At 45.4% G+C, this 261,180-nt stretch overlaps 2 protein-coding genes across 6 annotated transcripts; one reads left to right on the top strand and one right to left on the bottom strand.

Annotated features, from left to right (window-relative positions):
• Positions 1-50,281: 50,281 nt before the first annotated feature.
• On the bottom strand, positions 50,282-95,757 carry KDM1B (lysine demethylase 1B). 2 transcript variants are annotated; one of them, XM_073678830.1, is made up of 20 exons: positions 95,363-95,757; positions 95,144-95,268; positions 90,098-90,187; positions 89,906-90,017; positions 83,325-83,435; positions 78,978-79,016; positions 76,882-77,077; positions 76,611-76,789; positions 70,652-70,828; positions 70,494-70,568; positions 64,052-64,189; positions 62,206-62,377; positions 60,889-61,016; positions 60,399-60,530; positions 58,820-58,894; positions 56,519-56,635; positions 55,762-55,887; positions 54,664-54,786; positions 52,867-53,019; positions 50,282-51,160 (listed from the first exon to the last, which is right to left on the bottom strand). In XM_073678830.1, exons 1-20 carry the CDS (start codon positions 95,486-95,488, stop codon positions 51,077-51,079), a joined length of 2,478 nt encoding a protein of 825 aa, XP_073534931.1. In that variant the 5' UTR covers positions 95,489-95,757; the 3' UTR covers positions 50,282-51,076. The 2 variants fall into 2 exon arrangements, with proteins under 2 accessions (XP_073534931.1, XP_073534930.1); XM_073678829.1 differs by having other exon boundaries at positions 83,325-83,441; positions 95,363-95,756.
• Positions 95,480-210,165, top strand: LOC141265584 (thiopurine S-methyltransferase-like). Of its 4 annotated transcripts, none has more exons than XM_073678836.1 (9): positions 95,480-95,808; positions 143,346-143,470; positions 143,649-143,741; positions 143,818-143,950; positions 147,772-147,824; positions 148,393-148,467; positions 152,224-152,309; positions 165,162-165,206; positions 209,867-210,165. In XM_073678836.1, the coding sequence occupies exons 2-9, from the start codon at positions 143,355-143,357 to the stop codon at positions 209,986-209,988; spliced, it is 723 nt and encodes a 240-aa protein (XP_073534937.1). In that variant the 5' UTR covers positions 95,480-95,808; positions 143,346-143,354; the 3' UTR covers positions 209,989-210,165. The 4 variants fall into 4 exon arrangements, with proteins under 4 accessions (XP_073534937.1, XP_073534934.1, XP_073534938.1 ...); XM_073678833.1 differs by having other exon boundaries at positions 95,480-95,843; XM_073678837.1 differs by lacking the exon at positions 95,480-95,808 and adding an exon at positions 133,603-133,724.
• The last annotated feature ends 51,015 nt before the right edge of the window (positions 210,166-261,180 follow it).

Below are 261,180 nucleotides of genomic sequence, written 5' to 3'. Positions count from 1 at the left end.
TACAGAAAGCCGTCCCAATGACCTTGTTTCCCAGATGGGGGAAAAGCTCTCTCTTCCTTCTAGCATCAGGATCCTCAGTATAATAAGATCAGGCTTGAGACTGGAGTTTCAGACGCATCCACCAGAGATATTTACCATAACATCTCCACGGACATCTCTTCTGGAACAACTAGCGTTAGAAACAGAAGTCCTAAACCTAATAAAGAATGTCTTACAAGAAGTCCCTCCAGAGGAAAGGAATTCTACTCCCCTCTTTCTCATTAAAAAACCGAATGGTACTTACAGAATATTCAATCTAAAACAAACTTAAACAAGTTCCTGAAAATTCCCACATTCAAAAATGGATTCAATAAAATCGGGAGTAAAACTGCTCTTTCCTGCATGTTATAGGGCAGTACTAGAACTAAAGGACGCCTTTACCATGTACCAATACATGTGGAATTTCAAAAGTTCCTAAGGGTGGCAGTGAAAATAAGGGGAGTCGGGAGACCATTTTAATAAAAAGCTCTACCATTTGGTCTAGCAGTAGGACCTCGGGTGTTTACGAAGCCAATATCGGAAGTTACAGCCCACCTTCGAGAGAGACAAATAGGGTATTGTCAATCTGGACGATTTCTTCATAGTAGAACAAGTTTCCTATCACTGTCAGACAAGTAAAAGAAGTATGCAATGGCCTAATAGGCTTAGGTTGGTGTTTAAATCTAGAAACATTTCTCTAGGTCTTTTGTTGGACTCTGATCTTCAGGAGTGTCGTCTCCCAAAAGAAAAAGAGGAAAAAATAATCAGTCTGATCTCTATAGTAATAGAAAACTCCATAATGAACCTCAGGAAAGCAATGTCCCTGCTAGGTTCCCTCACCTCTTGTATCACAGCCGTGAGATGAGCCCACTCACACAGGGGAATTACAGTGGAACTTGCTAAATATTGAGGTACCCTTGCAAGGACATCTGGAAGGCAGTCTAACACTCTCCAAGGGGTAGCCCACTCTTCTTTGGTGGTTAAGAAAAGGGTCTTTTTTTAGGGGGAGTGCCTTGGGTATGCAACATCACCAGAGTGGTCACCAAAGATGCCAGTCCCAGAGGGTGGGGGTGCTCATATGGACAACTATCTAATCAAAAGGGACATCGTTAGAGAAAGAAGAAAGGCTCCTCATTAGTGATGAGCGAGTATGTTTTGTTAACCCTTTCGCTGAGTATGCTCGGGCTGAGCACAGAGTAGTTACATCTGCTGGTATTATGTTTGGATCACTCCCATGTGCATGATTTGCGATTGTTAGATATTCCTCACATGTAATAAAGCTGTCAATTTCTTACACATTCCTCACATGTATTAAAGTTGTCAAACAGTCACAAATCATGCACACGGGAGTGATTCAAACATATCACCGAGCAGCTGTAACTACTCGGTGCTCGGCTGAGCATACTCAGCGAAAGCGTTAACAAAACATACTTGCTCATCACTACTCCTCAAATATGTGGGAGCTTCTAGCAGTAGAATACGCACTAAGCAGATTACTGACCCTCCCTCCTGCAGGGCCACCATGTGAAAGTGCTCTCGGACAACCAGGTCACTTTCATATATAAACTACCAGGGAGGTACTCGCTCCAGAGTCTTGATGTCAATCACAAGGAGAATATTTACAAGCAAACTTCCTGTCTTTGTCCGCCCTACATATCAGGGAAAAAGAGCATGTCAAAACGGATTTCCTAAGCTGCAAAACAATTGCGACAAGTGGAGTGGTCTCAAAAAAAATAAATAAAAAAATAAAATATATATATATATATAATTTTATTTTTTTAATACACTGCTCAAAAAAATAAAGGGAACACTTAAACAACAGAATATAACTCCAAATGAATCAAACTTCTGTGAAATCAAACTGCCCACTTAGGAACTAACACTGTGACAATTTAACATGCTGTTGTGCAAATGGAATAGACAATAGATGGAAATTATTGGCAATTATCAAGACGCCCTCAATAAAGGAGTGGTTCTGCAGGTGGGGGCCACAGACCACATCTCAGTACCATTGCTTTCTGGCTGATGATTTGGACAATTTTGAATGTTGGTTGTGCTTTCACACTCGTGGTAGCATGAGACGGACTCTACAACCCACAGAAGTTGCTCAGGTAGTGCAGCTCATCCAGGATGGCACATCAATGCGAGCTGTGACAAGGTTTGCTGTGTCTTTCAGCGTAGAGGCTGGAGGCGCTATCAGGAGACGTGGGGGGGGGGCGTAGGAGGGCAACAACCCAGCAGCAGGACTGCTACCTCTGCCTTTGTGCAAGGAGGAGCACTACCAGAGCCATGCAAAATGACCTTCAGCGAGCCATAAATGTGCATGTGTCTGCACAAACGGTTAGAAACCGACTCTATGAGTACCCAACGTCCACAGATGGGGGTTGTGCCCACAGACCAACACCGTGCAGGACGCTTGGCATTTGCCATAGAACACCAGGATTGGAAAAGTTGCCACTGGCGCCCTGTGCTCTTCGCAGATGAGAGCAGGTTCAAACTGAGCACATGTGACAGACGTGACAGAGTCTGGAGACGCCGTCGAGAGTGATCTGCCTGCAACATCCTTCACCATGACCGATTTGGCAGTGGGTCAGTAATGGTGTGGGTTGGCATTTCTTTTGAGGGCCGCACAGCCCTCCTTGTGCTCGCCAGAGGTAGCCTGACTGCCATTAGGTACCTAGATGAGATCCTCAGACCCCTTGTGAGACCATATGCTGGTGCGGTTGGCCCTGGGTTCCTCCTAATGCAGGACAATGCCAGACCTTGTGGCTGGAGTGTGTCAGCAGTTCCTGCAAGATGAAGGCATTGAAGCTATGGCCTGGCCCGCCCGTTCCCCAGACCTGAATCCGATTGAGCACATCTGGGACATCATGTCTTGTTCCATCCACCAATGTCACGTTGCACCACAGACTGTCCAGGAGTTGGCGGATGCTTTAGTCCAGGTCTGGGAGGAGATCCCACAGGAGACCATCCACAACCTCATCAGGAGCATGCCCAGGTGTTGTAGGGAGGTCATACAGGCATTTTGACTTGTTTTAAGCACATTACATCAAAGTTGGATCAGCCTGTAGTGTGTTTTTCTACTTTAATTTTGGGGGTGACTCCAAATCCAGGCCTCCATTGGTTAATAAATTTGATTTCCATTGATGATTTTTGCGTGATTTTGTTGTCAGCACATTCAACTTTGTACAGAACAAAGTATTCAATGAGAATATTTCATTCATTCAGATCTAGGATGTGTTATTTGAGTGTTCCCTTTATTTTCTTGAGCAGTGTATATACATATATAATATATATATATATATATATATATATATACAGTACAGACCAAAAGTTTGGACACACCTCATTTAAAGATTTTTCTGTATTTTCATGACTATGAAAATTGTACATTCACACTGAAGGCATCAAAACTACGAATTAACACATGTGGAATTATATACTTAACAAAAAAGTGTGAAACAACTGAAAATATGTCTTATATTCCAGGTTCTTCAAAGTAGCCACCTTTTGCTTTGATGACTGCTTTGCAGACTCTTGGCATTCTCTTGATGAGCTTCAAGAGGTAGTCACCGGAAATGGTTTTCACTTCACAGGTGTGCCCTGTCAGGTTTAATAAGTGGGATTTCTTGCCTTATAAATGGGGTTGAGACCATCAGTTGTGTTGTGCAGAAGTCAGGTGGATACACAGCTGATAGTCCTACTGAATAGACTGTTAGCTGCTTTTTTCTTGGCATAATACAAATTCTAAGTAAAGAAAAACGAGTGGCCATGATTACTTTAAGAAATGAAGGTCAATCAGCCCGAAAAATTGGGCAAACTTTGAAAGTGTCCCCAAGTGCAGTTGCAAAAAACATCAAGCGCTACAAAGAAACTGGCTCACATGAGGACTGCCCCAGGAAAGGAAGACCAATAGTCACCTCTGCTTCTGAGGATAAGTTTATCCGAGTCACCAGCCTCAGAAATCGCAGGTTAACAGCAGCTCAGATTAGAGACCAGGTCAATGCCACACAGAGTTCTAGCAGCAGACACATCTCTACAACAACTGTTAAGAGGAGACTTTGTGCAGCAGGCCTTCATGATAAAATAGCTGCTAGGAAACCACTGCTAAGGACAGGCAACAAGCATAAGAGACTTATTTGTGTTAAAGAAGACAAGGAATGGACATTAGACCAGTGGAAATCTGTGCTTTGGTCTGATTAGTCCAAATTTGAGATCTTTAGTTCCAACCACCGTGTCTTTGTGCAACACAGAAAAGGTGAACGGATGGACTCCACATGCCTGGTTCCCACCGTGAAGCATGGAGGAGGAGGTGTGATGATGTGGGGGTGCTTTGCTGGTGACACTGTTGGGGATTTATTCAAAATTGAAGGCATACTGAACCAGCATGGCTACCACAGCATCTTGCAGCGGCATGCTATTCCATCCGGTTTGCGTATAGTTGGACCATCATTTATTTTTCAACAGGACAATGACCCCAAACACACCTCCAGGCTGTGTAAGGGCTATTTGACCAAGAAGGAGAGTGATAGGATGCTACGTCAGATCACCTGGCCTCCACAGTCACCAGACCTGAACTCAATCGAGATGGTTTGGGGTGAGCGAGACCGCAGAGTGAAGGCGAATGGGCCAACAAGTGCTAAGCATCTCTGGGAACCCCTTCAAGATTGTTGGAAGATCATTTCCGGTGACTACCTCTTGAAGCTCATGAAGAGAATGCCAAGAGTGTGCAAAGCAGTTATCAAAGCGAAAGGTGGCTACTTTGAAGAACCTAGGATATAAGACATATTTTCAGTTGTTTCACACTTTTTTGTTAAGTATATAATTCCACATGTGTTAATTCATAGTTTTGATGCCTTCAGTGTGAATGTACAATTTTCATAGTCATGAAAATACAGAAAAATCTTTAAATGAGAAGGTGTGTCAAAACTTTTGGTCTGTACTGTATATATTAGACATATAGATATAGCAGGCTGGACACATGGGGGCTAGGATGGATATATGGGAGGGAGGCTGGACACATGGGCGGCAGGATTGATATATTGGGGGGGGCAGGATGGATATATGGGGCAGACAGCCTGGACACATGGGGGGCAGGATGGATATATTGGGGGGGGGGGGGTTGGACACATGGGGTGCAGGATGGATATTTGGGTGGGGGAGCAGGCTGGACACATGAGGGCCAGGATGGATATATGGGTGGGGAAGCAGGCTGGACAAATAGGGAGGGACACACACACGTGCATCTCACTAAATTAGAATATCATCAAAAAGTTAATTTATTTCAGTTCTTCAATACAAAAAGTGAAACTAATATAGAGTTATTACAAACAGAGTGATCTATTTTAAGTGTTTATTTCTGTTAATGTTGATGATTATGGCTTACAGCCAATGAAAACACAAAAGTCATTATCTCAGTAAATTAGAATACTTTATAACAACAGCTTGAAAAATGTTTTTAAAATCCGAAATGTTGGCCTACTGAAATGTATGTTCAGTAAATACACTCAATACTTGGTCGGGGCTCCTTTTGCATCAATTACTGCATCAATGCGGCGTGGCATGGAGGCGATCAGCCTGTGGCACTGCTGAGGTGTTATGGAAGCCCAGGTTGCTTTGATAGCAGCCTTCAGCTTGTCTGCATTCTTGGGTCTGGTGTCTCATCTTACTCTTGACAATACCCCATAGATTCTCTATGGGGTTAGGGTCAGGCGAGTTTGCTGCCCAATCAAGCACACTGATACTGTTGTTTTTAAACCAGGTACTGGTACTTTTGGCAGTGTGGACAAGTGCCAAGTCCTGCTGGAGAATGAAATTTCCATCTCCAAAGAGCTTGTCGGCAGAGGGAAGCATGAAGTGCTCTAAAATTTCCTGGTAGATGGCTGCACTGACTTTGGTCTTGATAAAACACAGTGGACCTACACCAGCAGATGACATGGCTCCCCAAACCATCACGGATTGTGGAAACTTCACACTAGACCTCAAGCAGCTTGGATTATGTGCCTCTCCACTCTTCCTCCAGACTCTGGTACCTTGATTTACAAATGAAAATTGGAACTCTGGGACCTTGTGGAGTGTGTCAATGACTGCCTTCTGGATATCTGTCAAGTCAGAAGGCTTCCCCCATGATTGTGGAGCCTACTGAAACAGACTAAGGGACCTTTTTAAACGCTTAGGAAACCTTTGCAGGTGTTTTTTGAGATAATGACTTTTGTGTTTTCATTGGCTGTAAGTCATAATCATCAACATTAACAGAAATAAACACTTGATATAGATCACTTTGTTTGTAATGACTCTATATAATTAGTTTCACTTTTTGAATTGAAGAACTGAAAAAAATTAACATTTTGATGATATTCTAATTTAGTGAGATGCACGTGTGTGTGTGTGTGTGTGTGTGTGTGTGTGTGTATATATATATATATATATATATGTGTGTATTTGTGCACATGACATACAGTGGGTGGCTGCTCTACACTCAGGGAGTTGACATGTTCCTGCTGGATCCGGAGTTAGGCTAAGTGCCTACGATGCAGAAATGCTGCATATTTTTTCTCCTCTCCCTGGCAGGAAAAACGATTGCGGATTTTACATGCGTTTTTCCTGCCAGGTAGAAGCATTTGTCAAGCATTTTTGCATGCATTTCTGCATGCGGGTTATCAAGCGCTTTTCCAAGCGATTTTAGCATCACTTGGAAAAGTGCTTGACAACTTGGTCACACTATATAAATCCATGCAACCAGCATGGATTTATATAGTGTGACCAAGTTAATAGTTGAAAAAAAGAATAAAAATGGTAAAAAATAAAAAAAAAAACATTATGCTTACCTTCCGATGGCCCCCGGTCTTTTCTCCACTGCGTCCGGTCTCTTGTACGGCTTGCGGTAGTGTGAAAGGACCTTTCATGACATTTAGTCATGTGACAGGTCATGCGACCGCCGACGTCAGCGATGTTGTGACCTGTCACATGACTAAATGACATCATGGAAGGTCCTTTCACACCACCGCGAGACGTACAAGAGACCGGACGCAGCAGAGTAAAGATCGGGAGACATCGGAAGGTGAGTATATGTTTATTTTAAATTCTTTTTTTAACAGGTACCATGGTACCCGGGTCTGGAGGAGTGTCTCGTCTTCTCCAGACCCAGGTACCATCCGCACATTGAATCGCTTAATATCCGCATGTGCACATGTAGTGATGCGGATATTAAGCGATTCAAGGCAAGTCAATGGGGGCAATTATTCTGCGTGTCCGCAAAATTAATGGACATGCTGCGTATTTTTTCCGCAATGAAAATCCGCAGCGGAAATTTCCGCAGCATGTGCACGGCACATGCGGATGGATTATCATTGGGGACCATGGGGCACGTGTTACCAAGCATTTTTTAAGTGTTTTCGCTGCGGAAATTCTGCAGCAAAATCGCTTGAAAAATGCATAGTGGGCACGCAGCCTTAGGAATCTTGTCTTTGTAAACCACAATATTTTCTTTTATAAGAATTTTCTTTGGCGTATCGCATCAGGTAAGAAGTCCTGAATGAATACAGTCATGGCCAAAAGTGTTCCAGAAAATTAAATATTTCTCCCAGAAAATTATTGCAATTACACATTTTGTTATACACGTTTATTTCCTTTCTTTCTTTGTGTGTATTGGAGCAACACAAAAAAAATAATGAAAAAAAGGCAAATTGGACATAATTTCACACAAAATGCCCCCACTGTCCACATGTTGGTCAGACGTATGGGCCGTTGTAGCATTCTAAATCATATATATATATTATCCTCCATCCTGGTATAGATTTTTTTTCCAGCCTTAAGATGGTCTGTTTCTCTTCCATTGAGAGCTCCTTTGACCACATGCTGTGGGTTCACAGCAACATGAAAATGCCACACCTGAAATCAGAGCCAGACCTTTTACCTGTTTAACTGATGATGGATTAACGAGGGAATAGAGGATGCAGCCCATTGAAGAGCTTTTGAGATACTTGTTCAATTAGTTTTGGTCCCTTTAAAAAGAGGAAGCTACATAATAAAGAGCTAGAATTCCTAAACCATTACTCCAATTAGGATGTGAATACCCTCAAATTAAAGCTGAGGTCCATATTCATTACCAAAACACATTCAAGATACAGTTATATAAACAGCTAAAATGCAAAAAACTTGTCACTGTCCTAATATTTTTGGAACTAACTGCATAGAGTGCCTTGAAAAAGTATTAATACCACAGATTTTCACTTCACACTCACAAATGAATGATTTTTATTGGGATTTTATGCTATATACAAACACAAAGTAGTATTTGTGCAGTGTAAACGAAATGATACAAGGTTTTCGAAATATTTTTAGAAATCTAATATAAATCTGAAAATTGTGACGTGCATTTGTATTCAGCCTCCCGAGTCAATACTGTGTAGAACCACCTTTCGCTGCAATTATTGCTGCACGTCTTTTGTGATGTTTCTACCAGCTTTGCACATCTAGAGGCTGAATTTTTTGCCTATTCTTTGCAATCTAGCTGTAGCTCCGTGAGATTGGATGGAGAGCGTCTGTGAACAGCAATTGTCAAGTCTTGCCACAGATTCTCAATGAGATGTAGGTCTAGATTTTGACTTGGCCAATCAAATATATAAATAAGCTTTGATCTAAATCATTTCATTGTAAACCATTGTAGCTCTGGCAGTATATCTAGGGTCTTTGCACTGCTGGAAAGTGAACCTATGCCCCATTCTCAAGTCTTTTGAAGCCTCTAACAGGTTTTCCTCCAAGATTGCACTGTATTTAGCACCATCCATCTTCTCATCAGTTCCCTGGTCCTGCTGAAGAAAGGAATCCCCACAACATGATGCTGCCACCAAGTTTGATGGTGGGGATGGTGTTTTAAGGGTGATGTGCAGTGTTAGTTTTTTGCCATACACAGGAAAAAAAGTCCTACTTTGGTCTCATCTGACCAGAGCACGTTACAATTTTCATATTTATATTTTTAAAATAATTAGAAAGCCATGTATTATTTCCATAAAATCCCAATAAAATACATTTCAAGGGGTTGTCCCATGAACAAAGTTAATTTTAATCTATAGATTTTCAAATAATAATTATTTCCACATTTGTATGTGTTTAACCCCTTAACAACCCAAGGTGGTTTGCACATTAATGATCAGGCCAATTTTTACAATTCTGCCCACTGTCACTTTATGAGGTAATTACTCTGGAACGCTTCGAAAGATCCCCCTGATTCTGAGATTGTTTTTTCGTGACATATTGTACTTCATGATTGTGATAAAATTTCTTCGATATGACTTGCGTTCATTTGTGAAAAAAAACGGAAATTTGGTGAAAATTTAGCAATTTTCAAAATTTGAATTTTTGTGCCCTTAAATCAGAGAGATATGTCACACAAAATAGTTAATAAAAAAACATTTCCCACATGTTTACATCAGCACAATTTTGTAACCAACATTTTTTTTAAATTAGGGAGCTATAAGGGTTAAAAGTTGACCACGATTATTCATTTTTCCAACAAAATTTACAAAACCATGTTTTTTAGGGACCACATCACTTTGAGTGGTCTTTACAACAGAAAATACCCAAAAGTGACACCATTCTAAAAACTGCACCCCTCAAGGGGCTCAAAACCACATTCAAGAACTTTATGAACCCTTCAGGTGCTTCACAAGAATTTTTGGAATGTGGAAAAAAAAATTAGCATGTAACTTTTTTCACAAAAATGTTACTTTAGGCCCAATTTTTTTTTATTTTCGCAGGGGTAACAGGAAAAAATGGACCCCAAAATTTGTTGTGCAATTTCCCCTGGGCACACAGATATCCCATATGTGGGGAAGAAACACTGTTTGGGCGCACGGCAGGGTTCGGAAGGGAAGGAGCGCCATTTGACTATTTGAATGTAAAATTTGCTTGAATAATTAGCGGACGCCATGTTTCATTTGGGGAGCCCCTGATGTGCCTAAACAGTGGAAACCTCCCACAAGTGACACCATTTTGGAAACTAGACCCCTCAGGGAACTTATCTAGATGTGTGGTGAGCACCTTGAACCCCCAGGTGTTTCACAGAAGATTATAACATTGAGCCGTAAAAATAAAATTTTAACATTTTTCCCACAAAAATGTTTTTCAGCCCCCAATTTTGCATTTTCATAAGGATAACGGGAGAAATTGCACCAAGCAATTTGTTGTGCAATTTCTCCTGAGTAAGCAGATCCCCATATGTGGGGGAAAACCACTGCTTGGGCGCACGGCAGGGTTCAGAAGGGAAGGAGCACCATTTGACTTTTTGAATGTAAAATTTGCTTGAATAATTAGCAGATGTGCCCCTGATGTGCCTAAACAGTGGAAACCCCCCACAAAGTGACACCATTTTGGAAACTAGACCCCTCAGGGAACTTATCTAGATGTGTGGTGAGCACCCTGAACCCCCAAGTCCTTTACAGAAGTTTATAACATGGAGCTGTGAAAATAAAAAAAATCAAACTTTTTCCACAAAAATGATGTTTTAGCCCCAATTTTTTTATTTTCACAAGGGTAACAGGAGAAAATGGACCCCAAAAACTTTTGTGCAATTGCTCCTGAGTATGCCAATACCCCATATGTGGGGAAAATACAGTGTTTGGGCGCACAGCAGAGTTCAGAAGGGAAGGAGCACTGTGTGACTTTTTGAACGCAAAATTGTCTGGAATCAAGAGCGGACGCCATGTCGCGTTTGGAGAGCCCCTGATGTGCCTAAATAGTGGAAACCACCCACAAGTGACCTCATTTTGGAAACTACACCCCTCAAGGATTTTATCAAGGGGTATAGTGAATTTGATAACATTAGGTCATCATATTGAATAAGTTGTCATTAGTCTTGAGCGCAAGTGCTCGCTTCTTGAGTTTGCGTCGTGTACTCAGGTATTCACCATGTATTACGGGTGCTCGAGTGATATGCTTGAGTCCCCGCCCACATGTTTCACGGTTATTAGACACCCCAGAAAAACATGCGGGGATCGGTCGTGCATGGCAGGCGATCCCCGCAATGTTTTTTTGGCAGCGAAGCATATGGGGCGGAGATTCGAGCAATACTCAATGCACACCCGAGAACCCGATGCAAACTCAAGTAGCGAGCACTTGCGCTCAACACTAGTTGCCATATCGTCATCTTTTTTTTTTTACTTTTGAAAAAAATCCCAACCCTAACCCTAGCCCAACCCCAACCATAACCCTAGCCCAGCCCTAACCCTTGCCCATCCCTAACCCTAGCACAACCCTAACCCGAGAGTTTATTTTTTACGCTGTTCCTCGTGCGGTATAAGTGATTAGACGACTTTATTCTTCCGGTCGGTGCAACTACAGAGATACTAGAATCAGATCGGGTGTTTATGACTGACAGCTGTCACACACTAAAAGACGCATTTTTTTGTAAAATCTAGTTTTTACATCGCCATATTTTGAATGCGATCATTTTTCCAGATTTTGGCCGACAGAGTCATGTGATGGCTTTTTTTTTGCGGCATGAGTTGACGTTTTTTATTGGTGCCATTTTCAGGCACGTGACATTTTTTGATCGCTTTCTATTCCGATTTTTGGGAGGCAGAATAAACAAAAACCAACAATTCAGGAATTGTTTTTTTTTTTATTTTTTATTCTTTTCCGCGTGTGGTAAAATTGATAAGGTAGCTTTATTCTTCGGGTCAGTACGTTTACAGCGGTACCACATTTATATTGTTTTTCTATGTTTTGGCGCTTTTACATAATAAAAGCAATTTTATAGAAAAAAATATTTTTTTGTATCGCTTTATTCTGCTTATTCTGCTTTTTATTTTTCGGCTGATGGAGCTGTATGGCGGCTTGTTTTTTGCGGGACGAGATGACGTTTTCAGCGGTACCATTTTTATTTATATTCGTCTTTTTATTCGTGTTATTCCATTTTTTGTTTGGCGGTATGATGATAAAGCATTGCTTTTTGCTTCGTTTTTTTTTTTACCGTATTCACTGAAGGGGTTAACTAGTGGGACAGTTTTATAGGTCAGGTCGTTCCGGACGCGGCAATACCAAATATGTGTACTTTTATTGTTTTTTTTTCATAATAATATTTATTGATGGCTACATTATATTTTTATTTTTGGTGGATTTTTTTTATATACACTGCGCATGACCAAAATACCTTCCTGCTGTCTGGTGACCCGGATGTTGTCATGACGACATCGGGTCGTCATGTCAACATCCGGGAAGCCGCGGCAGACAGCGCTGGAGGCCGGAAGAGGAGGTGAGTATTGCGATCACCTCCCCTTGCCACCGCAATGCTACTATCGACTTCGATCGCAGCATTTCGGGGGTTAATGTGCCAGGAGTGGTGCGGGACCGCTCCCTGCACATAGCACCGGGTGTCAGCTGACTCCCAGCGGCGATCGCGCCCGCACAGCCTGTGTGCGGGTGCGATCGCAATGACGTATTAATACGTATCAGGCTCTTAAAGCCCAGGGCGCAGATATGTATTTATACGTCTTGGGCTTTAAAGGGGTTAAAATAAATATTCCTGTGCTAAGATAATCTTATAAATGTGCCCCTGCTGTGTACTTGGTAATGGCCATGTTTGACCCTGCTGGAACATGGTCTGATCATACCACAGCTCCTGGGCTGGGGAGGAAGCAAAAAAGTATACAGACATCACAACCCGGAATTGCAAATAATTCTTTCTTTGAGGTAAAACATTTTTAAAAACATGCAGGGAAATGCTTTATCTCACAAAAGTGATCCCATGCTGTGCTATCTATATACTCTCTTTTGCTCCCCCCCCCCCCCCTGCCCAGGAGATGTGGTACGATCAGACCATGTTCCTGTACGGTGAGACACAGCCATTACACAGTACACAGCAGAGTCACATTTATAAGATTATCTCAGCACAGGAACATTTTTTTAAACATCCAAGTGTGGAAATTATTATTCCCTGTCTCTGCTTCTGCACACACATGGTATGTCACTCAACTTTCCCATCCTAATTTCCATCCTGATTTTTCTGTATCTCTGCTCCTGCACACACATGGTATGTGTTTCATCTAACCCCTGCTCTACCCCCTCTTTTATTTACGATCTCCTTGTTTATTCTGCCCTTGAATATTCTTCATCTGGCTCAGCCTAAGGCTGTGTGCCCACTATGCGTTTTTTAAGCGTTTCCGCAGCGGCAATTCCGCTGCAGAAACGCATAAAAAACGCTTGGTAGAAGGCCTGCCATGTTCCACAATGATAATCCGCATGTACTGTGCACATGCTGCGGAAATTTCCGCTGCGGATTATCATTGTGGAAAAATACGCAGCACTACCAATTATTTTGCGGAAGCGCTGCGTTTTCGCCGCCATTGACTTGCATTGGAACGCATGGAATCCGCATCACTGCATCTGTACATGCGGAATCCATGCGTTTCAATGTGCGGATGGTACCCGGGTTTGAAGAAGAGGAGACTCTCCTCCAGACCCTGGTACCATAGAACCTGTAAAAAAAATAATAAAATAAAAAATAAATATTATACTTACCTTCTGATGGCCCCCGGTGTGCTTGTCTCTGCTTGCCGGCAGCTCGCGGTAGACTAAAGGACCTGTGCTGACGTCATTTACTCATGTGACGGGTCACGCGACCGCTGACGTCGGCAGGTCCTTAAATCTATCGCGAGCTGCCGGCAAGCAGAGACGAGCACACCGGGGGCCATCAGAAGGTAAGTATATAATTATTTTTTACTTTTTATCATTCTTTTGGTCACACTATATAAATCCATGCCGGTTGCATGGATTTATATAGTGTGACCAAGTTGTCAAGCACTTTCCAAGTGATGCTAAAATTGCTTGGAAAGCGCTTGTCAACCCACATGCGGAAATGCATGTGAAGAACGCTTCACATCCGCATGTCCCTGGCAGGAAAAACGCATGTACAATCCGCATGCGTTTTATCTGCCAGGGAGATGCAGAAACGCTCAGGAAAAAATCCGGAGCATTTCTGCACCGTGGGCACATAGCCTTAATCAGTTGATCTAGATGAGCACAGGCCACTCCTTTCTGCTTCACACCTGAATGCATTCTGTAGCAAATATATTGTGAGTTACTTGTCTGCATAGACTTTAATCTGCATCCATTGCCTTAAGTATTTCATCGTTTAAGTGTAGAAATATGAACAACAAGGGAACTGAAGGTAACTGGATACTTGGACACTGTAAAATATGTTTGTGTTTGGTTTCACTCTCACCCCCATAATCCTTCACTTTTTACAACCACCCCTAATCCCTACACCTAGTAGGGAACTGGTCATCTCTCCCTCCATCTTCCCCATCCATCTTACCTGCTCCTCAGGATTATTCCTTAGCATTCAATCCTGTGTCTCCAAACACAGACTGCCACCTCATGCTCTCTCCTGCTCCCACCTGCTAACACTTTCTCTGCTCCTCTTCACTGCTGGCGATATCTCCCCAAATCCTGGTCCTCCTCACCACATCCCCACAGTCAGTTCTACCTCTCATCCATGATCTACCACAACTTTACGCAACCTCTCTAACCTTATACCCATCCACCAGCCCCCGCTTCTCCAGTACCAATAACATGAACTCTATGGAACGCTTACTCTGTCTGCAACAAACTTTCCTACATCCATGATGTTTTCATTACTAACAAACTTTCCTTCCTAGGCATCACCGAAACCTGGCTCACCCCCTCTGACACAGCCTCTCCAGCTGCACTTTCGTACAGTGGATTCCACTTTTCTCACACACCCAGCCCCACTGGCAAGCATGGCAGAGGAGTTGGTTTTCTCCTGTCAGCTGCTCCTTCTACCCAATTCCACTGCCACCTGTTACCCTGCCTTCTTTTGAGGTGCACTGTGTGTGCATCTACTCCCCCTCCAACTCGCCAACATTTACCACCCCCCTGGGCCAGCCACCACCTTCAACCACTTCACCACCTGGCTGTTTCATTTCCTTTCCACTGATATCCCCACTATCATTATGAGCGACTTCAACATCCCCATCAAAACTTCCCTCTCAGCTGTCTCTAATCTTCTATCTCTCACTTCCTCTTTCGGCCTTGCTCAATGGTCTTCCGCAGCCACTCACAAAGATGGCCATACTCTGGATCTCACCTTTACCCGCCTTTGTTCCATATCTAAGGTCTCTAACTCACATCTCCCTCTTTCTGACCACAACCTACCTAAGTAGTTTCCTCTCCTCCCCAGGTCCACAGCCCCCACACACTCACAGAAATCTTAAACACCTTGATCTACACCCACTTTCTGAATCCCTTCTCCCTCTTGCAAACATAAGTTCCTTAAACAATGCAGATGCTGCTGCCGCTTTATATAACACCACAATATCTGCAGCTCTCGAGTCGGCCACCCCTCTTACATATTCCAAAGCTCGCAAAATCAACAGGCAACCCTGGCACACAAGCCTGACCAAAGAACTGAGCTGGGCTTCCAGAGTTACTGAGTGGAGATGGAAAAGATCCCACTCCAAAGAGCACTTCATCGCATTTAAAAAGTCCCTGTCTCCCAACCCTAAACAGCTATTCAACACCTTCAATTCTCACTTCCGTCCCCCAGCACCTTCTCTCTCTCAGCTGAAGACTTTGCCTCATTCTTCAAGCAAAAGATTGACAGCATCAAAGAAAGCTTTGGCCTACAGTCCCCACAGCCCCTCCTCATATCTACTCAGCCCTCCTCCAAAACCAGCTTCTCAGCCATTACGGAGGATCAACTTTCCACTCTACTCTCAAGATCACATCTCACCACCTGTGCACTGGACCCGATCCCGTCCCACCTCATCCCAAACCTCACCACAGTCTTTACCCCAACCCTAACCCATGTCTTCAACCTATCACTACCAACTGGTGTCTTCCCCTCATGCTTTAAATATGCCTCAATCATACCCATCCTCAAAAAGCCCTCCCTTGACCCAGCCGCTTTTTCTCGCTATCGCCCCATATCACTTCTCCCCTATGCCTCAAAACCACTGGAACAAAAAGTCCATCTTGAACTGTCCTCCCACCTCTCCTCCTGCTCCCTCTTTGCCAACTTACAATCTGGCTTCCAACTGCACCATACCACTGAAACTGCCCTGACTAAAGTCACCAGTGACACTATTTTGTCCTCCTCCTCTTTGACCTGTCCTCTGTTTTTGACACAGTGCAGCACTCTCTATTACTACAAACTCTATCATCTCTTGGCATCACAGACCTGGCCCTATCTTGGATCTCCTCATACCTAACAGACCGGACATTTAGCGTCTCCCATTCACACGCCACCTCCTCATCTTGCCCCCTATCTGTCGGTGTCCCCCAAAGTTCAGTTCTAGGGCCCCTGCTATTCTCCATTTACACCTTCGGCATGGGAAAGCTCCCACAGCATTCAGTATCACCTCTATGATGATGACACACAGAGCTACCTCCCTGGATCCGATATCACCTCCCTACTAACCAGAATCCCACAATGTCTGACCACTATTTCATCTTTCCTCTGTGATAGATTTCTAAAACTTAACATGGACAAAACAGAATTCATCATCTTTCCACCGTCTCATTCAACGCCCCCAACAAACCTATCAATTAAAGTAAACGGCTGCTCACTCTCCCCAGTCCTGCAAGCTCGCTGCCTCGGGGTAACCCTGGACTCTGATCTCTCCTTCAAACCACATATCCAAACCCTTTCCACTTCCTGCCTACTCCAACTCTGTATGCACATTCCTTACTCAAGAATCTGAAAAAACACTAGTGCATGCCCTCATCATCTTCTGCCTCGACTACTGCAACCTCCTGCTCTGCGGCCTTCCTTCTAACATTTGCACCCCTCCAATCTATCCTAAACTTTGCTGCCCAAGTAATCCACCTGTCCCCCCACTATTCCCTGGCTCCCCATTACCCAGAGACTCAAGTTCAAAACTCTAACCATGGCATACAAAGCCATCCACAATCTGTCACAATATATCTGTGACCTTGTCTCCCGGTACTTACCTACACGCAACCGCCGACCCTCACAAGATCTCCTTCTCTACTCCCCCCTTAGCTCCTCTTCCCATAATCGCATACAAGATTTCTCCTGTATATCCCTCCTACTCTGGAATTCTCTACCCCAACATATCAGACTCTCGTCTACCTTGGAAACTTCAAAGGGAATCTGAAGACCTACCTCTTCCAAGAAGCCTACAACCTTCAGTAACAACCACTCCACCAAACCGCTGCACAACCAGCTCTACCTTCACCTACTGTATCCTCACTAGTGATGAGCGAGCACTAAAATGCTCAGGTACTCGTTGCTCGGGTGAAGCAAATTGGAATGCTCAAGTGCTCAGTCCTAGTAAATAGTCCAATGTAAGTCTATGGGAAACTAGAGCATTTTTCCGGCGGCCCCCCCCCCCGGCTGTCTACAGAGGGCCTAAAAATTGCCCAAATAGATGGGAACAGTGCTCAAATGACATGGGAACAGCATGGGGAAGACCCCTGGAAGCATCTCTGACTCCCAGGTCACTGCTGTCAACAACATTGTCAGAAGTATTACGCCACTTTTACGGACGCACAATAAAACATACAAAAACTAAACCAAAATGGATTTTCCTGGGAAAAATGTTAAGGAACATTCTTTCCAGGGTAATGACTTGTATATAAGGCAAAATAAATAAACAAAAATGCTCCTCCACACCTTGGGCTATGTTCACATGTAGCATTTTTGATGCGTTTTTGCACTTTTGCATTGCTTTCAACGGTGAAAAATGCATCCACCAGGAAATGTCATTTTAACATTTTACTACCTTATCTGGCCATGTGGTGTGTGAGACATCATCAGACACATCCTGTTTCATTTATGGAGGGGCTCTAAAAGTCACTAACACTATTTTAATAGAGCCATCAGGCTGCCCCTACTATTCTTAAAGGGCCAGCAGTCAGCTATGCTTTGTTCCCATTATTAAAGAGTGTGTCTCCTATACTGGTATTGCATATGCAGTTACTTCAAGGGCTGCCAAAAATTTGGACACACCCAATACCCTTTTGAAGAGACATAGAGGATGGTCTCAGTAAAAAAAATGTTCCCATTATAAAGGAGTGGGTCTCCTATAGTGGTAATGCCCATGCTGTGACTGCAAGGGCTGCCAAAATTTGGGAAAAACCCCAATACCAATTTAAAGACACATAGAGCCGGGCCACAGTAACAACATGTTCCCATTAGAAAGGAGTGGGTCTCCCATACTGTTTGCCTATGCAGTGAATGCAACAGCTGCCAAAAATTTGGATGAACTCCAATGTCCCTTGCAAGAGATGTAGACGTCAGAGGGCCTCCTGAAAATAATGTTCCCATTTTTAGAAAGTGGATCTCCCATACTGTTTGCCTATGCAGTGAATGCAACGTCTGCCAAAAATTTGGAGGAACTCCAATGTCCCTTGGAAGAGGCGTAGAGGTCGGAGGGCCTCCTGAAACCAATGTTCCCATTTTTAGGAAGTGGGTCTTCCATACTGTTTGCCTATGCAGTGAATGCAACGGCTGCCAAAAATTTGGAGGAACTCCAATGTCTCTTGCAAGAGACATAGATATGGTGATATGGTAGATATTGTGGTGATATGGTGGTGGAGGATGAGGAGAAGGTGGAGGACAAGAGCAAATAGACAAAATCAGGAAGCTTATACCCATGTCTGGGTGTGAAGGCAGAGGTGCATGCGAATAGTTAGACCTCCCAAAAAAAAGACACTGTATTTGAGTTTATGCTACGCATCTATCATCCGGTGGTGTTGAGAAGTCTGGTCCAATCCAGCCCTTGTTCATTTTTATAAGAGTCAGCCTGTCAGCATTTTCAGTTGACAGGCGGATGCGCTTATCAGTTATAATTCCACCAGCAGCACTAAAAATCTGCACTGATAAAACACTAGCGGCAGGGCAGGCCAGGACTTCTAAGGCATAGAGAGCCAGTTCATGCCACATGTCCAGCTTGGATACCCAATAATTATAAGGCACAGAGGAATCACGGAGGACGTTGGTACGGTCGGCAAGGTACTCCCTTAGCATTTTCCGAAACTTTTCCCTCCTTGGGAGAGTGCCCCGCGCCTCAGGGTCTGTGCGATGGGAGGGTCTGAGAAAACTGTCTCAGAACTTTAACAGTGTTCCCCTGCCTCTGCTGGATTGCATTTGTGTCTCTCTCACCTTGTACTCCTTGGTTGTCCAACGAACTGTGACCTCTGCTGCCAGCGTTTTCAGATGGGAATTTTTTTAATAATTCTGCAACAAGGGCATTCTGGTACTGCCCCATTTTATTAGGCAAGGGAATAAAAGACAGAAAGTTCTCCTTGTAGTGTGGGTCTAGAAGTGTCACCAACCAGTAATGATTGTCATCCAAAATTTGGACAACGCGAGGGTCATGGGAAAAGCAGTGTAACATAAACTCAGGCATGTGTGCCAGACTGCAAAGAGGTTAGACTTCCGTGTCCTCACCAAGAGGACGACTGACCATGCTCTCCTCCTCATCCGCCTTCTCTTCCTCCTCCTCCGTCCTCAGGCCATCCACGCTGAACAGACGGTATGACAGTTGTGCAGATAGTACCGTCTATAGTGCAGGAAACTAGCTCCTATTCTTCCTCCTCCTCTTCCTCATTGTCACCCAATCCACGTTGGGATGAGATGAGGCTGGGCTGTGTGGAATCACCCTGTATGGTTCCTTGCTCCATCTCATCGTACTCCGCCTGCAGTGCATCCTCTTCAATTGTGAGCGGAGAGTGTTTCAGAAGACAGAGAAGCGGGATGGTGATGCTAATTATGGCGTCATCGCCTCTCACCATCTTGGTGGAGTCCTCAAAGTTTTGGAGTATGGTACAGATGTCTGACATCCATGTCCACTCCTGAGGTCTTATGTGTGGAGTCTGACCTGAATACCGACGGCTGTGTTGATGCTGGTAGTCAACAACTGCCCTCTTCTGCTCACAAATCCTTCCCAACATCTGCAGTGTAGAGTTCCAATGCGTGGGGACATAGCACACCAGTCGTGGAGCTGGAAGCTACAAACTCTGCTGAAGCATGGCAAGGGCAGCGGAATCTGTAGCTGACTTTCTAAAATGAGCACATACGTGGCGTACTTTGACAAGCAGATGCGACAGATCTGGGTAGGTTTTGAGAAACCGCTGAACCACGATGTTAAGCACATGTGCCAGGCATGGTACATGTGTGAGCTCGCTTCGCTTCAGAGCATCCACCAGGTTCCGGCCATTGTCACACCCGACCATACCTGGCTGTAGGTTCAGCGGTGTCAGCCACAGATCTGCCTGCTCTTTCAGAGCTGTCCACAACTCGTCAGCGGTGTGCGGTTTGTCACCTAAGCATATTAGCTTCAGCACAGCCTGTTGCCGCTTGGCTAAGGCAGTGCTGCAGTGCTTCCAGCTTCTGACTGATGAGGTCATTTCGGATATGGATGCTGAAGAGGAGGAAGTGCAGGAGCTGTAGAATGTGGGGGCAACCCTGATTGACCCAGGGCCTGCAATTCTCGGTGTTGAGAGGACGTGTTCCGTCCCAAGGTCCGACTGGGTCCCGGCTTCCGCTATATTAACACACTGTGCCATCAGCGAGATGTACCATCCCTGCCCACAAGCACTTGTCCACGTGTCTGGTTAGGTGGACTTTCCCAGTAACTGCGTATTTGAGGGCACGGCTAATGTTGTGGGACTCATGCTCATGTAATGCGGGGGCGGCACACCAGGAGAAATAGTGGCGGCTGGGGACCGAGTACAGAGGAACGGCTGCCGCCATCAGGTTACGGAAAGCTTCCATCTCCACGACCCTAAAGGCAACATTTCAAGCGCAAGCAGTCGTGAAATGTGTGAATTTAGTAGTGTGGCCTGTGGGGCATTGGCTGCGTATTTGCGCTTACTTTCCAAGGACTGGGGTAAGGACATCTGAACGCTGCGCTGGGACAAATCAGTGGATGTGCTTGCTGATGGTGTTGGTTGAGAGTGTGCACTGACACGTGCAGGGCAGGAGGCATCTTCGCATGCGCCATGGACAGGGGATTGGCGTGCACGCACAACAGCGGGAGAAGCAGTGGTGTCACCCACAGACACTGTTTCTGGACCGTAGAAAGAAAATGGAAAGTCCAGCAACCGCAAAAATCATAAAAACATCACATTTATTAGTAGATTAAAACATGAAAAAGGAAAATTTTAAAACCATCATAGTGCAACGGTTGATGCATTTCGAGCTACACTAGCTCTTAATCATGGTCGAAACGTTCAATTGCTCAGGAAACCAGCCTGAAAGTCTCCGTGCACCGCACCCTTATTCCTGGAATTTCTCAACCCGGTGAGCTGATGTTTGCTTCATTGTGTTTTTCTAACTGTTTCTGGACCCTGGGGTTTGGCCCACTTAGTAGGGTGCTTTGCTGCCATGTGCCTGATCATGCTGGTGGTGGTCAGGCTGCTAGTTTTGCTTCCCCTGCTGATGCTGGCCTAGCAAGTGGTACAAATGGCCTTTTTGGGGTTATCTGCAGAGTCTTTAAAAACAACCAGACTCGGTGTGTTGGTTTTACGGGGAACACTTTCCCGCCTTGTGTCTGCGGCCACCACACTGCTTCTTCCTGCCTGTTGTGGTACTACGCATCCCTCCGTGTGCTGCTGTCCTCGCTCTGCATGTCCCCCTGCCAGGTTGGGTCAGTTACTATATCATCCACCACCTCGTCTTCCACTTCCGCACCCTGGTCCTCCTCCTGACTTTCTGGCAATTGTGTCACATCATCATCCACCTCTTGCGACAGTAATTGCACTTTCCCACCGTTGCCTTTGTGTGACCGTGGCTGCTCAAATATTTGGGCATCGCTACACGCGTTCTCGTCTTGACTCACTTGAAGCTGGCCGGGCGAGAGGCCCGAATCTACAAATGGAAAAGTAAACAGCTCTTCTGAGTGTCCAAGTGTGGAATCAGTTGTCTCCGGGCACTCGGCATGGTGGGAGGAAGGAGATCAGGGTGAGGAATGTGCGGTCCAGACTCATGGCTACTGAGACTTAACCGTGTGGAAGCATTATCTGCTATCCAACCAACAATCTTTTGACATTGCTCTGGATTCAATAGTGGTGTGCTGCAGTCCCCTAGCAGGAAGGTCGGGCGACAAGATGTGGGTGTTTGTTGTTGCACAATTTCAGCTTGCCCACGGCCTCGTCGTGCACCATCACCATCACATCCACTTCCGCGTCCCTTGCTATGCACCTTTCCCATTTTAAATGGAGGACAATATTTTCCACGTTCACTAGAAATGGCTGATTTTGGAACGCAGTTATATGCGATACGTCTGACAGAGAACCACAGTGTTAAATAGTAGGCCTGTAAATTACTAATATTATTCTTCACAGAGACCTACACTGTGTGCAGAATTATTAGGCAAGTTGTATTTTAGAGGATTATTTTTATTATTGATCAACAACTATGCTCTCAATCAACCCAAAAGACTCATAAATATCCAAGCTTAATATTTTTGGAAGTTGGAGTGTTTTTTTTTTAGATTTGGCTATCTTAGGAGGATATCTGTTTGTGCAGGTAACTATTACTGTACAGAATTATTAGGTAACTTAAGAAAAAACCAAATATAATCCCATCTCACTTGTTTATTTTCACCAGGTAAACCAATATCAGTGCACAAAATTTAGAAATAAACATTTCTGACATGCAAAAACAAAAACCCCAAAAATTTGTTATGAATATAGCCACCTTTCTTTATGATGACACTCAACAGCCTTCCATCCATAGATTCTGTCAGTTGCTTGATCTGTTTTCGATCAACATTGCGTGCAGCAGCCACCACAGCCTCCCAGACACTGTTCCGAGAGGTGTACTGTTTTCCCTCCCTGTAGATCTCACATTTTATGATGGACCACAGGTTCTCTATGGGGTTCAGATCAGGTGAACAAGGGGGCCATGTCATTATTTTTTCTTCTTTTAGACCTTTACTAGCCAGCCACGCTGTGGAATAGTTGGGATGCATGTGATGGAGCATTGTCCTGCATGAAAACCATGATTTTCTTGAACGTTACCGACTTCTTCCTGTACCACTGCTTGAAGAAGTTGTTTTCCAGAAACTGGCAGTAGGTCTGGGAGTTGAGCTTCACTCCATCCTCAACCTGAAAAGGTCCCACAAGTTCATCTTTGATGATACCAGCCCATACCAGTACCCCACCTCCACCTTGCTGGCGTCTGAGTCAGAGTGGAGCTCTCTGCCATTTACTGATCCAGCCTCTGGCCCATCCATCTGGCCCATCAAGAGTCACTCTCATTTCATCAGTCCATAAAACCTTTGAAAAATTAGTCTTAAGATATTTCTTGGCCCATTCTTGACATTTTATCTTATGTTTCTTGTTCAAAGGTGGTTGTTTTTCAGCCTTCCTTACCTTGGCCATGTCCCTGAGTATCGCACACCTTGTGCTTTTTGATACTCCAGTAACGTTGCAGCTCTGAAATATGGCAAAACTGGTGGCGAATGGCAACTTGGCAGCTTCACGCTTGATTTTCCTCAATTCATGGGCAGTTATTTTGCGCCTTTTTTGGCCAACACGCTTCTTGCGACCTTGTTGGCTATTTGCCATGAAACGCTTGATTGTTCGATGATCACACTTCAAAAGTTTGGAAATTTCAAGACTGCTGCATCCCTCTGCAAGACATCTCACAATTTTGGACTTTTCAGAGCCTGTCAAATCTCTCTTCTTACCCATTTTGCCAAAGGAAAGGAAGTTGCCTAATAATTAAGCACACCTTATATAGGGTATTGATGTCATTAGTCAACACCCCTCCTCATTACAGAGATGCACATCACCAGATTTACTTAATTGGTAGTTGGCTCTCAAGCCTATGCAGCTTGGAGTAGGACAACATGTATAAAAAGTATCATGTGATCAAAATACTCATTTGCCTAATAATTCTGCACACAGTGTAGTGTGAATAACTTGATCGACACACTGCAACGAAATGGAAGGTAGAAATGGCTGATTTTGGAACACATATTTGATATGTCTGACAAAGAACCACGGTTTTAAATAGCAGGCCTGTAATTTACTAATATTATTCTACACAGAAACCAGTAACCCCCAGAAGAAGGCACAGCGCCGAAACACGCGTAGGGTTGCGGATGCCCGTGCTGACATAACACTACAATAAGTAAGTAATGCTCTATCCCCACTTGGCTATTATGTAGGACCTTATGTGTCTATCTGACCTGACCTCTGTGAGCGGTTTTCATGTTTTCTAGGGCTCAGTTTAAAGCCTTGTGTTTTTCTATTGGTAGTTGGATATTTTGATGCCTTGATATATATGCTTATAGTTGGGATGGGGACATGTGAGTTATATACCTATACCTACCTCTATTATATTCATTGTTTGGATATGCACTGTGCACTTTTACATTTATAGCTCTAGCTTTGTGATTATACTGTATGGGTGGGTTGGGGCTTGTTACCCATGTGTATATATATATATGTATGTGTATATTTATGCATGTATGTATATGTGTATATATGTGTGCATATTGTCTCTATCTGCTTTATATATTTATATATCTATTTGTTGTGTGTCAATGCTGGCATCCTTGTTTTTGCTCATTATTCATGTATTTGTGCTACTTTTCTAATGAATATCTTGTCTTTTTTTTACTAATATGTACTAATAAATTTAACAGCTTTTTGAACAGAATATGTTCGTTTACGTCATTTTTGTCTATATGAACTGTTGCTTGAGACGTTGAACAGAGCTCATGGTCGTAAGTTTGATTACTTATTAGCATGTGACCTCAAAGGTCAATTAATCTGTTTTACAGAAACCAAGTGTGAATAGCTTGACTGACACACTGCAACAGAATGGAAAAGGAGGCCAATATTTTCCAGGTTCAGTTCAAATTTCTGGATTTTTATCGCTGAAATATGGAACAGATCTGGCTGTATTCTGCAGTGCTAACAAGCAAATGGAGCATAAAAATGGTGTACTCTTGATTGCTTTTTAAGCAAACAACCAGGATTAAGATAAAAAATAAAAATAAATTGCCCTGGCCCCTGATACCTGGGGCTATGTCTACAAATATCTGTAAGAATAGCAGCAGCAGCAGCAGGAACATGCTATGGACCCTCTTGCACTATATGCACTGCAGTCTGCCACATACACTGCCTGCCTGCCTCCTGCTATCACCTTCACCACTGAAAATATGCACCTGGATTAGTCCTCAGAAGGACTGTTAGTTCAGATGGATATATGGTATGTTGTGGAATACCTATACTAACTCTAAACAAGTAAATCTCTCACTGACACAGCAGCAGCTCTCCCTAATTTGCCTGATTCCGGGGTAGATTGTAACGAGCATAGCGGCGCCAGGTCTCATATAGACCTGATGACGCTGTGCGAGCAGCCAATCACTGTAATGCCCACAACAAATATGGCATTACAGTGCGTGACAAACAATCCCTGCATGTTCATTGGCTCTCTAAAGAGCGCCAAACATGCAGGGCGAGGACCCGAGTTCCCACCTGAGCAACCCGGAAATACTCCCCGAGCTTGTCGTGCACCGTGATGCTCGGGCAAGTACCGAGCAGTGGCAAGCACGTTCGCTTATCACGAATCCTCACCCATCCCTTGTAGATTGTGAGCCCTTGCGGGCAGGGTCCTCTCTCCTCCTGTACCAGTCAGTGACTTCTATTGTCTAAGATTAATGTACTTGTTTTTATTATATATACCCCCTTTCGCATGTAAAGCGCCATGTAATAAATGGCGCTTTAATAATAAATAATAATTCCAAGATCTATTGATTAAAATCAACTTTAAAATTACCTTTGTTCGTGGGAAAAACCCCTTTAAGTTTGGGGGTGTATAGTGAAAAAAATATGGAAAAGTTAATGGGATATGACAATTTTTACAAGGCACTCTACATACACACTATATATTACATACATGTATACTCACACACACAGTATAATCACAAAAGTGAGCACACCCCTCATGTTTTTGTAAATATATTTTTCATGGGACAACACTGAAGATATGACACTTTGATACAATGTACAGTAGTCAGTGTACAGCTTGTATAAGTGTAAACTTAGTGTGCCCACTAAATAACTCAACTCACAGGCATTAACCCCTTCACCCCGAAGCCTGTTTTCACTTTCCTGACCAGACCATTTTTATCAATTCTGACCACTGTTAGGTAATAATTCTGGAATGCTTCCTAGTGATTCTGAGACTGTTTTCTTGTGACATATTGTACTTCATGATAGTGGTAAAATTTCTTTTGATATGACTTGCGTTTATTTGTAAAAAAAAAACTGGAAATTTGGCAAAAATTTTGTAATTTTCAAACTTTGAATTTTTATGCCCTCAAATCAGAGTTATGTCACACAAAACAGTTAATAAATAATATTTACCACATGTCTACTTTACATCAGCACAATTTTGGACATTTTTTTTTGTTAGGAGGTTAGAAGGGTTAAAAGTTGACCAGCGATTTCTCATTTTTACAACAAAATTTACAAAACCTTTTTTTTTTTTTTTTTTTTTAGGGTCCACATCATATTTGAAGTGACTTTGAGGGGTCTATATGAAAAACCCAAAAGTGACACCATTCAAAAAACGGCACACCTCATTCAAGAAGTTTATTAACCCTTCAGGTTAATTCACAAGAATTAATGGAATGTGGAAGGAAAAAGTGAGCATTTTACTTTTTAGTCACAAAAATGATCTTTTAGCCCCAAATTTTTTTATTTTCACAAGGGTAACAGGAGAAAATGGACCCCAAAAGTTGTTGTGCAATTTCTACAGAGTACGCTGATACCCCATATGGAGAGGAAAACTACTGTTTGGGTGCACGGCAGGGCTCGGAAGGGAAGGAGTGCAGACTTTGATGGAATGGTCTGCAGGCATCATGTCGCGTTTGGAGAGCGCTTGATGTGCCTAAACAGTGGAAATTCCCCACACCCTATTTTCGAAACTACACCCCTCAAGGAATTTATCTAGAGGCATAGTCTTATAGTAATGATTATAATGCTTTTGGTTTTACTGGTGTATGAATTTATAATGTGGTGGTATGTGTAAATTGCGCAGAGTACATCAGATTATAAAAATGTGTTGTGTCAACAGGGTAAAAACAAATTTTATGAATTTGTGCACGTGTGGTGTGCTTTGAAGCAATTCTTAATGCAAAGGCCAGGTTTCTCAGGGCAGGTTTCACAATGGTAAATTGAGTATTTTCGGATTTCCCTCTTGGAGCATTCTCTGCACCGTTTTTATGATCTTCCCTTCCTCGCAGTTTGGGGAACCTCTCCTGGAAAATTTTGAATTGGGACAATACAGGCATTATCAGTTTCAGAAGTACTGGGACCCTCATCTTCCTGAGTGCCAAACATTAGGGCCTTGATGACTACCTCCTAAAACTGAAGGAAGGTCCCCGTATTACCTGCAGATTGAAACAGCACATAAACATTGTACATTGCCATTTGTACAAATGTGCACGGCCAATTTTTTGTACCATACTTTAGCTTTTCGCATGGCACTATATGGTTTGATGACCTGATCTGAGAGATCTACACCCAGGGGTGGATTAAGAGTAGCAAGGGCCCCGGGCAGTTTAGAAGGCACGGGCCCCCCACCCCACACACACAAACACCTGATGTATCACGTGACATGTCACATGATCCCCTGTGATAGATCACGTGATAGTTCACGTGAAATTAATTTGGCACAATATGAATTATAATAATTTTTTTTAAGCAATTCCGCTGCAGAAATGCTTAAAAAACGCTTGGTAGAAGGTCTGCCATGTTCCCCAATGATAATCCGCATGTGCTGTGCACATGCTGCGTAAATTTCCGTTGCGGATTATCATTGCGGAAAAATCCGCAGCACTAACAATTATTTTGTGGAAGCGCTGCGTTTTCGCCGCCATTGACTTGCATTGGAACGCATGTAATCCGCATCACTGCATCTGTACATGCAGAATCCATGCGTTCCAATGTGCGGATGGTACCCGGGTTTGGAGAAGAGGAGACTCTCCTCCGGACCCGGGTACCATAGAACCTGTAAAAAAAGGAATTAAATAAATATTATACTTACCTTCTGATGGCCCCCGGTGTCTTTATCCGATGCGTCCTGGCTTGCAGGCAGCTCGCGATGGTCTAAAAAGGACCTGCCATGACGTCATGACGTCATTTATGTGACGGGTCACGCGACCGCTGACGTCGGCAGGCCATCAGAAGGTGGTTGCATGGATTTATATAGTGTGACTAAGTTGTCAAGCACTTTCCAAGTGATGCTAAAATCGCTTGGAAAGCGCTTGTCAACCCGCATGCGGAAATGCATGTGAAGAACGCTTCACATCTGCATGTCCCTGGCAGGAAAAACGCATGTACAATCCGCATGTACAATCCGCATGCGTTTTTTCTGCCAGGGAGATGCAGAAACTCTCAAAAAAAATCCGGAGCATTTCAGCATCGTGGGCACATAGCCTTACATTAATTGTATGACTCAATATTGAGCACACGTAGCCAGCTAGACACAGCGGGAGGCCGCATGGAGCCAGCTAGACACAGCGGGAGGCCGCACGGAGCCAGCTAGACACAGCGGGAGGCCGCACGGAGCCAGCTAGACACAGCGGGAGGCCGCACGGAGCCAGCTAGACACAGCGGGAGGCCGCACGGAGCCAGCTAGACACAGCAGGGAGCCGCACGGAGCCAGCTAGACACAGCAGGGAGCCGCACGGAGCCATCTAGACACAGCAGGGAGCCGCACGGAGCCATCTAGACACAGCAGGGAGCCGCACGGAGCCATCTAGACACAGCAGGGAGCCGCACGGAGCCATCTAGACACAGCAGGGAGCCGCACGGAGCCATCTAGACACAGCAGGGAGCCGCACGGAGCCATCTAGACACAGCAGGGAGCCGCACGGAGCCATCTAGACACAGCAGGGAGCCGCACGGAGCCATCTAGACACAGCAGGGAGCCGCACGGAGCCATCTATACACAGCAGGGAGCCGCACGGAGCCATCTAGACACAGCAGGGAGCCGCACGGAGCCATCTAGACACAGCAGGGAGGCAGCACGGAGCCATCTAGACACAGCAGGGAGGCAGCACGGAGCCATCTAGACACAGCAGGGAGGCAGCACGGAGCCATCTAGACACAGCGGGAGGCCGCACGGAGCCATCTAGACACAGCGGGAGGCCGCACGGAGCCATCTAGACACAGCGTGAGGCCGCACGGAGCCATCTAGACACAGCGGGAGGCCGCACGGAGCCATCTAGACACAGCGGGAGGCCGCACGGAGCCATCTAGACACAGCGGGAGGCCGCACGGAGCCATCTAGACACAGCGGGAGGCCGCACGGAGCCATCTAGACACAGCGGGAGGCCGCACGGAGCCATCTAGAAACAGCGGGAGGAAGCACGGAGCCATCTAGACACAGCGGGAAGCCGCGCGGAGCCATCTAGACACAGCGGGAGGCCGCGCGGAGCCATCTAGACACAGCGGGAGGCCGCGCGGAGCCATCTAGACACAGCGGGAGGCCGCGCGGAGCCATCTAGACACAGCGGGAGGCCGCACGGAGCCATCTAGACACAGCGGGAGGCCGCACGGAGCCATCTAGACACAACGGGAGGCCGCACGGAGCCATCTAGACACAGCGGGAGGCCGCACAGAGCCATCTAGACACAGCGGGAGGCCGCACGGAGCCATCTAGACACAGCGGGAGGCCGCACGGAGCCATCTAGACACAGCGGGAGGCCGCACGGAGCCATCTAGACACAGCGGGAGGCCGCACGGAGCCATCTAGACACAGCGGGAGGCCGCACGGAGCCATCTAGACACAGCGGGAGGCCGCGCGGAGCCATCTAGACACAGCGGGAGGCCGCACGGCCCCCCTCCAGAGACAGCGGGAGGTCGCACGGCGCCATCTATACTCAGCAGGAGGCCACACGCAGTCAGGCACACAAACATATACATACACGCATAAACACATTTGAAACACAAAAATACATATAAACAGACATCACACAATGATATCTGCCTATACATACACACACTCTCTCACACACACACACACACACACTCACCATCTCCCGGCTCGGCTCCAGTCCTCCTGGCTCCTGCTTCTCTCCGGTGGTAAGTAGCAGTGCAGGCCGGGAGCGCACAGCGTGACGTCACAGCCGCGCACAGGGCCGTGTCTCCTAGCAGTGACGCGGCCGGGCCAGCACACAAGGAAGTTAACTGCTGCAGTGCTGGCCCGGCCGAAGAAGAAGTAGCGGCCGTGCACCGCTGCTGGGGGAGTGGTCCGGGGCCCCCCCTCCCGCCACTGTCTGCCGGTATGTGCCGCGCGGCCACACATATAATGAGGGCAATCCGGCCATAGCCCCCCCGGAGGCCCGGGCCCCCTGGAGACCCGAGGCTCCGGGCGGTAGCCCGGATTGCCCTCATTATAATCCGCCTATGTCTACACCCCTCCATGTACTTATTATAATCCAAGATACAATCTGGTTTTGGGACTTGTGTTGTGGTACCTCGGACAGAGACAAGGGAGCTATTATCACGGTGTATAGTGGTCAAGATAAGGAAATCCCTCTTGTCCTCATACTTGACCACCAGCATGTTGTTGCTGCATTGGGCTCTGCTTTCGCCCTTTCTCAGCAGTTGCCCAATGAGCGGCTTAGGGAGATCTTTCTGATTTTTTTGCACGGTGCCGCATGCAACTGTGCTTCTGACAGAGAGGGTCTTGAAGAGCAGGATGCTGGTGTAAAAGCTATCAATGTAAAGGTGATAACCCTTATCCAGCAGTGGGTGCAGCAATTCCGAACACAATTTTTCCACTCACCCCCAGGATAGGGGGGGGCAATCTGGATGTCCTTCTCTTCGTAGTTCCCTTCGTAGACCCTAAATCTGTGGGTGTACCCTGAGGTACTCTGACACAACTTGTAGTTTAATTCCGTACCTTGCCCTTTTACTAGGCAGGTATTGTCGGAATTATAGCCTTGCTTTGAAATGAACCAGAAGTTAATCTATAGCGATGTTCCTTTTAGGGGTTGTATGCCTCAGCAAATTTTCTGCTTAAGTGGTCAACTACTGGCCAAATTTTATATAGACAATCAAAGTTAGGATCATCTCGGGGAGGACACTGCACATTATCACTATAATGCAAAATTTTTTGGATCGCTTCAAATTGTTACCTTGTCGTGGCCATATGGAATACCGGTGTGCTGTAGAGCAGGGTTCCCCAACTCCAGTCCTCAAGGCCCACCAACAGGTCATGTTTTCAGGATTTCCTTAGTATTACACAGGTGATAATTGCATCACCTGCACAGGCAATAATTCCATCACCTGTGCAATACTAAGGAAATCCTGAAAACATGACCTGTTGGTGGGCCTTGAGGACTGGAGTTGGGGAACCCTGCTGTAGAGAATATCAGTACTCCAGTATTGCAGAAGCTCTGTTTTTTTTTATTATGCCCATATGTAGGACAGTGCCCCAAAATGTCATAATAGCTGCATTTACAGGTGTCCATCTGGCGTAAGATGACGTTGGATTTTGGCTGAAAAATTGATGGAGATACAAGTCGGTCTGAGCCACAATAACATTTATTATTTCCTTGCTGAAAAAGAATTTGAAGAAGTAAAGTTCAGTGAGGCCTGTAACATCAAATTGGATTCCTGAGTTGCCGATAAAATACGGAATTACAGGCTGATAATTTTCGGGGGCTGCAGTCCATATGGGATTGATTGCTGTAGGGGTTGCCTGGGGATGTGTGTGTAAGTGGTGCTTTTACACGTGTATTGTGTGGGACTTGTGTAAGGGGTACTATTTATTATAAAAAGTAGAGCAAAAAAAAAAGTAAAAAGAAGAAATACATAGAAAAAAAATAAAAGAAAAAATAGACGTAAAAAAAAGTTACAGTGACATTCACTACACTAATGCCCTACCTATAAATTTACCCGGCGCTAACTATTCTTTTTTTTTGCAAAAGTAAAACAAACGTCACCAACATTGCAACGTACGCTCCTCTAATGCACTCGCTAAAAATTTACACAACGTAATTATTTTTTTCAAAAGAAAAACTGACATCACTAACACTGCAACGTACGCTCCCCTAATGCACTAGTTAAGAAATTACTAAAAAAAAAATGTTATGCAAAAGAAAGACGCTACCGCCCTACGTATAAAACTACTCTGATTATTTTTCTCTAAAACAAAATCGGACATCACAATACACTGTGACATCCACTACTCTAATACGCTACCTATGAAACTACACTATACTAATTCCTATTATTTTTTTTTTCTTAAAAAAAAAAAAATTTAAAAAAAATCGGACGTCACTTACACTGCGATATCTGCTACTCTAACTAAAAAAAGAAAAAGTCCCTTGACGCAGACTCTGATCAGCGCGCTGTGGCCACTGGAAGAGCACGAATGCTCAACGCAGGTTGCCACGCACGCACAAAAAAGTGCGCAAAAAATTAAATTGGGAGTGGGGGGAGGACTGGAACAGGGATTGAGGAACTGCTGCTGCGATCACAGATGAGTCACACGGCAGCCAGCAGCACAGCAGGCATGAGCACAGATCTCATCACAGGAGATCAGAGACTGGAGGCACAGACTGCACTGGATCGCAGGGGGAAATAGCACTGGCCACCAATGATTCTCTCTCTCAGACTAACACAGGGGGGTCTCAAAACCGTTCTGCATGCCAAATCTGTGGTAAAGGTGGCGTGCAGAGAGTGAACACTATTTTAGATTAACCCCTTTGGCACTGATTGGCTGAACAATAATTTCTGACCAATCAGTGCCAAAGAGGTTAATCAGGTGAGGTGACGTTGCGATCACCCCACCCATTGTGAAGGCTGTGATTGGTGCTGTGTCAGACAGCACTGATCACACCAGGTCACATGTTTTTTTTTTAAACTTTATTGACACATTGGCTGGTCAGAATTGAAATCGTGGCTCTTTGTGGGAATGCGGCTCCCGCAGAGCAGTATATGTAGAACGCATGTCGGGAAGGAGTTAATGTCTAAACCGCTGGCAACAAAAGTGAGTACACCCCTAAGTGAAAATGGCCAAATTGTGCCCAATTTGCCATTTTCCTTTCCTGGTGTCATGTAACTCATTAGTGTTACAAGGTCTTAGGTGTGAATGGGGAGCAGTGTTAAAATTGGCGTTATCGCTCTCTCACTCTCTCATACTGGAAGCTCAACATGGCACCTCATGGCAAAGAACTCTGAGGATCTGAAAAAAAAGAATTGTTGCTCTACATAAAGATGGCCTAGGCTATAAGATTTCCAACACTTTGACACTGAGCTGCAGTACGGTGGTCAAGACCATTCAGCGGTGTAGCAAGACAGGTTCCACTCAGAGCTGGCCTCGCCATGGTCAACCAAAGAAGTTGAGTGGACGTGCTCAGCTTCATATCCAGAGGGTGTCTTTTCAAATTAGATGTATGAGTGCTGCCAGCATTACTGCAGTGGTTAATGGGGGAGGGGGCTCTGTCAGTGCTCAACCATATGCCTCACACTGCATCAAATTGGTCTGCATGGTTGTTGTCCCAGAAGGAAGCTTCTTATAAAGGTAATGCACAAGAAAGCCGCAGTTTGCTGAAGACAAGCAGACCAAGGACATGGATTATTGGAACTATGTCCTGGAGCCTGATGAGACCAAGATAAACTTACTTGGTTCAGATGGTGTCAAGCATGTGTGACGGCAACCAGGTGATCCCCTCTCTTTGGAAACTGGGCCGCAGGGCAGTATTCCAACATGATAATGACCCAAACACACCTCCAAGACGATCACTTGCATGCCTCCAGACCTAAACACTATTGAGCATCTGTGGGGCATCCTCAAACAGAAGATAAAGGAGCGAAAGGTCTCTAAGATCCACCAGCTCTGTTATGTTGCCATGGAGGAGTGGAAGATGATTCCAGTGGCAACCTGTGAAGCTCTAGTGAACTTCATGCCCAAGAGAGTTAAAGGGAATGCGTCACCCCCCTGGGCGATATCAGACCTCTACTATGGGCATACAGGTGATAGAAAAGTAAATCTATACTTACCTGTATGGCCCAAAGCTGAGGTCTAATTGCAGAGAAATCTGGTTTTATAAAGTCTGTTTTCCAGAGGCTTGGCGTCCGGGGGACGGGAAGCAAACCCTTCCTATCTGCTTATTATTCCCCTAAATTGCCACCTTTATGCTAAATTATCATATTCCCCCCCTCCCCTGCACGTCACAGGGCCCTGCTCTGCCTCCCCTCCCATGAATGCGCAAAGCGCCGCTCCCATGGAGCGCACTTTGTTTCCCTCCGGCGCTTTGCGCATGCGCGGGAGGGAAGGCAGAGCAGGGCATGTCACAGGGCCCTGTGACGTGCAGGGGAGGGGGGAAATATGATAATTTAGCACTGAGGCAGAGATTTAGGGGAATAGTAAGCAGATAGGAGGGGTTTGCTTGGCGTCTCCCGGACGCCAAGCCTCTGGAAAACAGACTTTATAAAACCAGATTCCTCTGCTATAGGCCATACAGGTAAGTATAGATTTACTTTTCTATCACCTATATGCCCAGGGCCGGCGTCAGCACCCGGGCAAATGCCGGGGCCCTGAGCAGGCAGAGGGGCCCACTGGCGGTCGCGCACCCCGCTGGGCTATGGGCGGAGGAGAGCGGTGTCAGCGCCCGCCCTTCTCTGCCACTTGCTCAGGGCCCCGGCAGCTGGATACTTACCTCTCCTCGTGCCTCCGCAGATCAGCTGTCTTCCTGCTCTGCGCTCCCTGTGACGTCTCAGGTCAGAGGGCGCGGTGACGTCTTTACACCGCGCCCTCCCCTGAGCCGTCACAGGGAGCGCTGAGCGGGAAGACGCCGACAACGCTAGAGTTCGGACCCGAGCAGCGGGCAGCAGGTGAGGAGAAGGGAGGTGAGTATTTGATTTTTTTTTTTTAATGTATGGAGGCATTGGGCAGTATAAAGAGAAGGGGGGGGGGGGGGGGTGGCATCCTCCATGGAGCATTATAAAGAGAGGGGGGGGGCATCCTGCATGGGGCATTATAAGGTGGGGAACAGCCTGCATGGAGCATTATAAGGGGGGGGGCAGCCTGTATGGGGCATTATGTGGGGGGTAACAGCCTGCATGCAGCATTATATGGGGGCCAGTATCCTGTATGGAGCGTTATAAGGGAACCGGTATCCTGTATGGAGCGTTATAAGGGGACCGGTATCCTGTATGGAGCGTTATATGGGGGCCGGTATCCTGTATGGAGTTTTATAAGGGGACCGGTATCCTGTATGGAGCGTTATATGGGGACCGGTATCCTGTATGGAGCGTTATATGGGGGCCGGTATCCTGTATGGAGTTTTATAAGGGGACCGGTATCCTGTATGGAGCGTTATATGGGGGCCAGTATCCTGTATGGAGCGTTATATGGGGGCCGGTATCCTGTATGGAGTTTTATAAGGGGACCGGTATCCTGTATGGAGCGTTATAAGGGGACCGGTATCCTGTATGGAGCGTTATATGGGGGCCGGTATCCTGTATGGAGTTTTATAAGGGGACCGGTATCCTGTATGGAGCGTTATAAGGGGACCGGTATCCTGTATGGAGCGTTATATGGGGGCCGGTATCCTGTATGGAGTTTTATAAGGGGACCGGTATCCTGTATGGAGCGTTATATGGGGGCCAGTATCCTGTATGGAGCGTTATATGGGGACCAGTATTCCGTATGGAGCGTTATATGGGGGCCAGTATTCCGTATGGGGCCTTATATGGGGGCCAGTATTCCGTATGGAGCCTTATATGGGGGCCAGTATTCCGTATGGGGCCTTATATGGGGGCCAGTATTCCGTATGGAGCCTTATATGGGGGCCAGTATTCCGTATGGGGCCTTATATGGGGGCCAGTATTCCGTATGGAGCCTTATATGGGGGCCAGTATTCCGTATGGAGCCTTAAATGGGGGCCAGTATTCCTTATGGGGCCTTATATGGGGGCCAGTATTCCGTATGGGGCCTTATATGGGGGCCAGTATTCCGTATGGAGCCTTAAATGGGGGCCAGTATTCCTTATGGGGCCTTATATGGGGGCCAGTATTCCGTATGGGGCCTTATATGGGGGCCAGTATTCCGTATGGAGCCTTATATGGGGGCCAGTATTCCGTATGGAGCCTTAAATGGGGGCCAGTATTCCTTATGGGGCCTTATATGGGGGCCAGTATTCCGTATGGGGCCTTATATGTGGGCCAGTATTCCGTATGGAGCCTTATATGGGGGCCAGTATTCTATGTGGAGCGATTCACCGGTTTCTGAGCTATTGTGGAATTTACAATAGATATCACTCATGTAACGTAAGAAGTGAAATCTTTGCATTGTACTAATTATATATATATATATATATATATATATATATATATATATATATATATATATATATATATATATATATATATATATATATATATATATATTTCTCTGCGGTATCTCTGCATCATGAATCGTGGTATGTGTTAAAGGGGCCCACTGAGACTCTTTCGCCCGGGGCCAAGAAAAACCTGGAGCCGGCCCTGTATATGCCCATAGTAGAGGTCTGATATCGCCCAGGGGGGTGACACATTCCCTTTAAGGCAATGCTTGAAAATAATGGTGGCTACACAAAATATTGACACTTTGGGCACAATTTGGCCATTTTCAATTAGGGGTGTACTCACTTTTGTGGCCAGCGATTTAGACATTGAGTTATTTAGACGGCACACTGAATTTACGCTGTTATACAAGCTGTGCACTGACGGCTTTACATTGTATCAAAGTGAGATATCTTCACTGTTGTCCTATGAAAAGATAATGAAATATTTACCAAAATGTGAGGCGTGTACTCACTTTTGTGATATGCTGTATATCCACTACTGGTAAATGCAATGGTTTGTATGAAATGTATTTTACAAGGGAAATATTAGGTTGCTTTCATGAGTTCAAGTAAAACACTTACCAGTAAAAATGTTTTTTAATTTCCACACCTATGACAGTGAGGCAACAGAAGTTTACATTGGGTGAAAAAAACTTTCTTACCAAAAGCCAGATCTAAATTGGAATGAAGCTCAGATTATAAGAACACCTCAGCACAACCAGGAATATTGTACTAAAGTTTCTAACAGATTATGCGCTATTGACATATGAGCAGCGCATATCTTGCATATGAAGGAGGGGCGAGATTTTTTTTAATCTTCTAAGAGAAATTTTAGCATCAGCCTGCATCTCTAGTCATTTCTAATACGCTGAAAAACCAATTCCCACCAGATCTCTGAGAACCTTCTAGACTCAAAAGTTTTTGCCCTGCCCATACACACACAAACACACTGCTCAAAAAAATAAAGGGAACTACACAATGTAACTCCAAGTCAATCACACTTCTGTGAAATCTACCTGTCCAGTTATGAAGCCACACTGATTGTTCCATTTGCACAACAGCAGGAGAAATTGATTCACAGACAACTGGTAGAAATGATAGGCAATTAGCAAGATACCCCCTATAAAGGAGTGGTTCTGCAGGTGGTGACCACAGACCATTTCTCTGTTCTCATCCTTTTTGGCTGTTGTTTTGGTCACTTTTTCATTTTGCCATTGCTCTCACCCCTAGAGATACAGTAGCATGAGGCGGTGTCTACAGTACAACCCACAGAAGTTGCTCAGGTAGTGCAGTTCATCCAGGATGGCACATCAGTGCAAGCTGTGGCAAGAAGAGCAGCTGTGTCTGTCAGCACAGTATCCAGAGCATGGAGCAGATACCAGGAGATGTGGAAGGAGCCATAGGAGGGCAACGACCCAGCAGCAGGACCGTTACCTCCTCCTTTGTGCAAGGAGGAACAGGAAGAGCACTGCCAGAGACCTGCAAAATGACCTCCAGCAGGCCACAAATGTGCATGTCTCTGCACAAACGGTTAGAAACTGACTTAATAAGGGTGATATGAGGGCCCCATGTCCACAGATGGGGGTTGTGCTCACAGCCCAACACCGTGCAGGACGCTTGGCATTTGCCACAGAACACCAGGATTGGCAAAGTCGCCATTGGCGCCCTGCGCTTTTCACAGATGAAAGCAGGTTCACACTGAGCACATGTGACAGACGCGACAGAATCTGGAGACGCCGTGGAGAGCGATGTGCTGCCTGCAACATCCTTCGACATGACCGGTTTGGCAGTGGGTCAGTAATGGTGTGCGGTGGCATTTCTTTGGAGGGCCGCACAGCCCTCCATGTGCTCGCCAGAGGTAGCCTGACTGCCATTAGGTACAGAGATGAGATCCTCAGACCCCTTGTGAGACCATATGCTGGTGCGGTTGGCCCTGGGTTCTTCCTAATGCAGGACAATGCCAGACCTCATGTGGCTGGAGTGTGTCAGCAGTTCCTGCTAGATGAAGGCATTGAAGCTATGGACTGGCCCGCTCGTTCCCCAGACCTGAATCCAATTGAGCACATCTGGGACATCATGTCTCGCTTCATCCACCAACGTCGCGTTGCACCACAGACTATCCAGGAGTTGGCGGATGCTTTAATCAAGGTCTGGGAGGAGATCCCACAGGAGACCATCCGCAACCTCATCAGGAGCATGCCCAGGCGTTGTAGGGAGGACATACAGGCACGTGGAGGCCACACACAATACTGAGCCTCATTTTGACTTGTTTTAAGGACATTACATCAAAGTTGGATCAGCCTGTAGTGTGTTTTTCCACTTTAATTTTGGGGGTGACTCCAAATCCAGGCTCCATTGGTTAATAAATTTGATTTCCATTGATGATTTTTGTGTGATTTTGTTGTCAGCACATTCAACTTTGTACAGAACAAAGTATTCAATGAGAATATTTCATTCATTCAGATCTAGGATGTGTGTTTTGACTGACCATGTACCTCCCCTTCAGCTGACTGGTCACATGACTGTGACATAGCACAGGTCCTGCACACACAGAATGTCTGTCTGATCACATGACTGACATCAGCAAGGGTGTGTGTGTGTGTGTGTGTGTGTGTGTGTGTGTGTGTGTGTGTGTGTGTGTGTGTGTGTGTGTGTGTGTGTGTGTGTGTGTGTGTGTGTGTGTGTGTGTGTGTGTGTGTGTGTGTGTGTGTGTGCGCACGGGATGGATATATAAACCCTGCTTGATGGGAGACAGGGGTGTTGGGTGTGATAGGCGTGAGGTCTGTTTCCCTTGTGTGGGACACCACCGTGTGAGGCCGAGTGAAGCCTGGCAGCCTGAAAGGTCGAGACTGGATTCTGTGAGTGGATGCTAGTGGCCTTGGAAGGCAGCGGCTTGTTGAAGAGTCCTGAATGGCGCAGGCTGGATGTTGACGGTGTAAGACATACCAGTAGCCTCAGACGGGACGACGGCTAGAGACCCCCATCTGGGAAGCCGCAAAGCCACAGTGGTGGCAAATCAAATGGACTGCAGCAACTAAACCTGGCAAAGGTAATATGGACACTTGTATGGACATTGCTAAAGTATTACCTTGCTGAAGGCTGTAACCTGGGCCAAGTGGGCCTGTATGCCACTTGGGCTCGTGGACATTATATGTGTGAACTGTGGTTTAAGAAGTGCAATAAACTGCAGCATTGTGATATACCGGAAAGACATTGCTGGTGTGCATTAATTGACCCGGTGCAGTGAGTATCCCCCATTATGATGACTAGTGCTGCCTTACATGTGGGTTCGAGAATGCGGGCAACTGCAGTCCGGTTGCTAGGGGCAACGGCACAGGTCGACGAGTGTGGTAAAGCATCTGGCTGCAACTCGGCGGGGTTGCGAAGGTTATCATCGCACTCAAACCTGGTTTGCTGTGGCTCGGTGGGGCCACGAAAATTTTTCCGGGGAGAGCGGTGTGTGAATACTGTGTACCATGATGGCCATGAATGGTGCAGTATCTCCCAACGGAATGGAGAAGGAGTTAGATGACCGTGTACAATCGCTCTTCGGCATAATGGAGTGTCCTGAAGAAATGCAGGAGCAGATAATGATGGCTGTGAAGGGAGCAGCAGATGAGTCTGAAGCTGTTGAGCGATTGAAATGCCTGTTGGAGTCGCAGCAGCAGGCATTTGAGAAACAACAGCAGGTATGGGAGAAACGACAAGAGGTCGTGGTGCAAGAAGGGCAGGAGCTGTTGGCCCGTTTTCAGAGAGGCGGCAGCGGACCATTCCTTGAACTCTACGGGGGCGCCCTTGTTTTCCCAGAGTGCCCGGGGGGAGGTGGTAAGAGCTGTTATGAACTGAGTCCTAAGACTATGGTTGATTTTTCTTGTAAAAATTCCCCTGCCGCTGTGGTTGTTAAAAAGGGGGCGGAGTCTTAAAAAGGGGCGAATTTTCAAAAGAGTGTAGAAAATCAAAAAAAATTTACTGGTGGTGGGTTGGTACCTCCTAAAAATGACAATGTGACCGTTGATAACGGGGTAGCTCCAGTAGAAGGGGGTGACGTCAAAGTGGGAGGTGACCTGTTGTAGCGTCGGCGTCCCTGCCTCCTGCTAGGCAGGGACGCTGTTCCCCTCACCTCTCCGCTCCGAGCCCGGCGCCCTCCTCCCGCTCTGCTGGCAGCGCGCGCTCCTTCCCGGCCACGGTGCTTAGGGCGCGCGCGCGCTCCCCCCCTCTTAAAGGGGCCGCGCGCGCCGTCCTAAGGAGTCCCCGGCCAATGGCCGGAGGACTTCACCATATATAAGGCACCTCCTCCAAAATGGAGGTGCCCGAGCAATGTTGTTGCACTGTTCACTACTCTGCTTCAGCCCTCAGGTCCCGTTTCCAGTTACCTGCCAGTTTCCTGCCAGTTTGCTGTCTGATTCCTGCCTGTTATCCGCTTACCTGCTTGCTAGCCTGAGGTCCGACGGTCTGCCTTCCGACACCTGTCAGTCTGTCTATGGACCAGCTTGCCCGCTCACCTGGGAGCGCTCACCTGCTACCTGTCTGCTAGCCTACCTGGAGGCTCCGCCGTCACGTGCTGTGACCACCTGCCAGTCCAGAGACTCTTGCCCGCTCACCTGCTACCTGCCTGTTAGCCTACCTGGAGGCTTGGCCATCACGTGCTGTGACCACCTGCCAGTCCAGAGACACTTGCCCGCTCACCTGGGAGCGCTCACCTGCTACCTGCCTGTTAGCCTACCTGGAGGCTCCGCCGTCACATGCTGTGACCACCTGCTTATCCAGAGACTCTCGCCTGCTCACCTGGGAGCACACATCTGCCTGCTAGCCTACCTGGAGGCTCAGCCGTCACAGGTCGTACCTACCCTTTACCCAGAGACTGTCCCGGTCACTTGCCGTGACCTCCCGCCCGTTTACACAGAGACTGTCCCGGTCACTTGCCGTGACCTCCTGCCCGTTCACCCAGAGACTGCCCCGGTCACTTGTTGTGACCTCCTGCCCGTTTACCCTGAGACTGTCCCGGTCACTTGCCGTGACCTCCTGCCCATTTACCCAGAGACTGTCCCGGTCACCTGCTGTGACTACCTGCCTGTCTTCCCTGGTCGCCACCCGCTTCCTTACAAGGACCGCCCCCTTGTATAAGTTGCTCAGAGGTTCCGCCTCCCAGACCCGTTACAGTTTGCTCGGGCCATGGAACCCGGTGGCACCCAAGCTCCCTCGCTCTTGGACCTTTGTCATGAACTGTCCCGTCAGAGGTCCCAACAGGAGTCCATCCTGAGTCACCTGCGGAATGTCAATTCTCGCCTGGACACTCTGACTGCTCCACCAGCAACCACCGCTAGTGTCATGACTCGCAACCCGGCAGCTCCACTGCCCACCAATACCATGGTATCCTGCTCCGGACCCCGGCTTTCTGCACCTCCTCGCTTCGGAGGCGACTCCGCTCAGGCTCGGGGCTTCATAAACCAGTGCACCCTGCACTTTGAACTCCTGTCCCACCAGTTTAACTCCGACCGGGCCAAAGTAGCCTTCATCATGTCCCATCTCACGGGGGAGGCACTGGCTTGACTAAATCCTCTATGGGAGAGAGGAGACCCCCTGGTGTCCGACTTGCCTGCCTTTCTCACGGCTTTCCGGAAAGTCTTCGACGAACCCGGACGGAAGACCTCTTCCGCATCGTCTCTGCTACGCCTCCGTCAGGGAAGTCTCACCGTGGGCCAATATGCCATACGGTTCCGTACCCTTGCCTCGGAGCTGGCCTGGGATAACGACGCTCTGGTATCTGTCTTCTGGGAGGGTCTGTCCGGCCGTATTAAAGATGAACTAGCCGGTCGGGACATTCCTACCACTCTCGATGACTTAATAACTCTTGCCACCCGGATTGACCTACGGTTCCAGGAGCGTGCCAAAGAGGTCACCCGTGAGAGGAGGTTTCCACGTCTAGCTCCTACCTTCCAGAAACCCGTCACTCCCTCCGTTTCTCCCCAGGTACACTCTCCTGAGCCTATGCAGGTCGACCAGACCAAGATGGTCAAAACCCGTCAGGACTTACGCCGTGCCGAGGGGAGCTGCTTCTACTGTGGCAGCAAGGAGCACCGGATCCGTACTTGCCCGGAGAGGTCGGGAAACGCCTGTGTCTAGGTTCGCTCAGAGGTCGACCTAGACCAGAATAAATCCTCTCCATCTCTGCTGCTGTCAGTCTCAATTATCTGCGGGGAGAACCGTTATTTCGAACTAGCCCAACTTGACTCTGGAGCAGCCGGGAATCTTATTTCACAGTCCCTGGTAGAAAAACACCGCATTCCCACCAAACCTCTGGCTGTACCCTTATCTGTCGCTGCCGTGGATGGGGGCCTCTTACCACGTCCCATCCAACTCATCACCGAATCCATTACTCTGCAGGTGGGAATGCTGCATTCTGAGAGCATCTCTTTTCATGTTCTGCCTGGACTCTCTCACGCCCTCTTATTAGGCCTACCTTGGCTCCGGAAACATGCACCCGTGCTTGACTGGAAGACCGGAGAAGTCCTTCGCTGGGGACAGGACTGCCATAAGACTTGTTTGGTTCCCGTTCATCCCGTCCGTCCTTCTCCTACCCCAACTAATCTACCTGGACTTCCGATTCCTTATTGGTCATTTGCTGATGTCTTTAATAAAAAGGAGGCAGAGACATTACCCCCTCATAGACCATACGACTGTCCTATCGACCTGCTACCCGGTACTACGCCTCCCCGTGGGCGTATTTACCCATTGTCCGCTGCTGAGACCCGGTCGATGTCCGAATATATTGAGGAGAATCTGGCCCGGGGATTCATCCGGAAATCTACCTCCCCGGCGGGAGCAGGCTTCTTTTTCGTTAAAAAGAAGGACGGCTCTCTCTGTCCCTGTATAGACTATAGAGGCCTTAACCAGATCACGGTGAAGAATAAGTACCCCCTTCCGCTCATTCCGGAATTATTTGATCGTCTGAGGGGGGGCTAGAATCTTCACCAAACTGGACCTCCGTGGGGCGTACAACCTGGTCCGTATCCGTCAGGGGGATGAATGGAAGACTGCATTCAACACCCGGGACGGCCACTATGAATATCTGGTAATGCCCTTTGGTCTCTGTAACGCTCCTGCAGTCTTTCAAGAGTTGGTCAATGACATCTTCCGGGACCTTCTCTACTCCTGCGTAGTGGTGTACCTGGACGACATCTTGGTCTTCTCTCCGGATCTCCAGACTCACCGGAGGGATGTTCGTCAGGTCCTGCTCAGGCTCAGGCAGAATCACCTCTTCGCTAAATATGAGAAGTGCCTCTTTGAGCAGACCTCGCTTCCGTTTTTGGGCTACATTATTTCTCAGACCGGCCTCCGAATGGATCCAGAGAAACTGTCTGCCATCGAGAAATGGCCTCGACCGGAGGGGTTGAAGGCTATTCAGCGGTTCCTGGGCTTCGCCAACTACTACCGCCTCTTCATACCGCACTTCTCTTCCCGGACTGCCCCAATTTTCGCGCTCACCCGTAAGGGCACTAATCCCAGAGAGTGGCCGCCCGAAGCAGAGGAGGCCTTTCTTTCTTTAAAACAGGCCTTCTCTTCCGCCCCGGTGCTGCATCGCCCGGACGGCAACAAGCAGTTCTTCCTGGAAGTTGACGCCTCCTCCTCTGGAGCCGGTGCGGTACTTACCCAAAAATCGTCTTCCGGGAGAATGGTAACTTGTGGCTTCTTCTCCAAACTCTTCTCCTCTTCTGAGCGCAACTATTCCATAGGAGACCGAGAGTTATTGGCCATCAAGCTGGCATTGGAGGAGTGGCGTTACCTACTCGAGGGGGCTCTTCACCCGGTAATAATTTACACTGACCACAAGAACTTGGCTTACCTCCAGCATGCCCAGAGACTTAACCCGCGCCAAGCCCGGTGGTCCTTGTTTTTTGCTCGCTTTGATTTTGTTCTTCATTTTCGTCCGGCTGACAAAAACATCAAAGCGGACGCCTTGTCCCGATCCTTTCTGGTGTCTGACCTCGAGGAAGAACCTAAACATATCATCGATTCCGCCAGAGTAATGCAGGTGGCTCCCATGAGTCTAAATCGTCTCCCTCCCGGTAAGACGTTCGTATCGGTACCTGATCGGGAGAAGATCCTACACTGGGGTCATTTTTCTAAACTAGCTGGCCACGCCGCTCAGAAAAAGACCCTCCAGCTTATTACCGGCACTACTGGTGGCTTACCCTGCACAAGGACGTAATAGACTTTGTTTCTGCCTGTGTCCTGCGCCCGCAACAAAGTTCCGAGACACCTGCCAGCCGGTCGCCTCCTTCCGCTTCCTGCACCTGCTGCCCCCTGGCAGCATATAGCTATGGATTTCATAACTGATCTCCCCGTCTCTGCCGGTTGTACGGTCATTTGGGTGGTCGCTGACCGCTTTTCCAAGATGGCTCACTTTATTCCCCTGCCAGGCCTCCCGTCTGCACCCGAGCTGGCTAAAGACTTTATCCGCCACATCTTCTGTCTTCATGGCCTGCCCCTCCACATCGTGTCGGATCGTGGGGTACAGTTCACCTCACGTTTCTGGAGAGCCACTTGTAAATTGCTAGACGTCACCCTGGACTTCTCCTCCGCTTACCATCCACAGTCTAATGGTCAAGTGGAGCGGATCAATCAGATCCTGACCAGTTACCTCCGGCACTTCGTTAATGCCCACCATTCCGACTGGGTGGATCTCCTGCCATGGGCCGAATTCTCTTACAACAATCACGAGAGCGAATCTTCCTCCAAATCCCCGTTTTTTGTAGTCTTCGGTCAGCATCCTCGGATCCCATTTCCCGTCTCCACCTCGGTGGATAATCCGGCTGCGGAATCTCTTGTTAACAAATTTTCCTCCATGTTGGAGAGTACCCGGTCCGCACTCCTTCAGTCGTCCGAGCGTATGAAAAGACATGCTGACAAAAAACGTCTGGATCCTCCTCAATTCCGTCCTGGGGATAAGGTCTGGCTCTCGTCCAAGTATGTCCGGCTCAAGATTCCTTCCTATAAGTTAGGGCCTCGGTTCATCGGTCCTCTGGAGATCATCAGTCAGATCAACCCGGTGGCCTATAAATTGAAACTCCCGGCCAACTTGCGGATCCCTAACTCCTTCCATGTATCTCTCCTCAAACCCGTGGTACTTAACTCTTTTTCCAAGTCTACAGGTACGCCTCCTGCTCCGGTTTCCGCTGAAAACGAGTTTGAGGTAGAGAACATTCTGGCCACAAAAAGGGTAAGAGGAAAGACCTTTTTTCTAGTAGATTGGAAGGGGTTTGGTCCTGAGGAGAGAACGTGGGAGCCCCGGGAGAACATCCATGCCCCTCTCATCCTTGCTAAATTTCTGTCTGGCCTAAAAAAGGGGGGCCTAAAGGGGGGGTACTGTAGCGTCGGCGTCCCTGCCTCCTGCTAGGCAGGGACGCTGTTCCCCTCACCTCTCCGCTCCAAGCCCGGCGCCCTCCTCCCGCTCTGCTGGCAGCGCGCGCTCCTTCCCGGCCACGGTGCTTAGGGCGTGCGCGCGCTCCCCCCTCTTAAAGGGGCCGCGCGCGCCGTCCTAAGGAGTCCCCGGCCAATGGCCGGAGGACTTCACCATATATAAGGCACCTCCTCCAAAATGGAGGTGCCCGAGCAATGTTGCACTGTTCACTACTCTGCTTCAGCCCTCAGGTCCCGTTTCCAGTTACCTGCCAGTTTCCTGCCAGTTTGCTGTCTGATTCCTGCCTGTTATCCGCTTACCTGCTTGCTAGCCTGAGGTCCGACGGTCTGCCTTCCGACACCTGTCAGTCTGTCTATGGACCAGCTTGCCCGCTCACCTGGGAGCGCTCACCTGCTACCTGTCTGCTAGCCTACCTGGAGGCTCCGCCGTCACGTGCTGTGACCACCTGCCAGTCCAGAGACTCTTGCCCGCTCACCTGGGAGCGCTCATCTGCTACCTGCCTGTTAGCCTACCTGGAGGCTCCGCCGTCACATGCTGTGACCACCTGCTTATCCAGAGACTCTCGCCTGCTCACCTGGGAGCACACATCTGCCATCTGCCTGCTAGCCTACCTGGAGGCTCAGCCGTCACAGGTCGTACCTACCCTTTACCCAGAGACTGTCCCGGTCACTTGCCGTGACCTCCCGCCCGTTTACCCAGAGACTGTCCCGGTCACTTGCCGTGACCTCTTGCCCGTTCACCCAGAGACTGCCCCGGTCACTTGCTGTGACCTCCTGCCCGTTTACCCTGAGACTGTCCCGGTCACTTGCCGTGACCTCCTGCCCGTTTACCCAGAGACTGTCCCGGTCACCTGCTGTGACTACCTGCCTGTCTTCCCTGGTCGCCACCCGCTTCCTTACAAGGACCGCCCCCTTGTATAAGTTGCTCAGAGGTTCCACCTCCCAGACCCGTTACACCTGTTAGTCCACAACACCATGGGGAGTGACACAGACCCCGTAGCTGACGGTGACACTACGAAAGTAGAAGGAGAGGTCAGTCAGGAGGGGCTAGACGAGGTGAGAAAGTCCCCATCTCGTAGACGGCGCAAGGGCCACAAAAAGGTTGCTCCTGTAGTCTTCGCTGAAAGAGAAAATAAACAAAATGTAATGCTGTGTACGGTTGTTTCAAGGGTGGATCCTCCTTCCGAGGCAGAAGAGGAGGTGACGTTGCCAGTAGCAACCTCCGATACAGTACCGAGTCAGAAGGATCGGACAGCCCTGGAAGAGGAGGCAGCCAGTCGTGACCAAGAGCTGGAGCCTATCAGGCAGCAGTGTCAGAGTGACGTGCAGCAATTCCAGGACCAAGTAAAGCCTCTAATGCAGGAGAAGGAGCGGCTGGAGGACTCTCTGTACCAGCGAGACCGGGAACTATCCACTCTGAAAGAGGCAATAAAAGTTGAAGTGTCTGGTCACGACCGTGAGACAGAAAAGAGGCATGAAAAGTTCAGTGAGGAACTGCAACAGATTGAGAGATTATGAGGATCTCCTCAAGGTTAAAGAAAAACTAGAGGAGGATAAGGCGGATGCAGAGCAAGTGCGCCAAGTGGTTGAGACCACTCTGCAAGACACCCGTGATGAAAATGGTGATCTCCGCAGAAAGACCTTAGGTCTGGAAGCTCAGGTGAAGGAGCTGCAGACGTTCTGTGATAATCTCCAGAGGGCAGAGACGTGCCTTAAGGAAAGGCTCAGCATGATGGAAGCTGAGCGGAAAAAGATGGAGGAGTCCATCGGAGAAGCCACAGAACAGGGCCAGGAGTTGGTCACTGGAGATGGGAGGTGTGAAGCAGATACTTCCTCGAGTGATGTGAGCTCGGATGATTCGGTGGATGTAGGAGCCGAGATCAAGGATTTGCTACAAGCCCAGTGGACGCAAGAGAAGCTTGAGAGACTGGCTGTTGAGAGCCGAGTGGGCGCATTGGAGACAGAGGGGTCTGAGAGAACTCTACTGTTAAAGGAACAGTTGAAGCAGGAAGAGCTTCAGAGACGGGCCGCTGAGAGGCGAGTGGCGGAGCTAGAGGAAGAAGTTTCCGGACTCAAAAGTTGCCTGACTAAGTATCACTCAGGGAACGAGGCCTCCTTGGAGAAGGAAAAGGGCAAACACGTTACACTCACTCCCTTATACCATGAGAAGGTGGACCTGAGGAGAGCTAAGAGAGTGTTAACAGATGATAAATATGAAATGGAAGTGGTCAAGACGAAAATTCTTGAAGTTATAGCTGTGAGTCAGCTCAGGGGAAGCATACAGGGTGAAGAAGCTGAAAGTCAGGTGTCCCTGAAACCTGAGCTGGTTGATCGCCTGGAAACCACTGGTGAGACAGAAACGTCTCGTTACAAATGCCTCGTAGATGTACCCGAGGATTTGAGGGAAGAATGCACCAGTGAGTCCGTGCATGAAGAGTTTAGGAAGGCCGTGGGAGCATGTAGGCTGTACTCGACCTCAGAAGCTAAACAGCTGGTGGTCCTGTCCAGGACTGAAGTCACAGTAAAGAGGGTGGCTATCCTAAGTGACATGCACTGGCGATGTATTCGCACGAAGCGGTTTCTCCGGTTGAAGACGGAACAAGCCGTTAGACGACTGGAGCTTATGAGAAAAGCTCACAGTCTGCGGGAAGAGGTCATCCGGGTGCCTCATGTTTTGGTGAGAAAGCTCGTTGGGAGAAAGGGTCGAGCCATGCAGATGATGGTCAAGAAGTCTGGTGTGGTGAAAGTAAGCAGTCCACGTGATCGTCAGGACTGGATACCAGATGAAGACGGCATGGTGTCATTCTCCGCTGTAGGAACGGAAGAAAGCCTGGCATATATACGCATGCTGATCGAGTACAGAGTGACCTACCTGCAAGAGGTAGAACAGTTGAATCTCGCCAGACTACAAATGGAAAGGCAACATCGCCTGAGCGGCAGAAGGTGGCAGCCATCTAGAAATAGTGAGACCCGACAGAGAAAGGGCCCCCTAAATAACAGAACAGCTATAGCTGGAGTTAGGGACCTTTCAAGATGTCCTGAGAGTAGTGGGCGTGGGTTTAGAGGTAGTGAGACCTCCAGTAACTCAGATTTGAGAGGCCCATACAAACGACTCAATAGTGTACAGGACAGTACAGAGTCTAACCGGACCTTAGATACCAGGGCATATGAGTCACACTGCTGTATGACTGACCGTTGGGAGCGGGGGAGACCTGACAAGGTTACAACTGACCGCTGGGAGCGGGGGAGCTCTGACAAGGTTACGACCCGGAAAGGTGACCTGACGAAGTCAGTGACATTGACAGATGGTAGGTCCCTAAGGAATGGGCTAATGTCATTGACTAATATTCCAGGGGCTGAACAGCGCAATTAACAAGTACATGGTCTCTGTATGAACTGTGGGATATGAGGTGATTGTGTATATTATGTGTTCAACCCCACAAGTTTGAACTGAGGGGGGGGATATGTAATGCAGCGGGAGCTTGGCATTACTGTAATGATCCAGTGTGTGTGTTTTGACTGACCATGTACCTCCCCCTCAGCTGATGGGTCACATGACTGTGACATAGCACAGGTCCTGCGCGCACAGAATGTCTGTGACATCAGCAAGGTCGTGTGTGTGTGTGTGTGTGTGTGTGTGTGTGTGTGTGCGCACGGGATGGATATATAAACCCTGCTTGATGGGAGACAGGGGTGTTGGGTGTGATAGGCGTGAGGCCTGTTTCCCTTGTGTGGGACACCACCGTGTGAGGCCGAGTGAAGCCTGGCAGCCTGAAAGGTCGAGACTGGATCCTCTGAGTGGATGCTAGTGGCCTTGGAAGGCAGCGGCTTGTTGAAGAGTCCTGAAAGGCGCAGGCTGGATGTTGACGGTGTAAGACATACCCGTAGCCTCAGACGGGACGACGGCTAGAGACCCCCATCTGGGAAGCCGCAAAGCCACAGTGGTGGCAAATCAAATGGACTGCAGCAACTAAACCTGGCAAAAGTAATACACTTTGTTATATGGACACTTGTATGGACATTGCTAAAGTATTACCTTGCTCAAGGCTGTAACCTGGGCCAAGTGGGCCTGTATGCCACTTGGGCTCGTGGACATTATATGTGTGAACTGTGGTTTATGAAGTGCAATAAACTGCAGCATTGTGAAATACCGGAAAGACATTGCTGGTGTGCATTAATTGACCCGATGCAGCGAGTATCCCCCATTATGATGACTAGTGCTGCCTTTATATATATTATATATATATATATATATATATATATATATATATATAATATATATATATATATACACACACACACACATGTATATTTTTTTTACGCGTTATATGGTTAGGAATATATATATATATATATTTCGCAACACAAATGTATAAGGGACTTCCATTATAAAAGGTTATGGATAAGTTAATTCATGATGACTTTTAATAAATAGACTAACTTGGTAACAAGTTGTTGCTTTTATTTTGCATAACATCTACAGAAATGTGAATTTAGGATCCACAAACTGTTTTTATAACATTAATACAAAAAAAAAGTATGAATGTAAAAAAAAATTAAAAAACTTGTATTTACAAAATATACATTTCTGTTACCCAAAAACATAAGTTACACTTATGAAATCTGTTAACTTAAATTTTATGGATACTACAGATTAAATTACAAGACATTAAAAGGGTACGCAACATCTGGCAGCTTGGATTTATAAGTCCAACGTTTGATAATTTGGCCTTCCTAGGATATGTTCATTACTTGCTTAGGGATGTATAAAGACAGAGAAGTTTTTTTCTTCCAAGCTATATTCTCTTATGCAGACTACCTTCGTACCTAAAAGGCCAGTTAAATCTTTCAGCTAGATGATGATGTGGAAGATGTGCTATCCCTTAAACTTACAACCACAAAAAAAAAACAACAACTTAGGAGTAACCTTCGAGTTTTTGCTTAAGTGCGTCACTAACAGAAGTCTTAGAACAGTTATTCAAAAGATTTAACATACAATCTGAAATGTCCAATATAAAGCCAAGATAGGATTAGGGTTGTGTTCGCATTGCACTTGGTCTAGTGTGATCATAGTTCTTCTAACCAGAGGTACAGAAAAAGTGTCCCCTTTTGGAAGAAGCTTGACCGGTATATATTTCTATATCTTCACCTGTACTGAAAATGTAGTGTTATCAAAGAGCCTTACAGCCATGTATGATACAATTGCTCTGAAATACAAATAGATCAAACATTTGTTTCCCTGAAAGCCATATAAAAATGGATAAAGAAAAAAGTGGTTTGCTTTAAAAAGCTGCAATTTTGCTTGCTTCTCGCACCCCACTTAAATAGGCTCCTGTGACAGTCTGTGGAAAATGTCGATTTGTGGCCTGTAAAAAAAGACAAAAAACACCAGATGTTTGAGGATATGGAAAAAAAAAAAAATCAAAATATATATTTTTCAGTTTTTTTTTTTTTTTTTTTTTTTTACACTATTTCCTTGTTGCCTTAAATAACTTTTGTTTTAAATGGTATTCCCAGGAAGATCATCCCTTTTTGAGCCAGCCTCAATAATCCTTGGAAATCAGATGGTATTGCAGGGTATAAGGCAATTTCTTGACACATACAAAGTATTTCATGGAAACAATTTAAAGAGCGCGTCTTTCAGTTCGGGCTCCCAGAAGAGAGCCTAAAGGCCCCGTCACACTTAGCGACGCTGCAAAGATCCCGACAACGATATGACCTGTCAGGGATCGTTGCTGCGTCGCTATGTGGTCGCTGGTGAGCTGTCAAACAGGCAGGCTCACCAGCGATCAGGGGAGCAGCGACATTGTGGAAAGAATCTTTCCACGATGTACTGCTCCTGGTTACCAGCCTGCTGCAGAAGCAGGAGCAGGCTGGTAACCATGGTAAACATCGGGTTACTAGGGGCACACGCGCTCCTAGTAACCCGTTGTTTATCATGGTTACCACTCACTTTAGCAGGCTAGTAACCATGATAAACAACGGGTTACTAGGTGCGTGTGTGCCCCTAGTAACCCGATGTTTATCATGGTTACCAGCCGGATCGCTGCTCCCGCTGGTCACACACAGCGATGTGTGCTGACCAGCGGGAGGGCAACGACCAAAAAATGGTCCAGGACACTTTGCAGCGATCAGCGACCTCACAGCAGGGGCCTGATCGATGCAAAATGTCACACATAGCGACATCGCTGCTGAGGTCGCTGTTGCGTCACCAAAACCGTGACACAGCAGCGATCTCGCTATGTGAGACGGGGGCTTTAAGCTATGAGGGTCCCTCAAATAACCCCCAATAGGACAACCTTAGTTATTTTGACAAGTTTGCCTTAACAGGCACCATTTTAGCATGGCCGTGTAGGGTTTTTGAGCCCATAGTTATCACTTTAAATCTGTCAGCCTCAACTATTAAATCTGTTAACCCCAACTATTATATTTGCCAACCCCAACTATTGCAGTGCCAAGGATGACAATGGGATCAGAAAGTCTAAAGCCACTGGAAGATGCGGTCACATGAAGTCAACATACTACAGGAAAAAGCTGAAAGATTTCCAAATGGAATTCACATACACTTTTCCTCGTTTTGGACATTTGTATACAGTATTAACAATTGCTGCTTCATGTGAACAGGCTTCAAGCAACAGTTGTCAAAAACATACCACTCTTTTTTGCCATCAGTCAGTGTTTTGCAACTATTGTCTGAAGCTGCAAACATCTCAAATACAGGCGCTAAAAGAAGCTTGCACCTGCCGAGACTCGGGAAAGCTCAACGTTCATATAGCCGCGTTTACATTAGCTTCAGAGCTGCACAGCACTGACTGAAGAGCGGTATAGTTTAGACACCCACTGGTGTATACCCGTAAGCATGGAAGTTTATAAAAACTTACATTTTCTCAAAGACTAAAATTTTAACTGGTTATTTGTTGTTGCAAAAGCTTAAAACCATTCATAGTGGCTTTATGTGAACTGGTCTTGCCAGGTCAGAAGTTATTTATTTGATTGAAATATCTAGTCTTTCAAAGTTTCTGTCTAAGAATAATCAAAAGCGATCATTTTTAATATTCGTTTGGTTTCTTACCTCGCCTGCAAAAAATATTTTTCCTTGAATATCTTCAGCTAGTATGTCATAGGCTTCACCACTGCCACCAGTCTTCACATAACTGTACGCCATCTGTGCCCAAGGGTCTTTATACCACCGAGTTACAAAGTATTTCACTGGGGATGGTACATCCTGCATCAGTAAAGAGGTTTGTAACATTAATTTTCCAATTTGAATAAAATCTCTATTCATGAAAGTCTAGCAAACCACAAAGTGCTCTGATGCGCAGGCTATTCTCCCATCTTACACGGTTTATATTTAGGGCTTTATCTTCTCGGATATACCACAATGTTGGGAACCAACAGCCATAAATATGTAAATGTATTTACATATGTAATAGTTGGTGGTAATTAGAGTTGGTGCAAATTTATTCGCACGTCCCATATCACAGGCCACAATAGTGGTCTCTGGCTGCTCTTACCCGGCGGCGTCCATGACTCTTCTTTTGATTACCCAGCCTGGTGTGATGTTACATGTGCGTCATGCCGTAACGATGACATTGTGCCAGGGAGACTAATCAAAAGTGGTATCACGGATGCCGCCAGGTAAGAGGAGATACTCCCTCTCCCGTCCAGCAGCCATCGTCCATTGTCACGTCTGATGGAATGGGATATTGGAATGGATTCTCACCAACTCTATGACAATGGTTAAAAAAGATAAAACTCAGTGCCAAGTTCCGTTTAACTTTTTTAGTCAAACTGCACATCAATGAGCCTTGTCCCGCCATAACCCTGTTGCTAGTAGATCTGTTGTCCTTCTTTTACCACTCTTGGTAGGTTATAACCATTGAATCCTGGGAACCATCCACAAGACCAGCCATTTTGGATATCCTCTGAGTAAAAACACGGACATGTTTATAGCAGCATAGGTTATAATGGGTAGGTTTAGCATCCGTTAAAAAAAAAACAGACCCCACATGTACAGCAAACATTGACATGGGAAGTTGGCTTAAGAGGAAGTAGGGGACAGAGCAGAGGGTTTGGGCAGGTTAAATTACAACACCTGATCCTTTTGTTCCTATCTGAGATAAGCTGTTACCAGAGATTTCGGCCAGCAGTTTCCTCCTTATTCAGGACACAAGTATGTTTGACTGAGTGTGCAAGTTAGGATAGATAACCTTGGCAAAATGAGGGTTAGGCTGACCCATACCTAAGGCTATGTTCACATGTTGTGCTTCTGCAGCATTTTTTTTATGCAAATTAAAAGCTGCTCTTTAAGCTACCAGCAAAAGCTATGAGATGTTAAAAATTTCATGCACACGATTGTTTTTTTTCCCTGACTGAATTGGAAAACTGTTGTTTTTTAAAATCTGCAGCATGTCAATTCTTTCAGAGTTTTGGCAACTTTTTTCACTCATAGAAAGCAATGAGAAAGTGAAAAAAATGCTGCAAAAAACACAAAAGCGTTTTTGCAAGCGATTTGGTGAATAAAACCAACTTTAGCATACATGTCCTGTAGACAAAGCTCACATGTAATCTGCAGCAAAAATTGTGGAAAAATGTGGAAAAAAAACAGGATTTTAAACACATTGTTTTTACTGCCAATAACGCAGATTTTGGCTGCAGAAAAAAAAACTCCGCTGGGAATAAGCATAGCCTTAGGGACTGATCCAATAACATTAAGAATCTTCCTTTATTAAAATTGCACTGTGATAATTTATATGAGCATTGTTCATACATTCCAGTAAAGTTGATGTTATTCACAGGCTTTGTGTCATGTCCATGTAAGCGACATTTCAATCTACAAGTGTACACTTTCAATCAGTATTATGCTCACCTGTTCTTTAAACAGCTCCTTGAGAACCACCATACATTGCTTCACCACTTGCTTGTCATCCATGCCTTTAATCAAGTTCACAGCATCTCCCGTAATGACAGACATCAGGACCGCATGTTTACCCTACAGAATGAAATCAAGTGAGAATACAATTCGGAAAAATACAAAAAACACAATTTTTTTTTTAAGTTTCACCATTACAATACTCCATTCAATAATCTGAGTATTTATATATGGATGTCATATCTTCTGCTGCAGGTCTAGAAAGCAGGAAATTGCATTCAAACTATTCCCCTATATACTGCTATTAAGCCAACCATTTCTTTTTTTCAAGTGGGGCGTCATCTAAATAATAGAGAAGAGCATTCACAGTAAAGGTATTTTCAGATTGTGACATTGGGTGAAGTTAGGGCACTAAACACACCTAAAAAAAGTTATAGGGGTTTTTTGTTTTTTAGAAAAATCCCTGTCCCTAGGCACCATTTGTTTTAAATGAAGAATTGCCCTTTACGCCCCCTTATGGGGTTCAGCACCAAGTCTCTACCGCTGCACCAGATGTGTTATTGTATACTGTGCTGACATGGCGTCGTCAGCACTCCAGTGGCTCTGTCGGAGTAACCGGACACAAATGCTCAGAGCTGCGCACAGGGATATCAGCGCTGCACGGAATAAACACAGACAGGGCTAGCAGAGTAAAGCAGTTTGTTTTTAAAAACAATGGGATTCTGAAAATGAAAAAACTAGGGATGAGCGGATTGCTTGGCGCAACCTAGGTCCATGGTCCAAGTCAGTGTTATCTGGCAGTGATCAACAGCAGCACGAATTTCATGAGCTCCCGGTTTCTCCGGCGCGACCTATGATTCGCCGGTGACGTCATCTGTGCGGTGCACAGGTAACGAACGACGCACCAGCATGGCAAATCATAAACCGAGCCTGCTCTACTGAAAGGTAAGGAAATTCGCACGGCCAGAGAACACTCGGCTTTACCATAAACTGGGGTAGTGCAAAGTGATCTGTTCATTTCTAAGGAAAACCTGTTTAGTGCAAATGGCTGGATTTACAAATGATGTAGATTCACGTAACAAAGAATACAGATACCTGTGGATCCATGTCGTAAAACACGCCAAACAAACCACGTTTAGTAGAGTCTGGAGGGATGTGACCAAAGAAATCGGCTTCATGAATCTTGCTATCCCAAAACCTATGAGGAAATTGCAAGCCGATCTAAAAATAAAACAACAAAAAATCTGATTTTACAGACAGGCTTGGACCTTTCACATTTGCATTTAGTATGCAATAAAATATCAGATTTATTTATTCCAATGAATACAACAGATATAGAAAACAGCAATCAATAGCAAGCCATCCATTTAGAAACACATAGCATCTTATGGGTTTCTTGTGACCACAGTGAAGACCATTTTGCTTTTTCTGACCCCCCCTAATGAAATCTATGGAGAGGGACAGGGTATGCTTGTCTCGTTTTCCAGGTGAAAGCCAAAACTAAAAAGCACTTTGATCACAGGGAGATGCCAGAAGCCCCACATATCCTACTTTTAAAACTTATCTGGTGGATGTTATGCAAGTACCAAAGTTGTTGTCATGGGACTATCCAAGTGGTATTTCCCCTTTTCTGTATTTTTTCCCCAAATCCCATTAAATAATTAAAAATCAAACCAGGTTCTATCCCCCATAAAGCATGCTCGGTGCTCAAGCGCAAAGAAACTAACGTAGGCCAGGCAAATATAAACAGACGAGACCAATGCAGCAGCACCACTGCGGTGCTCGTAAACTATGGAAGCCATGATTCTACATACCAAGCGTCTTCTCTCTACTTTAATAACAGCCAACCTACCTTCTCAATAATTCCAGCTCCGAGGCAATTTATGGCTTTAACCTTTTTTTCTGGTAGAGGAGGATTAAAGTGAATAACATTTTTCTGAAGTAGTGCAAGGGGAGCTGTAACCAGAACCTGCAGAAACGTGTCATTTGGAAAAAATAAAATGTTCATTTTAAAATTATTCAGATGCACTTTTGGCTAAAAGTGAGACCAACAACTATCATTGTAAAAAGAAAACAAAAAAAAAAAAAAAACTAAAAATGTGTTCTGTTTTAACCATTTGAAGACACCTTTCTTTTGGACCTTGAGACCATATATTTATTTTCCAAGTCCTGAGAAATTTTTCCATCTATATGGTCTTAACAGGGGTTGTGAGGGACTAATGGCATATTTAATACATTGTTGATATTCATAATGGCATTATTTTAGGGTACACATGATGCACTGAAAAACATACTGACAAGTAATTATTTTTGAGTAAAGGTAAAAAAGGAAAAAACAAAAAAGCAATCCTGAAACAGTTTTTGGGAATTTTGTTTGTATAGGGTTTGTGCTCTACAAATGGCATGGTAACTGTATTCTGCTGGTCAAAATGGTAACATCAATGCCAAATTCATATATTTTATTCTTTTGGCACAATAAGGACACTTTTATGCCGCATATATCCAACACCCATAGAATTTTTTATATTGTCATTGCCAGAGCCGCTTTACTGAGTGACATGTAGTTTTGTCTGATTGGTCTATGCATCATTTTGGAGTTTATGACTTTTGACCATTTTTTATTCCATGTTTAAGATGCCGGTTGAGTAAAAAGACCTCTCTGGGATGGTTTTTAGTCTTTTTATTCACTGTTTGTTCACCACATAGGATTAATAATGTATTAGTTTTATAGTACATGTCATTATGACGCAGTAATACAAAGTGTGTTTTGTTCACATTTTTTTAGTCCTATGACTAGAGATCTTGACCATACGATCACTTGATTGTCAAAATCTGCTGCATGCAATACTTTCTTGTATATAAAAGATGAGACTCACCCATTCAAGTATATGGGTGCGTAAAAAAAAAAAAATGGATCCCACACAGAACATCCGTGTTGCATCCGATCCAATTTTTATAGACACATTTCTATTATTAACATAGGAAACTGTATTCGATAATTTTTTTTATGTAGATGTATGAAAACGGATCACACACGGATATCACTTTGACGTAAAAAACGGACACTCAGATGGCACACGGATGAAATGTAGATGAAAATCGTCCAAATTTCATTCAGGAAACTTGGACAATTTTGCATAAGTCCTGCATAAGCAACACCCCAATTTGGTAAAATTACAGTGCTCTCAGCTAACTGTATAGCTTCCATAAATATATGGCAGATGTTGCAATGGGGTTAATAATAAGGGGGAACATAACCATAACATCTCTAAATGACATGCCCCCATCATCAGTTTTCCTGCGACAATGGGTTGTATTCTATGGAATGGAATAGGAGGAATTGATGTCCCAGTGTTCATATTGATATAAGCTCTCTGCTTTTTTCCTAAATAAAGGCTGCTGTAAATGACAGGGCTGTGGAGTCAGAGATCATTAAATGGACCAACTCCGACTCCTAAAATATATAATAAATTGGGTACAGTAATTCAATGCAGTTTGTAGGGAATATTTTTTCATAAGAATTTGGGAAAGTTATGAAATGTCCTATAAATGTCTGTCCTATTCCTGATCTAAGGGTCTAGACTTTTAGCTGAGATGAATCTGTGCTACAGTAAATTTATCACTTAAACATGAGCCATGTATGTGGGAGTCGGAGTCGTGGAGTCGGAGTCATGGAAATTGAGGAGTCGGAGGTTTGGCTTACCGACTCCACAGCCCTGGTAAATGGTTGCCACTTTCTATTGATACTATATACTATCTGAAGAGAAGTGGTAGTGGATCTGATTGTACTGGTAAAGGAAGCAATTTCAATTCCATGGAAATATTAAGTCAATGCTAAGACAATATAGCGAGTTAAGCGGTTCAAAAAAAAGAAAACACCTATCCGTAGGGATGAGTGGACCCGTGGAAGGATCTCTCTCTCTCTCAATGCAAAATAAGGTGCTACAAATTCTTGCACTGGCAGCACTGATTTAACAATGTAAGGACACACTCCAACCAGCAACACCCAGCTGTCAATTTATTAATACATTTCTAGAAGGAATAAGTGCATTAGAGAACAACACATTGTTCCATGAAAAGATGTCCCCGAACTGTAATTATATAGGGATCTTCTTTAGACCACCAATTAGAAATGCTTGGAAGCCAAATATACCTTTTGTGCACTGTATAATTTTCCATCTGCTGTTGTTAAAGAGATGTCGTGTCCTCTGTAATTGATGCTTTTCACCTGTGTCAGAGAAAGCATAACCATGATATGCAGCGGATTATCAACAAGAACATGTGCAAATGTATGGGTAATGCTCAAGAGGATTCATCAGCTCTCAGACTAATATTTATTTTGTTTTACTTAATCGACAAATTTATCACTGGCGCTGCCACTTTGAATATATCAACACTGGATTCTTTGTAGAAGCAACACTTGACCTTCCTAGCTTTTACCCTAGTGCACAAAAAGGAGATATTCACAAGGAGTTTTTTAAGTGGATTTTATTGGACACTTTATAAGGACTTGTTCAGGACTATATAGTGTTGAGAAAAAAATATTCTAGCTGCTCTGGTCCAGCATTCAGTCTGGTCCTCTGTGGCAAACGGACCAGAGCAATCTTTACTTCTGCACCAGGCATCATGGAACCTCTTGCACTTACTAGACTCTCTAAGGTCATGACCTTGCGGTGCAATGCACACATCATTATTCCGCGTGAGGCCTAGTGGCTTTTACATTTTTTTTATCCAAATTATGTTAACTAAAGAACCCTATATTATGTTCCTGCACTATTTCTGTTTATTTACTGCAAGATCTTTGCATATTATGTTTCTATCTTGGGTTTTGTCTGTTTAGTGGCCAGTGTAAACATGCACTTACACAATGCATGCACACCAACTTATATTCCAGTTCATTTCTTTATTTTTTTTTCAGTTTGTTTGCATATAAAGGTGTGGCCTGGCGTTTCTTTGAGCTGGACATCACATTCATGTAGTTCCACATAGCTGCACGTCTACTAGCTGAGTTCAGTCCTTCTCAGCCCTTATCCACATGCATATCACTTGACAAACTGTAAGGTTTTAATATTAGAGGTTAGGACTGTCCCAGTTAGGGTCACCGTGACGTGGTGGGATAGCTTTTGCATTTTTTGATCAAAATTATGTTAACTAAGTACCCTAGATTATTTTCATGCACTATTGCTGTTTATTTACGTACTCCAGTTTATTTGCTCATTATGTTTCTATCTTGGGTTTTGTCTGTTTAGTGACCAGTGTGAACATGCACACCAACTTATATCCCAGTTCATTAGTTTTTTTTTTTTTTTTTTGGCCTAGTGACTTGGCCTCACATGAGGTCACAACATTGCGGGTCTTAGTAAATGCCGGCCCTGGATTGGGCTGCCATGGAGGAAAGGAATGGCTGCAGGACCAGAGTAGACCGAATATTTTTTGCTCAACTTTAGGACTAAACAAAATTGATGACCTATTCATAAGTTGGGTCATCAATACAAGACCGGTGGGGGTTGCACACACAGCACCCTCACCATCAGGGGATATCTGCTCAGGCAAAGGCCATGTGTAAGCAATGTATAGAGCAAAACAAAGCAGTCTTGTGCATGGGTTATTGTTAATGTTGGGTACTAAAACCTACAGTATCTCCTATTCACTCATTCTTTTCAGTGGTCAACCATGGACAAGCAACAAAACCACAAACAGTTTTGAAGCAAGAATCGTAACTTCACACTTACAGGTGACTTGAAGTGAATATTTAGTCCTTCTGCCATTTTGTCAGTGATTGTTGAATAACCGGAAGTCAACATTGTGTGATCTCCAGCAAACTGAGCAAAGAATTCGTTGTGATCCCAAGAACGAGCAGATACCTATTGACAATAAACAAAATCAGAAAGCCATGAGCAGATGTGAATAGAGCCTTATTCCTCTCACCCAACATGTTTATACTAAGGACAAATATCTGTACACCAAATAAAAACCACACATGTATGGCCAGCCGACCATGTATTCCTAGCGTTAGACCTCGTACTGAGCAGGGGACAATTGCATTAGCCACAATGCATAACTGAACTCCAGTAAAATGTAAAATGATAAGGCATTATTACAAACATTACACTATGTAAGACAAGCAGAAATTTCTGCCATAATTACACTGAAAGATATGGCATTTGGGCTAAACACCCTTTTTATGAAACCCCATATTTATGTCCCCTTGAGGATACTTGCATTGTGTAGGTTAGTTCCACAGGCATATTCTAGGTTGCTGAGGTGAAACTGTAAAACTTTTTCCTCCAATTCTTTAAACTGGATTCCAGAGTCCTGAAGAAAAGTCTTGTAGATCTCCTGTATCTTATCTGTAAAACATAAATACAGCTATTACAAGACTAATACAAGACTAATATCACAAGCCGTGATGATGGTGTAAGCAGAGCCTTACTGATGTATGCTATTAATTCTCCAAGAGAAGTATATAAACAGCAAGGATAGCAAGAAAATCTAGATGCAGCCAATTAAAGGTGAAAAGAAGAAGTGCATGCGGCCATAAGTTTGGAATAACAAATATCAACAGATTCCATAAGTTCACAGTATCGGGATTATACATGCAGATACCACCCAAAGACTCACTCAGAGCTCATAGTGCCCCCTCATTGGTATTCTTAGATCCCAGGGCCCTGAAGGGCTGATCTCTGTTCTCCATACACCTCTTGTGTTGGTTCTTATGCCAGTGGATGAGAGATGGAGAGACCTAATCCCCTCATTGTCGACAGAGGACTATCTGACTCCTGTTTGTCTACACAAGATGGGCAGGACTACTTCTGCAGAGCCATTGTTGCCATTCTCTGAATGCCAACTTTTGACATATGATATGGTCTTGTACACCAATGTGCTCTTTTTGGATTCATGATTTTAGGTAGCTGTCCTCTCTATCGTGTAAACCTAATCTGACGTTATTGGTTAGATGAAGAAAAGTGACAGTATCACACTTGAATCTTTCTCAGGGAAACCTTCTTCCTGGCTAGGAAAATAACTGCTCTCCACTGGATGGCTGACAAACCCCCCAGAATTGGCAGATGGAAGACGGTGATTAACACCACTATTTCATATGAGAAAATTATCTTTCAGAATAGGGGATGCCAAGCTAAATTTCAAAAGGTCTGGGGTCTTTAGGTGGATATAGTCTTCTATCCCTCCTATCCCTTGACCCTCAAGTATCGCAATAGTTAAATTTTGTTCTTGATATGCTCCTTTTCTGTTTTACGTGTTCTGTTTTTTTCCCTTTCCTCATCTCAGGCTGAAGCATTGAGAACCTGGAACCAGCACTCCTCTGGCGTTTTGCTTAAGGCTCGGGTCTCTGATCTGTCCTGATGGTTTATCGATCAGGAGAGTCTTTTATATTTTTTTGCTCTATGTGTTAGGTGCTTCTAGGCTGTAATAATATGACATCTGTTTTGAATATGTAACCACTTAATTGATTGTGTTTTTTGTTTTGTAACATGTTAAATAGAACAAAAAACATGCTCCAAGAATGTATGTGTGGGATACCTCCAAGTGGGACATCTTGATGCTGACTTTTATCTTTCCTCCATTCTGAAACAACATCCAGGATGGCATTAAAATGAAAATCCATGCGTTTGTCTATAGCTGAATCAGTTAACCTTCCTCCTTCCTGAATCAAATCACACTTTTCTCGAAGTTTCCACATTTTAATCCCAGTCTGTTATTATACAAATGTAAAAAGTGAACGGGATGAGAAAAAGAACCAACAGCAAACATATCATACAGGTAATGGTTAAATCAACACCATATTTGTCTATAATGCTTTGTTAATGAATAAAAAGCAACAAATTCTGAAGCAGTTAAAAGAAGCTGAAATACATTGAGACTATGCACAGCAAGTCATTTTGATATTACAGTGTGTATGTTCATTCTTTTTACCATATCTAAACACTTTTAAGACAGGTTTTGGAGCAGTACCATCTGAAAAAGACGGTGTGTGCACATAATTCTTGTTCCCACGCGCAGTTTCTTTTAAAAGAAACTAGTTGTTTTTTACTCAGGATCCCCTGGTCCAGTGCTGAGTCTCCGTCACTGCTTCTGGTGTCTGTTACTATTTGCAGGTCTGATCTCATGTTAACAGTGCTGCAGTCAATCAGGCAGCTTAGTGGCTCTGAGCGTCCTATGCTGTCTACTCTGGAGTCGAGCTGCTGGGCTCCCCAATTCGCGGCAGCGCTGTTGACTTGACGTCAGTGCTGCAGACAATAACAGACACACCAGGAGCAGCAGTGGAAGCTCAGGGCTGGACTCGGTAAGTATGAGTAAAACACAAGGGTTTGGGGGTTTTTTTTTTTAAGCAAACTACAAGTAGTGATGGTTTTTCAGAAACTGGAAAAGCCCTTTAAAAAGGAAATAGCAGAACGTTGACATGTCAAGTTTTTGGCTTGGGCACCTATGGCCCCATCACTGAGCAGGTTGGCAGGTGTGTCAGAGGTCAGACACACAATCATCAAAACCTACTTGCCCACGAATGGCCACTACACAGTAAATAAAGAGGAGTTCTGGCTCTATACACTGTGTATATATGGCCGTAGCAAGACAGCAAATCAGTTGAGTTTCTAGATGTCGGACCTAAAGGAAAGGCTATCAATATAAAAGTCCTGGACAGTTTCTTTGATGTCCTTGCTAACTAAAAGGAAAGCAATATTTTACGGTCGATGGGAACATAAAATTAGAAATATCTCGCAATGCTTACCAATAAACATTTCAAAATAATTTCCATTTTAGGTGTGGTTTTACATAAGCCTGGTATAACTGCAAGGGTTGCTTGTACTAGGGCATACAAATCAAACTCCGGACCGTGGGTCAAATCTGGCCCACAGGGTGGTTTTATTTGGCCTGCAACACCAGAACCACCACCTCTATGTGGGGCCATTATTCTGTATGAAGGACAGTGTAAGGTCCATTATTCAGTATACTAATTGGCCCGCGACTTTGTCTAAGTTTTTCATTTTGGCCCTGTGTGTGTTTGAGTTTGACATCCCTGTACTAGGGGAACATGGCGTAATTCAGTTAGTAACTCTTTAGCTAGGTAGAAATTAGGTTATGAAACCACCTTATTAAACTTGGTTAACCACCTCTGGGACAAGGTCAACGTGTTCATCTCAATGTAATTCTACTCACTCGATATTCCAGCTCTTTTTTTGTTTTTTTTACCTAAACCTGTGCCGGTTACGTAGAATAAATTATGTGGAGTCTGTTTCATTCTCTAAAACACTACACTTTTTATTAGTTTATTGTATTCTCTTTTTCATTTTTTGCTTACAAATTTTTATTTCTTTCTTTCCTTCATGCTAGCAATTAAGTATCAAAGACATTCACCACAGAAACCCACTTGCTCACACATTATTGCAATGGGATTGTTGATGCAACCATTCACAATCTGGGCTCCTTTTCCAACGGTAATGCCCTTAAATGATTTGTCATCCCAAACTCTACCACCAATTCGGTCTCTTGCTTCAAGTATCATCACCTAAAATATAAAGTAGAAAAATAGGATTATTCCAAAACTGGAAGACAATTAATTAAACAGCTTAAAACAACTTATACTTCCCTGATAAATCCATTCTGATGAACTCCGCAATCCATTCACTTGCATCAGCAGTCTCAGGCTGTACACTGCTGAAGCCAGTGATTGTCAGCAGAAGTCACATGGGAATATGGGCATGTAATCATTACAGCAAGGTAAACAAAGATGGCTGTTAAACGCCGCTGTCAAACTCCAACAGTGGCATTTAACATGGCCGCAATGGAAGCACGTCACTATCTCCGCCCATCGGCGCCCCTGTCACATGATCGCGGGATGCCAATGGGTTGGCATGACAACCACAGGGGTCTCCTCAGACACCGGGTTGTCATTGCTGAACTGCTATGGGCGCCGCCCTGTGACTGGCGATCATAGCAGATGAGTATCTTTGCTACACATAACAGGGCTTCCTGCTATGTGTAGCACAAGCGATCAGATGATCGCAGCTTCAAGTCTCCTAAAAAGACTATTGAAGTATGTAAAAAGTAAAAAAAAAAAAAAAAAGAAAAAAAATTAGAAGAAGATATATAAAAAGTTCAAATCGCCCCCCCCCTTTGCCCCATTCAAAATAAAACAACAACAAAAAAAAAATCAGACATACACATATTTGGTAATGCAGAGTTCAGAAACGCCCGATCAAAATCTAAAATAATTAATCCAAATCGGTAAACAGCGCAATGAGAAAAGATCGAAACGCCAAAATTACGGTTTTTTTTGGGTCGCCAATCAAAACATCGTATCTAGCCCAAAATGGTAGCAATAAAAAAAGGCAGCTCAGCACGCAAAAAATAAGCTTTCACTCGGTCCCAGACGGAGACGCTACAGGTCTCGGAAAATGGAGTCTTTTTTTTTTTTTTTTTTTTTCAAACTCTGGATTTTTTTTCACCATTTAAATAAAAAAGAACCTATACATGTTTGGTATCTACAAACTTGTAATGACCCGGAGAATCATGACAGGTCTTGGAATTTTTTTCCTGTTTTCCAGTGCACGATATGGTAAAATCAATGGTGTCGATCAAAAGTACAACTCGTCCTGCAAAAAACAAGCCCTCACACAGCCATAACAACGGGAAAAAAAGAAAAAAAAAAAGTTATGGCTCTGGGAAGAAGGGAAGCAAAAAACGAAAACGAACTCCACAGTGGTAAACTGGTTAAATCAGATATCACACAAAAAATAGTTAATAAATAACATTTACCATATGTCTACTTTATATCAGTATAATTTTTTAAACATAAACTTTTAACCATTCTAACTTCCTAACAAAAAATTAGCAATTTCTCATTTTTCCAGCAAAATTTACAAAACCTTTTTTTTTTGACCACATCACGTTTGCAGAGACATTGAGGAGCCTTTATGGCAGAAAATACCCAAAAGGGACACCATTTTAAAAACTGCACCCCTCAAAGTGCTCAAAACCACATTCAAGAAGTTTATTAACCCCTTAGATGCTTCACAGGAATTAAAGCACTGTGGTAGGGCAAAATAATGAAAATTGTAATTTTTTCCCCACAAAATTGTTGCTTTAGTCCCAAATTTTTCATTTTCACAAGGGTAACAGGAGAAAATGTTACGTATAATTTGTTGTGCAATTTCTCCTGAGTACAAAGACACCCCATATGAGATGGAAAACTAGTGTTTGGGCGCACAGCAGGGCTCAGAAGGGAAGGAGCCCCATTTAACTTTGGAGAGCAAAATTGGCTGGAATAGATGTCACGTTTTGCGGAAATTCCGCAGCAAAAACGCTTGAAAAACGCATAGTGGGCACGCAGCCTTAATGTTTTTTTTGTTATTTTTTTTCATGCCATTCACCATGTGGTAAAAGTGATCAGGCAACTTTATTCTTAGGGACATTACGATCTCAGTGATAAAAGATTTACATAGGTTTTGCTACTTTTGCACACTAAAATAATTTTTTTTATACAAACAATTTGTTTTTCCATCGCCATACTCTGATAGCTGTAATTTTTTTATTTTTTTTGTAGACGGAGCTATATAAGGGCTTGTTTTTCTGTGGGACAAGATGACTTTTCATTTATACCATTTTTTTTTTGTATGTGATTTTATCACTTTTGATTCTATGCTTTGTTTGTCAGTATGACGAAAAAGCTATATTTTTGTAGTGTTTTTTATTTTTTTCCTACGATGTTCATCAAACGGGTTAAATAATGATTTTTTTTTGTGAAAAACTGCGTTTTCATTTGCAAAACATTTTTTTCATTTTTTTTTCCTACTTTCACTTTTATTTTTTTCCACATTTTTCCAAACTTTCACTTTTTTTTAAAAAAATATATATATATTTTTTTACATTGTCCCAAGGATGGGACATCACCTTTCTCTGGTCTTATTGTAGATCTAAGGGCATTAGAGCTGTCAATCAAACACAGGCAGGAGGCATGTCAGGTCTTGCTAAAGGCAGGACCTTACAGGCCACTGTATCTGCATACCTGCATACCATCCTTCGGCCTGGGGTCACCATGGAGACCATCGGCACAATGCGATGGCAATCGCATTGTACCGATCGGAACAGAGAGAGTCCCCTCCCTCTACTAAGCGGATCAATGCCACTGTAGCTATTGACAGCGGTATCAGAAAGGTTAAATGCCCATGATCGGCGCTAGCACCGATCGAGGGCATTACTACAGAGAGGCATTCATGATGCGGAGCGGACACCCACTGCTGATATCGCTGGCTCTGCTAGTGAGCCGGTATGATTATCGTGCCGTACTCATATGGTGGTTTGCACTTCCCGCAGCGCCCCACATGTACAGCGCATGTTGTGAAGGGGTTGAGACTGACGTATAAAAGGCTATAAATTCATATATGTAAGGCTAGGGTCACACAAGCTAATTTTCACTCCTCCAAGAAAATTGGTCTGATTCAATCACACTCTGATTAGAATCTAATCACAGTTTGATCAGAGTGTGATCCGATTTTCTTAAATTAAAAATATTGTATGTAATTCAAAAGGCAGAAGAGAGAACAAGAGGATCTGCAATCTTGGACCTAATTCTTACAACAGGGAGGAAATGGTTGAGGAAATAAAGGTGGCTGGGAATTTAGGAGGCAGTGATCATGCTATCCTCGAATTTTGGATTACAAGAGGAGGAAGACCAGCGAGGACTCAGACAGGCAGATTTGAATGAACTCAGAAAAAGAATAGGAAAGGTCCAAAGGCTGGATGTTGTAAAGGACAAAAATGTCCAAGAAGGATGGGAGATTTTGCTAAATTAAATTCTCACTGCACAATCCATAACAATCCCAAAAAGAAGGAAGAATTGAAAGCATTAAAAGAGACCAGGATGGATGATCGCAGAACTTAAACACTTGCTAAAAAGGAAAAAAGAAATGTATATCAAATAAAAAGAGCGGGGCATATCTAAAGAAGAATATAATGCTGTCTGCAGGGAATGCAGGTAAGTGTTTTGAAGAGCTAAAGCCAGTAATGAAGTGAGGCTTTCAAAAGAGACCAAAAGCAATAAGAAAGGATTTTGGGGGTATGTCAAAAGCAAAAGAAAAGTCAAAGATATTATAGGATTTTTACTGGATGAAAGGGGTGAAGTGGTCAAAAATTATGTTGAGAAGGCCGAACGTTTAAATTCCTATTTTGCGTCAGTATTCTCTAAGAAAGCAAATGTAACATCAACTGATTTTCACGGTGCTATCGAAGGAATAAAAGAATCCACACTATCTATAAAAAGAGAGATGGTGAGGGAACAATTAGATAATTTAAATGAATTTAAATCTCCTGGTCCATATGAATTACATCCTAGGGTACTGAGAGAGATAGAGGAAATTGCAGAACCACTAGCCAGAATCTGTGATAAATCCTGGAGAACAGGAGAAGTTCCAGAAGATTGGAGAAGGGCAAATGTTGTCCCTATCTTTAAAAAAGGAAAGAAGTTGGGAGTCAGGAAATTACAGGTCAGTAAGCCCTTCTTCTACACCAGGAAAGATCTTTGAACAAATTATTAAACAGCATATATGTAAATACTTGGATAATAATACAGTAATGAGCCTGAGCCAGCATGGGTTTGTAGCAAACAAGTCATGCCAAACTAATCTAGTTTCATTCTATGATGGAAGCAATGACTGAGTGGATCAGGGAAATGCGGTAGATATAGTATATCTTGACATTTGATAAAGTATCTCATACTATCCTTATTGAAAAAAATGACCAAGTATGGGATTGCCAAGGCTACGGTTATGTGGATTCATAACTGGCTCAGCGATCGTACTCAAAGAGTGGTAATAAATGGATGCACATATAACTGGAAGAGTGTTTCAAGTGGGGTGCCACAAGGCTCTGTCCTGGCCCCAGTGTTGTTCAACATTTTTATAAATGATCTAGATAAGGGAACTGAAGGTAAACTAATCAAATTTGAAGACGATGCAAAGCTAAGAGGGATAGCTAACACAAGAGAAGACAGAGAAAAGATTCAGAAGGATCTAGATAAGCTTGAACAATGGGCAGCGATTAATAAAATGGTATTTAACAGGGAGAAATGCAAGATTCAACATTAAGGCAAGAAAAATGAAAATTACATCTACAGAATGGGAGGAATAGAGCTAAGCAACAGATGTGTAAAAAGACTTATCACGTGAAGTAATTATCCTCCTCTACGTCTCCTTGGTCAGACCTCATCTGGAATACTGTGTCCAGTTCTGGGCACCACATTTTAAAAACTGGAGCCAGTTCAGAGAGTAGCTACCAGGATGGTGAGCAGACTGCAAACTATGCCCTACGAGGAACAGTTAAAGGAGCTGAGAATGTTAAGCTTGCAAAATAGACACCAAGAGGAGACTTACTAGCTGTCTACAAATATCTGAAGTAATGTCACACTCTACAGGGATCATTATTATTCTCATTTGCACATGGAAACACAAGAAGTAATGGAATGAAACTGAAAAGGAGAAGATACAGATTAGATATTAAAATAAAAGCTTTTTGACAATGAGGGTGATCAATGAGTGGAATAGGCTGCCACGAGAGGTGGTGAGTTCTCCTTCAATGGAAGTCTTTAAACAGAGACAGACAGACATCTGTCAGATGATTTAGTGGAATCCTGCACTGAGCAGGGGGGTTGGACACGATGACCCTGGAGGTCCTGTCCAACTCTAACATTCTATGATTCTATGAATCATTCACATCAACTAGACTAGACTAGAGTGGACCGACCACAGTGTTCATCTTCTCTACATTTTGTCTACTTGCATGGACTCTAAAAGGGACTGTCAGCACAGAACGATTGTTCAAACCCAGTACAGGAGCTCGGTCCTCCACGGCGGGCCAATTATTTAAATACACCTTCAGAGTTGGCATAAGAAAAAAAATTATTATATATAAATAACTGCACGGCGCACACCCATACAAGTCTATGGGTGCATGCAATACTTCGGACTCACACAATGGAGAAGATGGAGTAATTAAGTTCTCCACCTTGTCCGCACCGGTGATCCGATTCTCTCATGCAAGAGAGAGTTGAAGCTTTTATTGGGCACATTTTACATAATATTTTGGATCACGTTTATCCGGCGCTCTGCGCTGAGCACTTACATCAGGGTTTCAATCTAAATCTCAGAATGACGTGACTCAGATGAAACCCCTGAAGGATCCATTTACAATAATGAGGCAGCAGTTACTCTGGACTCTGTCTGGCCTCTGTTCAGCGTTGTCCTTTTCAAAAGTGCACAAAACTGTGGCCGACCATGTTTTTATGCAGGCCTAAATGACGGACATGGCCAGATCATAGGCCAGACAATGTGCAATGCTCAACCATGATTTCCTTGTATTTGCACAGTTAGTTGGACCGGAAGCGTGCAATTTGCATACTTGCGCTCACATGCCAACTAAATTCTCATCCACTTCTCTTAACATACCAGAAATTTGTCTACAGACTGGAAAACCTCTTTAGCCCAATTATTAGCTCTCCATACAGCATCTTAGAGAGCAGTTTATTGACCCCTGATGAAACCTACACCTGAGCTTATTTACACCATCAGAGAAGATTTAATTAGTAGGAAATATATTTTTCCTATTGTTTAAGGTCTAAAACTGGGATGAATTTTATAGTCTGAATAATAAAGTAATCTGTGCATTTATTATATTTAGTACCATTTTACCATTAATAAAACGTGGAATGCCTCTTTAACTCAACTAAATTTTTTTCACAACTAAACAAACCTTGATTTCCAAAGCAAAAAAAAAAAAAAATTAAATTAAATACAATGTTAGCGGAATAAGCCCCTTACCTGAAGGCCGAAGTTGTGCAGCTGTCGCGCGGCAGCTAATCCTGCCGGTCCTGCTCCAACAATAATCACAGATTTCTATCATTGGAATAAAGAGTACAGGAGTCACAATTGTGTGTAGCACAGGAACACAAAGCCAAAAATCAAAATACTTAACTTACACTGTGATATTCCTTTGGAAGGAGATATTCACCAGGTGAAACAGACAGAACTCCAGTATTAACAAGTCCTTTCCTCGTTATAAAATAGAGAATCCTTTCCATCTCCTGTACACAGCGAATGCGAACTAATCCCCTCACCATTATATGATGAGCACAAGTCTTGAGTGTCAGCACCTCCTAGGAATCCACATCAAGGACACAAAGAGACAATTATGGATATTTTACTATTAATTACAGTAAACCAAGATTGTGGCAAATGCAATGCTTTGAAATATCAATGCTACTATCGAAATTACAAACACATTTTTCCCCTATTTACTTTTACATATAAATATACAGTGGGTACGGAAAGTATTCAGACCCCTTTAAATGTTTCACTCTTTGTTTCATTGCAGCTATTTGGTAAATTCTAAAAAGTTCATTTTTTTCTCATTAAAGTACACTTTGCACCCCATCTTGACTGAAAAAAACAGGAATACAGAAATTTTTGCACATTTATCAAAAGAGAAAAACTGAAATATCACTTGGTCATAAGTATTCAGACCCGTTGCTCATACATTCATATTTAAGTCACATGCTGTCCATTTCCTTGTGATCATCCTTGAGATGGTTCTACTCCTTCATTGGAGCCAGCTGTGTTTAATTAACCCCTTTACAACCCAAGGTGGTTTGCACGTTAATGACAAGGCCAATTTTTACAATTCTGACCACTGTCACTTTATGAGGTAATTACTCTGGAACACTTCAACGGATCCCCCTGATTCTGAGAATGTTTTTTCGTGACATATTGTACTTCATGATTGTGGTAAAATTTCTTCGATATCACTTGCGTTTATTGGTGAAAAAAACGGAAATTTGGCAAATTTTTATGCCCTTAAATCAGAGAGATATATCACACAAAATAGTTAATAAATAACATTTCCCACATGTCTACTTTACATCAGCACAATTTTGGAACAAACATTTTTTTTTATTAGGGAGCTATAAGGGTTAAAAGTTGACCAGCGATATCTAATTTTTCCAACAAAATTTACAAAACCATTTTTTTTAGGGACCGCATCACATTTGAAGTCACTTTGAGGGGTCTTTATGACAGAAAATACTCAACAGTGACAACATTCAAAAACTGCACCCCTCAAGGTGCTCAAAACCACATTCAAGAACTTTATTAACCCCTCAGTTGCTTCACAGGAATTTTTGGAATGTGGAAGAAAAAAATGAACATTTAACGTTTTCACAAAAATGTTACTTTAGACCCAATTTTTTTTATTTTCGCAGGGGTAACAGGAAAAAATGGATCCCAAAGTTTGTTGTGCAATTTCCCCTGGGCACGCAGCTACCCCATATGTGGGGAAAAAACACTGTTTGGGCGCATGGCAGGGTTCGGAAGGGAAGGAGCGCCATTTGACTTTTTGAATGTAAAATTTGCATGAATAATTAGCGGACACCATGTTGCGTTTGGGGAGCCCCTGATGTGCCTAAACAGTGGAAACCGCCCACAAGTGACACCATTTTGGAAACTAGACCCCTCAGGGAACTTATCTAGATGTATGGTGAGCACCCTGAACCCCCAAGTCCTTTACAGAAGTTTATAACATGGAGCAGTGAAAATAAAAAAAAAAAATCAAACTTTTTCCACAAAAATGTTTTAGCCCCATTTTTTTATTTTCACAAGGGTAAGAGGAAAAAATGGACCCCAAAAACTTTTGTGCAATTTCTCCTGAGTACGCCAATACCCCATATGTGGGGGAAAATACAGTGTTTGGGCGCACGGCAGAGTTCAGAAGGGAAGGAGCACTGTGACTTTTTCAAAGCAAAATTGTCTGGAATCGAGAGCGGACGCCATGTCACGTTTGGAGAGCCCCTGAAACCCCCCACAAGTGACTTCATTTTGGAAACTACACCCCTCTAGGATTTTATCAAGGGGTATAGCGAACATTTTGAACCCAGAAGTACGACACAGAATTTGATAACATTAGGTCATCATATTGAATAAGTTGTCATTAGTCTTGAGCGCAAGTGCTCGCTACTTGAGTTTGAATCGGGTACTCAGGTATGCACCATGTATTACGGGTGCTCGAGTGACATTCTCGAGTCCCCGCCCACATGTTTCACGGTTATTAGACACCCACAAAAAAACATGCGGGGATCGCTCGTGCATGGCAGGCAATCCCCGCAAGGTTTTTTTGGCCCTGAAGCATATAGGGCGGAGACTCGAGCACCCGATGCAAATATGCAAAGTCAAGTAGCGAGCACTTGCGCTCAACACGAATTGCCATATCGTCATCTTTTTTTTTACTTTTGAAAAAAATCCCAACCCCAACCCCAACCCCAACCCCAACCCCCTGGCCTAACCCTAACCCTAGCACAACCCTAACCTCAACCCCAACCCCCTGGCCCAACCCTAACCCTAGCCCAACCCCAACCCTAACCCGAGAGTTTATTTTTTATGCCGTTCCTTGTGCAGTATAAGTTATTAGACAACTTTATTCTTCGGGTCGGTGCAACTACAGAGATACCAGAATCATATCGGGTTTTTATGATTGACAGCTGTCACACACTAAAAGACGCATTTTTTTGTAAAATCTAGTTTTTGCATCGCCATATTTTGAGAGCTATAATTTTTCCATATTTTGGCCGACAGAGTCATGTGACGGCTTGTTTTTTGCGGGATGAGTTGACGTTTTTATTGGTGCCATTTTCAGGCACGTGACATTTTTTGATCGCTTTCTATTCTGATTTTTGGGAGGCAGAATAAACAAAAACCAACAATTCAGGAATTGTTTTTTTTTTAATTTTTTAATTCTGTTCCACGTGTGGTAAAATTGATAAGGTCGCTTTATTCTTTGGGTCAGTACGTTTATAGCGGTACCACATTTATATCATTTTTCTATGTTTTGGCGCTTTTACACAAAAGCAATTTTATAAAAAAAAATATTTTTTTGCATCGCTTTATTCTGAGAGCTATAACTATTTTATTTTTCGGCTGATGGAGCTGTATGGCGGCTTGGTTTTTGTGGGACAACATGACGTTTTCAGCGGTACCATTTTTATTTATATTTGTCTTTTTGATCGCGTGTTATTCCATTTTTGCTTGGCGGTATGATGATAAAGCATTGTTTTTTGCTTCGTTTTTTATTTATTTATTTTTTACCATGTTAACTGAAGGGGTTAACTAGTGGAACAATTTTATAGGTCCGGTCATTCCGGACGCGGCAATACCAAATATGTGTACTTTTATTATTTGTTTGTTTTTTTCATAATAATATTTATTGATGGGTATATTATATTTTTATTTTTGGTGGCATCCCTGTGCTATATAGGCTGTCAGAACTGCAGATGCAGAAGATACTTTGGTTATGCACTGTGCATGACCAAAATGTCTTCCTGCTGTCTGGTGACCCGGATGTTGTCATGACGACATCGGGTCGTCATGGCAACATCCGGAAAGCCGCGGCAGACAGCGCTGGAGGCTGGAAGAGGAGGTGAGTATTGCGATTACCTCCCCTTGCCACCGCAATGCTGCGATCGACTTAGTTCGCAGCATTGCGGGGGTTAATGTGCCGGGAGCGGTGCAGGACCGCTCCCTGCACATAGCACCGGGTGTCAGCTGTGACAATCACAGCCTGTGTGCGTAATGACGTATTAATACGTATCAGGCTCTTAAAGCCCAGGGCACTGGACTTTAAAGGGGTTAAACTGATAGGACTTGATTTGGAAAGGCACACACCTGTCTATATAAGACCTCACAGTGCATGTCAGACCAAATGAAAATCATGAGCTAAAAATGAACTGCCCGAGGAGCTCAGACAGAATTGTGGCAAGGCACAGATCTGGCCAAGGTTACAAAAGAATTTCTGCATTACTGAAGGTACCTAAGAGCACAGTGACCTCCATAATCCTTAAATGGAAGAAGTTTGGGACCACCAGAAGTCTTCCTAGATCTGGCCATCCAGCCAAACTGAGCAATCGTGAGAGAAGAGCCTTGGTGAGACATGTAAAGAACCACCCCAAGATCACTGTGGCTGAGCTCCAGAGTTGCAGTAGGGAGATGGGAGAAAGTTCCACAAAGTCAACTATCACTGCAGCTCTCCACCATTCGGGCCTTTATGGCAGAATGGCCCGACGGAAGCCTTCCCTTAGTGCAAGACATATGAAAGCCCACATTGAGTTTGCTCAAAAACACATGAAGGATTCCCAGACTATGAGAAATAAGATTCTCTGGTCTGATGAGACCAAGATAGAACTTTTTGGTGATAATTCTAAGTGGTATGTGTGGAGAAAACCCAGAACTGCTCATCACCTGCCCAATACAATCCCAACAGTGAAACATGGTGGTGGCAGCGTCATGCTATGGGGGTGTTTTTCAGCTGCAGGGACAGGACGACTGGTTGCAATTGAAGGAAACATGAATGCGGTCAAGTACAGAGATATCCTGGATGAAAACCTCTTCCAGAGTGCTATGGACCTCAGACTTGGCTGAAGGTTCACCTTCCAACAAGATAATGACCCTAAGCACACAGCTAAAATAACAAAGGAGTGGCTTCAGAACAACTCTGTGACCATTCTTGACTGGCCCAGCCAGAGCACTGACCTAAACCCAATTGAGCATCTCTGGAGAGACCTGAAAATGGCTGTCCACCAACGTTCACCATCCAACCTGACGGAACTGGAGAGGATCTGCAAGGAAGAATGGCAGAGGATCCCCAAATCCAGGTGTGAAAAACTTGTTACATCATTCCCAAGAAGACTCATGGCTGTACTAGCTCAAAAGGGTGCTTCTACTCAATACTGAGCAAAGGGTCTGAATACTTATGACCATGTGATATTTCAGTTTTTCTTTTTTAATAAATATGCAAAAATTTCTACATTTCTGTTTTTTTCAGTCAAGATGAGGTGCAGAGTGTACATTAATGAGAAAAACAATGAACTTTTTAGAATTTACCAGATGGCTGCAATGAAACAAAGAGTGAAAATTGAAAGGGGTCTGAATACTTTCCGTACCCACTGTACAGATTAGTCTTCTGTTGTCTTAGCCCTTCAAATACAAAGTAGCATCCAGAAAGATCTTCTAGTTCAACTGTGGCATATATCTGCTTAATACAATACACAGTGAAACATTACTGTTCATATACTTGTAAAATATGTTTTACTCACTGTATTGTATTCATGCAGATCTATACCACAGCTTGAAATAATGTCTGTTACGCCCTCACATGTGATTGGTCTAGCTTGGTTTTATATACTCTCCCATGATTCCTGGATTTAGGCTGTAAGTAAGGTCGTTATTGTTAACCCGGAAACAGTCAGTCTTTCATGGCGATCATGTGAACATTTTGCATTGCAAAGGGGTTTTTTTATCCATTTTTGTAATGCAATAAAGAAGATTCCTTTATTATATTCCCTGGATGTGCCGCTCTTTTTCTCTATATTTACTGCATAATGATCAATGTAAAAACAATCCACCCTATCCCATCCCATGTTAGAAAAAAAAAGTTTTGAAATTAAGTTTCCCCCTCCCCCACCATTTCACATCACTTGAAATTTTTTCTTCCAGTTTTTCAGTATATTTACATTACAATGATAAAACTACAACTTGTCCTGCACAGAATAACATGGCCTTTTACGGCTGTGTTGATAGAAAAAAAAACAAAAAAAAAAAACAACTTATGGCTTTTGGAAGAAGGGGGGCAAAAAAAAAAGCAAAAAACAAAAGTGCAAACAGGAAAAAGTGAACCACCCTTAAGGGGCTAAGCATCATTTTCTTGCAAAAAAAAAGTGCATCTAAGGCTATATTATTTATCTGAATTCGACTTGCAGAAAACAAACACAGAACGGATTTTTCAATTTCAGAAATTTCTGCAACAAATCTGCCCAATGAAAATGTACTATAGGAGTTCAAACAACATGGCTGCTTCCACTTAGATGCAATCCAAAGGATATTTTACTATAAACCTACCTTACAATTTATGTGCCACAAGCCCAAAATAAGATTTCTCATAGCCAAATACATTGTGGGGTCTCTAGAGAACTCAGGAAACTCATAGAGCTCATCGAGTTCCATTACATCTGGTCTGACGCACAGAGCTTTGCCACATTCATTGGGTTGGTAGAATGGCTGAAAGTATGGATTGATCCCTAAAGCAAAGAAAAACAAAATGAACACATTTTACAAGATCTACTTCTACCAAGATGTATAGGAAGCAAGTACAGCGAGTATAGACGCTTACCAGTATTAGAAGGGGCTCCTTTGCTTGGCTCTAGTTTGGTGTCTCCATGAAGACGGTTGGTCCTGGTACATGATGGGCTCATGCCGACACAGTCTGGGTAATAAGCAGCCAGCAATGGAGCAGAAGGACTGTCCTTCAGGAGCGGAGGCAGAATAAGCATTGCGTACCATGGCTGAGTCGATACCTCAGAAACCCTCTGACAATGAGCAGAAAGACAATAAGACCATGTGCACACGTTCAGAATTTGCAGCAGACGCTGAAAGAATTGACAAAAAGCAGATTGGAAGCTGCTTCAAATCTGCCAGGAAAAAATAAGCAGCATGTGCATGAGATTTCAGAAATCTCATTCACTTTACCGGTACTGTAAAACACTGCATTTCTTTATTTTAGGCAAAAAAAAGATGCAACGTGTGAACAAGCTAAAAATTATATGTACTCACAGTAGAAGTGAAATTTTATTTGCACCCTGGCATCAGGCTATTAGCAATAATAAGAAAATATCTCTGATCTCGGTTCATTCAGACAAAATGGAATAGAAAAATGAAAGATGTTAACAAATCTCATCCATACACTGCCAAAAAAAAAAAAAAATCTGCACTCGCCCATCCAAGAAAAATGGAAAAGCTACAGGATTTCTGGGAGTACACAATACATGAAGTCTTCCAGCACTTTATGTGCTTGTACTTCCTTAGCCTTGCTTACAGTACAATCAGATTCCTGTACTGAACTGAAAGCCCGTCTCTGGCTGTGTGCCCACGATGTGTTTTTTAAGCGTTTCCGCAGCGGCAAAAACGCTGCAGAAACGCTTAAAAAACGCATGGTAGAAGGCCTGCCATGTTCCCCAATGATAATCCGCATGTGCTGTGCACATGCTGCGGAAATTTCCGCTGAGGATTATCATTGCGGAAAAAAACGCAGCACTACCAATTATTTTGCGGAAGTGCTGCATTTTCGCCGCCATTGACTTGCATTAGAACGCATGGATTACGCATCACTGCATCTGTAGATGCGGAATCCATGCGTTCTAATGTGCGGATGATACCCGGGTCTAGAGAAGAGGAGACTCTCCTCCGGACCTGGGTACCATTGAAAACTGTAAAAAAAAATAAAATAAAAAAAATATTATACTTACCTTCTGGCGGCCCCCGCTGCGCTCCTCCTTGCTTGGCAGCAGTTCGCGATGGAATGAAGGACCTGCGCTGACATCAGAGTCATGTGATGGGTCATGCGACGCTGACGTCAGCAGGTCCTTCAGTGTACCGCTGCCGGCAGCCGGGTAAGTATATATTTATTTTTTTACATTCTCTAGGGTCACAGTATATAAATCCATGCCGTTTGCATGGATTTATATAGTGTGACCAAGTTGACAAGCACTTTCCAAGTGATGCTAAAATCGCTTGGAAAGCGCTTGACAACCCGCATGCGGAAATGCAAGTGAAGAACGCTTCACATCCGCATGTCCCTGGCAGGAAAAACGCATGTACAATCCGCATGTACAATCCGCATGTACAATCCGCATGTACAATCCGCATGTGTTTTTTTCTGCCTGGGAGATGCAGAAACGCTCAGGAAAAAATCCGGAGCATTTCTGCATCGTGGGCACATAGCCTCTATGTTATTCTTGTGAGCAGTTTGTCAGAAAGGAGAAAAGAAACCAACCCCAGCTCAGGTTAACTGTCTTACTATTTCTGCAGCTTGAGAAGGATTTCACTTCTGTATTTCAAGTTTTTAGAACCTTTGGGCCACACATTCAGTATTTGGTCAGTATTTTACCTCAGTATTTGTAAACCAAAATCAGGAGTGGAACAATCAGAGGAAAAGTATAATAAATACAGAAGTGGTGACGTGTTTCTAACACCCACTCCTGGTTTTGGCTTACAAATACTGATGTGAAATACTGATCAAATACTGACCGTGTGAACATGGCCTTAGAAAGATTTACACACATGTATGTAAATGACTTTAGCAAATGTTTTAGCTGTCATGCCATACTCTTTTGCTAATGTGGTAGAATATTAAAAACAGTCTCCCAGTTTTGTCACATGTAATATCCCAAATTACAGCTTATTAATCTCATTTCCATATATCACACTTACCAGGTCTTCTGGCATAGAACAATGATCTGAACCTTCAGCCTAAACAAGAAAGAAAAAATTAACAGCTAGAGGCATTCATTTCTTAGTAATAAAACATTAACAAGCAACAGAAATGGTCCTATATACATTTGTCAGTACATTAAAAAAAAAAAAAAAAAAAAAACCACACTTCATAGAAAACTTGAGCCAAAAAATGTGGCTATATGGCCCCACGCCCAATACATTTGGCTGCATGGCCCCACGCCCAATACATTTGGCTGCATGGCCCCACGCCCAATACTTTTGGCTGCATGGCCCCACGCCCAATACTTTTGGCTGCATGGCCCCACGCCCAATACTTTTGGCTGCATGGCCCCACGCCCAATACTTTTGGCTGCATGGCCTCACGCCCAATACTTTTGGCTGCATGGCCCCACGCCCAATACTTTTGGCTGCATGGCCCCACGCCCAATACTTTTGGCTGCATGGCCCCACGCCCAATACTTTTGGCTGCATGGCCCCACGCCCAATACATTTGGCTGCATGGCCCCACGCCCAATACATTTGGCTGCATGGCCCCACGCCCAATACTTTTGGCTGCATGGCCCCACGCCCAATACATTTGGCTGCATGGCCCCACGCCCAATACATTTGGCTGCATGGCCCCACGCACAATACACCTGGCAAAGATATAGGTTGCAAATCTATGTCAGTAACTGGTCTTTAACCCCTTTACTGACATAAGCACTAAATGTACAGCAAATGTGAGATGTGCATGTATGGAGCAGAATCAACGAGCTGAGCTAACCCCATAAATGGTGGATGCAGACTGAGTTATACTGAGGACACCTGTAACTGCCATGATTGGAGCTAGCTCTGATCATGGTACTTTAAGCCCTTAGTTGCCATGGTCAATACTGACCTCGATATCCCCAGAAGGAGCTGTGGGATGGATCAAAGGACAATACATTGTAATAATGACGTACTGCAGTGTATTGTACCAACAATCAAGTAATCAGGATCATGTTTTACAAAAAAAAAAAAAATATTGTAGAAAAATATAGTTTAACCAGTTGAGGACTGGGACAGTTTTCCCTTCCTAATCAGACATATTTTCGGGTTTTATCGTACATGCGCTTTTCACAGCCATCAAAATATTTTATGCATCTTTTTTCGCGGTACCTGGGGCATATTTTTATATTCTTCTTTTTTTCTCTTTATTTTTCACTTTTTTTTAATGACCTGAACAGACTGCTAAAACATTTAAACTGTGTTCTACTTTCTGTACAAATATTTTATTTATTAGTTATACTTTTTTCTGTAGGGAGGGGGGCTGTAAACACCAAATCAGACTGGCAGGTTTTTTTTTTTTTTCAAGTTTTGTTAATATTTATTTAACTTTTTTCAATACTTTTTCATTTATTTTGCACACTGTGCCCCCATAAGGTGTTAAAACCTTATGGGGGTATTTGAACCTGTTAATGCATGTGTTTTATTGATGATATCCCCTGTAACTGGAGCTGGTATATTAGCCACAGTTATAGGGGAAAAATTAGTCTCTTCTCTGCACAGTAGACCTGACTAACCCTCCTGTGACCCAGCATAGAGTCAACGTGTGGTTGACAGCCAGCTCCACCCCCAGCTGCACAATGTTGTTCAACTGAGAAGCTTTACAATCCAGTGAAGTTTTGGAACGTGACTGCAAAGTAGAATGGGGAAAGTCCAGACATTTATTGTCTATGGGTGCTCCTGAAGCAGCTAGGGAATTTTTTTTTTAGAATATCACACATATACATATATTGATCTATTTCAAGTGTTTATGTCTGTTGATGATTATGGCTTACAGACAATGAAAACACAAAAGTCATTATCTCAGTAAATTAGAATAATTAACAAAAAACACCTGCAAATGCTTCCTAAGCATTTAAAAAGGTCCCTTAGTCTGTTTCAGTAGGCTCCACAATCATGGGGAAGACTGCGGACTTCACAGATGTCCAGGAGGCAGTTATTGACACACTCCACAACGAGAGTAAGCCATAAAAGGTCATTGCTAAAGAAGCCGGCTGTTCAGAGTGCAGTATACAAGCATATTAATGAAAAGTTGAGTGGAATGAAAAAGTGTGGTAGAAAAAGGTGCACAAGCAACTGGGATAACCGCAGCCTTGAAAGGAATGTTAAGGAAAGGCCATTCAAAAATTTGGGGGAGATTCACAAGGAGTGGACTGCTGCTGGAGTCATTATTTCAAGAGCCATCACACACAGACGTATCCAGGACATGGGCTACAAGTGTCGCATTCCTTGTGTCAAGCCACTCATGACCAATAGACAACGCCAGAAGCGTCTTACCTGGGCCAAGGAGAAAAAGACCTGGACTGTTGCTCAGTGTCTAAGGTGTTGTTTTCAGATGAAAGTAAATTTTGCATTTCATTTGGAAATCAAGGTCCCAGAGTCTGGAGGAAGAGTGAAGAGGCCACAATCCAAGCTGCTGGAGGTCTAGTGTGAAGCTTCCACAATCCGTGATGGTTTGGGGAGCCATGTGATCTGCTGGTGTAGGTCCACTGTGTTTTATCAAGACCAAAGTCAGCGCAGCTGTCTACCAGGAAATTTTAGAGCACTTCATGCTTCCCTCTGCCGACAAGCTTTTTGGAGATGGAAATTTCATTCTCCAGCAGGACTTGGCACCTGTCCACACTAAACAAAAAAAGCATAGCTTTTTGTGTTTAGCATAGGGACTCGTAAGCATGAGGACCCTTGATGTGGGTTACAAGCTTGCGTATTTTGGCCAAAATATCGACCAATACCTCATAAATTATATATGCATTTTTGTTTTTTTTATTCCAGGGTGCAGCCAAGCTCATCAATGCTGGCATTGTAAACCAGGGTGTTTGTTCTCATGGGGTGCACTTAGATAGTACTGGATGGCCCGCCTAATCTAATAGTAGGGGCGTAACTAATAGGCTGTAAGCCGGATACTGTGCACTACCCAGGTGTGAACAGCGCCCTATACAAGCCACTTTGTATGTAATTCTAATACTAAGCAATCACCCCCTCCATAAAATGGTAGGTTGTGAGTGATTGTCTCATCAGTATTTTGCACCTGTATAGCAGCCATCTTTGTTAAATGGGTTTGCTGCATCCTGGTAGTGCATTAGGTCTGAAGAACTACTACTGCTTTTTTTGCTGTGTTTACCTGTCCACACTGCCAAAAGTGCCAATACCTGGTTTAAAAACAACAGTATCACTGTGCTTGATTGACCAGCAAACTCGCCTGACCCTAACCCCATAAAGAATCTGTGGGGTATTGTCAAGAGGAAGATGAGAGACACCAGACCCAACAATGCAGATGAGCTGAAGGCTGCTATCAAAGCAACCTGGGCTTCCATAGCACCTCAGCAGTGCCACAGGCTGATCGCCTCCATGCCACGCCGCATTGATGCAGTAATTGATGCAAAAGGAGCCCCGGCCAAGTATTGAGGGAATTTACTGAATATACATTTCAGTAGGCCAACATTTCAGATTTTAAAAACATTTTTTCAAGCTGTTATAAAGTATTTTAATTTACTGAGATAATGACTTTTGTGTTTTCATTGGCTGTAAGCCATAATCAACAGAAATAAACACTTGAAATAGATCACTTTGCTTGTAATGACTCCATATAATAATAGCAATCAACTCGATATAATAATACAATCTATCTATATAAAATTGTATTGATAATTCTTTTGCTTTCCCCATGACTCACAATCCAGAAACGTCAGTGAGAGTCAGTCAGTTGCAAGAGTCTGTCTGGATCCCAGAAACTCACTCAGCTTTTATGCACACTCACTGATTACAAGCAAACAAGTCACAGGTGAGGATGTTACCTTTAGTAGCCACTCAAACCCATTTGTGTCAAATTCTGTGCATGTAATCAGGCCAAAATCACCAGGGTATGTGAACTTTTGATCAGGGTCATTTGGATGTTTTTGGTTGTCATTAAGATTTAAAAAGAGAAAAAACAGTAGCTTGACAATAAATGGCTTCACCCAACCAATAACCATGAGTGGAGAAAAAGTTTTTTTGTTATTATTCATATTCTCTGAAACAAGGCCAAGAAAGCAAAAATTTTTACTTTTGAGCACAACTGTATGTATATATAATTACGCATGACAATAAAGAAAAATGAAGCAGCACAAGCAAAAATGCAGGTAACATAAGCAACATTTCAAAAGTATAGAAAGTAATGTAGCAAATGGCAACACAAATCCCCATAACAACAAGTAAGATGCCAGTTTCTCAAAACTGCACATATAGCTGTGGACATTTGGCTGTTATGAGCAATTCCTCTACTAATTTTCATAAATTAAGTCCAATATCATCACACGTTACCTTGAGAACGTTATTCAGCTTCATACCACATCTGTACGTCTTTGCCATTTGCAGAGTTAATTGTATCTCCTTTGTTAACTGACGCCACTTTCCACATTCAGGTTTTGTGCACTGTACCTAAAAATTAAAAGCTAAATGTATTTCTGGCAAATTTCACAAGTCAAACAATATCCAGCACTCACCAATCTGGAAGTGTAACTGTCAAAATATATACAGCAAAAGCTTTAGGCAGGTGGATTAATATGCTAGAAAGAATTTAAAAAAAAACCAAAAACCTAGTGTTAATAGTTTATTTTATCAATTAAATACAAATAGAATGAACAAAACAAAACACTGCAAATAGCTGCTGATCGCTGGTGGGCAGCAAAACACTATTCTAAACTGCGCTCTCATAAGTGGCAGGAGCCTTGTACATACTCACGGACTTACAATGGAGCCAGTATACTAAAATGCAAGTACTGCTTACAAGCATGGCTGTGGAGTCAGAGTCGGTATAAATTGGACCAACTTCTAAAATATATAATAAATTTGTACAGTAGTACAATGCAGGATGTGCTGTAAATGTTTCCATATGAATTTGGGAAAGTTATTAAATGTCCTATAAAGGTCTGTCCTGTTCCCGATCTAAGGATCTCTGCTTTTAGTTGAGATGAATCTGTGCTGCACTTTATGTACATGCTCAGTAGTGAGGCAGTGAGATGAATCTGTGCTGCACTTTATGTACATGCTGAGTAGTGAGGCAGTGAGATGAATCTGTGCTGCACTTTATGTACATGCACAGTAGTGAGGCAGTGAGATGAAACTGTGCTGCACTTTATGTACATACTCAGTAGTGAGACAGTGAGATGAATCTGTGCTGCACTTTATGTACACGCTCAGTAGTGAGATGAATCTGTTCTGCACTTTATGTACATGCTCAGTAGTAAGGCAGTGAGATGAATCTGTGCTGCACTTTATGTACACGCTCAGTAGTGAGGCAGTGAGATGAATCTGTGCTGCACTTTATGTACATGCTCAGTAGTGAGGCAGTGAGATGAATCTGTGCTCCACTTTATGTACATGCTCAGTAGTGAGGCAGTGAGATGAATCTGTGCTGCACTTTATGTACATGCTCAGTAATGAGGCAGTGAGATGAATCTGTGCTGCACTTTATGTACATGCTCAGTAGTGAGGCAGTGAGATGAATCTGTGCTGCACTTTATGTACATGCTCAGTAGTGAAGCAGTGCTGTGGAGTCAGAGTCGGGGAGCTGCAGTCGCGAGTCAGGGAAATTGAGGAGTCGGAGGTTTGGCTTACCGACTCCACAGCCCTGCTTGCAAGAGCAGTAAACTTATGAGCGGTGTTTTGAGTGATAATCTCAGGACACAAACCCCTATCAATCAGCAGCTATTTGCAATGGCTACTATCTATGTCAAATAACACTTTAAATGGCATCTAACATACAACTAATACAAGAAGTTTGTTAAGAGCTGTTAGTAACAGGGTTGTGAAGTTGGTAAGCCAAACCTCCAACTCCTCAATTTCCCTGACCCCGACTCTACAGCACTGTCTCACTACTGAGCATGTTCATAAAGTGCCGCACAGATACATCTCACCTAAAAGCCTAGATCCTTAGATCAGGAATAGAACATTTATATGACATTTCATAACTTTCCCAAATTCTTATGAAAACATTTACTGCACATCCTGCATTGAACTACAGAACCCAATTTATTATATATTTTAGGAGTCGGAGTCGGTCCATTTCATACCGACTCCACCAAAATGGACACAGACTCCATGACTCCGACTCCACAGCCCTGGTTAGCAATTCAAAGACACATTCTGGAGCCAAAATGTTGATGACAGGTTTCCAGCATTAAAACTTCTAGCTTACAATTATAATCAACCTAATGTCACACAAGGTGTAGGAAAGACTAAGTGCAACACAAAGGAAAGGGAGAAAGGGGGTAGTGGAGACCTTCTAGGTTTACCTTATATCACCCTGTCTCCCCTAACGTTCCTATACTGGTTTTGAACCAATCGCCGCACAAGAACCTTGCCCTGTCTTTCCCTGGCGTTTGGCCCTGGCTAGGAAGGCAGGGGATGAGTGGTAGTCGATCCCCACTGACAACTAAAGACAACAACGGGGGACAAACAAGGGAAGATAGCTTAGCTTTAGTCGACTTCAGAGAGATGAACACACATCCTCTTAGCTCCAGAGAGGAAAAAGTACTGCTCTTGCTCAAGCCTTCACAAGGGGTCATGTGAATATCACCTGCATCTCCCTCTAGCAAACAGCAGGACAGCTTCTAAGAAGGTGTCTGTAATGCCAAACAAAGAGATCTCCTGCAACCAACTGCAGGGAGACTGTCTGTCACTTCTGACACACCCGTGACACCTAGACTCAAGGATCAATGGAGGACTGTTCATAAGTGGAGGAGGTGGGGTCCTTTTACTCAAACGACTGCCGATCAGTAAATATTCGTCTGTTTACACAGGTGTGTACTAAATGATCTGTAACAGATCGTTCAGAGCACATAGGCTGCCATTGTTCTCTGCAGCACAAATTGTGAATACGCAGAATGAAGTGGTGCCGAGAATAATGATCTTTATGCAGGAATAAAGATAATTTCAACCAACAAGATTTTTTTCTTGCTTTAAATTGGGTTGGTGCAGGGAGGGCTACAGTCACAGCTCACTACACAATGAGCGAGGCTGTGATCACTCCTCGGCACATTGATTGACAACCTGCTCTGTACACACACTGAAGAGCAGGCTGGCAGTAGTGACCGGTCCCATTTATACTCTTCACTAATCTAGGACAATAAGAATTGGTTCCTTCTCACCAGCATTGGGCACATTATATGAACAAACATTCTGGCAGGGGGGAGCCCTAACACATAAGTAGCCTAGATGTAGACACAGAAGCATTTTATTAAAATTATTCCAACTGGAAACATATGTCCCACCTCATCAAACAGAAAACACGTATATTACTTACCGGTAATGTGTTTTTTCGGAACCCATGACGACACAACGAGAGAGGGGATCCGCCCTTCAAGGACAGGAAACCTTCAAGATAAAAAGGGCGGCGCCTCTCTCCGCCTCAGTGGATTACAGAGCATGAGAGGACTCTCCGGTTAGAGCACATCATTTTATTAACCATAAACGAATTTCACCCATGTGAATACTCAACACCCACCAACTGGAAGGTGAACACCATAGTGATAGGGAGGGAATGTAAAGGTGCCGTCATGGGTTCCGAAAAAACACATTACCGGTAAGTAGTATACGTGTTTTTCTGTCACCCTTGACGGCACAGCGAGAGAATTACACAGAACTAGGTATGTAAGGGAGGGACCACAGCCTGCAGAACCCTTCTCCCAAATGTGAGATCAGTAAACTTATGAGCGGTGTTTTGAGTCATGATCTCAGGACACAAACCCCTATCAATCAGCAGCTATTTGCAATGGCTACTATCTATGTAAAATAACTCTTTAAATGGCATCTAACATACAACTAATACAAGTAGTTTGTTAAGAGCTGTTAGTAACAGGGTTGTGAAGTTGGTAAGCCAAACCTCCAACTCCTCAATTTCCCTGACCCCGACTCTACAGCACTGTCTCACTACTGAGCATGTTCATAAAGTGCAGCACAGATACATCTCACCTAAAAGCCTAGACCCTTAGATCAGGAATAGAACAGACATTTATATGACATTTCAAAACTTTCCCAAATTCTTATGAAAACATTTACTGCATATCCTGCATTGAACTACAGAACCCAATTTATTATATATTTATATTCCTACACCTAATGTCACACAAGGTGTAGGAAAGACTAAGTGCAACACGAAGGAAAGGGGGAATAGGGGACTGATAGTGCCTGACGACTCCCTGTACAGTTACGACTACTCTGAGGTATTTTTGAAAGTCGTGATGTATTGGCCCATGGTAGTACGCATCCTTTAGGTCCAACACTGCCATGTAGCAGCTGGGAAATAGAAGGCTTATCGTTGATTTTATGGTTTCCATCTTGAATGATGGAATGTTCAGGAATTTGTTTAGGCCTTTCAAGTTGAGGATGACTCTGTATGAATTGTCCGGCTTCTTTATAAGGAACAAGGGGGAATAGAACCCTCTTCTTTCTTCTTGTTGTGATACCTCCAGCAAGACGTTCTTTTGCAGGAGACCTGAAATCTCTTCCTCCAGTGCCCGCTGTTCTGGTAGAGAGGATCTTAAGGCAGTTGGAATAAATTTCTCTGGTGGGTTCCTCAGAAATTCCAGTTTTAAACCTGATTTTACTAAATTGAGGATCCACTTGCTGGAAGAGATCTTTCCCAGGCTGGAAGGAAGAGAGAGAGAGCCTCCCTCCCACCTGGGATAGAATGTAATTTTGGCGGTTTGCGACTATCCTGGGAGGGCCCGCCGAACAAAAACCCTTTCCTGAAACGATCCTCCCATCTAGATTGTTCTGTGGACATCCTTGTGCGGCCAAATTTCTTCCTCCGAAAGGACTGCTTAAAAGTTGAGAAGGAAGATTTAGGAAATCCTTTTTTTGCTGTCACCTGCTTTCTCCAGAATCGTGTCAAGAGAGGCACCGAAAAGAAAATCTCCTTCACACAGAAGAGAACATAGCTTTCCTTTCGTTTGTATATCCCCCGGGCAACATTTCAGCCAGACTGCTCTACGGCCGGCATTAGACAGGGCCCCAGATCTTGCTGCTAATCTGGCGGAATCCGCAGAGGTGTCCGATAAGAAGGCCACCGCTCCTTCCAATACTGGTAGAGAGGCCAGAATGGAGTCCTGTGACTCGTTATTCTTAACCTGGTCCTCTAACCTGTCTAACCAAACCATAAGGGATCTTGCGGTACAGGTTGCTGCTATTGCTGGTTTCAATGCCCCTGCTGATGACTCCCAAGTACCCTTAAGGAAGGTATCTACCTTCCGGTCCAGTGGGTCCTTCAGCATCCCTGTGTCTTCAAAAGGAAGAGAAGATCTTCTAGAAGCTTTGGATACCGCAACATCCAGCTTCGGGGCTTTATTCCAGGAAGCGGTATCTTCCTCACTAAAGGGATATTTCCTTTTGAAGGAAGATGGAAGGGGACCCTTTTTCTCCAGCCTATCCCACTCCTTCCTGATAAGTCCCTGCACCTTATCATTAATCGGGAAAACTATGTTTTTTCCGATCCAAGGTGCCGAACATAATATCCTGTACCGATTTTTTTGCCTTCTGGTCAACTAACCCCATTGGGGACCTGACGGCTTTTACTAAGCTATCCACACTTTCCAGGGGAAAACAATGACCTGTTGCTGACTCGCTAGCCGAAGAGGAAGAGTCAGTGGAGTCATCCAGCATTCCCTTATCGGATTCAGATTCTGAAAGGGTGGGTGGGGTTTTTGCTCTATGGGCCTGGGATGCTTGGGAAAACGATTTAAACGATTTTTCTACCTCAGACCTAACGAGGGTTTTTAGATTTGAAGAAAAATCCGGGGTTCCCTCCGAAATTGTCTCCTTAATACATGGCTGGCATAATCTTTTGGGCCAGTCTTTAGTCAGACCTCGTTCACACAGGGCACATACTCTGTACTTGGATTTCTCTGTACATTTTTTAGGGACATCCTGACCATATAAAGGAGGAAGGAAAGGGAGAGAGAGAGAAAACAGAAAAAAGTCTACATTAATACGTCGACTTTCACGTAGCTCACTCACCACCCAGTAGATAAAGACAGGGTACCGGAACGGGATGCAGGACGGTATCCGATACTTCTCCTCGGGAGACCGCGGAATCATCGATCCTGCAGGAGCTATGCTGGCTGGATCTTGAATCCTTGGTGCTGCGAGTTCCAGAACGCCCACTGCTCTTGCTCTGCGGTGGACGCTGCTCGTGGGTGCACTTCTGGCGCCGAGGCTGCTGCGGCTGCTCCATCTCCTCGGGCTGCTGCAGCTGCAGCATGGACCGCTGCTCTTGCTGATGAAGCGGTGGGGAGGGCTGCTGTGAGGCCATTACGTTCACTGCGCCCTTGCCTGGCCAGTGATCTACCCTTAAGTATCCTCATTGTGGCAGGGAGATCACCGGCTGGCATCCCCGCAGCTTCCGGTACCTCCCCCAAAAATTACATCCGGGGATCAGAGGTCCCGGCGCGCGTCATCGGGGCAACTTCCAGTTTCATCACTTCCGGCCGCGCCCCGTGACGTCACATCCGGGACGTGGGGTTTGCCGGCTACCATGCTCTGTAGGTGCCGCAAACCCCCGCCCGCGGGGAGACCACATGTTGGCGCCCCCCCGCGGCGCTTCCGGGAACCACGGGACCAGCCGCAGCAGAGACTGTGCCCGGCCACAACCGACCGGCCCCGACCCAGATAAGCTGAACTTGCTGCTGTCGCCGCCGACGAGAAGGAAGGTCCCCCATCAAGGATAGGAAACTCCTGAGGCAGAGAGAGGCGCCGCCCTTTTTATCTTGAAGGTTTCCGGTCCTTGAAGGGAGGATCCCCTCTCTCGTTGTGCCATCATGGGTGACAGAAAAATGGTTAATTGTGGAACAACCCCTTTAAAAACATCCACATTTTAGCTTCACAAGTTAAATCAAATATCTCACCCAGTATGGAAGCTGCTGGTCAGCCATGAATGCCTTAGGGCTTGGTTCACTTTTTCCATTACTTGTCCATGTCCGTTTCCAAGTAGAATATTTGTCATAACCATCTTTGTGACTTTAAAAAAAAGAAATAAAACATTAAAAATTTTAGCAAAATGACAGTGGCGTAATATTATTATTATTATTACTACCTACCTTCTATAGTAGTGATCAAAGCACTCATTGCAGAAATGTTCCCCACAAGAAAGATGATACCATCTGGATGTGTAACCATTTTTTGCACATCTGAAAATGAATAAAAGTCACATGTTCATCTCTGATTAAACCACTAATATATGGATCGATCATTATACAGTATAACAATCAAGTAAATAAATTTCTAACTCAAAATCTTTCTTGTAGCCCATCACTTGAGCACCTGACACCTTATAACAAACAATTGTGTCTTTAAAGATTAGCTCTTAAATGGGTTCTCCAGGAAAATAAAAGAAGCAAAAAAGAATTATAAATAAAATCCAAAATACTTTTAATTAGCAAGTCAAAATCATTTTGTCTAGGGAGGTAATCGTTACAGAATCAAAATGGCTGCTGCCTTCTGACACCAACTGAAAACGATCCTGGAATGATAATATGACCCGTGAAGAAGAGCATGTGCAATAGGGTGTTCCACTGTCATAACCTGGAAATGTGTTTATCATGTATTGTCATTAAGAAAGAAAGGGTGGACAGCAGTGTGAGCAGCCTATTCTTACATCAGCACCCTGGTATTTCCAATATTAGATCAGATACACAGGGTGGACAGCAGAATGAGCAGCCTCTTCTTACATCAGCACCCTGGTATTTCAAATATTAGATCAGATACACAGGGTGGACAGCAGTGAGAGCAGCCTCTTCTTACATTAGCACCCTGGTATTTCAAATATTAGATCAGATACACAGGGTGGACAGCAGTGAGAGCAGCCTCTTCTTACATTAGCACCCTGGTATTTCAAATATTAGATCAGATACACAGGGTGGACAGCAGTGAGAGCAGCCTCTTCTTACATCAGCACCCTGGTATTTCAAATATTAGATCAGATACACAGGGTGGACAGCAGAATGAGCAGCCTCTTCTTACATCAGCACCCTGGTATTTCAAATATTAGATCAGATACACAGGGTGGACAGCAGTGAGAGCAGCCTCTTCTTACATCAGCACCCTGGTATTTCAAATATTAGATCAGATACACAGGGTGGACAGCAGTGTGAGCAGCTTCATCTTACATCAGCACCCTGGTATTTCCAGTATTAGATCAGAAACATAAATCTCCACATCCACTCATTGCTCATTTAGAGGGAATCCCAGTCTCACATTGGGAAGATAGTAAAGAGAACAGATAAGTAGATACAATCAGCACACACTGCAATGGGCATACAAGTTTTTTGTTCGTACAGAGGTTTAAAACCACCACGAGCAATGTGTTATAAAGAACGTGATGCTTTATTGGGATTAAACTGCAAGGCATTTTGGTTCCAAACTCAGCAATCTTCCTTAGGCATAAAAATACATCCATTCAATTTTAAATATAAACCAACTAATCTCAGACACGTGTTTTGTGGTATTTGCCCCTCTTCAGTGCAGAACAAGAGATTTTAAAGAGAACCTGTCAGCAGGATTTAGCCCTAAAAACTAAAGGCAATGCCATAATGGAGCCTTGATGCTGATTAATCTGATACCTGATGTGAAGGGATCCGATCAGTGGCTTATGAATACTCACCTTACGAAATATTCATAAAATGACATATTCTGTTCTTCAGCCTCCTCTGCTTCTTGTACAGGTCACTGATAATTCAGTGACCTGCCTCTTTTTTTTAAAACTCTGCACCGCCATCATTGTGTGGGCGGCGTGTGCGCAGTGTGAGTCTGCGTCCTGTGTGCAGGACTTCAGTAAAATGACGCTGGAGGCGGCACATGCGCAGATCGAGATTTCAGCTGGGTGAAAAATTCAACAAAGCCAAAATCTCGATCTGCGCATGAGCTACCATTTTACTGAAGTCCTGCACACAAGTGAGTATAACTGTGTTTTTTTATTTTTATTTCAATAAAGGTATCAGTGTCATTATTTCAAATAAAGCACTTTATTCTGGGTGTTTTTTATTTACAATTTGATTCTGGGGTTAGTAATGGGGGAGTCCATTACTAGCCCCTGGGCTTGATGTCAGCTGCCAATACAAAGCCTGACATCAACCCTAACCCTATTACTCCACTTGCCACCACCACAGAGCAATGGGCAGAGTGGAGACTAAGCACCAGAATTGGCTCATCTTATGGATGCGTCTTTTCTGGGTGGCTGAGAGCTGATGTTTTTAGTCTGGGAGGGGGCCAACATCCATGGCCCCTTTCTAGCCTATTAATATCAGCACGCAGCTGTCTGCCTAGCCTTTGCTGGTTATTAATTATAGGGAGGGACCCCATGCCATTTTTTTTTTTTTTGGGGGGGGGGGGGGGCTCCACTATTGTTATAACCAGTAAAGGCTAAGTATACAGCTGTGAGCTGACATTAGTAGCCTGGGAAACTCCATGGGTATTACCTCCTTCCCAGGCTATAAACATCTGCCCCCAGCTGTCCACTTTCCCTCTGTTGGTTAATAAAATTTCAGGGGATCCCATGCCATTTTTTTCAGAATTGTATTACTAAAATACATGTACAGTAAGCTACACACGCCAAGCACTGATGATATATCTCACTCACATATTTCTATCTATATATGTATTGAAGAATATTTCCTATGAACACTGTCTTTAAATGACAGAGAATTCCTCTATGTAAAAGCTTATGTTAAAGTCGCATTGCATATGGATTGCATTCGCATGTCATTAGGATGCTAGATGGTAAAAATAGCATTGTAATCGCATGAAAATAGCATGCCACTTGTCTGACTTTTCAGGAATAACATTGGACCAATGTTTTTTGATGATGAGACCTGAGTAGTCCGGAAAGCTGCTATTTGTTACCATCTTTTCAGTTAGTCATTAAAAAGGTATCAACCACTAAGGACTCTCAAATTGTAACATTTTCCCCAATAATCAAGACTTCTCTGACTTCACTGCTCAATGCTGTCTCCGGTAAAGACAAATAAGTATTTAGTTTACATAGGACTCAGAATATAGCTTCTTCGTGTAGACATCTATGCAGAGAGGGCTAGAGACACACAGAAAAACGGCTTAAAACACACACAAGACAGCCAATCCCAGACAGCCATCTGAAATAACAGGTACTGCTTTAGGCTTCGTTCCTGAGCTTTTGATGTTGCAGATTTTCTGCACCTATTAAGTTACTTGCCTTTTTTACATGTGTTTTTATGGCGTTTTTAACGCTGCTGTTTTTGTCTCTTGTTGGTGTGTCATGTTTTAAACCAAGCGGTTTAATTTTTGATATTTCCTGGTATTTGGCCCTGACAAGTTTATTAATACAGTCATATGCAGACTCCATGCGGTTCTGATGCATTTTTTCTGCAGAAATACACTACGGCTGTGTGCCCACGATGCATTTTTTAAGCGTTTCTGCAGCGGCAAAAACGCTGCAGAAAAGCTTAAAAAACGCATGGTAGAAGGCCTGCCATGTTCCCCAATGATAATCCGCATGTGCTGTGCACATGCTGCGGAAATTTCCGCTGAGGATTATCATTGCGGAAAAAAACGCAGCACTACCAATTATTTTGCGGAAGTGCTGCGTTTTTGCCGCCATTTACTTGCAGTGGAACGCATGGATTACGCATCACTGCATCTGTAGATGCGCATTCCATGCGTTCCAATGTGCAGATGGTACCGGGTGTGGAGGACAGGAGACTCTCCTCCGGAACCGGGTACCATAGAAACTGTGAAAAAAAGAATAAAATAAAAAATAAATATTATATTTACCTTCTGATGGCCACTCACGATGGACTGAAAGACTGCGCTGACGTCATTATCATGTGACGGCAGGTCCTTCCGTGTAGTGTACCGCGATCTGCTGGCAGCCAGGACGGAGCGAAGCAAGACTCTGGGGGCCATCGGAAGGTAAGTATAGATTTATTTTTTTACTTTTAACCATTCTTTGGGGTCACACTATATAAATCCATGCCGGTTGCATGGATTTATATAGTGTGACCAAGTTGTCAAGCACTTTCCAAGTGATGCTAAAATCGCTTGGAAAGCACTTGTAAACCCGCATGCGGAAATGCATGTGAAGAACGCTTCACATCCGCATGTCCCTGGCAGGAAAAACGCATGTACAATCCGCATGTACAATCCGCATGCGTTTTTTTCTGCCAGGGAGATGCAGAAACGCTCAGGAAAAATCCGAAGCATTTCTGCATCGTGGGCACATAGGTAAAAAACGCACATGCCTTTTTTAGGCTATGGAAAATGCAAATCTATGGGGGAAAATAAAATCTGCACATAAAACTCAGTATGTCTGCAAGAGAAATTGACATGCTGCGGATTTGAAACACGCACCGCGGGTCAGATTACGCTGAGTAAAAAAAAAAAGCACAGTGGGCAGGAGATTTCTATAAATCCCATCCACCTTAATGGAACCGTAAAACGCTGTGTTTTTTCACGCAGAAAAAATGTGCAGCATCAAAAACTGATCATGGGCGCACAGCCTGAAGGGGTTCTCAAGGAATAAAAATAGAGAAAATGTCATTATGAGTAAATTCCTATATAACATTAATTGGATATAACACTCATTTTGCCTAGGGTGGTAATCAGTGTAGTACATCATACATCTTGTTACTCTGAAGCCTGTGCTAGAACGGTGTCAGTGTGTGCAGCAGGAAGCTCCGCTGCTGTGATCAGATCCCTATACCGGCGCTTATCTCGGGGTCACAGCAGCGGACCCCCTGCTGCACATGCTCATAAGACAGCATTCTGTCAATGTGACAAGCAGTGACGGCAGCTGCTACCTGTCCGCTGCACTGGCCCCACTGGTGTATGTGATGTAGAATGCTTGTAGATTTTATGCAGGTTTCATTGAGAAATCAGAGTAAAATCCTGAAGGTCTGAATCCGGCCCCAGAGTGAGCCCGCTTGTGTTGGACGGTTCCAGGCGGATTCTGATAGCGCTCAGGCTGCAATTCACACTGTGCAATATCTGGATGACATCTGCAGCATTAATGACTTAACACTAGACATCCATCCTGGATTTTCCACCCAGTTCTGCATGGGATCTCCTGTAATGGCAGGTTACAACAGCTGGCGACCTATAGGAGTAATGCCCACCTCTCAGCAGCACTGGCGAAGCAGACTGGACAGGTAGCCGTACACCCGGCCTTCTCACATTTCCTGTACTTCTTCTCCAAGTAATCCTCCTCATCGTCTATGGCTTCGCTCGCCTTTCTCCTCGCCTGATGCAACCAGAAAGGAAAAACAGCTCAGAACAAGAACAAAGACGCAAGCGGCTTCATCATGCAGACACCACAAGGAGCGCAGAGCAGTCACCTGCCGCCCTGAGGATCGCAGAGGGAGGCTGTCAGGTGAGGGCTCAGACTGGCCACCGCCGCCGCAGCTGCTGCCGCTCTTCTTCTTTCCTCTGCCCTTAGCACAAGACATGGCTGGGGAACACATAGACACCGCCGGTCACGTGAGTACAGGGCAGGCAGCGGCCCACACGTCGGGACTTCCGCTCAGCACTGTGATTGGCTAGATGACTGTCACTGCTGCACACGTGACACAACACTAATGACAGGGGGTCACTTAACCCTTTCAGCACCCCACTACCATGCTTCAGGAACACGCTATAGAAGCTACGAGCCGCAACCTCCCAGTCCTCCGCTGCCAATTCCTGCCTGGTCGTTTCATGTATGACGTCATGACGTGGCACATTTCGACAGACGCACAGCGGACTGAGTGGTGCGTGGACGGAGGCTGCCGCGCTGTACTGAGCGGTGCGTGGACGGAGGCGATAGCTGGGGACCATGGAGTAGGGACTGTTGTCTTACTTCGTTACATGGCGCAACCATATACTACAGACATCATTAGTTGCCCCATAGAAAACTGATAGTGTGAGCTCCAATTAGTATTTGAACCTGTGATCTCAATGCTGAAACGTTACTGTGCTGCCCAGAAATAATAGCACCTATTATAATACAAAGTATGGAATGGCACTAAAAGTGAACATACACATTAGATAGTAGTTAAATAATCGTGGAATATATATATATATATATATATAGTGGTCCAAAAGTAGGTGGACAGAAAGTGTAATAAGGTTATGAAGGGGGAGATTTATCAAACAAAATCCAGTAATTTTAGATATGTATTAACAGACATAATTGTATTTACTGGTATAATGAGAACATGCATTTAACATTAGAGCAACAACTAAATGAGCCTGGTGTCAATGTTTGGGGTGCTATTTTAAGTTTTGGTGTTTTAGGACCAATATTTTTTGATGGTACAGTCACAGGAGATAAGTATCTCGAAATTCTAATGAATCAAGTTGTTCCCCAGTTACAGCAACAGCCTAATTCAAATGACCTTTATTTCCAACAAGATGGGGCCCCTCCACATTATTCAAGAGTAGTCCGCGAGTATCTTGATGAAACATTTCCTAATAAATGGATTGGCCGAAGAGGCCCACTTGATTGGCCGACACGTTCACCAGACTTGACCCCAATGGATTTTTTCTTTTGGGGAGTACTCAAGGACAAATCAAAAAGTGTCAGTGATTTGAAAAACTACATAAGAGATGCATTTCAAGACCTTAATACCCAAAGAGACTTGTGCAAAAAAGTTTGTCGAAGCGTAAGAGGCGACTTCAAAGCTGTGCAAATTGTAATGGAAAACAGTTTGAGCACCTGCGTTGATAAAATTTAAGGGCCTTTGTATTATTGTTCAGAATAAAATGTAATTGTCAATGTTATGCTTGTGTTAGTAAATATAATTTTATATATAAATCAAACTAAATGTTATTATTTTCTGTCCACCTATTTTTGGACCACCCTGTGTATGTATGTATATATATATATATATATATATATATATATATATACACATATAACATACACATATAATATATATATATTATAATTTTATTTTTTTTACTAAAAGCTAACAGGCAGGTAGTTGCTAACCTGCCTGTTCTATCCATCGCTGTCTCAGAGCAGTCATTGACCGCTCCTCCTGGCAATTCAGCTGCTCTACATCAAAAGAGCAGCTCGTCCTTTTCGGGGCTGCTTTGTAGACGGGGCAGGACTGCTGACGTCATGCTGATTGACAGTGGGCTTCCCGCTGTTAGGCAATGGGGAGCCAGTTGTTAATCACCATGACATTGACAGATCACGCCTTGTTAAAGGAGCAGAGCGGAAAAGAAGCTGCTGCTCTGTCGAATGGATGTCGGCGGAAGCTGCAGAATCGCCGGTATGAACGGTGCCTGTTAGTTCTTAGGCCCATAGTAAAATAAAAATGATATAGTCCTGGATAACTCCTTTAACCCCTTAAGGTCCGAGCCACTTTGTAGGTTAACCCCTTTACAGCCTGGGACGTATTAGTATGCACCAGGCTGCAACCCACGGTTCAGTGAGGGCTTCGGCGCTGAGCCCGCACTGAACTGAGCACATGTCAGCTGATTCTTACCGCTGACATGTGCCCGCAACAGCAGCAGGTGGAATCACTATCCACCCACTGCTGTTAACATGTTAAATGCCGCTGTCAATCTCTGACAGCGGCATTTAACATCACCGCGCCAGAAGTGCGGCCTTAGCCCCGCCCATCGGTGACCCCGTCACGTGATCGCGGGTCACCGATGCGTGGGCATGACAACCCTGGGTCTGCAGCAGACTCCAGTGGTTGTCATGAGCTGATCGTTATGAGTGCCACCTAGTGGTCGGCGCTCATAGCACAGGAGCATTTATTCGTACTCCCATGACAGCACCACGAGAGAGAGGATCCACCCATCATGGACAGGAAACCTACAGGTTAAAAAGGGCGGCACCTCTCTCCCGCCTCAGTTTAGGTTTCCTGTCCATGATGGGAGACCTATCAGGTACCTGCAGGATGAATATTGGAAGCGGTCTCTTGCCCAGAGGGATAGGCAGGGTACCTGGAGTGGTGAAGTTACTCCCCTGGTCGGTCCTCTTCTTCCTGGAGACGCCACGGCAGGGCTCATTGGGGCACCTCCGTGTGCGTTGCGGTCAGCGTGACATCCCCTCTATGGAGCCGGATGGTCCGCTGTGTGTGTGGAACCGCATGCGGGTAAGCCTCCCCCCCCCCCCCCTACACTACAAGAGATCGGTCCAGTGACGTATTTCCGGTGCGCCGGCCTCCACCGGAAGTGGGCGCAGTTCGTGCGCGGCCAGGAAGTACGGGCCGCATTCGAGCAGTGGGGACGCCGGAGCCCGGAACAGTATGGGCGTTCCGCAAGTACGTGCAGTGTTCTGCCCACCCCGGGGAGGGGGAAAAGGAAGCCCCCCCGCCGTTCCACACAGGTACCTGCATGGCCAGTATAAAATAGGCCTGGTTACATGCAGAGGTGCTTCCCAGCCCTTTGTTTTTTCATAATAATGGGAGATACACAGGAGCTTTCACCTCTGCAAGAACAACTGCTGCAGGAGCAGCCCTCTGGGGAGCCCTCACAACAGGCGGTGCAACGTCATTCCCGGACTGGGTCCAGCCGTTCAACTAAGATGTTCACCGCTAAGAGCAGGAAGAAAGGTCCTGTCGTTCGGCGTGATCCTCCGCCGGTTAAGAAGGATTCCTCTGCTTCTACGGTACCGCATATGCCAGGGGGTAAGTGGAATCTTCGTGAAAGTTCTACTAATTGCTTCCCTTTTTCTTCTGTCTATGAAATATTTTCAGAGCAAGAAATGTTCGTTTAAATCAAAGCATAAAGAATATGCCCTATGCAGCAGCCCGCTCCCTGATGCATATATAAAAAGTTGTGCCAGCCTTGTATTGACAAGGTGATGGTGGAAGAAACCCCAGGGTTTTCTTTGGGCCTAAAAACTCTAATTAAAGAAGAAGTAGGCAAGGCTTTGCGAGGGAATTCTGAGGTCAGGCATTCCCCTCAGGACCCTCGACCAGGCACAGATTCCGACACCTCAGACATTTCTTCCTCCTCTGATAGCGAATCTGAGAGACAATGTTTTCCTTTAAATGAGGTAGATGCCTTGGTGAAAGCTGTCCGTTCTACTATGGGCATTGTGGACACTAGACCAGAGAAGTCCCTGGAGGATGTTATGTTTGGAGGTTTAGGTTAAAAAAAAAGAAAAGATCCTTTCCCATGAATACAAAGATTAAGGATCTCATTAAAAGAGAGTGGCAAAAGCCGGACAGAAAGGGCAGCATCCTTCCCTCTTTCAAAAGGAGGTATCCGTTTGATGATACCGCATGCTCCTCCTGGTCAAAGGCACCAAGGCTTGATGTGGCCATTGCTAAAGCATCAAAAAAGACTTCCTTCCCCTTCGACGACATGGGAGCTTTAAGAGACCCCCTGGACAGACGAGCAGATACCTTTTAAAAAGGTACTTGGGAGACCACTACAGGAGCCCTGAAACCAGCAGTGGCTGCCACCTGCACATCCAGAGCCCTGATGGTCTGGCTGGAACAGCTGGACAACCAATTGAAAGAGGGTGTCTCCAGGAAGGAGATTATTTCTTCTCTCCCCCTAGTCCAGGGTGCAGCGGCCTTTCTTGCTGACGCATCTGCGGACTCAGTTAGACTAGCAGCGAAATCGTCAGCTCTTTCAAATGCTGCTCGGCGAGCCCTTTGGCTAAAATGCTGGACTGGAGATGTACAAACAAAATCTAGACTATTCCTTGTGAGGGTGAATATCTTTTTGGCTAAACCATGGATGATCTGTTGGAAAAAGCAGGAGATCCTAAGAAGGGCTTTCCGTCTGTACCTCTACCCTCTTTTAAAAAATCCTTTCGGAAAAAGAAGTTTGTCAGTAGACGATTCTTTAGAGAACAGGAGAAAGTCGAGGAAAGAGGTCGCAAAGGTAGAGGCTTACTCTTTGGTTCTTCTTCCAGAGATGAGCGGAAGCCAGGGGAATCACAATCCACCCAGGTGGGAGGGAGATTGTCATTGTTTTTTCCGGCTTGGGAACGTATTTCATATAGCAGTTGGATTTTAGGCCTAATTAGATTTGGTCTTAAATTTCAATTTCAAGCCCTTCCTTACAGGAGATTCATAATTATTGTCTCTAGTTTCTCCCCAGAGCGGCAGGCTGCCCTCATATCGGAAATGCAAGACCTAACAAAGAAAAACGTCCTGATTGAGGTTCCGAAAACAGAAGAGGGAGACGGATTCTACTCCTCGCTCTTCTTGGTTCCCAAGCCGGATGGGTGTTTCAGGAGTATCATAAACTTAAAATCCTTAAATAGGTTTCTTAGAATAGACACCTTCAAAATGGAATCGTTAAAAACAATAATAAAATTGCTTTCTCCCCACTGTTATATGGTAGTCCTGGATCTTAAAGATGCTTATTACCATGTCCCCATTCATAGGGATTATCAAAAGTATTTAAGATTAGCCATCGAAATTAAAGGGGTGGTAAAACACTACCAGTATACCGCTCTTCCCTTTGGGTTGGCTATAGCCCCAAGAGTTTTTACCAAACTGGTGGCAGAAGTGATGTCTCACATAAGAGAAAAAGATATTTTAATAATCCCGTACCTCGATGATTTCCTGATAGTGGGGAATTCCTTTGCACAATGCGAGGCCCACCTTCAGGTAACAATTTCTGTCCTACAAAACCTAGGTTGGTTTCTAAATCTAGAAAAATCTAGGTTGACTCCACAAAAAGCCCAACAGTTCCTGGGGGTCATTTTAGATTCAGATAGGCAGTTATGTCTTTTATCAGGTGAGAAAATTGCAAAAATTCAGGGACTAGTGAAACATTGTATGGATAGACCCTCCATGACACTGCGCAAAGCCATGTCTTTATTGGGGACCCTGACCTCAAGTTTTTCGGCAGTGCGCTGGTCCCAATTTCATTCAAGGGCTCTTCAATGGGATGTGTTATATAATGACTCAATCCTAGATGGACATCTAGACCGGGAGTTTACCTTGGCCCCTCGCTCCTTTACAATCCCTTCGCTGGTGGTTAGTTTACACTAATCTTTCTAGGGGAGTCCCTTGGGAAAGTAAACCTACGGCAGTTTTAACTACAGATACAAGTGCTACAGGTTGGGGAGCTCATTTTGAAAACAGCTTAATTCAAGGAACCTGGTCAGAAAATGAGGTACAGTTTTCCTCAAATGTTAAGGAGCTTTTGGCGGTTGATTATGCGCTCAATGGGTTCCTTGTATATTTACAGGGCCAGGATGTCCGTATATTCTCGGACAATCGAGTCTCAGTAGCGTATATAAATCATCAAGATGACAATGAGAGTAGCAGACAGACTTCTTCAGAAAGCAGAAGATCATTTTCTCTCCCTTTCTGCGGTTCATCTAAGAGGAAAAGAAAACATCAGGGCAGATTTTCTCAGCCGCAATTCCCTAAAAGAAGGAGAATGGTCCTTGAACCCTCGAATATTCTCCAAGATCGTGGCAATGTGGGGTCTTCTAGCAGTGGACTTGTTCGCGACGAAGTCCAATCAGAAGGTGACAACATTTTGTTCTCTAAACCCCAGAGAAAAGCCCCTGGCGGTGGACGCCTTCATGATTCCCTGGGAGTTTCCTTTGGCGTACGCTTTCCCTCCTATGGTCCTGCTTCCATCAGTCCTAAGAAAGATCAGGACAGATGAAGCCAGAATGATCCTCATATGCCCCTTTTGGCCCAAGAGGCCATGGTTCTCTTGTCTCCGCAGGATGTTAATATCAGACCCCTGGATCCTTCCGGAAATCTCGGACCTTCTTACTCAGGGTCCGGTTTCCCATCCTCCAGCCCCAAATCTCCATTTAACGGCATGGAATTTGAAAGGGCACTGTTAACCAGCAAAGGGTTTTCCTCAAATTTAGTAAACACTCTCTTAAGTAGCAGAAAGCCCGTTACTACCCGCATCTATGCTAGAACTTGGAGAAAGTTCCTGTCCTTTGCAGAATTCAAACTAGAGGATGGGATCCCTATTGGGAAAATACTAGAGTTTCTACAGCGGGGGTTAGAACGGGGTCTAACCACTAGTACTTTGAAGGTACAAGTTTCGACTTTAGGAGCCTCATTTGCGTTTGATATAGCAGCAAATTATTGGGTAGCACGGTTTATAAAGGCCTCTTTCAGATGTAGACCTATCATTAAATCCAAACCCTCTCCCTGGATTTAAACCTGGTCTTAAATGCCTTGACTAACCCCCCCCCCCCCTTTCGAACCTCTAGATTCAGCCACCCATAAAATAATTTTTCTTAAAACAGCCCTGTTAGTGGCCCTAACTACGGCCAGAAGAGTAAGTGACATACAGGCCTTTTCTATATCCCCACCATTTATCCAAATTATGGATGATAGAATTGTGTTAAAGCCTGATCCAGCTTTTCTCCTAAAAGTAGTCTCACGGTTTCATAGAACTCAAGAGGTAAATCTTCCAACCTTTTTGTTTCCCCCCCTAAAAATCAAAAAGAGGAGAAACTACATACATTAGATGTTAGAAGGTGCGTGCTCAAATATCTGGAGGTTTCACACAGTTTTAGGAAAGATAGTTCCCTATTTATATGCCATCAGGGGGCTAGAAGGGGTTGTAAAGCTTCAAAATCCACAATTGCGAGGTGGATTAGAGAGGCCATCTCCCTCGCCTACTCCTCAGGGGATAGGGAAGTACCGGAAGGGTTGAGAGCACACTCCACCAGAGCAGTAGCAACTTCCTGGGCCGAGAAGACGGGGGTTTCCATCGAAGACATATGTAAGGCTGCCACCTGGTCTTCTCCCTCCACCTTCTATAGGCATTATAGATTGGATTTGGGTGACTCTTCTGATCTCACCTTTGGGAGAAGGGTGCTTCAAGCGGTGGTCCCTCCCTAATCTCCTTTCCTCTCTGTAATTCTCTCGTGGTGTTGTCATGGGAGTACAAATAAAGCCTTTGTTACTTACTGGTAATGGGATTTTTCGGAGCCCATGACAGCACCCTTATATTCCCTCCCTACACTGGTGTTTTTGCACTCCCGTAGAGTTATTTTTCTGTTTTGCACCTTCGGGGGAAGTTAAAGTAATTGGCTTAAAATGAATTTGTTTTGTTATTAACCTTGGCGGTCCTCTCATGCTCTGTTAACTAAACTGAGACAGGAGAGAGGTGCCGCCCTTTTTAACCTATAGGTTTCCTGTCCATGATGGGTGGATCCTCTCTCTCGTGGTGCTGTCATGGGCTCCGAAAAATCCCGTTACCAGTAAGTAACTAAGGATTTCTGCTCCATAGAGGTGATCTGCTGATCACCTCTATGTAGCAGAGGCGATCAGACAAGTGCTGCTTCTAGTCTCCTATGGAGACTATAGAAGCAAGCAAAAAGTGAAAAAAAAAATGGTTTTAAAAATATAAAAAAAATATAAAAGTTTAAATCACCCCCCTTTCGCCCCATTCAAAATAAAATAATAATAAAAAAACACACATATTTGGTATCGCCGCGTTCAGAATCGCCCGATCTATCAATATAAAAAAATAATCCGATCGGTAAACTGCGTAACGAGAAAAAAATTCTAAACGTCAGAATTACGTTTTTTTTGGTCGCCGCAATATTGCAATAACGGGCGATCAAAATATCGGATCTACCCCAAAAAGGGTATCAATAAAAACTTCAGCTCGGCGCGCAAAAAATAAGCCCTCACAGTTCCGTAACTATAAACTTTGGGGCCCCGGGCAAAACTTCATAGTGGGGCCCCTCAACATTTCAATCACTAGAGGTTGTGCGGAACGTGGTGAAGCCTGCTACGCATTGTTGTATACAACACACAGGCTTCACCACGTTCCACAAGACCTTTAATAGATTTTGTTGTTTATGATGCAAGTTTTAGAAGTTAAATATTCAGTGAATATGTTTGGAAAATTAATAAGGTGAATAATTCCAAATATTGCACAATTTTCAAATAACTGTATATGTTTATTAAATAGCAGAGCTTCTCAATTTGTCACAGAGATGTTTGTCTGCTGAGACTGTCTCCTCTCAATGATGCTGAGAGTTTGTTACAGTCAGTGTGCACTGTGCCTGCCTTGCCAACTCTCTGTGATCTCCAGACTAACATATTGTTACAAATCTTGTGCTATGAGACTCTCCAGGCCAGTGCAGGTTTCCATTCATTGACAGCTGGCAGAGCCCCTGGAAATTATTGAAATGATAGTCTCTCCTGTCCTCCGGGTGACATTGTCTGACAGGAATATAGGAGCTGGGTATTTTATGAGAAATTAAAGTATGAAAATACAATTTTTTACCATCAGTTTGGGGCCCCTTGGGCGGTTGGGGCCACAGGGCAGTCCCCCGGCTGCCCCGGTTGTAGTTACGGCCCTGCCCTCACCCGGCCCCAGATCCCGAAAAATGGAGATGCTACGGGTCTCGGAAAATGGCACCTTTTTTTTTTTTTAGCAAACTTTGGATTTTTTTTTCACCACTTAAATAAAAAAGAACCTATACATGTTTGGTGTCTACGAACTCGTAGTGACCTGGAGAATAATAATGGCAGGTCAGTTTTAGCATTCAGTGAACGTGGTAAAAAAAAAAATCAAAAAAAATCTGTGGTATTGCACTTTTTTGCAGTTTCACCGCACTTGAATTTTTTTTCCCGTACACGATATGGTAAAACAAGTAATGTCGTTCAAAAGTACAACTCGTCCCGCAAAAAATAAGCCCTCACACGGCCATATTGACCAAAAAATAAAAAAGCTATGGCTCTGGGAACATTGGGAGCAAAAAACGAAAATGCAAAAACGGAAAATCCCAGGGTTGCGAAGGGGTTAATGACCAGGCCTCATTTTTTAAATTTGAACACTCACTTTATGAGGTAATAACTCTGGAACGCTTTAACGGATCCTGCTGATTCTGAGATCGTTTTTTCGTGACATATTGTACTTCTTGATAGTGGTAAATGTTTTTTGATAAGACTTGCGTTTATTTGTGAAAAAATTGGAAATTTGGCAAAAATTGTGAAAATTTTACAATTTTCAAATGTTAGTTTCTCAAATACACCTTCCACGACCGCATTGGAGGATGTCTTCCATGCCCTGTTGGGGGACAGGAACACAGAGAGGTTAAAAGCCCCTCCCCACAGCCAACCATCAGTGTTTTTCTGTCCCCCTTGGGGCATGGAGAGATCTTTCAGTGCTTTCAGGCCGGCAAGGCAGCATTGATAGAAATTTTCCTTACTTGCCGGGCAGTGGTCGGTCGTGGGTTCTCCCCTCCTCCTTCCTTGTCTGCTCCCAATCTGGGACCATCCCGGTCTTCCTGTGCCCCATAGAGGGTAAATCAGGCCGGGTTTTGTGCAGTCCGGAGGCCTGCTTCAGCTCTCCGGCGTCTCCCCCTTCCTGTCGGCTTCTCTGGGAGGTGCGCATGCCCGGAAGTGACGTCATATTAAGGTCACTAGTCACTTACGGGTTCGGGATTATGCGTTCCACGCTGGAATGCACATGGTTTGCATGCACTCCCGGGGACTGGATGCCGTATTTGCACGCCTAACAGCCCACAGGTGACCGGAAGGGGGAGGGAACAGGAAGTTCCTTGCTGGGGCACATTTTTTTTTACTTCAAAAACCCGCCAGAAGACGTCACCAGCTAAGGCTATCTCTATCATGGAGGGTGACAGATCTTCTATCCCTGCATCTGCAGCGCCTAGCACGCCCCTGGCTACAGTGAGTAGTACAGGGGTCCGGTCACTGGGGGGTTAACTTAGCCTCTCTCTTGTGATGACACTTGTTAATCACCCCCTCCCTTCTAGTTACTCTGGGTATCCCTTCTCTTCCCCTCTCTTAGGAAGACAAGGCCCCCACTACTAAGAAGGATAAGAACCCATCCCGCAGGTGTGTTGTCTGCGCCAAAAAACTCCCCTCATCATATAGGAAGAAAGTATGCCAGCCCTGCACAGACAGCATAATTAAGGAAGAAAATCTCTCGCTGCTAGATGAGCTCAGATCGCTGGTCAGACAGGAGGTCCAAGTGGTCAGGCAGGAGGTACAGGCGTCTATCGCTGCTCTGCCTCACTACACCTCATCCTCCTCTCCCCCTAAAAAGAGGAAGATTCGGATGTTTTTTCTAACGGGGCCAGTAGGTCTGCCTCAGTTGAATTTGAGGAAAGAGAATTCTTAGCTTCCATCAAAAAAAACGGAGACTGGGAGATATTATTTCTCCTCAGATAATATTGAGGAGTTGCTTGATTCTGTCAGAGGCACTCTGGGGCTAGAAGAGGTTGAGGTCCCCTGTTCTGTTCAGGATGAAATGTTCAGGGGTTTTAAGTAAAAAAAGTGAGCTGGATTTCCAGTACATGAGATCTCATTCGTCAGGAGTGGAAAGCCCCAGAAAGCCTCTCACCACCCCTTCGGAGTTGAAGCATAGATTCCCCCTGGAGAGTGAAGAGTTTGATTGGGACATTCCTAAAGTTGATATCCAGGTGGCAAGGGTAGTAAAAAGGACCTCTCTTCCCTTTGAAGACTCATCCCAGTTAAAGGATCCCCTGGACAGGAAAATGAAAAGTGTCCTTAGAAAATCATGGGAAACCTCTTCTGCCTCCCTCAAGGTTAATATTTCTTCAACTTGTGTGGCCAGATCTCTCTTCAAGTGGTTAGCCCAACTAGAAGAACATCTGTCGCGGGGCACATCTAGGGAGGAGTTGCTGGATTCCATTCCCCTCCTGCAAAAAGCCACAGGCTTCTTAGCTGATGCCTCGGCTGAATCAGTCCGTATCGCGGCTAGAGCTGCTGTATTATCCAATACTGCTCGACATGCACTATGGCTTAAAATGTGGAGTGGAGACTTCACCTCTAAGGTGAAACTCTGCTCCGTACCATTTCAGGGGAAATATGTATTCGGGCCAGCTCTGGATGATATTCTTGAAAAGGCCTCGGACAAAAAGAAAACCCTTCCTGAAAAAACAAGCCAGGAAGCGTTCCTTTCACCCCCCTCAGAATCAGTCCTCCCACTATAAAGGGAAAATCAGGGTGCTGGAGCTACCTCAAAGGAGGCAAAGCCCGTAACATCCTGGTGCCTCAACAACACCAGCAGTCGGAGAAGCTATGACTCCATCCTTGTCGGGGGGCGTCTCTCGTGCTTCTTTCTTTTCCTGTCAGTGGATCCTCAATACCATCAATGAGGATCTTCTCTTGGAGTTCAAGTCTCGTCCCCCCCTAGGTCTAAAGGTCACTTCTCTTTCTTTTTGCGGAGCCAAAGACCTACTATCAGCTGGTCTACAAGACCTACTGGATTCCGGGGTAATATCGCCAGTCCCTCCTGGCGAGGAAGGGAAAGGTCATTACTCAAGACTATTTCTCATACGGAAGCCTTCAGGGGCCCCTCGTATCATAATCAACCTGAAGTCCCTGAACCATCACATAAAATACAGACGTTTCAAGATGGAATCCATCAGGTCAATTATCCCACTGATAGGGAAAGATTATGTGATGGCAACAGGAGACTTAAAGGATGCATATTACCATATACCCATCCATCCGTCCTACAAGAAATTCCTACGCTTTGCAATCTCCTTGAACAGTGTGACAAAACATTACCAGTACAACGTACTGCCATTCGGCATCTCGTCAGCACCTCGGGTGTTTACAAAGATTATGGCAGAAGTTATTGCGCTTATCAGAAAGCAGGGTATAGTTCCATATCTAGACAACATGTTAATTGTCGCCCCTTCAGTAGTGACCCTCAACCTTCATGTCTTCAAAACCCAAAGATGCTTCGCTCTCTGGGTTGGATTCCAAACCTCAGAAAATCAGAACTCCTTCCCTCATCAAGGAGAAGAGACCTGGGTGTCCTGCTAGATTCCAACAGACAAACATCGTTTCTTCCACAGCAGAACTCAGATCCAAGGTTTCGATTTTCAGGGATCAGAAAAACCCAACCTTGAGAGTGGCCATGTCGTTATTCGGATCAATGACTGCCTGTATCCGATCAGTAGCATGGGCTCAGGCTCACTCAAAACTCCTTCAGGAACATATCCTAAATTCCTGGAACAGACGACAAGATTTGCTAAACAAAAGAATCAAGACCCCCAGTCGGGTAAAGGCTTCACTCGCCTGGTGGCTGAACTCCAAAAATCTTCAGAGAGGAATCGCTTGGATTCAAGATCCTCTAATTATGATTACCACCAATGCCAGCCTTCGAGATTGGAGGGCTATGGTGGCACAGACTCCGTTCCAGGGCAAATGGAGTCGAGAGATGAGTATCAGATCCTCCAGTTTCAGGGAGCTAAAGGCAGTGGAAGAGACACTCAAAGCTGCAGTCAACCTGATTCAGGGGGCACACATCAGAGTGTTCTCGGACAATATGACCACAGTTGCCTTCCTTCGACATCAACGGGGCACGAAGGTGGACAGCCTGAAATTAGTCACTGGCAGAATATTCTCCTGGGCAGAACAACATCTTCAGTCTCTATCTACTATTCACCTGTGAGGTTCAGACAACACCCAAGCAGACTTCCTGAGCAGGAAAGATGTCCATCCAGGAGATTGGAGCCTAAATCAACATGTTTCAGTCCCTAGTATCAAAATGGGGTCTCTTTGTAGGTCTCTTTGCCAGTCACCTTTCTTCTCACTAGACCGAAGAGACAATGCCCTGGAATTACATGCGTTCGCACATCCATGGCACTTCAGACTGGCGTATGCATTCCCTCCAATTCCCCTTCTGGCAAGAACTATCCAGAAGATTCGGTTAGACAAAGTTACTACAATACTGGTGGCCCCTCTGTGGCCCAAGAGGTCCTGGTTCGGAGTAATCTCAGAACTCTGCCTAGAGGGCCCAATGGTACTTCCACAGGTCAAAGATCTTCTCTCCCAGAGTCCTCTCTTGCACCCAGAACCTCAGTGGCTAAACCTTGCAGCCTGGTTACTGAGGCAGAGATCCTAAAATCCAGGGGTGTCTCGGAGAAGGTTATAAGGACCCTTAGCAAAGTGGGAAACCAGTGACCAATGCCATATATGGCAAAATATGGAAGAAGTTTCTTTCCTGGTGTGCTCCTGATACTCCTGATCTTCTACACCCTAATATAGCCCGGATCCTTGATTTCTTACAGAAGGGATTGGAATTGGGACTTAAACCTAGTACTCTCAAAGTGCAGGTTTCGGCCCTGAGCTCAGTGTTCGATCAAGATCTTGCCTCCCACAGATGGATCAAGAGATTTATTATTTCGGCACTCAGACTTCATCTTAGGAATCTGGCTCATGTACCTCCCTGGGATCTTAATGTGGTACTGTAAGGACTAACTCTCTCTCCTTTTTGAGCCTCTATCCTCTCGCACAATGCAATCTCTCTCATATTAGACTGTTTTTCTAGTAGCCATCACTTCAGCCTGATGAGTGGGAGAACTTCAGTCTCTCTCTATCAGAGAATCCTACATGAAGGTAACAGAGGATAGGATTACGCTTCACCTGGATCCTTCATTCCTCCTGAAGGTGGTCTTGGATTTCCATCGCTCTCAAGAAGTCATCCTTCCCTCCTTCTGTCAGAACCCGGCTAATTCGAGGGAAGCAGAATTCCACTCCTTTAAATGTCCGGAGAATCGTTCGACATTCTCTTCAACAGACAGAGTCCTGGAGGTTGGACCAGAATCTTTTTATCCCAACATTCAGGGCGTAACAGAGTAAAGAGAGCTGCTAAATCCACTATAGAAAACTGGATTAAGAAGGCAATCAGCAAAGCCTACATCAACTAGAAGCTAACTCCACCGGTTGGTCTGAAAGCACATTCTACTAGATCTACATCAGCCTCCTGGGACGAAAGAGCATGCACATCTTCAGAGCAGATTTGCAGGGCAGCTACGTGGTCTTCCCTTCACACGTTCTCCAAACATTATAGATTAGATCTATCATCTAGTAGGGATTTAGCCTTTGGTAGGAAAGTCCTCCAAGCTATTGTCCCTCCCTAATGAAATATCGTTGGCATTCCTCCAATGCTGTCGTGGAAGGCGTATTTGAGAAAATCGAATTAGTCCTTACTGGTAATTCGTTTTCTAGGAGCCTTCCATGACAGCATGAATTTCCCTCCCTACGTGGTTCTTGGATTTCCATGGAACTGCCAGGTAACCATTTTTCCAGGTGATCTTGGTAAACACTGGTGGTTGACGGTGGGGAGGGGCTTTTAACCTCTCTGTGTTCCTGTCCACCAATAGGGCGTGGACAGCTCCTAGAAAACGAATTACCGGTAAGGATTAATTCTATTTTTTTATGCCTTTAAATCAGAGATATGTCACACAAAATAGTTAATAAATAACATTTCCCACATGTCTACTTTACATAAGCCCAATTTTTGAAACATCATTTTTTTTTGTTAGGAAGTTGGCTGACTAATCACAGTGATCTGGGTGCGGGGACTGCCTGCAAGGCTCCCTGCACCTCTTCCCCTGCCGCTCAGCTGTCTGTACAGTACAAGTTAATTCATTGCACTCTCAAATGATGAAATTCAAAATTTATTTATTTGTACACCAAACCCAGAAAAAACTTTCAAACTAATAGTGAGTGGCGACACAAGAGAAGACGTTTCGGCCTTTTACATGGCCTTATTCATTTCTGTCACTATTGTTATTTGGTTTGTGCATAGCCTGGGTTTTAGGTTGTAGTTAGTGGTGGGGCCACAGAGGTGGAGGACTTGTGCAAGTCCAGTAAGCGCTTGCGGAAGTTCAGGCCTGAATTGTGGTACTGAGGCTTGTAAGTAGCGTGCTGCGGGTGCCAGCGTCCTGACTGCGATGAGGGTGTAGCGGCGCTCCCGCGCCTTGCTAGTGGGGAATGTGACAGCTGTCAGCAATGAAACATACAGCCAAGGCAACAAAGGAGTGGCTCAAAAAGAAGCACTGTAAGGTCATGGAGTGGCCTAGCCATTCTCCAGACCTTAATCCCATAGAAAACTTATGGAGGGAGTTGAAGCTCCGAGTTGGCAAGTGACAGGCTCAAAATCTTAATGATTTAGAGATGATCTGCAAAGAGGAGTGGACCAAAATTCCTCCTGACATGTGCGCAAACCTCATCATCAACTGTAAAAAAACGTCTGACTGCTGTGCTTGCAAACAAGGGTTTTCCCACCAAGTATTAAGTGTTGTTTGCCAGAGGAATCAAATACTTATTTCTCACTGCAAAATGTAAATAAATTCATCTAATTTATACAATGTGATGTTTCTTGATTTTTTTTTTTTTTTGGATATTCTATCTCTCAATGTTAAATTAACCTACCCTTAAAATTATAGACTGTTCATATCTTTGCCAGTGGGCAAACTTACAAAATCAGCAAGGGATCAAATACTTATTTCCCCACTGTATGTGTGTGTATGTATGTACAGTTAGGTCCATATATATTTGGACAGAGACAACATTTTTCTAATTTTGGTTCTGGACATTACCACAATGAATTTTAAACAAAACAATTCAGATGCAGTTGAAGTTCAGACTTTCAGCTTTCATTTGAGGGTATCCACATTAAAATTGGATGAAGGGTTTAGGAGTTTCAGCTCCTTAACATGTGCCACCCTGTTTTTAAAAGGACCAAAAGTAATTGGACAATTGACTCCAAGGCTATTTCATGGACAGGTGTGGGCAATCCCTTCGTTATGTCATTCTCAATTAAGCAGATAAAAGGCCTGGAGTTGATTTGAGGTGTGGTGCTTGCATTTGGAAGGTTTTGCTGTGAAGTAAACATGTTGTCAAAGGAGTTCTCCATGCAGGTGAAACAAGCCATCCTTAAGCTGCAAAAACTTTGAAAAAAAGATATTAAAACTGTTAACTTTTCTTTCTAGTTCCCTTAGGTGACTTGAACTGGGATTATGTGTTCACTTTTATACTAGTGTTCCCCAACGCCAGTCCTCAAGAGCTACCAACGGATCATGTTTTCGGGATCATCACCTGTTCAATACTAAGGAAATCCTGACACATGATCTGTTGGTGGCCCTTGAGGACTGGCGTTGAGGAACACAGACATGCAAGTTAAAATAGCCCTAATAGCTGGGCTTTATAGGAGGTCTAAGATGGAAACTGTGGATGCCTTCAGCTGTCCATTGGATGCTATGGTTCCCCATCAGGAGCTATGGACATCTAGGCAGATCACCCAGACAAGGTAGTTATATCTTGTCTGGGTGATGGGAGGCGCTATTCGCTAAAAGAGCAGCTCTGTTTTCATGAGAAGTATATTTTAGTAAGTCTTGCGATTGCCCTGTTTTATGCTGTACTTTTGTCCTATATGATAACAGTTGTAAAACACTTTTACAGCCTGCAGTCAGCCTTCAATGTGTCTAATCATTGACTGTGTCCTTCTGCAGCAACTTTCTGAAGTTGGCTATGGCCACTTTGTTTACTGTAACAGATGTGTTTGGGACATCGCTACGTGGCACTTGCTGATATACTCTGTAACATTGAAATTTTCACACCAAGAAGGAAAAATCGTGAAATTATGAATGATGAAAAAATAGAAACAAAATATTCAAAATAGCTTGATTTATTCAGTTATAGAGTATGAGCGCCATGTGCAGAAATCCTTGCACTTACACTCCTTGGTATGCTATCAATTGTTATTAATGGTTGCCTGAGGAGTTTTCTGCCACTCTGGATGCACTTGGTCAAATCATCAAGATTCTCTGCTGGCAGCTAGGTCCCATTTGAAATTGCCGGCCAATGATTTCTCGACAGGAGACAAGTCTGGAGACGCTGCAGGCCATGTTTAGGCCACGCAAGCTTCTCACAGTATTATGAGAAAATGAGGCCTGGCCATGTTATCTTGTAAAATGACACTCTGATATAATGGCTGTACCACTGGTTCCACCGCACACCATAATCCCGGTAGTAGGACAGGTGTGACATTCCCTCGCGAAGACTTCTTCAGGGCGTTGTCCACATTGTATCCTTGGTGGATACGGGGCGGTGGACTGGAGGTTAATCCTTTTCAGCAATGAGTCCTGATTTTGTTTTGGATGCAATGATAGCCGGAGATTAGTTTTTAGACCATGTGGGCAACTCCATAAAGATGACTTCACAAGGGAACATCACACCAGTCCTATTCTCGGGATTATGGTGTGGCTTGTCGTAATGTTTGGTAGCCTTCATTCCCGGTTCACTAAGGGTATGTGCCCACGATCAGGAAATGCTGCGGGTTTGACGCTGCATATTTATGCAGCGTGAAACCCGCAGCGGCCAGATGTTACAGCATAGTGGATGGGATTTCTAGGAATCCCATGTTCGTTATGCGTATCTGTGCTCCTGTGGATCACCCACGGAAACTGACATGCGGCGCATCTTTCAGACCTGCAGTATGTCAATTTCTCTTGCGGGTCCATATGTGGACTTTCCCCATAGACTTGCATCAATGAGGAAAGTCCGCATGTGAAAAAAAAAAATTGCGGCCGCTCACTTGCATAATTAGTAGTATGGCCATATCTCTAAAGTGACGCAGAAGTCATTTTATAACACAAAAATGCCAAGCCACATTTTGCTTGTGCTACTGTGAGCAGCCTACGTGGCCAAGAAGGGCTACCATGACCCGTAGTGTCTTGAGTTGCCTCCCATCTAACATATCTGAAATGTCATTGGTCAGTAATTGCAAAAGAAGCTCCCAGCAGTGGATCCTGATAATTTGCGTTCCCAAGTACATTCAGCAGAGCAGAACATTCCTTAGGCAATGTCATGGGTGTGTCAAGTGTAACTGACAGTTGCTCTGGATCTGGCTGTAGAAGGTCACTGCGTGACCACCTGTCAGCCTACCTGGAGGCTCCTGGCCATCACTTGCCGTGACCACCTGACAGCCTACCTAGAGCCTCCTGCCTGTCACTTGCCGTGACCACCTGACAGCCTACCTAGAGGCTCCCGCCTGTCACCTGCCGTGTCTGCCAGTCCATCCACCCGGATCACTCGTCAGCCTGCCTGCTGTGCCCATCTGCAATACCGGTCAGTCCCTGCCATCTGTACTGTGGGAGTCACCTGCTCCCTTACAAGGTCGTCCCCAGAGTAGCACTTGGTCCCTCTGCTCGGAACCTCCCTGGTCACGGAGTCGATTGAGCCGCCGTATGACCTAGGTCGCTCCGAGTTGATACCTACTTACGCCCCTCTGGGTCCCTCCTTGCACGGCAGCACAGAGGTTCCACCATCCAGATCCGTAACAGTTTGCTCGGGCCATGGAACCCGGTGGCCCCCAGACCCCCGCATTCTCCGACCTGCACCAGGAGGTCTTGCGTCAGAGAGTTCAACAGGAGTCGGTCCTGTCCTTTCTGCGGTCTGTTAACTCTCGCCCAGGTGCATTGTCCGACCCGTCTGTGTCCGCCTCTGGTCAAGCAGTGCCTGCTTCCGCGGCACCGCAACCCAGTCCTATTATGGCGTCCGACTATGGACCCCGGCTCTCGGCACCTCCACGTTTTGCTGGCAACCCCGCTTTAGCTCGAGGTTTTCTAAACCAATTCACCCTGCACTTTGAACTCTTGGCACACCAGTTCATCTCCGACCCGGCCAAGGTGGCATTCATCATCTCCCATCTCACTGGAGAAGCACTGGCATGGCTAAATCCCCTGTGGGAGAGATGGGATCCCCTGGTGTCCGATCTTTCGTCTTTCCTCGCTGCCTTCCGGAAAGTCTTCGATGAACCAGGACGAAAATCCTCTTCTGCCTCCTCTCTGCTACGTCTCCGCCAAGGGAGTCTCACCGTGGGCCAATATGCCATACGGTTCCGTACCCTCGCTTCTGAGCTTGCCTGGGACAACGAGGCCCTGGTGGCCATCTTCTGGGAGGGTCTTTCTTGTCCGATTAAGGACGAGTTAGCCGGCCGGGACATTCCTACCACCCTGAGTGACCTGGTGTCACTAGCAACCCGGATTGACATTTTTTTCCTAGAACGTGCTAAGGAGTCTACTCGGGAGAGAGGATTTCCTCGTCTTGCTCCTGTTTTCCAGAGACCGGCTTCTCAATCAGCAATTTCCCGGGCACGTTCGCCCGAACCTATGCTGATTGACCAGACCAAGATGGTCAAATCTCGCCAAGAGACACGCCGAGCCGAGGGGAGCTGTTTCTACTGTGGTAGTAAGGAGCACCTGATCCGTTCCTGCCCGGTGAAGCCGGGAAGCTCCAGAGTCTAGGACCGCTCGGAGAGGTCGTCCTAGGCAAAAGTAAATCCTCTCCGTCCTTGACTTTATCCATCTCTATCTCCTGGGGAGAGAATCGCTACTTTGAAATTGCACACCTGGATTCCGGAGCTGCTGGGAACCTCATTTCCCAGTCCCTGGTAGAGAAATATCACATTCCCACCAAACCTCTGGCTAAACCATTGGCAGTCGACTCCGTGGATGGAAGACTCCTTCCGGTGACCATCCTGCTCGTCACAGAACCTATAACCCTGCAGGTGGGAATGCTGCATTTTGATTGGATCTCCTTCCATGTGCTTTCCGGTCTCTCTCACTCCCTATTGCTAGGTCTACCCTGGCTTCAGCGACATGAACCCGTGCTGAATTGGCAATCCGGTGAAGGTCTCCATTGGGGGCAGGATTGCTATAAGACCTGCCTGGTCCCGGTCTGCCCGGTTCGTCCGCCACCCACCCCGGCTAATCTACACGGTTTACCGGCACCTTACTGGTCCTATGCAGATGTCTTAGACAAAAAGGAAGCAGAGACACTGCCACCTCATAGGCCATATGATTGCCCGATCAACCTGGTACCCGGTGCCACTCCACCCCGTGGGCGTATTTACCCGTTGTCGTCGGCCGAAACCCAGGCCATGTCGGAATACATTAAGGAGAATCTGGCTAGGGGATTCATCCGGAAATCTACCTCCCCGGCTGGAGCCGGATTCTTCTTCGTCAAGAAGAAGGATGGTTCTCTACGCCCCTGTATAGACTATCGAGGACTTAACCAAATCACGGTCAAAAACAAATACCCCCTGCCACTCATCTCCGAGTGATTTGACCGCCTTAAGGGCGCTAGGATCTTTTCCAAGTTGGATCTACGTGGGGCGTATAACCTGGTCCGGATCCGTCAAGGAGACGAGTGGAAGATGGCATTCAATACCCGGGACGGTCACTATGAATACCGTGTGATGCCCTTCGGTCTCTGCAATGCTCCCGTCGTCTTCCAAGAATTAGTCAATGACATCTTCCGTGACCTTCTATATTCCTGTATAGTGGTGTACCTGGATGACATCTTGGTCTTCTCTCCGGACCTTCCCACACACCGGAGGGATGTTCGTCTGGTCCTGCTTAGGCTCAGGCAGAATCACCTCTATGCCAAATTTGAGAAGTGCCTCTTCGAGCAGACTTCCCTTCCGTTCCTGGGCTATGTTATCTCCCAGACAGGTCTACGAATGGACCCTGAGAAGCTCTCTGCTGTCTTAAAGTGGCCCCGTCCGGAGGGGTTGAAGGCGATTCAGCGATTCCTGGGCTTCGCCAACTACTACCGTCTATTCATCCCGCACTTCTCTTCCCGGACTGCTCCCATCTCTGCTCTCACCCGTAAGGGAGCAAATCCCAAGGAATGGCCGCCCGAAGCTGAGGAGGCCTTCCTTTCCTTAAAGCAAGCCTTCTCCTCTGCCCCAGTGCTGCACCGTCCGGACTGCGACAAACAGTTCTTCCTGGAGGTTGATGCTTCCTCCTCCAAAGCCGGAGCGGTGCTCACCCAAAAATCTTCATCTGGGAGAATGGTAACCTGCAGCTTCTTCTCCAAACTCTTCTCCTCGTCTGAGCGCAACTACTCCATAGGAGACCGAGAACTGCTTGACATCAAATTGGCACTGGAGGAGTGGCGTTACCTGCTTGAAGGGGCTCTATACCCGGTGATCATCTATACTGATCACAAAAACCTAGCATATCTCCAGAATGCCCAAAGACTCAATCCGCGTCATGCCCGGTGGTCTTTGTTCTTCGCTCGCTTTGACTTTATCCTACATTACCCCCCGGCGGACAAGAATGTTAAAGCTGACGCCTTGTCCCGATCCTTCCTGTCCTCCAATCTAGAGGAGGAGCCTACGCACATCATCGACCCCTCCAAAGTAATGAGTATGGCCCCCTTAGATCTGACTCGTCTCCCACCCGGTAAGACGTTTGTAGCGGTTCCAGATCGGGAGAAGATTCTTCACTGGGGTCATTCATCTAAACTAGCCGGCCATGCCGGTCAGAAGAAGACCTTCCTTCTCATTACCCAGCATTACTGGTGGCCTACCCTGCGCAAGGATGTGGTAGACTTCATCTCGGCCTGTTCGTCCTGTGCCCGCAACAAAGTTCCCAGACATCTTCCAGCCGGTCACCTCCTGCCTCTTCCCGTACCTGCTGCCCCGTGGCAGCACATTGCTATGGACTTTATTACAGATCTCCCTGTTTCTGCCGGTTGTACAGTCATTTGGGTGGTCGCCGACCGCTTTTCTAAAATGGCCCACTTCATCCCTCTGCCTGGTTTCCCGTCTGCATCGGAGCTGGCTAAGGACTTCATCCTTCACATCTTCCGTCTCCATGGCCTACCCCTCCACATTGTGTCGGATCGAGGGGTTCAGTTCACCTCACGCTTCTGGAGAGCTACGTGTAAGCTGCTGGATGTCACCCTGGATTTCTCCTCCGCTTACCATCCACAGTCCAATGGCCAAGTGGAGCGTATCAACCAGATCCTTACCAGCTACCTCCGGCACTTCATTAATGCTCACCATACCGATTGGGTGGACCTCCTGCCATGGGCCGAATTCTCCTACAACAACCATGAGAGCGAATCGACTTCCAAGTCCCCGTTCTTTGTAGTCTATGGTCAACATCCCCGGATTCCTTTTCCCATCTCCGCTTCTGTGGACAACCCTGCCGCGGAGTCTCTGGTCAGCGAATTTTCCACCATTTGGGAAAATACTAGGTCCGCACTTCTTCAGTCCTCCGAGCGGATGAAGAGAGATGCTGACAAGAGACGTCTGGATCCGCCTCAATTCCGTCCGGGAGACAAGGTTTGGCTCTCCTCCAAACATGTTTGGCTCAAAATCCCCTCCTACAAGTTGGGTCCACGGTTCATCGGTCCATTTGAAGTCCTCAAACAAATCAACCCAGTGGCCTACAAGTTAAAACTCCCGGCCACCTTACGGATTCCCAACTCCTTCCATGTATCTCTCCTCAAACCAGTTGGGTTTAATTCTTTTTCCAACAATCCAGGTACTCCCCCTGCTCCGGTTTCCGCTGAGGACGTTTTTGAGGTAGAGAACATTCTGGCCACCAAGAGGGTAAGAGGCAAAACCTTTTTTCTGGTGGATTGAAAGGGGTTTGGCCCAGAGGAGAGAACTTGGGAACCCAGGGAGAACATTCATGCCCCGCTTCTCCTTGAAAAATTCTTTCTGGCCTAAAAAAGAGGGGGCGTAAATGGGGGGGTACTGTAGCATCGGCATCTCTGCCCCCTGCCAGGCAGAGACGCCGTCCCTCTCACCGCCGCGCTCCCCGCCCGGCGTCCTCCAGGATGGCAGTCTTCGTCCCTGTTAAGAATTCTGGGAATTGAATTAAATTACCATCCGAGATCCATACCCTCTTCCTCTGATTCCAGATTTATTCAACCAGGTTGTGGGAGCTAAGGTGTTCTCCAAGTTGGATTTAAGGGGAGCCTACAATCTGGTTAGAATCCGAGAAGGGGATGAATGGAAAACAGCATTCAATACCCATGAAGGGCATTTCGAGAGTCTGGTTATGCCTTTCAGTCTGACCAATGCACCTGCGGTGTTCCAGCATATCATTAATGATATTTTCCATCATTTGGTGGGCAAGTTTGTGGTGGTCTATCTGGATGATATTTTGGTTTACTCATCTGATTTTGAGACACACCGGGAGCATGTTAAACAGGTGCTTTAAATATTAAGGGATAACAAACTATATGCCAAACTATAAAAATGTGATTTCGCCATCCAGGGGGGTGCAGTTTTTGGGATATCTGTTGTCATTTTCGGGTTTTTGGATGGATCTGGAGAAGATCCGTGCTGTCCTTGATTGGGATCATCCCGAGAACTTGAAGGCTTTACAGCGTTCTCTGAGCTTTACTAATTTTTACCGGAAATTTATCCAAAATTATTCGGTAATTGTGAAACCCCTCACTGACATGACAAGGAAGGGGTCTGATTTTTCCATATGATTGGATGCTGCCTTGCAGACTTTTTCCTCCCTCAAGAGTTGTTTTGCCACTGCACCTATACTAAGTCAACCCGATGTTTCCCAAGACTTATTGTGGAAGTTGATGCATCGGAGGTGCGGATTGGAGCTGTGTTGTCTCAAGGTCCGTCCCCTGGTAAATGGCGTCCATGCGCTTTCTTTTCCTAGAAGTTATCTTCAGCTGAGAGAAATTATGACGTGGGTAATAGGGAGCTTTTTACGATTTAAATTGGCAGTCGAAGAATGGCGACATTGGTTGGAGGGAGCTGTCCATCCTATTACTGTTATCACAGACCATAAGAACCTGTCATATCTTCAATCGGCTAAACGTCTCAACCCTAGGCAAGCTAGATGGTCCCTGTTTTTTACTAGGTTCAATTTTGTTGTCACTTTCCGTACAGGGGTCAAAAATGTCAAGGCTGATACTTTGTCCCAGAGTTTCCTTGGTGGTGGTGACCATGAGAACCCTGCCTCGATTTCTCAGAAAAAATTAGTCATTTCCGCATTGTTTGCTGAACTGGAAGATGAGGTGTTGGAGGCTCGGGGAGCCTTCCCTTCAGGAAGGTTATTTGTACTATCTAATCTGCGTCACAAAGTAATTGGGGAGCATCACAACTCTGTGCTTGCTGGTCATCCAGGTGGTAAGGCCACTGCGGATCTCCTTTCTCGTTATTTTTGGTGGCCGGGGTTGCATCGGGATGTGGCTGAACATGTATCTGCTTGTAGTATTTGCGCGCATTCTAAAGATTCGCATACCCATTCGTCTGGTACTCTTCTTCCACTACCCATTTCTAGCAGGCCATGGACACACTTGTCCATGGATTTTATTACTGACCTCCTGGTATCTGCAGGAAAAACTGTGATTTTGGTGATAGGTTCAGTAAAATGGTTCACTTCATCTCATTACCGGCTCTTCTGAATGCAGAGACTCTTGTTCAGGTGTTTATAAATGAGATTGTGAAGCTTCACAGGGTTCCCTCAAATGTGGTGTCAGATCGGGGGACCCAGTTTGTTTCCAAGTTCTGGAAAGCATTCTGTTCTCGACTAGGGGTGCAGCTGTCCTTTTCCTCTGCCTTTCATCCTCAGTCGAATGGGCAGACCGAGCGCATTAATCAGAATTTAGAGACTAGCCTCAGGTGTTTTGTCTCCAAAAAGAGGGCATCTTACTGCTGGCAGAATTTGCTGTTAATAATCATCGCCAAGAATCTTCCAGCAGGTCACCATTCTTTGGTGCATATGGTTACCACCTACAGTTTGGTACCTCTAGTGGTGGATGAGTTTCGGGAGTTCCTGAGGAGGAACGTTTTGCTTCGTCGCTCTCCTCGGTTTGGCGTGGGTTCTGAGTAATTTTGAAAATCATGGGAGACAGTTTCAAACGTATGGCTGACGGGAAACGCTCGCCAGGTCCGGACCTGAGTGTGAATGCGTTTGTGTGGTTGTCTACCAGGAATATCAAGTTGAAGGTTCCTTTCTAGAAGCTGGGACCTAGATTTATTGGTCCCTATAAAATAATCGCCATCATTTTGTCGCAGCAGCATTTTGTTTTGAGCTACCTCAGGCCCTTAAGATCCACAATGTCTTTCACAGGCCTGTGCTCAAGAAATATGTAGAACCTCTTGAGTCTTCTCCCCTACCGCCGCATACAATCATGGTTGATGGTAATCTGGAGTTTCAGATTTCAAGGATTGTAGATTCTCGCCTCCAGCGTCATTCCTGACAGTACTTGGTGCACTGGAAGGGTTATGGTCCAGAGGAAAAGATGTGGGTTTCTGCATCAGAGGTGAATGCCCGCCCCCAGGCTGGTTCATTCATTCCAAACCTCTTATCCTGAGAAACCTGGTCCTGAGTGGCTGGAGGCCACTCGTAGAAGGGGGGTTACTGTCACGGGTGTGGCAGGTGTAACTGACAGTCGCTCTGGATATGGCTGTAGAAGGTCACTGCGCTTGGCATTGCAGATGCCTTCTTAACCCTTCTTTCTTTTAGGAACCAGCAGTAACCTTCCTCCTGCTGCTGATTGACACACCATTGTTTGGTAGTTTAAAAACTCTGTGTGCTCCAGGAAATGCCGGTGATAGTTCTATGTATCTTTGTGCAGACTTGGAGGACTAGCAGTCACCTAGCTTTTTCTCTGGTGCCCTTAGAGGGCAGTTGGTGTTATCTCTCTGGTGTCTGCTCAAGCTAAGTTTATCCCCTTTGTTTGTCTACCTTGTCTTTAGTTTGTAGTGGGGCCTAACCAGTGCTCACCCCTCCACCCCCCCCAAACTAGGGCCAAGCTCTAGGGATACACAGGGCTTAGGGTCCTGCTCGGCGATAGGTGTGGAACCTATATAGGGATGGTAGGGTAGGCAGGCTGATCTTGGATCTGCCTAGCGGTCTCCACTCCCTCTTTCCCTAGTGTTTGGGCTTCCTTCCCCTCTTCCCTTCGTTTTGCTCTTAGTCTTTCCCACACATTGCATGACAGACAACCATTAATAACCTCATTGATACCATGGCAAGGCTTTGTAAGTGTGCGTGTATCTACGCATGTCATTCACATGTGATACTGAATAAATTTAGATCATTTGCATATTGTTAACATGTCTATCGATCTTTCAATCTCCATTATTCTGCAATTTTTCCTTCTTGCGTCATGATTTCAATGTTGAAGAATTTGTATAAGTATTACAGCTTCTCTTGCTCCACATTTTATTGCAGCTTTAGCCACAAAGTGCACAGCTCTACTGTTCTCAAAACGGTAGCTGCTGGAGTATCATGTGACCAGTACTACTCTCCTTCAGATTGCGTAGTTAAAGAGGTTGTCCAGGCATAAACTACAAGTTTGCAGTCACTCTGTGACTGCAGACTTGTGAATCCTCACATCGCATACACTGTGTAGATTCGCTGTTGCCGGGAGCGGGCTTTCATGTAAATGCAAGTATGCGATTTGCATAATTACGGACACATTCCGAATAGACTGTAAATGGCCTCACTGAATTCACTTGCATTGAATAAGACTGGATACAGTATAGTTGGCTCGTGATTGCATACAAATTGCAGACTTGAGGTCACACACCCTCTGTTGCCAACGTGAGGATTCACAAGTCTCCTGTCAGTGACTGCAGACTTGTTTAAACCTGGACAACCCGTTTAAGGGCTTGTTCCGACTGGTGTATTATATGGCAGTGTGCAATCCAAGTTAAAATTGGACAGCACACTGAGCAATATAATCCAATGGAGTTGTTCAGAAGACGGTTTTTTTCACCCGGATCGAGCGTTTTGTGTGAAACAAATCGCAGCATGCGTTATTTTCTCCTGAATTTTATATTTGACTTGTCTATTAAAATCAAAATAAAATTGGATGCCATATGCATTATCTGTATTGCATCCATTTTTTTTTATAGATTATTTGTTATTATTAACATAGGAAACTGTATTTGATCTTGTGCATTTCATAAGCTAGTCTGAACCTGGCCTAAAAAATACTGCACATGGCAAAGCTGGTTTTCAGTTGGAGGATCCAGATGGACAGGTCTGGATCACATGCTTCTAAGGCCTCATTCAATTTTTTCACATATGTGCTGTATCTGTTTTTTTTTCACATTTAGAACACATAACCATTATAGCAGGGCTGTGGAGTTGGTGAGCCAAACTTCAGACTCCTCAATTTCCCTGACTTCCGACTCCACAGTACTGCCTCAATACTGAGCATGTACTTAAAGTACAACACAGATTCATCTCAACTAAAAGCCTAGATCTTTTGATCAGGAATAGAACAGATATTTATAGGACAATTCATAACTTTCCCAAATTTTTCTGAAAAAATTTACATAAACCTGCCAAGAGAGGGCTGCCCACCAAAACTCTCAGCCAAGGCAAGACGGGCATTAATCAGGGAGGCAGCACAGAGACCAAAAGTAACCCTGAAGGAGCTGCAGAGATTGGAGTATTTGTCCATACAACCACAATAAGCCGTACACTGCATAGAGGTGGCCTTTATGGAACAGTGGGAGAAAAAAGCCTTTACTTAAACACAAAAATTGTAAGGCTCATTTTAAGTTTGCAAAAAGGCATGTGGGATATTCCTCAAATGTATGGAGGAAGGTGTTGTGAACAGGTGAGACCAAAATTGAACTTTTTGCCCACCTACAGTACAGACCAAAAGTTTGGACACACCTCATTTAAAGATTTTTCTGTATTTTCATGACTATGAAAATTTTACATTCACACTGAAGGCATCAAAACTAAGAATTAACACATGTGGAATTATAAGCTTAACAAAAAAGTATGAAACAACTGAAAATATGTCTTATATTCTAGGTTCTTCAAAGTAGCCACCTTTTGCTTTGATGACTGCTTTGCACACTTTTGGCATTCTCTTGATGAGCTTCAAGAGGTAGTCACCGGAAATGGTCTTCCAACAATCTTGAATGAGTTCCCAGAGATGCTTAGCACTTGTTGGCCCTTTTGCCTTCACTCTGCGGTCCAGCTCACCCCAAACCATCTCGATTGGGTTCAGGTCAGGTGACTGTCGAGGCCAGGTCATCTGGCGTAGCACCCCATCACTCTCCTTCTTGGTCAAGTAGCCCTTACACAGCCTGGAGGTGTGTTTGGGGTCATTGTTCTGTTGAAAAATAAATGCAAAATGCTGTGGTAGCCATACTGTTTCAGTATGCCTTCAATTTTGAATAAATCTCCAACAGTGTCACCAGCAAAGCACCATCACACCTCCTCCTCCATGCTTCACGGTGAGAACCAGGCATGTAGAGTCCATCCGTTCACCTTTTCTGCGTCGCACAAAGACACAGTGGTTGGAACCAAAGATCTCAAATTTGAACTCATCAGACCAAAGCACAGATTTCCACTGGTCTAATGTCCATTCCTTGTGTTCTTTAGCCCAAACAAGTATCTTCTGCTTGTTGCCTGTCCTTAGCAGTGGTTTCCTAGTAGATGTTTTACCATGAAGGCCTGCTGCACAAAGTCTCCTCTTAACAGTTGTTGAAGAGATGTGTCTGCTGCTAGAACTCTGTGTGGCATTGACCTGGTCTCTAATCTGAGCTGCTGTTAACCTGCGATTTCTGAGGCTGGTGACTTGGATAAACTTATCCTCAGAAGCAGAGGTGACTCTTGGTCTTCCTTTCCTGGGGCGGTCCTCGTGTGAGCCAGTTTCTTTGTAGCACTTGATAGTTTTTGCAACTGCACTTGGGGACACTTTCAAAGTTTTCCCAATTTTTCGCACTGACTGACCTTCATTTCTTAAAGTAATGATGGCCACTCGTTTTTCTTTACTTAGCTGCTTTTTTCTTGCCATAATACAAATTCTAACAGTCTATTCAGTAGGACTATCAGCTGTGTATCCACCAGACTTCTGCACAACACAACTGATGGTCCCAACCCCATTTATAAGGCAAGAAATCCCACTTATTAAACCTGACAGGGCACACCTGTGAAGTGAAAGCCATTTCCGGTGACTACCTCTTGAAGCTCATCAAAAGAATGCCAAGAGTGTGCAAAGCAGTCATCAAAGCAAAAGGTGGCTACTTTGAAGAACCTAGAATATAAGACATATTTTCAGTTGTTTCACACTTTTTTGTTAAGTATATAATTCCACATGTGTTAATTCACAGTTTTGATGCCTTCAGTGTGAATGTACAATTTTCATAGTCATGAAAACACAGAAAAACCTTTAAATGAGAAGATGTGTCCAAACTTTTGGTCTGTACTGTAAGTAAACTCCATCTCTGGTGCCAAACCAACACAGCTCATCACCCCAAGAACACCAAAACACCTCCACAGCATGATGCCGCCACCACCATGTTTCACTGTGGGGATGTTTTTCAGCAGCAGGGACAGAGAAAATGGTCCTAGTCGAGGGTGAGATGGATGGTGCGAAATACAGGGATATTTTTGGGCAAAACCTGTTTCAGTCTGTCAGTGATTTTAGACTGGGACGGATGTTCACCTTCCAATAAGACAATGACCCAAAGCATATTGCTAAAGCAACACTCGAGTGGTTTAAGGGGAAACGTGTAAATGTTTTGGAGTGGCCTAGTCAAAACCCAGACCTTAATCCAATTGAGAATCTGTGGTCAGACTTGAAGATTGCTGTTCACCAGAGAAAGCCATCTCACTCGAAGGAGCTGGAGCAGTTTTGCTTTGAGGAATGGTTAAAAATCCCAGTGGCAAGATGTGAAAAGCTTATAAAGACTTATTCAAATGAGACTTGCAGCTGTAATTGGCACAAAATGAGGATCTACAAAGTATTGACTTTGGGGCTGGGGGGTTGAATAGTTGTGCACACTGAAGTTTTCAGTTATTTTGCCCTATTTGTTGTTTGCTTCACAAAAAAAAGAAAACCAAATGTTCACAGTTGTAGAGAAGTTCTTTTACATAAACGGATCCAAACCCTCAAAAAAAATATGAAATTCCAAGTTGTGAGGTAGCAAAACACAAAAGATGCCAAGGGCGTGAATACTTTCGCAAGCCACTGTATCTTCTTAAAGAAACCCAGCATGTTGGTTAGACATGATTTACATTTCATGAATACATGCTGGTTGTCAGTTATTCTATTCTTCTCTACAACAAAGACCAGAATTCCTATCACTGTTACGACTCAGCCAAAGATCTCACAGGTTATTCGGGACTGAGAGCTTGTAGACCCACATACAGCTCTCACTTTAATCTGTGAGGCTAGGATCACACAACAGTTTTTATCTCATCCGAGAAAATCGGGCCGATTATGCTAATCATACTCTGATCACATTTTGATTTTCTTGGATGTCGAAAATAAAAAAAAATCTTCTCCATTCTGTTGTCATCTGAGTGTGCTCTAATTTTTTCCACGGACCCATAAACATGGATGGCCAAGTGTGATCTGATATTTGGATGCAACTCTTGCTGGACTGGCTCTGTACAAGGAAAAAAATCGGACATGTGCATGGCTCCAAAGAATAACATAGGGACGAGTGCTATCCATCAAAATGACGATTTTTATGGTTGTGTGCAAGAGCCCTAAAGCTAAGACTTTAGTAGCTGCTATCCAGGCTAAGCTATGGTCAGCAGTACCCAAGACATATCTTATACATCCATGGCGACAGAGTTGTCACCCAACACGGAAATGTGACCTATGTGCTTTGAAAGATAAACATTTAAATAACTTTGGTTTTGAACCGCCAAATGAGGAGGACTCCATTAGCAGTTCCAAAAGTCAATTTACTTTTACACCTATTAGCTGCTACAAATATAATAATTTCTGAAGTGATGACTATTAGAATACTGATGTCAAACTTGCTTACATAAACTGCTAAAAGAATTGAGTTTTACTTTGTTATACATTTGCTCACTGCAGTCAGCCTAACACCCTTTTAGCCCATTCCTATACCCTTTAGCCCTTTAGATGAAATGAAACAGAAAAAACTACTCATAGTTGGACTGCAGTCGGTCTCAGCTTTATTAATCTCTATATTACCAAATCTGTAAGTTATTTAAACCTTCTACAGTATCTAACCATATACACTGCTCAAAAAAATAAAGGGAACACTTAAACAACAGTATATATCTCTAAGTAAATCAAACTTCTGTGAAATCAAACTGTCCACTTAGGAAGCAACACTGACAATCAATTTCACATGCTGTTGTGCAAATAGAATAGACAATTGATGGAAATTATTGGCAATTATCATGACACCCTCAATAAAGGAGTGGTTCTGCAGGTGGGGACCACAGACCACATCTCAGTACCAATGCTTTCTGGCTGATGTTTTGGTCACTTTTGAATGTTGGTTGTGCTTTCGCACTCGTGGTAGCATGAGACGGACTCTACAACCCACAGAAGTTGCTCAGATAGTGCAGCTCATCCAGGATAGAAGATCAATGCGAGCTGTGGCAAGAAGGTTTGCTTTGTCTGTCAGCGTAGTGTCCAGAGGTTGGAGGTACTACGAGGAGATAGGCCAGTACACCAGGAGACGTGGAGGGGGCCGTAGGAGGGCAACAACCCAGCAGCAGGACCGCTACCTCCGCCTTTGTGCAAGGAGGAACAGGAGGAGCACTGACAGATCTCTGCAAAATGACCTTCAGCTGGCCACAAATGTGCATGTGTCTGCACAAATAGTTAGAAACTGACTCCATGAGGGTGGTATGAGGGCCCGACGTCCACAGATGGGGGTTGTGCTAACAGCCCAACACCGTGCAGGACGCTTGGCATTTGCCACAGAACACCAGGATTGGCAAAGTCGCCACTGGCACCCTCTGCTCTTCACAGATTAAAGTTGGTTCACACTGAGCACATGTGACAGACGTGACAGACTCTGGAGACGCCGTGGAGAGCGATCTGCTGCCTACAACATCCTTCAGCATGACTGGTTTGGCAGTGGGTCAGTAATGGTGTGGGGTGGCATTTCTTTGGAGGGCCGCACAGGCCTCCACGTGCTCGCCAGAGGTAGCCTGACTGCCATTAGGTACTGAAATGAGATCCTCAGACCCCTTGTGAGACCATATGCTGGTGCGGTTGGTCCTGGGTTCCTCCTAATGCAGGACAATGCCAGACCTCATGTGGCTGGAGTGTGTCAGCAGTTCCTGCAAGATGAAGGCATTAAAATTATGGACTGGCCCGCCCATTCCCCAGACCTGAATCTGATTGAGCACATCTGGGACATCATGTCTTTCTCCATCCACCAACATCACGTGTCCAGGAGTTGGTGGATGCTTTAGTCCAGGCCTGGGAGAAGATCCCACAGGAGTCCATCCGCAACCTCATCAGGAGCATGCCCAGGCGTTGTAGGGAGGTCGTACAGGCACGTAGAGGCCACACACAATACCGAGCCTCATTTTGACTTGTTTTAAGGACATTACATCAAAGTTGTATCAGCCTGTAGTGTGTTTTTCCACTTTAATTTTGGGGGTGACTCCAAATCCAGGCCTCCATTGGTTAATAAATGTGATTTCCATTGATGATTTTTGTGTGATTTTGTGGTCAGCACATTCAACTTTGTACAGAACAAAGTATTCAATGAGAATATTTCATTCATTCAGATCTAGGATGTGTTATTTGAGTGTTCCCTTTATTTTTTTGAGCAGTGTATATACAGACATGGCCAAAAGTGTTGGTACCCTTGAAATTGTTACATAAAATGAAGTATTTCTTCCAGAAAATTATTGCAATTGCACATGTTTTGTTATACACATGTTTATTTCCTTTGTGTTTATTGGAACAACACAAAGAAACCCGGATTATACAAGACATTTACAACCCATGGCACTGTAGCTAATCTCAGTGGATGTTGAAGACAGAGAAAAATTGATGAACAATGCAGGATTGTCCAGATGGTGGATAAGGAGCTCTAATCATGTTCAAAAGAAATCCAAGCTATCCATCGACATTTGAATGAAATTAAAGGCTATGGCAACAGACCCAGGAGGACCCCACTGCTGAAACAGACATAAAAAGCTAGACTGCAATTTGCCAATTGTACGAGTAAGTCAAAATACTGGGAAAGCATCTTGTCGACAGATGAGACCAAGATAGAGCTTTTTGGAAAAGCACATCATTCTACTGTTTACTGAAAATGGAATGAGGCCTACAAAGAAAAGAGCACAGTACCTACAGTAAAATATGGTGGAGGTTCAAAGATATTTTGTGGTTGTTTTGATTCCTCTGGTACTAGGTGCCTTGACTGTGTGCAAGGCATCATGAACTCTGAAGATTACCAATGGATTTTGGGTCACAATATAGTGCCTAGTTTCAGAAAGCTGGGTTTGCGTCCTAGGTCATAAGTCTTCTGTTACGAGTCCGGGTGGTGGAACCTCTGTGCTTCGGTGCAAGGAGGGACCAGAGGGGCGTGACTAAGTGCCTATTCGGCCCGACCAAGGTCACATGGCGGCTTAGTCGACTCAGTGAACCAGGGAGGAACCGGGCAGGTGGACCAGGTGCCACTCTGGGACCGACCTTGTGTGAGAGCAGGTGAATCCCACGCGTCAGATGGCAGGAACTGACCGGTACAGTGGATGAGCACGGCAGGAAGGCTGATGGGTGGACCAGGTAGATAAGCAGGCTGGTTCGGTAGATAGCTAGACGGGTGCTCTGGGTAGGCGAGCAGGCGGGTACGGCAGGTAACTGGCAGGTGCTCTGGGTAGACTGGCTGGCGGGCACGACAGGTAACAGGCAGGTGCTCCAGGTAGGCTGGCTGGTGGACACGACAGGTAACAGGCAGGTGCTCCAGGTACGCAGAATGGCGGGCACGGCAGGTTACAGACAGGTGCTCCAGGTAAGCAGGCTGGTGGGCACAACTGTAGACAGACTGGAGGACAGAACTGTTAGATAGGCTGGACTGACAGACAGACTGGCAGGCAGGACTGACATGCAGCTGGACCTGAGGGCTGGAGCAAGTGTTTAGCACACGGAACAACAACCTTGCACAGGCACCTCCATTTTGGAGGAGGTGCCTTATATAGGGGAAGTCCTCCGGCCATTGCCCGGGGACTCTATAGGACGGCGCGCGCGGCCCCTTTAAGAGGGAGGGAGCGCACGCGCGCCCTAAGCACAGTGCCCAGGAAGCTGCGTGCGGTGCGTGCCACAGCAGCAGGGGAGCGGGACAACGCCGGACCTGGAGTGGTGAGGGGAACGGCGTCTCTGCCCGGCAGGAGGCAGAGACGCCAATGCTACATCTTCCACCAGGACTATGATCCCAAACATACTTCAAGAAGCACCTACAAATAGATGGAAACAAAGTGCTGGAGAGTTCTGAAGTGACCAGCAATGAGTCTAGATCTAAATCACATTGAATACCTGGGGAGAGATTTTAAAATTGCTGTTGGGAAGGCACTCTTCAAATACTGCTCAAAAAAATAAAGGGAACACTCAAATAACACATCCTAGATCTGAATGAATGAAATATTCTCATTGAATACTTTGCTCTGTACAAAGTTGAATGTGCTGACCACAAAATCACACAAAAATCATCAATGGAAATCAAATTTATTAACCAATGGAGGCCTGGATTTGGAGTCACGCTCAAAATTAAAGTGGAAAAACACACTACAGGCTGATACAACTTTGATGTAATGTCCTTAAAACAAGTCAAAATGAGGCTCAGTATTGTGTGTGGCCTCCATGTGCCTGTATGACCTCCCTACAACACCTGGGCATGCTCCTGATGAGGTTGCGGATGGTCTCCTGTGGGATCTCCCAGACCTGGACTAAAGCATCCGCCAACTCCTGGACAGTTTGTGGTGCAACGTGACGTTGGTGGATGGAGCGAGACATGATGTCCCAGATGTGCTCAATCAGATTCAGATCTGGGGAATGGGCGGGCCAGTCCATAATTTTAATGCCTTCATCTTGCAGGAACTGCTGACACACTCCAGCCACATGAGATCTGGCATTGTCCTGCATTAGGAGGAACCCAGGGCCAACTGCACCAGCATATGGTCTCACAAGGGGTCTGAGGATCTCATCTCGGTACTTAATGGCAGTCAGGCTACCTCTGGCGAGCACGTGGAGGGCTGTGCGGCCCTACAAAGAAATGTCACCCCACACCATTACTGACCCACTGCCAAACCGGTCATGCTGAAGGATGTTGCAGACAGCAGATCACTCTCCACGGCGTCTCCAGACTCTGTCATGTCTGTCACATGTGCTCAGTGAGAACCTGCTTTCCTCTGTGAAGAGCACAGGGCACCAGTGGCGACTTTGCCAATCCTGGTGTTCTGTGGCAAATGCCAAGCGCCCTGCACGGTGTTGGGGTGTGAGCACAACCCCCATCTGTGGACGTCGGGCCCTCATACCACCCTCATGGAGTCGGTTTCTAACCATTTGTGCAGATACATGCACATTTGTGGCATGCTGGAGGTCATTTTGCAGGGCTCTGTCAGTGCTCCTCCTGTTCCTCCTTGCACAAAGGCGGAGGTAGCGGTCCTGCTGCTGGGTTATTGCCCTCCTACGGCTCCCTCCATGTCTCCTGGTGTACTGGCCTGTCTCCTGGCAGCGCCTCTAGCCTCTGGACACTACGCTGACAGACACCGCAAACCTTTTTGCCACAGTTCGCATTGATGTGCCATCCTGGATGAGCTGCACTACCTGAGCAACTTCTGTGGGTTGTAGAGTCCGTCTCATGCTACCACGAGTGTGAAGGCACAACCAACATTCAAAAGTGACCAAAACATCAGCCAGAATGCATTGGTACTGAGATGTTGTCTGTGGTCCCCACATGCAGAACCACTCCTTTATTGAGGGTGTCGTGATAATTGCCAATAATTTCCATCTATTGTCTATTCCATTTGCACAACAGCATGTGAAATTGATTGTCAATCAGTGTTGCTTCCTAAGTGGACAGTTTGATTTCATAGTAGTTTGATTTACTTTGAATTATATTCTGTTGTTTAAGTGTTCCCTTTATTTTTTTGAGCAGTGTATGAGAGACCTGGAGCAGTTTGCAAAAGAAGAGTGGTCAAAAATTCCAGTTGAGAAGTGTAAGAAGCTTGTTGATGGTTATAGGAAACGATTGATTGCAGTTATTTATTCCAAAGGGTGTGCAACCAAATATTAAGTTAAGGGTGCCAGCAATTTTGTCCAGCCCATTTTTGAGGTTTTGGTGAAATTATGCCCAATTTGGCTTTTTTGTTAGGTTTTTTTTTTTTGTGTTGTTCCAATGCACATAAAGGAAATAAACATGTGTACAACAAAACACGTGTAATTGCAATAATTTTCTGGGACAAATACTTCATTTTCTGAAACAATTTCAAGGATGCCAACACTTTCAGCCATGACTGTATATTATGACATATTGGTTCAGATACCTGGTTTAGCACAACCGGACTCCCTGTGTGCATGTTCCATTTTATCTCCATCCAATAAATGACCACTTGCTGTGGCTTTTATAGGCATTAAAAGGCACTAAACTAGATAACAAAAACTATGCATAAATAGGGAGAGTGGGCAGCTCCTTACCAATGCACTGGAGAAGGAGGCAAGAAGCCAGCGGAGCTTGCGCTTTGGGATACCATGCTGAATTAATACTTCGGGAGCCATGGGCAACATGAACCAGAGCCTTGCTGTTGATGGCAGTCATATATGTTTCTATGAAATGCCCAGGGTAAACTTAATTTGAAAGGTCGGCCGAGGGCCACAGGGAGAAACCTGACTAATCCAGAGCAGCCCCTGGCTGGCTTCTCCCTGCCCTGCTTCATTTAATTGACAGGTCACTCTCAGATGTGTACATAGGGTGAGACCTGTCAATCACCTGACTTTTTCATATTGTCTTATCTCCCAACTTTTCATTTTGTCTCGATAAAAAAATATTTATAAGCTGTATTACATATGGTGAACGCTGTACACTACAATTTTTTAGCTCTTAGATATACCTACAACAGGCCCATATAGTAATCATGGCACTTCCACAAAGTAATATAAAGCTACAGAGAATTGTAAGTTAGAGCCACCCAAATAGAATTTACAATGAATTTTATTGCACAAACGAGATAAAATCAATTAAAATAGCCCACCTTTTCAACCTGTCACTAGCAACTGGTGTCTTCCCCTCATGCTTCAAACACTCCTCAATCACACCCATTCTCAAAAAGCCATCCTTTGACCCATCCTCCCTGACTAACTATCGCCCCATATCACTTCTCCTCTACTCCTCTACGCCTCAAAACTACTGGAACAACACGTTCATTCGGAACTGTCCTCCCACCTCTCCTCCTGCTCTCTGTTTGACCGCTTACAATCTGGCTTCCGACTGCACACTCCACTGAAACTGCCCTGACTAAAGTCACTAATGACCTACTAACTGCGACACTACTCTGTCCTCCTCCTCCTAGACTTGTCACCTGCCTTTGACACAGTGGACAATTCCCTCTTACTACAGACCCTCTCATCTCTTGGCATCACAGACCTGGCCCTATCTTTGATCTCCTCATACCTAACAGACCGAATATTCAATGTCTCCTACTCACACACCACCTCCTCATCTCGCTCCCTATCTGTTGGTGTCCCCCAAGGTTCGGTTCTTGGACCCTTGTGTGAAGGATATTCTAGAATAATCACATGTTCCTGGGTTGTCAGGTCTCCAAGCACAGTATAACCCGACTCCCATCTGTAAGGGAGAAGGGAGGGGGGCTTCAGTGTGAGTGTCCCTCTGCAGCATGAGCTGAGCTGACAGGCAAGCACCCTGCTGAGATCCTCTCTTTGTTCTCAACATGTGCTATGTTGTGTAAGGTACTATACTTCAATACTGAGCTGTGGAAGAACTATATGTCCCAGGTCTTCACAAAATGGATTTTCTAGCAGGGGAAGATAGCGTACGCCAGACTGCATCCTAGCCCACTCAAGCATGTAGGGACGAGGAGATACACGTCCCAGCCTTTTGAAACCTCCTACAACTGCTGTGTTTGGTACCCACACGTAGCAGGGGCCTGGCCGGGTCCATTGACTCCAAAACCGGTTCCCTGGGACCATCCAGTAAGGAGGTATGAGCCACGTTAGTTCTGTGAGTCTCTTAGCCAAGAAGGAACAGGGGGTGGAGACTTGGGCTGAACAGGGGGCAGGTAGTGGGAGTTCCCAGAGAGTTGGAAGGTGTGTGGCAAAAGCCTATGGTCTTTTCCCTGGGGAAGCTCGTGACATGCAGACGTGAGGGACAAGTCCAGCTACCAAGCAGGGCACACATTTTTCCCCATGTGGTCGCCCCAACCCCCAAGCCATGCTTTTCATCTAACTGGTAATTGACTTTAAGATCTGTTATGCTTGATGTACCATGCTTTTGTATTTGTAACTCTGACCACTGTATATGTATAACCTTGTGTATATAGTAGATTGTTTAGTGAGCCCTTATGGCGATTAAATATATAATTTAATCTTGGGCTGGTCTTTAATCTCGAACCACGAACCTCACGTCTGTTGTTCGGTCAACGACGCGCTACCGGTCTGGTTTCTAGCCCGATATAAGTCTGTTATATCAAATAGAAACTGGTGGGAGCTCTATCCAGGCCGACCAAACTCTGTTTCACTGGAGTACTGAAAAAGCCTCTCAGCCTGTCAGGAGAGTGGGACCACGTCAGAGTCTGAGTGCACCACCTTGTCCCACCCCCATGGTGCCTCTCCACCTTTCTCTTCCGCATCTACACCTTCAGCCTAGGACAGCTTATAGAGTCCCACGGATTTTAGTATCATCTCTATGCTGGCGACACACAGATCTACCTCTCTTGACCTGATATCACCTCTTTACTAACCAGAAACCCACAATATCTGTCCACTATTTCATCTTTCTTCTCTGCTAGATTTCTAAAACTTAACATGGATAAAACAGAATTCATCATCTTTCCCCATCTCACTCAACCCCCCCAACTGACCTATCCATCATAGTCAATGGCTGCCCACTCTCCCCAGTCCCGCTATCTCGCTGCCTCGGAGTAACCCTGGACTCTAATCTCTCCTTCAAACCACATATCCAAGCCCTTTCCACTTCCTGCCAACTCCAACTCAAAAATATCTCCCGGATCCGCACATTCCTCAACCACGAATCTGCAAAAACATTAGTGCATGACCTCATAATCTCCTGCCTCGACTACTGCAACCTCCTGCTCTGTGGCATCCCCTCTAACACTCTCGCACCCCTCAAATCTATCCAAAACTCTGCTGCTTGACTAATCCACCTGTCCCCCAGCTACTCCCCAGCCTCTCCTCTCTGTCAATCCTTTCACTGGCTCCCCATTGCCCAGAGACTCCAGTTCAAAACCTTAACCTTGGCATACAAAGCCATCCACAACCTGTCTCCTCCATACATCTGTGACCTAGTCTCCCGATACTTACCTGTACGCAACCTCCGATTCTCACAAGATCTCCTTCTCTACTCCCCTCTTATCTCCTCTTCCCACAATCGCATATAAGATTTTTCCCGTGCATCACCCCTACTCTGGAACTCTCTACCCCAAGACATCAGACTCTCACCTACCGTGGAAACCTTCAAAAGGAACCTGAAGACCAACCTCTTCCGACAAGCGTACAATCTGCAGTAACCCTCGCTCCACCATACCGCTGCACGACAAGCTCTACCCTTACCTACTGTATCCTCACCCATCCCTTGTAGATTGAGCCCTCACGGGCAGGGTTCTCTCTCCTCCTGTACCAGTCGCTGACTTGTATTGTTCATGATTACTGTAATTGTTTTTGCTATGTATACCCCTTTCAAATGTAAAGCGCCATGGAATAAATGGCGCTATAATAATAAATAATAATAAGAAGAAATAGGGAAAACCAGTACAGAATAGACACCATCAGCCTGTAGTATCAAACCATTCCACAAGGGGGACGAGTACCCCATGAACTAGAAGATGTATAGTTGGCACATAAATATAAATGACTACATTTGAAACACAACTACATGTATAGCAAAATTTAAGCTGGCAAAAGGAGGGTTCATAATAGATAATCAGCACAGATTCTTCCAGGGGGGTATACAAATCCCCCCCCCCCCCCCCCAGAAGAAGCTGTACTGTGAAATGCGCGTCGGGGCTTTCTTGACACATCCTCAGGTTGTATCTCCCCTTCCCTGCACTTTGAATTACTGTTTCTCTTTGGTGCATATCTCATTTAATATCTTCCCTCACTATGTTAAGCACTTGTCTCTTGTTAATGACCTTAAACTGTGCCTGATCTATTTCATGCACTATGCTAAGCACTTTAACTTTAGTAGATATGTTTACTTGGGTCTGTGCAATAACATCTACTAATTGATATGGAGTCATTTGTGGCAAGATTCGTTCCGCCCCAGCAAGACTGAGTGTCCACTTAATATATATATAAATTTTATGTGACCGCACTTTATCTATTATGAACCCTCCTTTTGCCAGCTTCAGTTGTGCTACAAATGTAGTCATTTATATTTATGTACTAACTATATATCTTATAGCTGATGGTGTACTGGTCCCCCTTGTGGAATGGTTTGATACTACAGGCTGATGGTGTCTATTCTGCACTGTTTTCCCTATTTTAATTGATTTTATCTTGTTTGCTCAATAAAATTGATTGTAAATTCTATTTGGATGGCTCTAAGGCTGCGTTCACACATTGCGTATTTTCCTGCTTTTTTACCTAGGTAAAAAAAGCACCTCCATTCACACGCTGCGTAAAAAAGCGCAGCAAAAAACGCAGTGTGAAAATGAAGGGTGACATGTGTAATGTCACACTTCATTTCAGTGTGACATGTGTACTGTCTGTGTGTCGTGTGTCGTGTGTGTGTGTGTGTGTGTGTGTGTGTGTGTGTGTGTGTGTGTGTGTGTGTGTGTGTGTGTGTGTGTGTGTGTATACTCACCTACCCGATGGATGAGAGACGCGTCTGCTCCGGTCCCGCGCTTGCAGCATCTGCCGTGAAGCGATCAGCTGACTGTCACGTGACCGGCTTGTAATCAGCTGACCGGAAGCCGGTTAGCTAACAGCTGATCGGCTCACCGGCAGATGCTGGAAGCGCGGGATTGGAGCGGACCGGACCGGACGCCTCTCCCCTGACATCGGGTAGGTGAGTATCCATCCTGCGCCTCCGTTAAAAGCGATGGAATTACGCAGTATGTGAACACCGCTGCATAATTCCATCGCTTATAATGGGCACAATAGAGAGAAAGCGCGGGACGCAGTTGCGTAAAGAATTGACATGCCAATTCTTTACGCAGCTGCGCTTTCGCGCTGCGTAAAATTACACTGTGTCTGAACGGCAAAGTGAATTTCCCATTCACTTTGCTGGCAGACACAAAGCACATTGCGTATTTTCAAAAAGCGCGCGAAAATACGCAATGTGTGAACGCAGCCTAACTTTCGATTCTCTGTAGGTTTATAATTTTTTAGCTTTGTTGTTTAGATATTACAAAATGTGCCAGAATTCTGTAAACAGTAGAAGCATTACACTGTGTTCCAAATTATTATGCAAATAATATTTTCTCAGATTTTCCCAAATTACCTATATGAATTGCAGTCATTGTAATTTTCCAGTCAAATAACCATTAGGCTGTGTGCCCACGTAGCGTTTTTCAAGCGTTTTTGATGCGGAATTTCCACAGCAGAAACGCTTGTAAAACGCTTGGTAACCCGCACCCCATGGTCCCCAATGGGATTCCGCAAGTTCTATGCACATGCTGCGGATTTTTCCGCAGCGTTTATGTTGCGTTCAAAAATCCGCAGCATGTCAATTAATTTTGCATTTCCGCAAGCAGAATTGCCTTTGTCCAATGCATAAAAAACGCAAGGCAATTCCGCATGTGGAAAATGCGTGATAAACGCACGAAAAATGCGCGATAAACGCGTGCGGAATTCCGCATGCGTTTTTCCGGGAGAGGACTTGCAGAAATGAAGCAGAAATTTTCTGCTTCATAAATGCAACGTGGGCACATAGCCTTAGAGTACAATTGAAAGGTTTTTGTACAAACTGCCTATGATAACAGTATATTTTTAAAAAAATAAAAAGCTCAAACTGCACTCAAAATGCATGTTCCAAATTATTATGCACAGCAGAGTTTTCAACCTTTTCATTTTAATAAAGAACAAAAAAATGGTCATTTTTGAAATGATAAGCATTAGCAGGTTATTACAAACTGAAATCAAACAGTTTTCAACTCAAAACTTTATTCTAGGTGAGGTTACATTTGCACATAGGACCCCTTGTTCGAAAGGAGCTTCTGAACTCTCTCGTCCATTGAATTTGTCAGGTTTTGGATGGTTTCTGCTTCAATTGTTTTGCATGAGGACAGAATACCCTCCCAGAGCTGTTGATTAGATGTGAACTGCCTCCCGCCATCATAGACACTCCTTTTGATGATGCTCCAGAGGTTCTCAATGGGGTTGAGGTCAGGGCAGCATGGGGGCCACACCATAAGTTTGTCCCCTTTTATGCCCATAGCAGCCAGAGATGCAGATGTGTTATGTGCAGCATGAGACGGGGCATTATCATTTAGAGAATGGATAGTTGCATGTGTTTTCATAGACCCTGCCTTAGGCCTCGTGCACATGTTGAGTATTTGGTAAGTTTTTTACCTCAGTATTTGTAAGCCAAAACCAGGATTGAAACAGTTAGAGAAACACTTGCACCACTTCTGCATTCTTCACCCATTCCTGGCTTTAGCTTACAAATACTTATGTAAAATACTGACCAAATACTGAACGTGTGAACGTGGCCTTATGGGAAAAGTACTGATTCTTGCTATATTATGCTGTGCAAACCTCCTGTTTGTATATAGAACAATCTGTCATGACTTTATAGTGTGGATTTGGAAAGTGATTATTCATGGTGACTAGCTGACTGACATTCCAGGGGGAGGGAGGAGGGATCAGGCTTTCTACTTAAAGCGTCTTGTCGTATGTTAACCACTGAGATTCCTCTGCTTAGAATACACCGCAGCACCAAACTGTAATTCGCAGGTAAGAGCAAGATATAGAGTGTTGTGGGGTTTGCAGTATATCTCCTAATGTAGCTTATTTCTAATGCACTAACATAAATTTTTGACAGCGGTTAGAAATATTATATTTTGGCATAAATTAATGAGGGAAGTAAGAGTAACGTGTACTTACAGAAGAACAATTTCTTGTGATATCTTGGCCAGCACTTAGAGCCACGCTGCAGGGAGAAAATTAACTTTATTCTCCCTGGCAGCGTTCCCACTTGCCATGACTGAGATAGGAGATGGCAGCTACTTCTAATAAGATTCTATTTAGCTATAAGGGGAGAGGAGGAAGAGGAAGTAGCTCTGTCTCTAGCTCCCCCTCATACTATCTACATAGGAGATGAGAGTGGCTACTGATAAGACTCTATCTCATTAATGGGAGAGTCAGTCTTCTGTGAATACCAATTTTACCTGAGAATTGAAAATGTTGATCATGATTGATCAATTCTGGCAGAGAACGAACAAATTAAAACGATAATTACTCTTTAATGTTATGGTGGGATACATTAACTTAAAGCTAAATTTACTTATCATATTGGGATATATTCACTGGCTGTCATCACTCACTTCTGGTTGGGTATTGAATAATTGATCTATCTCACGCACCAATATTTATCTTGGATATGGAATTATACAACTAATCCTTATACATATGTCTACGTTCATATTTGTTATATCTTATCAGCAATATGGATAAGCACCCAAGTTTTTTTGTCAACTGACATCCATTAGCACAACCTGGAATATGACTGTGTAGAACAGGATTTATTATTTTAAAAAAACACCCCTTTTTTCAGAAGCTTGTAGGGCTATTGATAAATGCAGATATTGGAATTCTCACAAAGAGGAGAGGATATCTTATTTTCACCTCACCTTTCATCTTATTTTCACCTCACCTATCTCCTAATATATCTATGTATTGAGTCTCCCTGTCCTCTGTCTTGGTTTACACATGGCGCAATCTGGGTCTACTGCGCATGCGCACGGTGGAACGCACCTCACCCCTCTTTTTCAGTACGATATCGGCACGTCATATCCGGCGCGTCACTTCTGGTTGGCAGTGGAACGCAGACTGCACCGCATCTCTCATTTACAAATATTTTTAAAATGCTCTATCATTGTTTTCTCATTTATTAGTGCCGGAGGTTTAGGTTTGATATCAGTGGACTATTTTCCTCCTGAGCACAAAAGAATTTTTTCTAACCGTGCAAACCCTTATTGTTCTATATATATATATATATATATATATATATATATATATATATATATTGCTCAAAAAAATAAAAGGAACACTCAAATAACACATCCTAGATCTGAATGAATGAAATATTCTCATTGAATACTTTGTCCTGTACAAAGTTGAATGTACTGACAACAAAATCACACAAAAATCATCAATGGAATCAAATTTATTAACCAATGGAGGCCAGGATTTGGAGTCACCCCAAAATTAAAGTGGAAAAACACAATACGGACTGATCCAACTTTGATGTAATGTCCTTAAAACAAGTCAAAATGAGGCTCAGTATTGTGTGTGGCCTCCACGTGCCTGTATGACCTCCCTACAACGCCTGGGCATGCTCCTGATGAGGTTGCGGATGGTCTCCTGTGGGATTTACTGAGCCATATTATAGTAGATTTGATGAAGAAGTAACAGTGATGTTGGTGCACTTTACTTGTTTCACCTTTAACACTTTTCATTGATTCAAATTGTCTATGTATTATATGAACCACTGACATAACGATTACTAGAATTTAGGGCTGCAGTCTTTTCTCCTTTGCATTTATATGACTGTGTGGCCCTTTAAAAGATAAGACAGTTGATATAATAAAATAATAATTTTATTTATATAGCTGCTTCAGCAGCAAGAAATCACAGTTTGAATTGAAGTTGTGTCTGGACGTTCATTGGGAAGTGATGATGCACTTACAGCTTCTTAGTGTCTGCTGTATTCACAAACTAACAGCACCCTCACCTGGCTAATTGTCAAGACAGGCTGTGGCACAAAGGGCAATCAGGTAGGGGAGGGTGCTTCTAGTTCAGGAATACAGCGGAGACTAAGAAGCTGTAAGTGCATTATCACACCCCAATGAACTCCAAAACACAATTTCTCCCTACTGGAACAGCACTTTGAAGTCATGAAATGATTGACTGGCTTATATTTTAAAAGGCTACACAGTCATCTAAATGGTTTGGGGAGGGGATTTAAAAGTTGATGACAGGCTTCCTGTCTTTAAAGCACCACTCCTGTGGGTTTTTTTTTCAGCGCTGCAGTAGTGCTTCTAATTTAATTTCCCTGCCTGTAATCTTATACTTACCCGCAGCCTTCTTCACCTTCTATCCGTGCTGTGGTGGTCCTGCGGCGCCATCTTGTGATGGCTATTTCTGACTGGCTGGAAGTTAAAAGTCGCTGGCACAAGCTCACAATGCAAGTCTAAGAGAGCCAGAACCAGGCTCTCATTGACTTGCATTGAAAAGTGACCTCAGGAGCAATCCGGCAGGTCACAAACTGCTGGAGACTGATAGGAGCGGGGGCAGTAGAAGGTGAAGACGGCAGCAGGTAAGTATGAGAGTAGGGGGAAGGGACCTTAGATTCGAAACAACATTCCAGCGCTGTGTCATAGAGGAAAATTTAAAATCCATAAAGACATTTCCAAAGAGAGGCTGTATCACCCTCATTAAACATATGGGATTAATTAGAACTGGGGAAGTGAGAAGGAGCTGACACTTCAACCTCCATTGAAGTATGGACCTCCTGCAATGACCAGGTAATTACAATAGGAGATTTGCTATGGGAACCAGACTCCCATACTGGTATTTGTTTACGCAGAGGTGGAGAACTACCCTTCAAAGCCAAGAACTTCCTCTCTTCAAAGCAGGGATATTCAAAAGAATCATCATCAAAGGCCAGTAGCTGCAGTCACTGCTGCAGCCTCTATACATCCCTGCTCATCATGATTGGCACCCATGAAGTTTAAGTAAATAATATGGAATATCTCCTGAAAAAAAATGAATCAAGTGAAACAGTTTTTTGTACAGAGCACTCGTGTTAAATACAAAAGAGCAAATGATAAACAATGATTTAAAACAAAAAATAGGAGGGAAAAATAGTAAAACCTAAAGCTTGCTGTGTCACTGTTATTGGCACCCTTTGCATTAATTTAGTATGGAAACACATTTTGACTTGCCTGTGGTAAATCACAAAAGAGATTCTCCTGTGATTAATTGTCGGTGACCATGTGACATGAATTAGATGAATGATGACTTCAGTGTTTTAAAAAGCCATATGGTAGGCCCTGTTCCTTTGTCACAATAGTGAAGGCAAAGGAGCTGTCTGAGGACATCTGAACTGCTATTATTAGCACACACAAGACTTCCAAAGGTTATAAGGCCATCTCCAAAGACCTTTGGTATTCCAGTTTCAACAGTGCACAATGTTATTAAGAAGTTTGCCAAGCATGGAACCATCAAAAAAAACCTGGATGTGAGGGTAAGAGGAAAATTGACAAGAGATGTCTTCAAAGGTTGGTGTGAATATTGGAAAAAACACCACGTCAAACATCCAAAGACCTTAAGGCCAACCTGGAACAGTCTGGATCATGGTTTCAACAAGTACCATACGCCACACACTAAACCAAGCAGAGCTTTATGGGCGAAAGCCAAGGGAGAAACCATTGCTGAAGAAAAGACATAAAAAGGAACGACCGATCTTTGCCAAAGAGTACCTTGACAAATCGCAATCCTTTTGAGAAAATGTTCTGTGGACAGATGAAACAAAAATTAAGCTTTTTGGCAATGCAAAGCAACAGTTTGTTTACAGACGGCACACTGAAGCTTATAAGGAAAAGAACACCTTACCAACAGTTAAGCATGTTGGAGGATGCATAATGCTGTGGGGTTGCTTTGCTGCATCCGGTACTCGAGTCTTTGACCGTATCACAGGAATCATGAACATCAGAGAATTATCAAGAGATTTTAGAGCGAAATGTCCTATCCAGTGTAAGAAAACTTGGTTTGAGTCGATCATGGGTCCTCCAGCAAGACAGTGACCCAAAGCACACATCCAAAAGTACACAGGAATGGTTGAAAAAGAAAAAATGGACTGTTTTAAAATGGCCAGCAAGGAGTCCTGTGTGACCTCAATCCATTGAAAATCTTTGGGGTGAGTTGAAATCTGCCATTGGGAAAAAGAACCCTGAAAACATTCAAGAGCTTGAACGAACTGCAAAGGAACAGTAGGAGAAATTCAAGATGAGCAGTGCAAAAAGCTTATAGATGGCTACAAGAAACGTTTGGAGGCTGTCAGCAATGCCAAAGGGTGTTCAACCAAGTATTAATTAGGAGAGCCTTTATTGCTGCACATGCTTTTTATTCTGTTTTTTTCTTTGTTTTTTAACTTCCATGTTGCAATTTCAATGTTTTATTGTTGTATTACTTTTGGATTACTAATTAAAAAATTCTGAGGATATGACTTTGGTACATTTCCATTTATTTCTGAAGATATTGTACAGTCTATGAAAAAAATGTAGGGGTGCCAATAACTATGAACAGGACTGTATAAGTCCTGCACAGCCCCTTTAAATTTAGCGTGTAAACTGAGCTACATACAAACTAGATGTGGCAGTACGGTAAAACCCAGAGAAACGGCAGATTCCTGTCTCTGAAAGTAATGCTGTATACGCAAATTTGCTTTTCTACATCTAGAAATCTTTTGTGAAAGCAAATCCTATTGATGTGCTTTTAATTCCACATCAAATGATATGCCCCAAGTAATTAGAAGACTTCTAAAATTCAACAGCACAGCTTGCAGCCAATGAGCCAGAATTTTGTGCTCCACAGTTTGTGTGAAGGTATTATTTAAACATTTAGTCTTATTACTATTATTACTTTTATCTTTTCTTTTTCTCCACAGTTTTGGATTATGTCCAACTCTATTGAATTCAATGAAAAAAAACAGGACAGGGTTCTTTCAGATGATGACTGGAAGCAGATATGGGAAGCAAGAAATATTGGGTTTCATGAAAAAAATATACATCCGTAAGTATCTAAAGCTGGCTATATTATGCCACAATAAATGTAATAATCACCCAGCATGGCGTGCACCATTAATGAGCAATATGGTGCAAAGAGCATCTTGTTAAAAGTGTTTTGCATTTCTAAAAATCTTCCATTCACTTATAACTAATAAATCCATATTTGTTTTCTTTTTACCCAGATTGCTGTCAGAGTTCTTAAATGAAATGCAGGATGGTAGGCCAAAGCTGAACATCTTTTTTCCTTTCTGTGGGAAGGCGGTGGATATGAAATGGTACATACTGATAGTGGTAAGCTGCGATAATAGTGAGGGAAATTTTAGTAACCTGAGTGATTACGATTTATCTTAGGCTCGCTGATATGGGCCATAACGTGGTTGGCGTTGATGTCTGTGAAATGGCACTCAAAGAGTTTTTTACTGATCATAACATCCCTTATACTCAAGAAGCTATAGCTGGGATTCCTGGAGCTAAAGTATTTAAGGTGAGTGACCTTTTCTTGTGTAAAGGTGCTTTCACATTGCGTTCTGTGTCCCCTTCGGGGCATACATCCTAAATCCCCAGCAAAACAGGGTCTGAACGTATGTGCCGATGGGGCCATAGACTGTAATGTAACGTGAGCTCTGATGTGCACCATGTTTGGGAGTCTATGCCTACAGGAGGTCTACTATGTCTGAGTGTCTGCCTCCTGTAGGCAGACACTCCCGAAAATTATGCACGTCAGAGCGCACAGTCTATGGCCCCGTTGGCGCATACGTTCTGACCACGTTTTACGGGGGATTTCGGATATATGCCCCGACGGGGGCACAGAACGCAACGTGAAAGCACCCTAAGTGAAGCTATGCTTCATATGAGACATTTGGTGAATACATATCGAAAACCTTCTAACACATATGCTAAATCTATGGTCTGAATACAGTGTGAGAAGGTCACTCGTAAAATACTGGAGGGGATATATATGTCACTCAATGTTAGCCTCAGTGATATGAACCTGGAAAAATTCTCCAGCATACTAAGTGCTGAGAGGGATTAATCGGCCATATTAAGGGCTCAGTGTTTGAGAACAGCTGAAGACTGGGTGGGATGCTGTTCAACATATCTCCACCCCATGGTGTGGTCCAAAAGGTAAATGTGGAGCCTTTGGACTCATTCAGTTTTCGGTGTGTCTGGAGATGAGAGCTCCATAGCTGTGCTCATGTTAAAGAGAACTGAACCTTGTTTTGTTCCCCTGAGCGGGCGGATCCCCGCAGCCACACAGACTGAACTGTATGCTATTTTGTTTTTCCGTTATGCCAGAAGGGACGTTTTGTTTCCTTAATTTTGGACTGGTTTATGCATGCCTTTTTTTTAATAAACCAGTTGAAAACGTAAATGGAAAGTGTTCCTGTGACTACCTCTTTAAGCAGCCGAGTGAGTCGATGTACCACAACAGTTAAATAGAAGGTATGCCAAATGTATGTCTCCCATATGTATGGCAAAAGACAATGACCCAATTAATCAAAGCCCTTACTCCAGAATTCTGGCGCAAATTGCTTTGAAAAGTTGAAAAATTTTTCACCCCAGTTTCACACTGCTTAGACAAAATTGTCAGAGGTGGGTCCGCACAGGGCATGATGCCAAAGCTCACTTAATTCATGAAGAGCTGTGGTGTACCTTACCCTAAGAATCTTATTCCTGAAGAGGCATCCACCTCTTAATGAATAAAGAGGACCTGACTCAAATACAGTGGCTTGCGAAGGTATTCACCCCTTTGACATTTTTCGTGTTTTGCTACCTCACAACCTGGAATTTCACTGTTTGTTTTTTTTGAGGGTTTGCATCAGTAAAGAACATGCCTACAACTGTGAACATTTTGTTTTCTTTTTATTGTGAAGCAAATAATAAATAGGACAAAATAACTGAACACTTTAATGGATTGAATAGTTATGCACATTTAAGTAGGTACTTTGTAGAGCCTCCTTTTGCAGCAATTACAGCTGCAAGCTGCTTTGGATAAGTCTCTATGAGCTTCCCACATCTTTCATTGGGATTTTTGCCCATTCCTCAAGGAAAACTGCTCCAACTCCTACAAGTTAGAAGGTTTCCTCTGGTAAACAGCAATCTTCAAGTCTGACCACAGATTTTCAATTGGATTAAGGTCTGGAGTTTGACTAGGCCACTCCAAAAAATGTACCCGTTTCCCCTTAATCCATTCGAGTGTTGCTTTAACAGTATGCTTTGGGTCATTGTCTTGTTGGGAGGTGGACCTCCATCCCAATCTCAAATCACTGACTGACTGAAACTGGTTTTGCTCAAAAATATCTCTGTATTTCGCACCATCCATCTTCCACTTGACTCGTACAATTTTCCCTGTCCCTGCTGCTGAAAAACATCCTCACAGCATGATGCTGCCACCACCATGTTTTACAGTGGGGTGATGAGCTGTGTTGGTTTGGAGCCAGACATAGCGCTTATCTTGGTGGCCAAAAAGTTCAATTTTGGTCTCATCTGACAAAAACACTTTCCTCCATACATATGGGGAGTCTCCCACATATCTTTTAGCAAACTCAAAATGAGCCTTACAATTTTTCTGTGTAAATAAAGGCTTTTTTTGCCCACTCTTCCATAAAGGCCACCTCCATGGAGTATACGTCTTATTGTGGTCGGATAGACAGATACTCCAGTCTCTGCTTGGGAACTCTGCAGCTCCTTCACAGTTACCTTTGGGCTCTGTGCTGCCACTCGAATTAATGCTCTCCTTGCCCGGGCTGAGAGTTTTTGTGGGCGGCCCTCTCCTGGCAGGATTGTTGTGGTACCATGTTCTTTCCATTTGATGATAATGGATTTGATGGTGCTCTGGTGATCATCAGAGATTGGGATTTTTTTTTTTTTTTTTTTTTTTTTTTTTTTTTTTTTTTATAACCCAGCTCTGACTTGTACTTCTCAACAATTTGTACCTGGCTTGTTTGGAGATCTCCGTGGTCTTCATGGTGTAGTTTGGTTAGTGGTGCCTCTTGCTTAATGGTGTTGTAGCCTCTGTGTCCTTTCAGAAAAGGTGTGTATATACGGACAGACCATGTGACACATAGATTGCACACAGGTGGACTTCCTTTCACTAAGCATGTGACTTATGAAGGTAATTGCTTGCAGAATAAATTTTTAGGGGCTTCATCGTAAAGGGGTGAATACATATGCACATGGCAATTTTTAGTTATTTGATCTCATAAATTTAATTTATGTCTATATTTTTCTCACTTCACTTCACCAATTTAGACTATTTAGTGCTGATGCATCACACACTAATCGGATTACAGAAATATTAAAACACAGGTTGTCATGTAACAAAATGGCTAAAATGCCAAGGGGGGTGAATACTTTCACAAGCCACTGTACACCCACTCATCAACATTGGCATGATGAGTGGTCTTGATAAATCGGGGCCAATCTTTTAACATGTATCCAAAAAAGTCTAATGCAAAATTGAGTCTGGTAACTGTATTATTGCGCAGTATAAAACATTTTCTTTGAATAGTAACTTCACCAGCGCACCACTAAATATATAATATACTGCAGAGAAAGCAATACTAATCGCACTGCTAGCTGCTGGAGATATTAAATGGATCTGCACACCCCGTACTAGTAGAATATTCACCAATATAAAACAGACAGAAAAATCTCCATGCTATTTGTAAGTCAATGGCAACTACTGAAAAGTCAATGCTCCACATAAAGGACAACTCATAGAAATGCAACTTCTAGAAGATGCTTCACAATTGCAAAAAGATTAACTAATAAAAAAGACAACTGCAACAGAAAGGCAATACCAAAATGTCAAACACCAGAGATGACAGTTTATAGGCCAAGATCTACATACATGGTTGTCAATAGTTCTCAGTATAAAACACATTAAATATATGGTATAATATATGAATATTGTTGATAATGCTTTAAAAGAGTAAATAGTTAGCTCTCACCATGTGATTTACAAGTTCAACATATATCCATATGATGAAACAATCCATGATGAGAATCTTGTGGATATGGCGAGTAGATAACATCCCCCTTTGTTCAAAAATAAGTCCTGGATTAAAAAACTTCTCAATGCTGTTGCACTCCAGCTGGCGGCATTCACGGCAATCTCTTGGATGCAGTCCGAATGATACAGCTGATCGAGTGATGCCACCACTGCAGGTAGACCACAGGGACCAAAAAAGGAGCTTGTGCGTTTCGGAAATTACCGTAACTATTTCCTTCATCAGGGCATCTGTATGTTTCAAAAACTTTACGAATTATTCAGAAAATCTCTTTAATGTCCTTATTTTTCAGAGTGTATCTGGGAACATTGCATTGTACTGCTGCAGCATCTATGACTTATCTCAGTAAGTATTCACTCCAGAAGATTATTTACAGGATCATTACACCACTTTTAACAATATTTTTTTTTTAAAGAAGAGCAGCAGCTGAGAGCAGCATGATGTAGGTTCAGAGTCCCTGATTCCAGCGATGCATCACTTACTGGGCCGCTTGTTGTAATTTTGATAAAATTACCATTATATCAGTAAATGCTGATCTTTGTATAACCCTGCCCACTGATTGACAGCTGTCAATCAGTGGTGGGGGTGGAGTAAATCAGAGCTCATGAATATGGAGGACTACATGTTAACAGGTTTACTAGTCCTCTAGTGATAATCTCCTGCTGATAAAACAATGATTTTTTTTTTTTTCAAAACTACAGCAAGCAGCCCAGTAAATCACATATCGCTGGAATCAGGATCTGTCTCTCTACATTATGCTGCTCTCAGATTAGGTGGCAAAATACTGGTGAGAAATTCCCATTTAAAATAGAAAACGAATGATGTTGCATATCTTACATGAGAAATACATAATACATTAGTAATTATGTGACTATATTAGTAATACATATTTTTTTTTCGGTCTCATTCATAGCTCAGTCACTGGAAAGTTTGATGGAATTTGGGACAGAGCAGCAATGGTAGCTGTGAACCTAAAAGACCAAGAACGGTTAGTTAATATATCATTCATTTCAATGGGGAAGAACTACAATTGAATTTCTCTCCTTTGTTCGTCATATATGCATTTTGTTGCATGCTGTCAGCTAGCTATGTAACAGACTTCCATTGGATGCATAATCAGTGCATGAAAGACGGATAAGCCAAAGAAGTCTTAGTCCAAAGGACTACTAGGACATATGGCACAGAAATATATTAGCCACTGTATAAAATCCCCCTAACACCTTAAAATCAACGAAACCCACCCATCGGCTGACAGGCTAATGTGTATGAGGCCTCTCGACACATGATGTCGGGGAAGAGAAGGATCTGGTCTATTGAGTTTAAGTGGCCAATCTTTTTTTTTTGTACCTGGAGAGAGGCTGTCTCTAGAAGCTGTAGCTTGGTGAGTGGGGAGCAAGCGACAGCCGTAAGGCGAATTATTGTTTGGCAACCAGCATTCTGAAGAGGAAGTTGCTTAAAGCCTACTTACAGTGGCTGTTATCACTTGGCAATTAGAATAACCTGGGAGGCACGTTTCCTAAATATACACTGGTATCCTAAGCCCCATGTGATTGATTTTTTTTTTTAATTTAGAAAAACAACAACTTTATGTCATATGTGTCTAAACTAAAAGAATAAATTCAATAAAGTAATTGATTCACCATAAAAATATACATATTTGGTACCACAGCAATTACCACAACCCAATGAACAAAGATTCATTTTTATTTATATAACATGGCAAATTGCTTAAAAGAAAAATAGGAAAGAGGGGGACACCAAGCGCAATACGGTCTTATGCAAGGGAGGAAATTAGAAATAGGTGAAAAAGGGAACTACTGATGACGCGCCCACTGGGCCGTGGGGTACTCGGTAGCCGGGCCAGTTTGTGCTGGGGGATGTCACGGTAGCAGTGACCCGGTCCGTGACCCAGGGCGGTCAATTGAAGGGAAAGTAAAAAGAGAATAAAGTTTTTAGAGATAATGTTCGTGATGCCACCTGTGGTATGCTGGGCTATATGGGACCGCCGCTGCGGTGCAGATCCACTGGAGCTGATGGTGATGCAGCAGACTTGGTTCAGGTCTCCACAGGCAGAGTTAAGCTCCAGGGCAGTGTAGATGAATTGATGAGGTAGATGTTGTCAGTGCTGTGTAGTGCATGGCTGGTTATGGCGCAGCAATTATTCAAGGACACAGTGGGGTGCAGACTTCAGATTTTACTCACAGTTGTTCAAGACTCCAGGTTACAGTTACCGGTGTGTAACCGCCCACGTCGTCCTGTGTCCTCCGGGGTAGGGATCCAGCAATCTCTCAGGTATCTCAGGAGCACTTAAACGGGACCCCGTTCTATGTACCTTTCCCGGTCGTCTCACTGCGCTGGCTCTCACCCTCCTGCCCTGCGCCTCACAATCAGTGTCCCAAGCCAGTGGCCTCGGGCCTTGTCGGGCGACGTGCTCTCAGTCCCCTGGACCCTATGCGGCCACCTTTTCGGCGATGTAATTGTGGATTTTGGCTGCAACACCTTGAAAATGCTGCAGCCTCCGGTTGGCTAGCTGAGCCTGGTTGTTCTCCACTAGTTTTGGGGCCGATCCCCTTCTGCGGCCTGATCCCTCCACATCAGCGTGAATTCGGGCGCACGGATGGCCTCTGCACTTGCCGTGCCCCTGGGATCCCTTCTGTCTCTGGAGCCTTTCCCACTGCTCCTCTCTCCTCTCCTCCTGGGCCTCTCTGACTAGGCCCGACTCCCCTCACTCTACTGAACTCCTGCTCCAAGCACCGGAGCCAGGAGCCTGGACCCTTCTGCACTGCTCTCCTGAGCAGGACTGGACCCTTATAGATGTTTCTCTCTGTCTTTTATACCCTTTCTGTCTGTGCTCCACTGAACTTCTTCCTCCACCCACACCCACTAAATGGTTCCCCCTCTCTTGGTTCCCCCCCTTCCAGCAAGGGACAGGGCTCAGCAGTGAACAAGTGCATCTTGCCCCGCTTGCTGGTCTGGAGTGGTGTAGTGTTGGATGTAGGTGGGTGGGTCCCGGGTAGTACTCCCTCCTTACCTGAGAGTGTGGTACCACACCTCTGGGTGAGATGCAGTACCTCTGTGACAACTGGACCCGCAGGGGCGCCACACTGACCTATTTGGGGTTTCCTCCACAACGGAGGAATCAAGATGACTCAGCTGCTGCAGCACCCCCAGATCGGGTAATCCCATCATACGGAACAATTGGTAAGAGAATGGGGGTGCTGGTACACGCTGCTAATGTAGACGTATCAAAATCTTTATTTAATTAATCAAAAGGAAGAAAAGGAACAATAAAAAGTAAATTTGCTAAATTCCTCCCTTTTATTTTTTATTGTTCCTTTGTTACCTTTTGAATAATTAAATAAAGATTTTGATCCTATAATCACTCCAGCACTTAGACATCTTTTCCACTTAGTCATCTTCTCCACCCACACAGCGACTACTTATCCTCGTCCCTTGTTTTTCTTTTTTTTATCTTCAAATATACAGTATTGTTTCTTTTTACACATTTACTACATTTTTACTTTCTTAATACATTTTCTTATTTATTTATTATTATAAATAAAAGACCACACTTCATAAATATACAGTCATATGAAAAAGTTTGGGCACCCCTATTAATCTTAAGCTTAATGTTTTAGAAAAATTGGTGTTTTTGCAACAGCTATTTCAGTTTGATGTATGTAATAACTGTTGGACGCCTGGCTATGAAGTTCAAAGCTCAATGAGGTTACAAAACCAAAAAAAGTGCTTTAGTAAGTCAGTAAAAAGTAGGTAGGAGTATTTAAAACAAGAAAATGATAAGGGTGCCCATACTTATGCACCTGTCAAATTTTGTTTGAATGCAGATTGCACATTTTCTGTTAGTACAATAAACCTCATTTCAAGGCAGAAACATTACTGTGTCCAACAGTTATTACATATATCAAACTGAAATAGCTGTTGCAAAAACACCAATTTTTATAAAACATTAAGCTTAAGATTAATAGGGGTGCCCAAACTTTTTCATATGACTGTAAATATTATATGAATTCTTTATTACATATGTTGTATATTATAATTCTATGAAATATTTAATAGAATGTACTCATTTTTTAGCTTTTTGTTTTTCATGCAACTTTTCTCTTTTCACTCATTTTTCTATCTTTCTTTTTTCCTCTTGTAACTTTGTTGAAACTGTATTTGGTGTTCAGTCATAGGTTCATATCAGGGACGCTTCCTCAATCCCCTTGGCACCTTTTTTTTATTTTCAGATTATTTATTCTGTCCCCAATATAGTTTTATTTTATTACTGTGGTTTCCTGAGAAGAAGTTGATTCAACTTAGAAACGCACAGAGAATAAACCGCATGGTTATTTCATCGCTGTTTCTTGCGTCTACATCAACAGTGCGGACTATAACCCCCATTCTCTTACCAATTGTAAAAAAAAAAAAAATAGAATCTCTGGCTTTATTTTTACATCTCACTTAAAAAAAAAGAATATAAAATATCAAACTTTGTCAATAATTTTTAAGTACACCAAAATATGCAGGTGCAAAATGGAAATTCTGCCAATAGAGCTGCGTAAAGCTCAGGACTGTGACTTAAGATTGTTTTAAGGAGTATGAAAGTGAATTCCAATGTGAAAAAGATATTAAAGATGTGAACCTGATTGTCTGCATCTTCTGTATTAATATTGTAAAGAGTAAATTCCTGCCTGACACATTGACGTACGTACATTGACGCTATTTTCTTTTTTCCCCACAGTTATGTCAATGTTCTGTTGTCATTAATGGCTAAGGACTGCCGTTGCCTACTTGTAACAGTCGAATATGATCCTAATTTGATTAAAGGTGAGAGCATTTGTCCTATGAATCTTATTGCACACATTTACTATTTATTAACTGGACATCCTATTTTCAACTACTTCCCAACATTGGAAATAATACACCTAACTGATAGCCGAGCTCCTGCAGTAATGGCCAACGCCAATGCCAGCACCATCTCTGGCTTTTTAATCCTCTAAATGCACTGATCAATAGAGATTGTGGCATTTAGAAGGCTGTGAGAGAGAGAGAGGGCTCCCTCTCTCAATCCATCGTCTGCGACAAGATCGCAAGGTGCCAATGTTAGTCAGATACTGTGGCCTGTTAGACCCTGCCATAAGCAGGGTCTTACAGACCTTCTGTCAGTATAACAACAAAGATGAGTCTAATACTCCGCAATGTATAAGTGTTGCAGGATATTAGACCAGTGATAATATAAATTACAGCTTAATGTCTATAATAGGAAAAAAAAGTAAAAAACGGTAAAAAATTTTAAAAGTATAAGAAAACACAAAATTAGAACATAAAAATCACAAAACATGCACAGCCAATAAATATGCATTTTTTATATAAAAACAAAAATAAACAAAAAAAATACTCATATTTGGAAATCAAACAACATTGTATCAATAAATGTTAAATCTATGGCACGATTTAACAGTGAACACTGTAAAAAAAACAAAACACTGCAAAAACTCGGTATTTTCATCATTTTGCCTCACTAAAAGTGGAATAAAACACAATTAAGGAGTCATATATAAAGAATAATGCCATCACTAAAAAAGTCATCTCGTCCTGCAAAAAACAAGCTCTTACTCAGCTCTGTAGAAAGAAAAATAAAAGCTCTCAAAATATGTCAATTTTTTTTTCTGCAAAAATTGCTCTTAGGTTTTTATTTAGTTTCTTTTTATGTTTTGCCCCTTTTTCACACTAAGTAAATGTAGTTGTAAGACACCTTTATTCTATGGGACTGTACAACTTTACCACATAATAATCAGTGTCAAATGAAAAAATCAGCGTGACACGTATCGGCGTCTGGGAAACAGCAGTAATGTTAGCTCTGTTCCCAAATGCCAGCTGCTGGAGGCAACTCTCATCATTGTCCCCTGCTTGCACTGCGATCAGCGCGAACAATGGACAATGGTGAGAGTTGTATTCAGCCCCCGCAGTCTCCAACAAGTGTAAAAATAAGAATAAAATAAAAAATATATTATACTCACCTTTACACCTAATTCCCTGAAGCCATTGTCCCCTGTAAACAAACCAAAAATAAAAAAAGAACAATATCCCTCACCTGTCCAAAGTTTAAATAATCCAGTGTCCGGCGCCGTAATCCATCTGACCGACATTTCTGCACCAGCGTGCATGATGGCTTGAGGCGACCGTACACGCTGAGAAGCAGAGGAGAATAACTCGATGCAGCGAGTGGGTCCCTGACCTGTGCTGAGCTCACTGAGTTGTGTACTGTCACTCACTGAACTCAGTGCAATTCAGGGGCCCGCTCGCTGCATCGATTCATTCTCCCCAGCTCCTCACCGTGTGCGGTCACCTCAAGCCACCGCGCATGCTGCTGCAGAAATGTTGCACAGATGGATTACTGCGTAGAACACTGGATTATTTCAACTTCGGACAAGTGAGGGATATTGTGTTTCTTATTTTTTGGTTTGTTTACAAGGGAGAATGGCTTCAGGGAATTAGGTGTAAAAGTGAGTATAATGTGTTTTTTATTTTATTCTTAATTTTACACTTGTTGTAGACAGCAGGGGCTGAAGACAACTCTCAACATTGTCCCTTGCTTGCACTGATCACAGCGCAAGCAGGGGACAATGATGAGAGTTGCCTCCAGTGCTGTACCTTTTGATTCCTAGACGCCGGAACTTGTGATACTGATTTGGCACACAGGCAGCACACGGTTGCCACACGTATGCCACATATGTACACACGGACACGGATATCTCCGGTACTGGTTTCTCTAGTCCCGGAAATATCAGTACATGTGAAAGAGACCTTATTACTTACACTGGAAGGAAAGACTACAATTATAGAAAAGGAGGAGTGAACTGGCAGAGTTTGATTCAGAATCAGACACCACATTTAAAACACCCACTAAATCAAAAGGCATCAAAACCATGTCTTGCTTGTTATTTCATTTAACCCTTATTTTCAAAGTGTCTAATTTGAAAATCCAATAAAATTCCCTATTAATTAGCTTTTATATCAATGTGGATGGGACTCTGGGATCTATTCTAATATTTTCAGTTTGAAACAACGGAGATCTTTATGTATAAGACAATGTGTAACATACCTGGCGGCGTCCTTGCATAGTGGTCCATTTCCCACTGTGCAGGAGCGCGCACTTGATCTCCTGTCCGGAATGTCTCTCTGGCTTCCCTCCATGCTGTCTGTTTGTGTCTGTCTCTGCTGCTTAAGGGCGGCGCCCGATCACTTCCTGCTTTTTGTACCTGCTGTGGGTCACACCCCTTGTGCGTCCTCAGCCTATTGCTGTCTGACACTTGGTATATAGCTCAGCAGCTCCCTTCTATCCCTGCCTGAGCATAAGTGGTTTCCTTCAGTGTGTGCTTGCACTCTGAAGGTGCCAGGTCCCGTCTTTGTTTCCTTGTCTGCCTTTCCTGGAGGCTGTATTTCCAGGCCTGTCTGAACTTAGTCCTGTATGTCTCCTGCTTTGCGGTATTAGTTCCCGTGTCTGAACTAAGTCCTGTATTTCTCCTGCTTTGCGGTATTAGTTCCCGTGTCTGAACTAAGTCCTGTATGTCTCCTGCTTTTTGTATCAGTTCCCGTGTCTGAACTGAGTCCTGTATGTCTCCTGCTTTTTGTATCAGTTCCCGTGTCTGAACTGAGTCCTGTATGTCTCCTGCTTTGCGGTATCAGCTCCCGTGTCTGAACTGTGTCCTGTATGTCTCCTGCTTTGCGGTATTAGTTCCCGTGTCTGAACTAAGTCCTGTATGTCTCCTGCTTTGCGGTATTAGTTCCCGTGTCTGAACTGAGTCCTTTCTGTGTTCTCTTGTCTGTCCTGTCTGAACACGCTCCTTGCCTGTTCGTTCCGCCTTCTAGTGGCCGATTTCCTAGACCCGCTCCTGTTTCTGGTCTGTCCTGTCTGAACACGCTCCTTGCCTGTTCGTTCCGCCTCTCTGGGGGCCGTATTCCCAGACCCGCTCCTGTATCCCGCTGCAGTGTCGGTCTCCTCCGTACACTCAGTTCCAGTCTGAACTCTCTCCTGTCCTTTACCTGTTTTGCCTCTATGTCCGTTCCCTTCCTTTTTCTGCAGAGTCTGAACTCGTACCTAACTCCTGCTTGTTGCTTCTGCAAGTACTGTGTGAGTATCTGGCTCTGTCTTTCCCTTCCTGTCTGTTCCGTGTGAACAGAGCCCTGTCCTCCCTGCTCAGCCTTGTCTGCACTCTAGCTGTGCTTGCCTGTAACCCTCTGCCTGTATTGTTCCTGAGTCCCGGTGTGTACTGGGTCCTATCCCGCCTGTGTTCCTACCTGCTAGTGCCTCCCTGTCTGCACTCTAGCTGTGCTTGCCTTTACCCCCCTGTCTGCATACCCGCCTGCCTGCATACCAGTCGTGCCTGCCTATACCCTCCAGTCTGTGTGCCAGCCTACCAGCCTGTTCCTGTATTTCCCTGTGTGGGTCAACAGCCGTGTCCGGGGTCTGTCCTGGAGTAGCACCTGGTCCCTCTGCTCGGTTCCTCCTTGGTGCACTGGCGTCGTATGCCGTCGTGCGACCCTGGTCGGATCGGGTGAATACTTAGTCACGCCCCTCCAGGCATTCACTCTCCGGCACGGTCCAGTGGAATCACTACCAATCACACGCACACGCCGCTTAGCCCGGGCGTGTGCATAACAGCATGCTCAGGCCATGGTTCCCGTTGAGCCCCACGGCCTTCGCCCTCTGAGAAGTTTTCCAGCGAATATATGCATTAAAATGAATAAATAAATTTTTTTTCTCTTAGCTGAGTTCCAGGCGAAATTACGCACCGTCCAGATGGATCTATCAGCTCTCGTTCCTGCGGATCCGCCACGTTACTATGGGGATCCAAGACAGTGTCGTGCATTTGTGGAGCAATGCATGCTACACTTTAAGGCCTACCCTCTCTACTTTCCTTCCGATTGGGCTAAAGTGGCCTTTATGATGTCTTACCTGGCGGGTGATGCCTTGGAATGGATCAACCCCCTATATGAAACACAGGATCCGATCCTCCGGGACCTAATGGCCTTCCTGGTGGCCTTTCTAATGGTCTTCGATGATCCTAACCCGGAGGCTCCTGCTGAAGCTTCACCTCCCAATATCCCGGAGCAGCCCCGATGGGTAATGTGTGTGGGTAGCGCAATAGTCCTCCAGCCCAATGAGACTACTGCCCACCCAGAATCCTCACAGGGTGACTACGCTTTCCGGAATACTTCTCTCAACCTCAAGAGGCAGTCCAGACGTGCTAGACGTAGAGGCAAGCCGTCACGCCAGGGTCTGTCCTCCCTGAGACCTCCTGACCCCAACCTTGAAGTCCCTACTGAAGCTTCATCTCCCTGTATCCCGGAGAAACCCCAATGGGTAATGTGCGTGGGTAGTGCACCAGTTCTCCTGCCCGAAGAGACTTCTGCCCATCCAGACTCCACACAGGAGAACTTCCTGCACCCGGCATCAGATGCTTCTCTCTCTTTAACCGGTGTGCATGTCCAAGGATGCTCCAAAGCTGTGGTTACCTCTGAGTCTGTGCACCTCTACTACCTGGCGGAGGATCCCCTGTTGCCTCCTGAATCCTCCGGGATACCACTCGATGACAAATGGAGAGAGACTTCTCTACACCCGGTACTCAATACTTTGTCCGCTTCGTCCTGTGAGCCTGACAATGGGTACCCCAAAGTGGTAGTTACCCCCGAGTCTCTACACCCCTCCGACCAGGCGGAGGATCTCCAGTTGTCTCCTGAACCCTTCGGGGTGCTACCTGGTAGCGAAAGGACAGACTCTCCTATACTCTGTACCTGATACCTCGCTCGCTTCGTCCAGTGAGTCCAACCTAGTGTACTCCGAAGCAGAGGTTACTCCCGAGTCTCTACACCCCTCCGACCAGGCGGAGGACCTCCAGTTGTGTTCAGAACCCTTTGGGGTGCCACCTGGTGGTGAAAGGACAGAGACTCTCTTATACTCTGTACCTGATACCTCGCTCGCTTCGTCCAGTGAGTCCAACCTAGTGTACTCCGAAGCAGAGGTTACTCCCGAGTCTCTACACCCCTCCGACCAGGCGGAGGACCTCCAGTTGTGTTCAGAACCCTTCGGGGTGCCACCTGGTGGTGAATGGACAGAGACTTTCCTATACTCTGTACCCGATACCTCGCCTGCTTCCTCCAGTGAGTCCAACCTAGTGTACTCCGAAGCAGAGGTTACTCCCGAGTCTCTACACCCCTCCGACCAGGCGGAGGACCTCCAGTTGTGTTCAGAACCCTTCGGGGTGCCACCTGGTGGTGAATGGACAGAGACTTTCCTATACTCGGTACCCGATACCTCGCCTGCTTCCTCCAGTGAGTCCGACCTAGTGTACTCTGAAGCAGTTGTTTTCTCTGAGCCTCTGCACTCTTCTGACCCGGCGGAGGACCTCCAGTTGTTTCCTGAATCCTCCGGGGTACCACCAGATAACAAAGAGACAGTGACTTTTCCTCATTATGTACCTGATAACCCGTCTATTTTTTCCTGTGAGCTTGACAAGATGTACCTCGAAGCAGAGATTACCCTCAAGTCTCTGTCCCCCTCCAACCCAGTGAACGACTGGTCCTCGAATTCCCTGCGGAAGATTCTGGCAGGTCTGAAGAAGAGGGGGCGTAAGGGGGGAGGTACTGTAACATACCTGGCGGCGTCCTTGCATAGTGGTCCATTTCCCACTGTGCAGGAGCGCGCACTTGATCTCCTGTCCGGAATGTCTCTCTGGCTTCCCTCCATGCTGTCTGTTTGTGTCTGTCTCTGCTGCTTAAGGGCGGCGCCCGATCACTTCCTGCTTTTTGTACCTGCTGTGGGTCACACCCCTTGTGCGTCCTCAGCCTATTGCTGTCTGACACTTGGTATATAGCTCAGCAGCTCCCTTCTATCCCTGCCTGAGCATAAGTGTTTTCCTTCAGTGTGTGCTTGCACTCTGAAGGTGCCAGGTCCCGTCTTTGTTTCCTTGTCTGCCTTTCCTGGAGGCTGTATTTCCAGGCCTGTCTGAACTTAGTCCTGTATGTCTCCTGCTTTGCGGTATTAGTTCCCGTGTCTGAACTAAGTCCTGTATTTCTCCTGCTTTGCGGTATTAGTTCCCGTGTCTGAACTGAGTCCTGTATGTCTCCTGCTTTTTGTATCAGTTCCCGTGTCTGAACTGAGTCCTGTATGTCTCCTGCTTTGCGGTATCAGCTCCCGTGTCTGAACTGTGTCCTGTATGTCTCCTGCTTTGCGGTATTAGTTCCCGTGTCTGAACTAAGTCCTGTATGTCTCCTGCTTTGCGGTATTAGTTCCCGTGTCTGAACGGAGTCCTTTCTGTGTTCTCTTGTCTGTCCTGTCTGAACACGCTCCTTGCCTGTTCGTTCCGCCTTCTAGTGGCCGATTTCCTAGACCTGCTCCTGTTTCTGGTCTGTCCTGTCTGAACACGCTCCTTGCCTGTTCGTTCCGCCTCTCTGGGGGCCGTATTCCCAGACCCGCTCCTGTATCCCGCTGCAGTGTCGGTCTCCTCCGTACACTCAGTTCCAGTCTGAACTCTCTCCTGTCCTTTACCTGTTTTGCCTCTATGTCCGTTCCCTTCCTTTTTCTGCAGAGTCTGAACTCGTACCTAACTCCTGCTTGTTGCTTCTGCAAGTACTGTGTGAGTATCTGGCTCTGTCTTTCCCTTCCTGTCTGTTCCGTGTGAACAGAGCCCTGTCCTCCCTGCTCAGCCTTGTCTGCACTCTAGCTGTGCTTGCCTGTAACCCTCTGCCTGTATTGTTCCTGAGTCCCGGTGTGTACTGGGTCCTATCCCGCCTGTGTTCCTACCTGCTAGTGCCTCCCTGTCTGCACTCTAGCTGTGCTTGCCTTTACCCCCCTGCCTGCATACCCGCCTGCCTGCATACCAGTCGTGCCTGCCTATACCCTCCAGTCTGTGTGCCAGCCTACCAGCCTGTTCCTGTATTTCCCTGTGTGGGTCAACAGCCGTGTCCGGGGTCTGTCCTGGAGTAGCACCTGGTCCCTCTGCTCGGTTCCTCCTTGGTGCACTGGCGTCGTATGCCGTCGTGCGACCCTGGTCGGATCGGGTGAATACTTAGTCACGCCCCTCCAGGCATTCACTCTCCGGCACGGTCCAGTGGAATCACTACCAATCACACGCACACGCCGCTTAGCCCGGGCGTGTGCATAACACAATGGTTCATTAAATTATTATTTATTATTTTGTTCTTCGTATTACTACAGTTACTACATACAGGAATACTGTAACAGACCCCTGCATCACCCCTATGACAAAAAAAAGATTTAAAGGGAATGTGTTGTGATTTTTATTTTTGCATAAATAATTTTTGATATGTCATGCTGTAAAATTTCTTTATTTTTTTCTGCAGCTGCTGGGGGGCTGCCGTTTTTATTTGCTGGTTTGTAAAAGCACAACACTTACACACTGCAAATACAAAAGCTACAGGCTATAGGAGATACTGTCGACGTCTCCTACACTGTGGATTTTGTTGTAGTCCAGAGCTCTGAGCTACAATTTTGAAATGTTATTGCTCACACAGTGTTCTGCAGCGAGCGGTGACGGGAAGTGCCAGTCTTGGGCAGTGAGCGAAGTATCAGGGCAGCGGTGGTGAGCGCAGGTTGGACAGCCTGGTATTGTACTAGTAATCCCAAGCTACCAAGCTTTTCTTACCACTAGAAGGAGTCACCGCGGCAGGTGTGTTTGCCCAGCAGGCTATAAGCCAAGATGTAAAGGGAGTGATTACAGCAAGCTCTCAGTATAGTAAGTGCTGAATGATCACTGCCCCTTGTGCCACTCAAATTTCTGGAAGGGAGTGCCTGCAGGGAGAATATAGCATAGCATTTTCTCCCTATATCCAATCTTTTACTTAGACCAGGGATGGGGAATCTCTTTTCTGCCAAGGGCCATCTGGATTTTTATACCATCCTTCGGGGGCCGTACAAATCGCACTCTAACTCTGCCCCAAAGTACGTCCTGGCACTGGTGTCAGGACGTAATCTTTCATTGCACGCTCCTCAGCGTTCAGTAATGAACACTGTGTGCGCGTGTTCATAGAGCAAAAATGAGCCAGTGGCTGTCAAAATATAGCTGCTGGCCAAAGCACTGCGGTCCCCAGGAATCTGCCCAGGATCCGAATAAAAGGTCAAGGGCCGTAAACGGCCCCAAGTCATGAGGTTCCCCACGCCTGGCTAATGGGAACCCAGCATCACTCTTGATTGTTGCTGATATAAGTAGATGCTGGCTGTGTAACACAAGAGGTATCTGCCAGGTATACTCTTGGCTCAGATCCTCAGCCTGCTACATATATGTACCGCCCCGGCAGGGCCGCTGCAGTCACGGTACTGGTGCTTGGCGGTCCGAGTGCTGGTATGGTCCGACAGGGGGGTGCCAGTCTTTATCAATTGTGGGGGGGGTTAATAAAATAATAAAAAGGTTTGTGACACCAGTTGGGATGTTTGGCCTTATATGGCTGGACACTGATGAGGGCCCCTGGAAGTTTGGAGGTGATGAGCAGTGCCAGATGATTAACCCTTCCCAACCAGGGCTGGCTTCCAGGGGAGATGGAGCAGGAATGGCACAGCAGGAAATAATCAGCTTGAGACAGGGTGATAACCAGTTTGTACCTTTTACTGGAATCCAGCACACCGCTCCAACAGCTTCTGTACAGTTCACATACAGGGGTTTGGACAGCCCTGCATGGTGAGGGTTCAGGTTCTCTGCTGTGAGGGTTCAGTTTCTTGCTGCTAATTTTACCTCTGTTAGACCATTCCTTGAATCTCCAGGGGTCCAAGGTGAACAGTTACTGGATCTGTGATCCCTTCCAGCGAGCAGGCAACATGAATCCGGTCAGAACAGTCACTTTCTATTACAGCAGTGTCTCCATGCAGTTGCTGAGCTCCCCAGAAAACACTTCACTGCTCATTATATGAAGACCGAGCAGGCTCACAGTTTACCACAGACTCTGGAAGTCTCTGTGCTCTAGGGACTGGACTCTGCCTTGTTCAGCTTAAACATGCAGAGAGCAGACTTCTCTCTCTTGCACAGTGAATTCCATGCTGCTTCTCCCTCACACACTACAAACTACAACTAAGCACCTCCTCCCCTCTAAGGGATTGTGCACAAATTCCTGATTTGGCAGAAGTGCAAAATCCTCCAGTAAGTGATCGAGTAACAATATATGTAGGTAATGAAAACATCAGAGAACTTATCGCTCACCATTGCTGGCAATATATATGAATTACACTACTCAAAAAAATAAAGGGAACACTCAAATAACACATCCTAGATCTGAATGAATTAAATATTTTCATTGAATACTTTGTTCTGTACAAAGTTGAATGTGCTGACAACAAAATCACACAAAAAATCATCATTGGAAATCAAATTTATTAACCAATGGAGGCCTGGATTTGGAGTCACCCCCAAAATTAAAGTGGAAAATCACACTACAGGCTGATCCAACTTTGATGTAATGTCCTTAAAACAAGTCAAAATGAAGCTCATTATTGTGTGTGGCCTCCACATGCCTGTATGACCTCCCTACAACGCCTGGGCATGCTCCTGATGAGGTTGCGGATGGTCTCCTGTGGGATCTCCTCCCAGACCTGGACTAAAGCATCCGCCAACTCCTGGACAGTCTGTGGTGCAACGTGACGTTGGTGGATGGAGCGAGACATGATGTCCCATGTGCTCAATCGGATTCAGGTCTGGGGACGGGCGGGCCAGTCCATAGCTTCAATGCTTTCATCTTGCAGGAACTGCTGACACACTCCAGCCACATGAGGTCTGCCATTGTCCTGCATTAGGAGGAACCCAGGGCCAACCATACCAGCATATGGTCTCACAAGGGGTCTGAGCATCTCCTCTCGTACCTAATGGCAGTCAAGCTACCTCTGGCGAGCACATTGAGAGCTGTGCAGCCCTCCAAAGAAATGTCACCCCACACCATTACTGACCCACTGCCAAACCGGTCATGCTGAAGGATGTTGCAGGCAGCAGATCACTCTCCACGGCATCTCCAGACTCTGTCACATCTGTCAAATGTGCCCAGTTTGAACCTTCTTTCATCTGTGAAGAGCACAGGGCGCCAGTGGCGACTTTGCCAACCCTGGTGTTCTGTGGCAAATGCCAAGCGTCCTGCACGGTGTTGGGCTGTGAGCACAACCCCCATCTGTGGACGTCGGGCCCTCTTACCACCCTCATGGAGTCAGTTTCTAACCGTTTGTGCAGACAGTAAGGGGCAGACCTAGCACCACACTAAATATTAATTATGTATTTGTGCCAATGTCCCCATGAATGCAAGCAAGCATAAGAAAAAGACAAGGGGGATTGGGACAAAACCAGGGCACCAAATACAATTGATAAATAGATATGAAGACACTAATGTACAAAAATATGCAAAATTTTATTAGTCTCAAAACACACTGCATAGGACATTATTAAAAAACCATGATAAAAAACATACACAGGACAAAAAAAGAAAAAAAAATTTTCCCAAACAAAAGAGAAATAATCAGTAGATATGTCAAAGGTGTATTACACAACTGTGCAAGGTAAATGTACTTCAATAACAATGGTACATAATTCCAAATATCACTAAAATATATATGGCATGGTATAGGTAAATCAATTGGTAAGAGAGCATAATAGAAAATATCTATGCTCCACTATCGAGCCCACAAATAAATCAAGTATAAAGCAATGTAGGAATAAGGAGAGTACCAGAAAACAAAGATGCACAGAGAAAAAGTATAAATAACCTACGCGTTACACCAAATGCTTATGGCTTCATCAGGGGGTGTGATGTTGGTGTTCCAGATGCTAGAGGTATATATACTGAAAGAAAGTCAAAAATCCCAAATGGACAAAGTAGAGAGGTTGAAGACAAAGTGTGAGATGGATTATGCAAGGTTAAGGTAGTCTCAAAGTCCACATATCTAGCTGTGATGAGAGACTCCCAGGAAATAGTCCCATATCCATGTTTTAGTATTCCCCTTTGAGAACATGTGCACACAGACTGTGTCTCATAATGAGGTCGGCACCTGGCTGGAGGGGGATGGCGTGCGGTTCACAGTGGAACGCACCACCACACACACAGACCAGGAAGAGCCCAGGCAAATAGAGGATTTCCCAGCACACATGTATCAATAAGATGCACATGACCAGGGGAATCCCAGAAGTGACGACACAAGGGGGCAGAGACAGGAAATGAATCACCTCAGCCATGCGTTCCACATTGGAGCACACTGGCAAGGGAGGGGAGGCAGGAATACACCTACAGACATGTGCATCAGCACAGACAGCAGCGCTGAAGGCATGGTGGGAACAAAAGGTAGAGAGGAATAAGTCTATGTAGAGGCAAGTCTGGCAGCTACAGTAATATAAAAACCTGGATATTTAAATGAAATAAAACTAGTTTGTGCAGAGACATGCACATTTGTGGCCTGCTGGAGGTCATTTTGCAGGGCTCTGGCACTGCTTTTCCTGTTGTTCCTCCTTGCTCAAAGGAGGAGGTAACTGTCCTGCTGCTGGGTCGTTGCCCTCCTATGGCTCCTTCCACATCTCCTGGTATCTGCTCCATGCTCTGGACACTGTGCTGACAGACACCGCTACCCTTCTTGCCACAGCTCGCACTGATGTGCCATCCTGGATGAACTTCACTACCTGAGCAACTTCTGTGAGTTGTACTGTAGACACCGCCTTATGCTACTGTATCTCTAGGGGTGAGAGCAATGGCAAAATGAAAAAGTGACCAAAACAGCCAAAAAGGATGAGAACAGAGAAATGGTCTGTGGTCACCACCTGCAGAACCGCTCCTTTATAGGGGGTATCTTGTTAATTGCCTATAATTTCTACCAGTTGTCTGTTCCATTTGCACAACAGCAGGAGAAATTGATTCACAATCAGTGTTGCTTCATAACTGGACAGGTAGATTTCACAGAAGTGTTATTGACTTGGAGTTACATTGTGTTGTTTAAGTGTTCCTTTTATTTTTTTGAGCAGTGTATATTACACATGAAGGCATTTTGTGGCGCTATAGACACGGGCGCCATATATACAGTACATGTACTCGATATGTGACATATATGTACGTCATATCTTGGGAAAGGGTTAATAATATAGCTAAATGATGAATAGTCTTGTAGATGGAAGAGAGGCTTTCATTTTTATTCAGTGCTGATAATATTTTTACTGCTTTACAGTGATTTTCCATCAATGACCATCAAGTAATTTTTAAGTCCACAATTTTGTAATGATTAATTTCGTAGTATATTTCACAGTCATTGGAGCGCCGTTTTTTTTCTCATCAAGAGCTCCAAATGACCTATATTACCATAGATTTAAACTTGAACATGCTGACTTACTACAAAAGCCATTGGAAGGAGATGGGAAGGTTACAAAATACTTCAGCATCATTATTACTATGTTCAATGTATAAACACTATGGTGGTTCCTCCTAGGTGGTCGCTACAGCCACAATAAAGATATATTATGAAATTAATCAACACAAACCCCTAGATATGCCAAAAACTTCCATTTGAGTTAGTGCTTATATCACTTTGCATACCATGCAATTAACTTTGAACTTTGTGCTGTGTGCCTGTTTATCTTAGCCCTGACCTATATTATACAGTGGTAAACTCTGATGGCAAGCATAACTGTAATTTGTCTTTTCTCATAGGTCCTCCATTTTACATACCTGAATTTGATCTAGAAAATTTACTTGGTAAGTAATAGCATATGAGAGCTTGGTAAAGTGGAAGTGAATAGTTATGACCTTACACCGCACTTTAAAGGGGTTGTTCAGTGTTAGAAAAACATTATTACTTTGATATTATTAGATTAAATCCTTAGATGGTGCTTTCAATAACGAACTTGACATCATGGGGAGGTAATCAGTGGATTACCATTGCAGCTGTAACGGGGGGCAGGGTTGTAGTCATGGGCGAGTGTGGCAGTGTTTCCTTCATCACCCCGGCCCTCTACAGAAATATGGGGACGTGTTTGTCCCTGGATGTGTGTGTGCTGTGGTGCTTCTGTGGAGGGAGCCTCCATACTCACTTCTGTCCCACCGTCCCGGGTGTCGACTCTTTTAGCCTTCAGAAGGAGGAGATGGGACAGTTTGATAAAAACAGTCTATTTTATTTGCAAACAAACTGTATGCAAAGGATAGCAGGAATTACACTTATTCACTTCTGCACCAAGCAGAGGCACGTTCTTGGCGGTTACTGGCGACTGCACAATACTTGTGGCAAACGTTACTGGCAATTCACAATTTAGGCAGAGGACCTCCATATTACTAATGCAGCGCCACCCGGGTCGATGTGTTTCGCCGTGGAACTGCACTCAGACCAATCTTTCCTCGGGAACAGAAGTAAGGGAGCGTCTCCCACTATCTTCTTCCAATTTGTGCCCAGACCCCGCTGTCTGTGGCGCCCCGGAGGGTTCGGTCGCCACAGAGGTACTGCATCTCACCCAGAGGTGTAGTATCTCACTCTCAGGTAAGGAAGGAGTACAGCCTGGGAACCTAACACCTGCTTCCAACACTACACTTCTCCAGACCGGCTGGAGGGGCAAGATGCGTCGCGCTTCCTGCTGAGTCCTGTCCCTGGCTGGAGTGGGGGGAACCAAAGTAGGGGGAACCATGTAGTGGGTGTGGGTGGAGGAAGAAGATCAGGGGAGCACTTGTTAGGAGTAGTATAAAGAGGGAAGCCATCTTGGGAGTGTGAGCAGTCTGAGAGAAGTAGAAGGAGCAGGAGCTCTGCAGGAGCTCTGCTCAAGAGGAGGGCCTAGAGAGAGGCCCAGGACAGACTGAGGAGGAGAGGAGCAGGACAAAAGGCTACAGGAACGTGAAAGGGACCCCAGGGATACGGGAAGTGCTAGAGGCCACCCGTACGCCCGAATCTGCCAGGCGGTGGAGGGGTCAGGTCGCACAGAGGGGACCGGTCCCTAAACTAGCCGAGTTCTTCAAGTCTCAACTAGGAAACCAGAGGCTGTAGTATTTCAGGTACTGATGCCACAATCCACATCTGTCTCACCAAGAAGGTAGCCCTAGAGGACCCAGGGGACAGAGAAGACGTCGCCCAACAAGGTCCGCAGTCACTGGATTGGGACACTAGGTGTGAGGTTCAGGGAGACGGCCAGAAGGAACACACAGAAGGGGGTCCCGCTATGTACTCCAGAGGTACCTGAGGGTTGGCTGAACCCCTCCCTGAGTAAGCACAGGACGACGTGGGAAGTTACCCTGGCCCTGGTAACTTGGAGTCTGAAAACCGTGAGTAAAACCCTGAAGACTGCACCCAACCGTCTCTGTCAGTTATTGCTGCTGCGCCATCAATCCCTGCACTACACTGCACCCCGAGTGCTACTTGATAACAGCAACAACTACACTGCCCTGGAGCTAAGCTCTACCTGTGGAGAGCTAAACCAACTCTGCTGCATTAACAACTCCAGAGGACCTGCTCTGCAGCAGCGGCTCCATGTAGCCGTATACCACAGGTGGCGTCACGAACTGTATATAAGAATGATAAATCCCCTGTAAATATTCCCCTTTTGATTGACCACTCTGGGTCACGGACCGGGTCACCGCCACTGTGACATCTCCCCTAGCAACGACCGGCCCGGCACCGAGTACCCCACGGCCCAGGGGGCACGTCATCTATGTCTATCTGACTGCAGCTATCGGGCCTATCCAGCACTAGGGCCGTTCTCACCACCTCTCTTAGAAAGGTACCTCAAACGTCTCTTCCTCACTGTAGGTCCCCCAACTTGCCTGTGTCCGGTAGAACACTGTCACACTGTAGTTTTGCTGAGAACACTTGCTTCCTTTTACACTGACTCCCAGACACACCCTTCTATTGTACTTGTTCCTGTGTCCTCCTGACACGACTGTTATAACCCTCCTGTTAGTTTTTTCTATCTTGTGTTTTGTGGTCACGTGACCAGCTGCCTATATATTCCAGCTCTGCCCTTCTGGCTTTGCTGGACTTCAGTGTTGTTTAGACTGTCTCTCTAGCTTGGTGCTTCGGTGCCTATCTCTGTCAGTTCTTGGTCCTCTGGGACCTTTAGTACTTTTTGTCAGTTTGTCCTTTTTGCTCTGCAACAACTTCTGTTTAGGAGGTGTCCCATTTTTGTCCCAGTCCTTAGTTCATTTAGGGACCCCTCCCTTGATTCTATAGGTCTCCGTTCAGACTAGCCAAGGACGAAGGCGGATCTGTTCACAAGGAACAGGCAGCCCGCTACATCGTAGGGATTCAGTTTAGTCTTACTGTAGGGACAGCTTTCCCCTATCTTTCCTTAGTTTATGTTGCAGATCATAACAACGACTCCACTCTTCACTGTCCCTGAACAACTCCCTAACTTCTAAGATCGCGGAAACTAACCTCCCAGAGATCCCTCAGTTCCCCCTTGTCACCGAGGGCGGCGCATCCTAGGTTAACGCCCTATGTGCCCCCAGCTACCATGAGGGTAAGATAATACAAGTGTAGACCTCTGCTGTCATCTAATGGCCATACCTGAAAACAACTGTTTTTTTCAGATGACTAAAACATACACAATTACTAAAACAGTACAGTTCTATAGGGGAGTGAAGCTGACATTCTCCAAACACCCCTCACATCCTCCCACTCCTAAAACATTGCTGTTAGCGGCAATACAGTCCTAGGAAAGAAAAGAGGGTTAGTGTCATTTAAAACATTGTCAAAGACTACGGTGACCATGACGTTTTCTCCTCTCTGACGCCGGCTCTTCTCTGTCAAGGGCCCTGGAACTGAAAGCAGTCAATTGTTTTCCAGAAGGTCAGGCTGGAACCGGTCCTCCTTGGTGAGGACCCTGGAAACAAGTATGCAATTCTTGATTTGGTACTTTTCCACCACACCGGTCCTTCTTGGTTAAGGACCCCAGAACACGAAATATCCCAAACAGGCCTTAGTTTGGGGCAACTGCACCTTTTAAATTCCAGCAGAAAAAGGCGCAAAAAAAAAAAAGAATAAAAATTAAGCCTGCTTGGCTGTATCGGGCTCTCCTCTTAGCCCCAAGGGTACCTTCTCCTCTTTTCACTGCAACAGGCCATCCGGCCTTGGGGGTTTTGGGGAACTAACCCCCCTTCCCTGTGTAGTGGAAACGGACTTTGAGACCTCACCGCCATATTAGGAACAGTCATTTTCAAGACTTTAGAAAAAAAACTTAGACCCTGTGAAGGTTATTCCTCAGCCTCCAACAGGGCGGCAGGGGAGGTTAAGAACAAAAAGACAGCAGCTATTCAGCCATCTTTTTCCTTTTTCTTTTCTTCCCGCCTTCGCTTCATGATGGCGTTCCATGCAGCAGATGAAGGTGGGGTCCACCACCTCCATGGCTCTTTGGGGTATCTAGCTGCTCCCGGGTCGTCAGTTGTTGACCCCTCAGCCGCAGCATCGGCATTACCCATTAAGGCAGTGCCATAGGTGGTGATGCTGCAGTGCTGTATTACCTGCTGAGGGGCAGTGGTCACAGTTCTTGTTCCCCTTAATCCTTCGGCCGTTGAAGGGACATCGGGACTCTCTCCCCGGGTATGGGAGACTGTAGGTGCTGTTTCACCTTCGACCCTCAGTGACGCTTGTGGTGCAGCCAGCGCTTCCTCCTCTCGCTCTTGCGGCATACGGAAGGTGCGATGCGGCTCCATATTAACACACGTCTTATCAGAAACGTGCTGTAACAGAAATGGGGGCTCCGAGTCTTCCACGCTTCCTCCCTGGTCCACATTCCGCCTCTTCCTGGGCCGGCTGGATGACGCAAAACAGTCAGCGTCACCCATCACTCCGGGCGGTAGAGCCCGTGGCCGCTCCCAATGCCCGCGTCGTCGCTTACCCGGTGGGCCGGTCAACATTTTGAACCGCGCCCTCCTCCTGTAGACGACTCCCCTTCTGGGCCGAACCTTCGCTTCCGGACGTCCTCTTCTCCAGGCCGGCCTCTGAGTGGATTGGGGGTATTTTCGCGTCTCGATGTGCTGTCTCCGCCCACGAAAGGTCAGTCTTTTACCGCCAATCTTACCACGTTGCCGGCCGCCATCTTCCGATCGCCATCTTCGTCCGCCACGTTTTTCCTTATCTTCAATTCTTTGTTTATCTTCAGGCGCCTCTCTTGCGCCAGGGGCATTTTCCTTGAAGTCCTTTGACGTTCTCTCTCTTGCGCCACAGGACCTATTCAGCCCGCTGTTTGGATGCGAAGACTTCGCATCCTGCTGACTATGCTAAATGTAACGGGGGACAGGGTGGTAGTCATGGGCGAGCGTCGCAGTGTTTTCTTCAACAGCCATGAGCCTAACATTTAGTTTACCCCCAATATTGGTACCTCCAGTGCACCCTGCACACTGTATTATGTATACCACATTGGAGGATGTACATGAGAAGACATCCAGTATTTTATAGTCCTGCTTTGTGTTGGGTTTGAAGACTGTGTTTGTTCAGGTTCGGCATTTTGTAGTGTTATCAGGGAATATGGCAGTCTTAAATGATAATGAGAGGACACTTTTGATGAGAAGATTCTTTATGTTTAGTGGCTCTTTGTAGGAGAAAAGCGGTAGATCTTGGAATATTTATTTTGGTCTGTGGTCCCTGTGGAATATTGGTTGCTGATCAGCAGTATTTTTCCTTAGTATGCTCATGGGGGTTGTATGTGACCACAAGAGGTGCCCTGTTGTTATTCTCCCTCTGTGTGCAATCCAGGAGGTTGCTTTCTGAGATCCTTGTGGATCTGTGGATTGGTGCCACAATATAACTTTTATTGCACATCATTCCAGCAGATAACAACTAAAATTTTTCTACCTCATTGTAAAAATCAATCTCAGATTCTGCCTGGAGATCTATATTTTCTTTGTGGCCATCGAGTCTGTTAATTCTATAGGTAATTGCAGCTGTATAGGGTAGATCGTCACAGATAGAAAAGGTTAAAAGCACAGTGTGTTTGTTGGAGATTAACAGGCTTGGACGGGCTCACATGAGAACAGGAGAATCCTCCAGTGGGCCCCTGTGCAAGATTGGGCCACCACCCTCTTATATGAGCAGTACCTGGCAGAATATACTTGAATCACTATGTACAGACTAAGGCAGCATCTTATTCATTTAACAATCTACCCAGTTCATTATTATATAATTTTGTGATTGAGGATAATGTCACATTTGCATGCAGCTGAAAAGTGGGGCCCTGGAGTTGGTTACTGGTGGGCCATTGGCACCCCAGTCCGATACTGGGGATGAATGCTGTCTTCAAATCTGTCGTCAGATAGCTCTGACCTTGTGTAAAAAAGCTCCACCATTTAACATCTAAATGCACTTCTCATGGATGGGTCCATAAGAGTTTGGCTAAGTGAGTTCTTTGGTACATTCCTGAAACCAATTGTTGCAATTCTTATTTTTATCTTAATTGTCTACTTTTGTATCTCGAGTCTTCATGTATATATGCAGACAGTGAACTTCCAGCTTGTTAAAGCAGCTACTGATTATAATTGATTATACTGTATACACCATGCTGAACTAGTGCTTGTGTATACATATTTGGAAGCACTGACAGCACTTCCTACTTCTGTAATTGCCAGGAGTAGGGAGGAAGCAAGAGCTTCTGGATAAATTTCCTCTGTGACTGGGGTTATTATTAGTGTTGAGCATTCCGATACTGAAATATCGGGTATCGGCCGATATTCACTGTATCGGAATTCCGATACTTAATTCCGATACTTTTATAATACCGGAATCGGAAGTTCCCATAATGCCTGCGCTCTGCAGTGTCTGTGAAGGATGACAAGCTGGATGGCAGCGCTCAGCTGCGATCCAGCTTGTCATCAGAATGCCATCCCAGCGTGGGAGAATTCTCCTGATTGTTTAAAAGCCGGCGGGCGGTAAAAAGCCGCCGGCTTTTAAACAATCACACAGCCCCATACTGCTTCCCCGCAGCCTCCCACCCCGATCCTCCGCTCCCCTCGCCACCTCCAATCCCAATCGTAAATTAGGACCGGGCGGGGAGCGCAGCACCAAGGAGCGAAGGACCCGGGCGGGGAAGCCGGCAGTGAAAAGACTTCACCGCCGGCTTTCCCGTTCTGTGCTGCGCTTTCCCGCCGGTTATTTCAAATGAACAGCTGAGGTATCAGGTGATGCCGATCAGCTGTTCATTTGAAGTAGCCGCGGTGCCCTCAGAGGGTTCATGTGAGTTCATGCTTGACTGCATGAACTCACATGAACTTTCCCACGGCCGCACAGGTCAGCCTCACCTCCCAGACCCGTCATGATTAGTGTGTGCGGGGTGTGTGTGTGCGGGGTGTGTGTGTGCGGGGTGTGTGTGTGTGCGGGGTGTGTGTGCGGGGTGTCTGTGCGTGCAGGCAGACATAGGCCGATGTGACACTACTACTCCCATCGGCCTATGTCTGTCCCCCGTCCACTCGTGCCAGCAGGATCAGCTCGATGGGAGCAGTAGTTCCCATCAGCCTGATCCTGCTATATAAATTGCCCTACTGTGTCCCCAATAAATGTTAGATACATGTCATTGGTGGCCAGTGGTTACCTAAAAGAAATTAGTTTATACATTACCTGTCCCCGCCGATCGCCACCTAAAATAAAGTAAAAAATAAAAAACTACACCTATACTCACCTAGACACCTAATTCCCCGAAGCCATCGATCTCCTGTAATAAAATATAAAATAATAAACCACAACCTTATCCTTACCCCTCCGTAGCAGTCCACGAGTGTCCCACGAAGATCTCCAGTTCAGAGCAGCCACATAGAATGTGACCGCTCTGAACCGCTGCCGCCGCTAGAATGACGGGGCCGTAAGGGTTCACCAGAGTTAAGGCAGCGCTGCTCCGGTTAGCTGCTTTACGGCACTGCTGTATCGTGAGAAATTCCCACGGTACAGCACTGCCGTAAAGGAGGTCTCCGGAGCTGCGCTGCCTGAATGCACTCCGGTAACCTCAGTCAGTGGCTCCCGCTGCCGGGAGCGGACGTGTTCCCGGCAGCGTGAGCTTACAGCAGCCATGCACAGCTGTCACCATCTCCAGATGTGACAGCTGTGCATGGGAGATCAGCGCAGGAACGTGGACAGGTAACTATTTTTTTTTAGTAAACTAAGAATTAAATAAAATGGTGTTTTATTTCAAATAAATTATTTTTTTCTGGGTGTAGTGTGTTTTTTCTTTTTAACACTTTGTAGGTTAGTAATGGGGGTGTCTTATAGACACCCATCATTACTAACCTGGGCTTCATGGCAGCTGGCGCTGACATGAACCCCACCACTATTACCCCCTGCCACCGCACCAGGGCAGCGTGGAAGAGCGAGGCTAAGTGCCAGAATTGGCGCATCCTATGGATGCGCCATTTCTGGGGCGGCTGACGGCTGGTGTTTCTAGCCTGGGAGGGGGCCAATATTCATGGCACCCTTCCTGAGCTATTAATATCAGCCCCCAGCTGTCTGCCTAGCCTTTGCTAGCTATTAAAATAGGGGGGACCCCACGTCATTTTTTTTGGGGGGGTCCCCCATTTTAATAGCTAGTAAAGGCTAGGTATTCAGCTGGGGGCTGATATTAGTAGCCTGGGAAGCTCCGTGGGTTTTACCCCCTTCCCAGGCTTCAAACATCTGCCCCAGCCGTCTGCTTAACCTCCGCTAGAGACTAAAATTATGGGGGATCCCACGCCATTTTTTTTTAAAATAAATCCTTTATTTTAACACTAAATGACATTTGAGGACTTAATAAAGATGCAGTCCCTAAATTATTATTTATTTTTTAATAAATTTTTCCCAAAACTTTTGACGTGGGCTTCGCCATATTTTTGTATGCCAGCCAGGTACAGCATCCAGCTTCTATGAACGCGCCATTTTCCGGGGCGGCCGCGGACTGCAATTTTCAGCGGGGGGCAGAAAGCTTGGGCCTCCCTGCGCTGCAGATTCCATCCCCCAGCTGCCTAGTTGTACCTGGCTGGACACAAAAATAGGGAGAAGCCCCACGTTTTTTTTTTTTTAATTATTTCATGAAATTCATGGAATAATTAAGAAAAAAAGGGCTTCCCTATATTGTTGTGTCTGGCCAGGTACAAATAGGCAGCTGGTGGTTGGGGGCAGCCCGTTCCTGCCTGCTGTACCTGGCTGGACACAAATATAGTGTGAAGCCCCACGTCAATTTTTTTTTAATTATTTCAGGAAATTCATGAAATAATTAAAAAAAAATTATGTGGGGCTTCGCCCTATATTTGTGTCCAGTCAGGTACAGCAGGCAGGAACGGGCTGCCCCCAACCACCAGCTGCCTATTTGTACCTGGTTGGACACAACAATATAGGGAAGCCCTTTTTTTCTTAATTATTCCATGAATTTCATGAAATAATTAAAAAAAAAAATGCTTGGGGCTTCGCCCTATTTTTGTGTCCAGCCAGATACAACTATGCAGCTGGGGGCTGGAATCCGCAGCGCAGGGAGACCCAAGCTTTCTGGGCCACCCCCGCTGCAAATTGCAGTCCGCAGCCGCCCCAGAAAATGGCGCGTTCATTGAAGCGCCATCTTCTGGCGCTGTACCCAACTCATCCAGGGCCCTGGTGCGGTGGCTCACTGGGTAATAAAGGGGTTAAGGCCAGCTTGGTATTATCAGCTGGCCCTAAGCCCAAAATTCATGGGGTCACGCCAATATTAGACATGACCACCATGAATTTCTAGTAAAGTATTTAAAAAAACACAACACCCAGAAAAAAGTCCTTTAATTGAAATAAACACACAATTCTTTATTGTTCTAAATTAAACCATACTTACCATCACGCCCATTCCAGCTGAAGCCAACGATCTCCTGCAATAAAAGTAAAATAATAAAGCAACCTCATCCTTACCTTTCCATGGCTCCCACGACAGCTTCAGCTCTGCTACATCGAGATGACAGGCTGGACCGCAGCAGAACGCTGCCATCCATCCTGTCATCCCGCAGACACTGAGAAGCACAGGCATGCTTGTGCTCCTCAATGTCTGGCTGTGACGGCATAAAGATGAGCCGAGGTCATGTCCAATGAACTCAGCTCACCTCATGTACGTCACTGACAGCGTGGGAAAATTCTCCTGCACTCAGCACTTCAGCGTGAGAATTTTCCCACACTGTCAGTGACGTGCATGAGGTGAGCTGAGTTCATTGGACATGACCTCACCTCATGTATGTCACTGACAGCGTGGGAGAATTCTCACGCTGAAGCGCTGAGTGCAGGAGAACTTTCCCACGCTGTCAGTGACGTGCATGAGGTGAGCTGAGTTCATTGGACATGAACTCGGCTCATCTGGATGACGTCACAGAGAGACACTGAGGAGCGCAAGCATGCCTGCCTTCTCAGTGTCTGCGGGATGACAGGCTGGATGGCAGCTTTCTGCTGCGGTCCATCCTGTCATCTCGATGTAGCAGAGCTGGAGCTGTCCTGGGAACCATCGAAAGGTAAGGATGAGGTTGCTTTATTATTTTTCTTTTATTGCAGGAGATCGTTGGCTTCAGCTGGAATGGGCGTGATGGTAAGTATGGTTTAATTTAGAACAATAAAGAATTGTGTCTTTATTTCAATTAAAGGACTTTACTCTGGGTGTTTGTGTTTTCTTTTAACTTTGACTATGGGGTTAGTAATGGGGGTGTCTTATAGACGCCTCTCCATTACTAACCTGGGCTTGATGTCAGCTGGCATTATAAGCTGACATCAACCCCAACCCTATTACCCCCTGCCACCGCACCAGGGCAGCGTGGAAGAGCGAGGCTAAGTGCCAGAATTGGCGCATCCTATGGATGCGCCATTTCTGGGGCGGCTGACGGCTGGTGTTTCTAGCCTGGGAGGGGGCCAATATTCATGGCACCCTTCCTGGGCTATTAATATCAGCCCCCAGCTGTCTGCCTAGCCTGTGCTAGCTATTAAATTAGGGGGGACCCCACGTTATTTTTTTGGGGGGGTTCCCCCATTTTAATAGCTAGTAAAGGCTAGGTATTCAGCTGGGGGCTGATATTAGTAGCCTGGGAAGCTCCGTGGGTATTACCCCCTTCCCAGGCTTCAAACATTTGCCCCAGCTGTCTGCTTAACCTCCGCTAGAGCCTAAAATTAAGGGGAACCCCACGCCAATTTTTTTTTAAATAAATCCTTTATTTTAACACTAAATGACAAGTACAGTAATCAACACTGTCACTGTACTTCATATATATGTGACTGACATGTTTCTATCTATCTAATCTATGTGTGATTCTCTATTCTTTCTGTTCTAAATTGTCGGGTACAGATGCTGAATTGCCGGCCGGCTTTCTTAAAGAGACGGTGCATGAAAACACTATTATTTTTTTAAATAAATCCTTTACACTAAATGACAAGTACAGTAAGCAACACTGTCACTGTACTTCATATATATGTGACTGACATGTTTCTATCTATCTAATCTATGTGTGAAGCTCTATTCTGTCTGTTATAAATTGTCGGGTACCGCTGCTGAATTGCCGGCCGGCTTTTTTAAAGAGACGGTGCACGAAAACACTAATATTTTTTTTAATAAATCCTTTACACTAAATGACAAGTACAGTAAGCAACACTGTCACTGTACTTCATATATATGTGACTGACATGTTTCTATCTATCTAATCTATGTGTGATGCTCTATTCTTTCTGTTGTAAATTGTCGGGTACCGGTGTATGCCGCTGATGAATTGCCGGCTTTTCATGTCATTCTACATTATTCTTAGTTGTTTTACTTCATGTAGAATTAACCTACAAGGAAAGAAAGGGTTTATTTTCATTCCGATATTTGTGTCCCATTGACTTGCATTGGTTTCCGGTATCGGAATCGGCGATATCCGATACTTTTTGGGTATCGGCCCGATCCAATCCGATACGATATTTCCTGATATCGGAAGGTATCGCTCAACACTAGTTATTATACAACCCACAGGGAAAATAAAAGACCTTGGGGGGGGGCATTTTAATATATTAATGCATACTTTTTAAGACCTTATGGGGGCACAGAGTGTGAAATAAATGAAAAAAAATAAAAAAGCAAAAATAAAATAGAAAAATAAGCATAGATAAAGAAAACAAATACCACCAATTTGAAACTCTGTTTCTTGCCCTGCCCCATTAAAAAATATGTCCAATATATAAAAATTAGTAGTATTAGTGGTATAAAACAGTAATTGTTCCATGCTGTTGCAAATTAGAAATTGTGCCACTAAAGAGCGCAGAGGAGCTCCAGGTGGTGGAGGCTTAGCATTATGTTCTATACACCACGTAAGCTGCAAAAAATGAAGCTTTTGGGAAAAGTTCCTTAATCTATTTCTCCAAAAAGAATATTATTTTGGTGCAGCCAGCTCTCTAAGTTGTTTGCCAATCACATATCTGCTTTCCACTGCAGGGAGAAAATTTGCACAGGGAATGGAGACAGTATGGTTGGGGAGTGTGAGGGAATTGTGTGAGGGGAGAAAAGTGTGAGGGGACAGTATGGATGGAGACAATTGTGAGGGGACAGTATGGGTAGAGAAAAGTGTGCGTGGAAAGTACGGGGGGGGGTGTGAGGAGAAAGTATGGGGAAGTGAAGTGTGAGGCGACAGTTTGAAGGGAGAGAAGTGAGAGGGGACAGTACAGGTTAAATAGAGTAAGTGGACAATATGTAAGGGGACTATGGTGGGAGGGGACAGTATAGGGTAAAGGGACTATAGGGGGAGAGTATGAGGTGACAATATGAGGGAAATCTTGTGAGGAGGACTGTAATGGGGAGAAAAGTGTGAGGGGATAGTATGGGTGTAATAGCGTGAGTTGATAGCGTGGAGGAATGTAAAGCGATAGTATGGGGGGAATAGTGTGAGGGCATAGTTTGGGGAAAAAAATATGAGGGAACAGTTTGCATGAGAATATAATGAAGGAACAGTTTGGGGAGAAAAATATAAGGGGACAGTATCGTGAGGGAAGAGTGAGGTGACAGTATGAGTGGAAAAATTGTGAGAGGAAAGTATGGGACTAAAGTGTGATATGACAGTTTGAGGGGACATTAGAGGTTGAATAGTGTAAGTGGACAGTATATAAGGGGACTATTCTGTCGCCATGGCTGTTCTGTAAATATAGGGCGCTGTGAGACACTGTCTCTTCAACCTGTACTTACAATGGTGATGGTCGCAGATAGCTTCAACTCAGCTGCAGTCACACACGTTGTGAAGAATCCAGAAGAAGGTTTATTTTTCTTGAGAAATCTTGTGAAATGCATACAACAGCAGCAGGTAAAAAGAAACTTTTCCTCAGGCAGGTTGTGAAACACATAAGCTTCTGATGGTGGCAAGATGGAGAATGAGGAAAGGCGGGGAAGAAGAGAGGGGTAAGCTACATTGCAGTCACATGAGAGGGAAACAGGGAGAGGGAAGGGACAAGCATCATGGAAAGTAAACATTACTGTATAGCAACAACCGGGAATACATGGGAACTGAAAGACATGCAATATAGTATGTAAAATGTCCTGGATAGTCTGTAAATTTCCCATTCATGGGACATAACACTCCCCATCTGAAATCTTTAGATTTCAATAATTCTTGACCTGGTGTTTTTTGGGGATGTTACAGTAGACCTAAAAGACAAAAGAAATAAACATAAGGGTATGCAACAACGACAATAACAGTTGTAGTCCAATTTCCAGTTGGAGGCCTGAAGTCCTCTACAGCGGATAATCCGAGTCCAAATGAAACCCTTCTCCGGATTGGGGAAGCCACAACATGCAAACACTTCCACCAACCCAACAATCCGCTGGAGAAAGATCCAAAGTCCTAACACAGCTGGAGACAAATGGCGGTAGGCTCCCCGCCGTAAGCTGTGTCCAGAAACAATGTCTTTTATGTGATGCCTTCTCCCATGAAGCACTTGGCTCTATAAGTCTGGCGAATACCAGCCTGCACAACCGGTGACCAGCTCAAGAAGTGTCCAGAGACTCCAGGTTCAACCTTGGAGTCACAGGTATGCTGCGTGTAGAGATGACGGGTCTGGTCTCTCCGCCTGCAACTTGTTCATCAAGTTCAAATGTGCTGCCAGCATTAACAGCACAAAGGCCCTCAGGAACAAAACCTGGAGACAACAGCCAGGTATTGTCACAAGGACTATATACAGCCATGAGTCCTGTTCCTGGGTAAGTTGGATGCAGGTCAGTGGAGATGTGGTGCCACAGTTCAGGGGCAACTTTGGCAACCTCCACCACTAGTATAGCAGCACAAAGACCAAGTCTTGGTGCAGTGTGGACAGGCTTTGAGGCTAGTTTGGCCCTGTCCTGGACAAATCCACAATGTACCTTGTTGACTGCTTCTGAGGTTTTCCGGTAGGCTACTGCAGGTATGACCCTTATAGGTGCGTCAGAGAAAATGTGGACTTCTCTTCTAGTGGCGGCTGAAAGGGACCTTAAGGCAGAACCAGATAGGAACGAGATGGGATGTTCTAAGATCTTTGGAGACGTCTTCCATGTTCCCCACCTTTGTGGTTTCTGGGACGGTAGTAGAGTGTTCCAATCCGTGGTCTCAGCGGTCAACTGTCTCAACAGAATCTTGCCTTGAATGGTGATGGGTGCTATAAACCCGAGAGGATCATAGATGCTGTTCACAACAAGTAAAACTCCTCATTTGGTGAAGGGTTTAATGTAGACTGACACCTGGAATGAGAACATGTCCTGTTTAATGTCCCAGAGCAGACCAAGGCTGCGTTGCATAGAAGGAACGTCAGAACCCAGATCAAGATCCTTTAAGCTTGTTGTATTGTCCTCAGATGGAAATTCCTTCATTACCTCCTGGCTGATGGAGATGATCTTGTGAGGTCTGAGGTTTGCTACCGACAACATTTCCTGTGTTCTAGAGAGCAGTTCAATTGTCTCTTCACTTGTGGGTAGAGATTTAAGCACATCATCTACATAGTAGTTCTTCTCCACAGATAGAGGAGCATCAGATCCATACTCTCTCTCACCTTCTTGGGCTGCCTGTCTCGGTCCACAGATTGCTGCAGCAGGTGAGGTGCTGTTCCCAAAGACATGTACCTTCGTCCGGTAGTCTATGGGTTACACGCACGCCACTAGGTTCAGATAGGGCGAGATGGGTTTCATGAATTCTTTGGAATTCTGGGGGAACCTTTACTGAGGGCGACCATAGGCTGCAGCTTCTCTCAGGCACACGATAGATTCAATTGCTGACCAGACACATCTGACAAGAGTCTTTTTCAACAGTTTAACAGTGGAATTTAATGTGAAGCACGGCCAGTGCAATTCAGGGATATTACAGCAACAATCTTCATTACAGTACAGTTTGAGTTTCTTGACCAACTGGCTCCGGAAACAATACAGTAGTTTCTTCACAAGGCACAGTATTACAGTCTCTTCAGTAGCATAATTCAGCATAGATTAGATCTCTTACCAGCACATTTCTATGCATACACAACCACAGGCTTTTCCTTCACAAGGACATAATAGTACACAGCATTCTTTATCCTGTATGAAGATGGAGGGGGGAGGGTTTGATGAGGGAAATTATCCCTGTGACACAATTCCTTCCAGTCCTTATCTTCCTACCCGATAATACTCTGCACTGTTAGTTCAGGGAGTTTATCTGACCTGTGTTTAGTTTCTGTCCTGATCTGAATCCTGTTCAATTGCCTTCTGCCAGATCCAGATAACACACCACCTTTCTCTTCTGCTTCAGCCAGACTACAATAACAAGTTCCCCATAATCCCCCTGGGGCACTGCTAAAACACTCCCTGTCTCCTGTGACTATGTTAACCCCTCTAGTTGCTGGATGCTTCTGAAGCACAACACTTCCTGTCTACTGTTCTTGTGTTATTTGTAACAGTTGCTGGATGCTTTTGAAGCAACAGCGCTAATTCTGCATGTCACATATTACCTTCTTGTGGACATCATTGTCCTTGTGCCATAGGAACCTGAGATTGTTTCCACTGTCTTCTCTTGCAGAATTAAACACTGTTGACCCGTGGTTGTCATCACACGACGGGAACATGTTCAAGTTGTCAGGGGTTTTTCGCTGCCACTCACTGTTGCTCAGCTTCTCTTTCTCCCAGTAATGATGTGGGCATGGCTGAAAGTGAGTGCTGCAACCATTTGGCAAGACATGAGTCTTAAATGAGAAGATCCTTGTAGGTCTCTTCGTCCTTTCCATGCAGACATCACCTATGATAACCCAGCCTAGATCAAAGCATTGAGCAAATGGAGCATCATGTGGCCCATTGATTTGCCGTCGTACCTTGTATAGCCGCAGAATGTCTCTGCCAAGCAGAATCAGGATGTTTGCGCTGTTGTCAAGAGTTGGAGTCTTGTTGGCTATAGTCTTTAGATGGGCATGACGAAGAGCAGCCTCTGGAGTAGGTATCTCCTCTCTGTTAGATGGTATCTGGTTGCACTCGACCAAAGTGGGTAGGGGTATCTTCACATTGTTCTCAAGAGAAGATACTATGAGTCCATTGGCTCTTCTCCCAGAGACCTCTGTAACACCACTACAGGTGCCCAGAGTGTAGGGGCAAGCGTTTCCCTTTAAGTCAAATAGATCAAAGAGTTCTGACCTTGCAAGGGATCGGTTGCTCTGATCGTCCAGAATGGCGTACATCTTTATGGCTTTCTCTGGATGGCCCTTAGGATGCACATTCACCAGACATTCATTCGCACAGGACTTGTCACACAGGTCTTCTGCACAGACTTCTGTACATGAAAAAGATATTGTGGTAGGACTTGCTGGTAGCTCAGCATTCTCCCCGCCATGCCTTGTGGTGGGGGAAGGCGCAAACGGTGCAGAGTCAGGTTGAGATGGATGGAGCACTTGTACGTGGTCCTCACTGTCGCACTCAAAACACTTAGAGATTTTACAGTCTTTAGCAAAGTGTTCAGTAGAAGCACATCATCTGTAACATACCCCAAACTTCTTTAAGAGGTCCTTGCGTTCCTGGAGGGGTTTCTTTCTGAAGCCTATGCACGTCTTTAGGGGATGTGACATCTTATGAATGGGACACATACGATTAGGATTTTCACTCTTTTCACATACCTCGCTCTTGTCTGGAGCTGGTGAAGGTGTAGGAAGAACATCAGTCTTCTTCACTGACACTGGACTGCTGCGGTTTCTCTTGCTTGCACGTGGACTTTCATACTTGAGAGGGGATGAACCAGGGCCGCTGGGTTCTCCATGGAAAAAGCTTGGGTCAGTCTTACACTCTGCAATATTTTTGATAAACTTACAGAAGAAAGAAAATGGAAGAAAGGAGACTTGGTTTTCCCTTTTGTATTTTGTTCCAAGCATGGCCCACCTATCTTGGATATTGAATGGTAGCTTAGAAACTATTTGGATTACCCCACGAGCAGTGTCCAGGTAGCTAAGGCTAGGCAGGTGCGGGTCTGCTTTGGCCAGCTGAAGCTCAACAGGAGGTCACTGAGCTCTTGGAATTTTAGACTGTCCTTACTGGATATTTTTGAAAATCATCTAGACGCTTGAAAAGGGCATTTTCTATGGCCTCAGGACTACCATAGCTTCGTTCTAGTCTCTCCCATGCAGCAGTGAGACCAGCCATTGGATTACTGATGTGGACAGATTTATGTCTCTTGACCCATTCTGTGGATTGTGGCCCAAGCCACCTGAGCAGCAGGTCAAGCTCTTCAGCAGCAGTGATGCCGAAGTCGCGAATTGTGGTTTTAAAGGTACATTTCTAACCCCTGGAGTTTTCAGGTTGATCATCAAACTAAGTAAGACCAGTCTTAGTTAGATCACGGCGAATCATTTACCTTGCAAAGCCAGACATATCAGCATTCTCTGATTTTGGAAAGACAGTTGCTGGCTGGGTAGCATTGTTCATACAGTATGTGGTGTTTTGACCTATGAGTGCAGGAAAGTATGGTGCAGTGTAGGCATTCAGTCCAGTAACTGGCTTTATGTGCATAGATTCTGCCACACATGGTGCTGGAACTTTGTGGCTGACCAGAATGTGATGACTTGCCTGCATATTGGTCTGCATGTGCGCTTCTGTGTATAGGGTTTGGTGAGGTGCAAGGAGGAGGATCAGGATGTAGGGTTGGCAGTGTATTGTACTGACCTTGAATGCAGGATGCTGATAAATGTTCTGCGTCCTGATGCCTTAGAGGTATGTCTGTGTTGTCAGGAAGGATTGCTGGAGCTGGGGGTGAACTAATTTGGCTTTGTACATAGTCTCTTGTATGCATAAGAGGGTCTTCAGTATCAAAATCACTTAAACTGGTGCTTTCTCTTTGGCTCCCGTTGATCGCTTGTTCCAGGACCTTTAACCTTGCCAAGGCTGTGGCTTGTTCACATTACTTCTCTAAGATCTCTATTTCTGCCATTTTATGTGCTGCGCTGACTTTAATTTCTGCCTTTATTTCTACCTTTCTTCGCACTGCTTCAGCTGCCTCCACTTCCATCACAGTTTTATTTTGAGCAAAGGCAGCTTGTACCTTAGTGGCCTCAGCTTCTGCACGTGCCCTTATAAGCTGTTCGCTGAGGGTCGAAGATTTTGAAGAGCATGACTTAGATGATCGCTTTGACTGCCTGGCTGAGCCAGAAATACAAGATGACATCTTGGCCATTAGTGCAATTCTTGCCTCTGTCTTGGCTTTAATATCACACACCATGTATTCTCTCTCAGAGTTAAGTTTTTGGAAAGCTTGCAGCTCTTTACAGGAAACAGATGGGTTAAGTTTTTGTAAAACTGTGACATATATTCATCTGTTTTTAACAAAGAGTTGATAATCCGAACACCGCTGTGCAAGGGCTCCCTCCGGTGGTAGTTTGGGAGAAGCAGGCTGAGACAGGCTGTCTATGTGACTCAGCAGTTTTTGCCATAAGTCTGCTATAAGGCTAAGTGCACACGATGCGTATTTGAAGCGGAAATTTCCGCTTCATTTCCGCATGTCCTTTTTCCTGGAAAACGCATGCGGAATTTGACATGCGTTTTTCGCGCGTAATTCGCGCGTTTTGCACATGCGGAATTGCCTTGCGTTTTCTACTACATTGTAGATGGCAATTCCGCATGCGTAAACGCACAAAGAATTGACATGCTGCGGAATTTTCCGCACAACAAAACGCTGCGGAAAATTCCGCATCGTGGGCATTACAATTGCGGAATGCCATAGGGGACCATGGCAGAAGGCTAACATGCGTAATTCATGCGTTTACGCTGCGGAATTTTCCGCACAAAATACGCATGAAATACGCATCGTGTGCACATAGCCTAACACAGGAAAGTTCATGTTTACTGGTTTCAGGGTTCTCTCTAACCTTCCATGTAGGCTTTGTGGGACGTTTAGCCTTCTCACTAGACAGTGGATCAAGCTCTATGCATTCTTTCTCTAACAATGGGTCAGAGACCGGGTAGTCGTTCCCTCAGCCATCTTAATTCGCAGGGATCATTTACATTGCTGAATGATCTGTAGCTTTATAGAAGATGTGGATGGCTTTACAGATGAATCTGTGAAGTTTCTTTTTACTATTCTGTCCCCATGGCTGTGCAGTAAATATAGGGCGCTGTGAGACGCTGTCTCTTCAACCTGTACTTACAATGGTGATAGTCGCAGATAGCTTAAACTCAGCTGCAGGCACACACGTTGTGAAGAATCCAGAAGAAGGTTTATTTTTCTTGAGAAATCTTGTGAAATGCATACAACAGCAGCAGGTAAAAAGAAACTTTTCTTCAGACAGGCTGTGAAACACATAAGCTTCTGATGGTGGCAAGATGGAGAATGAGGAAAGGCAGGAAGGGAGGGGTTAGCTACCTTACAGTCACATGAGAGGGAGATAGAAAGATAGAAGGGACAAGCATCATGGAAAGTAAACATTACTGCATAGCAACAACCTGGAATACGTAGGAACTGAAAGACATGCAATACAGTATGTAAAATGTCCAGCATAGTCTGTAAATTTCCCATTCATCGGATATAACAGGGACTATTTTGGGAAAAATGTATGAGGGGAAAAAACTGGGAGGAGACAGGAAAAGGGGAATCGTGTAAGTAGACAGTTGGAAAAGTGTGAGGGGACTATAGAGGGAGAGTATGAGGTAACAGTATGAGGGCAATCTTGTGAGAGGACTGTAATGGGGAGAAAAGTGTGAGGGGACAGTATGGTTGTAATAGTGTGAGTTGATAGTATGGGGGAATATGAAGCAATAGTATGGGGGGAATAGTGTGAGGGGATGGTTTGGGGAAAAAAGTATGAGGGAACAGTATGGAGCTGCATATAATGAGGGAGCAATATGAGGGAGAAAAGTGTAAGGGGACAGTATGGTGGAGGATTGTGAAAGGATTGTATCAGGGGAGAAAAGTGTGAAGGGACAGTATGGGTGGGGAAAATAAATTGTGAGGGGTCAGTATGGATGGAGAAATGTGTGAGGGGACAGTGTAAATGGAAAAAAATGTGAGGGGAAATTATGGGGAAGAAGAAGTGTGAGGGGACAGTACAGGTTGAATAATGTAAGTCGACAATATGGTAGGAAAAGTGTAAGGGGACTATGGTGGTAGAAACGTATGAGTGGAAAAAAGTGAGGGGACAGTATAGGGGGAATAGTGTAAGTAGACAGTGGAAAAAGTGTAAGGGGACTACAGGGAGAGAGTATGAGGTGATAGTTTGAGGGGAATCTTGTGAGAGGACTATAATGGTAAGAAAAGTGTGAGGGGACAGTATTAATGAGAATCTTGTGAGAACAGTAAGGCGAGATAAGTGTGAAAGGACAATAAAGGGAATAGTGTGAGGTGACAATATAGAGGGAAAAATTAGAGGAGACAATATGGGGAGAAAAGTATGAGGGGACATTATGAGAAATGGTGTGAGTGGACAGTATGGAGTGGAAGTGCAAGGAGGGTACAGTATGAAAAAAGGGCAAGAAAAGTGAGGAGGAGGCACAGTATATACATGGGCCAATATAGTGGGGACACAGTGTGCAGGGACAGTGTGAAGAGGGGGCCCAGTATGGAAAGGGGGCAGCGTGATGGGGAAATTAAGGCTTACAGTGTGGCAGTTATAGTTAATATGGGAGGATAGTGTGGTGCTTGTAGTTAATAAGGGCAGCCAGTGGTGATTATAGTTCTTAAGGGCGAAAAGTATAGAGGCATTATTTTATAGGATTATATTGTGGAGGCCATGTAAAATAAGAGGGACAGTGTGAGTCAGGGAGCACAGTGAAAAGCAATTTATTATTCAGGGCTTAAAGTATAAAAAAACATCTCATAATATGTAGTCGATATGTAGAAGCATTCCAAAGTTATTACCACTGTAGTGCGGCGGTGTTCACACTGTGCAGTAATGAGGCAGTGACCCAAGGAAAGTCCAACTTAAACCGCTTTATTCAGCAAAAACTCACACAGTGAAGGCAGCTTTATCCCCCAAATCGCAGCTGGGTTGTCCACAATAGTCCAAATGACAACAACCGTTGCCGGGGGCGACTGCACCGCTGTTTCACTCCAAGGTGTGTCAGAAGCTTGGCCGTCCTGGGCTCTGTGTTCCCTTCACACAGGCTTCTATAGCACAGAGCCTCCTGCTCTGCAGTCTGCAAAACCAAAGACTGACACACCCAAATCTTTGTTGTAGGTTTTAAACAGGAATCTGTGGCCATGAGCCACCTGTAAGACCCGAGTTGGAGGGAGTGGGCCGCCCCACTGCCATTCCTGTAGTACACTCCAAGAATAAAAGCCCATCCCGGGTTTTACCAAATCTGCCTTGGACAACTAGATTGACCAAGTCCAAACTTACTTTTATTCTGCACTGCAATCACAGCTATCTCTCATACCGTCCCTCGCATATGATTCCCTTCACTGCCTCACATATTTCCCCCCTCTGTTCAAACTTGTGGGGTTGAACACTTGTCACCATACAGGGTGCCCGTGACAGGGCATCTGTATTTCCCTGCGACTTCCCAGCCCGATGTTCTACCGAAAAACTAAAATTTTGTAGGGACAGGAACCATCTGGTGACCTGAGCATTCCTCTCCTTTGTGTCTCTCATCCAGACGAGGGGCAAATGGTCCATAACTAAGTAAAACTGTCGCCCGAGCAAATAATAGCATAAGGACTCCAAGCCTACTTAATTGCCAAGCACTCTTTCTCCACTACGCTATAATTTTTCTCTGCCGGGGTAAGTTTCCTGCTCAAGTAGGTGACCGGATGTTCTTCTCAGTTTACCTCTTGCGACAGTAAAGCATCTAGGCCTACCTCTGAGGCATCAGTTTGTACAATGAAGGTTTTCGTTGGGGCTGATGAGGACCTGCTGTCCACACAACGCCAACTTCATCTACTTGAGGGTTCCACTGAACCATTACCAACTTCTTACCTTTTAACAGATCGGTCAGGGGCGCCGTTCTCCCTGCAAAGTTAGGTATAAATTGTCAGTAGTACCCCACGATGCTGAGGAACGCTCAAACTTGTTTAGTACTCACAGGCTTGGGCCAGCTTTGAATGGCCTCGATCTTGTTTATGTGGGATTTGATAACCCCGGGCCACGACCAATCACGTACCCCAAGTACCGGGCTTCCTCAAGGCCTATCGCACATTTTTTTGGGTTCGCTGTCAGGCCCGCTACTCTGAGCAAATCCACTACTGCTTGTACCTGGTACAAGTGGGTCTGCCAATCAGTACTAAAGATAATAATATCATCCAAATATGCCGACGCGTACTTCTGATGGGGCTCCAAAACTATGTCCATCAGCCTCTGGAATGTAGCCGGGGCCCCATGTAACCCAAAAGGCAAGACAACATAGTGATAGAGGCCCTCCGGTGTTATAAAGGCGGTCTTCTCCTTCGTTGAATCTGTCAGAGGCACCTGCCAGTAACCCTTGGTCAGATCGAGCGTGGTGAAGTACTGGGCCTTCCCCAATCTCTCAATCAGCTCGTCCACCCGGGGCATTGGATAAAGGTCAAATTTTGATACCTCATTCAATTTTCGGAAGTCGTTACAAAACTGTAACGATCCGTCCGGCTTCGGAATCAGCACAATGGGGCTAGCCCACTCACTCCTGGATTCCTAGATTACCCCTAGTTTGAGCATTTGTTTTACTTCTGCTGCAATGACTTGCCTCCGGGCTTCGGGTACACTGTACAGTTTAATTCGCACCCTCATCCGAGGCTCGGTGACAATGTCATGTTGGATGACAGAAGTACGGCCTGACAGTTCAGAGAATATGTCCCCATTCTGCTGCACTAATTTCCGAGCCTCCCGCCACTGATGTTTAGTGAGTGTGTCACTTATTTTTACCTCTCCTCCGGCCTCCTCCCGGGCCGGTGTCTGTGGACCTTCCGATGATACGACCGGAGATGCCTCCGTAATCATACATTCCCGGTCTTTCCAGGCTTTAACCCCTTTTTGACATTTGTGGTAATAGTAAGTCATTGTGCCCTGGGCCTGTTGGGTCAGGGACGTACTATTACGCAGATTGTTTAATGCGGTCCCTGTCCCACGGCGATCGCATTAAATTTACGGCGCCATCTTACCTCAGGGTAGATGGTGCCGTCATCCCAGGGGCTGTCGTCGCCCCCCGCACCCACGATCGCTGTGATTGGCTGAACAGCCAATCACAGCATTTCTCACTGTTTCCGGCAATCAGATTGCCGGAAACAGTGATGTGCAGCCTCGGATCGGTGCTCCTAAGCCTAATGACGCCAGCCCTCTCCCCAAACCTCTCTGATCAGTGCGATCGCCGGTTACATCGATTGCACCGATCAGAGCACTACCGCGCGGTGAGAGGTCGGTCACGGGCCGTGACCGGCTTGTGACCTGCCTGTCACCGCCCATGACTCCCAGTGATGCTACCCAGGCCCCAGCCAGTTCTGATTGGAGCGATCTATGTCATCATCGAGCGCACCAATCAGAGTACCTGACCCAGAGGTGACCGGGTGGTGACCTTCCTGTGACCTGGCTGTCACCACCCTATCACCCCTCTGTGACCGCCCTGCAGATCCTCACACTTGTGAGGATTTCTACAGAGCGGTCACACAGTGATCTCCTCTGTGCTGGACCTTGTGGTGCCACAGAAGCACCTGGGACACCACAAGACCATTTCCTACCTGCTCCAGTCGCCGGTCTCCAACTCCTGCTCCGGTCCTCAGCTCCTGCTCTGGTCTCCAGCCTCGGTCCCGGACTCCTGCTCCCGGTCTCCAGCTCCCGGTCTCCAGCTCCGCTCCCGGTCTCCAGCTCCGCTCCCGGTCTCCAGCTCCGCTCCCGGTCTCCAGCTCCGCTCCCGGTCTTCTGCTCTGGTCCTGCTGCTAATTCTGGTCCAGAGCCTGCTGCTGAAAGAAGAACAGAGAAGACTTTGGTAAGTCCATCTCTGATCTCCCCTCATCCACCCCAATCCCCCTCTCCCCAATCTTTTTTTTTCACAAATAAATGCAAGTGATATCGAAGAAATTTTACCACTATCATGAAGTACAATATATCACAAAAAACAATCTCAGAATCGATGGGATCCGTTGAAGCGTTTCACAGTAATTACCTCATACAGTGGTCAGAATTGTAAAAATTGGCCCGGTCATTAACGTGCAAACCACCCTCGGGGGTAAAGGGGTTAAGCAAAGGTGGGGGAGGTATAATTTACCTCCCCCACCTTCTCCCGGACTTCATATGGCCCTTGCCACTTGGCCAAGAGCTTACTCTCTGCAGTTGGCACTAATACCAATACTCGATCCCCTTCTTTAAAGGACCTGACTGTGGACCTTTTATTATATGTGCAACTCTGCCCTGCCTGGGCATCCATTAGATGCTCTTTTACTATAAGCATGACTGCCGCGATCCAATCCTGCATATTTGCCACATGCTCAATTACACTTTTATGGGGAGTCGGCTGCTGTTCCCACGTCTCTTTGGCTACGTCCAGCAGACACCTGGGATGCCTGCCGTACAGTAGCTCAAAGGGTGAGAACCCCGTGGAAGTCTGTGGTACCTCACGGATGGCAAACATTAAATAGGGCAGTAACATGTCCCAATCCCTCCCATCCTTGGAAACCACCTTTTTTAGCATGGACTTGAGGGTTTTATTGAATCGGTCGACTAACCCGTCGGTCTGTGGATGGTACACCGACATGCGCAACTGTTTTATTTCAAGCACGTAGGTTACACACACAGTTCCTTAATCACTTTGGACATAAAAGGAGTCCCCTGATCTGTAAGGATCTCCTTTGGCGGCCCAAGGCGACAAAACATGGCAAACAGCTCCCGTGCAATAAGTTTAGCCGAGGTGTGGCGTAGCGGAATGGCTTCTGGGTAACTTGTTGCATAATCGACGACCACAAGTATGTGTTGGTGGCCACAAGCGGACTTTACAATGGACTCCACCAAATCCATTGCAATCCGTTCAAAAGGTACCTCTATAACCGGCAGAGGTACCAATGGGCTACGGAAGCTTGCGGTGGGTGTGGTTGACATTCCAGGCACAACTCACAATACTTCTTTACTTCAGCGTAAATCCCAGGCCAAAAGAACTGCTGCAAGATGCGCTCTTGCGACTTTTTAACCCCTAGATGCCCCCCCAGCAGGTGTGTGTGGGCCATCTCAAGTACTGCCCAACGGTGTGACTGTGGCACTACTAGTTGTTCCATGACCTCGTCCCAGATCTTGTCAACCCTATAGAGTAAATCTTGGTTGACCGCCATGCGTGGAAAGACAGTATCTGCACCCGGTTGCTGAGCCACCCCATTTATCTTTATTATTCTGTCTCGTGCCCGGGTCAGGGTAGGATCCTGTAGCTGAGTTGTCCCAAACGCTCCCCGGGACACTTCCAGCTCTGAGATTGATAGGGTCTCCTCAACCTTTTCTGCCAATACCTCTAGGGGAAACCTATCGGGTTCACACTCTGTCCCTAGGTTGGCGACCCCTATAGCAGGAATCCCTGACTCGAGATCTTCGGGTTACTCACTCGGACACACTTTTATTCTGGGAGGGTTAATCTTACTCTCCCACAAGGACCAAAACAGTGGCAAATCTCTTCCCAGCACAGTCCCGTAAGGAAGAGTCTTTACCACTCTGACTACATGTTTAACCTCTCCGCACGGAGTGGAAAAGGTAACCTCTGCTGTCGGATACTCGCGGAGTTCACCATGAATGCATATGACCCTCACTTTCTCCCCAGTGGGTTCTAACCCAGAGATCAATGACCCATGGACGAGGGTAACTAGGCTCCCTGAGTCCAAAAGAGCCTCCGCTCTATGTCCATTAACGCACACTTGGCACAGATGAAGTTCCCCTGTTGTTCCCCTTGGCATCACCAGAACCTAATAGCGGTGTCATGGGTGTGTCAGAGGTGACAGACAGTCATCCTGCAGTGGTTTGCAGGAGATCTCCACATTTGGCAATGCAGACAGCTGCCTAGATAGGAGACTGTCTTTAGGACCCAGCAACTGCCTCCCTCTGGCCTGGATGTATATATACTATATACCTGATCTCTCCAGGTGGGTTTCGCCGGTTTTTACTCATTTCTACTTGGAACTTGGCTGAAGCAGCATCATGTCCTCTCTGGACACTAGTCCAGATTAGGAGGTCACTTCTTCCCCCTTTCCCCTCTGTGTTACACTCACACCTGGCGTGACTCTGTGTTGCACTCACACCTGGCGTGACTCTGTGTTGCACTCACACCTGGCGTGACATTATAACCGGCCGAGCACGTTTTGGGGAAAAAAAAGAAAAAAAAATGACACAAGACTGACATTTTTTTTTTTTTTTTCTTTGTGTGTTTTTGGGCGTGCACCTTTTATTTAATTTTTTTACTCCCTTTAGTATGGGATCAGTTGCAGAGCTCGCAGAGCAGTTCCGCTGTCTGTCTCTGGAGGTAAATGACCTCCGCTGTAAGGTTCAGCAGCAGTATCAGCGGTTACAGGCTGCCAATGTGGGGGTCTCTGCTGGTAGGCCTGAACCCAAGGTTGCCCTTCCACACAGGATTTCAGGAGGTAGGGACAGGTTTTTTGTGTTTAAGGAGGCTTGCAAATTGTATTTCAAGCTTCGTCCCTACTCTTCCGGTAATGAGGAGCAACGGGTTGGCATTGTGATCCCTCTACTGCAGGGAGATCCTCAGTCGTGGCTGTAAGCTATGTCGCCTTCAGCAGGGGATTCTGTCAGTGGAAACATACAGTTCGGAAATTCCGTAGATGGGCAATGGATTCCAAATGGAATGACTCAGCCCTTAAAAGTCAATTTTGTGAGGGGCTAACGGAAAGGTTGAAAGATGCCTTGGCTGTATATGATACCCCTCAGTTCTTGGAAGCTGCCATGTCTTTGGCCATACATCTGGATAGGCGCCTTCGAGAGAGACTGGTGCGACCTCCTTCTCCGGGGCCTTCTTGTCGGGGTTGTGTACCTTTGCCAAGGGAGCCGTCTGTGGGTGAACCAGTACTACGGGAGGTGGAGGAACCTATGCGGTTAGGGGGTGTCTCTACATCATACATCTCCCAGGAGATTTGCAAGAAAAAAGGAGTATGTTTTTTTTGTGGGAAAAAGGGACACTTTGTTGGGACCTGCCCTTCAACTCCTAAACAAAAAGAGACTCGATTAACTCTCGGTAGTCTGGAGTTGGATAAACAAGGGGTGCATTTGTGGCCAAACTGCAGTTCCCGCTTTGTCGTGACTGCAGAGGTGGTGCTAGAGAGCAAAATCGAAAAAATTTCTGTGTTTGTTGACTGTGGAGCCGGGGTCAGAATGGTTGATGCTGAGTTTGTGAAAACTCATGGTCTCGCTTGCTGTGCTTTAGCTGAACCTATTTCCATCTTTGCCATTGACTCAGCGCCACTTGCACAGAAAGCATTTACTCAGATTGTACATAATGTGAAAATGAGGGTGGGGTCAGTTCATTGTGAAATCATTCCTTGCTATGCTTTGGAGAATCTCCCTACTCCGATTATTTTAGGTATCCCCTGGCTTGTTAAACATAATCCATTGGTGGATTGGCAAGCCGGGGAGATTATTGAATGGGGAGATTACATGAGAACTGTCTGAATGTTTCCATTTCTGCTGTGTCTGCGGAGATACTGCCTGTTTTTCTGTCTGGTTTTGAGGACGTTTTTTCTGAGAAGGGGTGTCAGGATTTGCCTCCTCATCGTGCTTATGACTGTCCTATTAACCTGACCCCCGGAGCTAAACTACCCAAGTCCAGACTGTATAATCTTTCGGGCCCTGAGAGACAAGCAATGAAGGATTTCATTGTGGAAAGTCTGGAGAAGGGACATATCAGGCCCTCATCTTCTCCCGTGGCGGCAGGGTTCTTCTTTGTGAAGAAAAAAGATGGCGGTCTACGTCCCTGTTTAGATTTCCAGGAATTAAATCAAATTACCATCCGTGATCCATACCCTCTTCCTCTGATTCCTGATTTGTTCACCCAGATTGTGGGAGCTAAGGTCTTCTCCAAGTTGGATTTTTAGGGGAGCCTACAATCTGGTTAGAATCAGAGAAGGGGACGAAAGGGAAGACAGCGTTCAATACCCCGGAAGGTCATTTTGAGAGTCTGGTTATGCCTTTTGGCATGACCAATTTCCCTTCGGTATTCCCGCATTTCATAAATGATATTTTTCATCATTTGGTGGGGAGGTTTGTGGTGGTCTATCTGGACGATATTTTAGTTTATTCACTTGATTTTGAGACCTATCGGGGGCATGTTAAGCAGGTGCTCCCGATATTAAGGGATAACAAACTCTATGCCAAACTAGAGAAATGTGTTTTCGCTGTTCAGGAGGTGCAGTTTTGGGGTACTTGTTGTCATCTTCAGGTTTTCGGATGGATCCGGAGAAGATCCGTGCAGTCCTTGACTGGGAACATCCTGAGAACCTGAAAGCCCTACAACGTTTTCTGGGCTTTACTAATTTTTACAGGAAATTCATCCAAAATTACTCTGTTGTAGTGAAACCCCTTACTGACATGACTAAGGGGTCTGATTTTTCCAAATGGTCGGAGGCTTCCCTCCAGGCTTTTTCTTCCTTAAAGAATCACTTTGCCACTGCACCTATACTCAGTCAACCCGATGTTTCTCAACCCTTTATTGTGGAGGTCGATGCCACGGATGTCGGGGTTGGGGCTGTGTTGTCTCAGGGTTCGCCCCCTAGTAATTGGCTTCCATGCGCGTTCTTTTTAAAAAATTGTCTTCGGCTGAAAGAAATTATGACGTGGGTAATAGAGAACTTTTGGCAATCAAATTGGCGTTCGAGGAATGTCGACACTGGTTGTAGGGGGCTGTCCATCCTATTACTGACCATAAGAACCTGTCATATCTCCAGTCAGCTAAACGTCTCAACCCTAGGCAAGCCAGATGGTCCCTGTATTTACTAGGTTCAATTTTGTTGTCACTTTTCATCCAGGGGTCAAAAACGTCAAGGCTGATTCTTTGTCCCGGAGTTTCCCTGGTGGTGGTGACCATGAGAACCCAGCCCCGATATTATAGTTATTTCGGCTCTTTTTCATGAACTGGAGGGGGAGGTGCTGGAGGCTCAGGGGGAAGCCCCTGCCTCCTGTCCTTCAGGAAAGTTATTTGTACCACCTGATCTGCGCCGTAAAGTAATCAAGGAACATTATAACTCTGTGCTTGCTGGGCATCCAGGTGGTAAGGCAACGGTCGACCTCCTCTCTCATCGTTTTTGGTGGCCGGAGTTGCATCGGGATGTAATTGAACACGTAGCTGCTTGTAGTATTTGCGCACCTTCTAAGGTTTCGTACGTCTGGTACTCTTCTTCCGCTACCTATCCCTAGCAGGCCATGGACACACTTGTCCATGGATTTTACTACTAACCTACCAGTTTCTGCATGCAAAACGGTGGTTTTGGTAGTAGTAGATAGGTTCAATAAAATGGTAAACTTCGTCGCTTTACCTGCACTTCCCAATGCTAAGACATTTGCCCAGGTGTTCAGAAATGAGATTGTGAGGCTTCATGGGGTTCCCTCTGATGTGGTGTCTGATCGTGGGACCCAGTTTGTTTCCAAGTTCTGGAAGGCATTCTGTTCTCGACTGGGGGTGCTGCTGTCCTTTTCCTCTGCCTTCCACCCTCAGTCGAATGTTCAGACCGAGCGTGTCAATCAGAACTTGGAGACATACCTCAGGTGTTTCGTCTCCGAAAATCAGGAGGATTGGGCATCCTACTTACTGCTGGCAGAATTTGCCATCAATAATCATCATCAAGAATCCACTCCACCATTCTTCAGTGCATATGGTTATCATCCACAGTTTGATACCTTCAGTGGGGATGGAGCTTCAGGAGTTCCTGAGGAGGAATGGTTTGCTTCGTCGCTCTCCTCAGTATGGCAGGGTGTTCTGTGTAATTTAAAGACCATGGGTGACAGGTATAAACGTATGGCTGACAGAAAACGCTTGCCAGGTCCGGACCTGAATGTGAATGACTTTGTGTGGTTGTCTACCAAGAATATAAGATTGAAAGTTCCTTCTTGGAAGCTGGGACCTAGGTTTATTGGTCCCTACAAAATGACCGTCGTCATTAACCCAGCAGCGTTTCGTCTCGAACTTCCTCGGGCCCTTAAGGTCCATAATGTGTTCCACAGGTCCTTACTCAAAAGGTACGTAGAACCTCTTGAGCCCTCACCTCTGCCACCGCCCCCAGTAATGGTTGATGGTAACCTGGAGTTTGAGATTTCAAGGATTGTAGATTCTTGTCTCCAACGTCGTTCTCTACATTACTTGGTGCACTGGAAAGGCTATGATCCAGAGAAGAGGATGTGGGTTTCAGCGTCAGAGGTAAACGTTCCCAGATTGGTTCGCTCTTTTCATACCTCTTTTCCTGAGAAACCTGGTCCTGAGTGTCTGGAGGACACTCTTAGAGGGGGGATACTGTCACGGGTGTGTCAGAGGTGACAGACAGTCGTCCTGCAGTGGTTTGCAGGAGATCTCCATGTTTGGCAATGCAGACAGCTGCCTAGATAGGAGGCTGTCTTTAGGACCCAACGACTGCCTCCCTCTGGCCTGGATGTATATATACCTGCTCTTTCCAGGTGGGCGTCGCCGGTTATACTAATTTCTACTTGGAACTAAACTGAAGCAGCATCATGTCCTCTCTGGAGTCTTGAGGCCGTGTGCCCTGTTGGAGTTCTTCTAGAGCTAAGTTGTAATTCCCCTGTGTTGTTTTCCCCTTTTGTCTTTAGAGTGCTAGCGGAGGTTGACTAGTGCTCATCTCCTTCCACCCCCAGCTATAGCCTTACGCCAGGGATAGTAGGGCGAGGCACATGATCGGCGACAGCTTTGCAGGCTGTATAGGGACGTTAGGGGAAGACAGGGTGACGCTAGTCCAGATTAGGAGGTCACCTCTTCCCCCTCTCCCTAGTGTCTGGGCTCCCTTTCCCCTCTGTGTTGCACTCACACCTGGCGTGACAAGCGGTGGCACCGCCAGTCCTCAAGACCGATTTAGGGGAAACTGGTCTCCTGCCACCCTCTCTCCGGGGTACTCCCTCAGTGTGGGCTTGGTTCTTACTGTCCCCAGCAGAGGGACGTGACCCTTTCCCAGTCTCCGGGATTTGCAGGGGCTGGCATGCCATTTGCATTGGGGCAGAGTCCCTTACAAAGTCCTGGGTGGCTGTGTACTGCTCAATCAGGCTAACCACCTGGTCGAGATTACCTGGGACCCCTTGCCCCACCCAACGCTTTATGGCTGCTGGCCGAGTTCGCACCAGCCGGTCCACCACTACCCTCTCTACCATTTGGGCTGGGCTCAAGGTCTCAGGCTGGAGCCACTTTTTGACCAACTGTAACAAATCATATGCCTGAGACCTAGCGGGTCGGGACTCTGCAAAGGACCACTGGTACACGCGTTGAGCTCGCACATAAGTGTTAACCCCAGTCGGACAAAGATCTCACCTTTCAGCTTCTAGTAGTCCTGGGCATCCTCCCAACTGAGGTCAAAGTAGGCCTTCTGAGCGTCGCCCATCAGAAACGGAGCCACCACTTCAGCCCACTGATCGGTTGGCAGGCACTCCCACTCCGCTGTGCTTTCGAAAACTGTGAGGAAGGCTTCCATGTCGTCCTCAGGACCCATCTTCCTCACCACTGCTCTTACTTTGTCCCGGGCCTCACATCAGATCGGGATTGGCGTTGAGGCCGTTTCTCGCAGTGCAGCAATCTGTTGCAGAATCAGTTCATTAGTCTTTTGCTACTGCTGGTACAGTAGCTGCTGCTGCTGATTGTGCTCCTGATCCCACTTCTGCTGTTGCCGCTGGGTGAGTACCAACTGCTTTAGTAGCTCCTCCATTTTGTCTGTTGGCCTGGGCTGCAAGGTGGCAGGCCTAATAACAGACATGCAGCTGGCGTTGGAGTATGCCTCAGTTCACACTGCCCGCATTCTCCACCATACTATAGTGCGGCGGTGTTCACACTGTGCAGTAATGAGGCAGTGACCCAAGGAAAGTCCAACTTAAACCGCTTTATTCAGCAAAAACTCACACAGTGAAGGCAGCTTTATCCTCCGAATCTCAGCCGGGTTGTCCACAATAGTCCATTCAACAACGACCGTTGCCGGGGGTGACTGCACCACTGTTTCACTCCAAGGTGTATCAGAAGCTTGGCCGTCCTGGGCTCTGTGTTCCTTTCACACAGGCCTCTATAGCACAGAGCCTCCTGCTCTGCATTCTGCAAAACCAAAGACTGACACATCCAAACCTTTGCTGTAGGTTTTAAACAGGAATCTGTGGCCATGAGCCACCTGTAAGACCCGGGCTGGAGGGAGTGGACCGCCCCACTGCCATTCCTGTAGTCCACTCCAAGAATAAAAGCCCATGCAGAATAAAAGCCCATGCTGGGTTTTACCAAATCTGCCTTGGACAACTAGTTTGACCAAGTCCAAACTTTCTTTTATTCTGCACTGCAATCACAGCTATCTCTGTGACTGCAATGCTCTCCAGCGGGTTTAATATGCCTCTATGCATATTCTAAGAGAAACATACCATCCCTCGCATTTGCTTCCCGTCACTGCCTCACACCACATAAAGCATTACATGTCAGATTTAAAACCTGGCTTACTCAGGAAGATAGAAACTGGCTGCGTCAGGAAAGGGTTAAAGGGGTTGCCCAAGATTAGAAAAATATGACTACTTTCTTCCAAATAAAGGCAAGTTGTATTCTCTGTCTGGTATTGCAGCTCTACTCTATTCAAGATAATTATTTCTAATATTTGAGGATTTTAAATTGATATATTAGATAGAATTGGAGTAAAGAAAATGTGATTCAAATATTCAAAGAGCGGTCAAAAAGTGAGCACAGAAACTATAGGCTTGTAAGTTTAACCTCCATTTTGGTGCACATCTACTAAGAGACGCTAATTTGGAATATCTCAATGAAAATAAACTTACAACTGTACTGATCTGTCTGAAGTTGTTCGCTCAAAAAGGCTACCCCAGAAAGACTTGGAATCAGCCATTCTGCTTAGAAAGTCATAGAGACACCCTGGTGTTCAACCACTAACCCCTTTACTGGGGTCTAGATTTAGAACAGGGGCCCCCGGATTGTGTCCACAAAATAGCTACTGGACGGAGGAGCAAGCTTGAGGCAAATATGCACTAGCTTGGTCAATAACAGAAAAAAACTGAAACGGAGATAAACTCAAGAAACATATCAGAGGAATAGCTGAGGTCAGGTACTAGGAGTTCAGTCAAGATGAAGTAAACCAATAATGAGGTCTAGGTCAGAAGAAATGACACAGTTGGTTGAAATCAGGGTCAGAAGCAGGGTGAAGATCAGGATAAGGTTGAACTTACACTAGTGTATAGCATCCCATGCGAGAGCATTGGATGCGATATGCTAATAACACTCCTGCGCTGCGAGTATGAGCTGAGTGTCCGTGCACTGTGCTGCAATTCTCTCGCATGAGAGAATCGCAGCACAGGTGCGGAGGAGACAGAAAAAGTAATTTCTCCATCTCCTCCATTGCCTGTCTGTGTATATCGGACTGCACTGGGATGACATACGAGTGTAGTCCGATGTTTCACATGCACCCATAGACTTGTATCAGCACCAGAAAATAATAACTGATCTGCACTGCCCTATAGTCTAACATTGGGCAGAGTGCTATCTGATAAAACATCAGATAGCACTGGGCTGTGTTAAGTGCTTGTGTGAGCGAGGCCTTATAGCAAGGATAGCACAAAAGTAGTAAAGAGGTAAACCACATACAATAACTGACAACACTCAGCTGGCTGGGCGTTTAAAAAGGATGTGGGTCTGCCATGTTGGTCACAGAATGAGATACTTGTCACACCTGCTGACCAGTAGAACAATAAGCTCAGGGGTGGGCTGGGCCAGGTGGCAGAGGGGCAATTGCCCCCCAGGCCGGTCCTCCAGCAGCGGTTTTGGGCCGCCTGACCGTCAGCCATCGCCTCGGTGGCAATACTGCCGCTACCACTCTCCTCTGTACGCGCCCTCCCATCAGGGCGCGCGGCCTGCTGGGAGAGCGCTCGGCCTGCTGGGAGGACATGTGCAGAAGAGAGTGGGGCCATATATACAGCACGGAGCACTATGCGGGGCTATATATATAGTACGGAGCACCATGCGGGCCATGTATACAGTACGGAGCACTATGCGGGGTCATATATACAGTACAGAGCACTGTGCGGGGTAGTGTATACAGTATGGAGCACTATGCGGGGCCGTGTACAGTACGGAGCACTATGCGGGGCCATATATACAGTACGGAGCACCATGTGGGGCCATATATACAGTATGGAGCACTATGCGAGGCCATATATACAGCACGGAGCACTATGCGGGGACATATATACAGTACAGAGCACCATGTGGGGCCATATATACAGTACGGAGCACCATGTGGGGCCATATATACAGTACAGAGCAATGCGAGGACATACAGTTATATGAAAAAGTTTGGGCACCCCTATTAATCTTAAGCTTAATGTTTTATAAAAATTGGTGTTTTTGCAACAGCTATTTCAGTTTGATATATGTAATAACTGTTGGACACAGTAATGTTTCTGCCTTGAAATGAGGTTTATGGTACTAACAGAAAATGTGCAATCTGCATTCAAACAAAATTTGACAGGTGCATATGGGCACCCTTATCATTTTCTTGTTTTAAATATTCCTACCTACTTTTTACTGACTTACTAAAGCACTTTTTTTGGTTTTGTAACCTCATTGAGCTTTGAACTTCATAGCCAGGTGTATGCAATCATGAGAAAAGCTACTTAAAGTGGCCACTTGCAAGTTGATCTCCTGTTTGAATCTCCTCTGAAGAGTGGCATCATGGGCTCCTCAAAACAACTGTCAAATGATCTGAAAACTAAGATTATTCAACATAGTTGTTCAGGGGAAGGATACAAAAAGCTGTCTCAGAGATTTAACCTGTCAGTTTCCACTGTGAGGAACATAGTAAGGAAATGGAAGAACACAGGGACAGTTCTTGCTAAGGCTAGAAGTGGCAGGCCAAGAAAAACATCAGAAAGGCAGAGAAGAAGAATGGTGAGATCAGTCAACGACAATCCTCAGACCACCTCCAGAGAGCTGCAGCATCAACTTGCTGCAGATGGTGTCACTGTGCATCGGTCAACTATACAACGCACTTTGCACAAGGAGAAGCTGTATGGGAGAGTGATGCGAAAGAAGCCGTTTCTGCAAGCACGCCACAAACAGAGTCGGCTGAGGTATGCAAAAGCACATTTGGAGAAGCCAATTTCTTTTTGGAAGAAGGTCCTGTGGACTGATGAAACCAAGATTGAGTTGTTTGGTCATACAAAAAGGCGTTATGCATGGCAGCAAAAAAACACAGCATTGCAAGAAAAACACTTGCTACCCACAGTAAAATTTGGTGGAGGTTCCATCATGCTTTGGTGCTGCGTGGCCAATGGCGGCACCGGGAATCTTGTTAAAATTGAGGGACGCATGGATTCCACTCAGTATCAGCAGATTCTTGACAATAATGTTCAAGAATCCGTGACAAAGTTGAAGTTACGCAGGGGAAGGATCTTTCAGCAAGACAATGATCCAAAGCAACGCTCCAAATCTACTCAGGCATTCATGCAGAGGAACAATTACAATGTTCTGGAATGGCCATCCCAGTCCCCAGACCTGAATATCATTGAACATCTGTGGGATCATTTGAAGAGGGCTGTCCATGCTCGGCGACCATCAAACTTAACTGAACTGGAATTGTTTTGTAAAGAGGAATGGTCAAAAATACCTTCATCCAGGATCCAGGAACTCATTAAAAGCTACAGGAAGCGACTAGAGGCTGTTATTTTTGCAAAAGGAGGATCTACTAAATATTAATGTCACTTTTCTGGTGAGGTGCCCATACTTATGCACCTGTCAAATTTTGTTTGAATGCAGATTGCACAATTTCTGTTAGTACAATAAACCTCATTTCAAGGCAGAAACATTACTGTGTCCAACAGTTATTACATATATCAAACTGAAATAGCTGTTGCAAAAACACCAATTTTTATAAAACAATAAGCTTAAGATTAATAGGGGTGCCCAAACTTTTTCATATAACTGTACAGTACAGACCAAAAGTTTGGGAAGGTGTGTCCAAACTTTTGGTCCATACTGTACAGTACGGAGCATTCATTATGCAAGGACATATATACAGCACGGAGCACTATGCGGGGCCATATATACAGCATGGAGCACTATGCGGGGCCATATATGCAGCACGGAGCACTATGAGGGGCCATATATACTGCACGGAGCACTATGAGGGGCCATATATACTGCACGGAGCACTATGAGGGGCCAAATATACAGTATGGAGCACTATGCGGGGCCCTGTATACAGTACGAAGCACTATGCGGGGCCTTGTATATAGTACGGAGCACTGTGCGGGGCCATTATTTTGTATGGAGGACTATGTGGGGCTCTGTATACTGTATGGAGGATTATGTGGGGCCATTATACTGTATGGAAGACTATGTGGGGCCATTATTCTGTATGGAGGACTATGTGGGCCCATTATTCTCTATAGAGGACTATGTGGGGCCCATTATACTGTAGGGAGGACTATGTGGGGCCCATTATTCTGTATGGAGGACTATGTGGGGCCATTATTCTGTATGGAGGACTATGTGGGTCCATTATTCTCTATAGAGGACTATGTGGGGCACATTATACTGTATGAAGGACTATGTGGGCCCATTATACTGGATGGAGGACTATGTGGGGCACATTATACTGTATGAAGGACTATGAGGGGCCCAGTATACTGTATGGAGGACTCATTGTGGCCATTATACTGTTTTTTCATAACATATTATAATATTCCACTTTAATTTTTAAATTAATCATTATATTTGATAAAGAAAAACTTCCTCAATTGTAGACACTTTTTTAATAAATATTAAGGTTGCTCCGTGACTTTGTCCAAGCTTTGAACTTTGGCCCTCTCTGTATTGAGTTTGACATCCCTGGCTTTAAATGGAACCTGTCACGTCCTAGCTACTATCTACACTGCCCCCATTGTTTTGTTAGTGAAGCAATGTGCATCACTAACAAGCTTTTTTGATTAAAATCGGTGGTAGTATAATGTTTTTATAACATTATATACACTTTGTCCTACCTAGACTGACAATAAAATATACAAAACTGAAGATAAAATTGATATTACATGAAAAAAGGTTAGGAAGCATTCTTGGATATGAGGCAAAAAATATAAAAGAAAAAAAAAGCCATTTCTCACCGTATTTTCCTGTCATTTTTAGCAGTAAATAAATAATTAAAAAAAAATGACAGTTATTGGCCCCTTCCCAGCCTTAAAATACCAGCCCTCAGCCACCCCAAAACTGGCACATCACATTAGACCTGGTGCGGTGGCAATTGGGGTAATGGGATTAGGGCAAGAGTGGGGAACCTTTTGTCTGCCAAGGGCGATTTGGATATTTAAACCATCGTTTGGGGGCTGTACAAATTGTGCGCTAACTCCACCCACAACGTAAGTCTTGACACTGGCACTGGTGTCAGGATGTAATCTTTCATTGCACACGCGTCAGAGTTCAGTAGTGAACGTTGCATGTGCATGTTCACAGAGCAATAAGAAATTAAAAGGCTGGTGGCCATCAATACACAACTGCCAGCCCAAGCACTGTAGTCCCCGAGAATCTGCACGGGGGCCAGAGAAAAGATCATCGCGGGCCGTAAATGGCCCGCGGGCCTGAGATTATCCACCCCTGGATTAGGGGTTGATGTCAGCAGCTGACGCTGACACCAAGCCCTGGGGTTAGTAATGGAGAGGTGTCAGTCAGACACACCCATTACTAACTCTAAGTAAAAATCAATAAACATACACACACGAAAGTCCTTTATTTTAGCAAAAACCAGACACCCTCTTTCACTAATTTATTTCCCACCAAAGAAAACACGCCGGTCTGTTGTAGTCTGATGGATCCGCCGTAATCCATATTGATGTCCTATGACAAGCCCTATCCAAAATTACAGCATATGAAGTCCGTTCAGAGAAAGGGGCTTCATAGGCAGGATCTTGCAGCGCTCCGCAATAGCCGGCAGTGTCTGTGACTGGCAGTGACCTCAGTGAATTGTGGTAGGTCGGCTCACTCAGCTACACACGGAGGTAGACACGGAACACTGTCTCTTTAAATTTCTTGTTGGTTTATTAAATGGTATAATCCAATATAGAGTTCATAAAAATAAACACGGCCCTTCTGGCATAATAGTAAAACAAAAGAAAATATCCAGTATAGTCTTTGTACCTGCCGGGGTCCGGCCACTCAGGGTTTAGCAAAACACATAGTTCAGCACAACACATGCAAGCTCCTCTCTGGAGCAAGCCTGTCCAGATACTGACCACACCTGAGCCAAAAGGCTAGGTTTTTATAGCCCAGACCACACTCTGAGGTAGAGATATGGAGAACAACCTCCTGCCCACTCTTTGGTTGTTCTCAGTCAAACATGCCCTTGTGCAATGGCTGATTAACCCTCTCTGCACCTACTATGCAGTATACCAGTGGTAGCTGAGACCCTGGAAAACACGACAAGTGCCTTCCGGTCCCCGATCACGTGATCGCCGTTATTCAATGAATAACGGGCAATCACGTAAAACAAAAAGTGTTCCCGATATTAAGATACTTTCTCTCTCTTCTGACATGATATACATTTCAGAGGAGAGATAAATGATGTCCCTAAGCCCCCCTCTATATCTCTGCCATCCCCCGGGCCCTCCTGCTCCATCCCTCGGGCCCTCATGCTCCATCCCTCGGCCCTCCGCTTCCTCTTCCTGAAAAAAAATGGCAATATCTGCTGGCTTGCACCCGACAACAGCAGGGAATTTTCCTATTGGTTCCTGACTTAATCACTGTGATAGACCCTATTTCAGTGATCAAAAGCCAATAAATACTAAATCATTCCCCCTGTGTCATCCCCTTATATTTATTTTTTTTTATTTTCTCATTTTTATTTCTTTTATTCTTTCCCGTTAGGGTTTGGCTTAGGGTTAGGGTTTGGCTTAGGGTTAAGGTTGGGCTTAGGGTTAAGGTTGAGTTTAGGGTTAGGATAGGGTTTAGTGTCGGGTTTAAGATTAGGGTTGGGCTTAGGTTTTTTTCGAAAGTTAAAAAAAACCTTGAGTTTGCATCGGGTGCTCGGGTATTTACCGAGTATCGGGGGTGCTCAATTGACATGCTGGAGTTCCCGCCTCGCATGTTTTGCTGCTGTTACACAGCCAAAAAAAACATGTGGAGATTACCTGTCATACTTGAGTAATGAGTACATGCACTCAACACTAATGACGACATATTCAATATGATGACCTCATGTTATCAAATTCTGTGTCATACCTGTGAGTTTAAAATGTTCACTATACCCCTGGATAAAATCCTTGAGGGGTGTATTTTCCAAAATGGGGTCACTTGTGGGGGGTTTCTGCTGTTTAGGCACCTTAGGGGCCCTGCAAATGTGACATGGCGTCCGCAATCTATTTCATCTAATTTGTGTTCCAAAATTCAAATGGTGCTTCCTCCGTTTCGAGCCCTGCAGTTTGTCCAAACAGAACTTTTTGACTACATGTTGGGTATCGCTGCGCTCGAAAGAAAGTGGATAACAAACTGTGGGGTCCACTTTTTGGTGTTACCTCTTGCAAAAGTGAGAAAAATTGGGGCTAAAGCAACATTTTAGAGGTAAAATTAAAATTTCTTTTTTTTTCATTCCACTTTGCATTAATTCCTGTGTAGCACGTGAAGGGTTAAAACATTTCCTGACAACAGTTTTGGAGTATTTGAGGGGTGCAGTTTTTAGAATGGTATCACTTTGGGGGAATTTCCAATATATAGGCCCCTCAAAGTCCATTGATATCTGAATAGATCCCTAAAGAAACAGGTTTTGTAAATTTGTTGAAAAAATTAGAAATTGCTGCTAAACTTTTAACCCCTCTAACATCCTAACAAAATAACATGAAGTCTGAAAAATAATTCAGATGTAAAGAAGACATATAGGAAATATTATTTATTAATTATTTTGTAAAGCATGACTACCTAGTTTAAATATATAAAGATTGAAAGTTTGAAAATTGTGATTGTTTTTTTTCAACATTTTTGCCAAAATTACAATATTTTCACAAATAAACGCAAGTCATATCGAACAAATGTTACCACTATTATGAAGTACAATATGTCACGAAAAAACCATCCCAGAATCAGTGGGATACATTAACGCGTCCGAGAGTTATTACCACATAAAGTGACACTGGTCAGAATTAAAAAATTTGGCCTGGTCATGAAGGTGAAAATTAGCTCGGTCACTAAGGGGTTAGACAAAGGACTTTTGTGTGTGTTTATTAATATTTATATAACTCATCTGCCGGTTAAGCAGATGAAAATGCTTATTGAATATTCACTTCTTCCCCTGCCCATCTCTCAGTACCGAAAGATGGGTGGGGGAAGCAATGAGTATTCATTTTATCCTCTGATTTCAGAGGTCAGTGGGCTGAGCAACGGGTCTCCGGGTCTTAGGTAGACCCAATGACGCGATGGAGCCGGCCAATCACAGTAATGCCAGTAGCCAACATGGCTACTGCATTACTGTGTATGGCAGGCCATCCCTGCATGTTGATTGGCTCTCTAACAGCCGCGAAACATGCGGGACAGTGACTCGAGTATTACACTCGAGCACCCCCAATACTCGACCGAGTAACGTAGCGTGCCTGAGCACCTTAGTGCTCAATCAAGTAATGATCAGTGCTGAGCACGCTCATCACTACCTATTACCTATAGTAGAATCGCAGTATAGATAGGCTTAGTAATAGGTCCAGTGTCCCTCCACCTCTTCCTGCTTGCTATGGGGGATGGTGCATTCCAGATGATTGACACTTTGGTCTGGAAGCACGTCTGACCTGCTGACCCAAACTGTGTGCTCTTCAAGGCTGATAGCATTGGTAGCTTTGCCTCTGTAACCATTGTAGAAGCACAAGGGCTTTGCAGCTGGCCAGATCCTGTGAACCAGCCAGCTTCAGTGCATATATAGAGTATAGCAGACAGCTTGCAAGCGCATGCTCCTTACCTAGGAAACCAGCCACCTCCGAGGTGTTCAGTAACATTGGTAACGAGCTATAAACTATAGCATTAAAAATTCCTCCGTTCTTGATAATAGAGAAGATTTTTAAAATGGGTCAATTACAAAATTGCTTATTTTTACAGGCATTTTTTTTATTCGTTAATAAAGATGAGACATCTTCTTTAGCTTAACGTTTTTTCTTTCTTTTGTTCAGCCTTACAAAATACAGTATGTTCTTACAAGATCGAGGCCTCCATTCTCGGTCTAGACCTAACACCTACCACGGTTGAATTGAAGGTGGTAAAACTGCTGTGCATTAAAAGCTAATAAAAGATAGAGGTTACTCCTAAGTTAACAATCATTTTCTGACTGGTTCAAATATTAACCCCTTTAAATCCCAAGACGAACTAATACGTATCTGTGCCCTGGACTTTAAGAGCCAGACCCATATTAGTACGTCATGGCGATTGCGCCCGCACACAATCTGTGCGATCGCCGCCGGGTGTCAGCTGATTGTCACAGCTGACACCCGGTGCTATGTGCTGGGAGCGGTCCCGCACCGCTCCCGGCACATTAACCCCCGCAATGCTGCGATCGAAGTCGATCTCAGCATTGCGGTGGCAAGGGGAGGTGTTCGCAATACTCACCTCCTCTACCCGCCTCCAGCGCTGTCTGTCGCGGCTTCCCGGATGTTGCCATGACGACCCGATGTCGTCATGACAACATCCGGGTAACCAGACAGCAGGAAGATATTTTGGTCATGCGCAGTGCATGACCAAACTATCTTCTCCCTGTGCAGAGCTGACAGCCTGCATAGCACAGGGATGGTGCTCCATTCCTGTGCTATGCAGGCGATCAGAATCAAAAAAGTGAAAGTCCCATAGTGGGACAAAGTATAAAAGTAAAAAAACTGTCAGAAAGTGAAAAAAAAAAATTAAAAAAATTGTAAAAATATTAAAAAAAAAATAATCCACCAAAAATAAAAATATAATGTACCCATCAATAAATATTATTATGAAAAAAACAATAGAAGTACACATATTTGGTATTGCCGCGTCCGGAACGACTTGACCTATAAAATTGTCCCACTAGTTAACCCCTTCAGTGAATACGGTAAAAAAAAAAAAAAAACGAAGCAAAAAACAATGCTTTATCATCATACCGCCAAACAAAAAATGAAATAACACTCGATCAAAAAGACGAATATAAATAAAAATGGTACCGCTGAAAACGTCATCTCGTCCCGGAAAAAAACAAGCCACCATACAGCTCCATCAGCCGAAAAATAAAAAAGTTATAGCTCTCAGAATAAATCGATGCAAGAAAATAATTTTTTCTATAAAATTGCTTTTATGTAAAAGCGCCAAAACATAGAAAAACGATATAAATGTGGTACCGCTGTAAACCTACTGACCCGAAGAATAAAGCTACCTTATCAATTTTACCACACGCGGAACAATAAAAAAAAAAACAATTCCTGAATTGTTGGTTTTTGTTTATTCTGCCTCCCAAACATCGGAATAGAAAGCGATCAAAAAATGTCACGTGCCTGAAAATGGCACCAATAAAAACATCAACTCATCCCGCAAAAACACAAGCAGTCACATGACTCTGTCGGCCAAAATATGGAAAAATTATAGCTCTCAAAATATGGCAATGCAAAAACTAGATTTTACAAAAAAATGCGTCTTTTAGTGTGTGACAGCTGTCAATCATAGAAACCCGATATGAATCTGGCATCGCTGTAATTACACCGACCCGAAGAATGAAGTCGTCTAATCACTTATACCGCACGAGGAACGGCGTAAAAAATAAACTCTTGGGCTAGGGTTAGGGTTGTGCTAGGGTTAGGGTTGTGCTAGGGTTGGGGTTAGGGTTTGGTTGGGGTTAGGGTTGGGGTTGGGGTTAGGGTTGGGGTTAGGGTTTGGTTGGGGTTGGGGTTAGGGTTGGGCTAGGGTTAGAGTTAGGGTCAGGGTTAGGGTTGGGGTTGGGGTTGGGCTAGGGTTAGGGTTGGGATTTTTTCAAAAGTGAAAAAAAAAAAAAAATGACATGCGGGCAGGGACTCGAGCATGTCACTTGAGCACCCGTGATACATAGTGCATACCTGAGTACCCGATGCAAACTCATGTAGCGAGCACTTGCGCTCAAGACTAATGACAGCTTATTCAATATGATGACCTAATGTTATCAAATTCTGTGTCGTACCTCTGGGTTCAAAATGTTCACTATACCCCTTGATAAAATCCTTGGGGTGTAGTTTCCAAAATGAGATCACTTGTGGGGGGTTTCCACTATTTAGGCACATCAGGGGCTCTCCAAACGTGACATGGCGTCCACTTTTGATTCCTGCCAATTTTGCGTTCAAAAAGTCACACAGTGCTCCTTCCCTTCTTAACTCTGCCGTGCGCCCAAACACTGTATTTTCCCCAATATGGGATATTGGCGTACTCAGGAGAAATTGGCCAAAAGTTTTTGGGGTCCATTTTCTCCTCTTACCCTTGTGAAAATAAAAAATTGGGGCTTAAACATCATTTTTGTGGAAAAAGTTAGGTTTTTTTATTTTCACGGCTCCATGTTATAAACTTCTGTAAAGGACTTGAGGGTTCAGGGTTCTCACCACACATCTAGATAAGTTCCCTGAGGAGTCTAGTTTCCAAAATGGTGTTACTTGTGGGGGGTTTACACTGTTTAGGCACACCAGAGGCACATCTGCTAATTATTCAAGCAGATTTTACATTCAAAAAGTCAAATGGTGCTCTTTCCCTTCCGAACCCTGACGTATGCCCAAGCTGTGGTTTTCCCCCACATATGGGGTATTTGCTTACTAAGGAGAAATTGCACAACAAATTGCATGGTGCAATTTCTCCTGTTACCCTTATGAAAATGCAAAATTGGGGGCTGAAAAACATTTTTGTGGGAAAAATGTGAAAATTTTATTTTTACGGCTCAATGTTACAAACTTCTGTGAAGCACCTGGGGGTTCAAGGTGCTCACCATACATCTAGATAAGTTCCCTGAGGGGTCTAGTTTCCAAAATGGTGTCACTTGTGGGGGGTTTCCACTGTTTAGGCACATCAGGGGCTCCCCAAATGCAACAAGGCGTCCGCTAATTATTCAAGTAAATTTTACATTCAAAAAGTCAAATGGCGCTCCTTCCCTTCCAAACCCTGCCATGCGCCCAAACATTGTTTTTTCCCCACATATGGGGTATCTGCATGCCCAGGGGAAATTGCACAACAAATTTTGGGATCCATTTTTTCCTGTTACCCCTGCAAAAATAAAAAAATTGGGTCTAAAGTAACATTTTTGTGAAAAAAATGAATGTTCATTTTTTTCTTCCACATTCCAAAAATTCCTGTGAAGCACCTGAAGGGTTAATAAACTTCTTGAATGTGGTTTTGAGCACCTTGAGGGGTGCAGTTTTTAGAATGGTGTCACTTTTGGGTATTTTCTGTTATAAAGACCCCTCAAAGTGACTTCAAATGTGATGTGATCCCTAAAAAAAATGGTTTTGTAAATTTTGTTGGAAAAATGAGAAATCGCTGGTCAACTTTTAACCCTTATGGCTCCCTAATAAAAAAACATTTTGGTTCCAAAATTGTGCTGATGTAAAGTAGACATGTGGGAAATGTTATTTATTAACTATTTTGTGTGACATATCTCTCTGATTTAAGGGCATAAAAATTCAAATGTTGAAAATTGCAAAGTTTTCAAAATTTTCACCAAATTTCCGTTTTTTTCACAAATAAACGCAAGTGATATCGAAGAAATTTTACCAGTATCATGAAGTACAATATGTCACAAAAAAACCAGTCTCAGAATCAGGGGGATCCGTTGAAGCGTTCCAGAGTAATTACCTCATAAAGTGACAGTGGTCAGAATTGTAAAAATTGGCCTGGTCATTAACGTGCAAACCACCTTGGGTTGTAAAGGGGTTCAATTCTGTATTTTCTTTTTTTCAGGTCCATCATATACTTTTAAGCATTTGAAGAAAATTGATGCCCTTGGTGACCTACAGAAACAATGGGGACTAGATATATATTTTGAAAACATTTACCTCATCATGCCAAAAATGCTGTCTTAATTAGCCACATCCCTTTTTAATTTTTTGGGGATTTGTTGGACGCACGCCTGCTTATTATGCTCCTAAGTTCTGATTTCCTAAGTTCTTGTTTTATATGTTGTTTATCACGTTGCCATTACCTAATTCCGTATGTATCTTATTTTTTTAATATCATTAAAATAAATTATATTTCTTTAATTTTGCCTGTTATTCATATTGTATTTATTTTATGAAGCGTCTAAGATTTACATAGAACCGTATAATATTTTCTTAACAAGTCTTCAAAAGATATGTCAAGAAGCTGAGTGTATATTCAGTTCCATTGGGCAACACAGACAGTAGAGCAGATCTTCCTACAGATGTAGCCCTCATTAAACCAACTGATTGCACCTCAAACCTAACTAGTCGCACCAAAAGAGGCTCTGGTTTTCTTAACGCGAAACACTGTCAATGAAATTATTTTAATTCATGTAACTCCCAGCGGATGGCAGTACAATAGCATAAGATGTAGAATAAGTAAGGCAGGCAACAAGAACATTGAGGACACTTGAAGGCAAAGTCGAGGATTGGTCACCTCAACAGGCTACATCTCAGCCTGTATGGGGTATAGAATTGTGACCATGGTCTTGTTTTGAAGCCAAGGGTACAATCTTAAAGGAAGTCCCAAGATTGTAAGTCCTGTTCTTGGCTAAGACTTGGAACTTCAGTCAAGAAGGAGCTGTCTGCATTTGCATCAGCAGCTTTCTTTCACAATTTGACTTCTAAGGCAGTTATCTCAGCCAATCTCAGAAATATCTTGGACTCTTGGCTAAATAGGACTGGGGTCACTGCTCTAGACCCCATAAGACTGAGATACAACTTGCTTAGGAGATTCTCCCCTGCGCACAGCTGCCTGTTATCATCCAGATCATATCTGACAGGCAATATAATTACCAAACCCCACTGCATATTATAAAATGGCATCCTGATGCCAGAGTGATCGTGCCTTGAATATGGAGCTTCTATCTATAAAAGTTCTCTGCCATCACTCTGAAACTGATTTTATAATAGTAAATTGCCTAATAAATAAATAAAAAATGTGTGGTCCCCCCCCCCCATTTTTTTTAACCAGCGGTAAACCAGACAGCTGAGAGCTGTTATGATCAGGATGGGAGGTCCATGGTTATTAGGCTCTTCCCAGCCCAAAAATACCAGTCCGCAGCTGCCCCAGAAGTGGTGCATCACATTAGATGCTCCATTTCTGTTGCTTCAACTTGGCTATTCCCAATTCCTTAGTTCTTTAGCAATCAAGGTAATGCTGAGCAGTGGGGGATTGGTGTCCGTTCTGAAGTATCAAAAAACACTGCTGGTTGACACCAAGCCCTGGTGGAAGTAATGGAGTGGTGTCTATCACACTCCCCCATTACTAACCCAGTAATAAAAAGGGAAAATACTTTATTGAAATAAACTCTCCCTAACACCTTCCCTTGTTCACCATTTTCTTAAAAATACTGATGCCATGTTGTCTGATGTAGTCCACCGAATCCAATGTAGTACACATACGGAAACCTGAAAACAACATACACAAAAAAGTCTCCTTTGTAAAAGAAAAAAAAGACTCCAAGACACCTTCCCCCTTTCACCAATTTTATAAAATACTGATCCAAGCCATCCGACGTAGTCCACCAAATGGAATGTAGTCCTATTAGGGAAACCTTTTAAAACACAAAAGAAAACGTTACTAATAGGAATGAAATTAAAGAAGCCCTCCCATGACCTTTTTTTCACTCTGAGGGCTCATACTCATCTGCGAGAAAAACAGACTAGTGCAATCCGATAAAAAATGGGATTGCACTCTGACTAGTGACTATGATTGCCTGCTCATCTGCGATTTTTTTTATCAGCTCGGATCGGACAGAGAAAAAAATCGCAGTATGCTGCGTTTTGCTGCTTATATCGGACGAGACTCTCCAATGCAAGTCAATGGGTGCAATAAAAAAAATCGCACTGCACTCGGACCATGCAAGAAAACCCGACATTTCATTAGCCGAGTACAGTAAATTCACAGTGTGACCCATCAGAATAGAAAGAATAGATGTATACAGTACAGACCAAAAGTTTGGACACACCTTCTCATTTAAAGATTTTTCTGTATTTTCATGATTATGAAAATTGTACATTCACACTGAAGGCATCAAAACTATGAATTAACACATCTGGGATTATATACTTAACAAAAAAGTGTGAAACAACTGAAAATATGTCTTATATTCTAGGTTCTTCAAAGTAGCCACCTTTTGCTTTGATGACTGCTTTGCACACTCTTGGCATTCTCTTCATGAGCTTCAAGAGGTAGTCACCGGAAATGGTTTTCACTTCACAGGTGTGCCCTGTCAGGTTTAATAAGTGGGAATTCTTGCCTTATAAATGGGGTTGGGACCATCAGTTGTGTTGTGCAGAAGTCTGGTGGATACACAGCTGATAGTCCTACTGAATAGACTGTTAGAATTTGTATTATGGCAAGAAAAAAGCAGCTAAGTAAAGAAAAATGAGTGGCCATTATTATTTTAAGAAATGAAGGTCAGTCAGTCTGAAAAATTGGGAAAACTTTGAAAGTGTCCCCAAGTGCAGTTGCAAAAACCATCAAGCGCTACAAAGAAATTGGCTCACATGAGGACCGCCCCAGGAAAGGAAGACCAAGAGTCACCTCTGCTTCTGAGGATAAGTTTATCCGAGTCACCAGCCTCAGAAATTGCAGGTTAACAGCAGCTCAGATTAGAGACCAGGTCAATACCACACAGAGTTCTAGCAGCAGACACATCTCTTCAACGACTGTTAAGAGGAGACTTTGTGCAGCAGGCCTTCATGGTAAAATAGCTGCTAGGAAACCACTGCTAAGGACAGGCAACAAGCAGAAGAGACTTGTTTGGTAAAGAACACAAGGAATGGACATTAGACCAGTGGAAATCTGTGCTTTGGTCTGATGAGTCCAAATTTGAGATCTTTGGTTCCAACCACCGTGTCTTTGTGCGACGCAGAAAAGGTGAATGGATGGACTCTACATGCCTGGTTCCCACCGTGAAGCATGGAGGAGGAGGTGTGATGGTGTGGGGGGTGCTTTGCTGGTGACACTGTTGGGGATTTATTCAAAATTTAAGGCATACTGAACCAGCATGGCTACCACAGCATCTTGCAGCGGCATGCTACTCCATCCGGTTTTTAATTACATCGACCATCATTTATTTTTCAACAGGACAATGACCCCAAACATACTTCCAGGCTATGTAAGGGCTAGTCATGAAAATAACGAAAAATCTTTAAATGAGAAGGTGTGTCCAAGCTTTTGGTCTGTACTGTACATAGAATAGATATATAGAAAGATGTCAGTGACATATAAAATTAGTGCAGTATGTGTGTAGGTTAATGTTCATGTATTTAGCTAATAATTCAATAAATTAGCGAAAAAAATGGTGGGTCCACCAAAATTTTTTTTTATAATTGTAAATTTTTATTGAAAAGAAATTCCAATTTTCTTTACAGAATCTAAAAATACGGAAAAATATAATTGCTGGTAAACATGTATATGGTAGGTTACATTGAGAAACAACTTGAACCAGTTATATGATAACAATTCTGGGGGGTACTAATTGAAGATGGATAAAGACATACAAGACTTACAACAGATAAGGAAGGGAGGACGGCAGAGTAGGGAGGGGGGTAGGAGGATGTGAGAAGGATTGATTAAGGTTAAGAGACTGGTGGTCAGATATTCACTGTGGTCCAGAAAACGTCTCAAGGAGACCAGATTTGTTTGAATTTTTAGATTCTATTTTCATTCATGGCATAGCGATATTCATAGTTTCTAACATCCTTAATTCTCGTGTACAGATCCAACAAAGAGGGGGGAGATGTTCGCTTCCATTGTGCCGCAATGAAACATTTTGCAGCTGTCAAAATATTTAAAATGAGTTTAATAGTTTTCTTTGTTTTGACCCGTGGAAATAGGTTGAGCAAGAAAATCTGCGGCTCAAGTGGTAGGGTCAAACCAAAATCTGATTAACTAAAGACTGAACGTTGGTCCAAAAGGGAGCAACAAGAGGGCAATCCCAGAAAACATGGAAGGTTGTACCCCTATTTAATTTACATCTCCAGCATAGAGGAGAAATGGTTGTATCAATTTTATTTAGCTGTTCTGGGGTATGATACCAGAAATGCAATATTTTATAGTGGTTTTCTTTGTACATAATGCAGGATGCTGTAGTATTTGCTCTGGCCCAAACAAGTTCACCCTCTCCGTCCCCCATGGAACTACCAACATAGTTTTCCCAATTAAACATATATGGATGTATAACGAGAAGGTCAACATCTGGGTGTTGCAGGATCCCATATATATCAGAGATCAATCCCTTTGTCGAGGAACCTGCTTTGCATAAACGTTCAAAGGGGGTAGGAGTGGAGACCTGCAAGGAACGGAACACAGAGGAAGCAAAATATTTAATTTTAATGTACTGGAATAAGGACAGGTTGTGTACAGAGAATTTAGATTTCATCTCGTCGTGTGTGAAGAATTTCCTTGTTATGCGATTAGTAATACCTGTAAAGTTGAATATACCAGCATCATTCCAAATAATTGTTAGAAGGGGAGTCATACCGTCAGGAAAATATGGATGAAATAAAAAGGGAGTTAGGGGTGAATTCATAGATGCGAGTTTAAATTTCTTAGAACAGGTCTTCCAGATGTCTCTGGTTAGAGAGATTGAACCTAAAAGTTTGTTTATGGGGGGGTTATAAGGATTGTTCCAAATCAGAGAGTTGGGGTGCGCAGGTGCTAGCCAAAGTTTTTCTATCTCCATCCATTTTGTGTAGGCCGGTTTAGACGACCAGGCCGGGATTCTCCATAAGTGGGTAGCCCAATAATAATACACAAAGTGGGGGATGCCTAGGCCACCTGAGCTTTGACTCGTCAGCATAATTGATTGTGTGATTTTATGACATCTATTACCCATATGAACCTCATGACGGCTGCTTGGAGTGACTTTAGGTCTCTAATTGGAACAGGTATGGGAAGTGTTTCAAATAGATATGATAGTTTTGGGAGTATAGTCATTTTGATAGAAGAGATATGGCCAAAAAGGGACAAGGGAAGAGACATCCATCTCGTTAAGAGAGCGGATCTCTGTATATAATGGCGGGAAGTTGCTTTTATATAGACTGAAGAACGTAGGTGTCAGATTGATTCCCAGGTGCTTGAGGGAATCATTTTTCCAATGGTATTTGAAATTGGAACGTAGAAAATTCAGTTGGGATTCCGGAATGTTTAATGGGAGAGCTTCTGTTTTAGTTGTGTTCGTTTAATAACCTGAAAGGTCTCCAAATTTTTTTAGTAGTTAATGCGGGTTAGGGAGGGATATGTGGGGATTAGTGTAGTGCCGGCGTCCCTGCCCTCTGCTAGGCAGGGACGCTGCTCCCCTCACCGCTCTGCTCCGTGCCCGGCATCCTCCCCCCGCTCTGCTGTCAGCGCGCGCTCCGTCCCGGCGTCCTCCTCCTGCTCTGCTCTCAGCGCGCGCTCCTTCCCGGCCCCTGTGCTTAGGGCGCGCGCGCGCGCGCTCCCCTCCTCTTAAAGGGGCCGCGCGCGCCGCCCTAAAGAGTCCCCGGCCAATGGCCGGAGGACTTCATCATATATAAGGCACCTCCTCCAAAATGGAGGTGCCCGAGCAATGTTGTTTGCACCTGTGTCTCACCTGTGCTTCAGCCCTCAGGTCCCGTTGCCAGTTACCTGCCAGTTTCCTGCCAGTTACCTGCCTGATTCCTGCCTGAATACCTGTTACCTGTCTGCCAGTCTGAGGTCCGACGGTCTGCCTTACTACTCCTGTCAGTCTGTCTAAAGGACCAGCCTGCCCGCTCACCTGGGAGCGCATATCAGCTACCTGCCTGCTTGCCTGAGGTCCGACGGTCTGCCTTACTACTCCGGTCAGTCTGTCTATGGACCAGCTTGCCCGCTCACCTGGGAGCGCTTCTCCGTTATCTGCCTGCTTGCCAGCCCGGAGGCTCCGTTGTCACGTGCTGTGACCACCAGCTATTCCAGAGACTCTTGCCCGCTCACCTGGGAGCGCTTCTCCATTACCTACCTGCCTGCCAGCCCGGAGGTTCCGCCGTCACGTGCCGTGACCACCTGCTATTCCAGAGACTCTCGCTTGCTCACCTGGGAGCACACATCTACCATCTGCCTGCTAGCCTACCCGGAGGCTCTGCCATCACAGGTCGTACCTACCCCTTACCCAGAGACTGCCCTGATCACTTGCCGTAACTCCCTGTCCGTTCACCCAGAGACTGCCACCCGCTCCCTTACTAGGGCCGCCCCCTTGTATAGTAGCTCAGAGGTTCCGCCTCCCGGACCCGTTACAATTAGTGATGGTTAGGAGAATATCTTCCGCAGAGAGGGAAAGTTTAAATTCTCTGTCCTTCACCGATATTCCTTGTATGTCTTGATTTGATCTAATGGCAGCAGCCAGGTGTTCAATACATAGGACAAAAAGTAAAGGGGATAGCGGACATCCCTGTCTAGTGCCATTCTTTATTATTTCATGTTAAGAAGAGCTATGGGTCTGTCATTTTTACGGTCTAGTTTATCTTTGCCTGGTTTGGGAATTAGAGTAACATAGGAGTGCAAAATAGAATCAGGAATTGGAGATCTGTTTAGGAAAGAGTTAAACAGGGGAACTGGGGTGGGAAGGAGTATCTCCTGAAAGGTCTTAGGCTGTGTACCCACGATGCGTTTTTTAAGCGTTTCCGCAGCGGCAAAAACTCTGCAGAAACGCTTAAACACATGGTAGAAGGCCTGCCATGTTCCCCAATGATAATCCGCAAGTGCTGTGCACATGCTGCGGACATTTCCGCTGCGGATTATTATTGCGGAAAAAAACGCAGCACTACCAATTATTTTGCGGAAGTGCTGCGTTTTTGCCGCCATTGACTTGCATTAGAACGCGCCAATTCCGCAAGACTGCATCTGTACTTGCGTAATTGGCGCGTTCTAATGTGCAGATGGTACCCGGGTGTAGAGGAGAGGAGAGTCTCATCCACACCCAGGTACCATTAAAAAAGCTGTAAAAAAAGAATAAAATAAAAAATAAATGTATACTTACCTTCTGGTGGCCCGCGCTGCGCTCCTCCTTGTTTCCTGGCACTTCGCGATGGAATGAAGGACCTGCGCTGACGTCAGAGACATGTGACGGGTCACGCGACGCTGACGTCGGCAGGTCCTTCACTCTACCGCTGCCGGCAGCCGGGACCGAGCTAAGCAAGACAGCGCGGGCCATCGGAGGGTAAGTATATTTTTATTTTTTTATTTTTTACCATTCTTTCAGTCACACTATGTAAATCCATGCCGGTTGCATGGATTTATATAGTGTGACCAAGTTGACAAGCACTCTTTAGTGATGCTAAAATCTCTTGGAAAGCGCTTGTCAACCCGCATGCGGAAATGCAAGTGAAGATCGCTTCACATCCGCTTGTCCCTGCAGGAAAACTCATGTACAATCCGCATGTACAATCCGCATGTACAATCCACATGTACAATCCGCATGTACAATCCGCATGTACAATCCGCATGCGTTTTTTTCTGCCAGGGAGATGCAGAAACGCTCAGGAAAAAATCCTGAGCATTTCTGCATCGTGGGCACATAGCCTTATAGTAAATAAGACAAACCATCCGGGCCAGGTGTTTTCCTATTTGGTAGGTATTGTATAATTTCCTGTATCTCTTCTTTTGTAATATTTGAATTTAAAACTGAGTTTGCCTCTGTAGAGAGAACAGGAAGGTGACAGGTTTCTAAAAAGGACTAGATAAATGTATCCCTTGCTGAGGGATTAGCTGCTGAGGGATTGGGAAGTGAATATAGTTGTGAGAAATATTCATGAAATATCTCTGCTATTTGTTTTGGATCATGTTATTTGGTTTTTCTTATTACATAATGCATACGGAGAAGATTGTTTTGTATGGTATCTAAGTTGTTTTGCTAATAATGTGTGGGGTTTATTAGCCTTCTCATAATAGCGTTGACGAGTATAGAGAAGCAGTTTGTCTACTTGTTTAATTGCTATATTTTTAAGCTGGGCCCTAATATCTATAATTTTTTTGAGGATTTGCTAACATGGGTTAGAGACCAGTCTAGACTCCAAGGTCCTCAGCTCCAAAGAAAGTGCTTCCTGTTTAGCTTTATAGTCTTTTTTTAGTCTAGATCCTATAGCGATACAATGACCTTGAAAGACTGTTTTATGAGCTTCCCACAGCGTTGCTTCAGAGGGTACTGAACCAATGTTAAGTTCAAAATAGGTTTGAAGGTGGGAGCAAAGTTCTTCTCTAATGGAAGGTTTGTGTAGGAAGATTTCATTTAGTCTCCAATGACAGGAGCGAGTGAAGACCTGGGAGTCCTTGATCGAAACCTCTATGGGGGCATGGTCAGACCATGTTACCTGACCCACTTCTGCTCATGTTAGTATGCGTAAGAGAGGGGTATTTCCAAAGAAGTAATCTATATGTGTATGGGTACCATGCGGTGGTGAGAAGAAGGAAAAAGTTTTGTCTTCAGGATAGTTAATTCTCCATAAATCATGAAGAGAATGTCTGCGTATAAGGTTGCGGAATTCTCTAGATAAGTAGGATTGAGATGAGGACGGTTGAGTATTATTTAAAGAGAGTCTATCCCTTTGCTCAGAGAACATCATATTGAAATCTCCTCCTAGAAGGATTGCAGAAGGCGGGAGGTGTGATATTTTAAGTAAGATCCTCTTAAGAAATTTAATTTGGGCTGTGTTAGGAGTATAAATGTTGCACAGTATAACAGGAGTTCCCCTAAGAGTTCCCTGTAGGATTACATATCTCCCATCAGGATCTAAATGAGAGGATACTATCTAGATCGGACATGTTTTGGATTTAAGAATTGCTACGCCAGCTTTCTTTCTTTCTTGTGTAGCGGAGTATATTATAGCGTAGTAATTTAATGCAAAGTTGAAGGACCCAGATTTATTAAAATGGGTTTCTTGGAGAAAGACCACTTCGGCTTTGAGGGATTTCATTTCTGTAAGGACTAAACGCCTTTTGGCGTTTGAGTTAAGTCCTTTAACATTAAGTGAGACACATTTAATCATGATCGATGTAGTTTGTGTGTGGTTGCTGATGTAACTCCCCATTCTCAGAGGTTGGAGAAGAGGTAATGCAGGTCAATCCAAAGTTTCTCAATAGGATGGGTCTAGAAACATGAGGAGGGGAAGGAAACATTGAAGGATATGGGGGGAACATAGTATGTTTAAACATGCACAAAAATCAACAGAGTGGATCTTAAGATAAACAATATCCTAAATAATCCTTAGTCAAGGATTATAAGCTTCTGAGGAAATCCACGAGTTACAGAATGAAAAGAAAAATTCTGAACTCAAGGAAACCTCGGAAGTTTTAAGGCTATAGACAGACTCCTATCAGAGGAGAATGAATAATTATAACTCTTAAGGTAGAACTAGTAAATGGGTAGGTTCATAGATAACCAGGAACACAACATTCTGGCAACTGTTCAGGATTTATAAATGCGATAGTAGGCTATAATATGATAAATGTTAGGAGAAAAAGATTAGAAAACAAATTTCAGATATTATGTTAAGTCATATGAGAGCAAATATGAAAGCCAAGTAATGTCGCGATGGTGGGAGTTCACAGGGGATCATGACCCATGGACTGCGGAGAGGATTGAGCAGATGCTGGTCTTCCGCGTTTTCTTTTGGTGGATTGCCATATTGGAGATGGAGCAGGTGGCAGAGATCTCAATTAGCAGTTAGGAAGGTCTGGGACAGGAATGTCAAGTATTTTGCAAAAGTTTGGATGGTCATCAAGCAGCTTTAAGGTGACCGATTTGCCTTCTTTTCTTGCTGTAAGCGAGAACGGGAAACCCCATCGGTAAATAATTTGCTGGTCCTTTAAGGTAGAGAGGAGAGGTCGCAAGTGGCGTCTTTTTTGTAGGGTTAACCAGGAGAGTTCTGGGAAGATCTGGAATGGAGTGTTTTTATATTTAAGGTTCCGAGCATTTTGTGCCTTGGACATTATGGCTTCTTTTGTGGAGAAATCGTGGACGCAGCATATAATGTCCCGTGGTGAGGAAGGGGATCCCTTTGGCTTCAGGGCCCGGTGTGCTCTATCAAGTTTGATTTTGTTAGACTGTGGTAGGCCTAGAATTTTGTTAAAGATGGATTCTAGGATTTTTTGGAGATCCTCCGTCCCATCTGTTTCCGGGAGACCTCTCAAGCGTATATTATTCCTCCGTCCCCTATTGTCAAGATCCTCCAGATGGCGATTAGTGATCCTGAGAGCATCAGCATGTGAAATAACTGCTTGTTGGATGAGATTCAAGTGTTTACATGTCTCATCATGGGATTGTTCCAAAGAATCCACTCGATCTGTACTATGTTTGATGTCCTTTCTCATTGCTGTTATTTCTGATCTACAAGTCGACTTGACCTCTGATATAAGAGCTTTAAAGTCTTCTTTTGTTGGGAGATGTTGAAGGTAGGAGTGTAGCTCCTCAGAGATGGATGGTCTTTGGGATAAATCCACTGTAGAGTGAGAAAGGATCTAAGAGTCATTCCAAGGATCAGAGGTCTCCACAAGATTTGAGAGAGACGGAGTGGCCCCCAAATTTTCAGAGGGTCCTCCCGCTCCCTAGAGGGGGAAGCCTCCCCAGATGTGTTCTTTTGTTGGGTTCTTTGTAGTTTTGGGGACATATTTTTGGCAGAAGATGGAGTCTTTTTTGACATATCTCTGGTGGTTTGAGTTTTATTAACTGGTTCTTGGGTATTGTTTAATATAGTTAGATGAGCATTGAAGGCCCGGGTGGATGAGATGGTTCTTAAGGATGTTCGTCTTGTGTTATGTATGTCTTTTTTATGCGGTTCAGGTTTAGTAAAAGAATTGGTTTTAGGACCGGTTGGTGAAGATCGAGTGGCACATGATTTTTTCCAGCTTACAGTCTTCTTCTCCATTAGATCTAATACAATCTAGTTATTGAGCATATTCCATTGCCAGGTATAGGGAATCTTAAGTTTTTATTTTTACAAATTGTGAAGGCGTATTATACAGTCTCAATGTAATATCAATAGTAGTTGCTTATTTTGGTAACACATGCAGTTACAAAGAGTAGTGTCAGTAGGGCAGTATACGTTGAAGTTGTGTGGCTTGAAAAATAAAGTTAAAGGGATTGTCCAGTACTTTTAAAAATATGCCAATGTGTTTTAATGATAAATAGAAGCTTCTTTCTAATTACCTCCTGGTGCTGTTTTTGCCTGTGAGCGGCGCTATCGGTGGCTGCAGCCGGCTCTGACATCCGCTGACATCACGACAAGTCCAGGCTGCAGCCGAGTGTCCCTCTTCTGTGTTCTACCGGTGGCTGCTGGGTTGTGGGCGGGGTTACCCCGCGCGTCACACCCGGCATCCACCGCGTGCTCTCCCTATCCCCATTCATTGGGATGCTGGGTGTGACGCGGGGAATAACCCCGCCCACAACCCAGCAGCCACCGTGGGGACCTCAGCGCTGAGTCACGCCTCACTTGACGTGACGTCAGCAGGGGGTCACGTGCTGCCTGTGAGCGGCCACCGATAGTAACAGCACCAGGAGGTAATTAGAAAGAAGCTTCTGTTTATCATGATAACACATTGGCATATTTTTAAAAGTACTGGACAACCCTTTTAAGCTTTTATATAGATAATCTGAGTCTTCAACGTTTTTCTAGGAAACAGAAGCATGCAAAAGCAGTTAGGTGCTATTCCAAATTCGGACACCGGATGTCATTAAAGTTCCTTTGTTAATTATTATGGGACGCTTCAGTGATTTGAGAACACTGTCCACTATAAGGTAGATTTGATGAGGCAAAGATATTGCGATATTCGATCTGAAATTTAGATGGTTAATGACTCTGGAAAAAATGTATAGATATATACATAGGGCTAATTGCATACTGGTTGATTATTGTGTGTGGGGGGATGGAGACCGCCCAGGTTATCCTTTTATAGCTTGAATGTGTCCCTATGAAGGTTTTTAATGTTCTGTGAATCCTCATCAGGGGCTGGGGAGAGAGACACAGTCCTTCAGTGGGGATTGGTGTGTATAATTTGCCCAGAGGAGCCACAGTCCAAATAATTATTCAGATGCATCTATCACAGAGAGTCGTCTCCACACCTGCACCACAGCACCATCAAGATGGCGTCAGTGCGTATGGCGGGAAAACACCAGGCGGCCGAGACAGAGCAGCCGGATCAGCTCCACAGGGACTCACCGGGGCAGTGAGCTCCGCTCTTTCCAGCCTGTCAGTGGCACTCCTCCAGCACAGACCGCGTGCGTGTCAACCGCAGCCTGTCAGCAGACAAGGCACCGATCCTAGACAGGTAGGTACTCTGAGTTTGTTTGTTTGTAACCGCGCTGCAGGGGTCAGGAGACCAGTTCTTCTTCTACCTCTGTTCTTGGGTCTCTCCGGGTCAGTTGGTAGCCCCGAACGGCGGGGGCACGGAGGCGGCAACACTCCTCACCAGGTGTCACTCCACAGTCGCAGGAGCCAACAGAAGTAGCAGCTGCTCCGTCCTGGGACACCCACAGCTCGAACCGGGTCTCTTTTCGGCGCTTCAGCGGGTTGCCTTATGGATCCACAGGAGAGGCTGGGGCTCCAGCCCTCCAGGTAGGCCCAAATCTTCCAGGCAACAATATGGTTCCTAAACTGTCTCTGGAGGCAGCTGTGTGGTCCTGGGACACTTCTCAGGTGTTTGAGCGCTGGATAGAGGTAGAAAGCCCTTTATAAATCAAAGATTTTGAGCTTAGGCCAGTGAGATCCAAAAAATGCGTCTCTCTTCCTCAGCGGTAGGACACGCCCCCCGGGTCCACCAAAATTTTAATAACTAGCCGAGGGAAAGTCAACAGTTGGGGGCTGATGTTTATAGCTTGGGAAGGGGGTAACACACATGGAGCTTCCTAGGCTATTAATATCAGCTCACAGCCGTATACTTAGCCTTTATTGGTTATTAAAATGGGGGACTCCCCCAAAACAGATTGACGTGGGATCCCCCCTATAATTAATAACCAGCAAAGGCTAGGCAGACACATGCTGATATTAATAGGCTGGGAAGGGGCCGTGGATATTGGCCTCCTCCCAGACTAAATCCATAAGATGCCCCAATTTTGGTGCTTAGCCTATGCTCTTCCCACTTGCCCTGATGCATTGGCAAATGGGGTAATAGTGGGTTGATGTCAGCTTTGTATTGGCAGCGGACTCCAAGCCCAGGGATTAGTAATGGAGAGGCGTCTATAAGACACCCCTATTACTAACCCCATTGTCTTATTGTAAATAAAAGACACGCAGAATAAAGTCCTTTATTTGAAATAATGACACAGACTCCTTTATTGAAATAAACATTTCCCATCCCTCTTTTACCCATTTAATCAGAAAAATTAAAAATAAAGAACCAAAATTATACTCACCTGTCCGACAAGAAGATATTCCTCTGACACCCATGTTCCCTGTAAAAGACCAAAAATAAAAAACAACCATATTCCTCACCTGTCCGACAAGAAGATAATCCATTTGTCCCTTGACTAGTCTAGCTCTGCTACATATAAATGTCTTGCTGAACGGTGGCATGATGCGACCGTTCAGCTGACATCCAGCAGAGACACTGAGATGTGTGTGCTTGCGCAGCTCAGTGACTCGCAGTGACGTGAATAAGGTGAGCGACGTTCATAGCCATCAGCACAAGAGCCATGAGAAAGTACTTAAATACATGTACAGTAAGCTACACACGGAATATATATCTCCCTCACGTATTTCTATCTATCCATGTTTTGAAGAATATTTACTTTGAAGATTATCTTGAAATGACATAGAGGATTACTCTAAGTAAAAGCTCATGTTAAAATTGCATTGCATACGGATTGCATTCACATGTCATTCGGATGTCATTCAGATTCTAGGTGACACTTGCATGACCCTCGTCCGACTTTTCAGGAACAACATCAGACCGTTTTTTTAACGCTGATAGCTATAAGCCCTAAATCTGTTTATATGTGTATGTAGAGTACTGTTAATGTGTTATACTCTCCTACCGCCATTTTCTCTGGTATCCATAGCCGCTCTGCTTCTCTTCTCTGTGACATCACCGCTCTTCAGACTCTCCGAGTCACCCTGGAGTTTATGCATAAGCCTCATTTTGATGCTCCATAGGCTCATATTATAAAAGTCACCTCCAAGTCACACAGAGCACAGTGTGATCCCAAGAGTCTGAAAAGCAGTGACATCACTGAGAAGAGGAGCAGTGTGGCAAAGGATTCCTGAGAATATGGTTATAGGTGGCCAAGTATGGCTCCTGATCTGAATCCAATCAAACACCTATGTGGAATTCTGAAGAGGCAAGTTGAGCATCACTCTCCATCCAGCTGTCACGCTAAGAATGGAGAGAATCCAGCTCATAACGATGGGAAAAGGGGAGCCCTAACAACTAGGGAAAGGGAGAGTGGAGACCCCTAACCAGATCTAAACAACAAACCCTAACTCCTCTATAGACCCTAAATAGGTTCTGTACCCATCGCCGAGCAGGAAACCTAGCCCTAGCTGACCCTAAGGCTAGGTCCTAGGTAGGGAGTGGAAAGGGTGAGCACTGAGTCAGCCCCGCTACCAACTAAAGTACACACAGGGGAAACAAACAGGGGAATACACTTAGCTCCAAGATGACACCGGAGAAAGCACGGCAACAATCCGTGAAGGAACCCCAAGGTAATTCTAGCCGACTAGAATCCCAAGCCTGAATAGGTACACACGCTATCACCAGCAACTCTTTGAGCAATCTGAGTGTATTTAAGGATACAGCAAGGAATTGCTGATTCACTGCAGAAAGGTGAGGATACCTCAGGGTCCTAAAGGGAAAGGTATAATCCCCAAGCAAGGTGAGGATCATCGCTGGGTCCTAAAGAGAGGAATCATAAAAGGATCAGGGAGATGAATGTAAGGCCAAACGCAGAGACCTTCTATAGCCAGACACCGTATGGCTGTCTGTCAACCCTGACACACCTGTGATAGTACCCCACCCCCACCCCTCTACGAGTGGTCTCCAGACACTCAGGACCAAGTTTATCTGGATGAGAGGCATGGAATTAAGGAACCAACCTAGGGGCATTCACCTCCAATGCTGAAACCCACATCCTTTCCTCTGGACTGTAACCCCTCCAGTGCACCAAGTACTGAAGGGAACAACGCTGAAGATGAAAATCCACAATCTTCGATATTTGGACCTCTAAATTGCCATCAACCATGATTGGGGGCAGATGAGCAGAGACCTGTGAAACACATTGTGGATCCTAAGAACCTGAGGTAACTCCAGACGACACACTGCTGGGTTAATGATGGCGGTTATTTTATAGGGACCAATAAATCTAGGTCCCAGCTTCCAGGAAGGTAACCTTCAACTTGATATTCCTGGTAGACAACCACACAAAGTCAATGACACTTAAGTCCGGACCTGGCGAGTGTTTCCTGTCAGCCATACGTTTGTATGTGTCTTCCATGAGTTTCAAATTATTCTGAACCCCCTGGCACACAGAAGAGAGCGACGAAGCCAAACGCTCCTGCTCAGGAACTCCCGAAGCCCCTCCACCGCTAAAGGTACCAAACATGCGGATGAAAACCGTATGCACCAAAGAAAGGTGACCTGTCAGTAGACTCTTGGTGATGATTGTTTATAGCGAACTCGGCCAACGGTAAGTAAGATGCCCAATCCTCCTGGTTCTCAGAGACAAAACACCTTAGGTAAGACTCCAACTTTTGATTTATTGTCCATTCATCTGAGGATGGAAGGCAGAAGAAAAAGATAACTGTACCCCAGTGGAGCACAAAAAGCTTTTGAGAATTTAGAAATGAACTGGGTCCCCCAATCTGACACCACATTGGAAGGAACCCTGTGAAGCTTCACAATCTCATTAATGAATCCCAGAGTCTTGGCATTCGGAAGTGCTGGTAATGCGATGAAATGTACCATCTTACTGAACGAACCTATCCACAACCACCAAAACCACAGTCTTGACTGCAGATACCGGTAGGTCAGTAACAAAATCCATGGACAAACATGTCCATGGTCTACTAGGAATAGGCAGCAGCAGAAGAGAACCAGATGGACGAGTATGCAATAATTTAGAAAGCGCGCAAATACTGCTAGCAGATACATATTCAACCACATCCTGACGCAAACCTCCGCCACCAAAAATGACCAAAAACGACGCGAAAGGAGATCCACAGGTGCGCTACTACCTGGATGACCAGCAAGCACAGAGTCATGATGTTCCCTAATTACTTTATGGTGCAGATTGGATGGCACAAACAACCTCCCCGAAGTACAGGAGACAGGGGCATCTCCCCTGACCCTCCAACACCTCTCCTTCCAAGGTTACAAGGCTGAAATGACCACCCCCTTCTGCAAAATAGGGAAAGGGTTCTCATGGTCACTACCACCAGGGAAGCTCCGGGACAACGCATCAGCCTTGATGGAAAGTGACAACAAAATTGAACCTAGTAAAAAACAAAGACCATCTAGCCTGCCAAGGATTGAGACGCTTAGCAGACTGGAGATATGACAGGTTCTTATGGTCCGTGATAACAGTAATAGGATGGACTTCCCCCTACAACCAATGTCACCATTCCTCGAAAGCCAATTTAATCGCCAAAAGCTCCCTATTACCCACGTCATAATTTCTCGCAGCCGAAGATAGCTTCTTGGAAAAGAAAGCACATGGACGCCATTTACCAGGGGACGGAACCTGGGACAACACAGCTCGAATCCCCACCTCTGATGCATCAACTTCAACCACGAAAGGTTGAGAAACATCAGGTTGATTGAGTATAGGTGCCATGGCAAAACATCTTTTTAAAGATGAAAAACCCTGCTGGGCGGCATTCGACCAATTAGAAAAATCCGACCTCTTTTTTGTCATGTCAGTGAGGGGTTTCACTATTACCGAACAATTTTGGATAAATTTCCGGTAAAAATGAGTAAACCCCAGAAAGCGCTGTAATACCTTCAAGTTCTCAGGACGATCCCAATCAAGTATAGCATGTATTTTCTCCGGATCCATCTGAAAACTCGACGGTGACAACAGATACCCCAAAAATTACACCTCATGGACCGCGAAAATACATTTCTCCAGTTTGGCATAAACTTTGTTAGCTCTTTAAATCCATAGTACCTGTTTAACATGACTCTGATGTGTCTCTAAATCAGGTGAGCAAATCAAAATATCATCCAAATAGACCACCACAAACCTGCCCACTAAATGGTTGAAAATATAGTTTACGAAATGCTGGAAACCTGCAGGTGCATTGTTGAGACCAAAAGGCATAACCAGACTCTGGAAATGCCCCTCAGGGGTATTGAAAGCCGTTTTACATTCATCCCCCTCTACCAGATTGTAAGCTCCCCTTAAATCCAACTTGGAGAACACTTTAGCTCCCACAATCTGGTTGAATACATCCGGAATCAGAGGAAGAGGATACGGATCTCAGACGGTAATTTGATTCAATTCCCGGAAATCTAAACAGGGACGGAGACCCCCATCTTTCTTCTTAACAAATAAGAACCCTGTCACCACGGGCGAAGAGGAGGATCTGATATGTCTCTTCTCCAGACTCTCAGGATCAGAAAGATTATACAGTCTGGAGTTGGGTAGTTTAGCCCCAGGAATGAGGTTAATGGGACAGTCATATGCACGATGAGGAGGCAACTCTTGACACCCCTTCTCAGAAAATACGTCCTCAAAACCAGACAGAAATGCAGGTAAGTTATCTGTAGAGATCGCAGAAAGAGAAGTGCTTAAGCAGTTTTCATGACAGTAATCTCCCCACTCCACAATTTCCCTGGATTGCCAATCCACTACCGAATTATGTTTCACCAACCATGGTAGACCCAGTTCAACAGAAGTGGGAAGACCCTCCAGGACATAACAAAGAATTACTTCATAATGAAGGGGCCCCACCCTCAGTCTTATATCATGTACAATCTGTGCCAGACATTTCTGAGCAAGTGGCGCTGAGTCAATGGCATAAATAGGGATGGCTTAGTTAACGTACTGCCAGTAAACCCATGAGTTCTCACAAACCCAGCATCAACCATGCTGACTCCAGCTCCACTGTCCAAAAACACAGAAATTTTCTCAGTCCTGCTCTCTAGCATCACCTCTGCCACCAGGACAAACCGAGAGCTGCATGTAGAAGACAAACACACCCCCTGATTATCCAAACCCACACTACCAGGGGTCAATCGAGTTCTAGATTTACCTTTTTGCTTAGGAACCGAGGGACAGACCCCAATAAAATGTCCCTTTTACCACAAAAAAGCACACCCCCTTTCTCTTGCGGATTTCAGGGGAAATATGCGACCCAGTAGCTCCCCCTAACTGCATGGGCTCCTCCAAATCCATGAGTACAGGTTCACCCCCAGACCGCCCCCCGGCACCGGGGTGTTGCCCCGAAAAGGGGCTCCGGAGAAGGTGGTCTCACCCTCCTATCCCAAAGGCGTCTATCTATGCATATAGCCAATGACATGGCAGCCTTCAAAGACCCAGGGGTTTTGAAAACTGCCAAGGCATCCTTTAACCTTTCTGAAAGACTCTGACAAAATTAGCTTCTAAGAGCTGGGTCATTCCACTTGGTATCAGTTGCCCATCTACGAAATTTGAAACTATAAGTCTCCGCTGACCAATCCCCCTGCTGAAGGCGACGCAGCCTGGATTCACCCAAGGAGATTTGGTCAGGATCATCATAGATTAGGGCCAGAGCCCTGAAAAATCCTTCAACCGATCAGGAGGCAAGCAGAGCCCTGTGGCAAAGAGAAAGCCCATGATTAAGAATATTCTTGTAACAGTGAAATCACAATCCCTACTCGCTGCTCCTTATCTCCAGAAGAGTAGGGTCGAAGCTTAAAGTATAATTTACAAGCTTCATTAAACACAAAAAACTTGTCTCTACCTCCTGAAAACTTGTCTGGGAGGGCAATTTTGGGCTTAAGCTGGACCGGCCTACCTGCAGAGTCCCCAACATTAGGAGCCTGCGGTTGCTGCTGAACAGCTGATCGGTCAGCAACCTCCAGTGACAAACTTCGAAGCTGCTCCACCTGCACTAAAACGGGTTCCATAACAACACAGAAAAAAATGGAAAAAAAAACAAAAATGAAAGTCAGCTTTTTTTTTCTTCCTTTTTTTTCTTAACTGGCTGGTGATAACGTCACGCTAGGTATGGAGAGAACCCACTGCATAATGGCAGGAAAAGGGGAGGGAGTCTTAACAACTAGGGAAAGGGAGAGTGGAGACCCCTAACCAGATATAAATGACAAATCCTAACTCCCCTATAGACCCCAAATAGGTTCTGCACCTATCGCCGAGGAGGAAACCTGGTCCTAGCTGACCCTAAGGCTAGGCCCTAGGTAGGGAGCGGGAGGGTTGAGCACTGGGTCAGCCCCACTACCAACTAAAGTACACACAGGGGAAACAAACAGGGGAATACACTTAGCTCCAAGATGACACCGGAGAAAGCACGGTAACAATCCATGAAGGAACTCCAAAGTAATTCTAGCCGACTATAAGAATTCCAAGCCTGAATAGGTATACATGCTATCACCAGCAACTCTCTAAGCAATCTGAGTGTATTTAAGGACACAGCAAGGAAGTGCTGATTGCTAGAAGTAAACTTGGAAAATACTCTGATGCTTTTACAAAAAGACCTGTCCAACATATCCAAACATGAACTTTCGTGGTTAGGAAGAATAGTAACATACCAGATGTTTGTACTTCCTAAACTCTTGTATGTATTTAGAACAATTCTTCTTTCACCTAGCAACGTATGGATCTCTAGATTTCAAGCACAACTCTCTAGGTTCGTGTGGAAAAATAAAAACCCCAGAGTCGCCAACAAAACACTCCAAAGAAAGAAACTAAATGATGGACTAGGAGTACCAAATATATCTAGTTATCATCTGGCAACCACTGATAAAACTAGGCTGTCGTTTGATTACCCCAAACTCAACCTTTAGTTGGTCACTATTGGAAAAATCAATCAACAAGAATATTTCTTTAAAAAGCCTCATTCTAGTCCATTTACTATAACCATCCCCTTCCAAAATCCCAGAATATGGTTGCCTCAACACACGCTTGGAAATCACTATTTAAATCACTAAAGCTATCCCTACCCGGATTTGAAAAAAAACATACCAATTGAAGTCTTGGAAATAATCTCACATCTCAATTTAAAACCATGGAAAGAGAAGGGTATAAAATATATCTCTGATTTATCTCTTGATGAGGATAAGAATTTCTCTCCATTTTATGTACAGACCAAAAGTTCGGACACACCTTCTCATTTAAAGATTTTTCTGTATTTTCATGACTTTGAAAATTGTACATTCACACTGAAGGCATCATAACTATAAATTAACACATGTGGAATTATATACTTAACAAAAAAGTGTGAAACAACTGAAAATATGTCTTATATTCTAGGTTCTTCAAAGTAGCCACCTTTTGCCTTGATGACTGCTTTGCACACTCTTGGCATTCTCTTGATGAGCTTCAAGAGGTAGTCACCGGAAATGGTTTTCACTTCACAGGTGTGCCCTGTCAGGTTTAATAAGTGGGATTTCTTGCCTTATAAATAGGGTTGCGACCATCAGTTGTGTTGTGCAGAAGTCTGGTGGATACACAGCTGATAGTCCTACTGAATAGACTGTTAGAATTTGTATTATGGCAAGAAAAAAGCAGCTAAGTAAAGAAAAACGAGTGGCCATCATTACTTTAAGAAATGAAGGTCAGTCAGTGCGAAAAATTGGGAAAACTTTGAAAGTGTCCCCAAGTGCAGTTGCAAAAACCATCAAGCGCTACAAAGAAACTAGCTCACATGAGGACCGCCCCAGGAAAGGAAGACCAAGAGTCACCTGTGCTTCTGAGGATAAGTTTATCCGAGTCACCAGCCTCAGAAATCGCAGGTTAACAGCAGCTCAGATTAGAGACCAGGTCAATGCCACACAGAGTTCTAGCAGCAGACACATCTCTTCAACAACTATTAAGAGGAGACTTTGTGTAGCAGGCCTTCATGGTAAAATAGCTGCTAGGAAACTACTGCTAAGAACAGGCAACAAGCAGAAGAGACTTGTTTGGGCTAAAGAACACAAGGAATGGACTCTGATGAGTCCAAATTTGAGATCTTTGGTTCCAACGACCGTGTCTTTGTGTGACGCAGAAAAGGTGAACGGATGGACTCTACATGCCTGGTTCCCACCGTGAAGCATGGAGGAGGAGGTGTGATGGTGTGGGGGTGCTTTGCTGGTGACACTGTTGGGGATTTATTCAAAATTGAAGGCATACTGAACCAGCATGGCTACCACAGCATCTTGCAGCGGCATGCTATTCCATCCGGTTTGCGTTTAGTTGGACCATCATTTATTTTTCAACAGGACAATGATCCCAAACACACCTCCAGGCTGTGTAAGGGCTATTTGACCAAGAAAGAGAGTGATGGGGTGCTACACCAGATGACCTGGCCTCCACAGTCACCAGACCTGAACCCAATAGAGATGGTTTGGGGTGAGCTGGACCGCAGAGTGAAGGCAAAAGGGCCAACAAGTGCTAAGCATCTCTGGGAACTCCTTCAAGATTGTTGGAAGGCCATTTCCAGTGACTACCTCTTGAAGCTCATCAAGAGAATGCCAAGAGTGTGCAAAGCAGTCATCAAAGCAAAAGGTGGCTACTTTGAAGAACCTAGAATATAAGACATATTTTCAGTTGTTTCACACTTTTTTTGTTAAGTATATAATTCCACATGTGTTAATGCATAGTTTTGATGCCTTCAGTGTGAATGTACAATTTTCATAGTCATGAAAAATCTTTAAATGAGAAGGTGTGTCCAAACTTTTGGTCTGTACTGTAGATTTTGTCTCGGTCAGTGGAATTTTCTTCCTTACCAATAAGAAATCAACCACACCTGAATTTGTAAGATAATCTGTTATTTATTGATGCAGCATGGAAACAAAATGAAAGCTAACAAATCATTAGCATAACCATAATGTCTACCCTCATTTCATTCCATTACAGTTATACACTGTGTGCAGAATTATTAGGCAAGTTGTATTTTAGAGGATTATTTTTATTATTGATCAACAACTATGTTCTCAATCAACCCGAAAGACTCATAAATATCCAAGCTTAATATTTTTGAAAGTTGGAGTGTTTTTTTTTTTTATTTGGCTATCTTAGGAGGATATCTGTTTGTGCAGATAACTATTACTGTGCAGAATTATTAGGCAACTTAATAAAAACCAAATATAATCTCATCTCACTTGTTTATTTTCACCAGGTAAACCAATATCAGTGCACAAAATTTCGAAATAAACATTTCTAACATGCAAAAACAAAAACCCAAAAAATTAATGATCAATAAAGTCACCTTTCTTTATGATGACACTCAACAGCCTTCCATCCATAGATTCTGTCAGTTGCTTGATCTGTTTTCGATCAACATTGCGTGCAGCAGCCACCACAGCCTCCCAGACACTGCTCAGAGAGGTGTACTGTTTTCCCTCCCTGTAGATCTCACATTTTATGATGAATCACAGGTTCTCTATGGGGTTCAGATCAGGTGAACAAGGGGGCCATGTCATTATTTTTTCTTCTTTTAGAGCTTTACTGGCCAGCCACGCTGTGGAGTAGTTGGATGAATGTGATGGAGCATTGTCCTGCATGAAAATCATGTTTTTCTTGAACGATACCGACTTCTTCCTGTACCACTGCTTGAAGAAGTTGTCTTCCAGAAACTGGCAGTAGGTCTGGGAGTTGAGCTTCACTCCATACTGAACCTGAAAAGGTCCCACAAGTTCATCTTTGATGATACCAGCCCATACCAGTACCCCACCTTCACCTTGCTGGCGTCTGAGTCGAAGTGGAGCTCTCTGCCCTTTACTGATCCAGCCTCTGGCCCATCCATCTGACCCATCAAGAGTCACTCTCATTTCATCAGTCCATAAAACCTTTGAAAAATCAGTCTAAAGATATTTCTTGGCCCATTCTTGACGTTTTATCTTATGTTTCTTGTTCAAAGGGGGTGGTTTTTCAGCCTTCCTTACCTTGGCCATGTCCCTGAGTATCGCACACCTTGTGCTTTTTGATACTCCAGTAACGTTGCAGCTCTGAAATATGACAAAACTGGTGGCAAATGGCATCTTGGCAGCTTCACGCTTGATTTTCCTCAATTCATGGGCAGTTATTTTGCGCCTTTTCTGGCCAACACACTTCTTGCGACCCTGTTGCTATTTGCCATGAGACGCTTGATTGTTCGGTGATCACGCTTCAAAAGTTTGGAAATTTCAAGACTGCTGCATCCCTCTGCAAGACCTCTCACAATTTTGGTCTTTTCAGAGCCTGTCAAATCTCTCTTCTGACTCATTTTGCCAAAGGAAAGGAAGTTGCCTAATAGTTAAGCACACCTTATATAGGGTGTTGATGTCATTAGTCAACACCCCTCCTCATTACAGAGATGCACATCACCAGATTTACTTAATTGGTAGTTGGTTCTCAAGCCTATGCAGCTTGGAGTAGGACAACATGTATAAAAAGTATCATGTGATCAAAATACTCATTTGCCTAATAATTCTGCACACAGTGTATAGGTAAAAATAAAGGTGTGTCATAATAATGATTCTAGTACAGGAAAATATAATTAACAGAGGACGAAATGCAGCTGTTATGTGAAGATCAGATAATCTGGCTGTAACTTCTAATTATTGCATTTTAACAAGTGAGCGAAAACACCAGCTAACTAGAGAGGAATTCAACAACAAACCCACAGATGTTCACTTAGAGATAATAATTAGCTGATATAAGACTGAGTCTAATATATGTACATATGTACCTTCTAAAAGTCTATATAATAATGATTATTAAAATAAGCAAGAAATGTATTACAATTATTATAACACTCCCTCATCTTGTAATAAATCACTCATGTGTAAACATCGGAGCTTTAGTTTTCCTTTGACAGATTTCACAGAAGCTCTTCATATAACAGAGTATTAATAATCTCGAGGTAGAGTATTATTTTCGGAATCATTATCATAGAGTTCCAAAGTTCCCATTCCTTCATTGGATTCCAAAGTTTTTGTTATGGCAGAGTCAATCAGTCTCTTCGTGGAAACAGCTATAGTTAAAAGTCTCATATGGGGTTGGGGCACACTGTGAGATATGGTATAGTATCAGAGGATATTGGGCTATGGGTGCATATCCAGCAACTTTTAGGAATGTCTTTAGAAACTATGTCTCACAGCAGGACTTGCTGATACTTTGCTGTTCCAGTCCTCTCCTCCTTTAGTACATCATTGAGAGTTAGGGAAAAGGATATAATTGCCATCAACATGGTCCCAAAGGGTCAGGGTCATCATCTTTGCTGCTGCTGGGAATCAGGACCTTTTTCCAGTGGCTGCCATTGATCCAAATATCTTTGCCTTGGAGGTTGACAGAAATGGCAGTGGTCAGTAGTTAAAATGGCTCTCTGTATCTGGGTTCAGTGGTCTCGTCATATGTCTCTTGACCACGACCCAGTGTACTGGTATCAATGTGTGTGCCGCTTATACAGTTGGGGTCTGGGATGGAGGAAAGAACACGGTTATGAGTAATAGAGATGAGCGGTGTTCGACTCGAACTGTTCGCCAATCTCAAATTCGAGCTGTTTTGGGCGGTGTTCGAGCCGTTCGGCGAACACGAACAATTTGAAAAAAATTTGGCTGTTCGAGGTTATGTTCGATAACTGTTCGTGCACCAAAATCATGACTGGATTTTTTCTCACTAATGCTGAAAATTAATGTTAATACGCAGTTTGAGTGTACAGCGGGGTGGGGGGAGGGGCAGGGGATGGATCTCTGCATAATAATGAAGATCTCCATTTTTTTTTCTCTTTCCCGCATTTACAGTGGGGAGGTGCAATCTGTCAGCCTATCAGCAGCGCACACACGGAGCGAACTGCTTTTTTTCACACAAGCAAGGGCATGTGTCATTGGCAGTGTATGTCACATGTCCTTGCCCTATAAGACCCAGCCATTTTCCACATAGCCACCATTTTCTCACTGCTGCAGCTGCGCGTAAGAAGGCACTGCTGTTGCTGTGTGCGCTATACCTTGTTAATTTCAAGCCAATTTTCGCACAAATCTACAGATAGCTTGGGAGTAGGGAATAGTTGTGATTGCAGTCCTTTTGAGGACTAGGTTACATAATTTCCTACGACTTTTATCAGGCAGGTCTGTGCTCTTAAATAGATAGATTGGGAGTAAAGACTAATTGTAATTGCAGTCCTTTTGAGGGCTAGGTTACATTAGTTCCTATCACTTTTTGCCAGGCAGGTCTGTGCCAGTGCTGTGCAAGTTTTTTTCACAGCATTTGGCTAAATCTAGCAAAGCAAATCCTTTTTGGCCTCTTGCAGTGTGTGTTAGTCAGTGGAGTAGCCTATCTGTGTTGCAAGCTACACCACCTGTGTATAAAATACAATTTTTTTTACTGCACCTAGTGAAGTAAAACCTTTTGGGCATAGCATCATTCTATTAGTCCATCTATACTAACCTCCACCAGGTTGCAAATTCAAAATAATTTTTATCTGCATCTAGCTCTGAAAAAATATTTGGGCTTGTAGCAGTGTGTGGGACTTGTTCTATTAGTCCATCTATACTAACCTCCACCAGGTTGCAAATTCAAAATAATTTTTATCTGCATCTAGCTCTGAAAAAATATTTGGGCTTGTAGCAGTGTGTGGGACTTGTTCTATTAGTCCATCTATACTAACCTCCACCAGGTTGCAAATTAAAAATAATTTTTATCTGCATCTAGCTCTGAAAAAATATTTGGGCTTGTAGCAGTGTGTGGGACATGTTCTATTAGTCCATCTATACTAACCTCCACCAGGTTTCAAATTCAAAATAATTTTTATCTGCATCTAGCTCTGAAAAAATATTTGGGCTTGCAGCAGTGTGTGGTACTCTTTGTATTAGGCCATCTATACCAAGCTCCACCAGCTTTCAAATTACTAATCATTTTTAGCTGCATCTTGCCTGGAAAATAATTTTGGGCATAGTAGTAGTGTGTGGTACTCATTGTATTAGGCCATCTATACCAAGCTCCACCAGCTTTGAAATTAATAATAATTTTTAGCTGCATCTAGTCCGGAAAATAATTTTGGGCTTAGTAGCAGTGTGTGGTACTCATTGTATTAGGTCATCTATACCAAGCTCCACCAGCTTTGAAATTAATAATAATTTTTAGCTGCATCTAGCCCGGAAAATAATTTTTCTTCCCAATAGCGGTAGCAATAGAAATATGGGGCGCGCTCCTGGCTAACAAAAATATACGTTTCATAACAAAAAACACCAGCCTAGCGCACTGCATTAATAAGATGGCATCATCGTCTCTCCCAGTGCTAGGCCTACTACGCCGGCTAGCATTCCTGTGCCTAAAACACAATGTATGGGTCCGCGCTAGCCACGATGCTGAGGGGTCTAAAGCTGCTGCTAACGCTTTATCACAATTCAATTGGCAGATTTTCACAGAGCTCCTCCCCAACGCCCACCCATCGGGCAACAGTTGCCCACCCTCCCTATGGGATCTAGTGGCGAATAGTTGATGCCATTATTCAGAGCGTCAGTTGCCCCGTCGACGTGTCAAGCATACGGTAATGCATGGGAAGAGTGGACATGACTAGTAGCAGGCAGACGGGTTGACCAATGTGAACAAGCCAGATTACAAGTCACCATAGAATTTCTCCACCAGCTAATGATGAGGGGCATATCAGGGGCGTCAGCGCAGCGGTGTCTGACCGGAGTAGCATTTCACTTCCAACTACTGAATTGGGGAGATGTGACAAAGAGATTCATCATCAGACAATCCATAAAAGGGTGGAAAAGGGGTCAGCCAAGTCAGGAGTGTAGACGTCCCGTCCCGTGTCACTAAAACTGATTTCTCATATCATATCCCTAACACCATTAACATGACACTCACAATTTGAAGCAACACTACTGTCTACTGCATTTGCGATCGTCTTCTTCGGGGCGCTATGCATAAGTGAATTAGTCCCTCAATCCAAAATTACCACCAGTGGAGGCTTATTACACCAGGACGTAGTCATAGCCAATAATGCAATACGTCTATGCATACACAAATCGAAAATGGTTCCAGCGGGCAGGGGCACTTGGGTACTTCTACAACCCACAAACGGTACACTGAGTTGGGTAACAATAGTAAAAACATATATAACCATCAGATCACAAAGTAATTTCTTCCTATCACACATTGATGGAACGCCATTATCAAGATACCAGTTCCAAGCTATATTTAATAAATGCATAACATCGGCAGGGAACCACCCCAAAGATTACGGGACACACTCATTCCGCATAGGCGCTGCCACGGAAGCAGCAAGAGCAGGACTGTCAGAAACGGAAGTTCAGAGGATAGGGAGATGGCGATCCACGTGTTTGGCGAGATACATAAGACCGGACTTGTTATCCTAACGTGGTTTGTTTCTTTTACAGGTGACGCTAAGCCAACAGTGTGGGTGATAGGCCACTCGTATATATATTGGGCAAAAAAAAGGGCAAAAGTCCGCCCAGGTGGGAGGAAATTAGAGTTTCATAACACATATTTCAACTGGAGAGGTATTAGAGGCCTGCTATGGTCACAGGTACTAATGGAGGTAATCAAGGTAGGGAGAGAGGCAAGAGGTCCGGTCATCTTAGTTATACAGGCCCGGGGAAACTACTTAGGTCATCACAAGAGCGCATAACTAATGGCAATAATGAAACTAGACACTGAGCGCTTCAGAGAATTTTTCACAAAACTAACTATAGTATGGTCAGAGATTGTGCCGATAGCGGTATGGCAAGGTGCGCAAGACATCACGGCCATCGAACGGACAAGGCAGGTAATAAATATTCGGATGGCAAAATTTAGAAGAGACAGAGGCGGTGTAGTGATACAACACCGACAACTGGAAGGAGATAAAGCAGGCCTCATACGGCCCGACGGTGTTCACTTAATGGATATTGGACTGGACATATTCCTGTCAGGACTCCAGGACGGAGTGGAACAAGCGTTAAGAGTGATGGATGGGGGTGAGAGTCCTGCATACGAGTACGCAGGATCCTCCGTGGCCTGGAAATAGAAAGGACATGTTGGAGAGTTACACTTGTTGGCCAACTTGCTGGTGTGGAGACCCAGGGCATGCTGCAACAAGCTGAATTATTTTAGAAATAAAATGCCTTTCTAATGGAATGAGTATAAAGAGTTAATAAAGCTGTGACCAATCCTCACCCATCCAGTTGTAAGAGTCACATTATTGTATTGTCAAGGAAAGGGGGGGCGGTAGGGGGGCTGAGCGTCTGGGTTTGGTTGGGGGTCCCCACAGTCTGCCTAGGCTAGATGCATTTAAAAATTCTTATTAGATACACAGGCGGTGTAGCTTGCTTCGCAGCTGGGCTACTACGCCCAAAGTATTGCCTAGGCTAGATGCAGTTAAAAATTCTACGCTGACTAGTAGACACTGAAGCTTTGGAGCAGACCCCTGAGTAAACAGCTCTTCAGACTCAACCATCTGTGTTACCCCAAGCCATAGTGTATGTAGTTTCTTACAGTTAAAAGGGGGGGGAGTGACCCAACCCACCTGGAATTGACGATGCCAACGTCACGTAAAACACAGCAAGGGGACTCCAAAAAGAGTCTCCATTTTTTCCAAAAATTGTGGCACAGACACCACTTAAGTGGCATCAATTGCACCAGAGTTGCTTAAAACGGTTGGTGAGGTGATTTTACCAAATCCTCAAGCTTTTGGTCTCCCCAGGATGACACAGGGGTAGAAAAGTCCTTGCGGATCCATGATTTGTTCATCTTTATGAACGTGAGTCTGTCTACATTCTCAGTGGACAGCCGCGTGCGCTTATCTGTCAGCACACCACCAGCAGCGCTGAACACACGTTCAGAGAGAACGCTGACTGCAGGGCATGACAAGATCTCCAAGGCGTGAGTGGCGAGCTCCGGCCATTTTTCCAGATTGGAAGCCCAAAATGAGCAAGGGTCCAGTGACACAGTCATAGCTTCGATGTTCACTTGGAGATACTCCTGTACCATCCTCTCTAGGCGTTGACTATGTGTCAGACTTCTTGTCTCCTGTGGCCTTGCAAAGGATGGTCTAAAAAAGTGGTTAAACGATTCCACAAAATTGCTGCTACCAGCAGATACTGTGTTACAGTTACGGTTTTAGTGATGAAGACTCGACAGTCCCACGGTTTGCAAGTTAGAACTGTGAGATTCACTACGTGCACCACTGGTGTTTTGTGGAAAAGCACATGTAAGATTCTGCAACAGCCTCTGCTGATACTCCTGCATGCGTGAATCCCTTTATATGGCAGGAATTATTTCGACAAATTTACTTTTGTACCGGGGATCTAAGAGTGTGGCAACCCAGTAGTAGGGATTACTTCGAATTCTGACAATCCGAGGGTCATGTTGCAGGTAGTGCAGCAAGAAGGCACTCATGTGTCTTGCGCATCCAGGAGGACCAAGTCCTTGTTGTGTTGGTAGCTAGGTAAGAATCATGCTTCCTTCCTCTGCCCTCTCCCCTCAACCTCGCACATCAGAAATGTGATCAAGGTCTCCCTCATCTGATGAGTCTTACATGCCCATCGCCAGTTCGTCCTCCACTTCTTCCTCGGCTCCTGCACCTTCCTCAACAGTTTGGCTGCTACCATGCGCCCTGGTTAATCCCTCTCCCCCACAGTCCCATGGCTGCCGCCTTGGTGCTGCCGACTGCCTGGACCTTGGAGATGTTATCCCTTCCGCATACGACTCCTCCTCTACTTCCTCCACCTCCTCTTGTCCCACCACCTGACTCTGAATTCTGTTTAACGTGTGCTCCAGCATGTAAATCACCAGAATAGTCATGCTGATAATGGCATCGTCGTCAGCACTAAACATCTTCGTCGCCATTTCAAAACTGTGCAGAAGGGTGTGTGGCGCCCCTGAGGGTTCAGTCGCCACAGAGGTACTGCATCTCACCCAGAGGTGTGGTATCTCACCCTCAGGTAAAGAAGGAGTATGGCTCGGGACCCTAACACCTGCATCCAACACATACCCGCAGTGGGGGTAGGGCGAGATTGCTCCTAAGGGAGAGTACAGTCCCAGGTCCCTAGCTGGTGGGAGGGTCCTATGTAGTGGGTGTGGGTGGAGAAAGCAGCTTAGGGGAGCACATGACAGGGAGAGTATAAATAGGAAGCCATCTTAGAGAGAGCAAGCCAGTCAGTCAGAGGAGAAGTGACAGGAGCAGAGGCTCTGCATGAGCTCTGCTCCGGAGGTGGGCCTAGCCTGGGAAGCCCAGGACTGAAGGAGAGAAGAGAGGAGTGGGAGCAGGAAGGCTCCAGGAACCGAAGGGACTCTAGGGGTACGGGCCGTGCAGAAGGCCACCCGTACGCCCGCTGCTACCAGGAGGTAGAGGGGTCAGGCCAGATAAGGGGAACCGGTCCCTGAACTAGCGGAGAAACAGCAAGGCTCAACTAGAAACCGGAGGCTGCAGCATTTCATGTACTGCAGGCCAAAGTCCACACCAGTCTCACTAAGAAGGTAGCCACATAGGACCCAGGGGACGGAACACAAGTCGCCCGCCAAGGCCCGAGGATACCGGATAGAAGTGTCACTGAGTGTGAGGTGCAGGGAGAAGGCCAGAGAAAGGACACACAAGGGGGTCCTGCTAAGCACTCCGGAACTATCTGGGGGTGGACTGAGCCCCTCACTGAGTACGCACAGCACGACGGGGGAGATTGTTCTGGTACCTGTAATCTGGACTGCAACAACTGTGAGTAAAGATCTTGGGACTGCATCACACGGACTCTGTGTTCATTACTGACTCCCTGCACTACAACCACCATCATCCACCCACACTGCCCTGAAGCTACACTCTTCCTGTGGGGAGTAATAATACCATTGCTGCAAAACCACCAGCTTCAGAGGACTGTTCCGCAGCGGCGGCCCCTTTGGCCGCACTCCAGAGGTGGCGTAGTCGGACATTATAAAACCCATATATACAAATTACCCTTGGATTGACCGCCCTGGGTCACGGACCGGGTCGCCGCCACAGTCACAACAACCCCCAGCGTCTACCGGCCCGGCTCCGGGTACCCCATGGCCCAGGGGGCGCGTCAACTTCATAGGTCCCTGATCTGAGACCACTCCTGCAGCGTGATTTGCCCCTCCTCTGGATCTCGTTGGCCCAGGCTATACGTCAGAACGTATTGCACCAGGGCTTGTCGGTGCTGCCACAGTCGCTGCAACATGTGCAGAGTTGAATTCCACCATGTCGGCACATCGCATTTCAGCCTGTGAACTGGCAGGCCCAACGACTTCTGTAGAGATGTAAGTCGTTGAGCTGCGGGATGCGAACGGCGGAAGTGAGCACACAGCGACCGAGCCCTCTGCAGAAGGCCATCTAGTCCGGGATAGTGGGCTAAAAATTGCTGGACAACCAGGTTCAACACGTGAGCCATACAAGGCACGTGTGTGACCTTGCCCCGGCTAAGGGCCGCACCCAGGTTTGCAGCATTGTCGCACACGGCCTTCCCTGGTTGCAGGTACAGTGGAGACAACCATTCATGAAACTGGGTCTCCAGAGCTGACCACAACTTCTCAGCTGTGTGACTCACATTTCCCAGACATTTCAAAGTAAACACCGCCTGATGCCGTTGAGCCCTGCTGCCAGCATAGTAAGGAGGTGTGCAGGATTCCTTCTGCGCAGTTAGAAAGTGGGTGGCATTACCGGACAGGCTTTGGGTGCAGGTGGAGGACCGAGAGGAGGTTGAGGAGGCAGAAGCAGAGGAGGAACTTCTAAATAAAGAGGATTGACGTACAACTCGTGGGGACGGCAAGACTTGGACAGAAGCCCCTTGTCCTGCTGTCACCATAGTTAGCCAGTGCCCAGTCAGCGACATGTAACGCCCCTGTCCATGCCTACTCGTCCAAGTGCCTGTGGTGAAATGCACCCTGTCACACACAGAGTTTCTCAAAGAAGCGGTTATGTTGTGTGCGACATGCTGGTGGAGCGCAGGCACACCTTTCTTTGAGAAGTAGTGCCGACTAGGCATCTGGTACTGGGGCACTGCGACGGACATAAGGTCTCGCAAAATCCTCTGTGTCCACCAGGCGGAAAGGCAGCATTTCTGTAGCCAAGAGCTTGCAGATGGTGAAATTCAACCTCTTAGCTTTGTCATGGCTAGGAGGAAATGGTCTTTTACTTGTCCACATCTGAGGGACCGAGGGCTGGCTGTTGTGCTTAGACGGGGTTGAGTAGGATGTCACCGGCAAACTTGCCGGTCTGTGAGGAAGATGCAGGCGAAAAAGTTAGGTTGCCTTGATCCAAAGGTGGTGCTCTCGATGTCGGAGAGCGCTCAACACCAGCTGGTGTTTCCACTTCCAAATGAAATGATGACCTGCCAATCACACTGGCTGTTGCGGGTAAAGAGGTGGCAGGTCTGCGTCCAAAAACATGTTTGACTGCTGTCCCCCCAGTCACAGAGGATGAAGAGGCCGCGGATGCAAAAAGATGGGGCAGACGGTGGGTGGCCCGGCCCGCTAGGCCGCATTGTAGCACAGTGAGCTTCCCACTGCAACTTATGCTTCATATCCATGTGACGGTTCATGCATGAAGTACTCAAACTATGGATTTTTTGGCCTCTACTTAGCTTTTGGTGACAAATATTACAGATAACACGAGTTGGGTCATCCTTATCGATCTGAAAAAATGCCCAGGCTATGCCAGGCTTAGAGCCCATGCGACCTGAAGAGCCACTACGACTTGTGGTCAGAGGCCGAGTTGTGGTTGAGGATGCAGTTGTTGACGTGCTTCCAGTACTCCGTCTCTGTCCAGGAAGGCGCAACCTAACATCGTCGTCAATAGCATCTGTGACGCCCAGCTGCGCTTGGTATCACAGATCCTAGAAGAGTGCATTGATGGAATCCTCCACAAGAGGATATAAACATTCACACATCTCCACCTTCCACCTCAGACCAGCAGAGGAAGCCTGTTAGGGATATAAATAGGGAAGGTGGAGCTAGGCAGTGCAGTTCCTCTGAAGAGTTCCTGCAGTAGAGAAGCCTAAGAGAGGTCAGTCTGCAGTGGAGCTCAGTCTAGTCTAGAGAACTCAGTTAATAGTTCAGCAGTGGAGCACGAGGCTCCTGTTAGCTACATTCAGGGAGCCCAGTTAGAGCTTAAGGTGTGCCGGCGCCATAAGATCGGTGAAGCGCGGCAAGCTGCCGTTAGTGTGTATAGCCTAGTGAGGGCCCGAGTAGGCCGAAGGCGAGTGGAGAGTTAGTACATAGGGGGCAGAGGAGCTTAACCAGCTCACCCCAAAGCATTTACCGGACACCGGATCCGAGCTTACCGGGATCTCTATGACCCAGTAAGGCATAACCGGAATCCCTGGAGAACTACAAGTCCCAGGATCGCTAAGGTGCTGATACGTAACAGAGCCAGGAGACGCTTAGGCCCCACATACTGGGAGCGTGAACTCCAAGACAAGGCCCTACCACAAAGTCAGCCAGCGCAGGACAGAGACAAAGTTAGGCCTAGCTCCAGGCAGGTCAGAAACTTACTACGCAGAGGCAAGAAACAGGAGGTCCTACACCCGCTCATTGGGGAGGATCCTGATATGCACCCTTCACCCTACAGTGCTCCGGGATGTGCCTGAATTTCCACCAGTAAAAGGTACTGAAGTGACTACCGTGTCCGTTCCCGTTCTTGCTCTGACCCAGCTGGGTCTCGCCTGTCCTGCATTCCCCCTGCATACGCTTTTCTGAGGCCTAGCTCCACCTGTGGGGAGCTATACCATCGAGCTGCCTTATCACTGGCCTCAGTGGACTGCTGCAGCGCTGGTGCTTCTCACCAGATACCACAGGTGGCATCACAAACTCTTATAAAATTAACAATTATCCACCCTTTTAAAGAGTGACCCCAGGGTACGGGCCCCGGAGCTGACCACTGCGACATCCCAAAGGCCAGGCAAAGGCCCGGGTACCGAGTCATCCCCATCCCCTGGGTTAGTCACATCCTCCTCCACCTCCTCTGCTGACCTCATCGACTGGCTGACTGTGGGTTGACAGTAAGTGGGATCTCCAACCTCGTCATCATCACCCTGTGTGTTCTCACACCCGTCGTCCTCAGAGCCAACCTCTTCCTGCCCTGACCGAAAAGTCAAGTTGTCGCTCCAATCAGGTATTTGAATCTCATCATCGTCTTCATCATTGTCTCCACCAACAGGAGTTACAGTTTGGGAATGAGGGTCTACATTATGCTCAGAACCTTCTTCATCTGGTCCTGGATCCGACTCATAAAGATTCTGGGCATCAGTGCAGATCATTTCCTCGTCTGGATTAACAGAAGCTCTGGAGCAGACCTCCGTTTCCCAGGCTATAGTATGAGTAAACAGCTGTGAAGACTCAACCATCTGTGTTTCCCCATACTCAGACGGGCAGCTGGAGACTTGGGAGATGTGAGGAAGCAAGTGCGATTGGGGTGACACCTCTGAGGACTGGAGTATTTGTGATGTTGAAGTTGGGGTGGAGGAGAGCCCACTTGAAGGAGCACTTGATATCCGTTGAAGCACCTGCTGTTTTTGTGCCTCATCGGGAATTTGTAGCGATGGGCGTGTCCGTAAGAAAGGGATCGCATCACATTGTCCACGAAAAGAAGTAGACATCTTAGTTTGGCTGGAAGATGGTCTTTTTTCTGCAGATGTTACCCCCCCCCACCGCGGGGGGGCTCGACCCACCAGCGGACAGGCACCAGTATTGGGAGAGGGGGGCTGGCCGTCAGAGTCCACCGCGGCTCTGGCACAAACCCGGCGACACGGAGGTCGCACGGGCAGGAACGGACTGGCCGTGTCGGCTTCGCACTCCAGCGTAGTCCCTCTGCCCACTCGCGCCCGTAACCTCAAAGGGATGCGCAAGCGGCTTTTCTTCCCAGGGATGTTTCCCGCCCAGCAGGAATGTGGGGGAGCTCAGGTCGGCCTTCCACTTTACTCCCTTACCTCCCTCGCCCTCTTTCCTTCTTCCGTTCTCCATCTAACCCCTCGGCTCTGTGGTGTCCGCTCTCCCTCCAGCTCTCTCCTTCTCACAGGTGGACTACCGCGTGTATTCACACTGTGGCTGTAACATACCTGGCGGCGTCCTTGCATAGTGGTCCATCTCCCACTGTGCAAGAGCGCGCACTTGATTTCCAGTCCAGACTGCCACTCTGGATTCTTTCCATACTGTCTGCTTTGCTCTGCTCTGGCTGCTTAGGGCGACGCCCGCTGAACTTCCTGTTTCTTGTAGCTGCTGCAGACACACCCCTAATGCGCCCTCAGCCTATTGCTGTCTGTCACCTGGTATTTTAACCAGCTCCTCCTTGGAATCCATGCCTGAGCATCTTGTTCTCTCAGTTGGCTTCTTGTCACTGATGTGCCAGGTCCTGTCTATGTTTCCTGCCTTGCTGTATCAGTTCCCGTGTCTGAACTGTGTCTTGTCTGGGTACTCTAGCCAGCTGTCTGTCTGCCTTCCTGGAGGCTGTATTTCCAAGCCTGTCTGAACACGCTCCTAGCCTGTTTGTCTCACCCTCTGGGGGCCGCATACCCAGACTCGCTCCTGTATTTGTTGCAGTACAGTTCCTGTCTGAACTGTCTCCTAGCTTCCTACCTGTTTTGTCTTTATGTCCGTTTGTTCCCTTTTTCTGCAGTGTCTGAACCAGCACTTGGCTTTACCTTGGCTCGTTCCTGCATTTTGTTGCAGTAACTGTTCTTGTCTGAACTGTCTCCTAGCTTCCTACCTGTTTTGTCTTTATGTCCGTTAGCTCCCTTTTTCTGTAGAGTCTGAACCTGCACCTAACTTCTACTCGTTGTCATTGTACTTCCGTTTGTGAGTTGGAGTCCTTTCGCTACTTCTTTGCAAGTACCTTGTGTGTATCTGGTTCTGCCTTTCTTTTCCAGTCTGTTCCGTGTGAACAGAGCCCTGTCCCCTTTGCTTTATCTTTGTTTACTGCTTCAGCGATTTATCTCTGTCCTGTCTTACTTACCGCTTCGGCGGTTCCTGCCCACTCAGCCTTGTCTACCGCGTCTGCGGTTTCGCTCTGCTCAGCCTTGTCTACCGCGTCTGCGGTTTCGCTCTGCTCAGCCTTGCCTACCGCGACTGCGGTTTTGCTCTGCTCTGCCTTGTCCACCGCGACTGCGGTTTTGCTCTGCTCTGCCTTGTCCACCGCGTCTGCGGTTTTGCTCTGCTCAGCCTTGTCCACCGCGTCTGTGGTTTTGCTCTGCTCGGCCTTGTCCACCGCGTCTGTGGTTTTGCTCTGCTCGGCCTTGTCTACCGCACCTGCTGTTTCACTTTGCTCTGCTTGATTACCGCATCTGCGGCTCTGAACCCGTCTCCCAGTCTGTACTGGACCTACCCAGCCTGCACTCTAGCCTGCCTGTTCCTGTATTCCCCGGTGTGGGTCAACAGCCGTGTCCGGGGTCTGACCTGGAGTGGCACCTGGTCCCTCTGCTCGGTTCCTCCCTGGTGCACTGGTGTCGTATGCCGTCGTGCGACCTTGGTCGGATCGGGCAGATACTTAATTACGCCCCTCCAGGCACTCTCCGGTTCATGGCACAGTGGAATCACTAATCACGCACACGACAGTCAGTCCGGGCGTGTGCATTACAGCATGCTCAGGCCATGGTTCCCGTTGAGCCCCACGGCCTTCGCTCTCTGAGACGTTTTCCAGCGAATACGTGCATCTAGAAGAAATGTATTATTTTTTTGCTACTAGCTGAGTTCCAGGTGAATTACGCACCCGTCCAGATGGAGCTTTCTGCACCCGTTCCTGTGGATCCACCACAGTACTATGGGGATCCAAGACAGAGTCGTGCATTTGTGGGGCAATGCATGCTACACTTCAAGTTCTACCCTCTTTATTTTAACACCGATCGGGTTAAGGTGGGATTCATGATGTCTTACCTAGCGGGTGATGCCTTGAAATGGATCACCCCCCTATGGGACGCACAGGATCCTATCGTCCTGGACCTGCAGGCCTTCCTGGTGGCCTTTCTAATGGTCTTCGATGACCCTAACCCGGAAGCCCCTGCTGAAGCTTCACTTTCCAATATCCCGGAGCAGCCCCGATGGGTAATGTGTGTGGGTAGCGCACTAGTCCTCCTGCCCGAAGAGACTACTGCCCACCCAGAATCCATACAGGATGACTACACTCTCCGGAATACTTCTCCCAACCTCAAGAGGCAGTCCAGACGTGCTAGGCATAGAGGTAAGCCGTCACGCCAGGGTGTGTCCTCCCAAAGACCTCCTGACCCCAACCTTGAAGTCCCTGCTGAAGCTTCACTTCCCAGTATCCCGGAGCAGCCCCGACGGGTAATGTGCGTGGGTAGCGCACCAGTTCTCCTGCCCGAAGAGACTGCTGCCCACCCAGAATCCACACAGGAGGACTTCCTGCACCCGGTATCTGATACTTCACCCACTTTACTCGGTGAGCCTGACCAAGGGTACTCCGAAGCAGTGATTACCTCCGAGTCCGTGCACCTCTAGAACCTGGCGGAGGACCCCTTGTTGCCTCCTGAATCCTCCGGGATACCACTTGATGACAAATGGAGAGAGACTTCCCTACACCTGGTACCTGATACCCCGCCCGCTTCGTCCAGTGAGTCCGACCTAGTGTACTCCGAAGCAGAGGTTACCCCCGAGTCTCTACACCCCTCCGATCAGGTGGAGGACCTCCAGTTGTCTCCTGAACCCTTCAGGGGGGGTGCTACCTGGTAGCGAATGGACAGAGACTTTCCTATACTCTGCACCTGATACCTCGCCCGCTTCGTCCAGTGAGTCCGACCTAGTGTACTCCGAAGCAGAGGTTACCCCCGAGTCTCTACACCCCTCCGATCAGGTGGAGGACCTCCAGTTGTCTCCGGAACCCTTCAGGGGGGGTGCTACCTGGTAGCGAATGGACAGAGACTTTCCTATACTCTGTACCTGATACCTCGCCCGCTTCGTCCAGTGAGTCCGACCTAGTGTACTCCGAAGCAGAGGTTACCCCGAGTCTCTGCACTCTTCCAACCCGGCGGAGGACCTCCAGTTGTTTCCTGAATCCTCCGGGGTACCACCAGATAACAAAGGGACAGTGACTTTTCTACACCTTGTACCTGATACCTTGCCCATTTCAACCTGTGAGCTTGACAAGATGTATCCCGAAGCAGAGGTTACCCCCGAGTCTCTGCACCCCTCCAACCCAGCGGAGGACTTCCAGTTGTCTCCTGAACCCTCTGGGGTGCTACCTGATAATAAGTGGAGAGAGACTTCCTTGTGTGCTGTTCCTTGTACTCCACCCGTTTCATCTGTTGCTAAGGATGGCTGGATAGGAGGTAGCATCCTAGCTACCCAGATGAGACCAGTTTTGTCTCTTCCTGTGGACAGTAGAAGTAATCTCCTTGAAGAGAAGGATTGGCCCTCAAATTCCCTGCGGAAGATTCTGGCAGGCCTGAAGAAGAGGGGGCGTAAGGGGGGGGTACTGTTAAATACCTGGTGGCGTCCTTGCATAGTGGTCCATCTCCCACTGTGCAAGAGCGCGCACTTGATTTCCAGTCCAGACTGCCACTCTGGCTTCTTTCCATACTGTCTGCTTTGCTCTGCTCTGGCTGCTTAGGGCGACGCCCGCTGAACTTCCTGTTTCTTGTAGCTGCTGCAGACACACCCCTAATGCGTCCTCAGCCTATTGCTGTCTGTCACCTGGTATTTTAACCAGCTCCTCCTTGGAATCCATGCCTGAGCATATTGTTCTCTCAGTTGGCTTCTTGTCACTGATGTGCCAGGTCCTGTCTATGTTTCCTGCCTTGCGGTATCAGTTCCCGTGTCTGAACTGTGTCCTGTCTGTGTACTCTAGCCAGCTGTCTGTCTGCCTTCCTGGAGGCTGTATTTCCAGGCCTGTCTGAACACGCTCCTAGCCTGTTCGTCTCTCCTTCTGGGGGCCGCATACTCAGACTCGCTCCTGTATTTGTTGCAGTACAGTTCCTGTCTGAACTGTCTCCTAGCTTCCTACCTGTTTTGTCTTTATGTCCATTTGTTCCCTTTTTCTGCAGTGTCTGAACCAGCACTTGGCTTTACCTAGGCTCGTTCCTGCATTTTGTTGCAGTAACTGTTCTTGTCTGAACTGTCTCCTAGCTTCTTACCTGTTTTGTCTTTATGTCCGTTAGCTCCCTTTTTCTGTAGAGTCTGAACCTGCACCTAACTTCTACTCATTGTCATTGTACTTCCGTTTGTGAGTTGGAGTCCTTTCGCTACTTCTTTGCAAGTACCTTGTGTGTATCTGGTTCTGCCTTTCTTTTCCAGTCTGTTCCGTGTGAACAGAGCCCTGTCCCCTTTGCTTTATCTTTGTTTACCGCTTCGGCGATTTATCTCTGTCCTGTCTTACTTACCCCTTCGGCGGTTCCTGCCCGCTCAGCCATGTCTACCGCGTCTGCGGTTTCGCTCTGCTCAGCCTTGTCTATCGAGTCTGCGGTTTCGCACTGCCCAGCCTTGTCTAACGCATCTGCGGTTTCGCTCTGCTCAGCCTTGTCTACCGCGTCTGCGGTTTCGCTCTGCTCAGCCTTGTCTACCGCGTCTGCGGTTTCGCTCTGCTCAGCCTTGTCTACCGCGTCTGCGGTTTCGCTCTGCCCAGCCTTGTCTACCGCGTCTGCGGTTTCGCTCTGCTCAGCCTTGTCTACCGCGTCTGCGGTTTCGCTCTGCTCAGCCTTGTCTACCGCGTCTGCGGTTTCACTCTGCTCAGCCTTGTCTACCGCGTCTGCGGTTTCGCTCTGCTCAGCCTTGTCTACCGCGTCTGCGGTTTCGCTCTGCTCAGCCTTGTCTACCGTGTCTGCGGTTTCGCTCTGCTCAGCCTTGTCCACCGCGTCTGCGGTTTTGCTCTGCTCAGCCTTGCCCACCGCGTCTGCGGTTTTGCTCTGCTCAGCCTTGCCCACCGCGTCTGCGGCTTTGCTCTGCTCAGCCTTGTCTACCGCGTCTGCGGTTTTGCTCTGCTCAGCCTTGTCTACCGCGTCTGCGGTTTCGCTCTGCTCAGCCTTGTCTACCGCGTCTGCGGTTTCGTTCTGCTCAGCCTTGTCTACCGCGTCTGCGGTTTCGCTGTGCTCAGCCTTGTTTACCGCGTCTGCGGTTTCGCTCTGCTCAGCCTTGTGTACCGCGTCTGTGGTTTCACTCTGCTCAGCCTTGTCCACCGCGTCTGTGGTTTTGCTCTGCTCGGCCTTGTCTACCGCACCTGCTGTTTCGCTTTGCTCTGCTTGATTACCGCATCTGCGGCTCTGAACCCGTCTCCCAGTCTGTACTGGACCCTACCCAGTCTGCCTGTTCCTGTATTCCCCGGTGTGGGTCAACAGCAGTGTCCAGGGTCTGACCTGGAGTGGCACCTGGTCCCTCTGCTCGGTTCCTCCCTGCTGCACTGGCGTCGTATGCCGTCGTGCGACCTTGGTCGGATCGGGCAGATACTTAGTTACGGCCCTCCAGGCACTCTACGGTTCATGGCACAGTGGAATCACTAATCACGCACACGCCAGTCAGTCCGGGTATGTGCATTACAGTGGCGAATCTTTTGGGCCCAGGCATAAGAAGTTGTCGAGGTAATGGATAATATGTGCCCCCTTAGAAACGTCCATTACAATTCATTCGAGGAAGCAACTAAACGCCTCAAATAGTGAGCAGGATCTGGAGCACCCCATGGGCAAACAGCGATCTATATAGTATGCTCCTTCCCAGAAGCAGCCCAATAGGTGGACACTATTCGGAGGCACAGGTAGTAAGTAACCGGAACGCCGCATCAATGTCTGTTTTGGCCATTAGGGTGACCCTTCCCAACTTCTTGATCCGCCTGATTGCCTTGTCAAAGGATGTACAGTATATACTACTGTACTTGGTTCCGCGTCGATGTTGTCGTTTACGGACCAGCCCCTTGGATATGACAAATGGTGGATTAGTCCGAATGTATTGGGTTCCGTTTTTGGCACAACTCACAACGGGGATACCACTACGTCTTGTAAGGAAAGTGTTCTGAATGGAACCGCCATTCTACCTAAAGATATTCCTTTTTTTAATTTTATTGTCACGATGTCTGGGTGTTGGTAGGCTGATTTTAGATTTTTACTCCAGCCCTCCTTTTACTCCTCCACCTCTTTTCTTTTTGCATGACTATATGTACTTGTCACTTTTCCATGTGTTAGTTGTGTCTTCTGAGCAGTTTGTCAGCTTTTGGACACCTTTGAAGTGTTTTCTATGGGTTTTCCATTTGTTTCTATGTGTTTTTGTTTGCCTGCCATTGGTTTTCACGGTGTTCGAAGGTGTTCGACGAACAGTTCGGCGAACAGTTCGGCGAACATACGGGTGTTCGACGAACCGAACCGAACTCGAACACTACGGGGGTGGCTCAACACTAATGAGTAACAGCCAGATATTTGTGCAACTTCAAGACATATTCAGTGAACGAACTGTAGGAGGCTGCAGCTGCTGCAAGAAATACAACCCTGTCTTAGGGACACTATCAAAGAGTATTTCATTGGGGACAGCTTCTCTCTACACCTTGGGGTGGCCCTCACTGAATACAATGCAATTAACACGCAATCTACCCAGGACAAGTGTGTTTCCTCCATTCACTTCTGGATTTTTAATTTCAGATACAGTTAAGGTGTTCCACCTTCCCACCACTTTGTAAGTGATAGGGAACATGGAAAACCTGTTCTATCCGCAGAGTGGCCATGATCTGTCTCATCAGTTCTCCAGTGAAGTGTGTGTCTCTGTCACTCTCTATGGTTTCGTATATCCCAAATCTACAAACCCCCTCACTTATCAATTATCTTTATTTTGAACTTTAGTCACGGCCCAAGCTTCAGGCAACCAAAAGAAGAGATCAGTGCGTACCAGGACGTATTTATAAGTACCCACCTTAGGTAGCTGTATGTCTGCAGTTTCTGAAACGAGTAATCTGGTTTTGGCATGCATTTTGTGGGTCTCAAATAGGTCTACCAGGGTTATGTTTTCTGAATGAAAGGTTTTGTGTAGCCTGGTAATCCTAATACTGAGGAACTGACTGAAACCTTTTTTTAGCTCGCAAAAGGCTTTCTCTGTCTCTGGTGTCCAGGATATATGGTCTTGTGCTGCCAACGGCTCATCAAAGACGAGTGCACTGAGGGGGCCTGTAATCTACTATATAATCGGCTTATCCCATCTGTCTGTCCGTCCAAGAAATCCCGCGTCGCTGATTGGTCCGGCCGCGGCCAATCAGCGTCGCGGGATTTCAGAACAAGATGACGGCCGTTAGCGGGTCATCCGCCGCACAGAGGTCAACGATGATGCAGCCGGGAGATGACCAGCGCTAGCCGGTCATCTCCCGGCTGCTCGCAGCAGAAGTACCCCGACCGGCGGCCTAGGCGGCACCGCTCCTCAGTCCTCCCTTTACACTTGCTGTCGGGAGATCAGCGGCCCTAACCACTGATCTCCCGACAGTAGCCGCATGGAGGTCAGCGGCGATGCAGCCGGGAGATGACTGGCGGCTGCGGAACTACCCGCACAGGCAGATCCGCTCCCCAGTCCTCACTAACACGGTTCGATGATTGGTCGCAGCCACCGGCGATATTGGCGCGAAATTTAAAACACCGCTGTCCTGATTGGTCGCGGCCGGCGACCGCCACCAATCAGCAACGAGCGCAGTCCAGCCACGAATTGGCGCTGGATTTGAAACACGCTTCACTGATTGGTCGCGGCCGGGCGGGTGCGACCAATCAGCGATATTGGCGCGAAATTTAAAACACCGCTTCTCTGATTGGCCGTGGCCAGCTGGCCGTGACCAATCAGCGACTGGCGCAGCCCAGCCGTTAATTGGCGCCGGATTTGAAACACGCAGGCCACCGTCGGGAGATCAGCAGCGACGCAGCCGGGAGATGACCGGTGCTAGCCAGTCATCTCCCGGCTGCTCGCAGCAGAAGTACCCCGACCGGCGGCCCTAGCCGCTGATCTCCCGACAGTAGCCGCAAAGAGGTCAGCGGCGATGCAGCAGTGGAAGTACCCTCACAGGCAGCGCCGCTCCCCGTTCCTCACTAACACGGTTCACTGATTTTGGCGCCAAATTTAAACACGCTCTCCGGCCAATTGGCGCCGGATTTAAAATAAGTACGCCACCGTCGGGAGATAGCAGGGCTGACTCCACCCATGTGGTCATGTGACTCACCAACTGCCCATGACGTACTGAACATGTTTTGTCAGTCACAGTGTGTGATGTAGCGCGTGGTGTGCCTCAGATCCTGCCAGGAGCTGCTATAGACAGGACAGACAGCGCTGGAGCAGAGGTAAGGAAAGAAGGTGAGTATCAGTGTTTATTTTTTTAACTGTGCTGTGGGGATGGGGGAATGAGGAGGTCATACAAAACCAGGATGAGGGGGCCATACAAGCCAGGATGAGGAGGACATACAAGCCAGGATGAGGGGGCCGTACAAGCCAAGATAAGGGGGCCATACAAACCAGGATTAGGGGAATGACAGAGCCTTACAAACCACAATTAGGGGATGAGGGAGCCATACATACCAGGATAGGGAAATTTAACAGTAGCTGCTGCATTTCCCACCCTAGGCTTATACTCAAGTCAATACATTTTCCCAGTTTTTTGTTGTAAAATTAGGGGTCTCGGCTTATACTCGGGTCACCGCGCACAGGCAGCATGTGACCCCCGGCTGCAGCTGGCTCTTGCTTCCGCTTATGTCACGACTATTTGCGGCTGCAGCCAAGGGGTCTCCAGTTTCGCGTTCCACGGTGAGTGATGGGCTGTGGGCGGGGTTATCCCCCATTCCGTCACACCCGGCATCCACCGCACGCGCATTCATTGACAGAGCGCGCGGTGGATGCTGGGTGTGACACGATGGGGGATAACCCCACCCACAGCCCGCCATTCACCGTGGTACGCGGAACAGGAGACCCCTGGCTGCAGCCGCAAATAGTCGTGATGCAAGCGGAAGCAAGAGCCGGCTGCAGCCGGGGGAATTACGTGCTGGCTGTGCGTGGTCAGCGATGTTGTCACAAGCAGTATTGACAACATGACGTAATTACAAAATTCATTAGGGGCCCCGGGGGGATACATTGGGGGGTTAACTTAAAGTAGTGCACAACCCATTTAAACATTGCTTCGCTGATTAGTCGCACCCGGTCGGCCGCATACATATTCTAGAATACCCGATGCGTTAGAATCGGGCCACCATCTAGTAGCAGCATAGTTGGCTATCCAGCTCCTGCAAAAGTTAGTCAATCCTAAAAAAGACATCATTTGTCTTTTTGTGACTGGTTTGGGGGCCTGTAGGGTGGCTATTTTTCTGCCCTCATCAAGGTGCTTCCCTTCGTGTGACAGGTTATATCCTAGGTACCTGACAGTAGTTTGCCACAATTGTAGTTTGTTTTTGTTTAATTTATGTCCTTGTTTCCATAAGAACCATAGCAAGGCTTTGGTATCAGTTTTACAAATCTCCTCATTCTCTGATGCCAATAGAATGTCATCCACATATAAGATGTACCGTCGGGAGATCAGCGGCCCTAACCGATGCTGAAGAAGGCATTACTGATATCTATCACTGTAAAAACCTTATTTTCCGGTCTCAAGTCATTTAGCAGAGTATGGGGGTATGGCACTGTGGGAGCTCTTGTAATCACAGCCTTGTTTACAGCTTGAAGGTCTTACATCAAGCGCCATCCAACAGATGGGGGCGCCTTTTTTACTGGAAATAAGGGTGAGTTACAAGGTGAGCTGGGACAGGGTACAATCACCCCTGCCTGGAGGAGGCTCTGTATAATGGGTTCTATACCGTGTTCAACTTCTGGCTTAAGGGGATACTGCCTTTGATGAGGCCTGAAAAGTGGATTTTGGTGTTATACAGACAGGTTCTACCCCTTTTTTCAATCCCACATTTGCAGGTCCTGTGGACCACAAAGCTTCTAGATATGTGGTCAAGTCCTCCCCTAGTTCTGCGGAGAGGATCATCATTTCTCAACTAGTTCCCCTGCCTTGCTGCTAATGGACACTGGGTTTAGAAATGGTGTTCCAATTCAGCACTTTGGAGTATGCCTGCAGTTTGGCATTGTAAAATGAACCATCACGCAAATCTTCCCATTGTTTACTTTCCTTACATTCCTCTACAAAATTACCAAGGGATTTCCATAATCTACCTTTACATCTGGAGGGGGAAACATCTGGCTTGGTACTTCTAAAAAAAAAAAATTGTTCCGACAATTTACAGCTGGCAGTACAGTTCCCTTTCTGATCCTAGTATAGGGTGTCCAAGAAAAGCCTAGAGCATGGTTCTCGGAAAAAAAACTATTTTCATATTTTAATTCAGGACCCTAAAAATACCTGTAATACCTGGTGCAGTGTAGGTCTTCAGGTGTGTGAAAATCTGCACATAGGTACCCTTTAACTCTTGCTTCCTTGATTAAGGACTCAGTAACTGAGGATGGTCCTGCAGTTATTAGATCTAGACTGTAATAGTATCTGGGTTCCCCATACCCTTGGAGCACCATTGTCTCCACCATGGATTTTACCTGAAGTCCTGCAGCAGTAGTAATTATTCCCAGGCTCAGGGCTTGCATCTTATCCCTCCCAAGCAGATTACAGAGACACACAGTTGATAATATAATTTGTGCAATTGCACTTTTACCTGTGCTGGGGTCCCGTATCTCCACTGGTGTAGACAATGGTTCTCTGTGTGCCTTACCATTTGCTCCTTTTACCACTATGCAGGCAGCAGACAGTCCAATAGTGGGTATCTCTTCAGGATGTACTAAGGTTCTAGTGGCCTCATGGCTTCCCACGAGGAGGGTTACTTCTGGAAGTGAATTGTTTTGTAAATACATTTCTATTTCAGCTAAATTAAATATTTCCTCAGGAATCTTATCTTTTTTTTTTCTTCTGACCAAAAGGGCCTTATCACACAAGGGCATCATCTCAGTCCTTTTCTCCTGTTTTTTCTTTTGTCTACCTTTTTCTCTCGTTCTTGCCTCTATCAACCATTTATTTGCACTGTCATGACTATACTTTCTTTTCTACTTCTCATTACCTTGTTCTATTTCTTGTACTAAATTTTCACATTCTGTCAAAGTAAGTTTACCATCAAATCCAAACTTTCTATGCCATTTATCAAGGTACTTAACACATTCAGGATCTATTTTAAGCATACACTTACTATCCGCATCTAGTAGTTCCTTCTTATCATAACACCAAAGACAACCACATTCCAAACTTTTGCCTGAAACATTCCCCATGTTTACAGCTTATATCCCAAATTCAAGACTGTTTGTTCTGCTTCAGTAGTATCCTCTTGGTACAAGTTTAATAACTTTTCAGCCATCAGATGTAATGCACAATAACAATCCTGCCTTACAATGAGGACAAGACATTAAAATATAGCTGTGGGTCTGTGACGCCCAGCTGCGCTTGGTGTCACGGATCCTAGAGGAGTGCATTGATGGATTCCTCCACAAGAGGCCCCATAACCATTCACACATCTCCACCTTCCACCTCAGACCAGCAGAGGGAGCCCGTTAGGGATATAAATAGGGAAGGTCGAGCCAGGCAGCAGTTAGTCTAGACTAGAGTCGACAGAGAACCAAACCTGTTGAGAGAGCTCCTGCAGTAGAGAAGCCTGAGAGAGGTTAGTCTGCAGTGGAGCACAGTCAAGACTCAGTGTAGCTCAGAGAAGTGAGCTTTAGGTGTGCCGGCGCCATAAGATTGGTGAAGCGCGGCAAACTGCCGTTAGTGTGAGTAGCCTAGTGAGGGCCCGAGTAGGCCGAAGGCGAGTGGAGAGTTAGTACATAGGGGGCAGAAGAGCTTAACTTGCTCACCCCGAAGATTTTACAGGACACCGGGTCTGAAGTTTACTGGGATCTCTATGACCCAGTAAAATATAACCGGAATCCCTGGAGAACTACAAGTCCTTGGGATCGCTAAAGTGCTGATACGTAATAGAGCCGGGAAACACATAGGCCACGCAAGCTGAGGAGCGTGTACTCCAAGAAAAGGCCCTACCACAAGGTCAGCCAGCGCAGGACAGAGACAAAGTTAGGCCTAGCTCCAGGCAGGTCAGAAACTTACTACGCAGAGGCAAGTAACAGGAGGCCCTAAACCCGCTCATCAGGGAGGATCCTGACATGCACCCTTCACCCTACAGTGCTCCGGGACGTGCCTGAATTTCCATCAGTAAAAGGTACTGAAGTGACTATCGTGTCTGTCCCTGTTCTTGCTCTGACCCGGCTGGGTCTCGCCTGTCCTGCATCCCCCTTCATACACTGCCCTGGGGCCTAGCTCCACCTGTGGGGAGCGATACCATCTAAGCTGCCTTATCATCAGGCCTCAGTGGACTGCGCAGCGCTGGTGATTCTCACCAGAAGCCACAGGTGGCGTCACGAACTTTCATAAAAATAACCAACAATTATCCACCTTTTTAAAGAGTGACCCCAGGGTACGGGCCCAGGAGCCGACCACCGCGACATCCCTAAAGGCAAAGGCCTGGGTACCGAGTCATCCCCATTCCCCTGGGCGGGTCATCTCTAACTGGCGTCACGAACAGGATAGCTTGCCCGCTGCAACGCCGCAGTGTTATGCCCGTTGCCACCGGGTACTGTGCGCCTTTATTCTGAACTGTGTGTTTTGACTGTGGTGAAGATTGCCGCCATTGTTGGGCCGCCGAGCGAGAAGAAGGGCGTAACCGCGGGAAAATTAGGGGCGTACCTGCAAAAGAGCGCAAAGCCCCGGACACGCCCCACACCTCGACGTCAAACCAGGAAGCGCCAGGTCGTGTAAGGAGCGTCGCTGAACGCTCTGACGTAGGACGCAAGCGACGCAAGGTTCTGAAGACGACCGTCACCTGCGGAGCTGCGGCCTACCGGAAGAAAAACTAGAAGGTAGGCCATGGTTAACTAGGGGGGCGCCAAGGTGTCCGACGAACAGCAGAACACCGACATGCCGGTCAACGCCCTGAAGTTCAGCCCGCGCCCGATGATGAGCAGGCCGAGGCCGCCGCTCCACCAGCAGCGCCTGTAACCCCTGTCATTCCAATGACTCTGCAGTAGATTCCTGGAGCAAAGTGGCTCCCCCAGTACAACGGCAAACCAGATACCCTGTCTAGACTCAAACGGAAGATATGTGGTATCTTGGATATGTACTCCATGACAGGAAACAAAGAGCCGCTGTAGTATTAGGACAACTGACCAGTGCTGCGGAACGGGAAGTGGAAACATGGTCGGCCGCAGACCAAGAGTCAGTGTCCACAATATTCCAAAAATTACAGACTGTCTTTGAGGACCTTACTGAGGCAGACCTCCGGATGAGGTTCTACACCTGTTCCCAACAACCGGAGGACAATGTTCGGAACTACGCCTGGCGTCTACAGGGGGCCCTGCGGGCTCTTAAACAGGTCAGTCCAACAAGCATTGAAAATGAACACAAAATGCTAAAGGACCAGTTTGTCCGGGGACTGAGGTCTCCAGAGGAGAGCAGGACTGTGCGTTGGTGGTCCCTGGATCATCCAGATGCCACCTTTGATAATCTTAAAGACATGGCTATAAAAGGACTGCAGCCCCTGGAAACAAATGCCATCCAATGCTACCAGGGTGGGGCTACCCCAGTGCCTGCTACACCCACCTTTTCCCCGGTGGCTGCTGAAGCCAAGGTTCCAGCAACGTCCCCCAGAGAGCTGGACAGTCTGCGCTCTGAAGTGCGTCAGTTGAGCAAAACCCTGACCACTGTGCTGAGTGCTCTGCAGCTGCGGACTGAGCCCGAGGAAGGAGGGAAGATCCTGTTAGCCGATAGCCCTGAGGATGCCCCCTGGATGCGAAGGAGGAGGAGGCCAACGTCACCCTCTTTGAGGACCAGTGACCAGCGCCGTCCACTGAAGGACCCTACCTGCTACCGCTGCCGCAACACCAGACGCATCGCCCAGAATTGTCCTAGAAAACCCTGGGTCCGAGGGCCGACACCCAGGAGTAATCTCACCAGGCCCATCAGACTGGTACAACAGGTTCGTCGGAGGAAGACCTTTCCTGTCCATTGTACTGGATGGGATCCCGACGCATGCCCTGCTGGACACAGGATCTCAGGTAACCATCATGCCTGACGTCCTCTACAAGAGGTTCTGGTCCACGGACGACCTACGTCCGCCAGCTCCAAATCTTTCTGTATATGCCTCAAACAGACTCCCCCTTAACCTACTTGGGGTTAAGAATGTGACTGTAAAGGTGGGGAGAGTGGAGCTGAAGGACCAGGGGCTAATTGTAGTAGAGACCAATCCTGATGACACCAATCCGTATATTGTACTTGGCACTAACATTGTTGGTAACTGTTTGGGAGAGGTTGTGTTCTTGCTCCAACAGATAGCCGACACTGCCAGACCAAGACAGAGGAGGGCGCTGCAGAAGGAAATCCGAGTCCTGATATATCAACAGCAAGTAAGGTTAACAGACGGTGAAATCAGTAACGTGCGGGTAACAGACCCAATACCCATTGTCATCCCCCCAATGAGTGAAATGCTCATCTGGTGTAGAGCTGCTATAGGTCTTAGAGGACAGAGCTACCAGGCGGTAGTAGAACCCCTTTACTCCGAGCATAGACCCACGCTCTTAACCGCCAGGGGAGTGGTAGATGTATGCAATGGGAGGGTGCCCGTCGGTCTTCTCAACTTAGAGGAAGATGAGGTCAGACAGCCACGTTATGCCACTGTTGCCAAATTACATGCTGTCAATAACAACTGCATTCACGAGGCGGAGTCCTTAACTTCACCAGACGAAGTGGAGGATAATGACCCTGCAACCCAGGTGGAGGATTGGTGTCAACAGCTCCATGTTGGGACAGACACCACTCCTGCCCATCAAAAACAGGGTGTACACCGGGTGGTTCAAGAATACTCGCAGGTGTTCAGTAAACATCCACTTGACTTCGGTAGGATTAAGGGGGTTCAACATCATATCCCCACAGGCAACCATCCCCCAATCAAAGAACGTTACAGGCCTATACCACCAGCTCACTACCACAAGGCTAAGGAAATGCAACAGGACATGAGGAAGGCGGGAGTAATAAGGGATAGTTGTAGTCCCTGGGCAGCTCCCCTAGTGCTAGTTAGGAAAAAGGACGGGAGCATGAGAATGTGTGTAGATTACCGTCAAGTAAATCGCATTACACATAAAGATGCATACCCTTTACCCCATATTGAGGAATCCCTGGCTGCCTTAAAGTCTGCAAATTACTTTTCCACCCTTGACCTCACTAGTGGGTACTGGCAAGTAGCTGTGGCTGAGGAGGATCGGGAGAAGACGGCCTTCACCACCCCGATGGGACTCTGCGAGTTCAACAGTATGCCGTTTGGACTCTGCAATGCCCCCGGAACGTTCCAGAGATTGATGGAGTGCTGCCTGGGACACTGCAACTTCGAGACTGTGTTACTTTACCTGGACGATGTAATAGTGTACTCCAGAACGTACGAGGACCACTTGAAACACCTGGCAGAGGTATTTGAGTCACTGTCCCGGTACGGGATGAAGTTGAAGCCCTCAAAGTGCCACCTGCTCAAGAAAAAGGTACAGTGCCTGGGGCACATTGTCAGTCCGGAAGGGGTAGCACCAGACCCGGAAAAAGTCACTGCCATCCAGAAGTGGCTGGAGCCGAAGAACCTCAAGGAGGTGCGTCAGTTCTTGGGACCAGTAGGATACTACCGGAGGTTCGTAAAAGATTACACCAAGAAAGCAGCTCCTCTGCAAGACCTCCTGGTAGGGCAGTCCCCCAAAGGCAGAAACCCCCCATTCCACTGGGGTAAGGGCAAGCTGAGTCATTTCAGGAGATGAAGGAGATCCTGACAGGTGATAAGATCCTAGCCTACTCTGACTACAGCCAACCGTTCCTGCTGTATACAGATGCCAGCAACGAAGGGCTGGGCGCTGTCCTAAGTTAGAAGCAGAATGGCCAAGAGAAAGTGATCACATACGCAAGCAGGAAGCTCCGCCCGACCAAGAGAAACCCAGAGAACTGTAGCAGCTTCAAGTTGGAGTTCCTGGCCTTGGTCTGGGCCATCACTGAAAGGTTCAAGCACTACCTAGCCTC

The sequence above is a fragment of the Phyllobates terribilis genome, unplaced genomic scaffold (genome assembly GCF_046119375.1).
Source record: "Phyllobates terribilis strain yellow unplaced genomic scaffold, ASM4611937v1 Scaffold_4__5_contigs__length_816908805, whole genome shotgun sequence".
NCBI classification, from domain to species: domain Eukaryota; kingdom Metazoa; phylum Chordata; class Amphibia; order Anura; family Dendrobatidae; genus Phyllobates; species Phyllobates terribilis.
The sequence above is the reverse complement of the archived record's forward strand: the minus strand, read 5'-3'. Positions and strand labels throughout refer to the sequence as shown.

Excerpts from the sequence above, each read along its gene's own strand:
- LOC141265584 (XM_073678833.1), top strand. The coding sequence starts at position 95,643 with ATGCTTCAGGAACACGCTATAGAAGCTACGAGCCGCAACCTCCCAGTC. Across the intron at positions 95,844-143,345 it reads CGATAGCTGGGGACCATGGA|TTTTGGATTATGTCCAACTC; the intron begins GTAGGGACTGTT and ends TTTTCTCCACAG. Across the intron at positions 147,825-148,392 it reads AGCATCTATGACTTATCTCA|CTCAGTCACTGGAAAGTTTG; the intron begins GTAAGTATTCAC and ends TCTCATTCATAG.
- KDM1B (XM_073678829.1), bottom strand. The coding sequence starts at position 95,488 with ATGTGTTCCCCAGCCATGTCTTGTGCTAAGGGCAGAGGAAAGAAGAAG. Across the intron at positions 61,017-62,205 it reads TCAAGATGTCCCACTTGGAG|ATAAGATACAGGAGATCTAC; the intron begins GTATCCCACACA and ends TATGTTTTACAG. Across the intron at positions 56,636-58,819 it reads AATTATACAGTGCACAAAAG|GTTCTGGTTACAGCTCCCCT; the intron begins GTATATTTGGCT and ends ACGTTTCTGCAG.